This window comes from Xiphophorus maculatus, chromosome 11 (assembly GCF_002775205.1).
Source record: "Xiphophorus maculatus strain JP 163 A chromosome 11, X_maculatus-5.0-male, whole genome shotgun sequence".
NCBI lineage: Eukaryota > Metazoa > Chordata > Actinopteri > Cyprinodontiformes > Poeciliidae > Xiphophorus > Xiphophorus maculatus.
The window spans coordinates 25,302,179-25,538,005 of record NC_036453.1 but is presented as its reverse complement, the minus strand read 5'-3'; the positions used below and the strand labels follow the sequence as shown (position 1 = coordinate 25,538,005).

At 40.0% G+C, this 235,827-nt stretch overlaps 6 protein-coding genes and 1 long non-coding RNA gene across 9 annotated transcripts; 4 read left to right on the top strand and 3 right to left on the bottom strand.

Moving 5' to 3' along the window:
* Nucleotides 1-11,096: 11,096 nt before the first annotated feature.
* On the bottom strand, nucleotides 11,097-13,293 carry supt4h1 (SPT4 homolog, DSIF elongation factor subunit). The gene is made up of 5 exons (XM_005800783.3): nucleotides 13,114-13,293; nucleotides 12,846-12,952; nucleotides 12,675-12,730; nucleotides 11,604-11,657; nucleotides 11,097-11,281 (listed from the first exon to the last, which is right to left on the bottom strand). The coding sequence occupies exons 1-5, from the start codon at nucleotides 13,180-13,182 to the stop codon at nucleotides 11,214-11,216; spliced, it is 354 nt and encodes a 117-aa protein (XP_005800840.1). The 5' UTR covers nucleotides 13,183-13,293; the 3' UTR covers nucleotides 11,097-11,213.
* A 2,876-nt stretch (nucleotides 13,294-16,169) lies between these two features.
* Nucleotides 16,170-19,209, top strand: LOC106699677 (heat shock factor protein 5-like). Its single transcript, XM_023342566.1, has 5 exons — nucleotides 16,170-16,262; nucleotides 16,992-17,068; nucleotides 17,177-17,485; nucleotides 18,494-18,596; nucleotides 18,695-19,209. Exons 1-4 carry the CDS (start codon nucleotides 16,187-16,189, stop codon nucleotides 18,560-18,562), a joined length of 531 nt encoding a protein of 176 aa, XP_023198334.1. The 5' UTR covers nucleotides 16,170-16,186; the 3' UTR covers nucleotides 18,563-18,596; nucleotides 18,695-19,209.
* A 540-nt stretch (nucleotides 19,210-19,749) lies between these two features.
* Nucleotides 19,750-118,488, top strand: rnf43 (ring finger protein 43). The gene is made up of 9 exons (XM_014469427.2): nucleotides 19,750-21,183; nucleotides 82,546-82,659; nucleotides 112,927-113,001; nucleotides 113,380-113,511; nucleotides 113,608-113,709; nucleotides 113,814-113,984; nucleotides 114,991-115,093; nucleotides 115,712-117,208; nucleotides 118,266-118,488. The coding sequence occupies exons 1-9, from the start codon at nucleotides 20,974-20,976 to the stop codon at nucleotides 118,289-118,291; spliced, it is 2,430 nt and encodes an 809-aa protein (XP_014324913.1). The 5' UTR covers nucleotides 19,750-20,973; the 3' UTR covers nucleotides 118,292-118,488.
* On the bottom strand, nucleotides 33,823-36,880 carry LOC111610106. The gene is made up of 3 exons (XR_002753493.1): nucleotides 36,496-36,880; nucleotides 34,263-34,433; nucleotides 33,823-34,194 (listed from the first exon to the last, which is right to left on the bottom strand). It is a non-coding gene; the product is annotated as an uncharacterized LOC111610106 (long non-coding RNA).
* A 4,304-nt stretch (nucleotides 118,489-122,792) lies between the features above and the next one.
* On the bottom strand, nucleotides 122,793-130,586 carry LOC102221040 (4-hydroxyphenylpyruvate dioxygenase-like). The gene is made up of 14 exons (XM_005800782.2): nucleotides 130,504-130,586; nucleotides 130,351-130,377; nucleotides 130,195-130,257; nucleotides 129,930-130,034; nucleotides 129,798-129,840; nucleotides 129,616-129,698; nucleotides 127,291-127,380; nucleotides 127,087-127,193; nucleotides 126,242-126,319; nucleotides 125,599-125,761; nucleotides 124,908-124,979; nucleotides 124,707-124,829; nucleotides 124,501-124,617; nucleotides 122,793-123,112 (listed from the first exon to the last, which is right to left on the bottom strand). Exons 1-14 carry the CDS (start codon nucleotides 130,504-130,506, stop codon nucleotides 122,999-123,001), a joined length of 1,188 nt encoding a protein of 395 aa, XP_005800839.2. The 5' UTR covers nucleotides 130,507-130,586; the 3' UTR covers nucleotides 122,793-122,998.
* Nucleotides 130,587-131,717: 1,131 nt separating this feature from the next.
* mtmr4 (myotubularin related protein 4) lies at nucleotides 131,718-178,433 on the top strand. 3 transcript variants are annotated; one of them, XM_014469433.2, is made up of 19 exons: nucleotides 131,718-131,786; nucleotides 137,096-137,200; nucleotides 156,079-156,168; nucleotides 163,036-163,152; nucleotides 165,071-165,153; nucleotides 166,084-166,250; nucleotides 166,349-166,445; nucleotides 167,555-167,668; nucleotides 167,749-167,939; nucleotides 168,930-169,058; nucleotides 169,363-169,474; nucleotides 170,882-171,077; nucleotides 171,178-171,363; nucleotides 172,604-172,774; nucleotides 173,021-173,175; nucleotides 174,150-175,449; nucleotides 175,667-175,777; nucleotides 175,913-176,001; nucleotides 176,855-177,032. In XM_014469433.2, the coding sequence occupies exons 2-19, from the start codon at nucleotides 137,186-137,188 to the stop codon at nucleotides 177,030-177,032; spliced, it is 3,501 nt and encodes a 1,166-aa protein (XP_014324919.1). In that variant the 5' UTR covers nucleotides 131,718-131,786; nucleotides 137,096-137,185. The 3 variants fall into 3 exon arrangements, with proteins under 3 accessions (XP_014324919.1, XP_023198352.1, XP_005800880.1); XM_023342584.1 differs by lacking the exon at nucleotides 131,718-131,786 and adding an exon at nucleotides 135,872-136,041; XM_005800823.3 differs by lacking the exons at nucleotides 131,718-131,786; nucleotides 137,096-137,200 and adding an exon at nucleotides 143,699-144,523 and having other exon boundaries at nucleotides 176,855-178,433.
* A 13,500-nt stretch (nucleotides 178,434-191,933) lies between these two features.
* LOC102231768 (carbonic anhydrase 4-like) lies at nucleotides 191,934-201,129 on the top strand. Its single transcript, XM_005800822.3, has 8 exons — nucleotides 191,934-192,192; nucleotides 197,586-197,630; nucleotides 198,323-198,487; nucleotides 198,556-198,701; nucleotides 198,795-198,887; nucleotides 198,977-199,043; nucleotides 199,129-199,292; nucleotides 199,382-201,129. Exons 1-8 carry the CDS (start codon nucleotides 192,057-192,059, stop codon nucleotides 199,559-199,561), a joined length of 996 nt encoding a protein of 331 aa, XP_005800879.2. The 5' UTR covers nucleotides 191,934-192,056; the 3' UTR covers nucleotides 199,562-201,129.
* The last annotated feature ends 34,698 nt before the right edge of the window (nucleotides 201,130-235,827 follow it).

Sequence of the window (235,827 nt, the reverse complement as noted above, 5' to 3'; positions counted from 1 at the left end):
AACATTAAAAGTTGAAGTTTATGACTCTCTGCTCCACGTGTGCCACGTATATTTAATATTATGAGACCCGACGGGTCATAAGACCCGTCAGAACATCTAAAGAGTGAGATGCTGCAGTTAGGGCTGCCGGAGCGTTTCCTGTGAGGAGATGCTAATCTTCACTTGAAAAAGAGCATTTTGTTAGAGCAACACTGTCTTTGTTCTGAGTTGTTCAGTGTTTTCATGTTGGTAATTTGTCATATTATTTTCCAACAAAAATGTACAGATCTTTCTTTTGCTGATGAGGCAGTCTTCACACACACCTTATAAAATGTATCCCTCCCTTTCTGAAGGGACTGAAGGGCCACACGTTCCAACCGGACTCAAAAATGTGAATTTTTTAAGTGCAATTGTGTTTTTGTTTTTAACCAGGCAGATCCTAATGAGTCCTTTTGGCTTCTCAGCGGCCATTTTAACAAGGTTGACTGAAATCGTGGGCTTTCTTCAGCACTATTTGATCATCAGAGTAAGTCCTAGCTGGTGACATTTAGAAAAAAGTTCAAACCCTGCTACATTTTTCCCGCTGCGTTGCTGTGGTTTAAAAGTCCTTTTTAGTCCGATTTCACCGAACGTGTGAGAGTGACCACACTTTGGTCGTGTGTGCTGGAGAAAGGCTTTTCCCTCTCTTACAAGAAAGAGAGGATGTGCGGATGTTTGGAAGTATTCCTGCTTCCGTAAAAGTGTGTAAACTGAAGGAGCAAATCAGCTTAAAACGCAGCTTTCAAGCAGTGCCTCTGTTGAGCAGCCACCTGCAGACTCTACCTGAGCAGGTAGCCTTAGTAACTTATAAGCATATAGAAGCTTTTAACACTCATTCATTCCCATAAAGAGCAGAAAGGCCAGATTTGGGATAATATCCTGTGCAGCAAGTTCTTAAAAAGTTGTACTTTTTTTAGCAGGTTTTTATTCTATGTCATATCAAAAGTAACAATAAATGTTATATATAGTTATCACTCTAATGCTGTAATATTAAATAGACATAATTATTTTAGCACCAGTAGATCTAATGATTGTTTGGTGTAATTTTCTACAATTTTGATTTTAAATTGACTACCAAAACAGATGGATTGAATGATTAAACAGCTAATATTAGCTTAGCCAGTGTTACTCAATGAAACATGTTTACGTGAAAACTACTATTAATTTGTTGACGTTTTGTCTGACATCTCTACATTACAAATCAAAATGGCAGATTACAGCGTATATGAACTGTTGGTTTGCGGTTTTAAATGAACGAAAATAGATCAGGTTGATCTTAAAGTTTCAGATGTTCTTTGTAAACCGTGAAGCCGGGTCATTTCTGATTGAGGTCGTCTGGCTGTGAGCGTCTCCCACCAGTCCATTCCTACTGTGACTGTGCTACAGTCACATTTCACCAGAATGTTGTGTTTTTTTTTCTCAGTGAACTGCGTTAATGTTACAACAACAACCACCCACTTAAAGCTTACATGTAAAAATGTTGCTGCAATAAGATAGATCGACTATTTTTACTTATAAAATGACAAAATTAAAAAAACATGCTTCTTATATCCTCCACTAACCAGAGTTAAAACTTCTGTATGTCACAGTAATGGCAGTTTTTCCTTCTTCTTCTTCTGACAGTTTACTATCTAATCTAGGTCATCTTAATATGCAGAGTAAAGAAAACTGGCCTCTTTCTCAGCTTAACAGAAATAACCCTGAGCAGCTTTATTGGGCAACACATTACTCTAGGTCTTTCAGCTGTTTTGCAATGGTTAACAGGAAACACTCTTTAGTTGTGTGTATTTCTGCTTCACAATCTATACCATACACTTTTTTTCTTCTGTGCTGCTTTTGCAATATATATATATATATATTTTAACTTATTCTCACTTCTCCTGGCAACTCTTTCATATCTTTTTTTGCTTCTTAGTACTAGTTTTCCAAACCCAGAGTTTGGGTTTCACAATAAATAAAAAGCACGTAAGAATCCAGCCATTCATTTTTCTGTGATAAGTTATGCGTGAGGAAACGGTGTTTGATGAATAAGAACTGGAGTAGCGTTCATGACTGCCGGGTTACGGTTGATTGACCTTTTGTTTGGCACAGAACTACATATTGAGGTTTAAATAAAAAGTTGTGATGTTGCATCTATCTGAAAACACTATTGCCGCACTTTCAGAACTAGAACAGAAAGATATGTTTGTCATAAACACGCCAGGTGGAAATAATATGAAAAATAAAGTCATAAAAATACCTTTGATTGAAGTAGATAACGTCTTGGCTGGAATATTCTGAAGCGAACTGCCCAGAGATTTAATAAACTTATCTTGTAACTACTATTAATGCTTTTAAGGCTAAGTTAAGCTAGCTGTTAGCTTCAGCTAAAGGAAACTGTTTCTCTCATTCTTCAGTTCATGGAGTTAACAAAAGTAATGTATCTTTTCCTCTTTTTTTACTTTAACTGTTAAAATGTTTATCCCACAAAATAAAAATGCTGGCCAAACATTAAACATAAAGCGGAAAATAAAACGGATGTTTTCTTAATAAAAGCCAGCTAGCAGCTTCTGTAATAAAACATCTGCAGATTGCAAAATAACATAAAAAGTGTTGATTAAAAACAGGTTTTATTGCAGAAATTATAAAATGAACATCATAGTTCAGTCTTTTATAGTCACACATTTTGCTGGGTGTAATAATTCATACCAAAAATAACCAATTTTATTGTCATTTTTGTGCTTTACATTTTATAATACCAGCCAGAATCAGTAATGAATTCTGCTGGGACTTTAGAGGCTGGATCAAAACAAAGTTGCGTGGAAATTCGAAGTAGAAGCAAAATGACACATGGCTTTCAAAAATAGTTACATTTGGAAGCCAAATTTAGTTCTCTATCTTTCTATAGAGCTGCTTGCTTTCAGAAGTTCTCTAAATAGTAAATAGAGCCCACTTTTTTGTAATGTTATTTGTTTTCACCGCTTTAATCTGACATCTTGAACAAACTGCAATACAGCAAATTGTCTTCTGAATGCGTCTAACAAGTAAACAAAGTTGAGGCTTCCTGATGCAACATCACAACCTTTTATTAAAACCTCAAATGTAATCTCAGTATGAATCCAGCTCCTCTCTGGAGAGGTTTGTTACAGAACATCAAGAACAGCAAGGGATACAATACATTTTCAGAGTTTTAGTTTTGAAAACCAAAAATATTCCCTATAATTCGCAATCTCGCTCTACTTTGTATTTGCCTTCCACCTAAAAATGCCCATAAAATTCATGGAGTTTGTGATGGTAGCGACAAACATCTCTGTGGTCCTTTGTGAGGGAAGAATACTCCGGTTTCATGGGGAACATGTCTTGTCTGTGTTCAGTCATCCATAGATTTGCCATTTAGGAAGTTATCCCATCTCCTCTTGTGACCAGCGGAGCGATGATTTCCCAACCCAAGGCTGCCTCTCCAGATAGACCTTATCTAGGCCGTCAGCCATTTCCACTCCCTGCTCCCAACCCCCAGAAAGCTGCAGCTGGGTGTCGACGCCGCCGAACCACCCGGGTCCCTCCTGGATTGAGGAGATGTACACTGAACTGAAACTGATCTGCTCAGAACCAGAGAGATGTGTATTCAGTACCGGCCATTTATTGACGTGTGAATTTTATTGTAGTCGGAAAAATTAACATTCGCCAGTAGGAGAAAGGTTCCAGGTTAAAAACAAAAATCTTATCAAAGAAATAACCTGTGGCACAGTCATTGGTACTCCCTAACAATCCATTTAGACTCAACTAAGGGATCAGAGTCTCTAAGAATTCAAATTATTAATCCACGACTTTATGTTTTCCTTTGGGTATGTATGAGGTGATAGAGGCCGCCTGTCGCTTTGCAACAGTTAAAGACCCCATATTTTTACCCACACACATAGAAAGGAGGTTAGGTAGTGGAGGAAAGAAGTTCTTAAAAGCTCGCCGTTGGAGAACTACAGCAGAGTGGCACCAAGAGTGGACAAAAAACTTGAGTACATAGATACCGCGAAAGTCAGAGACTGGTAACAAACACTCCTGGTGGGTTGGGTTTCGAACAACGAATAGGAAGAGACTGCTAACTACTGTGGTGGATCTGTGATACAGGCCCGTGGAACCTTGTTAGAGTACATTACATTGAGAACTCTTTGCAATAGTGGATAATGTGGAAGAAAAAGCAACAGGATTCTGTCAGAAAACTGAAACTTTCAGCGCACAGTTCCTAGACCTAAATTGTTACAAGGTGAGCTGAAGAGAAGTGACAATTACCAGATTTACCTGCCTCTAATAATCCACGCTCCATCCAATCCTTTTTAAACTGCATTGACTTAGAGCTTGGATGGCTCTGAGTTTCTTTTCTTGTTTTTCAGCTTCAGTAAAAGCAACACATGTTATTTCATTCTGGCCTAATAGTGCCTCACACAACCGGCTTTTCAGTCGTCATTCGCCAAACGGCATGTCTGAAATTTGGGAGTCAATTTGACAAACAGGTCAGGTAAGTGTTGCAAAAGCATTTCTGGAATGTTTTCCCAACGGATTATTATTATTCTACCTGAAGACAGAATAATACATTTATCTCAACTACAGGAATAAACATAAAGCTGGTGTCAGTCAAGCGTCCATTTTGTATCTTTGTCTTGTTCACAATGGTGCTGCCCGTGTTTTAGCTAGCGCACACAGACATGTCACCCATTATGTCCTCTCAATGTTGGCTTATTAGCGACCAAATGATCCCTGATTTACTCCAACCTTATCTTCCTTCGCAGGCCCTGGGATCAGCTCACCAGCTGCTTTTTAGTTGTCCCTAAAGCTGTGCGGAAGCTCAGAGGAGAAGGAGCTGTTTTTATTGTTTTGTTGTAAATAAGATGGATTTGGGTAAGCGAGTACAATCCAGAAGGATTTTTGTAAATTGTTTTGTCCAAAGATTTCTCTCCTTGTATGCTCGAAACTTTATATTGTGTAGTGGCAGAGTGTAAGTCCTGTTCTTCAGGGAAAATGAATGGTTATTTCTAGAAATTTGTTTTTTACAGAACAAACATGCTTAAATTACCAGCTGACTGTGGGAATATGATGCAGTGGTAACAGATTAATTTATCTTCAAAGGATTTTGCACCTGTTTACCGTCCCAACCTCAACTTCATGCTGGAGAAAGTTCTTGTCCTTAGTAACGCAGTACACTTAAATAAAAACTGCAATAAACCCCCCAAAAAACAAAACAAGAAAGCAGAAAATCCAGCTTTAGCTCTGCTAAAGTCTGACCTCTGAACCTCCGTCTCCATAGTAACTCTCAAGAGACCCAGTTCATTTGTTTGGCTTTATCTCTTGTTTTTCTTTTTGTTTTGTTTTTTTTACATTTACATGATTTCTTTTAGTTTTTTTTTGGGGGGGGGGGGTTTCTAGTCATAATTACATCTTTCAGATTATGAAACAAATGTTAATAACACAGAGATATAACCTTGGTAAATAAAAAAAAAAGATGCTTTTAAACATCTTTTTTCAATTATGTAGAAAAAAAATATACCCAAAGAAATCACTTCCTTTATTAGATCACAGCTTAATTGTGATTAGCCACATTTTTTTTGTTTGTTTTTGTAAAACTGAGTTCAACTTTATTACTAACCACCTAAACCGGGTCAGTGCCTGAAACCACTTAAACATTATTGTGTCTGAAACTTTCCCACACAGCACCAGGTTGCTTTTGGTAGCTTTTCCCCCCCCTCCATATATACAATCATCATTGACAACTGTTTTTGTATTTCCCCAAATTATATTTTTCAGATTTTAAGAAGCATTTCATAATCTAAAATATGTCAAACTCGAGGCTTGTGGGCCAAATCCGGCCCACCTCAGCTTATTATGTGGCCCCTCTAAGTCTTTTGAGGAAAACATAAAAAATAATCTCCAAAAATACTCTTGTATTCTTAAATATTTTTCTTTCAATCAAAACAAAGCTGTTTTTTTTTTTTATCTGTGTATTGCCATGTTTCACAAAGTATTCACTGATTCCAGACACAGATATTTATTAATATTTTAACATTTTGCTAGTGGGCTATTCATGATCTCGATATGGCCTAAATTGGAAATGAGTTTGACCTAAAACTCTAAAAGATTGATTTTGACAACAACAAAAGAGAAGTAGAAAACAACATTTGTGCGGTCCTGCATGTTACCAGGAACAAAACAGAATTTTATTTTTTTTCCAATTCTACTGTATTCCAGAAAAACCCGACTGAACTGGGTCAGACCGGTGAGGCCTTGCTTCTTTTAAAAGGAATCGAAAGCCTTCCTTGAGCTGGTCTCGCTTCTATAGCTGCTTTCTGGTCTGCCGGAGAGAGGAAGTGTTGTCAGCGAGCTCTGACACACATCGGTTTGATCATTCGTGGGGCTTTATTGATCGTGTCCATTCTACGTTCTGACATTCCTACTTCCCCCTCTCTGTGTTGTCCATTTCAGAAAAAGCACAAATGACATTTTGATGAGACAAATCGTTCTCACTCAAACCTGTACTCCACACCTCGTTTACTGATCTGACGCTTTCCGTTTAGCTCAAAGAACTGATGTAGCCAAATAAGGGCAAAAGACAGAGACGAGAGGCCTCTCTGGTGTTTCTCGTGTGTGTGTGTGTGTGTGTGTGTGTATGTGTGTGCGTGTGTGTGTGTGAAAGTGAAGGGTGTGCTTCAACAAAGCTCTATGTGTGGGAGACTCTACAGGGTGGAGCTGAAAGCCTTCCTGGCAACGCCTGTGGTCGTCTGAGCGAAGTTCTCGGTTTTGTTTTTAACTCGCAGCTCTCGTGAAATGACTTCACCCACGTGTTGTTTTAAAGGCGACAGAGCTTCCACTCACACTGGAGGAGGAAGAAAAGAAAGAAAGAAAAAAAAAGAGGCTGAAAATCAGCCACTTTAGCACAGGAAGGCAGACATGGGGTTTAAAAAAAATTAACAATTTGATGATTGTGAGCCCATCGGCACAACCTGAGGCTTGTGGTTTTCTCTGATGACTGTCTTCAGCCAAAGGCTTAATTCTGCCGTTCTCCAGTCGGCTCACAGTGGAAAGTAACACTTAACACCCCATGGATTTGAATAACTGATTTTATTTTTCTTTGGTTTTTTCCCCCCCCTTTTGCTCCTAAAAACACTAGCATGAAGGAAATGGTGGGGAAAGGGGCTCTGGTACGGTAATGCTAATTCAGTTTCAGATTTGTTTCTACAATTTTCCCCCTTCTGCCGCCACATTTAGGTCAGAGCTCGACATCGAAACTGCACCTGCTCGGTTCATTTTTCTACGCCGAGACAGAATCTAACGTCCTGCTGAGGTTTTGCAGCGTCCTCTCTCGTTTTCTATATTCTTATTGCAGTATTTTGTTGCAAGCCTTTCTTTTCCTTTCCCCACCCATTTATTTTGAGCTGTTTCTTCACTTCCTGCTTCAGCCCTAGATGTAATTTCATTCTTTTAGCTGTTCATGTGAAAACAAGACCACCACAGAGAGATAAATTCACTTTTTTTTTCTTCTTTTTTTTGTTTTTTTACATACATGCTTCGTTAAACCCGGTTTTACCATTTTGGTATTTTGGGTTGAAATATTTTAAAACACTTAGACACAAAACATCTGTATTTCACTTGTTTTTTTTTATTTTTTTTACATCCTTATTTAGGAGTCAAAGCAGTAAACTTAAGAGTATAATGTCACCTGTTTTAGACCTAGCCATAGCATTAGCACAAATCAGTGTCTCCAGGCTAACCTTTATGCTACCTAATCCCTTCAACAATGCTAATCTCAGCTCTTTATTTTGGGATTAGTCATTTTACAGTAATTCCTTCCTTTATTGTTTCTATCCTGTTAAAAGACCTTTCATGTGAATGAGTAAGCATCTGTCAAAAGTGTCTTGTTTGTGACAGAGCAGCACAAAATAGGGCATAATTTTGACAACAATGTTTCATATAAATCTGAAAACTATTGGGTCTATATGTGTTTAGCTTCTCTGAGACAGAGAAGTACAGAACGTTATTTCTGGGGCTCGGTAGTTGAAATTGGAGGACTGCAGCTTTGATTCCAGCTTCCACGCATCAAAGTGCCCATGGGCACGGTGTGTGTTGGTGCATAAATGTTTTTGAGTGCAATTTCGTGAGTGTGGTCCTACTGTAAAGTGCTTTGACTGGTCAATATGACTGAAAAAGTCCAATATAAGTTTAAGTCTATTTACAGTGTCACTGCAGGAAACCTTTGGGATTATATTTTCTATCAACTATGGCCATCTAGAAACATTACTACATCCGTATTTGACAACACCTGTACATTTTAGTCTTCAAACCGCGCCACAGATTCTCATTTGGATATATGTTTGGACCTTGCTGAATCGTGAAGCCATTGTTACTTATAAATACACTTTCATCTAGAACTCTCCATTGTCACTCTGGCTGTATGGTTAGGGTTGTTGTTCTGCTGGAAGTGAACCTTATATTAAATTATAGACAGGCGAATTCTGTTTACCTATCTACAGGTTTCAGGGTAACAGTGTTCACAGTGCTACGCTACTTTATGTTAGTCTGTCATGTAAAATGGAAATAAAACACAGTGGTTGTAACATGAGAAATGTAAAATCTGCAGCAGCCAAAATCGCCTGAGGTTCCACAAGTTGGGGCTCTTTGGTCCTTTGTTATTCAACAGCAAATAGTTTGATGAAATCTAACAGTTAAACGAGCAGTTGAACAGTTTCCCACTTTCTGATAAACGTAAGTCGTAAAGTTTCCTAGCTGTACTGTAAAAACCCATTTTTTGAGAGATAAAGCATTTATATCATGACTTTATTTCCATCAGTGAATATTAACACCAACATCTGACTTTCTTCTGTAGCTGGCGTAAATTGTGCTCAAGTTTATTTGATCGTGTCGATGTACTCTGTGTGTGTGTGTGTGTGTGTGTGTGCGTTTCTGTTTGTGTGACATATCTATTAAGTCTTTTTTCAGCTGTTTCTTATTTTGTTTGTGCCGATTGAGTCAGCATTTCCATAACACTTAACATAAATTCAGTTTGGTAAAAACAAAGCACTTGGCATCCTGAATTGCTATTGCACAAAACAGTACTGAATTAAATGTAAAAAAAAGAAAAAAAAAAAGAATGTTATACATCTATATCCTTTTTTTCTGCTACTGCAGCTTTTTTTTCCCTTTTTTTTTTCTTTACAGCTGCACTAGCTGTAAAAACTCACTGCCTACTTCTGCAACCACGACAGAAAAGAAAAGAGAAAGGACTGGTTTCCTTATTCTCAGCTATATGGTTTGCACGTCATTCCGTCTTCCTATTTACCGTCCTTTGTGGGCCTTTGTGGTCTTTCATTAAAGTAAATAGAAGCATTTCTGGATAAAAGGAACTGGGACAACTGTCCATCATCAAATGTGAGCCTTTATGAAACAAAATATTAATTAAAAAAAAAAAAACCAGTTATTTAGCTGAGCTTAAAATTGTCAGTTGTGGATTAAGGTAGGAGTAAAATACCGGACTTTCACTAAGGACTTATAATGAAACATTACATCAGCACCGCAGCAGCTATAAGCAACATGCGCTGCTCCCTCTGCCCACTTTTGCAGATTTAGAAAGTTCTCGCTGTGCGTGACTTTGATGCATTTGATGCATCAGTAAAAAAAAAAAAAGTGAAATCAGACGAGCTGCAGGCCTTCGGGACGTAAACAGGACTTCTTCCTCTGTCACGCAACAGATGACAATGACAGCCAAGCAACCTGAGACGTTATTCTTTTATATGTGAAACTGTAACCACGGCAGTAACTAAAACTGAAAGATCCCTTCTGGTTACACCGGAGGCTTTTTTGGTTACGGACACTAGGAAGGAGACTAGAAGCAGACAGGCGGCGTGTGTCCTACGAACAAGAGAAACTCAGCAGAAGGCGCCATCTTGTGGTCCAGATTAATAAGAGCAAGGATGTTTGTGCAACTGTCCAGACCAGTCACAGTGATTAGAGTTGATTCCAGTCTACATTTCATGCAGGTAAATCTCAGTAACACCGAACATAATTGAAAACTGAATTTACTTCATTAACTCAATTTGAAAAATTAAACTCATACATTATGTTTATTTTGACTATTATGGCTTTCAGCTAATGACAAGCCAAAATCCAGTTTCTCAAAAAAAAAAAAACACCAATAAGTCCACATAAGACAATTTTTTTAAAGGATATTTAGTCTAGAAATGTTTATGTCCTACAAAATAATGGGGGAAAACTGATGTCAGTTGTACTCGGATACCCCTCTCAGGAGAGTTAAGCCTTTTACTGAGGTTTAACCAAAGTGGAAAGTTGAGTGGAAAGAAAAAGGTGTCAATTTTTAAACCATTCACAAGCTGCAGATATTAGAAACTTGTCATCTAGGTAAGGAGGAAAAGGACTGAACTACCATTGCTACCATTTGCTCAATGGTAGCAAAGTCCTGAGTCATAAAGTAAAATTGCTTTTAATTTTAATCTACCTGAAAATTTTAGAGCACTTCGTGTTAGTGACAAACTTCATAAAGACGGTGAATTCACTTTGTAAAAAGTACCCAAATCTAGTCTAAAGAGTCTTTTTGCATAAAGCTAGCCTAATCCAGACAGACAGAGCTAATTCTGTAACTCTAATAAGTTCAGAAAATGAGAGGCGAGTCCTGTTCTATTTTTCTTTCTCATCATAAGAGACATGGGAGAATTTCCAAAGTCTAAGTGACTATGCATCCATTCGATCACCATAGTTTCCACTGACCAGGGCTGCATCGCTTTCATCAATAAATGAACACAACAGCAATTATTCTTTCCAATGACTCCACTGCTTTGTGTCTTTCCTCGGCTGTGGTTTGTTACTCAGCAACAAACTGCTGTGTCATCCTGCAGTCTGTCTGACTCTGCTCCGCACACAGAAATGAGCTATTTTTAGCCTGCTTCTGGCAGGCAGCGCCTTCCCTAGTTTTCACATGGGCTCTTCACCGTCCAAAACAAAAGTCTTGAGCGCAGAGAAGAAGAGCGGTGACCACCTGTTACCTGACCTCATCAACATTTTCAGTTGTAGAACGTGCAAAGATCAGACAGTCATTACGGTTATAATAAAAAAAAAGACCTTTATTTTTGTTTATCATGACAAAAAGAACCAGGATCAAAAAGATGCATATGACTAAATGTGCTGTTGCACAAAGACAATAAAGCAGGAAACTGAACAAGTTATGTTTTCACTGCAGTGTCTCTGGATTTGTACATCACTCCCCTGCTTTTCAGCTCTCTCACCACACCTTAGAAAAGGGAGAAAATCATTAGCAACATGAAAGGCAAGACGGCTTAGTAATAAAACACTAAACAGCAAAATTATCTAACTTTTTTTTTTTTTTTGCACAGTATTTTCTGCATCTTTGGTAAGCAGTATGGTGAGTCTGGTTGCCTTGCAATGTCAAATTGGCTCTTTAAAAAAGGAGCTAAAATAAGATATTGCTTCTGCTCCATAACTGACACACTGAATTATGTCAAGTTTTTGTAGCATTATGGGGAGGCTACAATTATTACACAGAGACAAAACCATTTCTACTGAGTGCGTCTGCTTTGCAGTAGGTTTATTACCTGGAGGTAGCCTGCCTGTCACCGACACTGCGTATACACCCGGCTTGCAGTTACCTTTGAAAGAAGCAAAGAAATGTTATTTGAACTCCTTTTAAGCGTAGAAAATTAGTACTGTGTTGCAATGATTTTATTGGGTCAGGTGGAGAAAATTAACAGAAATTTCATATATAAGGAAACTGCTGTTAAGACTATTGCAGCTGTAAGAAAAGTCCAGGTAACTAATATTTATCTGTGTTTTGTTTTTTTGTTTTTTTAGCAATTTCTGTAATTCTGTTCATAAAGCCAGAGTACGAACAAATAAACGTCTTTGACATTTAGGCAATGTTTAAATTGGTCTTTGCCAAATACATCAGAGACAAACAGCAAACACATAATTTGGATAACTACTATGGTAAAATGACCAAAACCTGTAGACTGTGTTAAGCAAATAAAAACGGGTGGAGTCAGTTCTTTTGTGAGGGGAACATTTTTGATTCCAAGATACATAATGTGAAGGATTTAACTAATCCCTACAACTATCTGAAGTTTAAACAAAGAGCAACTAATATCAACATGGATTCATCTTTATTTTACACAGTTTAAGTAAATACCTTTCAGCAGTCTAAAATAAGAGAAGATGCTTGGTCAAAAGAAGCATTTATAATGTATTTTTGTATTTTTTAAAAGCCATATATGAAGTGGAATATTTTTTTATTTGTGTTTATTTTAAAATATGATACGCTACACTAACAAATGTGACTGTAGAGCACCATATTATTCAACATAACATCTTGAATAAAAAAATATTATAAATGAACTGATATTTATTCGAATCAGTAAAAAAAGATTTGGGGTGACAATTTCTCACATAATGTAAAACGAGGTACATAGATGTTACCAGAACTTTAGCTTGTAGCAATCCACAGTCAATTCAGGCTTTTTTGATGGACTAAAAAAGTTATTTTCTTTCAGACGCAACCGATTTTTAAAAATTGGCTTACAATGTTAATAGTAGTGACTGGGTTAACAGGAAATTATACATTTCAGTGGAAACGAAGGAAGTGTTTAGAGCACCTATAGCCTTAGTTTTACCTATTCTCTGCCATTTAGCCACCCAGCTGTCTTCAGGACTCATCATGGCTACAACTCTGGGAACACACAGGAAGGAATTAACATTACAATAAGTAGACAATTAATTATTTTTATTTTTCCTGTTCACCAAAGTGCTGTACAAGGTAAGTCACTTGTTGAGTGATTGTTTACCCATCAAACGAGGAACTTGTGCATTCATAAACCATTTCTCTGTTTCCCTTCATCTGCAGGTACGACTCACAATTGTCACAACCGTCATATTCAAACTGGTCGATGGTCTGAAGACGGCAAAAAACAAAACAAAACAAAACAAAAAAAAAACACAACACACACGCACACGAGACAAATTAAGCAGAGGTAAATTAAAAATAGAAAAAACAAATGCGACAGGAAAGCTAACAGTAAGCATAGACGTTAAATGGGTCTTTACTAGGTTTACCTTTACAAGAGAACACAGCAGACAGGCCCGGAGGTGGCGGAGGTCTTTTGGCACCGTTTCTAATGCCATTATTTTTAAATTTCCAAACAATGTACCGCTATAATACAAGTTATTAGACTGGCTAATGTTTGTGGCTATGTATGTTTTTTTTAAGCGACGACTAATGACGTAGTAGGTAGTTCTAGGACCCAGACTATGGCGTCCTAATTGTGCGCCTGATTAAAAACAAAATCCCTTGAAGCTATCAGTTTTGAAACATCTTAAAGATATATTAATACCAGTGCCGCTGCTGAAAGACAATGAATTTAAACCATGCCAGTAAAATTCAGCATTCAATTTACAATAATTCATATCAATGTATTTTTTTCTAAAAAATTGAAATACAACACATTTTATTTTTAGAAACCCTTTTAAGTTGCTATATCCATATATCAAAATTATGATGAGTAAAAATAGGAGTACAAACTAATTAACAATAGGAAAAGTCCAACTTATTACTGCAATGTTTGCTAGAACCAGCTTCAGCAGTAATAACCTTGAAGTAATATATATTTTTTTTATCTAGACTTAATCTGTTTCTCACAATGTATCTGTACGCAATACTTGGTCAGTTCTCCTTTTGCATGAGTTACTGTGGTGTATATGTGGTGTGGTACAGAAGCAATAAGCCTGTGAAGATGTTAAGGAAGTCCAGGTTGCTTTGATGGTGACATTCAGTTCATTTGTATTGTTTGGAAGGTTCTCATCTTTCTCTTGACAATACTCCAGCGGTGTGTCTTCTGGTCAACCCTCTTCTCTCTGTACACAAATGACTGTACCTCCATCTGAAAAAACTGAGAATTTTGCAAATGACACATTGATAGTTCTTTTTCTATGCAGACCCCACACATCCTGGACAAAGACTGCTTATAGACTTTTGCTTTTAGACTGGTAGTAAGGAGCATTGTCTGCAAAAACCAGTCATCACAGAGACGGTTTCGTCCTCCAGGCTGTCTCTGATGAATAGAATGCACACCTTAAAGCCTGAGTATCCATCTTTGTATGTTGACTTTTGAATAACTGACTCCTTCTGCTTCAGTCCATGCAATGTAACTCTTAAATTGACTTTGGTTCACAATTCCTTCAAGACTGTGGTTATTCCTGTTGCTAGGGCACACTTCTTTCTTCCACTCAAATTTGTGCAGGACATAAGACTTTACCATCAAATTTTTTTTCTAAAAATAATTTTTGTTTTGGTTGGTGTTATGTTAAATTTTTCTGCGATACAGTGTTTTAGATTTTTATTGGCCATAAGCAATAATTATGAAAATTATTACAAATGTGAATATATTTTAGATAAATATATTACATAGTGAATCTGAGTTTCACTTTTATTAAATTTTAAAATGTTCATTTTCATGATTTTCTAATTTGGTAAGATGCATAACTCAAAAGGATTTTGCTGCATCCTACGTGTAAAAATTTGTTTCAGTCAGTGTTCCATAATTGTTTCATATGGTATAATATCAAATTGAAACCATTTGAAATGGTTTAAATCAATTTTGGACAGCCCTTGAGCTTCCTCTTTGAGGCTGTCATGCAACAGTCAGAAGCTTCAGTCAGAAGCTTCTCCAGATATGCTGTAGCACAGAGCGCTACAAAAGTTACAACGATATTTAATTTTCCTTTTGGATCAATAAAATATTTCTCAATTGAATTGAATTTTGATTTAATGGAGACAGTTGGAGCCAGAACCAGGTTACCATGGAAACGTCAGACCTCCAACAGCTCCAACGATTTTGGGAATTCCCAACAGTTTGAGCCACAGTGACCCAAGGTATGTTTACAACTGAGTCTTGGTTTATTCCAGCACTAAATATTTAAAAATTTATATTTGACTTTTTAGGTAGCCTTAAATAACGTCACAAATAGGTTTATTTTAGTTTAAAGGTGTTTAGCGATGCTTTTGCTAAAGTTAGCCAACGTTTCATAACTGCTAACAGCAATATTGCTGAACATTCTTGCAATTTTCAGAAATTTCCTTAAGTTTCCACTCACGATGTTATTATCATCTGTAATAATTAGCGTTATTTCATTTTTAGATACTGAATTTGGGCTTTTATTACTTTTGGTCACCAAGAACGAGACTATTAGCAACTTGGTTACAACGGCTAAGTTAGCCCCATGATGTCCGTTGCTTTTTCAGAGGAAGCCCTGCCACTTAGCATCGCCTGTTCCAGCTATACAAATGAAAGCATGGATGATGCTAACAATTTCAACCCCGGCAACATCAACCCCAATATTTTCCCCGCCAAGCTTTGGCGTTTGGTGAACAACCCTGCAGACGGAGCCATTCGCTGGGACAGCCGCGGCCAGGTGATTGTTATCGACCAGCAGCTCTTCGAGACCCAGATCCTGTCCCCCACCTCCAGGACCTTCAACAGCACCGACACCTTTAAGACCACCAACTTCTCAAGCTTCGTCCGCCAGCTCAACCTGTATGGATTTAAAAAGGTCGATCTGCCCGCTGACCACGAAGAAGAAGCGGGCAACAGGCTGTATCATCATTTTCACAACCCGAACTTTCAGCGGAGTTGCCCTCAGCTTTTGGAGAATCTCGTCAGGCTCACTGTGGATAACAAAGCCAAGCTTAAAGCCGGACAGGACATAAGCTCCCGGCTTCCCAACCCTAACCGATTCCAGCGATTAGGTTTCAGCACAGACGGCAAAGACAATGTCCTAAAAGGAAGTAAGTGAGATCTGATGAACTCCTGTTGTTAATACTGACCAGAATTAACGAAAATAGTTGAAATTTTGTTAATGTCCAACTGTGTTTGGTCCAGGATACTTCTTGCCTCCGCGACCCTCAAACCAGTCACCAGCGCATCCGTACCATCCCCATAAATCCCAGACTATGAGACCTCAGAGTGGAACCCCAGTCCCACCACGGTACCTGCGCCGGGTTCCTGGTGCAGATCTCTCACCCACCACTCTGCCCCTGGTGAAAGACGGGCCGATGCCTTTGAGGCACCCTTACACTGGAGGGTCCTCAAACTCCAAAACCCTGCATGTTCAGCAGGGCTTCCTACCTCGTATGAGCAACCGAGAAACACATTTCAATAGTTTTAGTCCTCGGAATCCCCAGTATCAACCTGGCTACTATCCCACAGGTAAGGCGAAGGTTGTAGTAGTGTGAGTTGACAAATCAACAGAGACAAGCAGTTGTTGAAAAGTTACTAAAAGGTTACACAATTTTGAGAATAGTATGTTTTAAAATATTATTGCCACTTCAAAAAAAAAAGAACCACCTTTTTCTGCAAATACAGCTCAAGTCAGTGTCTGTGTATCATCTTTCACATCTAGCAAATTGCCCCCCCCCCCAATTTTCTTTGCAGTATTGCTCAATCTTAATGATATTTAATAGAGTACTTGTATCTTTCTCCATATTCTTACTTGGATCTAAGTCTGGACTTTAGGTCATTTTAAACCTTGTTTTTCCTATAATCTAAATGAGTCTATTGCCACCCCAGTTGCATGTTTAGGCATATTTCCCTTCTGAAAGATGAACCTACCTACCAGTCTCAAGTACTGTGCAATCTCTAGCATGTTCTCTTCCAGAGTTTTTTTTAATTATGAAATTTCTGTATGCATCTGTTTGCAAATAGATGCTGCATCGAAGTGCGTGCAAAAAAAGAAACTTGAAAGCCACATTCTGCTTAGTATTGATCTATTGCATATAGTAGCAGTACGTTACATTGACATTTGTGGTCACAATGAGAGAAAATGCTCAAATGTTTATGCGATATGAATATTTTTGAGAGGAAATGCACTTGCAGTCACATGGGAGCTCAAAGTCCTGACTTGAAACTCTACAATTTAACGTCTTTTCCTGTTTGAAGTTTGCCCTTGCTTCCACCCGAACCTTGTCTCACCGAATATAACAGGCCTCCAGTTTCCTCCCAGACGTTTTTACCAGGTCGGTGAATAAGAGTGGATGAAGTTTTTTATGTTTTCATCATTAACTCAGTTTTTAAAACATAATTGACATTGAATTTTTTTTTCGGGTTTTTTTTTACTCGTCTAGGCTGAAGGTCCCATGACCGTGTTCGACCCCAACCGCAACTTACAAACTTCCGAAAGCCAGGAAGTGAAAAAGCCTGAAGTTAACTTGGATGTAGTTTTCCAGATTGCAGATGAGGTGATGCAAACTTCACCCAGTGCCTGTCTGGTGAAAGTGGAGAGCGCAGAGAAACCCGTCTCTGTGCCACAGCCTTCCTCTGACCCCAGGGATGCACTCGCATATAAAAACAGCAGAGCTCCTGTAGTTAAAAAGGAGAATGAGGAGCTTGTGGTTTCAGTACCTGAGCAAATGGCTGAAGATGTGATATATGAGGTGAGTCTTTGTGCCAAACACATCTTTATTGGAGTTGATATTTGCTTTTGAAGGAAATGAACCGTGAATTTATTGGAAACACCTAGAAATGTTGTCTGTTATTTGCAGGCTTTGTTTAGACCAGCGAATGATTATCTTTATTATTAATGTGTGTCTTTATGCTTTGTGTATAATTAATACACTGCAAGAACACAAAGTCTTAGCAAGTATTTTTGCTGTAGTTTCAAGTGCAAATATCTCGGTACCCTTGAAATAAGAGAAAATTTACTTACAAGTAACCTTTCGGTGATATATAGAAGCTTGTTTTAAGTCAATAATTCCTAAATCTTGATGAAAAAAGTACTAGTTCCGCTTTTTCTCTTATGAGAAAAATGTCTCGTTATAAGTGAAATAATTTGCCAATTTCTTAATCAATATTAAGGAATTATTGACTTAAAACAAGCTAATAAATCTTGCTAAAGAGTTACTTACATTATACGTTAATTTTGTCTTATTTTAAGTACACTGGGATATTTACACTAGAAACTAGAGCAAAACACTTAATACGATTTTGTGGTATCAAATATCTAAAACTAAATATTTAAGATATATTTTTTTAAGCAGAACGCTACAGTTAAGTTCATTTATTCTTTGGGGAAAAAAATTTATCTTACTGAATATTGCATAGACAATAATGTTATTAAAAAAAATAAGATTACCCACTGGGAAACAGAGTAGTGCTTTTATAACAATTCTGCCTAATGTTTCGACTATAATACCTTTTGCTGCAGTTTCCAAATAGCCTTACCACGATGGACGGCCCTCCTTTAGTTTTCACAACCTTGTGTTTTTTTATAACTGGGGAAAATGTTTCACCAAGTTGGATTTCCTTTTCTTGTACAGAGCGGAATGCTTAAAACTTTTGTTTATCATCATACCTGTTTACATAGAATAAATCCAGGAATGAGTAGACTAAATTCTATTTATTGTTTGGGTTTTTTTTGTCATCTTCCTCCGTGTCTCGGCAAGGTTCAGTTTGATCAAGACAATGATGCCGAGCTCGTAAACGTCGAGGTTAGCAACTCGGTTCAGGATTAAGATGAGCAGGACAGCACAGGGACTTGCTTCTTAGGTAAGGCATGACAGGAGCACATTTAGAGGAAATGTAGTGGAAAGAAAGGTTGCATGATTATTTAGAGTCAGTGACAGGCGGTTACCTCTCCCCTTTAGATCTCAGCTCACTGATTGATTCAGCTTGCGACAAGAAGTATCCACAATGAGTTCACAGTGCGACTTCAGGCTCCACTTTGATGATTACTTCCTGTGTAAAAAAAAAAAAGAAGAAGTTGTTTTCATATAAATCTTTTCTCTTTAGTTTCTTTTGTGATTGTGCAGTTGTGCTTTTTGCTGTAACTAGAATAATTTCAACTGTAGTATGTTTGTTTTGAACCATTTAAAATTTCACATCAAAAGGTATGCATGTTTTTAAGGACTGTAATTTGATATGAAGACTTTGGAAAGGATTCTTATGAATTGTAGTGTTGTACGACTCAGCTACTTTAACTCGAAGCAGTGGTGTGTGTCATAGCGGAAAACAGAACCCTCTGTTCAATTACATTTCTTAGTGAGAAATTGCTTTTATTTTTCATTTCATTTCTTGTCTGAAGCACCTTTAAAACCTGTGAATGTCACGATTTTTAAAGTACACTGCAAAAACTTTCTTATTAAAACAGACTACACTTTCCAGCTGCCTGGTTTATTTACGAGGAATTTGTTGGTACGGCGGAAATGTCCTGTATAGAGACACTAGGGGGCGCCATTTAGCTTTTTTTGATTAGTTTTGATGGCGTGGGGCAGCTCCACCCTCAGCTTGTCTACATGCTGCCTTCACGTGTAATTTGTAAATTGAAAGTAAATGAACGGATTTATTTTTTTTTTAATTAGATTTTTTAATTTAACATTTTTACATCGTTTTGATGGGGTTCACGTAAGTATGTAAACGTATAGTGCTCGATAGTTCCTCGGCTTTTAAAATAAGTATAACGTTGCAGAAAATGTTACTGAGTTTAGAGCGTTACAATAATGACGTATGATTAATTACGCATAATCTCTTTAGACGACTCAAAATCTGCTTTCTCTTTTTTCAAGTTGTATTCATTTGTCATTAATTGCTACGTTTTGTTTCTGCCATGTTTAAGCTTTGACAGAAAAAATAAAAATAAAAAATCTGTTTACGCTTTCACGTGAAGGCAGCAAGCCTGCGAGCAGGTAGAGTGACAATGAGATCCCAGGGGAGCGACAGAGAGTCCGGGAGATAAACTTTTGAGACGGCGTCATAACTGTACACTCTGTCTCAGGACCCTAACGACGTGCAGTTGGGACTACATGGAGGCTGGACTGCTATTCTTTCACACGTTTCGGGGTGTTTTTTCCCGTTTACTTGATTGTAATTTTGATGAGCGATTCATTTTCCCCTGCGTGCTCTCAGGAGGGTCGGCTCTAATTTCTCAATGTGCTGCGGAGGCTCTCTGAAGTCGGGGGCGACGGGGAAAGCCTGCCTCTTTTTCGTTTAATTAAGGAGCGACTGCAGAACGTCAGTTAATGGCAGGTTTACAGAAGCCGCTTCGGCGTCTGAGCCAGTTTAGTTACAAAGTTATAAGCTCAGCAAGAAAACTGTCCGTTTGTTCCGGTTAATAATTAGATAGAACCGAGAACACAGCCGAGCAGCTTCTTCGTGGATTGCTTTTTCACAATTCCCCGGCTGTAAAACACATTGCACAACTTTTCGGCTCCGGGTTTTGTCCGCCAGCATGGCTCCCAACTCTCCGGCGGCAACCTGTATCCCAGCCTTTGAAGTTCAAGCCGCGACTCTCGAGCGTTTTCGGTGGATTTATCCAGAAAATGCGGCGCCCACGGGACGGGCTCGCTTCTTCTGACACTTTCACCCAGCTCGTGTTTGCTCACACAATGTGACTGAAAGACGCGGCGGAATTACGTCTTACTGCAATATAAAGCACAAGTCGGATATATGACCGGGATTTGAGCCCGTGGAGAGGGATAACTACGCCAGTTCATCTCTGAGGAAAGCAACCTGCGAGCGAGGAGATCTGAGTTTTTGGTGTGATGCAGAGCGGCGTTTTTGGAAATCAGTGCACGCTTCAGGTTCCTTCATGCTGCATTGGAGTTTCCACCTCTCACTTTAATAAACACTGGATGCAGGTTCATTTAGGCCTGCTTACATCGGCTCTAGATTCTCTACCATAACCTGCAGTGTTTCATATATATATATATATGTATTTTAACTCAGATGCTGAATGGAAGTTTAAGGAGTTCTAATGGAAGCCCTTCATCATTAACAGTTTGGATTATAGCTCATTTCTTCAGCAGATAGTTTACTGAGGTAGGAAAAAATAAATAAAGAAGAAGTGGGACCTGTTCATATAGGCTAGGTTGATATTTCTGACAAAGTCCACCATGTGCGGCCGGGCACCGCCGCTCCAGCCGAGGCCATGACCGTCCCTCTGCGGCGCCTCGCCGGGCTCTGGCCGTGGCTGCTCATGGCGGCCCTGCAGGTGGTGCTGGGCCAGCCGAGCATGGAATCGGGACTCCGAGCGGTCATCAACGTGACTCTGGTGAAGGATCCCACGGGGAAGCCCATCGTTCTGAAAGGGGAGTTCGTGGGAGGAAGTGCAGGCAATGCGCAAGGGAAGCTGAAGCAGGTAAGCAGTGATGCATTGACCACTCAGTAAGACCTTACCTTTTATCTAATCGAGCCGTCAGGATGTTTTTATTTATTTATTTATTTTTGTTTGTTTTAGAAAATGCAACTTTGCAAAATTGTGCAAAGGTGCACTTGCTCCGTTGCTTTTTATTGCAAATCCATGAATTGCAACCACCACCTTAATAATCCAGACCAGGAACGTTCAAACGTACTTTTTGAAAAATAACTAATGTCTGGGAAAAAAATGAGGGGAAGTGCATCTGAAACACGTTTTTTGGATATTGTGATTCCACCATAGCATGCCTTTCACTGCCCCACCTCATTGAGACGGGATCTATTTCCTCCTCAACTCCACCTGTTTCTATCAGTTTACACATCATCAACCGTCTGATAATGATTTTCACACCTCTGCCGGTTTTTATAGCTGCAGTTTACAGTCACGCACCAGCAAGTGTCAAATTAACTTTGGGTATTTAAATATGCATTTGAACTGTACTTATTCAACTCCAAAGGATCTTAAAAAGAGATGTTTAATTTTAATATGACCAGGTTCAAGGTTACACATTTAATCTCGAATATTATCATACAGCCCCCCTAATATAACGATAAATTTCCCAACACATGTTGAGGATGTCATCAAGATCCTAGCATAATTCTGGATTATTACCAGAAATGGCTTTGCTACCTGGCATAGTCCATACAGTTCAAATAAGCTTACAGCTAGCACGCTTTATCCATTCCAAAATTAGTTTTTAAGTGTGTGAGGGATCACCGTCTTGTTGAAACGCCATTTGACAGAAAGTATCCCCCCAGTTGAAAAGTTTTTGTGTGTGTGTTTTTTTTTTAGTTTATTCTATTTTTAAGAAATATCCAGAAGCTATCAGGAACTATGAGGTGCTGATGAGGCACCGATGTCCACAGCGACCAAAGAAAAAAGAAGCGCCTTGCTTCTATTTGCAGCTGCCTGCATGGACAAGCCAAATGCTTTTTGAAGGAAAAGAAAAATCATGATTAGAAGATAAACAGATTGAAATCTCAGGCTACAAGCACCTGTAGATGTGTTAAGTCTACGAACACAGTACCAACTAGCAAGCACGGCAGTGGTAGCATCATGCTTAGGGCCTCTTTCACTGCTGGTGCTACTTCTGCATTGCACAAACAACAGGAAGAAAGAAAACCTTTGATTCTTCTCCGTCATCATTTGAGTTTTGTTTTCCCGTTTTGGTGCTGCAATAGGAAAATGATGCCAAACGCACAAAAAAAAAAAAAACAACTGACTTTGAAATTTATTGCAATCATTAAACTTTTGGATTAGTGTCAAGTTACACATATTGAAACATTTAGTATCTAAATGTCCAAATGAATTAAATGAGCTATACCATTTATGATCAGAACAGTTATCCAATATTCTAGCAGATTTATGCCAGCAGCTCTGTGATTAAAAAAAGAAAAGAGCAGTTCAAATACACAATCAAAAGGCCACGATTCATATTAAATTAATGGATGATGAGTGTATGTAAACATCTGACTGGAACTGTGTGTGATTGGATTGCAGATTAAAGTGTCTCTGAGCTGCTTAATCACATCCCGACTTCCCACTTAGGTTAGAAGCTAACCGAAGTGGGCCAGACGATCAAAATTCCTTCACCAGAGGAGAGAGCCAATATCTTATTACGCTCGGTTTGTTTTGATAATGTAAGAAACATGCTGGCTGTGGTTGCCAACTGTTGTAAGTCGTGCATCCTTTCCAACGTGACTGCTTTGTTTTCGCATCAGCTATTTTTGGAATCTGATGTTCCATGGTCTGATGCATTTAATATCAAGGTGCGGCACAAGGCTTTCAAAAAGCAGCTAATCATGTTGAGACCAATAAACGCCCTTTGTTTGTCCCCCCCCCCCTTTTTGATAAAAAAAAATATTAACCTTGAAAATATAAAGTATGTGGCCTATTCAGTTTGCATATTTAGCATTCAAGAGCAGATTAAGCTATAAAGCTGGCCTGTGTGAATTTATTTACCGTCTCTAAAGGAACGGGGCGACAGATACAAGGTACTGTAAGATCTCGTTTCTCCTCACTCACCAGGTGTGGGGCTACTTCTGAACGTTTAGCCAGATGCTTCAGTTTGCCGTAATTGATAAGGTTTCACGCGGCTTCGTCACGGAGAAAGCCCTGCGTTAGACACGGTTAAAAACCTCCCCTGTTCATCCCTCTCCGTGTAAAGCTCATCTGACTTTGCCATGTCTGTGTGAGATGTTGAAAACTTGTTACAGATGCACATCACGGCGCTGCTCGGATCAAAGGCGTTTCCAGCTCTCTGGGATTTCCAGCTTACTTTAGCTTTTTGGGTTTTTTTTTCACTTTTTTCTTCATCCTGCAGAGTTTCAGAGATGGATGTTTTTGTTTTTTGTTAAGGATAAATACAGGTTTATGTGGTTCACATTTTGACACATAAGTAAAAGAAGTTTCCAGCTTTAAGATAACCATTCTGATCTCTGCCACACTCAGAATACCTGCGGCCTAAATCCTTTGTTTCCCTCCCTACCTAACCATGCAGGCGTCGTCAGATCATCGATTGCAGTTCTGTCTAAAACCAGAAAGGTAAACTTCATGCAGACCATCTCTTCTGAAAACTGTTCTTACAGTGCACAGAAATGATGTTATGCTGCAGGATGCTTTTTGTTAGCACACCGACCTGTTTCAACAGGTCTTTTTTTGCCACTGCTGGCAGCTTTATGTGCCCGCTTTATGTTCTTGTCATTCAGTGGATGAAGTGGATAAAGGTTTGAAAGTTTTATGTAGAAATTCTCTGCGTGTTTTGATTCTCACTTGTAATCTGTCTTCAGTATTAACCACATCAGTGTGTAATTAATCCTCATGGCTTCCATATCTGATCAAAGATATGAGTATAAATGTTCAGCAGGTGTGTTTTTCCTGGAGAGGTTCAGATCTGAGTTTTGGGTTCAATTGCTGATGTCTGGTTCTTGTAAAACTCTGATCTCTGAGCTAATTTCGAGTTCTTGTTTAGGAACTACAACGTAAGTTGATGTTAGAACAGCAAGAATTGTGTCCTGAATGTTATTAATTATTTATATTAGAAGCAAATGTAATGTTTAAAAAAGAGAGAAAGGGAGCAGTCAATGTAAAACAAAAATTTCAAAACAAAATAATGACAATAAGGACAGCTTTGATGTTAGTTAGCGATTAGCATGGTTAGCATTGGCTAGCATTACTGGGATAACAGTCTGAGTGTATTTTTTGTAGAGAATGTGAAAGTTCCAAAAGGTACAATGACAGAGAGAGATATCAACTTTAAAAACAAATAAAACGGAGCATTTTTGTGCTTTTTGAAGTCTTGCTTTCTCTTGCTCTTTCACAGCCTGAATGAACTGTAGCTATCATAGAAAAACGGTTTCTTTTGAAACAGCTGGGTCCATCTCTGTGCTTCCTCAGACTTCAGGTTTAAAACAAATAATAGCTAACCTTAGGTCATCGTCACTCAGTGACAGCACCCACACAAAGAGTGTTATTCTTACCACAGCCTGTTAACGTTTAAGTGTGGCGCTGATGTGATTTTGACTTTCCGACCGGCCGGTCACCAGCCAGGTCAATCAAACCAGCTGATTTGACAGTGCATCTCAAATTTTTAACGGGTTTCCAACATATCATAACTATAAGTAGGATGGTTAACTTATGCAGTAGTTAGTTTTCTGCTGTGGCATTTCCTTTTAAAAGGTTAAATGGCAGTATTATCAATTTTCCAAACACTTGATTATAGCACAATTTCAGTTGTTGCATAAATGCTAAATATATGTCAAATATGACATTTTAAGAGAATTAATTTCGTAATTTAACGTCTTGAAATGGACTCTAACTCTTTAAAATCTCCTGCTCTTTATGAAACCTCACCTGCAGGAAATCATCACAACATTGCTCCTCTGTTAAGCCTTAAAAACATTTTTACCAACGTTGCGCTGATGTGTAGTCCCACCAGGTGTTTGCTAGTTGACTAGTCTGAAGGAGCTGAGTGGGGAAGTCGCTCTGAGGAGGAGCACCGTCTCGAATGTGGCGCTGGGTCCACCAAGGCGTTTTGCACAGCTCAATGGCTGCGGAGATTAAACAATTTCTCAAACATGCTTGAATGAATCAAAGCAACACCCCTGATTTCGATGAGGGGAAATGCATTCTAACATGATGTACAGCTCAAAAAGAGTTGATTTTATATAACACTGCCCCTGTTATCATGCTGGCTAAGATAAGGGGGCCAAACATGTACCACCGGGGGACAGAGGGAGTTCACAGCTTTCTTCAGCACATCCAAGTCATGTGCCTTCACTTTGGTACGTAACTCCCTCTGATCTTTTAAACTGCGGTCTTCCTGGAAGTATGCCCTGTCCGCTGAATGGACACGTTCATTGGAACACTGGCTGGGTTCTTGCCAGTACTATTTGGACAAACACTAGTGCAGAGGAATTCCTCTCTCTGTCTCACTCTCTTTTTTTCTTTCTTTCTCTCTCGCCGTCTCCTTTCCAAAATGGAGCTCGGTGATGAGAGGAGAGGTCCCAAAACTTGGGAGATAACGCTCGGAGCTTTCCTTTGGGTCTCTGCGGGGAGAAGGAGATGGACTTTATCCTCCTTAACAGGCACGGAGCCCAATTACAGAGCATCATTAAAGCTCCACCTATTTCCACTTAAAACCGTCTTGACTTTCTATTTTCCCCTTCTCACTGTGGCATTTTTGGCTCTTTGTTCCTTATGCCATGTTGCCCCCATGAGAGCTCCCTCAGATTCATCAGCTATAATTAAGGCAGGCCACCACTTAACTCTCCACCACTTCACATTCCTCGCCCCCTCTTCCCCCTACATCCCTTTCCCAGTTTCCTAAACGGCACTGAATGTTTCCCCCTCACCTCCCTCTTCCTCTCTCTCTCACTGAATCCCCCTGGCTGTCCGGGGCCGCTATCTCCACGGCGCCCTCATCCCGGGCCCTCGACGCAGCCGTTTGGGAACGAGGCATGGGAGGGCGGAGCGGGCGCTAAGGGACAACATCAAAGCATGACCAGTTCCGAACGTGAGCTGGGATGATTAAAAGCTGAGTCTGTTTACACTGGGCTTCCCATTCGGGCCCTCTCTTCCCCCTCCCTTTGAACTTCCTGTCCATACTTCCTATCTCCCTGGATGAGATAGCAGCCTGTCCAGGACTCCTTAGGGCTCCTTGCCACTTAACGTTGCAGGAACTGTCATGATGCATAGTTCTACTAATATGTCAAAAATGTATGGAGCTTTAAAGTTTATTGAAGCCTGTGTGCAGTGTCTTGAAAAAGTACTCGCATCCCTTAAACATTTCCACATCTTCTCACACTACAACCGAAAACTTTGATATATTTTTTACTGGGTTTTACAAAAGGTAGTTTGTTATTGTGAACCAGAAGAAAAATGGTAAAAAAATATATAATGGGACAAGTAAACAGCTATTTAGATTTTTTTTTAAAGCATTAATTTCCTTTATTGCAAAACAGTAGACAAGATAACAGGTGCTAGAAGTGCTAATGTGCCTAATGGTGGCATGAACCTTAGAATCAGTTGAACAAATAATTAGAAAACAGGTTTTTTAACTGTGTAAACAAGGTTTGGGTGCATGCCAGATTAGCAACAGCCCTGATTACTTTCTGTGTTTCTGTCAATTTTGCATCATATTTTCTCTGTTGATCTACTAGAATCAGCTGGTTCAGCAGGTTTCTAGTAGCAGTGTGACACTCCTTTCATTATTGGTCATACATATCAGTAGAAGAAGAATTGTAATTGGATTTTGAGGGAGCAGTTTTGTTTTTCTGCATTTCATACTTTTGTAGTTTTGGTCATTTTCCACTATGTTTTTGAGAACTGAGATGTTTTCATTCCTTGCTTTAGCTTGATGGTGCAAGTATCATTCTATGAGGACACTAAATTCAGGCAAATCCTGGAAGTAATTCCTTTTTGGAGGTTTTGAGACTTGAGATTGGGGTAGTGAAGACAACAACCTGAAACATGCAACCGGAGCTACAATGGATTGGTTTAGATCACAGCATGTTACAGTGTTCAAATGGTTCAGTCAAAGTCCAGACCTGATTCTGAGAATCTGTGGCGAGACTTGAAAACTGGTCTTCACCGATGCTCTCAATTTGAGCTAACTTAAAAAATTGTTTAAAGTAGTGACTCTATTTTGTAAATTATGCATATTTTTCCTTCCGCTTCACCATTATGAACGACTTATTCTCAGTCTATATCTGTCACATAAATCCTTGGTGTACTTCATTGAAGTTTGTATTCTAATTAGACTAAATGTGGAAACGTTGAAGGGGTATGAATATTCCTGAAAGGCACTGTGGGTGCTTACATTATTTTTATTTTATGCCAAGCATTAGTCAGCATATTTATTGTTTTGCATAATATAAATTTCATGCGAGCCAACTTTTTTTCTTTTTTTATTTCTTCATCTGTTCACAACCAGGAAAGAGCCTCAGGTGAGCCTCAAGTCATTGGAGGGTTCCAGTCTGTATTTTACACATTCAGACTTCTCCTGGCTCCGCTGATATGGGAGCCATATGAGACTCGAATATAAATATGCCTTTTGGCGATTCTGGCAGTCGAGTAAAGGAACAAGCAAAATCGTCCTAAGCTCACAATTTCCTCCTTGCTTTCACCACAGCGCCTTATGATTTTTGTGTTATTAACTGCTATTTTTGTAGAAGGGGAGACCATTCAGGAACAGCCTAGTTATTACTCTATAACATACGGGATGAAAGAAGTGATTATTTACCCCTCCACCCCCTGTTTGGTCCATTTAGCAATGCTAACCCCTCCTTCCTCCAGCAAGAGCTCAGTTCTATCTTGTGTCTGGCTTCATGCCATGAGCAGACCCCTACGTGTGTCCAGGCAATCATACAGGCCGCGCACTAATGGTTTCTCCTTAGCAGGGATCTGACAAAACAGAGCCCTGCAACACAGGAAGTTGGGGCTACCGCTGTCCTGTCCGCCGTTTTCTGCAAGTGACGGCTGTGGAGACGCGTCCAAAGACGGCGGGAAGAAGAAGGGGGGATCGGCAGATGTCTCAGTCCTCCCAGTCCCCTTCTTTTTTAGCCATTAGGCTGCGTCTGGAATTTTTTAACGTTACACAACACATTTTTGTCTCTCTTTCATAGCACTCCATGTGCAAATAACCAAGAAAGTTGTCTGCTTCTTCACTTTATCACTGTCACTCATGTAGCCACTCCCTCACACATCTGCAAAACAAAGTCCCATGCTAAATTTGATATCTTTTTATAGCACAGAAACGCGCAGACAGGCACATAGTATTTGAGTGTTGTATGGTGAAGCCATTACTACCGGGCTTATCAGGGAACTGGCCCACGGGGCGGAAAAAGAAACAAACAGCGTCTCTCTCTTCCCTTGAACACGTACACCGTGGGTCCCTTTGGGGAACTGCTGGCACACTGAGGGAGCCGCGAATGCAAGCAGCTCTTTTGAGTTTTGCCTTCATCTCACCGCGCTTCTGTTACAGCAGAGGAAGGTGACTCACCACCATCTTTAAAAGCACATAGGCGCACATTCACACAAGCGTATTGTCGTTTTCCTTGAATGGTAGCTTGGGGACCGGTCAGGGAAGAAGTGCTGTTAGGGTTGGTGGCAAAGACCACGGCGGTTTTACCGCCTCTCCTACAACCGTTCGGAGTTTGTCGCTACAGCTCGAGTCGAGGGAAGCACCTGTCGCTTTCCAGCTGAAACCGATCCACTGAGAGCAGAGAGGAGAGGCTGCTGATCCATCGTGGGCGTGGAGGCCAAGCCGTCCTCTCTCTGGAGGGGATCAAGGCCACATTTATAGAGATTTACAGAGAACCGTGTTGCACGCATGACAGTTGTACCACCCCTCATGAGAATTCACGAGCCACCGACGAGAAGGGTTGACTTCATCTGTGCCTACGCAAAGCAAAAGGTCATGATGGGCAGAACGATCTGGCCAGTTATATAACTGCTATGGAGTTTTAAAACTATTTATAAATTAAGCGATAGTTCTTGCGTCCGTACACTCATGCTTATTGTACATTGTCCTGTAATACAAAAAGACAACTCACATGGTCCTTGAACTTTTTCCAGTTTTGCTACATGACAGCCACAAAGTTCATTGTCTTTTCATAGGGCGTTAGAGGACATACCAACACAAACAATTACATAATTGTGAGATTGAAGGAGATGATAAATGATTTTCAGTTTTTTGCAGAATCAATACTGACATAGCAAATAAATGCTGGAAAAGACATTAGTCGTCATTCTCATCTCTCATCTGCTTTGGTATCCCTAAGTAAAATCTTTTGCAACCAATTATATTCTGACGTCACCTACTTTGCAAGTTATTTTCAGTATAAATAGAGTTGTTTTGAAAAACAGCAGTGCTTTGAAGAGGAAACAGCAAAGGTGAAAAAAGATGCTCTGGACAGATTCAGCTCAATTTAAAAATACTTTATTTTTCCCAAAGGTAAATTAAACGTTTTCATAAGTCACTGCTAATCCACCTCATTTGCTTTTGCCACTCCTCTTTAAGGCTGTGTCTGGCCGTATGGTTGGAAACCCGGGCAGAGAGACGTTGGAGTTGGGATGTGATCGTTATCCATTATGATGGATTAGAGAGATGGTTTAAACTTCTCTGTCTGCATCTGAAGCCTCTTTTTCAACTCCTCTGACATCTGGGATTGTAGTGAGGGTGTTATTTGAGCTCTTGATATGCTAATCAGCGGCTCCCACTTGTAAAAACAATACTTTGTTGCCATGGTTTCACATCTTTGCAAAACGTCGGAAAGTAAAAGATTTTCCTAAATAGTTCAATGTCTCAACCAAAAAAAAAAAACAAGAAAAACAACAAATAACTAAAATCTACATGAGGGGCTGCACAGTGGCGCAGTTGGTAGCACTGTTGCCTTGCAGCAAGAAGGTCCTGGGTTCGATTCCCGGCCGGGGTCTTTCTGCATGGAGTTTGCATGTTCTCCCTGTGCATGCGTGGGTTCTCTCCGGGTACTCCGGCTTCCTCCCACAGTCCAAAAACATGACTGTTAGGTTAATTGGTCTATCTAAATTCTCCCTAGGGGTGTGTGTGTGTGTGTGAATGGTTGTTTGTCCTGTATGTCTTTGTGTTGCCCTGCGACAGACTGGCGACCTGTCCAGGGTGTACCCCGCCTCCCGCCTGGAACGTAGCTGGAGATAGGCACCAGCAACCCTCCCGACCCCATTAGGGACAAAGGGTGAACAGAAAATGGATGGATGGATGGATGGAAAATCTACATGCTGCCACTATGCTATGGACTGGGCAATTCTAGAACAAATCCGATATCTTTGGCCTACTTGCAAACATTTTTGTGTTTTGTGGAAAACTAACACCACACATAATGACACCCCTATCTCTCTGTAAAACATGGCAGTGGCAAAAATCATGCTACTCTCATTCAGTCGGGACCAGGAAGCTGGTCAGTTTATAAGAAGATGGATGATGCTAAATACAGGGCGATCCTAGAAGAAAACCTTTCAGGGGCTTGCAAAAGACTTGTAGCAGAGCAGAGTTTCACCCTCAAGCAGACAACAGCCCCAAACATGAAGCCAAAGCTGCAATAAAATGGTTTACATGAACATGTGTTAAAATAACCCAAAGCGCAGACCTAAATCCAGTCAAGAATCTTTAGAAGGTCTTTAAATTTGCTATTCAGTGACATTAGCTATGCTTCCATCTAACTGGTCATGTGAATTTTTTGTGAGCTTTTGAAATGTTGAAGAAAAGGCGAATTAGGCATGTTTCCATCTACCGGTTTGGAAAGAGAGGAGAACCCAACAAGATGTAAAGGTTGCAAACTAGCACGAACCACACATCTCGGAAAAATTTAGCGAGTCCTCCACCCAAGCTAGAGGTTTGGATTTAGAAAGTTTTTGGGGAATGTCCCCCGTTAAGGCCCATACCCACCAGTCGATGGGAGCGTTTGCTACGTCTGTATTTATTCGGCAAATGCGTTTCCATCTCCCCCTGAGCGTATTTTCTGAAAAGCTAAAAAAAACCACCTCAACTGAGCGTAGAAACTTTTTTGCAAATTTTAGGACGTTTCTTCAAATTTTGCAGTTTCTATCCAGCTTTTGTAACGTGATAATTCAAAATGCACATAAGAAACACTGCTAATGCTGAGTCATATCTCCACAGAGTTAACTGGAGCCAAATTTAAAGGTATTATGAGTTCAGTTATCAGCAAGCCACATCAAAATAGACAGTAATTGTGCTGATGATGACCTAGCAGCTCAATGGATACTGCAAGCATGCAGAATGTTACTCTTGACTGAATTGTAATTCTTAAGCTGGTTACAATCACAATCATTTTTGCACACCAATGCGATAGTGATGTAGTTTTATTTTACTGCAGTGAAAAATCCTTGGTTTTCTTGCATATATGTGGCGTTGATTTGATTCACTTTAGACAGGGACTCAGTATTTACCTAAGAACTAGGAATGTACTGGGGGAAAAAACTTTGACCAGGACATCACCCGGTTAATATTTTGGTCATTTCGGCCACGACGTCTGCCAGTAACAACTTATAAGAGCAGACCTCTCTGTTCCCGGCGACATCAAAGGCTCAGAAGCCTCCCTGCAATTTTTCATTTCGCTGCCTGTGTTGTTCCTCTTCATCCTAGCAGAGCAGCTTCGAATTCCCTCCCCCGCTCACCTCCTGTCCTCTCCTGTCTTCTCCTAACCAGCCCTCTCTTGTTTCTTGACAGCTCTTTAAAATGGTTGTAATTCATTGCATGTGCTTCAGTTTCAAGGACAGAAACGGCCGCACGCTCTCAAAAGGCAGGAAGCTCTTCGTTTGCCGAGAACTTGGAGGAAAAGAGTCATCACCACGCCACAGATAAATGCTATCTGACAAACACCCTCCCTCTCCCAGGCTCCCTGTGGCTCCTTTAGTCACTTGCTCAGACATTTTTTATTTTTTTCACTATAGCTTTGTGCTCGTCTCTTTGGTAAATACAGCCTGTAAGTACCTCCCAAAGCGAAGCAATCTCATTCAAAGTTGTTTGGGTTCCGTACGACAAAACTATTTGCTCAGCATGTTTATGAAGGACAGATTTACAGCTGCAAAGCTGCAGAGCAACATCGTTAAAAAGGCAGCAGCGTCTGCAAAAAGCAAAAGAGCAAGAAAGTAGCACGCTTTTTTTTTTGCTTTTTTACTTTGCCGCTTGAACGATTGGCTCAATGATCCGAAGGGTGAAGAGCTTTCACCTGTGTGATGGTCTCTTTTTTTTCTTCCCCCCTTTTTTTTTTTTTACTATTTATGTGTGTGTAGGCATGAATGAATCTCTGCAAGTGTGTCCAAAGTGTGTTTGAGTGCATAAGGGGTGGAGCTCCTGTACTGAGATCATTTACCAAACTCTATTAAGCGAGATCAAAGAGACTTAGATCTTTCAGTGCTGCATGACTACAAAAGCCATATTGTAACCCCAGATTAAGGGAGATAACACTGCTGACAAAATATGTTCTATGTCTGTGAGTCACATGGTCACTTCCAAACAGCATGTTCCAGCTCTGACCTTCTTTCTCCCTTTATTTTAAGAAATGCTTCAGTGTTTTTTGCTAATAATCTTTGTGCCACCACATTCATTTATTGCGTGAACAAAGCAAGGCACAAATGTAGGGTTTCGTCATGACAAAGACGTTCGAATTCACCGGAACAAGCTAAACAGGTTGGTTTTGATAGAACCAAATATGCTGCTTTTGAGTTTGTCCTTTCCACAGTTTAATAAACACACGATCACTTTCGCAGACAAAAGGCCACAGACCACCCTGTGTCGGTCGGGGCACGACTGTTGTCAGGTGGAAGTCCAAGCAGCTGGCATATCTGTTCACAGTGCAGCTATAAACAAAGACGATATGAGGACCATGCAGTGCCAACCCCGGTGACAGATTGTGTTTCGTGTGCCTGCTCGATCATAAAAGACACCTCGTGTTTGGCCTGTCGAGCGGTTTCGTGTAAACGTGTGGCCGATACAGGAAGAAAAACTGTGATGTTTGTGAGACCAAACATGTCCACTTTTGATAAAAAGCAGATGAACTTGGCTGTGTGGCTTTAGTTTGGAGGGTTGCAGTTTTTCCCATCAACTCTGACCTCAAATTTCAATGTGGCTGCCACAAGCACAAATATAGGGATAGATAGTGGAATAAACTGCTTATGTGCTTTTTTGCTGCTTTGTGTCTTTCAGGTTTTCTACTAAAAAACCTCTGTTAATGGACACGATCATACAGTATTTGAATGCATTCTGCTTAACTTTCTCATATGGCAAAAAGCATTTTAGTTAAGACAGGCCTGCAGAATGGCAGATGAACGTAGATAATCAGTTAGCAGTAAGAGCTAACTGTTAGTGGCTAGCAACACTGAAGTTAGCATCTTATTTTGGGGCTAAGTTATACAAAATGAAAACCTGACTAGTCAAACCTTATATGGATGCGTCAACACTGAACCCACAGAGTTAGATTCCTGAAACCCGTATTCTGCTTGTGTAAACACAAGAAAGGACAATTTTATTCATTTTATTTTATTTATTCTGGATTACTTCACAGAGAACACTGCTTCTTTATACAGTTTATGATTTGTGAAACCTGTTTGTTAAAACAAAAAATAAAAGGGGGGTCGATTGTTAGTTTCACCAAAATTATCAGGGAAGTCATGTCTGATCTCGTCCGCTGGATGTATCTTTACACCGGCGCTTTAGGGTTGGGTGTCATGTCATTCCTGATCTGAGTTCAGACTTTTGATGTAAATGGGATTGGGCATGTGTCAGTGAACTGGGATGAGTTAAATACATTTTAAATGAACACCGGTAATGAATAAGCTCATCTTTAAGATTAGCACCAATTCAGAACAGGAGAGAACAAAAATAAATAAATACTGCAGTGGATCCACGCCAATTCGCAGTTCAGCATTCAAGGATTCACCTGTTTGCGGATTTTTCTGTGGAAGATAACGCCATATTATTTGCAGAAGATTCGCTAATTAACGTGTTTTTTAGTAGAGCAAACCTAATATATTCAGGAAAAAAGGCACAACGTGTGCGTTTCTTTCTAGGCATGATGCTAATTCACATGCTGTTGGCTGCCAGTCCAGGAACGGGATCTATTTTTGTTGGCACCGATTAGCTGCAGTGCTAAAAGCGGTGATGAGGAAGACCGTGGCACCTAAAAACAGAAACACTGGAACACATAAAGAAACAAAGAATAAAATGTTACAATGGATAGAGGACAACAAATTCAACATTTAGTTGGTAAAAGATTTAAAAATTGCAAAAAGTCTAATTAAAATTTTCCCAAAAATTCGTGAGTTTCCTCTTTATTTTTGAAAATTCAAAATGTATTCATTTCAGAATGAAAAATGTTTCTTTTTTAATTCTTTAATTTGACCAAAAACAAATCCCCTTTTACACTTTCAAAGCAATCACACTCTAAATGCCTACTGCTAAGACTAGATTAGCATATTAGCACATTTTTGCCTGAATGACAAATAAAATTACACAGTCATTTTTTTAAGGGTGAGGTAATAGATTTCATCATTACTGCATAGGATGTAAGAAGGATAAGTAATTGCTGGATGTATTTTGAAGAAATAATTTGCCATGAAACAAATTTAGCTTTAGATTAATAGTGGTTTATAACACATTCTCTGGTTCAATTCAAGGCTCATGTTCATGACAAACATTTGATAGAGTTCTTCAAAGACTCAAAAACAGAAAGAGGCAAATGGAGATAAGTGAGGGTAAAAAGCAAGAAGGTTCCTCAATTTGACTTTTCTTGATAGAAATCACTGATGTCTGTTGTATGATTATAGTTCATTTTTCTACAGAATCATAATTCTGTGCACACGCTTAAAAAATGTTACATAAAATATTCAGCTTTTAAAATAAGCGGCTGTTAAAAGGGAGGTAATATCAGCCGTCTCCTCTGATGATTGCGCCTTGACAGAGAGAGATTGATGGCTGCAGATCCAGTCACATGGCTGCCAGATGATGATGGATGTCTTACTCTGGGGGGGGAAAAAACAAAGTGCCTGCCGTTGTGTTCGCCAAAGGCATTTTGTGTCTGATAGTGTCAAGCTGATGTGCTAATTTCTGAAGACAGCTTTCCTCTTGTTCATCAGGGAGCTCCAAGAAAGGCGTCGACACAAAATGAACCACCTGACTTGTCTTTGGAAAGTCGTGTAACGTTGGGGGGGCTCACTTTGTTTAGAGGAACCAGATATGATCTGTTTGTTTTTGTTTTTACTTTTTGTCTAGAAATCCATGTTCTAAATGCGTTCATCTTTTACACGGGACATTTGAATTTCCATATGCAAGACGTGAATTGTCCTTAAGTGAAGTGAAGTTTATTTCTATAGCACATTTCAGCAACACCGCAGTTCAAAGTGGTTTACATCATAAAAGCATAATACAGTAGGCAATTATTAAACAAGAAATAAACACATTAAAAATCATCAAGCAAATATACATCAACTATATTGATCAATGTTCCAGTCATTATGAATCAAGGACAGCTCTAAAGTGCCTCTAAACCCTTGATTTAAAGGCTAATTTAAATAAACTCAGTGTTTCAGCAGTTTTGCCGTTTTCTGGTAGTTTGTACCAGCACAAAAACTGAATGATGCTTTGGGGTTGTTGATTAGCAGTTACCAAGAGTCGTTAGCCATGTTAAAACACCAGTTCTCTGTGTGTTTTCTAGAGAATGTAGTCTTACTGTAACTTAGAGTTTACAAAAAAGCTCCCAGGATTCTTAAAGTCAAGATGTTTAAAGTGCAAAATATCAAACAAAGTCTTTGCTGTAATCGTTTCATCCTTTCCATCATCTTCTGAAAGTCTTGCTCTCTTTCGCAGCCCAAGCAAAACACGGGATTGTATCGACATGTCTTACAAAATACAATTTTCCTCTGTAAAAAGTTTGTTTCAGTGTCCTATTTTTCTGTTACCTTATTATTTTAACATCTCATTCATTTTGAAAATTGCCCATTTTTTCTTCTGGTTTTTTTTTTTTTTTTTTTTTACATAGTAATAGCTTCAACACTGAAGGCAAGGTATGGTGGATTCATTCATAATTGGAAAAAGATTATCTTTTGAGTTTCTGACTGGACAGTTGCTGTTCAGTCAGCTGAAAGTCATTTGAGACTCGTCTCCAGCTGATTTCTCAATAAATATTGAAATCTGAAGGTCAGTTACATTTTAAAAAAATGTTAAAAAAAAACATCTTTTTTTTTCATTTTGCTACTTACAACCACAGTACGGCCACTTCCATTGATGCCAAGCTGACACCTTGTTGCATGCTCCCAAAAACAACTTAAGTCTTAACTAGACTGCAGCCTTCTGACTGAGGACTGTGTATCTCTGAGGCCTAGTCCAACTGCCCATGACCTCCCGACTAGCTGCCCCTAATTAGAGCCAGTCCTTCACAGAGCCCCCGTCTCGTGTCCAAAGTAAATACTTTGGCATCCAATAGGAATGCTGATAGATTGTCGTTTAGGGTGCCGCAAATGCAGCTCTGCTCTCTCGTGTAACCCGCTGGAGTTACACGAGATGCATGCAAAACTCAACCGTCAACCAGTCACCACATGCAGCATGCAAGACATTGTGTTTAAAATTCGCATTTGTTATCTTGAGGTATTTCAAGCCATGTTGATCTTTCAACCATGCACTATTCTTTTGAAATGCCCTTGACCACAGAGCGGGGACCTGATAGTTGCTGGCATGGCTTCCACAAGTTGGTTATATAACCTGTGCATGCACAATACTCTCCAACACAAAGCTTCCTGCAGCCATAAAGTGAAAAGGCAGATCTTTGCCATTTCTGTGTGAGCTGCCCTCTGTGCATAGCGGTCGACTGAGATCAAGCAGGCTGATCAAAAGGCAGCTCTTATTGAAGAGAAGTAGGCCAAGATGTCTCATCAGGGTCATTCTCCTGATAACCCTCCTTTGTCGGAGCTGCTCCAAAGCAGCAAAAAAGAAAAAAAGACTTGTACCTTGACGGCTGGCAGAGCAGCCTTTTTTAGCGTCAGAATGGCTCGTTTTCTACTTTGAGATGGCTCCAGCAGTCGGGCCTCGTTCCCTTCAAAGGCTGTTATTTTAACCCCCGTTGATTGCAGAGCGGGAGCGGAACGGAGCATGGCGTCGCTCTTTGTTCTGGGCCCTAGGTTGAGGCTAGCGCCGCATTCATGCTATACAGCATCCCCCACCCCCCTTCCGAAAGCCAGATCTGAGGACCAAAGCAGAGCCGTGTGCGGTTTGGTGTTTGGTCTGCTTCGCTCTGAGATTAGCAACAGGTCGGCAGAGAATCGGCGTAATGACACGTCTGCTGCTCTGCGAGTCCTTGGACCGTCTGAGGCGTCGAGCCGAAAGCAAGGCATGCACCTTCGCACAGAAACATCGAACCTCCGCCGACTTGTCTTCTGTCGGGGGATAAAAAGCCTGACCATGACAAATCACCAGCAGACAGATAAACGCAGAGATTGCCAGAGTCAGTTTAACACTGCTAATCTACGTCAAATGAGATGTGATTTGGTAAGCCACTAATTGTCTTGGAAACACAGATGACATAAAAAGCACCAGTCATGTCTTTTTTTGCCCATTTTGAGAGATTGAATAAAAGGAGGTTCTTTTTTTGTTGTTTTTTTTTGTGGAGCTAAGCGATGTCTACATCTGCCTCTGCTGCAGTGGATACTTGAAATGTAAATTCTGCAGCACTCAAATTGAGATGTTAATGTAATCTCATTTTTCAAAGATGTTAAAAAAAAAACTATTTCCACCTCTACAAGGGGATATAAAGATAAGTTAGTGGCCATCTTTTTCTCTGTGTCCCACATGAGTCAGCAGCGTGTTTAGAAAGCTGCAGTCCAAATCTAAAAGCTAAGCGAAGGGCCAAGTCTTCAAGTGCAATGTCAGTCCTAACTGAGAGAGATAAGGTGGGAGGATCGGGCTGTGATGGAGAACATGGGGGGAAGTGAGGATTAGGGGGTGTAAGGTGTGTGTGTGTGTAGGGGGGAAGGACTGTAACAGCACATCTGTCTGCTGCAGTTCTCTGACCTACCTCCACGCCGCTGACTTCCACTGTTTGTCCACCCGGTTAACTATTACCACAAGGCTTGTGTACCTTGGCTGCAGCCCAGTGCTCTTACACATACTGTGGGCCATTATCAAAGAAGACCTGCATTACAAGCCTTGGAGTACATCCAAAAAAAAAAAAAGAGCTCCAGAAACACTGTGTGCTCCATAAGCGATCTGAAGGCTGCAGTACTCCCTCAAAACTTCCACCTGTTTTGGCTCCCCGGCTCTTACTCAGTTATTTCCCTTTTCAAAGCTAACCCCTACCTCTTCTCTCTGCATTACCATGCATGTGGTGCTGCTGCTGTCACTGTTCATGCTTCACCCACTCCGATCGTCTTTGCATAATCCCTCCTGTGTTTGCGCTTGGAACTTCTGCAGATGTAGTTTGACAAATCTTTCCCTTTTCGATTTTCTGTGATCAATAATCAGTCAACAAAGATAACACGGTTACAGAGTTTGACCCTTTAATTGGTCAGATTTCCTCTTGATCGAGCTCTTCTGTGTCAATTATTGATTTATTTATTCTTTATTAAATGCTTTTAGCGATTAACTCACCATTTTCAGTCTTAAAGTAGTTAAATAATCACATAAATACGATCAAATTAAGGACATCCTCTGTAATGCATTAATAAATAGACGTACAGTTCTCATGAAATTGGTCAAACTCAGGATTAGCAGGTGAGATCTGAAGGAAAACCTGAAATCAGTACAGACACAAAAACAGCCTTACACAGTATATAGTTATATGCTCTAAACTCTTTGCTTGATCAATTAGTTTTACTTCATTTGACAAAAAAAAAAATGCTATGTATCAGCAATGTATATGAAGAAGCCACTCTGATGCCTCTATATTGTGGTTCAGGTATTGAAGATGGAAGTGGTCGCACCTCCCCTTGCTGGGTTTTGGTTTTTACCATGAATGCTTCTATTATTGAATTTTGACCTAGAATAATAATGCTTTATATGTTGTCACAGTTTTATTTAGTTTTAACAGCCAAACACTGAGGCCTTATTTAATGCGCTGCAGGCTCTCCAGCGTTGTTGTGTCTTCTGAACAGCCCTCTTTGTTTGCGCTGAGACCTCCTGATTTACACACCAAGCAGTAAGTTGCAATTTGATTATAAACCCTGAACAATGATAAAAAAAGAAAAGGAAAACGACTCCAACTGAAGAAAATCAAGTGCTGATTACTATGGAAACATCGATACTTATATTTAACTGACCCGTTAAAGCGAGAAAAGGTCTAAATAAAATTAGCCAAATACTGATTAAATACTTGCAGTACTAAAGTGGTGCTGACTCTGTAAAAGTGGTTCTCTCTATCTCAATACTGACTCTTAGGTGGTTGAAATAAATCATCAGGAGACCAGCATGTAATTAACATTTCATGGGCGCCATCTTTCAGACACCTGAGTTAGTTGTTTGTATTGCCAGGTGGCATTTATAAATCCTGTTAAAAGCAACACGTGACTACCAGCTCTCATTTGAACTTCCAATAGAAGATCAAAATTGTGGTTGGGATTGTAAACATGTCTTGTTGTTTAAAAAAATAGCTGGAAATGAAGCTGCTGATATTAGAACTACTTGTTGCAAGGATAACAAGACAAATACAGGAATTTGTGTTGCTAAGCTGTCTCCCTGGACTCCAGTGAGCTACAGCAGTTATTTTAAAAGTCTCATATTTTTTACTCGAATGGCAAAGTAATCTAGACCCATTTGGCGATGCAGCAAGTTTGGAATCACTGTCAAATTAATATAATCATAGAGAGATGAATTGGCAACTAGAGAATGATATAATTTAGGTATTTTTGAATTCATCTTAGTTTTCCAATAATTTAAAGCCCCTCGAGGCGCCGTTTGGTATCTCTATTACACCTTCCCCATTGCCAAGTCTCACTCTAGCCGGTTAATGTCTGGTTTGGTTCTGGTTCCCCTGTGGCAAAGTTTGGTGCGTCTCCATTGGCAGTGTGTTGCTCACTACATAGTTGTGCTTGGCTGGAGTTTGGGCAACAAGAACCAAATTATCAACAAGCCATATGAAAACAAAAAGAGAGTAGGCTAATGTTAGCCTAGCATCCCAGCAGATACCTCTTAGTACAAACTTGTCAGCAGCGTGAGATCCATGTTTACCAAAGACTTTTTTTGTTTTGCTGAGTCAAACAGCCTTTGGAAAAAATGATAAAACTCTAGATATTTTAAGCAAACCGATGTACCAGCTTATTAAAACCCAGTTAATTCCATGGTTTGTCCAAAATTGAGCTGTGTAAAAGAAACAAAACATCCTAAAAATAATTATCGGTGAGTCGGAATGCAAACAAAACTACTGTAGATGTGTAATACTGAATAAATTTATTTTTTTTGCAAAAAGGATTGTTCGTATGCTTTCACAGAGATACTTTCACATGAAACATGCGTGCTTTTTTTTAAACAACTATGTTGGGATATCTGGGTTTTTGAGTATTCAAATTTAAAAGCATAAAATAAGTGTGGTTTATTTTTAGATAAACTGCTAAACATTAAATGTTAACCATATGTTAATTGTTTCAGGTAAGCAATGGGTTAAATATATAAGAAATCAATTTCTGAATCATAAACAGAATTTAGGAAATAACTACAATGTTTTTTGTTCTCTCTTGTTTCGCTTAAAGGCCAATTTATTTGTTTTCTTTGTTCTTGTGTGAAATGGCAGCATCTTTATTTTTCAATTATGTTAAGTTTAAGTTCAATATTAGTTATTATGTTTTATTGCTAAAAATCAAGAGGACGTTTTTATCCCAAACAACCAGTTGTAGACGTAACGTGACGGCTCTTTTTGCTTGCAAGTTGGAAGCAAATTTAATATAATCAGTAGTCGTTTTTGGACCTTTGGCATTTCCCAGAAATCAGATTGAGACCTTTCAACATGAAGTCCGTGAATCTCTGACCTACAGAAATTCAGCATCCAACAGAGGAAGATCAAACATTTACTGGAAGAGTTGTTTTAGGGACAAACAGACTTGGCTCAGCGTTAACTCTCTGCCTCTGGAAAACCAAACGGGGTCTTACTAAACCAGGACAAACTTCCTTTCAGTACAAAGTGACATTTTCATTCCTCTTTCTACTTACTTTTAAGAAATCAACCAAAATATTGGACTATATTAAATGGTCACATTTAATGTAGTGATCATTATTTCCCTCTATATCGTGTGGGCTTTTTAGCTTTTTCTGTATCTTTATAAATGCAGTAATAATGCATGTTTTTTGCCATCTTTTACTAAACTTAAAGATGTACTATGTAAGTTATAAAAAATGTGTTTTTTTACATATTTGTTAAACCAGTCACCATGCTGTGACAGTTTTAATCTTTGTTATTCTGTGAAAAGATTAATCTCGTCCACCTCCTCCTTCAGCTAGTATTGACATCTGAAATGCACCGCTCCCAACCAAAATCGACCAATCAGAGCCAGGAGGAGGGACTTGGCGCTGCCACTCAACATCACATACTCGCTGCTAAATGTGCTAATAGCAGAGAAACAACTCACTGTTCTAGGAAAACTGTTTAAAGCTGTCATGGGTGGCCATGCTAACTAGCCTAGCATTCACAACAGGATCTGCTGATAGGGAAAAGCTGCAGCGGTAGCAGAGAAGAAGAGGAGGAGGGAGGAAGAGCGCTGCATGAGATTGTGATTGACAAGCGCTAAGACCCACCTCTTGGCTCTGATTGGTTGTTTCTTGTTAGCAACATGGCAGGGGAGCTACATTTGTTTGTCACAGATTCACTTATACTTATATACTTATACTTAGTCACTTATACCATAGTGTGTTATAAAATATGTATATATTTTTTATAAAACATACATAGTGGAGCTTTAAGGTCTACACACATGTCAAAAAGTAAAGAAAAAATACCGTCCTCTGGCGTTACAGAACCACCAGGAGAACTTTCTATCCTAGATAAAAGTAAGAGGTTAATTGCAGTAGCAGCATCTATAATGGCTTCTTCTAGGAGAGAAACACGGTGAGGCGGATAAACTGTGAATTGTTGTAATGATGAAGCCGCTCTGAATGGTTTAGATCTTTTTTTTAGGGGTGTTTGCTGATGTGCTTCGGATCGCTGATCTCTTTCATAACCCAAGTCCTTTTGAGCTTTAGGTCACAAAGTGACCCAGCTTACACACAACCGCCACAATATTTGGCTGTGATGTGTGAATATGTTGTTGTTTTTCTAAAAGGATGTTAGTTTTATGCTAGATGTGATGTTCCACTTTTGTTTTGTTGCCTTTTTGTTCTTTTTGCTCATTGGTGACCAGATCTGGGAGTTTTTCTTTATTTTCAATTTCTGCCAGTTTCTTTGTCACATTTTTATGTGTTTTCAGGTTGATATTTTCATTTGTTTCAGAGTCTGACACATTTAAAAGTCACATGAATCTATTGTGACATTACCAGAAAGGGTAAAGCTGCTGCTTATCCACATTTTATGCCGTTTATCTAATGTATTCTAAGAACTCGTGATCTAAATGCAGACTAGTCACACCAGCTAAAACTCAACAACACAACTGCTGGTGAATTTTTTAAAATTTATTTTTTAATTATTATTTGTGAAGAAAATTACCAGTGACGTTTTTTTTTTTGCCAGCTGAGGAATATGTATCCAAACACATCCCAAAGTCGTAAATCTGTCTTATCATAAGATAACAGACTAATAGCGTGCGGAGATCCTGGCCGACCTGCTCTTGTTATGATTAAATAGCCGGGGACAGTGGAAAAACACTTCAGCCAGTCAGATTTGATATCAAACTACTAGTGACTTCAAAGTTGAAAGATAAAAAAAAAAAGAGCTCAATAGATTCTTATTTAATTAATTTCTTAATTAAATTCCAATTTAATTAAGAAAACTGGGAATTTTCCTTTCAGCGAGATAGCAAAATTTATAAATCACAAGAAAACAGTTTCATGTGATGGTAATTATGAAACCTTGGCGTAAATTCAAACTGGAAGACTCTCTAGCCCCACCTGCATCATCCAATCGGTGCGTATCGCTCATCGTCGTCGACGTATCGACGCCAGACCAAGCCACGTCACGGCCAATCACCGACCAAGCTCCCGCTGATAAGGACCTCCATCCATGGCATCTTCCGCTTCCACCCGCGCTCAACCCACCTCCGCCCTTTCTCCACCTCCACTCTCCCGGCTCTTCAGGCTCCCATCATTTGCTGACCTCCACCACCAGTGTCGGGCCCTGCGGGATGACATTCCTAACCAGCATCGGGAATGCTCATCCCAGCTTATTGCGATTCGCAGCTGGATGTCCTCAGCCGGGGCCTGAGCGCCAAAGAACCTTAATTCTTGCATGTCAATAAACCTTTATAATCGCTGTCTTTCTCCGTCTGAGTCTCTCCGGATAGAAATGTAATTGTGACATTAGTGAGGCTTGCAGGGAGCACAAAATCACAATAAGCCATTTGAAGATAAAGAGCTATGCCTCAGTATATGAAAGACCAAGTTCATAATGTCTAACAATTAGAAAATTTAAAAAATAGATGGCTTTGATGAGCTTAGCCTTTCATAGCGGGTGTGGATTTTGATGACTACAAATCAAGCTTTGTCCTCTTGCCTTTTCAAATTTCATTCAATTTGCTGCACATGCCTCAGATAAAAGTCCCCGCCGTGCTGCATAATATTTCTAATATTCCAAGTACAAGTTTAGCTCTTTGATTTTTTTTCCCCGCCCTCCATAGTGTCACAAGGAATTCATCTGCATACCAGTTCCAAGCTCTGAATCCTTCTGGGCACATGTGAGCCAGATGTCATACTCTGGTCAACCCCTTCTTTATCTATTTATTTCATTTTTTCATTTTACAGATCTGGCTTTCGTACATTTGTTACGCCCCCTGTTGGTCGGCGCTCGTAAACATCCACCACGCTGTCTTGTAAATTCAAACTTAGCAGAGGCTGTGTGTCTGCAACAGGTCCACTCGTTGGTATTATCCCTCTAATCGCATTTTTGATGTATTATGTGGACAAGAGAAGCTGACAGCAGCCGGATGAATGCCGTGATTATGCGTCTGAAGTGCATTGTGTGGCTTATTTGATCAGGTGGCAGCTGCGTCATGCCGTACCCAGGTGCTCACCCTCATTGCCCTGAAATCGTTTCACATAGCACTTTCTGTGGCATGTAAACATTGCATACTTTAATGTGCAGAAGGCTGTTTTTATTAAACCTGGACTCTGATTCCCCCATAATTGATATGTAAACAGAAGGTGCTTTGAAGTGCCTGTGTGGCGCGGACGGGATCTGATAGCGTGATGTTAGTTATGTATCCTTGGGCCACACGGTGTGCTCCTCTGCTGGTTCATTTGAGCTGGTTAATTTAAGTGTGTGGTGAGGGGTTGAGGGGGGGACGAGAACCCGCCTCCTCCAACCTCCACTCTACTCTCCTCTCTCCCGTATGCACACGCCTCTAACCAAGCTCACTTCCTCTCCCCAGCAGGAAGTCCTGGCCTTTTTCACCCTGACAAAGCGGTGCAGACAGTAGCTTCTCGTCTGAGCCTTATCTCTAAAGCTTTTAATTAACTGTGAGGCGTTTAGTCCCTGCTCTGTCATCCCTACCCTTGAAAGCCGGGGGAGGAATGATTAGGCAAACAATAGCAGCACTGTGCTGCTTTAATCTTTCACTTGAATGTGGTTCATAATGCATATTAAAGTTACATTAGCTGTGCTATGCATTGTTACTGCATACAAATCAATGCCAGTAAAGTATTGTGAACATGTCTTGAGTTTTTAATAGTTTTTTATATTTTATTCCAATAATCTTCAGTAGTTCTTTGGTTTTTCTTTGGCTTTATTATTCTAGTCCCTGAATATATTCGGAAAGGAATGTTTTTATTGTTTGTTAAATAAAAACAAACACTCTGTACCTGCCATTTTATATCTCAGTCAAGCCACTGTTTTACCTTCGGTTGTTATAAAAATGTTGTACATAAACAGCTTAAAAGAAACATGCCTTTGCATCATATCCATATCTGATGCCTTGAAATTGGAATCTATCTCTTTAAGAACCTCCTAATCTTTCCTAAACTCCGCCTTCAGCACGTCATCACAACATAGCCTCTCCGTCCCGTCCATTGAAGCTGTTTACAACCGTTCTTGTGAGTGTTGTAGTTTGTGTGATAAGCCCAGCAGACACACATTTCCAGCAGGTGTTTGCTAATTGGTGCTGCCACTAGCCCGGTTGAAGCTGTGTGGAGGAGGGCTGCTCTGTGGGGTGGGTGTGCTGGAGCAAGATTGCGTCTGAAATCTGTAGGTAGATCTTGAGGACTAGGGTTGGAGACCCCTGAGATTTTTTTTCCAGAGACAGGATGGGAGCAAAATGAGAGGATTTTATACTGTTGGCTCGACACGAGGAAATTTATGAGCCACGATACATGGAAGATTAAGCTGACTGAGCAGCTGACCCAGATTTATTGAGTTGTTTCGTTTTTGGTTATGTGAGATGAGCATTTTGTTAAATTGCTTTTCTTACGTTTAGAGTGTTCACTGTAATTTGAATTGATCTGTTTTGTTAATGTGCGCTAATGCTAACAAACTTAAATAATTAATTTTAACCCAGAGCTGAGAAAGTATTTACAGCACGCTCCTAAACTCTGTCCTTTAGGACTATAAAGCTAACAGAAACAGGCAGAGAATGATTATTGTTGGTTATTATCATTGTCATAAAATGGGGCAGCTGAAGGAAGCACTTGTAAACAAATTTACTAGCTAGCTAACTTAGCCACTAGCTAGCCAGTTTAGAGTACAGCACTGTTGTTTCCTGCTGAAGTGGCTTTTTGTCAACTTGCCCTTTGTCCTTTCCCACTTGTTTATTCCGAGGATCACAGGATGGATTATTTACATATGCAAGAATGCTAGCAGCATGTGTGTGTTTGGCTAACATGGAAGAGTCGTGAGCTAAAAAAGGAATCGACGCCGGAAGTGGAGCGGTACCACTTGAGCATCAGTAGATATGACAAATCCTGGTAGGTTTATGGATATTCACTATAGAATAAAAAAAATCCTACAAAGCCTATAAAAATATTTACCCCTTTGGATGTCTTACCCTTTTTATTGCTTTTGCACATCAATCTTGATAAACAAAAGTTGGCTTTTTTCAGATACAAAAAACGTCTAATATATCAATGTAAAGAAAATATATAGAATATTTAAGTTGATATTTTTTTGTAAAAAAACCCCAGATTTTACTGATCAGGATTTGTTTGTAAAGGTAATAACAAGGGTAAAACATCCATCCATCCATTTTCTAACACCCTTGTCCCGTAGTGGGGTCAGGAGGGGTGCTGGTGCCAATCTCCATCTAACGTTCCGGGCGAGAGGCGGGGTAAATCCTGGACAGGTCGCCAGTCTGTTGCAGGGCAACAGGGTAAAACATCCAAGAAAGTGAATACTTTTTATAGGGCTATTAGATGGACGTGTTAAATAAAAAATAGAGACTCCAAATTAGTTTTTTATTTTTTTATTTTATTACATCTACAGTAGAAATAATATCTCTGTTCAGCTATAGTTGAGTCTAAATTATCATTCTGTATCTAGTGGAATCAAATATTCATAAAAATGAGTTAGAAATCGTTAGCATGTGAGGTATCAGCACAAAAAATATCTTGCATCCTTGGTCTGAACGCATTTCAATTTAAACTACAGGAGTGATTTAGTGCTGCTAAAGTCTAATGTCTTCATGCTGATATCCAGGAGTTACATTGGGATGAACTCTGTTACATATGGCTGGGCTGTGTCATGTGACACATCAGAAACATTTAACATTTTCCACGCTTTTTCTGTTCTACGTGATAAAAATAATATACCTCAACCTGGACGCTTAATATGTTTGCCAAAATGCCACGCTCAACGTCACTGCATGTACCGCTGCTTGTTACGGTCAAAGTCATAGAAAAAATAAGAAAGGGAAAAAAGTATACAACACACTTCTAAAGTTCCCACAGCAAATTTGTTCTTCTAGAAACACAATGTTTATTTTTTATCTTTAAAGTAGGCTTGATATGTAACTTTCCAGGCTTTTAGATGTTTTTAAATTGTATTTTGTAGTATCACTATCCCCTGCTGATGAGCACTTTCTCAATGTTCCTCAGGTGATAGGCCGACTTTGTAACTGTCTTTATTTGACCCTGAAGGTTCAGATTTGAGTATGTCAGGCATGAAGCTAATTTCTCTCTGAATCTCAAATAGGTTCCATTTATGAAACTATTACCTTTTATATTTGTATAAAAACTATGTGATGCATGGCTGGATTGCTGGATCTGGTGGCCTGTTATGTAACCTGAATCAATGGATACGACTGCAGAGTCTAATATAGTCAGCAGCCTGTAGTAGCCGGGGAACTGCTGAGAAGCTCACAATGCAGCACACACAAGCCGCAATCTGAATGTATTACAACTCTTCAGTATGAATATGTGCAGTTTTCAGCATATAATCAAGACTAAAATATAATGTTTACCACTTCCTGAATGTGGATTTATCACTCTAAAGACCCTAATTTACTTGAAATGTGGTAAGTAGTTATTTCACAAGCAGACTTTACACACACACACCTCCCACAAACTAGCGGGGAGCTACAAACACTTTTTATCCCTGCAGCGAGCCAGCGGCTCCAGTCTTCATGGCGAGCAGGGAGTGGAGAGGGCAGCGCCCTGCTAGAGAGTTTCTCCTCCACACCTACGACTCCTTTGTGTTCTCGCATAATGATTTCCTTTTGGGTCACCTCTCCAGCCTTTCAGGGCAGTGAAAGTGGATCGGTCCGGGGCCTCTCCGTTACATAGTCCATCAGATAGGGAGCAGCAGATAAGTCCCCCCTGTATAATAAATGTCTCATATTTGATCTCCACAGGTGGGAGCGATCACACAACACTGTAGCCACGGTCGCTCTCCTGGGACAGCTTGCACAAACACCTGCTCTTTAGACGGCATGGGGATGGGGGGGGAGGGGTCACGTCTACGTGCCTTTTCACGTGCGCCGTCATACTAACATCATTTACAAAAGACGCTCTCAAGGGGCCGCTTCCTGTGACTCTACACTTTTGGCGTGTTGGAAGGTGAAAGGTTAACAAATGCCCCCCTCGCTTATTCAGCCCCAGCGACCTTTCAAGAAGCTTTATGGTGCGAATCGTAAATGAGTTAACCCCAACCCTGCCTCACCTTCCTGCTATCCCGCCTCGTAGGTTCAAAGTTCAGACCAAGGGCCTTCAGTCGGTGACAACACTGAATGAAAAGATGGCTGAAAATCAAAGAAGTAATCTGATCACGGTCGACTTCGGCATAAACAAGTGTACGTGAATGCAGAGGAAAGTAAATCGTGGAGACAAAATGTCTGGGTGCCTTGTTAGCAGGTGTAGTGTTGCATGACTGTGGTCTGAGCTGGAGGGATAGGAGACGCGGCAGGGCAACCCTAGCTGGGAGCTATGTTTCTCCTGATGCATGCAGGACATATTCCATCCTAAGCATCCAGCGACTTTCATAGCTGTGGTTTGTTTTTATCAGGGTGACATCTCAGCGAGGTGTTACACTGGACCGCCCTTTCAAGCTCCCCTTGTGCACTGCAAAAACACAAAATCTTACCAAGTATTCTGGGTCTAGTTTCTAGTGCAAATATCTTTGTTTTGCCTTATTTCTAATTCACTAACATGCATGTGTCTTTTCAGCAAGAAATAGGAGCTTAGTTCAAGTCAGTAATTCCTTGATATTGTTGAAAAAGTACTAGTTTTACTGGCAAACTATTTCACTTATAGTTATTTTTCATAAATACTAAGAAATTATTAACTTAAAACAAGCTCCTATACCTTGCTGAAACGTTTCTTGTGAGTTCATTTTGTCTTATTTCAAGTCTACATAGATATTTGCTAGACCAAAAATTATTTGTAAGAAGGTAGATGAAAAATAGCCTTTTCTTTTTAATGCTATTAATTAAAAAGCCAAATAAGCCAGTTCTTTCTCTGTTCTACCCATCTGTTTGGTTCATTGTTAAATATGCAAAGACACAATCTCAGCTGGGAATAAGTTCACTGATTTGTGCTTAGAAGGTGTTATAAATGTATGTATGCCCTTTATAATTAGACATAATCAGGAGTTCACAGTTTGTGAGAAGCCAAACTTCCACATACCAAACATGTCAGATGACATAAAATTTGAAATTTTTGGCCTAAATCCAAAGTATTAAATTTGGTGTAAAGATAACACAGCAAATGAGGCTGAACATAACATCCCCATAAGAACCATGGTGATGACAGAATCATACTTCTCTTTAACAGGAAAGAAAAGCTGGTCAGAGTTTATGTGAAAATTAATAGAGATGAGGACGATCAGCACCGAACATCGGGCAATTTGAAGAAAAGTCATGGCAAAGTTGTACCTTAAAAGAATCACAGCTGTAATTGTTGCCAAAGATTGTTCTATAAATAATACAAAAGTATGCCAAACTGTTTAGTTTTTCATTTGTGAAAACTATCTTTCTTCTCCCACTTCAAAATAATGCCCTACTTTGTCTTAGTCTGTCTCATAAAATCCCCATAATATACAGTGAAGTTTGTGGTTATAACATATAAAAAAAGTTTCCGGTCTATGAATAAGTTTAAATGAATTTTGAAGGGCACCCCTAGCCTACCTTGTTGTTCTTAGTGTTTGCATGGAACAGCACTGGAAACGGACATTTCCCTTTCATCTCTCGCTGTTTCTTCCACTATTCAGATTCAGTCTTTGTAACCTGCACGCTTGACTTTGTCAGCGTTTACCTGCTTCTTTAGTCCCCTGTATTTTTAGATTGCTTATCTGCTGTCATGGCGATGCAGAATAAACAAACTGTCTGGATAGCTGCGGGCTGCTGGGTTGGAACCGTACTCTGGCTCCTTTGATCAAAGAAGCCTTTCACTCTGCCAAGAACCTTGAGAAACCCGTAAAGGAGACGGATGGTCCCACAGTGAAGCATCCAGAAGAACAACAGTCTGTAAGAATGTGAGGAAAACAGTGTGAATGTCTGATTGGCTTACCTGATGACCAACTTTTCTCTGTCATACCCATGTGTTGTTCTCCTGGAGGCGAACAACTGAACATAATCTCAGACACATATTAAAAATGAAGTTGTTTTGTGAGTTTATAGGTTGCCGTATGTTTTGGTTGTGCTTACTTAGCCAAAATGAATCCCACAAACCCGGGTACAAGAATCCAACACCTCACAGTTAGTCACTAATTACAGTTCATGTCAGAATTTTTAGCCCTTTGATGAAATGAACTGAAAAATGACGAGGCCAAAATTATTATCCCTTATTCCATGTAATGGTCAATAGTGTGGTCTTTCTGTCTTACAATGGACAGCAACCTGTCCCTGCAGTTCTTCACAAGGTGGCATCTGTCTCTCCAGGTATACAAACCAACCCTTCAATGGCAAACTGCTCCAGCTCGTCTAGACTGCATGTTTTTGAGCATTGACATTGACCTTTAGCACCAGACAGATTCTCAATGAGATTGAGATCTTGGCTCCACCATTTTTAACAGTGAGGACTCTGTTTAGGGTTGAAGGCTTTTCCCATTCTTCTCCAAACCAAAGGCAACATCCCTGTGCCTTAAGCGCTCAAGTGTAGTCTCATCAGACCAAAGAACAGATTTCTAAAACAAATCCCCATTTTTCAAATGTTTATGGGCACACTTTGGTCACTTTGCCCATAAAATCTACATTGCTGTTGTTTCAGCAGTGGAATATTTCTTGGATGGTGACCTTAAAGTCCTCCATGATGAAGAGCTCTCCTTGACACATCAACGCCAAAAGAGGACAACTGAGCAACAATCACCTTGGCAGAGACCTCTGATTATGTTTCTCTCCAAAGTTTTAGAAATCTAGGGCTTACAGCCACACCTAGATTAGTTTGCAGTAGAATTTGTCTCCTGAGGCTTTGCAGTGGTGCATCGTACAGTTGCTCTAGACACAATGAATTGTTGGAAATGGCAGTGTAGCCGTTACCCTTATGCAATAAGTAAAGTCCAGAGAAATTGAGTGGTCAGATTTGTCTTGGATGTATAGAAAGCCCAGGAGGACTAATACATTTGGCCTGGTCACCTTTCAGTTTTTTTGTTACAATTCAGAACGTCAATACAATGAAACTTTGTGGAGATGTTGTCTTGGTTCTGTTAGAAGGAATAGAAGCTTTTACAGTGATGGTTTCTATGGAGTTTTTTTTGTGATTATCCGATCAGGGGGTACAATAATTCTGACCTGAGGTGTAAAGCTAGCATGAGTGGGTATAAACTGCTGTGTCCAGAGATCATTGGTGTAGTTGTTGGGGTGTAAATGCCAGAAACTTCACTGGGAATATCTGAGGGTTTAATACTAATAAATACCGCTCTATGGTGCATCAACATCGGTGTAACTTTTGCATTATTTTGACTATTAACTGTAAACTGTTTTGGAGAAAGTTGATTTCAAGTTGCCATTTTCAGCAACGTTTCTGCTTTGAAAGGATGTTATAGTACGACTACGATACAATATAATACAACCGACCTGATTCTCCGTTAGGACCTGGCCAAGTGGCTTGAGAGAGTGAAGCTTAGACTTAAACTGTTGTCCTTGTGACCTGATCCTAGATTAAGCAAAGGATAATGGATGCGGCATGATGCTGCCACCACCATGTTTCTCAGCTTAAATGAGTATTCATTGGGATGTGAAGTGTTTTAGCTACAAATATTGATGTGCAGCTAGGGCAAATAGGTGAATTTATTAGTCTTTTACCTCAGTAGTTTCTACTACATGTTTGCTTTGCCCCCTACAAAGCAAACACGGGACTTTTCATGGCTTTCTTTTAACAATGGCTGTCTTTTTAGCCATCTTCCTCAAAGACCAAACTTGTAGATGGCACAAGTAAAACTTACCACGTTGACAGACTTTCCCACATGATGTGTGGATCTCTGCAAGACTTCCAGAGTCATTGTGGGCCTCTCACTGACTTCTTTAATTAATGCTGTCTTTGCCCTGCTGTCAGTTTAGGCAGATGGCCATGGTAGGCTTATACTTTTGTTATACTTCATATTTAGATTACGGATTTGAACAGTGTGAGGCGAAGTAAAGCTCAGACTTTGTTAGTTTTCTGTGTAAAAATACCATCAACTTAAACACTTGTTCTCACTATTTTATTGGATACTTTTTGAATTTATTTAAGTATCTGTGAAAAGATCAACTTTTTTTTACTGATATTTTTAAACTAATGTACAAAATTGTACCTTTTTTGCAGTAGAGTTCATGCCAAAGATCAGTCAATTAATGAAGTTAGCACATTTCAGCAACAAGGCAGTTCAAAGTGCATGAAAACATCATAAGCACGTCATACAATCGGCAATTATGAAACCAGCAACAGACATTATATTAAATAATTGATAGATATCAAATAATTCCAGTTATTATGGGTCGGAAGCAAAGGTAAACAGGTGGGTTTTTAGCCTTGATTTAAAGGAACTTAGTGTTTCAGCTGTTTTGCAGTTTTCTGGAAGTTTGTTCCAGATTTGTGGTGCATAGGAGCTGAATGCTGCTTCTTCATGTTTGGTTCTGGTTCTGGGGATGCAGATCAGACCAGAACCAGAAGACCTGAGTGGTCTGGAAGGGTTAATACTGCAACAATCAAAGATATGATTGAACGATAGTGGTATGAGGCCTGGGTTCTGTGATTTACTGGAATCTAAGTCCAATACATCCTAACAAATAACACAAGAGGCAAAACTCCACTTTATTACTGATGCCTCGTGTTTTATAAAGATCATGCCATGATGAATTCGGCCTGCACAGAAAGAGGAGTATGGGCATCGTATTTTGCAGTGCATGCTTGTAAAGCGGCATGGTGAGGTCGCTGCTGATTGGCCCATTGGTGGGGGTAAGGTTGGAGAGCCGTGACGCTCGCTACAGATGAGGGGAGTGTGGGAACCAACTTACCAGTGCGCAGTGAAAGGGGGTCGATAGCTGGGCGTGTGGGGAGGGGTTAATAGATGAGGTAAATGTTTCCGGAGCCCGACAATCAGCACGTTTATTTCTCCACTCCTGGTGTGCTATCTTCTCTGGGCGTTGGAGAAAGGAGCGGGTCGCTGGCTCTCAGGGCGCTATAGGAACGCAGTGCCACCCTGTCGGATGACGGGACGAGCTGTGCCGCTTGATGCTAAAAATAACAACATGGAATCAGCGTATGCTGTAACAGAATATGCTCTCCATTATATAAGGACTCTGGAGTGTGAGGAAAAGAAGGCATGACTCCAGTGATAAACAGTTTGTTTGGCTTGGTTTTTGGTCTCCTTTCCTTTGGTTTGACTTTTGCTTGAAATTTTAACACCAGAATGCGTCTTGACAGACATCTATTTAATCAAATTTCAGGTTAAAACTTAGTAGATTTATGTTGGGGTTTTATTTGATACACCAATGCAAAAACTCTGAAAGGTGTGAAAATGTATTTGGCTCTGTTTAATGTAATACCCCACAATGAAATCCAGAGCAGACCCAAAATCTTCTTTGTATTTAGGTCTTTACTTTGACTGGGTCAGCAGCGTACGTCGTCATAGAACGACACACATCACTGTTGAAAAAGCCCACAATGAAAGACCAGCTGTCCCTCGCCCTCTGCTGGCTTGAGCTGGCCTCGGTTAGATGCTGGACGTTAAACCCCTGTCGCCCCCTGGCCCAAACACACACACGCATGCAGCCCTCCTTGTGTGCAAGCACAAAATGCCATCACCAGCAGGCGTCGGGTTACGTGGGCCCAGAACCGAGATGGGTCACACCCTGAAAACGAAGGCTTTGATGAGAAACTTTCTTTTTTTGCTCCGGGCTACAATCGCTCTCTCCCATCTCGGAGTCGTCACACTCGTAGACACACACCGCTCCAAACGCCAGTCATCAGACCTCGGTTCTGTGAAAGTCAACCATATGACAGAAATAGAGCCCAGCGGCCTTTAATGTTGGAGGCTCCCCGAGAAAACACAGACTGCTGGTGGAACTCCTTGGAATAAATTAGAGCTTATGTGGCCAGCTCGTATGTTACTATAAGAGAAGAGATCTGTGACTGTTTTGAAACTGTAGCTAATCAAACACAGTGGGGACGAATATCGGTGCGGCTCACATCCCCCAACGAAACGCAATGTAATTACAGCTGAAGTTCTCCCCTGTTTTTCACTTTTATTTTTCCTCCTTTATATCTATGCTAATGTCTGAAACAACTAGATGTGATGATCCCTTTGCTTAATATTTCAGGTACTCCTGCAGGGATGAGCACTGATCTCTAGCAGATCTCTTGCATCTTTTTGCATGTGACGCAACTGCTTGGATGGGAACTCATTTTCTGACAGCGGACTTACCTTTTTGATGCTTTAAAAAAAGTATATTTCAATATCTTATTTCTCTAAAAATTACCAGCCCATCACAGCTGGAGGATCGGTGACAAACTGCTGTTCCGGATATCAGCCGTCCACTTAAAAGCAGAATCAGTTTTGCTCTGTGGACAGAAAAGGTCTGAGCATATTTTACGGAGTGAGCCATTCATGTTAGTAGTGGAAAAAATATTTATTTGAAACTCATCCATGCATTTATCTTTGGTTGACTTGAACCTTCAGAGACATAAACATTACAAAGGGTTTAGAGTTGCCTTTGACTCATAGTAACCAGAACACTGATTTGACAAAAATGCAATGTTTATTGCTTGTTTCATAATTGGTGACGGTATTCTGTTTTTATGACGTAAAGCACTTTGAACTGCACGGTTGCTGAAAAGTGACATACAAATGAGCTTGACTGGCTCAGAATAGGAGCAAGTCTGTCTTTTCCCCATTTTAAATGAAATAGTACTATTTTCATTTTAATAGAAATTTCACTCTTCTATATTAAGAAATTCTAATATGAAGCTGTGCATTTGACCAATTTTCAGAACAAAACAAGTTAATATGTTTTTCAGATGTTTTTGTCATTTTTTATCAAGTGGATAAGAAACTCAACTCAACTGGGAAAATCTAATATTTGTTTACATGTATATTCAATCCGTTGAAGATTCAACAGGATGAGTCAGTGATATCAAAATTTACTCATTTTGAAATCGATCCACTCTGGTTGCTGAGCTACTGGTTAAGTACTGAAAGAGTCAGATTTTTTGGTATGTTAATGCATCACTCTATTTACCGCCAACCGACAGCATGTATGTCAGTTTTTTTTAAGACCTATACTTTGAGTGTATAAATAAGGTTAATTTTGCAATCTTTTCACTTTTTGTTGGAGTCAAAACTACGATTTTTAATTTTATGTTACAGTCGTTGAACAAAAATAGAATCAGTCAAAACCAGAATCTGAAGGGAACCAGAAATTGTTTTTTTGTCTGGAAAGCCATATTCGGTGCATTTCTAACTGAGAAGACCAGGAGTTATGGATCCATTAAGTGACAATTCATCATGTAAATGTCACTGTGAGTGTCTAGCAGTTGGTCAAACTTCAGACTGACTTTTATCAAGAAGCATACAGTAATGTGTGTGTATATAGATATATCTGGTAACACACACTCACTATAAAAGAGAAAGTATGAGGGGAGAAGGCTTCACACCAAGCTTTATTATTCCTATTACAATTAAACTGCAGTAAATATAACTATTTTTAAAAAAACTCAAATTATTGCAAGAATGGAAATATCCTTTATTGTCCCACAATGGGGAAATTTGTGTGCAACAGAAGCAAAGTGACAGGCAATAACAGCAAATAGACCCACACAAAGATAGAATACAAAGATATACACACAGAAAGAGTAAAGAATAAAAAAAACAACAACATTTGAGTGGGCATTTAGCTGCGATTATTTAACAGTGTTTAATTGATTGGATAGTTCTGAAAGGTTAGACCCCCATTAATTATACAGGTAGAAATTGTTAAAGCTGACACAACGGGACTTGTGTAAAAAAGAAATATATTGTGTTTTCAACTACAGAACAGAACCAAACCACAGTTTGCACATAATCTAAACTACCAGAGACGAGCTAAAATATATTTGCCAATTAAACTGCTCTGCAAAACAAATAGTGTCTCAGTGGATGGCAATTTGAGGAAAAAAGTTTCTTAAAAGGTGTAAAAATGCTGTAAAATTATTGCTTAACTGCTGCCTTACACAATAAAATAGCAAGAGGGCCAAATTCATCTAGTCATCCAGAAAAAAAGGTCTTTATTTCAAATGAAATAATCTATAAGTAGATTCTGTAATCTATAAGTAGAACATTACATAAAATCCTGTTGTACCAGTTTTTTATATGTTCTGTGTTTTAGAACTAGCGGTTTATGAACGTAGCTGTGATTAAAAAAAAAAGATTGCACATAATGGTGCAGTGAATTATATAAATTATAATAAATTGAAATGCAGTTTCTAACATAATTCCTCTTACGTAGTAAGAAATGTTTTGAGAGTTTCCGAGTTGGACTTGAAGCCTGCATTGTGGCAAAATATTGGATCTTTTTCTCTTATTTTTGTCAGAAAAAGACAAAAGACATGTGTAAAGATTACACACATTTGTTGCACTTTACAGCGGTGTGCAGCTGCTTGTTATTAGTGCTATTTAGATTGAGAACTGGACATTGAATAGAACCAGACAGCAATAACGCCCAATATCTGGCGCTTAAAAGATGCACGTAGCAGTCAGATTGTCATTAGCATTTTTTGATGATTATCAACAAAACCGCGGTCCTGATAAAGCTTTAAAGCTGCGTGTCCTGCTTCGTTGATCCATCAGAAAACACAGAAACAGACTGTATTAGCAGTCGAGCTGTTGTTTTCCTTCACACATTTGTTTCAATCACATCATGTGCAACAACAAAATGATATTGAAACGCCTGATATGCTCCTGCAGATAGCGGGCATGGTTTCATTATGGGATGTAAAAGGCTGGATACGTTTTGGCTCGCGCAGAGCATACCCGGCATAGCCAGAAGAAAGCAAACCCAGATTTCTTGAATGTGATATGAGCTGCTATCAATTCTTGAGTCTCATCCATGACGGGCCGCATACTTCTCCCGCTGTAACAAGACGCTTTACTCTATACAAGCGCTATCATTCATCTGCCATGGGATAATATTTGCAGGGAGAGGGTTTGTTGAGAACTCCTTCAAGGAGATTTCTGTTTCTTTAGGAATATTAATCGCCTCCCCGAAGCTTCCCCTGCTTTCCTTTTTTCTCTTTTGTCAGAGATAAAATTGGCTTTAATGACTGGACGCGATTGTTAGGGCGATCTGTCTGCATGCAGCTGTGGATACAGACTGAGTCCAAGATGGCAAGACGCCCATCTTTGGACTCAGTTTCTTGGGAGAACAGGGCCAGTTTACTGGACGTGCTTGATGTTGCGACTGACAGACAGAGGACAGCTTGCTGTATCTCTGGGAAAGCAAAATTGCTCTCCCAAAAAGACGGGGCAGCTTAGATGGGAATTCTTTGACAGAAAACACTGAAGAGCAGAGCCAACATAGACGAGGATTGACTTGCTCTACTTAAAGTGAAAGTAACTCCGCGCTGCTTCTTTGTTGCCTCCCTTGATGTTCCTGTTTCCATGAAGTACAATCTGCGTGTAAGGATTTCCAACAGGAGGATGTGACAACATCAAAACAACAACGTAAACTCCGGGTTAATCTGAGGGTTCCTCTGTCCCCACTGTCGCTATCGGAGCCCATCAGAGGGTGCTGACAGACAAAACACGCTTATCATTTTATTCCTGTGGGCTTTCCTTGTAGGTTTTAATTTTTGTAAATTATCTCAAACATTACCTGCAGTTCAAAAATCCTCGGATGGGCAGATGATGAAAGGATATTAAGTTATTACACCTCTTGATTTATTGCATTGTGTCATGTTGCAACCGCAAACGTCAATGTATTATTCTATGATTTCATGTGATTTACCAACAATTAACTTAAAGTGAAAATTCAGTTCAGTTCAAAAATACTTTATTAATCTAAAAGGGAAATTAAATGTAACTGATATTATCAAAGGTTCTTCAAAGAGTCATTGTAGACCCTGATGGCTATGGGCAGGAAGAATCTCCTATAGCAGTCCGTTTTACGGTGGTACTGAAGAAGCCTCTGACTAAAGACACTCTGTTGTTGTATAGCAGTCTCATGAAGAAGATACTGAAGGTTGTCTGTAATTTTCTTGTTTTCATGAAGAATAATTCTTTGTATTGTCATCTCCAGAGGTTTTATACACTAGTTCAAAACCAAAACAGAGCAGGACAAATTCATAATAAACAATCACCTGGATATATTTTTTGTTAAGTCAGCAGTGTTCATCAGTTTCTTTTTGTTTGATGGGAATAAAACTTCTGGTTTGTGATGTTTTCTCTTATTTTATTGCGTAAGAGTGCGGAAAGGATAAGGAACGAACGTGCCATTTCCATGCCCCCATGTTCAACAGCAGAGTCGGCGTACGTGGCCCGGTGGAAATAAAGGCTGTGGATGAAAGAGGACAGATTACATATTCAGCCGTCCCATTTAGAGGAAGCGAAGCCTGCACGGATTTCCATCGGGAACACGCTGACGAATCATAGATTACTCACAGGTGCAACTGTAGAAGACACATGGAGCCCTCCATCTTCACCCTGCGTCTGCGGCGTTCTCCATAGCTTCTTTCTTCCTGTTGCGCCGTTGCAGATGCTTGTGTTTCGCCACCTTCAGCCCTGCGTCTGTTATCGGTGGCCTTTATCGGTCCGGTCACGGCGCGTTTCGGCACGTACTGCCTTTGTTTCTTATCGCCAACCTGCACAGCTTATCAGTCCCGCTTTTATGCGCAGGATTTTTCTTTTTTTTCCCCCTTTGTCTGCTGTCGGCAATCTTTTATATCCCCACAGTTGCTCACAACAACTCCACTGCAGGAGAGTTCTCTTGCAAGGTCAGTAGTGTTTTCTTTTTCTCTGCCAAACGGAAGCAGGAGGGGCTTATAGAGCAGGTGATGTCATGAGGCACGCTTGGTGAATTCTCTGATTTTTTTTGCGTCATCATTGTAGACGATACATTATACACTTTCCACAAAGTTCTGCAACTTATACTGCAATTCATTAGCAACAAAAATGTATACGGATTTTAGAAAAGTTATCACTGTTGAATCTAATATCAAATAAACTCCAAAGGCTTTGCAAAATTTTACTGTATTTGAGCCAAAAGGCTGCAAATGGTTTCCTGATCTTTATATAGACCGCATGATAACAAAGTCACCACTGAAACGGCTTCAGTCGGGACATTATCTGGCACATGTACTGCCTCTTGAAGGCAGAGATTGTGCATTAGCTCAAGATAAGTTCTCTTGTTGACTTTATGCGGTGGAGTGCAGATATGTAAACATAATGAAGGGCATGGTCAGCGACCTCACGGTGAAGAGAAGCCAAGAAGCCTGCTTGCTGGGAACAGCGCAGACATACTTTGGGAAGTGTACCCAAGCCAGAGTTTGTTCCTCCTTCAGGGCACCTGTGGTTAGTGATTCATATTTGATCTGCCTATTTGCTCCCCATCCCACCTTCAGCCCAATTGGCCTGAAGGAACGTAGACGGCTCGTTTCTCAGCGGCTCCACACCAAAGAGCTCAGCACATCAGCTGTCGCAGGTTGGAGCCTCAGGCATAACCCGTTGCGTGCAAACCACTTCAGCATCCAAATTAGCTTCTAAGAAGGAATGACAAGCTGTACCGGATAGAGAGATACCATTTGCTATAAACATTTCAATCAATCAATCAATCAATCGATCTATCAATCAAATGTATTTGTATAGCACATTTAGGCAGCAAGGCAGTTCAAAATGCTTTACATTATGAAAACATAAAAACATCATAAACACACCAATTGTCACCAATTGTGAAACCAGTAGTGTCATCATTAAAATCATCAATACACATCAGATGTGCTGGTTAATGTTCCAGTTATAGTGGGTCAGAGGTAAAGCTAACCAGCTGGGTTTTAGCCTCGATTTAAAGGAACTCAGCATTTCAGCTGCTTTGCAGTTTTCTGGAAGTTTGTTCCAGATTTGTGGTGGATACAAGCTGAATGTTGCTTCTCCACGTTTAGTTTTGGTTCTGGGGATGCGGAGCAGACCCCAAAAACCCCAGAGAGATCTGGAGGGTTGACATAACATCAACAGGTCTTTGAGTTTGGTCCTAATCCGTTCAGTGATTTATAAACTAACAGAAACACACATTTAGCTCTTTTGTTGTTTGCCATAACGCCTGGTTAAAAAAAGATTTCCATTTGGACTGTTTTAGCTTCTCTGGATTGTTTTCCGTCTTGTTCTTGTTGCGTCGGAAAGTGGTGTGGGTTTTGGGGATGGATGACTCCTCCAGATGATCCGGTGTGTAGCTGGAGCAGCAGCGCAGCTGGAATTGTTATCTCTTTTGATATCGGGACCACATGTAATGTGGAAAACACCCGAAGCCGGCCCCACTTCCTCCTCGAGCAATTGGGGTTTCACATGCCAGTTGGCTTTTATAATCCCCCTGGAGATTTGTAGTTCATTTTGCAGAATTCCTACTTAGCTATGTAAAATATTTCCCCTTTGCCATCAGAACTGAGAGAGGAATCCTGGATTTACGTTTTGTTTGTTGGTTTGTGCATCTTGATATTAGATTAGATGCGCCTTACCCAACCGCCTTACTTTAACAAGATGCTTCTTAGAAGTGAGCAGAGGGAAGGAAGTGCTTTAGATGTTATTGCCTGTCTACCCAGAGGGGCTGCATGTTGAGACACACCCTCCCTTCTCCCCTCTTTCCCTTCCCACCTTCCCTTCACACCCCTCGCACTGATCTACCGGCCCATCCGTCTCTCCTGAGGCGAAAGTTCTGTCTCCTTTGCCAGAGCTGTCTGGCCTGTGGGACCATCGTAAAGTGACAGACACACCTTGCCTGTAAAAACAGAGTAAACATCACAGCAGTGCTCCGAAGCAAAGTACGGTTTTCTCATGCTTGTGTAACTGTGACTTTCTGTGGATAAGCTTTTAGTTTTAGAATGTGAGAAACGGCAAGAATAAGGACAATTTTAGTGATTTTTATTTTTGTCGTTGCTCTCAGAAATGTGAAACGTCGTCAACATCAAAGTACCTTAGTTGTATAACAATCAGTGCCAAAAAGCCTACATATAGATAATTTGGATATAGTTATTAGTCAGTTTGTGATATATTGATAAACTGTTAATATTGTTTCTACCATTGAGATGCCAGAGAAAGGGTCAGCGTTTTTATTTCTAGTCTATTCTCGTATTGTTTTTTTCTTGTAAAGAGGATGAATGCTGACAAATAAAACACATTAATATTATTACTATTATTATTAGAGTATCCTGAGTTTTCTCCGGTTGTTTGAAGGATAGGGAAAAGCTATGGCTGCTACACTTTTCTGTCTTACAAAAAAGGCTAATTTGCCTGTTTCAAATGATTTCTGTTGAGAAAAAACACGACCAGTCAGGGCATGGGAACTGGGAAAGAGCCACCCAATTCAACTACCAAGAGACATTTACTTTTGTGTTGGCATGATTTTTTTTCCTCCTCAGTACCTCCTTCTTGTGGCGTTCCACAGGGTTCGAGTTTAGGCCATTTTCTATTTTTATCTATTCTTCCTTTTAGCTCTACTCTGTAGAAACTTGTGACGTCCTTTCACTGTGACGCAGACGATTGTCAAGTTTATATCCCACTGTTGAGATAAAGCCTGTTTTGACCTGATGCTCGCTATGTTAAGGTCTACCAAGCTTTCTGTTTTTCAAACATACTTCACCAGCTGCCTAGATTTCAAAGTTCCCTTGAGTGTCTCGCTTTTATGGAAAAATATAAATCCCACAAAAAGCCATAAAGCATAAAGTCCAGGTTAGCACCTGCAGATGTGGATCTGAACCAAGCATTCTACACTTGATCACAAAAGAGTGAAATATTCAATAAAAAATGTCTCACACAATTAGCAAATATGTAAATCCTTATAATAAAAGTGTGCGTTTTCTCATAGTGGAAATGTCATGCCACTTGTTGCCAGATGCCCACACTAATGATATTGTACTGTTTTGATAGCTGGAATGATGTGTTTACCTGGCACCTTGGAGAAACATGTGTATAAACAGTTTCTGTGCCAACAATCACAGAAAGTCTAGGTACTTGACTTTACGGCAATACTGCTGAAACTTGAACTTCCCTATCAGGATGACTCACTTCAGACTCAGCGTTAATAATCTTGGCATAGTGACAGCATGACTAAACATAAGCTTGAATCACACGTCTGCTGCTATTAATTTTACTGATTGTCTTGAGCTCAAAGACTGGTCCGAATAGCAAAACACATTAAGCCGACACACCTATAGATTACAAAATGAATGTAGGCAGAATTATCTCATCTGCAATAGCTGAACCTGACTGAACTGAATGGATCAGATCCTATGATTGCATACAGTTAAGAAAACCAAAATGAGTGGAGGATCTTATAACATGGTGTTTAAAATAATTGAGGGACTGCTACTATAGATTGTACTACTATAGACTATAGTTTGTTGGTTAAAGCGGGCCACTTAATTTTAGGTGTTAAAGATAAAATAGGATTGCCATTTTGTCGGTTTGAACATAATGTGAACTGTGCTAAAACACAGTTCACATTATGTTCACTTTGATTTATTTTTTTTTGCTTAGAGACACATTATCATATTCTCACTTTATTATTGACGATCTTGTTTTATCTTAATGTTAAATATGTGGTTTCATTTGCAGCATGCAATGTTCATCAACCCCACAACTGACTCGCAGAAAAAAATAGGTTGCAGAACCTCCTCATACAATCGAAGCTTGGAAGGCGTTTCTCACTGCTTGCCTGCAAAATGCCCATCAAATCCGGAGTTTAAACAGCAGCAGACGTGTTTTTTTCAAAACACCTTCAAATGATATGATTGTTCAATGCATGAATAAAATTAAAATATCATTAATTATTATTAGTAGTATTATTAAAATTATTAAGTCATTAAAGTTTATTAAATTTTTAAATTGTTGACTATCTGTTCACTGTTTCAGTTGCCATTATCAGTTGACAGCACCACAACAAGACGCAAAAATTTTTTGAAATGTCATCTTTGGAATAATGTCTTTGCTTTAACATGTTAGAAAAAGTTTTACACCGATTGCTTATAACATAAAGACAAAGGGTGTGACGTTATCGCTCTTCCAAATAAGGTTAATGAAAAAACAGTAATAGCTTGAACGCTTAAAAAGGTGCTAAACGTTTTTGAGTTCTTTTATCTTCTATTAAAATTCTTAAAGAGAAATTGGATTGGCTAAAATCAGTCTTGGCAGGCCAAACTGTTTTGTGTTAAAGTTCTACACACAGAATACCGTTGGCTGTAAGATGAACTTTAGATGTTTTTGAAGTCTTTGGTTGCAGTAGTGTCTGTAAGGATTCACCAATATGAAAATTTAGACCAATACTGATATATCAATCCACCTACATTGCTTCTCTGCTTCACCTAAACATCCCATAATCCTGTGCTGCATCACTATCAATGTCACATGACGGAACAAATACCACATGACCTCTTCGGAAACACAAACGGCAACAAGATGGAAACAAACTTCAGTTGCCAAAATTGGCCCAGTTTTACTTATTGGGTCGATACCAATATTTAAAAAAAAAGAGAGACAAACATTGGTCGATACCGACAATGATGCGGATATATCATGCTTCCCTACTTTTGATTAAATGTTTTATGGCGATACATTTGACCTGGATATCTTTGTGTTTTTAGCTCACTGACCAAAGGGAAAGAACACATCTAAAAAGTGATTGCTTTGCAGAGTACTCGATGTTCTGCAAAGAACAGCCTGGCCTGTGTAACTTAAAAAGCAGTTACTTCAACATGCCCTTATTGTCACCTGTCAACACCAGGGCAGATGTTTAACGTCAGTAAAATAGCCAAAAGAGCCCATATGAGCACTCCATCTACACTCGATTAAGGTTAATACTACACCCCTGATCCTGTGCTCTTTTATTATCCATTATTATTATTATCCAGTAATGACAGACTGGGAATGGGAATGGGAGGGATGTGACAATCAGGAGGTGGTAGTGCAGTCCTAAGGTCAGCGCTTCTGCTGGTTTGGCTCTGATGTGGTCTACCAGAAGAAAGTTTGTACGGGACGCAGCCTCTGCCACACGGCACCCATTCCTGGAAGAAGCTGGTTCAGATTTACAGCCCACCCACATAGCACTGCAGTGCAGACGGACCCAACCGAGGCGTTGCTGTGCTTTCCCCTCAGCCAGGGGTTTTGATTTTATACGGTTATTTACTGACTTGCTCTGCTATTTTTCCTACTCCTTTTTCGCCGAGTGCAGGTGTGCGTTTGCTCAGCCGAGGAGATTTGTTGGCTCGACTACAAAGGCACTTCCATATAAAAAGGAATCAGGCATTTCTGGTTCCACTTTATGGAGTCCCACCCCTCACATGCCAGTAAATGCCACAAACCAAGCCCCTGCAACAGGAAAAAGGAATTTTCCTTTCATAAGGTTGTTGTCACCTCACGAGCGTTCGTTAGAACATCCTGGATTTAATTAGTGTTACACTTCAGGGGCTTGATTAGTCAGACAGGAGGTGAGGAACACCTGAGACAGGAGAGTCTTTCTTTGAGCCACAGGCGCTTCAGGAGCCAGTTTGACTCAGGTGACACTTAATTAGCCTGTGAAGGACTGTCAGTACCACAGACCCTCCAGTTGACTCCGGTTGAGACGGGATTCTTGAGTCACTTTTCATGCCATATGAGGTCACTCCCTTTTGTGTCCACACACACCATCCTAGAGACACACTCTCGTTGCTGTTGCACCCCGAGGCCCAGGGGGAAGGAGACCCAGCCGAGGAAACGCGGGGGACCACTGAGTGACTCTGGAAGCTTTCCGGATCAGGTTGCGGGGCCAACCGGGTCTGCATTGTGAAGACAAGTCAATCTGTTTGGGTGAAGGGGCCTTGCATCCATCAGGGGAGTCGTGTTGTCTCCAAGACCTCTTCACCCTGCCTGTAGGCACTGTGGAAATTTGAATTCCTTTGTATTAGAGAGGAATGGGATTCATGACTTTTTGACTTGAAATAAGACACCTAATGAGTCAATGATTTATGATGAGATTTTCTCCTGATTTTTAGGAATTCAGGGTTTCCCCCAGTCTATTATAAGCCTGATGGGCCGCCAGGCTTTACTTGGACCCCACCAGGCTTAGCATTGTTTGTTTATCTTAAATATTGTTTTTTTTAAACAGTGACAGTAAGACTTTATAGTTGACGCATTGAACTGGGTGTTACCATCCTTACACCTGCTCGTTGGCCACACAAGCTATTTCCAAATTATGATGTGCATCTCTGCATTTTTGTAAATTAACATTTTAACACATCATGGTGGACTGTCCTAGCGCCTCCACCACTGGCCTTAGCAGATTTTCTGGGGGAAACCTTGAAATTAATAAGAAATTCTAAAAATTTAGGTTTCATTGGTGTTGAAGTTGAATGGATTTTTTTTTATCCTTCTAAAACCCACAGTACCGATGCCTGGCCCTCCTTTAATAACGTTTTTAGGCTAAATGTAGATGAAGCAATGAGAAATAGAGCTCAATGATGAGTAAAAGAAGTAGTAGTAGTAGTAGACAGAGGTTGAAAGCTCATTTTAAACACTTTAAGTCTTCTTCACTTAATAATAACTAACGCAGAGTGGCTTGACGGTGCTTAATCATGGTGCCTTCACTGATTGGAAAAAGACTGAATTTTCACTTTCCAGCCAACCTGTCACTGGTTGGAAGTGAAAAAGAAGAAGTCAGTCCAGTTGCTGCTCAGTTTCTCTGGGTTTTATTGGGAGCTTGTACTCATTTACTCATTTACACATTTGTTCTGGGTGTGAATAAAAGTCGGTAATTAAAGTCAGTAATTAAGGAGCCGTGTTCTCTTGTTCACCACCCAAAAACGATCATCGCATGGAAAACTTTCTGTGATCCAACAAAGTGAACTTTGTGCTGCTTCTGAGCATTTGAGAAAAAAAAAACAGTATCTATCTTCGGGTTTGTAGAGGTTTTCCGTTAGGAGCGGAGAAGAAGGAAAATGAACAGTTGCTTGCTCGTACCTTACCCTCCTCACCACGGTCTCTTTTTACCGCGGGTCAGCAGTGGAGCAGAGCCCGCTTGTGGAATTGTCTAGCCCTTAAATCGCAGACACTATATCCCTTTCCTGCTAAAGTGATTGATCTATTTGGTACCGGAAAACACCAGCAGACCAGCCCTGCCAGGCAGCAAAAGTACCAATTTGACTCCAACCCTGTGATATAAGAGTGCTGTAGTGATGACAGACCAGGCTGTTTTCTGGGCTCCCCCACCTTTCATTCTACACAGCGTACCGAGGGACAACTGACGATGACTGAGCGACCTTTATAGTTGGAAGCGCTGTACATTTAATGTACTGCTTGCTGCAGAAAGGCAGCTCGAGTTTTGCTGCCCAAGGCTGGCTAAGTATAGTTAACTCATAGGTGCACAAAGATATTTAGAGAAATAACTATTGTTTACATGTCATTTTCGCAAAAGTAGTTTGAAAAATCTCAGACAGCACGACTGTCGTGGTTCAGACACTGCTCTGTTAAGTCTCGTCTTCACTTTGACCCCGTTATTGAACTAAATTCTTCAGAGTTCATTCATCGGGCTAGGAACCATGCAGAGATGTTCAAAGGCGCTCAGATTCTTCCTGTGGAGCTGGCACAGCTGTGTGAAAATGAAATTTTCTGACTCAGTGGTACTTGCTTATATCTGTGTGTATCGTGTATACATACTGTTGCCAAGTAGGAGAAAGCGCTTTATGTGTGTTTACACTATACAGAATTTTATTAGTTTACATACAAATGTGTTGAGTAAGTTGCCGGGTTAGAACAGGCATGGGTTATTTGACGGAAATCAGAGCAGTGCCAACAAAGCTTACCATTTGTTTTTGTGTATTACTTTAGATGTAACTTCTGTCTCTGATCGTTTCATGTAGAGGTCACACTGAAATGTTTTCCCTCCTCTATTATAAACAATTTGATTAATTTATTTATACATCACCCAATAAAGACATACAGAGTTCTAGAAATATTTGGTTGTTTTGAAAGTTTTGCGCTGTCTGCCTTTAGCACAATGAACTTTTACAAGGAATAAGGAGAAAGATGAAAGGGAAATCTGACAAAGTAAAAACCCTGAATGTAAATATATGCTGTAGCAGTAAAAGAAGACATAATTTATGTATTTGTAAGGAATCTTAAGCTGTCCAGCTGTCACACAGTTAAGCTCAAGATTGATCATATCCCTGGCAGATTTAGACTTAAAATTATTTGCTGCTATTTTGATGATTTATCTTTGGTGATGAGCTGCAAGTCTTTGAAACTGAAGGATCTCTTTGCCTTCACTCTAATCTTTAACTCCTGTCACAGATTGAAGTTTGGAGTCTTAATATCACCTCCAGTGAGAAGAAACATGTTGGTAAAAGTACAAGATTGCTTGAAACTTCATTCTGCCAAGAGAATAAATAATGCTCGGCACAAATATAGACTTTAAGCCCTCTAAAATTATAAACATTATAAAACTAAATACATAATAAAGTTTGGTGTTCCACAGGGATCTGAGCTAGGAACAGTTCGGTGTATAAAGATGAGAAACTGGAGGGTCATTGACCTGCATTCATACAGGATAAAACTGGGTCAGGAAAGTAAACTCTGCCATCTGCAGTGGGAAGTGTCCAGATGTGAATGATCTAAACTCTAGAAATGTTCAAAAGTTCCTGGAAGGAAAAAAAAAACGTTCACATGAAGTGGTGTTAAGCGCTGATGTGTTCAGATGAAGTTTTCTGTGAGGTTCTTGATCCAGCTGGATCTTGGGGTGTTTTCACACCCGATAGTCCGGTAGACTCAGTTCAATTGGGGACCAAAATTTCAACATTTGTTACATCTTCAGTTGCTGCGGTTCGTTGTCACACTGCCCTGTGTCAAATTAAACCTCTTGAGAAACCTGTTCCCCCTTTCACCTTTAGTGGCGCTGCAACAAGGTCCACTGAAGGAAACAACACAAAAACCTCTGAAGATGAAACTGAGCTCAACTTCCTTCTTCACGAAATGTAAACCAAAATGGAGCAGTGTGAAATTTTAGTGGTCGCGTGAGCCATTTCTTCCTCTTACACTAGACTCGCGTCTTGATTTTGGTTGTATTTACCCAGAATACCCTGCGTCCATTCACCTATGCATTTGAACCGCACCAGAGTTCACCTCAACTGAATCAAGACCTCAGTTTTTGGATTGACCAGAGTTTGCTATTTTGGTCTGCATCAAAGTCCAATTGTACATTCACACCTCCCCAAATGAGCCGGACTTTCTGGGCAAAGAAAATTCAATTAAAGCAGACTAAACAGGGCTGGTGCAATGCATGCTTTGCTTATGGTGGAGAAAGCGGTTTCTAGGAAACCCTTACTCGGCCTCAGGTTTATACAGCCTGCCGGTGAAGGTAGGGCAGCAGTGTTTACCTGCCCACTTGAGCGGATTCCTCAGCCAGCTGCCTCAGACGCGGAGCTACAGGCTGCGGTGCCTTCGTGTCTAACGTCTACACTGGAGACATTCTTAACCTGATATCGCTGCAGCACGCTCAACAAAGACATTGAAAGGCCATATTGAAGCAGGGCTGAGGAGGAGGAGCTGAGGGGGGTTTGATGAGTTAGACGGACCGACTGTAGTCGGAGGGGCCGGAAGCCTTGAAGTGCCATGCCATGACAGAGAGCAGGTGTGAGCCTCTTTATATCTCTCTCTCCCTGTGTGTGTGCGTGTGCAGATATGCATGGTTGACTGCGAGCTCTGAAGCGTGTGCGTGTGTTTTTGAGAAATAAATAGAGCGTGCGCTCCAAGCTAGGACGTTGAGCATGCGCCGAGATGATACACGCCAGGTTTTCAGGCCGCCCGAACGACAACATCGCGACTGGATAAAATTGCGTTTTCTTTGTTAATCAGCACAGCAGTAGGTGATGGGTGGGTGTGCGATAGGGAGATGGAGGCGACTTCAAAGCGCCGTGGCAGCATTCTCTCAGCCCGGCCTGTTTACACTGCTCAGTGAAGTCTGCATTCCACTGTCTCATTTTTCCATGGCATTCCACGAAGAGCTCAGTTCTCCTGGCTGCGTGCCCTACAAAGTTTACCCCTCCCCTCACCCCGGCCGTGTACACACTGTACAATGCATGCATGCTGCTCACTCCATTTGGCCCCTAAAACAAGACAGGACCCAGCCGGATGTGAAGAGAGCATGTTTAGTGGAGGAAATAACTCATGTGCACAGCTGCACCTTGGAATGGTGGAAGATTCAGTTCACCTCTCGTTTTGAGACGAGCTAATGCTAACCTTTGCTTGATCTGGATATCAGAGGCAGGAGATTCTGCTTGTATGGTGAAGTTTGTGTTTAAAAAAATCCTCAATTTTATGATATTAGGTAAGGAATTAAAGCCTGGGCGAGGCAGTGGTGCAGGGGTAAAACAAACAGAGGCCTTAGTCCTCAAAGCAGACGCCATGGGTTCGAGTCCCGGCAATATGTCTCACAACTTGAATTCCTGTCTGACAACTGTCACATAAAGGATACTAGAGCTGACAAAATCATTAAAAATAGATTTAAAGCCAAAGTTTATTAAATAATCAAACTCAGTTTGGAGTTTGCCAAATGTAGCTGGATAGGGATAATAATACCTTCCTGCAGTTTCCACATTATAATGTCTGTATGTTTTTCAACTGGAAATAGTAAAAAAAAACAACAACAAATGTTTTCTTTTTTAGGAAGAGAATAACATAGGAACATTCTCTCAACCAGCAGACCAGGAGCGCACAGCAACAGGTGGGGGAGGGGCAGCACTGCATTACTCTATGCCACATGTAGCTGGAGAGAACCGATGCCATTACGGCACTCTCTGAGGCATGTCATTTAAAGGACTTGAATATTTCTTTGTGAAATTGAAACTTCAGATAACGTCATTATACCGGGAAAGTCAAGTTTTTCCAGTTCTCTGTGAGGAATCACTTTCTGGTTCCAATTTTTTAATTTTTTCTAAATATTATAACACATAAAGAAACATGCTGCTGGTTCTGTGATAGAGGAAGACGTTTTGAGTCCAATAGGAAATGCGTTTATACAATAAAAAATATATGACGGGGGTGTGCTGTGGTGGCTTAGATTATAGCGCGATCCACGTTTGGAGGCCTTGAGTCCTCGACGCGGCCGTCGTGGGTTCGTCTTGCTTTTATCTAAGATCTTAGATGCAGGCCGATATAATCCGATACTCGTCTAATATCAATATTGAATGGGGACAACCCTAGCCATAACACATAATTTTTTTTAAATGTGCTGTAGGTTCTCTGGCAGAGAGAGAATTAACAAATTACAGGATTCGAAGTTAAATTGTTTTACTCTGATCTCCTGTCGCTCGGTTGTATCTTGTAGCCACCCTGTGGCTAACCCAGACCTGTCCGCTTCTCGTGAGTCTCTGCTGGCTCGTCTTGAAAAGCTCTCAGCGCCTTCCCCGGCCATAAATCAAGCGACTTTCAACGCCTCCCTCTGAGCCACAGCGAAACACAGCAGCAAAAAGGAAAATAGTTAACAGTGCCAATTACAAGGTGTGCTGCATTTTTTATTTTATTTTTTGTGGCAGTTTGCTGATGGTTTACTAAGCATGTAGGCTGTGCCAAGATGTTGGGGTAAGAATAAAAATAGTATGCGCGCACATAAAAAAAACTCTGTTCGTTTGTATTTACCTCCTTTGTGTGTTTCTGACTGCATCTCTTCGACATCCACTGGTGGTTAAAAGGACACTTGTGGTCTGGACTTTAGAAACGCTGACAAACAGTGACATTTTTCCATTTTCCCTTCCCACTGGATCATCCCTTAGATCAGGGGTGGGCAATCCTGGTCCTCGAGGGCCGGTGTCCTGCAAATCTTAGAAATCTCCCTGGTCCAACACACCTGAATCCAACAGCTGAATCACCTCCTAAGTGCAGTCAAGTTCTCCAGAGTCCTGCTAACGACCTCATTATTTGACTCAGGTGTGTTGAAGTAGAGATGCATCTAAAAGTTGCAGGACACCGGCCCTCGAGGACCAGGAGTGCCCACCCCTGCCTTAGATCCATTAGAGATCTTCCACAACAGTGTTTCTAGATAATGACATCAGCAGAGTGCTTCCATTTCATTTGGAATCTCCAAACATTTCAAGAATGTGTAGGAGACCGTACACGTTACTCGTTTTGAGTAATCTGTCTAACCCCTTCGTTTTAGGGACAGGTTTTCCCCCGTTGCGTGGAAAATCGGGGGCCAAACCCGGACGTGTAACCAGCGTCACATCTTGGCGTGAAGTGTGAAGAGCCGCGCGGCGTATACAGAGTGCATACATTGCAGGCAGATGTTGCAGCAATCGACTGTGGGAACAGAGGAAGTGTGCTGGAGAAGTCATTTCTGTTTGTCATTTGTTCTGTGCAGATGGGAGGACAGAAATGCCTCCAAGGGTAGTTCAGGAAAATTATTTACGGTGTCAACTCCAACCCCAATAATCAAGCTTAAACGTTTACCTGCAGTCACTCTTGATCAACCCGGTGCCAGAGAAGACGGATATTAATTTATTCCGTTAAATCAGAGGCTTATCCAAACCATTACGCAACCTTTTGCATGGGGATACATTTGTTATTGCGCCGCATTCCGTTTTGCAACGAACCTTTATATAAAAGTGGTTTTGTGGGCTGCAGTTAGTTTAGTTCAGCTCGAGTTGAAACTGTTTATTTAATTCAATTTTGGTTTCTTTTATTGGTGCATTCACTGCGTAAGCGCCCAGGGGAGCGTACGCACAGGGGCGTCCGCACCCCTGGGCTCTCCACAAGGAAAAAAAGAAAGTCATGTTGCAAACTCCACACAATGCACTGATCACGACTCTGGCAAAATGACATGCTCTTCTTCAAATCCCAGCTAGCATTAGAAACAACCTCAACCAATGCAAAAGTATTCTTACCTTTTCAACCTCAATCACATTACAGTTTAAATGTGTGTATATTATTAGGATTTAATATGGGAGATTGGGCTAAAATGATTAATCGGATAATTCGTGACGACTCAATTGTTGAAATGATTGTCAATTAATTAATTGATTAATTGTTAACCAGAGTGTTCACACTAAAAAAAGTCCATTTCCTGAAAGTACAGTATGCCAATACTGTGCAAAAATATCTACATTTTGCATTTCAGATGCAAAAACTTGGTCTATAATTATGTTCTACCCAAAAAACCTTAAGTGGCCTAGTGGAAGCTTCACCCGGTTCAAATTGTGCAAAATAAATCACTTATTAAGCATCTTTACTGTCCAATTATTAATCAATTAATCCAAAACGTAATCAACAGCTCAACCCGACACCGTATTGATGTTAAGTCGAGCAGAAAGGGTTGAGTTTTTCACATTCTGATGTTGGAGGAAGAATTTTCTAGCTGCAGATGCATCCTTCGCTACAGATGATCGAGCATCTAATGGCGACACGTGAAAACTGATGTTTACAGTCGCTCTCCGTACACTCAGATTGAGATTCAGCAAAGATGCATGGGCAAAAATATCATGCGCTAAATTTGCAAAGCTGGTTGAGACATTGCCTAAAATCCTTCCAGCTGTAAATGCAGCAAAACGTAGATTCTTAAAAGAAATAATCCAGGCCACACTTTCATATTTTCATATCAAAAAGCTTCAGGACCACATCTAATTTCCCTACCAGTTCACTGCTGTGCTCTACTTTGTGTCAGTTGATCTCATAAAATAAAAATTGATAGTCTTGAAGCGCAACTGGACGTTTTTATGGCAGAATTTAAAAGCAATGAGGAACTTTGAACAATAAGCCAAAACAAAACTTTATAGAATCTTGAGCCTCCGAGGAGTAAACAAGAAGCGGCACATTTCCTTTTCTGCTTAAATGTGCTTTTTCTTCTCTTTTTTTTTTTTTTTTTATCACATTCAAGCAGCCCTTGATTCAGCTGTTCGTCAAGATTCTTTATCAGCCATTTCAGGTTTTCTCTGTCTTCACTTGCTGCTTTGTGTACAGAGCAGCTCAGGGCCGCCAGTGTTCTGCCCAGGAGCTGTGTTTTGGTCGTTAGCCTTCATCAAAGCGTTTTTAAAGCTGAAGCAGCAAACGTTTTGCTCTCTTTAGAAGCGGTACATTATTATAGAAGACACTTGTTGGTTGTGAGGGACGGGGGCTGGGATTGCATTTCCTAATAAAAGAGGGATGTTTAATCTGCCCTCAGCGGCGTACTGTTTTATTTTACGTGTAAGTGTGTAAAAAAAAAATAAAAAGGGAACTCTCTCCTGTGATGTTCTGCAACATTAAACCTGTAAGTGGATGGACTGCTCTTACATTTCTTAAATGAAATGTATTTTGACCAATTAGCTTCCCTCATTTCTTTTCCCAAGCTCCATTTTCTGCCGCCACCGTCTGCAGGCCGAGGCCGACTAGCTGTGTGGATGCGGCCCTTGTGTCCACAGGGCAGAGGGATCACTGCAACACTAAATAGTCCTAACAAACTGCAGGGTTACCTAGCCACAGGCTTGTTATGACAGGGAAGTGCTGTGTTTATGTTTAGCTGTGAGCTTTGAAATGTATAGCACTATCCTGGCCTGAGACTGATGGAGAGCCTCAGGTTGTTTTCTTTTTTTTTTTTTTACATAGTCTATGCTAATGTGTTTGTATATGCTAGGTGTTTATGTTAGGAAGGCCACAGAACCTGTGCATGACGTGCAGCCAAGGCACTTGGCTTCGACTTGAGGCTGTTTCCTCAGAATCCCCACTGCGGCAGACAGTTGTGTCTGTAAAGAAATGTTTTTTTTATGAGATTAAGAGTAACCAGGTGCTTACTTTACTGATGATATTTTTGAACTAAAATTCAGAGATATCATCAATCGCTTCTGATTAGTGTTACTAAACTGTTACCCAACCTCAAGACACACGTTAGAGATTAGATTTTTATTTTAGCAGATGCTTTAGTTGTATACATCTGCAGAAATTAGTTAATATAAAATGAAGACTTTTTTTTTAGTCATTGTGACTCAAATTATTTCTATTTGTTAAGTACCAGAGAACTTGGTGAGAAAATTAGAGACTATTTCAATAACTTTTTTTATAAAAGTATACATGTCAAACTGACTTTAATCATACTGTTCCTTGCTATATTTATTTATATATTAACCTAGCCCACATTTTGTCACATTACAACCATAAACAATTAAGTATTTTTGTTGAGAAGTATAACACATAATTGAAATAAAGATTTTTCTTATTTATTTTTATATAGTTTTACAGATTAAAAAAAATGGTGGTGGGCATCTGAACTGAGCCTTCTCTGATGAAATTGTTTTGCAGAAGCGTCCTTTAACTGCAGTCACAGCTCCAAGTCACCTAAAAGCCTACCAACTGATGTTTGTACCCGTTCTTTTTTCCAAAAATAGTTCAAGCTCTGTCGGACTGGACGGAGAGAGCCTGTGAACAGTGACTGTCAGGTGTTGGTACAGATTCTAAATTGACTTAAAGTCTGGACTCTGTGTATGTTTCACATCTTTTGCAACATCTAGCAGGTTTTCTTCCATGATAGTCCATCCATCCATCCATCCATCATCTCTGACCCTTCTCTGTCCCTGCTGATGAATTGAACCCCACATCATAATGTTGCCACCACCATATGTCATGATCCTGATGTTTCTGTCAGTGTGATATGCAGTGTTAGTTTTCTAGCACATGTAGAATTTTGCATGTAGGCCAAAAAGTTCAATTCTGGTCTCATCTGACCTCACCTTCTTCAGCATGTTTGCTGTGCTCCAAACATGACTTGTGCTAAACTTTAAATATGAATTTCTATGACTTCCCTTAAAATGTCTTGAATCCATGCAACAAAAATTAAGGCCTTCAAATGTCTTAAATTCTAAAAGTAAATTGCCCTGAAATACATTATTCACAAATCTGAAATTTTGTCTTGTATCTAATCTTGTATATTCCATGTTTTGTTTTGTTTTTCTCACTGAATTTTTTTGTTAGGCAAATGTTTGAGTCGCATGCAAACATCTTCAATAAGTTCCGTGACGCAAGGCGATTGAGGCTACCGGTAACCAGCTGCTAACTTAGCTTGCTAGCTAGGTAGCTCTTTTAACATGGGTAATTGCAAATTTTTCACCAGTTGTTTGGAAGATGTGCGTAAATTTCTGTGGAGATACAAGTCAAAAATGCCACTCATAATAGTCTTAAAATTTGGTGAAATCTGCAGAAACCCTGTATACAGAAGCCAGGCCGGGTGCGAGTTAATCTGAGATTCTCTCATCTGTGATTATAATTATTTCTTCATGTCTGGCTTGATAGACTACACAGCATCATGTGCGATATTTAAAGCTTAGAATATTGTTTAAGGACCAACCTCTGCTTTCATCTTCCCCACAACTTTCTCTTTCCTTGAACTGTCACATAAAATCCCAGTTGAATTCATTGAAGTTGCTTGTAATGTGACACACTGTGAAAAACTTCAACGGGCATAAAACCTTTGGCGAGACAACGTAAACAACGCGTTCTGCAGACATCCTTACATGCCCGCATATTTTTGCAGGTGTCTCCTTCTTTGTCTGTTCAGTTATAAATATGCAAAACTGCTTTTGACATAATTGACTGAAACGTAACACCCTGAAATAACAAAGAAGTAATATTTGCGGCGACAGCCTCCATGGCACAGGTGCGGCTGTACCCAGCTCCCGCGCCTCACTGTGCAAAGTTCACCCCTCTTTTTATGCCACGTTATCTAACAGAAGCGAGGGAAACAAGCATGAAAAGGAGGGCCGAACAGTGCAAAAGTGCAAACGGCGAACACTGTGACCCGCTAACACATCCTTTATCTGGTGTTCCAAACAGTGGAACTGTTTTAATTTACCTCTCAGCCGCCCGTTTCTTCTGTTCTTTGCTCCTTTTCCATCCCTAGGTTCTTTCTTTTCGCTCTAATCCCTTTCATGAAGCAGAGACAGTCTGACGGGCCTGAACTTTGGCGGGGGAGCGGTTGGGTGTGGAGGGGGCTCCTACTTAAAGAAAGCGCCCGGGCAAATTTGGGGTTGGTGGTAATTACCTGAGCTTCATTAAGGGATCACGTTTCCCCCCAAGTTATTCCCTGTGGTAACCGTTACTGGATACGGGGCCGACACTGTCGATAAAAAAGCGGCTGGAAGATGACACTCTCTTTGTTTTGACAGGACCAAAGCAGTAAGGCCTCCTGTTCATTCGTATTTGCAAAGAGAAAAGGGGGGTGAAGGACTGTGATCCCACTTTTCCAGATGCTCCAACAGGGAGGATGTCTGCTCTGCTCCCTTGGCAATCCGCCTTCTCAACCATATCAGCGTTAGATGTGTTTAGGATACACAAAGATTTCTCACTTAAGAGTGCGTATACGACACTGACACTGACACTGACAGCTCAAAGCACACAGGGTCAAGAAAGAAAAGCAAACTTTGGGGATTGGACTCCCAACAACTAGCTATGCGTCAGTCTCCCGTTGGAGAAACACTCAGGCACTCAGGAACTTTTTTTTTCCACCAGTCGCTCACGCTCGTGCACACGTTCACATTCGCATGCAAGCACATGCTCGGGTGCCTTTAGCAAGAACACGGAGCCGTGCTCTCTCTGCAGACTCTCACACCCTGATGTTGAACGGACTTGTTTCCAAAATGGCAAGGTGGAAAGCGAGGGGTCAGTGTCTCAACCCGCCCTGTCACCTCGGGCTCATTTCTCAGTGAAAACCGTGTATTGCTGGTTGTTGTAGCGCACACTGCAACAGTAATCTGGGCAACCGGATTGTGATCGCTTTTAGCTATTACATGCGGTTGAGTTGCTCCTTTTTGTAACCGCTTTTCCTGTGATTAAAACAAACCACTGCAAAGTCAGCTTTGGTAAGTTTTGATTAGACTTTCAGAGACAAATTTTAATCCAGACTTCACGGCAAAAGTCATGAACCTCCCATCATTTCTTTATATTCTCCTTGAAAATTGCCAGAAATTCATCCAATCTTTAATAACGATAGTTTTCTAGGCTTTCCGGAAGTCTTTGGCTGTTTTTATCTTTATCTTTATCTGTTATCTTTACCAGGTTTTGGAAAAACCTGGTAATTCATTACTTCCACCTGAATGTGGAAGTAATGAATTGCAACCAGCCTTGAGGTTCAAGTTGCCAACTTTGGAAACAGTACATTATGTTAAAGCCACCTTGTGGCCGGATCAGATCATTACATTGTACATTACATAACTTGTAGGCTCCCACCTTTTTACGGTTCAGTATTTTCTAAGGAGCATGACTACAAATCATTTGTGGAAAACACATCTACTCACTGAATGTTTTGTAGAGTGTATCTAAAATTTAAAAAGTAAATTCAGCTCAGGAAGCTGAAATAATTAGGTGCAATGCTACTTAGTATTGGCTGACATTTGAAAAGCAGCCAATCCAGGAGCTCTATTTATTTACCTTGGCATTGATTGGCTGAAACCCCAAGAAGACCATGAATGTCAGCTTCTACGGTACTGTTAAGATTGTTTCCACGGTGCGTATTGGAGCTGCAGTATGTAACGTTTATAAAAGTATGGTTTTTTACATATTTGCTCAAATGATCACTATCTTGTGACGGTATAAAATGAGATAGATAATCTGCGAAAAAATTGATCTCCTCCATCTCATCCCTAAGCTACTATTGCTGTCTGAAGAAATTCACAGCTCCCGACCAAAAACAACCCATCAAAGCCAGGAGGAGAGTCACAGCGCTGCCAATCATTGTAATGTACTCACTGCTCATTGTGCTAATAGTGGAGAAACAACTTACCAGAGGAAAACTGTTTATCCGCCATCATCGGTGTCCATGCTAACTAGCCTTAGCATTCACGACAAGCTCAGGTGCCTACAGCAGAGCAGAGAGCAAGACGGGTAGAGGGCAGAGGAAATGAGCAGCACCACACGGAGGGTGATTGACAGCACCAATACCTCCTTGTTCTGATTTGTTGCTACCAGTTAGCACTGGAAGTACCAGGGGAAGGTGGAGAAGCAAAATTTTTTCACAAATTATCTGTCCCATACCAAACTGTCACAACATTTCAACTTGGATGTAAAAAAATATTTTAATTTTTTAATGTGTTAATGTGTATTTGGTGTTTGAACTATTAAATTGGACAGGGTTTTTAGAGGAGGTTTCAGGAGTACAGCTTTACCCTACACTTTGCTAATGCTGGAGATCCACTGTAGTGAACTCTTGAATTTCCACACCACGACAATCTTTGGAGGATTTGATGTTCACTACCCAACCCTGGTGTGTTGTATTATTGACCCCTTTTTTTTCTGCTTAGATTTGGTGTTTCAGGCCCTGTCTTCTCTAATATATTTTTGCAAAAAATAGTTTTGAACCTCTGTGCAGACCTCTGTGTTGGTGTTAAAAACAGTTTGTAAATCTTTGTGGTGTGATCAAATGTAGTTTATTAAAAGTTGTGTATTATGTTGAGGCACAACTCAGTTTTCATCTGTCTTTGCTTTCATTAAATATGAAATAAAGCCTCAGATAAAATTAGCTCAAAATGTTTAGGGGGAAATCATTCAAGTCTTTGACCATTTGCAGGCTTTCCTCCTTTTGTTTCATTTCAACAACTCTAATGTCGAGTCTGTCGCCTCCTGATGCAGATGTTTGTCACCCCAGAGGTGCGTCAGAAGTGTGTTCCCTGTGTGTGTTCACAGGTTTGCGTGTACCACGTTGATTGAATTGTTGCTTGACTTCCAGTAACCTGGCAGACTTTCCAGACCCTTAAGCAGAGCTTCTTCGCTCGGAGTCTTGATTCGAGGGATTTCATTTGAATAAAAGAAAAAAAAAAACCTGCTTCATTTCGAGGTAGCAGTTTGGCAACGGATTGCTAGAGGAACTGCGACTTGAACAGCTGGTGGCAGAGCCTGATGAGAGGTTCAAACTTCCCACCTTAGCTCCGACTGTTACAACCGCCTGGGCTTGGTTCCCTGCTGGCAGCAGATGAACTAAAACGCTTGCACACTGATTATCTTTTTAAAAAAAAGAAGAAGAAGGAGATCTGCAGGGCAAAGTCATGGGGAAAAAATATTATTGACTCTGTACTGCAGCTACTATTTATTTCCTCCTCTTTTTCTTTCCACATACTTGTTTTTGAGGCTGTTAGGTTTTCTTGTTTTTTTTTTTTTTTAGCCCTGGAATATTTTTGGTAGTCTTTGATTGAGCTGAAAAAGAAATGCCTTTAATCGAGGCTACAAAGGAGCCGAGGGACATGTCCCCGTCGGTTCTGCAACAGATCTAGACAGATGAGGAGGCGGAACGGAGGAGTTTGCATTGTTAACAGTCTGTGGGGAACAGTTTGCGTTGCCTGTGGTTTCTCGTCCCTGTGAAATGGAGACTCAGTGATTTGGTTTCCCAGGCTCTGTTTTTGTCAGGGCCACACACCAAAAAAACAAAAAAAACAAACAAAAACAAAGCCAAATGAAGACATTTCAGACTGTCCTTGTTGCTGTTTATAGTCCAGCAAAGCAGCGTGCCTCGGAGCGGTACGCGGCACCGACGGTGGCACACGCAGAGTGTTCGCAGGGCTCTGATTGTAAGCAGTGTCGATGCATCTAAAATAGAAGATAATGCCTGGTGTAGTTCGAGACGCAAAACATAGGTGGTTGGCCTCAGAGGAAAGCCAGAAGAAAGTAAAAGCAGCCACTCCTTCTGAGCCTGTTTGGCTCAGCATTGGGGTTATTATCTCCTTTATTTGGTGTGATTGCACAGCGTCATGTAGCGACTTGCTTAATGTCACAATGAGATCCAAACAAGCGTCAAGTTAGCCATTTTCCCCAAGCATCTTGTTGATTGTTTTTCTGTTCTAGCATGTCCCACAAATTTACCACAAAAGACGAACAGAGGTCAAGGCATCACAGGAGTAATGTCAATAAAAGTATTTTTTTCTGAACTTCTGTTTTGTCGAAAGCCAAGTTCAACTGTGGGCCTCTAATTTGAGCCTAGTAAATGCAGATTGGTGGAGACAGCTGGCAGCGCAGCGTATAGAGCAAGCCAGGGGTTCTTTCTGCTCTCTAGCTCGCTGCCGTCACGAACACCGGCCGCCATATTTGAAGTGGTGTATTCGAATTCGTCGTCTTTGTAAGCTCAGCTCGACAACAACTGCTGTCAGGGTGTAGAAAGACACTACAATCCTTTGATTTAACGTACAATAGGTGACATTTGTTTTCGTACTTTCTCCTAAGATTAGCTGATGGTATATAACACATGATGTATTAAAATGCATCTTTCCGCTTTTACTGCTTCCATAGGAATTCAGACGGTGAGTAGCGGCCAGGTGCTGCTGTTTTCTGGCCTTTCCTTTTATCTTGCTGTCCCAGTCTGGTTTTCCAAGTCTGTTTTCCGTCGTGTCTCCTCTCCTCTCCACTTCCTCCCTCCCTCCCTCCGCCTGACAGACATGCACCAGCCTTTTGCAGCCCATTACGTCAATTCCCCAACCCGGGGATGCCAGCTGTTGATGTCACCCCTGGGTCTTTTTAAGTTGGAGATTTCCGCTGGGCGAGTTGAGGGGTGGGAGGGAGGGAAGGGGTCCGCAGCCACATGAAGAGGGGCAGAACCATTCTGGACTAGGCCAGGACCGTAAAACTGGAGTGTGGGTGCGCCCCAGGAGTCCAAAACAAGAACTGATCAGGAGACGACTTTACTTGGAGAAGTATTCGGAAGGGGGTTTAGGAGCACATTGCTGCCTCTGTGACTCGTGACAGCATGTCTGCGACCTGCGAGCGCTGCGGCTATCCCCCTGAGCTGTTAAATGCAGCCTTTCAGCAGTTACGATTTTCTTCCCTTTCAGAGGGGATCAAATGTTCCTACCAAAAGCCTATCTCTCATTCTTTGGATCCTCGAGGCCTTGTGTGGGAGTGAACATCACCTTCCATGTAATTGATTTCATTGGTTTATGAGGGAAGAGCGCCAGCATCGCACACAAATGCCTCCAACTTCACTGATGGTGTGAAAACATCCACCCATAACTTGTCTCTACCTGGTAGACGTATTTACACTCCTCGAACTTTGTCACCTTTTGTTACAACCATAAACGTCAGTGGTGGTTTGGTGAGACGGACCTCTGGTTTTCCTGGTTTTTTACAAATAAAAAAGTCTGAGAAGAGCTTAGTGGGGAATTGACAAAGCCCTCCTGTGTCTGAGAGTCCGATATTACAAAGAAGACAAAGCTGATGAAGAGTCTGCATAACCAGCAATTTGAAAGTCTTGTCACAGATTCTCCTCTGAATTTAGGGCTGAACTTTGTGCCAAACTTACACTTAAGAATATGCCTCGATCTAAACCTGAGGTCTTCAAATCCAGGCCCTGAGGTCTTAGATTTGCCTCTGCTTTGACACTCCTGAGTCAAGTAAGGAGGCCCTTAGCAGGACTCTGGAGAACTGACTGCATGCAGAAGGTGATTCAGTTTTTTGATTCAGGTATGTTGGACCAGGGACATATCTAAATTCACTCTAGCTGGTTAATGTTTGGTTTGCTTCAAGCCAAGTAGAGTGTCTCTATTGGCAGTCTGGGTTAGGGGTTGTGGGCGCGCAGGACCTGAGCTCGATGCCGATGATGTCATTACGCGTGTGTACCCAAAATCTCTCAGTATATTTGCTCGTTGCGGCTTCCCCTTTCCAGTTGACATTGTATATGCTCTTGGGCTACAATTTATAAAAGGGTTTGAATCTCAAAGTTTGACCATAAAGGTATCTGTTTGGACTTTGTCAACTACTGCGGTCTCATCACAAATTGAAAATGATGGTCGACATTTTGCTGTTGACGCAAATCCATGGGCAAATCAACGAATTATCAACTTACTAATCTGCTGCCAATGAAAACTCTGGTCTGCTTAAAAACCGAGGTCTATGTTCTTCTATTTCTTCCATAAAGGCCAGAGTTGCCCTATCCTGAACTGTGGACCTCTTTGCTACTTCTCTCTTTCAGAATCTGAAGTTAGTTTCATTAACCTTTTCCAAAGTCCCATTGAAATGTTAAGTAGCTAGCATAATGGCATGAATTGTGATTGCTCAGAATTTCAAAGATGTTTGTGTTGGTTGGGGAAGAATAAGTAAAATAATTGGAGGGAAAACAATGTTTCCTTACCCTGTTTGTCGCTGTCTTCTGCAGTATCACCCTGTGTCTCTATGCAACACAAGCGAGGATGAACGACAAGACAGCGGCTTCATCACCATCGTCAAGCTGGAGCAATTAGGTCCCCACTGCTCGCCGCTGCTGGATAAGGTACCCTTCACACACAAAGCACACAAGGATGCCCCTTTCTGTGACCCCTTTTCTTTTGTCAGACTTGGCAGCAGAGAGACGAAACATCTCTCCACGCTGCCTTCTCTCCCAGCTCTCCTTCCGCTTTTGGATAAAGTACAAAAGGTTTTTGAGGGAATTATTTGGCAGAATTTTTTCTCTTTAGGACAGTGATCTTTCAGGGTGAGGTCTTGAAAGCAAAAAAAAGAAGAAAGAAACGAAGGGGCGGTGAGTTGGGAATGGCTCGGCGCTGCTATGTAGCAAGTGGCTATGAGCCCTGGCTCTGGATGTGAGGCTTTCGGGCCCCAGCTGTCACCGGGCCGATCTCAGCCAGCCAGACGCTAAGGGTTCTCCATTTCTGCTTCCCTCTAATAAGAATGCAGCCAGACCTCCGCAGATTCCAGCCACAATAATTTCAATGCATGTGTAAGTTTTGTCGGAGCTGACCTAAATCTCCCCCCGGCGTCTTTAAGTATTCTGCCATGCGTCGCTGGCTGGCATCCCTCGGCTTGAAAGCGGCGCGATTTAAACTGTTGCTATTTTTCTCTCTCGTTTTTCAAGTGGTGACAAATTAGCAGGCAGGAGTATAGTTAGGCGGCTCGCTTTTTTTAGCCTGTGTTTTCTTTTCCCCCCTAATTTAAAGCCATGTCGAGGAGCTGCCCGCCGCGGCGACGATGTAGAGACATTCCCACAGTTTCCCTTCTCTTCCCTCCTCCTGTTGCTCCCTGCGAGGGTGGGTTGGTTGATGGAGGGGACTAGGGGGAAAAGAGAGCTGTCACTCAAGGCTGACTGCAGAGAATAGTTTTGATTAAAGCCTTAATGGCAACCCTGTGTTGTCCCATAAACAAAAAGTTCCCTCGCCCTCCCCAACCCTAAAAGAGCGTGGAACAAAAGGCGTCCGCTTCCGAGTGCTCTCTCTCTCCCTCCCCGCTGACGGCCTTTGAGATCCAGAGAAGTTAAGGAGGGAGGAGTGTTTGTGAGGTGGGTGCTGAGGGAGGTGGTGGTGGAGGGAGGGGGGATCTTGTTGTTTTGGCTCCCTGGAAACTATGTGTTGCAATAAACTCCAATCCAGCCACCTGCATCCTCCCTTTTCTTGGTGGGATTCAGAGCTTTTGGTCATGGTGGATTTACTGGGGGGGAGTCATTGTGGGGTTGAGGGGGTTTCACCATGCAGCTGTTATGAAGTTCACCCCATGCCTTTTGAAGAGGATGAATCAGAGCGTACTGTACGGGGTGTGCGGTGCCGTCCCTGCCTCCGTTCTCTAGATGGCACTTGTTTATAGTTTAGTCTGGCTGCAAGGCGCCCCGGCCAGCCTATAGGAGCCTGGGACAGCCACAGAGGGCTCGTGTTGCGCCACGTACACTTAGAATAGAGTGCAAAGCAAACAAAGTGAGGTTAAGAACCTTAATGGGGAGGTTTTGTTCTTGTCCTTTGATTTTAGGTTGGTTTTCAAAGATTCCTTGAGTCACTGCAAGGAGATTTCTTCACCCATCTGCCTGGTGTTTAGTGTTCTTTACCCGAGCTTTCTCACCGTGATTTTGAACACTTCGGCTGGTAAAGAATACTGGTCAGAGATTGGTGGTCGGTTTCCAACTGGCGAATTTGTAAAACCTCTGATCTATAAGTATCAGTTCAACTAGAGGCAAAAAAAAATACAGAAACAACATCAAAAATATATTTTATACTTTCCTGATAAATTTCAAATGGAACAGATAATGATTAGGGTTAAATACAACAAAGATTTTATTAAAAGAACAAACGTTTCTTTTTAAATTAGATAAGGCATCGGAGATCCCTTTAATATTAACAAAAGTTAATATAAGCTAATCGTTGAATGGAAAAACCTTTGATTTTCTGTCAGTTGTGTTAAATTTTAAAATCAATAATTAATTTATTGTAGCGATATAGGAGCTTGTCTGTGATCAATCATAGAGTCTTCTGCTAGAGGTGATGTCGCACTGCGCCAGTGACAGGATTTCACTGTTATTTCATAACAACATGATTATGATTGTGACATTTTAAATAGCAATATCATATATTAGCAATAAGGCGTATGTGTGTATTTTATGAAATATACCACTGCCTTACCTGTGAGATTTTGAAAAGATTACCAACATTTCATCTTTTGAGGGAATAATCAAGGCAATTTTTATATGTACATTTAGCCTTTTTGTTACCCGCAGTATGTTTTTACTCTACAGACACATAGCTCTTATATAAGCTGCGTTTACAGAGTGGATACAAAGAGATAATTTTCAACCAGCCAATCACGGATCAGTCACAGACAAGACTGGTAAAATTGGTCAGTGGTTCAGGTCACTGACCAGTTTCTCTTTGCACCTCTACTCCAGATGCACAGTTTTCTTTTCTTGTGTTTTGACACATTGTGTCATCCCAAAACAAAGAGAATAATTGAAGATACTGTCCACATCTTTCACTGTATTCTTCTTCCATGTAACATTAGAATTTGGAGATTAATGAGTGTGTGTGTCCCGCTCTCTTTGTAAATGTCTGAATCAGATCCGTCGACCACTCCAGTGGTTTTGCGTCATTGCGCCATACAACATAACTGATGTTGTGTGGCGTACTGCATACTTCCTTTCTCTCTCTCTCTTTCTTTCTCTCTCTCTCTCTCTTTCGCTCGCTCTCTCTCTCCGCCAGCATGTTGTGCTGCAGTGGAAAAGATCCGTCCGCTCTCTGCTCGCCTCGTCTGTTTACACGGAGGCTCTGGAAAGGTTCTCGGGTCGAGCAGCGGAGCAACACGAGATTCAGAAGGAAAAATCTGAGAAAAACTCACACTCCACACCAGTTCGACTTTATTCCAAACACACTCTCCCATCAACTACTCCCACTTTGTGTTCTGCTTTGTGAAGCACTTTAACCCTGGGATTGTTTTGTGAAAACAGCTCCTACGGTGACTGAGTCTTGGGCCCTTGCCTGAACTTGTTAACTCTCATAGAGGTTTTCTTATTGATTCTGCCCCCTCAGATGAAAAGACCTCTTGGCCTGCTTTTTGCAGTAATCCTGTTTTCTTTAACTGAGCCTTTGAAGCTCATCTGTTTGTTCACCCAGTATGTGTGTTAGTGGATCATATCATGTCAGGCGTGCTTTACAAACGTTTCACAGCGGATCACATTGTTAATCAATCTGTTAATACACCCGTTTTAATGTGTCACATCCATTACGAACGCAAACTATTCCTGATCCCTGGATGACGACGCCCGCTCATTTCTGCATTCACTAGAGCCGCCTTGTGTCTAATCAAGACAGTTTTATTCACTCTTTGTGTGTAATACCAAATATGGCAAAGCAGCTTGTAATGTGAGGTTTGTTTCTGCTAATCGAGCACCATTATAAACCAGGCTAAGTGCCAGGCAGCATTAGCATGATAAGTAGCGCTAACTACCTGATGTAACAGCTTTATTTGGAACTTCATGCTTATTGCTCGTAAGAGGTGTCAGCACTAATTACATTACTGCTGACACCGTTGTGGAGAACAGTAGCTAAAACCAAGTTTGTATTTACTGATTACATACAAACTAGCAATAGCACTGTAGTGTAGCTTGCTTCTGCAGGAAGATAGAAAAGTAGTAGCTTAAAATTTAAATTTGTTATTGCTTCAGAATTAAAGAAAATGCATTGTTGTATACATATTTGCCTTGTGTGAACATTTGGGCAGATATCTAAACATGAGAATGTATTTTTGGTGGTAATTCTGAGGATTGTAAGGGACTACTGGCAAAAGCCCCAATAATAAGTCTTTTTTTAGTGTGGTACCACACCAGAGGAACACAGTGCTGTGCAACCTCCATTTATTAACATGTTCTTTTGGCATTTGAATGTGTTAAAGACAGTAAAATATATTTCTTTCAGCATGTACTACTACTAGCGGTTAGCATCAAAAACAAATAGCAAATCAAATAAGTTTTCCTACTGACAACTGGACCACATTCAGCTTAGACATAATGGCATTTCCTGGTCTGAGTTCGACATAATTGCCATTTTCTAGTTGGACCTTTAACACAAATCGAACACATTTTGCATTAGCACTGTCTTCTAGCTAGCTGCTGCAGGGAAGTTAGTATCAGTTAGAAAACTAGCAAACACTAACGGTCAATGAATATGAACCATTGCTTCAGATTTTGGCAGTTAGCATTATTTTACCGATGCTCTATGCAAATAGTTACTGCAAAAACTGTTATACAAAGACCAAAATGAAAAACAGTCTTTGGGAAATGAGTCTTATTTTGCCATCTTGTGAAAAAACTTAATTCAATTAATTCGTGTGAATTTGTATGTACACATGTCTGTGGTGTGACAAGAAGCTGCATGACTTAGCTTGTTGTCACTCAGTCGTCAAACATAAATAGTAAAGTTGACATTGAATTATTGATATTGTCAGAATACAGACGGTTACTATTACCATATTCACATCCTATTTACATTAATGTCAGCCTGTTGTATGTGTTTGTTTCTCTACTTGCAAGGCCAGTTGTTAATTTGCTATAATGATCAGAATATTCTGAAACTAAGCTAGTTCTTGGTGAATTTACTGGTATATTTTGGGTCATAGTCATGTTGTTGGCTCCAGTTCTGGTTCAGCTTAGTTTTTGTTTTTTTTAATATTTGATCTCATGTTTCTGATCAAAGGAAGAATTCATGGTGGACGATGGTGAGCTGTCATCTCTAAATCATCACACGTTCGCCTCCATGCGTCACAGTTAGCACAAGCTCTTCCCCCTGAAATGTATTTTTCCGGTGCCCACGTCATCCATTTTTAGATTAAATTTTCTAAAGAACATTATTCCAAAATGTCTGATCTTTCTGTGCTCATTTCAACAGTCAGAAACACGCCAGAATGAATGTTTGTGCTTTAAACACAACATAACATTGTACAGAAATGTAGGTTAGTTTCTTCAAACTTTGTTTATTATTACTATTATTATTATTATTATTATTATTTTATGTTTTGTTTAAATTGACATGAAATATTTATATACCTAACTATTAGAGCAACACAGAGACTGACAGATTTTTTTCTCACACAACTATACATACATGATAAACAGCATTAGAGTGGACAAAGCGCAGTGTCTTTGAGCACGGAGCACGTATAGGGGTTGATCTGCATTTTTTGTGTTTGTTTTCCCTTGGGAACGCCGTGAAAGAGGTGCACCTGAACAACTTGTGTCTTATCACACGGGCGACTGCTGCAACACGCCTACCTCTGGGCAACACTTAAAGATGAAAGTGATGAGGAAGGTGATTTGTGCAGGCGTTGACTTGGTAACCAGGTGTTTTGGAAGGAGGAGGAGTATTAAAATCTACATATTAATTAATCAAAAACGACAGATCTGGAGTGCATATAACCATAAGGGTTTCTGCGGTTTAGTTTTGCAACAAACTCGCGCCCTGTTGCAAAGAAACCTTTCGCTCCGGTCCCTGACAGCAGGTGAAAAACATTCCTACAATCTTTTTTTTTTTTTTCCAGGTATAACATGAAAACTTCAAAACACGTGTGGGTTGAGAGTTAATTGGGCGACATTATCGTTACCTGCTGTTTTGGATCCGATCCATTGCCTCCCTACTGATATGTTTTGAGGAAAACAAACCGATTGATTTAATAATATCTACTCCACAAGCACATTGGGCTGCTGGAAGGAAGGAAAGTTAGCACAGTATTCATGTGGAGGAAGGAATTTTATATTGCTATTCCACACTTTAAATAAAACACTCATTCGGAAGGACTGAAAACTGTGATTGGCTGGTCTGTTGAGGCTCAGATCTCATGTGACAGCTCGATTTGACTGGGTGACCTAACTTGCGGGCTCCGATCCATTTGACAAAAAGAAGAAATAAGAAGGAAGTCATAAACTGCTCTTAATGGTTAGGTTGGTCTCCTACTGTTGCCTTAGCTTCCAGACTAGTAAAAGCAGTCCCAATGACAGGAAGTGGTTGAGAACAAGAGAAAGCCCGCTGAGGGATGGATAAATCACAGTCCTCATGACATTGTTTTTCTCTCTTATTGACTGCAGGGGGGGTGACTCTGGGCTCAGGCTGTTATTTGTAGACAGGTCGCTGGAACGGCAACGGCAGCTGCCTTTGGCATCTCTGTTTTTTTTTTGTTAACCGAGGCCAACGTCTCCAGCTCAGCTGGGACACGTCAAGGAGGAGGAACATCGGGAAACATCTGGAAAAAGACGGATATTTTAGCTTTTAGACTAAATGCAGAAAGCAGCAGGTACACAATGGCCGTTTTGGCTGGTATGAAATGCGTCAGTGTTTGAAGACTTCTGAATTCGCTTCGATTTCTCTCCTGAAAAATTCATTATTCGCTCGCCTTGTGCCAGACGGTTGTAGAAAGGTTGCATTCCAGAGGACGAACTAGGACTTTCTGTCTCTTTCTTCTGTTAGTCTGAAACCGACCCCCCCTTTTTTTTCTCTTTACTTCTTTGGCTTTACTTTAAAAGATCTGCAGAAACCACGCACATTCCAATATCTGAAGCAAACACAAACACACACACCCTCCCAAAATTTAATCTGTTTCCAATATCAGATAAACTCTGAGTCTACTACATAAAACCTGTAAAAACCACATGGGGATAGTTTAAAATCTGTTCTTTTAGTCCTTCCACCAAACCAGACAAGCTGTTTCTTACTTTTTTGTTGAGAGTAATATTCCTTCTGTACTTTGACAAATAGGTTTATGGTTTGGTCAGGTCTTCTTTTGTGCGATAGCTTCAAAAGAATAAAGCTTACATTTCCATACGTGTTTATAAACACCCCTGGTTAATATTTTTGTTAAAATCTCCTGTCATTATGCTTGCTAATTTCAGCTTCCATTTAACCTTGAAAAACTTTTTTCAGGCAGCAAAGTAAAAACGAAGGAAAAGAGCATTTTGACTCTTCAGCTAGTGAAGAAATAAAAGGTTGGTTTTCACACCTTGTCTGTTTTGTTGGTGAAAACCCTGAAAGTCGCCTCAAATAAAAGCCACCAAACCCAGCAGGAATGAGACTGGAGTCTTGACTTTTGCAGACCTCCTCGATGACTCATCGTTACATCCAGCTGAGCAAACGGTTAAAACTGTGGCTGCACAGACAAACGCATCAAATACTTCTGTCCGGAAAGAAATTGTGGCCTGGAAATAATATTCACACCCGTTCAACTTTTTGCCATTCTGCAGGTTGAGTTTTATTGACATTTCACATCAAAAACACAACATAATAGAGCAAAAAGTATTAAAGTGTAAGTAAAAGGACTTTTTAAAAAAAAGCGGGACATGCCTATGTACACAGACTGTATATTGTAAATGCTTTTCATATATATATATAAATATGTATATAACCCCCAAAACAAAATATATTTCTGGAATTCCTTTCAGAAGTTAATCAACAGTAAACAAAAACCACTTGTCTATAATATGCCTGAAATAATTAATCGTGATTATTCAGTTATTGAAATAATTGTTAATTTAATATTCGATGAATCGTTAAATGGAGTACACGGACTCAAAAAAAGGCCATATACTGAAAAAACCCCAACATATTCAGGGAAGTAATTAGGCCAATCTGTACAAAAATATACATATATTTTTCATGTAAGGTTAAAACACTTTTAGGTTTTAGCCAAAACTTCTCAAGTGGCATAGTTTTAGCTTCACCCGGATTTACTAAAGGAGTGCTTTGTTATTGCATTCCAGGCAATAAAATGTTTATTTTCTTATTCAAAAAATGAATTTAGTTGTTTAATTAGGTCATTAAAATGTTTAAGTTTTACTACTTAAACATATGAAAATGATTAAGTAGTAAAATGAAAAATCTGCAGGAAGTGCCGATTTTTTAATCCTATTAATCGATTAATCGTAAGAATAGTCAATATAATTGTTATTTGCAGTCCTGGTCTCTAATGTGAACATGAATGTATTTGTTCGGTGAAGGCCTCCGAGATTTGCGGCTTCATGTATCTGGCCTTTATGGAAGACGAATGATAAGAAGAAACAGATGTTTCCCACAAGCCAACCAGCAAACAGGTGGAAGAGAGTGGATGGAAAACCAAACTAGTGCATGAGGTGGACTAGGTGCAACACGTCGGTGGCAGCCTCATGCTGCGGGAATGCTTTCCGTCAGCAGGGTCAACAGGGATTTTAAGATGGATGAAGCTAGTCATGGAATAAATATGTAGTTATGTTCTCGTTGTCCTTGTTGCTGAAGCCTGAGTAAAGATGCCCGAGCATTGACTGCTTAGCTCAGCATCACGACGAGTGTTTTTTACGTTTCCTCATTCTCTGCAGTTTGTTTTTCTGCACCCATTCGGTTTGTTTTGCGTCCTTCTTGTTCTTCCCTGAGGGTTTCCAACAAAGTCACACAATGTGCACCTTTGTCAGACCTACTCCCTTATCCACCTATAACGGGAAGAGTCCCAACCCCACCCCACTCCAACATGACGTGCCGTACATTTTACTCATTTGCTTTTGCGCTGTTGTTGATGCTAAGAAGAAAAAAACAGCACTATGCTAAAAACCATTCATTCTGGTGTTTGTTTTTGGTTAGAAAATTAAAACATGTGACATAAAACTTTACAGGAGAAAATTCTGGATTCATAAATACTTAAAATAATACATTTATAACTAAATACTGTTCTTATTTGCATTGTTTAAGATGAAATACAAAGTAAAAATTTAACCAACAGAATTTTCTAATCTGCTTTTCTAGAACAAATATCTCCACAAGTCTGGATATTCAAATTAAACTCCAGATGAGAGATAAAATGAAAAGCTTAATGAAATATTTCATCTATGTAAGATAATTGCTAGAAACATTGCATTAGCAAAAGATATAATATAATAAAAAACTAAAAGAAATTATGATTGTAAATAGCAAAATAAAAAATAATAATTCTGTCACCGCAGCTTAGCCTGCAGTCATGTTCAATAAATTAGAATATTTTTTCTGAACAGGCACATTTGTCAGATTAAAAGAACCTTTTCAAAATAACAACTTTTAAGCACGTATTAAATTTACTTTTTATTAAACCCACATTTTTCTATTATTATCTATAAATCTAAGCAGAAAATCATCATGATCAACAGAAATAAAGGCTGGAAAACACCAGCGTGTGTGGCATTAATCTATATAAATGCCTAAGGTAGTGATAAAATTTATTTAAATAAATGTACATTTTGATAATATTCTTAATTTATTGAATATAAAGTATATCATATTTGGAGGATTGTATCACAGAGCAAAGATGGAGACAATTTGAGTCACGTCTGCAGTAGCACTGGAGTGTGTGTGTATTCCCATGGGAAGAATATTTTGGACAAAGAAAAATCAGAGGCAGCAGGAATGTTTTTCAATCTACAGTCACCCAAACAAGCCTTGGGCTGCTGTTTGTTGACCTCATCTTATCTCTGAAGGGCTGGAGACACAATTTCTGGAAGATTATCCACACATCAGGGGCAGACAGCTGCATTCAGGCTGTTCAATGCCTCAACCAGCTAAGTAGGGATTCACCATGAATGAAATTTCCCACTGGTTACAATGGGAGTTCGCCAACAAGGTGGAATCTCTGGGTGTGGCAGCAACTGTAATGTACAGCCGTGTACTTTTTAACAGTGGTCCTCTGGAACCAGAGAGGGGAGGGTGGATTAGAAACACCAGAATAAGCCTTTATTGCTGGGGGAGACCATTCACTGGGAACTTTGCTTAGCGAGCGACCCAACAAAGAGAGGAGGACTGCAGGTTTTCCCACTTAATGAGAAGTGCATTCCTGTTTTTGTCATCACTTCAAAAACAAGTGGTATCCTTTGCATTTCGCAGCCACCTAGTTTTTGGGAGAGTTATTTCAGTGGCCTCAGAGAGGCAAAAAGCCCCCACACATAGTGAATGGTGTTTGTTCAGGTGAGCAGATGGGACACAAAAGCATGGAACTGTCCTCAGGATGGTGAGAGGAGATGTTCGTTAAGGCATTTTTGACCTGTGGAGCAACACAAGTCAACTCCATGGGAAGAGACTTATTATCGTGATTGATGTTCAGCCACAGCTCTGTTGAGGGGTGCGTCAAGAAAACTTTTCCCGACCAGTAAATGCACCCGGTTTTTGCGGACATCAACACTCTTTGGAGTCGAAGTTGTAACTGAATGTTGAGGACTTAAAAGTTAGCTATGTGCTCTATCAATCAAGTGTTTGGAAATTAAATCAGAAGAAATAGAGATGTAAGAAGCTACTTCAAGAAAAACTGCTATTTTTTTTCATGTGTTGAGACATCTCTGCACTTCATTTTGGCTTTAAGATGGTGAGAGAGAGCAAGACTTGGATAACAAAAAGGCTAAGCAAAATACACAAATGTCTGTTTTATACAGGAAACCTAAGACTCAAATAAAGGTCTACATTTTCAGGGTGTCTGCACCCTTACAAATTCTTACATTTATGTATCTAAAATTAATTTCTTTAAATGTCTTAAATTCATTATTAAAATGTAAGTTAGCATTAATTATGTTAATCACAGATCTTAGTCATTAACCATGTTGTCATGCCAGGACTATTTAATCTCATATATTCCATGCTTTTTAAAATCCTTTCTCAGACAAACAAAAGTTTGAGCCTCTCATAGATATCTACGTTTTGTGATTCAAAGTGGTTGATGCTACCGTTAACTAGCTGTTAAGGTGGCCTTGCTGTCTAGCTATCTTTTTCGCATCTATCAGGGGTAACTGCACATTTATTGCCAGTTGGCTAGGTGACGTTCATCTTCATCAGTGCTGATGAGCCATACGATGCTACATACTTTCTGAGGATAAAAGTTTGGTACTGCAGCGGTTAAGACTGTAGAGAGTGTGAGAAGAATAAAACTTCTGCCAAGATCTAACAGACCCTTAGAAATGTCACAGTTTTGCTCCCCTGGAGTGACTAAAGCACCCCAGAAAACAGTCGGCGCTGCCGCTGATCTAAGAGCAACATTCTCAAAGTCTGACGTTGGAGATTGTGTGGATTTTAAACACGGTGGTCAAGCACCAGTTTTGACTAGTGCAGAATTTTATTTCAACAAAGTTGTTACTATGTACGAAAATACAGCTGAGTATTTGTAAAACAAAAGGCTAGTAAAAGACATTCGGAGTGTTGTCCTCACCTTATAACCAAAATTTTCTTCACTAACAAACAGAGATAAGAACACGGACACAAACCCAGATTGATGCAAATCAAGGTATAATCTATTCATCACTGAATATCGTAATATGTTGTCAATTCAACATTAATTCTAATGACCTAAACCAGCATACAACAAGAGCAATAATCAATCAGCGCCCTTGTCTGGATACTGGGAGCATTAAAGCATTTCTGGGGTTAGTCAGTTCTGCAGGTCAGATCCTAGCACACCACCTTGATCTGCTGCATTGTTGACATTCACTTCTGTTCACCATTGTCATCACGGCTGCCAACAAGGTGTGAGTGATTTGCAGAGGGTCTCCGCTGTGCTCCCTCCTCCCATCCTGTCATGGCTTGTCGGTTTCGTGCAGGATGGCCGCGTTGCTAAGCTAAACATTGACTCGGAGCTGAAGGAACAGCAGAAGCTTTTCCCAGCGCATGCATAAGAGTTTGACGATTTGCTGTTTGCTTTTGGAGGTGATGTGTTCAGATATGCTGGCTCTCTTCCCCCGATTAACAGCTTGTTGCTCGCACTTTCTCACTCTTCTGCTTTTTCCTTCTTCCTCTCCCCTTCCTGAAACGGCACACAGGCTGTGCACAGCCTCTGCACAGGCTTCTCTGGTTCTGCAGTCCAACTGGACATTTTCATCAGGGCCACCACAAACTTTTTGTACCAAAACAGTGAGATGCCTACACTGTTGCCTAGTGGGAAGCAGCTCTTCAAAATAGAAACAGTTGGACTGTCACCTGCTTGTGTGTGGATTGTAAGATATCTCCCCCTAACATGTGATGGCAGAAACTTTACACTCATTGCTTATAGATGCTAGCAAATGTGCTTTGACATAAAACACATGTTAAATTAATCTGTTTGGCTTACACACACAATATAGCACAGCTAGCTGCCACAGGAGGTAAGAAAAGTGTTTAACACTTCAAGAAGCCACACTCAAACACTACAGCAAATATCTATTAGTTTTCTTTATGTTTTGGCTTTTAAAATTTGTTTTTGTATTTTCCTTCCATATTTTGAGAAAAAGTGGTGTTTGTCTGAAACATTGTTTAATACGTAGCAGTAGATGTATCATCATTTTAAAGCATATTTTTAAGAAAAATTGTTAAAATTTACAATTCCTTCATTTAAAAAAACCATTCTGAGCTTAATTCAACATATTCCTCTTTCCAACTTCATTTTCTGTGTTATTGTAATATTGAAACCCGCCAACAGGTTCAGTTATAGGTTATAAGGATGTAACTTGAGTTCTATTTTAAATATGTTTTTGTCTAAAGAATAATTTAAGCCTCTGTGACTTCCATGTTGAGCTTATTATGTCTAATCCAAAGAAGAAAAAATGCAACAAAAGTTTTCACTAGCACCTTGTGTTTTAGGGCTTCATAGTGCTTTCTGTGGCCAATCAAATAGCTTTGTCAGAGTGATTGTTATACAATACACACCAGTTAAAAGGAGTTTTACATTCCAGCATCTTCTACTGGCTTTCTTAACAATTTACATGATATAAATGTGTCTGTTTACATACAAAGAATGCAAATATCCTGCTTTACTGATAAATATTTTACCACTACTTAAAATAGTTGCGCTCAGAAGTAGGGACCGTAATATAATTTTTAAAAAAGTCACATTAAATGTAAATTTATGAATTTGACTAGTTATACATTAGAATTTTATTTCTCTCTCTGTTTTATTTTTACCAGAACCTAGTAATGTGTTGCTAACAATCCTTTCAAAAATTGGGTGTAATGAACAAAGTTTTTAGCCGACCAAACTAAGTTTTGAAAATGAGTTCATAGTCAAGTAATAAAAAAAAAATTGGAAAATAGTCTATAGCCCTAATTGATAAGTATGTTTAGCATGGTAAATTCATGTTCGTGCTATTACAACAAATCCCAATTCCTGCTGTCAGATTGATCTGATGAAGCATGTTTCATTTTTGCGTTTTTGTCCGAGCCATCGGTGGAAGGAGCAGCCCACCAGTAGAGGCTGTTTTAAAACGGAAACCTGCTAATAGCCTCCATGAAGGGCAGCTCCACATGTTCGCAGGGAGTTCAATGGAGTAAATCAGCAGGCTGTTCCATAGTTCCTTACATCCTGTTGTGTTTAAATAGCCCCCTTGTAAATCTCAGTGTTTTTACTTTATCTGATGATTGCGTAAACTGTCCAACCCTTACTTTAATGAGTCAGCCTCTCCGTGCTTAGTAAACCCCAGGGTAAACAGCTGGAAATGGTTTGCGGTGGGCTCTCACATGAATGGTTCTTTAAATTGGCAAATTTTCACCCAAAGATGACATTTCTCAGTAGTTGAGAGTCAGCTAATGACTTCTCTTCTCTCACACACCGAAGTGCCTTTGTGATCGTGCGTCGTGTTTACAAGTGAGCACACTTCGCTTTTTCCCCGGCGCGCGTCTGTGCACACGGGGCTGTTTATCTGCCGCCTGAGGGTTAAACACGCCACCTACCCTGCAGGGCTGCTTCTGGTATTCCAGAACGAATGCCTCTCAAGGCTTTCATATTAGCTCGGCACATCCCTCGCTTGTCACTTCAAAGGGAGTGTGCAAGGGTCAGGGTTTCATCACGCTGTCGTTTGGCACATGAGATATGAGAGAGAGAAAAAATGCTGCTCTAAAAATAGGCGGTTGTCCTCAAGAAAAAAGACGGGAGATATCATTCGCAGCCAAAATACTTTTGGTTGTGATGCGTCCGTGGCACTCAGGCACCTTCAGTGTGATGCAAGTAGGGAAAGGGTGGCTCTCTTGTGGTTTAGGTGGTGTATCAAAATATTTAGAGAGTTTGAGATGTTTTCAGATCATTATATTAGTTCATGCCTTTCCCCGTCAGCCTGCAGAGCTGAAGGTATTTTTCCACATAGGGATGGCAAATAGGATCATATGATAGATGCCTAATGGCCCTGCAGTTACAAATGTACTATATCACAGCCTCTCCCTGATGAAAGAGGCGTTCATAGGGCAGTAACTTATTATTACTGCTGTATTAGTGCTTTGATCTTCCAACAGCTTGAACCCTGGAGATTTTGAAGGGATGGCTCGTCAAAATAGCTTCGCAGATGGGCCCGGTCTTGCCTCGGCTGTGGGGCGAGGAGGCCCGGAGGTGTGTAGAAGCACCCGTGTGCTCAAAAACATGGCAACAGAGGGATGACACCGCAGTTTATTAGACCTGTGGTTCCTAATGCTTGAGCGGATGTAAGAATTGCATGATGACAAAGGCTTGTTGATATATGGTTATCTATTTTATGTATGCTTACAACGCCTTGCAAAAGTATTCCTACTTCTTGAGCTTTTTTTGCACTTCTTCTGTAAACCTCAATGTTTTTTATTGGGATTTTTATGTGATGGACCAACACAAAGTATTGGTGTCATATGATCTGATACCACTAAGTAAAATCCACTGCGACCATCGCTGCTCAGAGTTGATGGAACAATGGCGCTTAATTCAAGAACAAAACCTTGAGACGGGACCATAGGTCCAGTATCCAGCAGGTCAAAGACTGTAAATGTAAACGCCAGAGTTACAATAAAGTGGTTTACTCAGAGCATATTCATGTGTGAGAATGGCCCAGTCAAAGTCCAGATCTAAATCCAATCTTTGGCAAAATTAGTTTCATGCCTGTAACGTGACAAAATGTGAAAAAGTCCAGTAGGTATGCGAAGTTTTGCGAGGCACTGTAGATGGATGATTTGTCTGCCTGGTGCAGATGGTTTTGTGGGAAATAGAAAAGCCAGGTTTTCTTTTCAAAGACCTTAAATATAAAGGTGCTTCCCTTAAATCTCTGCTGAGGAGCCGCAGTGAACCACAGGTTGTCATTCCAGCCAGGACATTCCTCTATTAATGACAAAGGCAGTGGGAAGTCTCATGGTGAAACATGAAGAGGGAGACGGGAACAGAAGAGTTGAATGGGTTGATTCAGAGGAGTGGCAGGCAAGGCCGGTGGGTGACCCTTACCGTCCAGTCTGTCAGACCGGCTGCAGGTCAACTCTGCCACGCCAGGCACAGCCCTATTGACAGGAAAAAGCGTTGCTTTGATTCCACTCTGTCGCGTCTTTTTTGTTTTTTGTCTGAGTCTTACCTGCTGCTTGCATTCCCTCTTAAATCTCTTCCCACACTGCCGTCTTCCAGCAGTACATCTGGCACAGCACCCTTCCCATTGTACATTCAGAGCCGCTGGCCTCTCTTTAGGATCTGCATTAGAATGTTGTTTTCATATAACAGCAAGCGGAGGCATGTGGAGCCTCTTTTGAACCGCTCTGCAAACAGAAGGAGATTTTAACGCTGCCTTTATGAGATTAAGTGAGACATTCCCATAAAAAAAGACATTTCCTTATATCCTTTCACCCTTCCCAGACTCCCTGTCTCTTTACTCTTTTCTTTCTTTCCCTCTTCATCTCTGTCCCTTTAACTTCTGCCTTTCTTTTTGGCTTCCCTTAGGCTAAGACAATGCTACACTTCTGAAGAAAGTCAAATGGAAAGTAGACAGGTTGGGTTTAACAGCAACTTCTTCCACAGGGAAGAAGTAGAGCAAATCCTAGAGTTCAGGTCAAACTGGCTGGACCTGGGAGTGCATCCCTGCTGGCGGACACGGCCAGTTCTTGTTCTGACCCTGTTTTACTGACTCAGGTGGGCTTGTGCCAAGTGAACCCTCCACCCACCCATCCACTCTAACAAGAGTTTGACAAAACACATTCACAGGGCAGACAGTGAGGCTCTGCCGCGTGAAACTTACTGGAAAACAATAACGCTATTTAGACTTGGATTTGCATGGCATATATGTTTATTAGCCATTAAAAACAACATGAGAATAGCTGTAGTAGGCTATAACATTTGTAAAGTCAGATTATGCCACTCAGTGGTGGACTTGCTCCTGGGTTTCAGAAGACATAGTATACCATTGTGTTTTGCCCTTGTGTAGCAGTTGGCTACAATTGAGAAGACAAGACCATTTATTTACTGATTCTTGTGATATCACCATAAGATTCTCATTAAAGCTCCTTGTCTGCAAGTTCTCTTTGTGTAAGACATTCACAGAGCACTTCATCCCTTCAGGCTATCTTTCTGATGTATTCTTAAAGCTTAGATGTTTGATCTAGGACAGTGGCTCCTAGGTTGCTCAGATCTTGTTCTCACCATCGAGCCGACTTCTCAGAACTCGCCTTACCCATTGCAGGCATTTGACTGGTTTAGGGTCACTAAATTAATCCTTAAGCTTCTTATTGTGACGATTTGCAGGAAGTTCTGTATTAGTCTGTCTGCTGTTTTGAGGCCTTTAAGAAAGTAGACGCTCATCAAACTGCATCAGGCAAAAAAAGAACTTCAGTAAATTCTTAGTAACATTGCAGGCAGCCCAAAAATCTAAGCTTTTAACAAATGTTAAAAGGTTAACTTAAAACACAAGGTTTGTGGTATTTTATGGTATTTGTAAGAAAGAAGGGGATTTTTGAGTTTGGAGGCTTAGATTTGAGCAGGAGCAGTACAGTAACAGAGAATGGATCAAGAAATGCCTGTTTTAAATTGGAACAAATTCTCTTATAGGTAAACTTTGAAAGTGGTAATCATTTCACCTCTAATTCACATAATTCCAGGAGTTTCACAACTTTAAATCAGGAATTGATGTATTAGAAGTTTCTCCTGACTTGGTCATTGAACCTGGATTTGTATCGTTTTGACTTCACAGTTACAATAAAAAGGTCAGCAGGTTTAGACAAGTGTTTGTCGCCCGTTTGCAATCGTCCAGATTTGACAGTGTTGCACAAATCTGAAGTTGTGTAAAAACTGAACCGTTTGCTCTGCTGCCTAATTCTTGAGGTGTGTCTGCTGATCACCACTTCCACTGGCTGGCGAGCAATTACTGCCGAGGACATCAAAAGCATAGCTCAGTAGCAAATTGTGTTTGCAGTAATCTGTGTAATGACTCAGGATTTAGTTTGAGGCTCACTGACTGTCATCTGCTTTAGCAGCTTTTTCTAAATTACCTTTTAGCCTGGTCTTCATTGTTTCTAGCATGAGAAGACCCTCTAGCGTCCTTCGGCCCACTTGAGTTGTGGGAGTAACTGATGAAGAGTAACCTTTGTGGGGGTTTTTTTTAAAATCGGGTTGGATGTGGTAAAAATCTAGTTAGGGAAAACATGAGTACAAATAGATAAATAAAGGTAAAGCAGCCCTGGTCCAAATAGGTTTGGTAATATTCAGTTTAAAATGGACGTATTATGCTTTTAAATTCTTCTTATTCACATGTAAATCGTTCACTTTTTGTCTATATAAAATAGAACTGTAGTTCTTTGGTCTGACTTCCTTGGTATTGTAGCTCCACAGACTCATCGTTGATCCCTGTTCCGTGTTTTTGGTGCAGTCTTTTTAAATGTGAATGAGACATTTTGTGCCCCGACACCTTCCAGGTCGCAGAACGTACCACTCCAACCCGTTCGACCATTTTTTATTTTTTAGTTTGATACCAACAATACGGTTATCTACCGGCAGAGAAACTTTTTATTCCCAAGTTTATTAAAGATGTCACCAACTATTCAGCATCCTCACATGTTGGAACCAGAGCAGGAGCATGACGACGACGAGCCTGCAGCTTTTTCATGAAGTCAATCAATCAATCAAGTTTATTTATATAGCACATTTCACCAACACAGCTGCAATTAAAAGTGCTTTATGTCGTAAAAACATAAAAGAACATTATAAACACATCACCTAGTCAACAGTTGTAAAGATCAATAACAGACATTGCAAATGCCACCATTAAAATAATCAATGCTCATTATAAATACTGGACAAATGTAACCGCTACCTGAACTTTGCACCAGATTTATGATAATTGTAATAACCTCTGCTTTATTTGCATGTCTTACACTGGGTTTTACTTTTTTTATTATTATTTAATTTGTCTTCGTCCATCTAGATGCTCAACACTTTAGTCAGTAAGGGTCTGAAAGTTTGTTGAATATATATATATATATATATATATATATATATATATATATATATATATCTCATAAACTTAAAAAAACCCCATAAAAATAAAGTTTAGGTAGAAAAGCTATAAAAAAAATAAATAAGTTGATATATTTTATTTAAGATTCTTGATTATTTTTTCAAATCAAACTTGCCAGAGAGAAATCTACACAGCTCCATATCCTCCGCTGATTGAAGAAAACCTCTGAACACTTGTCCATGTAATGAATAGAGTAATACAATAATAAATCCAACAAATTGGTTCATTTTTTTGTGAATTTGTTTGTATCTAGGTCAACCTCATTCACAGAGGTCCTGTATTTGTGTGTGTGTGGTGGGGTTGTCAGCATGCTGCTGGTGTTTGTGTACGTGTCTCTCTCAGTTTGCTCTGCAGAGAGACACGGCTCTGTACACGGCCTGTTCCAAGAGTGAATTCCTGGAGGCTTACAAGAGCTGTTGAATGAGATGGAGGGCTCAGGACAGGAATGATTGGAGAGAGAGAGAGGGAGGAAGGGATGCTGCTCAGCACCATGGGAGGGGGGTGTCAAGCTCTCACTTACAGGCCTGATTAAATAACAGGATGCTTTATGAAAACAAGAACATTATCTGCCTCTTAAAAAGCCGGGAGAGGCCCTCTAATTGCCCCCCCCCCGAGTCTCCGTGTCGACGCCCGTTTGTCAGAGCTGGCTACGAAGAAATCAGGCAGCGCTCCGTTCGCTGCCTCCTCTGGTCTGAGCTCTCATCCGTGCTGCATTACAGGAATGTATCAACGCTACGGGGACTACAAAGAAGGGGGTGTCCTTTTCAACTCAGAGGAGGATTACTCCTGAGCGGAGCTTCTGATTGAGTTCAGCGTCGACAATGAAGAGATAGTGGCTCCTCTCTGGCTTCGGGTGGCTTCTCATGTGGCAAATTTTACAGCTGGGGTTTCAAAAATACCCCTTGCGTGAGGTGTGAGGAAAATGTCAGTGGGAGAGTTGAGAGTGTGTGTGTTTCCCTACTAGATCAGAAAACAATGAGCCTGCTCTTCCTCTTTACTCTTTCTCAGCTTCCCTTACAGTCTGAAGTTTTCGTAATTATTTTTTATTGCTTCCAAGTAGGGCTAGGGTGCTTAGTGTGGCCAAAAAAATGTTTCACGATATAAGGGTTTATAGCGGTGGATTTTAATAGTTATTGATTAGTTTTTGGGGTTTTTTAAAATATCTGAAATATTGAAAAGAGGTAGCATGGTAACCTCTCCAGTTTTGTCCAGTTTTCACTCCACGCCATTGTCTTTTATTTCTAACTAGTTATGAGTGAAACATAAAACTGCTGCTAAGCAACTTACTCACCAGGTTTTTGCTAGGTAACCAAAGAGCGAATGAGTTAGTTGATGCACCAACCCTAGCTTAGCTTGCTGTGAGAGCTTGAGCGACTAAAGCCTTTCCTCTGCCTACATCCCCCAGAATGTAGGCAGACAACTGGAACTCCGATCCAGTTGTGGATCGGAGTACCGAATATCGACACCTTTCTAACATAATGGTCTAAGTCATTATTGGCCAAAGGACGCATCACTCTGAACACACAGTGAAACATAATGGTGGCTGCATCATGCTGTGGGACAATTTTTCTCAGCATGGACAGGGAAGACGATCAGAGTTAATAGGTGGAAGAAAACCCATTAGAGGCGGCAAAAGACATGAGACTCCAGCAAGAAAACAACCATAAAAGTACAACTGAGTGGATTAGATCAAAACATTTTAATGAATGGCTCAATCAAAGTCCTGACCAAAAACCAAATGAGAATCAGTGGAAAGCTTTAGCTGTTTTTCATATTAGGATGATCATGAATGATGGCAAAGTTGTTGTGATTGCACAAAATGGTGGTTGTATTGAGGGACGGCGGAGTCCCTGCTCAAACTTCCGTGAAAGAGGTGTACGGCGCCTTGTGCCTATTAAAATGCTGTCTACATCGTTTTAAACTGTGTGATTGTGAGCGTGAGTGGGAATAAAAATAGCAATAGGTATTTTGTTCCATATAACACAGTAGGAGTGTAACAGGTAAACCTTCTATGGATGCAAACTCGACTGAAAACCCACCTGTTTAGGATTGTATTTGAAACGTAATCAATTATAAATTTATTGATGGAACCTGACTTAATTTCGTGTTTTGATTGTTGATTCTATGTTGCTTTGTGTTTCTGTGTTTGATATGATGTAAAGCACTTTGAAATGCCTTGCTGCTGAAATGTGCTATACAAATAAAATTTGATTGATTGATTGATTGATTGATTGACAAAGGAGAATCCGTCTAAAAGGCTTTTTTTTCTTTTTTGATAGAAAAATTTATAATGTTTCTAACATAAAAATGCCACACTGCGTAGTGTTTCTCTGTTACATAAAACAAAGATTTGCAATGTGAGAGAATGTCAACTTCAAGCAATATAAATCCTTTTGCATTGAATCTTAAAACTAACATATAATTCAGTCAGTTTGGTTTAATCAGTCAAAAAGTTAAAATCTTTGTAAATCAACATATTTTTAGAGCACAACATAAATTAGTTGCAGCCAGTCTCTGCCAGAGATTGATTACATTATTCTTCTCTGTGTAAAAAAAGAAATCCTGTCTTTGGTTCCCCCTACTGGAAGTGTTTTGAATGACACTTTAATTTGAACACTTCATCAGCCGCCGTCATGCTTTCGTACATGTCTCAAGTGTGTTTTCAACTGTTGAGTAGCATAGCATTGGCTTCTGTATTCTGAGCTAAAATTGAACTCTGAGGTCACGAACAAGCAATTTGCTGATTTGCTTTTTCAGTTTCTCTGAATCCAGAACCAAAATTGACTAAACCTAAGAAATGAGGTTTTGTACACTTTGATTATTGTGTAAAGCATATAAAATGTTATCAAATTAGATTTTTTTTTTTGTCCACAGCAGTAGAAAGCTAATGCTAATGTTTTGTAAAAACGGCTAAGTCAGGACTCTAGCTCATCTCGTTACTATGGTTTTCTGTTCTTTTTGACTCCTCTCCCAGCTGTTTAACCCTCGATTGTCCACACCTGGGAGTGGGCTCTCTGAAGGATGTGTAGGTCACACGATGAGTCTCTCAGCTCCATCATCGCTCCGGTTGCTGGCACACACTCCAAACTGATCCGTCCCACACACAACCCTCAGGGTACGGGTGCGCTTGCGCTGCTCAGCTCTTTGATGTTGCCGTGATGTGTTTAGCAAGCGATATCATATCAGATGTTGCTGGCTTAATTCCTTTTTTTTTCTCTTGTCACCTTGTGCTTTGCATTTCAAATGTGTACAGCTGTGCCGGCTAATGAGACGGCCCTAAATGACCTCCGCTGCCCGCTGGCATTGCAGGTGAAGAAAGATGGCCGAGTCCAGACTCTGGATTTATTTCATTTCTTCTTTTTTTCTTTTTTTTGTGTGAGATGAATATGAACTGAAAGTAGGAATGTGTGATTCAGAGCCCTCCCCATTCCAGCGGTGAAAACTTTTCCTGAGAGGTAGAATCTGCTCACCTGCCTTGACTTGCCTTCCACCCCCTTCCTCCACCCATTCCTTCCTCTTCATACACTTCATGGCCCCCTCCCCCAATTACAGTGGCCCCACATCAAAGAGCTCCTCTGAGTAATAGATACCCAGCGGGGCCACACCCTTCCCTTGCCTTCCCGTCTTCAACCAACATAGCTGCCGCTCAGCCGGTAACGAGCTAGACGGCAATCTCACAAACGTACTGAGATTATTCACACGCAATTTAGACTCAAATATTCAGCCTTCAAACATCATAAACAATACTTAGAGCAAATGCTGTGTTTATTTTTGCTGTACTTTGCTGAAGAAAGAAGAAAAAATATCAGTACAGAGATGGAGAATTTCAGTTTTTGGACCTGTGGTCCTGTTCTGTCGGTGGCTCCTCACTGAGTGGCTCTTTTTCCATTCAAAACTATTTATTCGGTCTCGTCTTCAATGCGAGGTGCTACGAAATGAGAGATTTGTGCAGAGTATTTACATGTAGTCCAAAAACTAATGGAATATGAAGCAAACACATGGAACACGATTGTTCTGAAGAGCAGTGAGATTTAGTGTCAGCAGGATTAGCCACTGCTGGCTACATGAAATGCAAAACGCCTGCAGGTTTAATGTCCACAAATACATGCATATATATTTAATACTAGATGCTATTAGGTGTTTGAAATATCTAATTTTTACCTCTATTATACTCTGCTTGCATTTGCAGCAAAGAGTATGAGATTTTGCATTGGATGGAAAGCCCAGAAACCCTGTTTATTACACCAGCTTAGAGTTTTAAAGGTAATTTTCCTTTAAAATAGTGATTAGTAGTCAGAAATATTTTTCTTGGTATCTGAAATGTATTCCCCTTTTGTAACAATTCCGAAGAAATGAATTGGAACTGAATTTTTTTTTTACAAATTTTTACAACACAGTATTAAAGCAAAAAGAAACTCATTGAACATAATGGGGCGGCAGCACTTCACACCTACACGCCAACTCAGATCCTTTCTCAACCACTTGCAGGTGTAACTCCTATGAAATAACATCCAGCAGCCGTACTGTAATGGTTTTAGCAAAATACCTGCATTCCGGCATAAAAAAACAAAAGGATCTAACGGACCTGGGAAGGAAAATGACAGCATGCGTGAGCTTTGATGAGGTATTTCCCCCGTTGCGTTGATGTTCTTTTACTACTTAGAGTGCCTTGCTAAAGTATTCACTCTCCTTAGCCAACAAATTAGATAAAAGCAATAGGTTGCAGTTCTCCTTCCTTCTGAGGAAGGAAAAGGGGCTGAAAACAAATGTATGCCACACTTGTCAGATTTTTGTTTGTAAAAAGGTTTTGAAATGTATCATTTTCCTTCCACTTCGTATTCATAAACTATTTTGCGCACATAGAATCCAAATGAGAACATTTGAAGTGTTGTAACTAAGGCTGCAAGTGACGGTTATTTTAGTAATTGATTATTCTAATGATTAATCTGGAAAACATTTGGCACATTCTGCAAGTTTTTCATTAAACTGCTTATGCCTTTTTTCTTTACAATATTAGAAATTCATTAAAATATGGAAATAAACTAATTAATTCCTTTTTAAGTAAGAAAATAAACATTTTATTGCCTAAAATGGAAAACCAAAGCATTCCTTTTGTGAATTTGAACTTTGTAAATATAAAAGACACTTGTGGAGTTTGGAGTAAAACACATTGACAGACAAAAGGTGTTTTTATCTTAAATGCAAAATGTATATACAGTATATGTATTGTAAAGTTTTGTCATAATTGTTGCTCTGAATATGTTTTTTTTTCAGCATATGGCCTTTTCATTTGAGTCTCATTTAGTAATTGTCAACTACTAAATGAGTTGACAATTTTTTCAATTATATATTAATGACATTTAATGATGATTAATATATGATTAATCCCTAGTTGTAACAAAAACGTGAAGAGGTTTTCAAATATGCTGTTTCAGTTGACTATAAACACTTTTTATCTCCTTTCAAATAGTCTTGATGAAGTAACTGATTTGTTGGGGGGCTTTTGTTTCGGCTAAAGAAGCATCGTTTTTTCTTTTCAGTGTGTTAAATAAAAACTCCGATTTGAGTCCAACTGTTGTTACTTTGAGGTTAAACCAACTAAAAGCTGAAGCAGCTCAGCCAACAGTTTACACAAGGAGCCGTATTGACTGTTCCTCGCTGGACAGGTCAACTGGCCCGTCAGAAAGTCGATACCGGTGCTTTGGTGACCTGCTGCTGTGAAAATAAGCGTTATATAAGCAGAGACGCAGAAATGCTGAGCGCTTGGAGGTTTGTCGTGAACTTGGCATTGATTTAGAGACGGCTATTAAAACTGACACAAAGGGCACCTGCTTTAACGCCTGTTTTCCAGCCATCAGCGAGACCTCTCCGTTCCTCCTCCCCACGTTGATCCACGTGGTGCACCGAGCGTCTAAGTAATGACGCCAGTGTGGCCGTGTGGAGAAATGACAGAGCAGAGCGGCGGCCTCAGACCTGCAGGTCCTGAGCTCCTTACTCTGTCATTAGACACCAGAGCGCTGCGGCACCGCAGCACTGCGTGCCTCGCTCCTCTCCCGCCCTGACTGTTCCCTTGTTCCTTTTACCTTTTTCACTCTCACTCCTTCCTCCCACACGTGTTACCCTGCAGTGTAACGTGTGATGTGGGAGTCATGATGATGGGTGTAGAACCGAAGTTTACAGAGGAACTATAAAGTTAGAGTTCTGCTCCATTTTTATGTTGTTGTTTTTCCTAGAGGCGAATGAAGTAGGGGTGGCCATGTATCGTATCATTTATCGTCTATCGTGAAAAATTTCTTGTTATAAGAGTTTTGATTTATCGTTTTCTCAGTGCATTTCAATTAATGTTGACTGTTTTACCAGAAATGTTGCTTTAACAATTTTCTCCAATGTTTGTTCAAAGAGAGCATCAAGAAATAACAGTAAATTTGAAAATTTGATTGAATGTAGTTACTGTGTGCAGATTAAATCTCACCTCTTTAATTAAGTGGCGACTTGAAGAAGCCAATTTCAAATGGGAATGTTTTTCAAGAGCAGTGTTTATGTTTGTGGCACTATGAATGCTATGCCATTCAGTCACAGCCACCAAGTTACCTAAAAAAAAGAAATAATAAAAAAAAATTATTGTAATTTTTATCATTTTCACTCTAGACAATGATAGACAAAATATTGCGATAGAATTCCAAGTTCATATCACCCACCCCTAAAATGAAGAATAATGTTTTAATTTGGTTTCCGGTGAAATATCATAAGAGCATACAGGTTAGGCTAAAAATGTCTTATTTTTTCACCATTTCGGGTTGGATATTTAATTTAAATTACGGTAAGTCACATTTTTTATAAGAAATTTAAAGGATTACACAAAATCTGCCATAAAAAAAAATCTGCTACAAGGGGCTAAAAATGTGTGTGCTTTAATTCTACATGTTAATTATGGCTGCAACTAACGATTATCTGAGTGAGTGATTGATCAATCCATCAATTATTCTGAAGACTAATCAAATAAAAAATTGGCACATTTTGGAGACTTTATTTAGACGATATTAATAATACGTATGAAACTGAACTGGGCGGAACTAAAACTTCCAAATGCAAAAAGTTTGTTGTTGTAAAGTTTTTGTTTAATTACATCTGTTATTCTATCAGTTGTTGGCTTTTTCTGAGTGTACAGTCCAGTTAACGATAAATCGATTACTCAATTGCTTGACTTGATTATTTCAATAATTGATTAATCACGATTAATACGATTAATCGTTTCAGCCCTGATGTTAACACAGACCTCCGAGACTAATTGTTTACATGCACTCTGTGGCTCTAAGAAAAAAGCGCGGATAGTGTGGCTCCTTCTTTTAGTCACGATGTAATACGGAGAGAGTTTGAGGTAAGAACTTCCAAGGCTCTGTCATCCGCTCCACATTAAGCCCGTGACAAACCCTGACAGATTTACCAAGCAAAGCATCTTGTCAGACGATGGAAAACGCTCGTCTGCAATAAAGACATCAGAGCGGCGTCGTTTGTTTCTGCTCAGTCAACAACACGCGGCGATGCCAGGCCTCGGCTCACAGTGTGCCCATTTCGCTAGGCCGCACTTTGCCGGGGGTTGTAAACAAACAGCCCCGCAAGGTCCAGAGGAAGGCCACCCACAGCTGCGGAGGGCAGATCACTGGCTCCGACTGATGTTTACGCAAGCAGCGCTGTGGTTAATACGAAGATTTAAGGGCTGGCTTGTTTGTGTGAGTCATCTCCTTCCAAAGGCCCATCTCTGTCGCAGCTCGAAGCCAATGCTGCGAGTCCAATGTTTGGCAAGAAAAAAAGCATCAATCAGGCTTTAATTTGTCCATTTAACACATCCGATTAGAGTTGTTCTAAAACAATTGAAAAAAAATGTTTTTTCAATTTTGTTTGCTTCTTAATGTAAAAATAATAACAAATACTGTAAGGTTTCCATTCTAAACTTGTAATAAATAACAGGCTGACGCGTTATAAGAGACAATTTAATTTTGATCTGACTGAGAGACAACCCTGTATTAATGAATTGCTCCATATTTAAATGTCTTTTTCCATCCAACATCACACATGCTAATATATAAAGTTTAGTAAATTCTGCTGGGACTTTAAGTGGAGAGTCTTCTTTGGTTAGACAAGTTTTCAGCTTGTGGGAAAGAACCTCATGCTCACTGTTAGTACAGTGTATGACCTGTGATGCTGTGGACCACAGATCATAGCCATCATAGACACTTTAGATTTTGTTTTATAACCTGGTCGTCATCGCTGCAGCAGGCCAATGACCTAAAATGTTTGTGCAAATCAAAAACATAGAAATGCTTCAACTGACTCAAAATCAATCTCCTACCTTGCTAGCCTGGCCCTCAGACCAGTGTCGTAGTACTCGAGACCGGTCTTGGTCTCGAGACCATATTTTGATGGTCTCTGTCTCGTCTCGGACTTGACCGCATTTGGTCTCGGTCTTGTCTCGGTCTCGGGTTAGGTGGTCTTGACTACAACACTGCCTCAGACTTAAATCTTATCCTTCTACATGCATTACATTTTTAGTTAAAGAATATGTGTATTTTATGTTTACTCAGAAAGTAAAAATACCTCACGATGTTTGCTGAAGTTAGAATTCCCAGGGGAAATTGCCCATTGACCCAAACACAACATGGCTGCCTTGCATATTAAAGGGGGGCTATTATGTAAAATGTACTTTTATGTCCTTTATATGACGTTATAATGTTATTCCCTCATCAGAAACATACCTCAAGTGTTGCTTTGATTATTTCACGCATGTTTGAGATAGCAACTATTTTAGGAGTGCCTAAAATAGTACAAAGTGCCGCTCTATTTTCACAAAACTCCTCCAGGCTAGTGGCAGCAGCAATTAGCAAACACCTGGTGAAACTGCACATTTTTAAGTCATGACTTAAATTCATATAACAGCTTTTTTTTATGTCAATTGAAGGTAACATAGTTACTCGACTGTGCTATAAAGTAGCACTTTGTGCCTGGAAAGCACAAAATGCCTCCCCTTTAAGCTTAACTGCCTTGAATAGAGAAACAAGCTTATTTTCACTTTAATGCTCTTTTTCAAGTTTCCTTCATTTTCTGCTGGATTTTAAAAACGTAAGCTCTTCTCTTTCGTTTGTTAAAGTGCTCAGAAGAAACGTTCGACAACCGGTTAAACTGGCATTGACATGAAAATACCCTCTAGTCTTGATAATACATGTTTCAGTAGGAAATGTAAAGCTGAGAAGTTGATTGTGATTTCTAGAAGCAGATTCAGTGTCTAAATCAGTACATATGATGCTGCCTCTGCTTTATAACATCAAATAATGTTTTTTTCACATGCCTAGTTATGCCTTCCTGGTGCCAAATGATTGGCTTTGAACGGGGTTTGCCACTGGGTTTCCTCAGATGTTTGCGACACCACCACCTCAGCTGAACTCATTTCTCTCTTGCCAAAGTTACAGCTGCACTCCTCTCCCGCCCTGCCCTCCCTCCACTCCCCCGCCTCAAGTTTTCCCTGTCCCTCCATCAAAAACCCACCTGCATTAAAATAGGAAACAGGTCGCTTGCTTGTTGTTTGTTAGTTTTTTTCGCTGATGACGTCTTTGCTGTGTTGCTCCGTTAATACCGCAGTCATTTCCGACGCTGCAGTCGTTCCTGCTCGCGTTGCCAAACAGTGTGTAATCACATGTGTCAGGTTGCTCCTCATGAGGATAAGTGTTTACTCAACCGCAGCCATGTCTGTTTCAGCTCCGGACCCAGTGGCGGGACCCGGACATGTCGAAACACCCGTGTTGATAGCCCTCTTAACGGTCTTGTTAGCGTTGGACGTCCATTTTCTCTGCACCATTAAAGTTTAAATATATCTCCTTTTAATCATGTAATGAGATCTCTCTGCCTGTTTCCGGATCTGCGGCTCTGGGGAACCACATGGCTTGGCAACCACAATCTGGAACCACTACTACTAATGCCGAGATATAAAAAGACCACAGCGGTCGTTTAGGAAGTGTGTGATGATATATTTCTGAGCTGTTTGTATGTGCGTGTTGGACTTTTGAACCCCAGGTAAAGCAAATTCCCACATGTCAAACAGCAGCTTTGAAAAAAAAATCCTTTCATGTGACCGCACCTCATTTAGGCCCAAGCATGCACTACGATTACTATTCTGATGAAACAGGGGAGAGGCTGTTGCAACAGAGGGCTAGCAAGCCACTTGACCTCGTTTTGACATGAAAAACTTGGTCAATACTTTGAATGCCGCCGGCGTATCCCGAGGGTCGGGTTTTTTCTCGCGCGCACGACGGTTCGACCGGGGCCATTAGGTGTTTCAACTCGCGTCTCGTCCTCATCAAGCGTTGGCAGATGTCAGACACTAAAGAGCATGTGATGAGACGTTGATGAAACGGTTGCCGTTTGCTTTCACGCTGGCGTCTGCCAAAAGCTTTCCTGGGCCACAGCATCAAAAACATCCTTCAGAAGCAGCGCGCTGATGCTGACTGACAGCAGATCTTAGAGACGTTGAGCCAGCACAGATCCAACTCATTTGTTTGTTTTTTTATTATTGTTTTTGTCAAAGAAACAACTTAAAATTTCCATTTGTTTGTTTCTGGATCCAGGTGTTTTCTTGATGTGGACATTTCTGGGAAACGTTTCTGTCATCAGGTTAAAGGTTACTCCACCTTGTAGAGGTACAGAAAGGCAATCAGTGTCTTGAGATATGTTCAGAAACATTGAACTTGACATGCCCATAGTATGAAGCAACTATCAACACGTTTCAGAGTAGGGATGGTGCTTCAGGGTGCAGAGGAATTCACATTATAAACTGGTGGACTCTTAATTTACCTATTAGTTCTGAATTTATTGCACTACATTTTATTTAATGGCAACAACAGAAAAAATAAAAAGCACACCACACTTTCTTTTGAGAAAAACTGTTGTGTTGATCAGATCACAAGGAACGATGATAAACACATTGCAGTTTGTGCAACGTGAAATCAGTTAAGCTGTATGAATACACTGCAATCGCAACCTTTATGTCCCAAAATGCCATTAGATTTCAACTCCTATCTGCTTTTATTTCAAATATTTTTTAGGGATACGGTTTGCTGTCACTTAGGATATGAAGAGCGCGTCTAAAAGCACACCATCTCTTTCCTGCTCTGATGCGACTGTTATCACTTTGAAAATCACACGCTGTGACAAATTTTAAAAAGTGAGGGGGAGGAGCAGATTTTTAGAACCTCGTTTGAATGCCAAATTGTCCTTATTTCCATGTTGGGCTGATATTGGACGCATTTTCTGTCATCCATCGTTGCCCTTCTTTTGTTTTCACGCCATAAAATGATCCGCTCTTGATTTCAGTCTGTAAAAGATCCTAAGAGGATAGTTAGGCCATTATTGTTCTTTTGAGTCTGTGTTGGGCCAGTGAAGGGACTTGGGTTGGTTTGTCCTGCCAGGTCCGAACCCCTGGCAGGACATGACTGCCACCTAGTGAGGATTTGGGACAGATATATCTGTTTGCTTTGCAGGACAACATGAAACTGACCTGTAGAAAGCATGATGTTTGTTGCTTTGGGAGCAAGTTAGTTAGGCTATTAGTGAAAGAATGTAGGCCTGCAACTGACAACTATTTTAATAATCAATAAATCAATAGATTAACTGATTACTAAAATCTATTGATTATTCTAACGATTAAGTAGTGAGTCAGATAAAAAAAAAAAGGCACATTGTACAGCTTTTTCCTTTTCTACTTAAGGCTTTTTTAATATTAGAAATTAGAAAATAAATATTTTACTGACTAAAATGCAATACCACAGCATTCCTTTGGTAAATCTGAACCAGGTGAAGCTAAAGCTACACCACTTGAGGAGTTTTGACTGAAATCTGTTCACAGACATAGGGTGATTTTTATCATAAATGCAAAATGGATGTATTATTTTGAACAGTTTTAGCTTAATTCGTGATATTAATATCTTCTTGTTTTGTTCAGTTGTCACGATTAATCTGATTAATTGTTTCAGCCTTAAAACAGTTGGTGTGTATGTATTGAAATGTGACACTGACCGTATGTCTCTCCCTCAGGCTCGCATAGCGTTGGAAAGGGGAGCCCAAGCTGTTATCTTCGACGTCAGCGACGTTGCCATCGCAGATGCCGAGGTAAATCTCCTCAAAACGTTGTACTCTCTCCGAATATAAGTAAGACGAAAAGGCACGTTTAGTAGATTTTTTTTTCTTTTTGCACAAAATTTAATCTAGGTATAGCTAAAGCCACTTGAAGAGTTTTGAGTAGAACATATTTGCATACAAAGAAAGTTTTTCATCTTAAATGCAAGACATATTTATTATTTTTTTGGTACAGATTTGGCTTAATTACCGCCTTGAGTATGTTGTTCTTTCAGCAAATGGATTAATCGATTGCAACGTTTTTTAACGATCATTTCAACAGTTGAATAATCCCATTGATTGCTTAAACATGAAGAGGATGATTGTCATCCTCTTCATTTAACTGACCATTGCACAAATTCCCGCCCACAGCTGAAGAACACAGACTCCCTCCCCCATCCAGTGGTGCTGATTAAGGGAGCGGACGCTAAGAAGCTGATGAATCTGGTCAACCACAATGAGGAGGCCACAGTTGTTATTGAGGCCAAGGTGGAGCCCAAATGGGTAAGCAGGACGTCTTCTGATGTTCAAATGAAAAGAAATCTTGAAGAAGCAAGCGTGTGGGTCAGGCTAACACATGTTTCTCCATTTGCTCTCCAGCCGCATTATGATGTGAGCATCCTGCTTACCATCGTCCTGGTTATCCTCACCATCGTGCTGATCTTTGCTTTCCGCTACAAGTGCAAGTCCAACAGAACTTGGGTGAGTGAGTGGCAGCTGCAGCTCTTTGGGGCGATGAAATCCCTCAAAAGTTGTTGTTAATGGGTTTTTTTTTTTTACTGTCTTCGTCCGCTGTGTGCGTCCAGGACTCCGTCCATCAGCAGACAGTGCGGGCCATCAGTCGGCTGGAGACCAGAATCTACCGCTCCCAGACCTGCTCCGGCTCACAGCGCCACCGTGGGGCGTGGGGCTCGGCCAGCAGCTCTAACTCGAGCCCCGTCTGCGCCATTTGCCTGGAGGAGTTTCAGGACGGCCAGGTGGGGAGAAAGAGAGCCTGCCAAACGGGTTGTCTGGTCAATACCTCACGAAAAGAGTTCAACTTTTTCACTTTTTGTCGCATCAAGACCACAAACTTCAAGATATTTTACTGACCTGGACAGAAGTTCAAACTGAATGGAGCATATATATATATATATATATATATATATAATATACATATTATACAACCAACCAAGACATTGCCGTCTATATAAATTTGGAGGAGCTGCAGAGATTCACAGCTCAGGTGGGAGAATTTGTGCCCCAACTGACTTTTACATGGAGGGTGAAGTATGTGAAAATCCCCCATGTATGTAAATAAAACAACAAAATGTCCACAAAAAACTATTTATTTATTGTCCCACTGTCTCTTGGAAGTAAACAGACATATTTTAGGTGCAAATGTCCATTTTTGTTTAGTTATTTTGTAATTATGTTATTTATTTGTATTATTTGCTGAATTAATTTTTAATTTGAAGGCTATAAGATGCTTCTTGACAAAAACTGTTTAGGTTTAAAATTGTGATTTTGAGACATAAAATTTGTATGGGTGGGGTGGCAAGGCTCCCCTTGCCCTCCCGTGTAGGTCCGCCCCTGCCAATCAGCCATTTTTGTAAAAATGGCAAGAAGAAAATCTTTGTTGAAATAAATCCTATTTAAAGTTCGCCATAGGAGAGAGCAAACGTGAAAGAATGTGCTCTGGTTAGAAGAGCCCAAAATGTTTAAAAAAAAAAACCTTAACACACCGACCACACAGGGAAACATGGTGGTGGCAGCATAATGCTGAGGGGATAGTTTTTTTTCCATCAGGGTTCAGGTTGAGAAGCCAAATACAAGAGAATCTTTAGTTTTTCTTTCAATCGTTCACTACTTTATCTTAATCATATAAAGTCTTGATAAAAAAACAATAAAGATGGTGTGAAGGGAGTGAATATATTTGCTGTTGGTTTGTTGTTCCTAGTGGCTAATTTATCAACAAATCTGTCTGTCTTTCTACTTTGCCAGAATGTGAGGATCATCTCTTGTGCTCATGAGTTCCACAGAGACTGTGTGGATCCCTGGCTGATGCAGCACCGCACCTGTCCTCTCTGCATGCACAACATCATGGGTCAGGACGCAGATTTGTTCCTATATATATATATATACAGTACCGACCAAAAGTTTGAACACACCTTTTAATTCAATGAGTTTCCTTTATTTTCATGACTATTGACATTGTAGATTCACACTGAAGGCATCAAAACTATGAATAACACATGTGGAAATATGCACTAAACAAAAAAGTGTAAAACAACTGAAAATACCCCTTATATTCTAGTTTCTTCAAAGTAGCAAGTTGCTGTGATTACTGCTTTGCACACACTCTGCATTTTCTTGATGAGCTTCAAGAGGTCGTCACCTGAAATGGTTTTCACTTCATAGGTGTGCCCTGTCAGGTTAATAAGTGGGATTTATTGCCTTATAGTCATGAAAATAAAGAAAACCCATTTTAATTAGAAGGGGTGTCCAAACCTTTGGTCTGTACTGTGTATATATATATATATATATATAGTAGAAAAAAATGTTCTTTTCTGTTACCGATTTAAAAAACCATTATTTTAAACTGTAACAGAAAAGAAAAATTTTTTTGTACAAAACTCAAACAAATTTGGAATTTTTTTATTATTTCTTTCTGTTTTGTCTGAAGTTTTTTCCTCTCTGTTCTCGCGCTGTCTGTCGTCCTCAGGAACGGAGCGTCAGCCTCAGAGAAACAGAAACCAGCAGAGTTCAGAGCAGAGCCAGAGCTTCTTGCACCCGCAGCAGTACAGCAACCCTCACAGCCACCCGTTCCCCCAGCACGCCATCCCCTTCTCCATGAGGCCCCACTACCCCCGTGGTCCCTCCGGACCCTACCCCAACCTGGGCCACTACAGCGGCTCGTCTCCTATGGACGCTCAGACCCTCCACTTCCTCAGCAGTCGGCAGCTGGGTGCCGGCTGCGGGTTCCACCTCCCAATGGACGTTCCGGGGCGACCCCACAGGCTCGGAACCGGCTGTCGGACCTCTGCCCATCACTATGCGTCCCGCCGCTCCTGCCACACTTACCGCTCCTCCTGTCAGGCCCAGCGGAACGCATCCGGCTCCAGGCTGCAGCATGGTGCCTCGGCGGCGGCGCAGAGCCGTGGCATGGCGGGCAACGGCCGGCAGGACGATGGGAGTTGCTCTGGAGGCAGCTACCACACGGAGCGCAGCGGGTACCTGGCGGACGGGCCGGCCAGTGACTCCAGCTCGGGGCCTTGGCACGGTTCCTCCAGTGACTCTGTCCTGAACTGCACGGACGTGTCCCTGCAAGGTGTTTATGGCAGCTGGTCCACCTTCCGCAGCTCTCTGAGCAGTGACTACGATCCGTTCGGGTATTTCGGGACGGGGCCGGCGGCCGGAGTGGGGAGTGGGCACGCCCCACGCAGGAACAGTCTGGAGGCCACGGCCCAGAACCGGCCTAAGTCTCTGGATTCTGTTGTGAACAAAGCAGGCTGCCTGGAGGAGCAGCCGCAGACTGTTTTCAGCCACATCCACTACCACCGCCACAGACATCACCACTATGAGGAGGGGGAGCACGGCCAGCGGCCGAGCAGGTGCTCAGATGAGGAGCAAGGGGCCGCCGCCTCTGCTCCGGGTCAGGACAAAGACTCCCCGCCGTGCCCTCCAAAACACAGCCCCTGCCACTGCCCCAAGCCAGAGCCCACCGACCGACCCAGCCCGGGGACGGAGCGGCAGGACCTCGACCAAACGGGACCGCCGGTCATTGTTCCCCCGATCCCCCTGCAGCTGCAGCCCCACTGTTGCCACCAGGGCCACGGACACCCCCCCGCTCCTGTAGTGGGGGGCTGTCTACTTGACGGACCCTCCGTTCACTTTCACCAGAGCCTGGACCTGCAGGACGACCGCAGCATCCACATCCACTACGGCCAGAGCCCGGCCTACTGCTGCACGCCGCCCGAACTGCACCCGGCCCTGCTCCCCGTGCCCCTCATCTTGGACTCGGCGGGGATAGAGGAGTGGCCGTGCTGTGGGGGGGCCCACGTTGTCTGGCAGAGACAGGTGCAGCAGGCTCACTCAGAGCCTCAGCTTATGGGGCCCGGGACCTCAATGGACAGGCCCCCCTGCAGGTTCCACCAGGGGCCCTCTGCTGAGCGCAACACGGACATTTGTTTATACTGCCAATCGATACACCATAATCAGGGTGAGGACCCTTTTTATGTACTTAAAACTACTAGTCAGACCTGCATGAAATTTACTCTTAGTCACTGTAGATATGTCACCTGGAGAACATTTCATGGTCAGTTTTGATATTTTGCTGTAATTAATTATTTCATTTATATAAAATCTGCCGTCCTAGTGGATGTGGAAGTGACATCACATATTATTTCAATACCCTTTCAGCAAAAAACAATGGAGACTGCACCACTGCTTCTCTGCTTGTAAATATCAGCCCGTTTTATTTAGCAGAATACCAATGTGCTAAAAATGACTCATATTGGCCGATACCGATGTTATTGCCGAAATATTTTGCATAAAATAGCTACGCAAAAGCTCTTTATGAAATTCAGGACATTTTGCAACAATTATGCACATGGAGATTCATTAGTCTCAAAATATTAAAGTCCACAATTTTCAAGTCCCTGTACTGCTTCACGCACTGCTTACTGTAGAAAAAGCACGATATAACTAGTTAGCACCACCTTGCGCATCTCAAACTCTATCAATTTGTTTCCTCGCTACAATTCTTTTTTTTTTTTTTTTTACCTTTAAATGTCACCAAAAGCTGATGATAGACATTTTGGTGGATGAAACAAAACCTAAAATACTCAACTGAAGGGAAATGTTTCCTCCTTCAATTGGCTCAGGCATAGAGAAAAGTAAGTTGATGGCTGATGAACAAAGATTCAAAAAGATCTGAGATGGGTGTGTCGGTACTCACAGAAGACACAAAAAAGAAAGCATTTTCCTTCCAGCTGAAGTTTATGTTCACAAACAACACACCCGGTTCCCATGGTGATCTACTTCGAACTTTTGCTTCTGGTCAGCTCAATGCAAAACCTCTTGTGAAGTCAGAGGTACAATTAGCTGTGATTTCTTCTCTTTGCACTTTTTAAAAACTTTGAGAATTCCTCTTGTGGAAATCCATGTTTAATCATTTCGCAGCTGTCTCGATGTAGTGAATGCATACGCTTTTTGCTGTTCTCAATCCTACTCTTCTCTTTTTTTATCATATTAATCATATTCAATTGTGTTCACAGGATCAGAAGAGGAGTCTGGGGTGTAAGAAACTATCTCGTCCCTTTCGCTGCCCAGGAGCCAGAACGGAAAAAGTTCTTACAAAATCCACCAGTAACGCCTTCACTCAAGCAAAAGTCCCAGCTGCCTTAGGAGGACTCTCATCCCCAAATAGTGAAATTATCTTCATTTTGTAATAAAAAAACAAAAAATACTAGAATATTTGATATAATATATACTGCTCAAAAAAATAAAGGGAACACTTTAAGTGTTAAACACCTGTTTAAGTGTTCCCTTTATTTTTTTGAGCAGTGTATATACTTTATGATTTGAATGTGTGAAGATAGGATAGGGTGTTGCAGGGGAAACAACTCTCCTGGTCAGACGCAGGAGGATTGTTCACATGGTCGCAGTTTCCCAAACTCCTCGGCAACCGCCACCCAACGAATGGTCCTGCTTTGGGCGTCGAGCCCACATGAAGTGCATCACTTGCTCTTTTTTCTTTTTTTTTTAATACAAAGCAACTTGATTGCTCGTAGAGGTACTTCCCTTTCTCTGCCTTCCTTCGCTGAGTCCGCTCTCAGCTGAGAAATGCTTTTCTCTCCAGCCTACCTCAGCTCAGATTTTCTTAACACGCCTCACACAAAGAGAGAGGGTGGGGGGGACAGAGGAGAGGTCTTTACAGGTACTGCTGTAGTGTTTTGTTTTATATTCCTATGTAGCTTCCACAAACTCAACAGGTAGTAGTTCCCTCTCTTGGCAGTCTGGATCGTTCAAATGGAGAGAGAAAGTTTTTCGATGCTCAGCCCCCCTGCAAACGACTAGCATCCTCTGAGGTCGCTCAGCCTCGTTTTTATTATTTCAGTAATGGCAGCTGTTTCTTTTTTTTTTTTTTTTTTGTCCTTCTCGTCTCTGTTTTTGATGTTGTTTGCAAGGTTTTTAGTTCTTCAGAACCAGCCGGTTTGACTGAATTATGTGATGGTCATTACAAGCTATTGTCATGTTCTTTTTTTTTTTTTTTTTTTTTGTCATTTCTCTTCGTCAGAAGGATGGCGATCACATCTTCGGTTTTATTTTTATCTTTTTTAACTCACCTTGATGTTATGCTGTTTGCTGCAAAGGTTATGCTTTCCCCTCGTCTTCCACAACCTCTGAAACAAAACGTAATTGCCTTGTAGCGCAACTGGTGTAAAATCATGTAACAGTACCTTGAAAAATGTTCACCTGGTCGAATTTGTTCACTTTTCTCATGCCGCAAACTCAAACTTCAGTGGATTTTATTGGGTGTTTTTTGTGTTAGATCAACAAAAAAAAGCAGTAAAGGGTGGGGGGGCATGTGTTTGGCCTTGTTCACTCTTAACTGCGTTTCCATTGACCATACAATGGCAAAATTTGCTTAATGGAAACACGTCAATTTCGAAAAAACATTTTGCTGCTGGGATGAGGCGGGTTTTGGCCGTATCGAAATTGGTTTATTTCGCAAAACTGCAATGGAAACACCGTTATCACATCACACGTGTCACATGATCAATAACCGGATAACAATTGTTGTGGAAAGAAACAATTTTACCAAGCACTGTCAGGTGAAATCACTCAATCAGGTTTATTCATATATTGTGCACAATACAGAGAGCTGGTAGGACAATCAATAATGAAGCAGGTCTGGATGAAACGCTCTGCCAGGCAGAGACAACACTTGAGTTTTACACCAAGGATAAGGAATTCAAAACAAGGGGCGAGACAGTCTGGTTCTGATGCAGCTGTAGAAAACAACTGCCAAACTTGTACAGGGTTTGGTGAGAGTTCACAAGCATTTAATATAACTTGATCAGCAGATGTTAACTTGTAGTAATTTTCCACCACATTTTCCCTCCTTTTGATTATGAGTTAATATGTAATATTTACTATCTTTGTTTGTAAAAGTGAAAAGAAATTCTTCCACTTCGCAATAATTCGCCACTTTGTGTTGGTCGATCACGCAGAATGCCACTGAAATACACTGAAGTTTGCTGTAATGTGGGGGGTGAATACTTTTGCACGGTACTGTACTTTTATCAGTTCATCTGATTCTGTGCTGTGGCACCACTTCCATAAGAGCTTGATAACAGTACAGAAGAAAACACTTGGCATTTGGAAAGAAAATCCACCTTGAACTTGGCAACACTTTCAATTGAAGAAATTTTAACTGTCAACACGTTGTTGTTTTTTTTTCTTTAAGTGTGAAAACGCTATAAATAATTGTGATTGAGATAGTTGTTCCCACTTATTTCGATTTATCCGTTGACAAGTGGAGGGGGGGAGAAAAAAGTGCATTGCTAAAATACTAAACCATACAGGGGAAAGTCAGTCTCGCTTCAACATTTGAATCTGGACTTCCTACTTAACTCCAGCAGAAATAAGCTGAGATCAAACCAATAATAATCACATCCTCTGAAAGGCTCAGTGAGCATGTGAAGGGATTTATTTTTACTTTTATTTATTTTATTTGTTTTGTAACTTTTGGGCAGACCAGCTGCGGCTGAATAAGGGCTTGCGGAAACTGCAGCGCAACTAGTAGCACTTACGAAACCCTCACGTGTGCCTTATTGATTCAGACTAAAATCAGGAAGCTCCCGACGACAACAACAGCTCTTACCTGCCTAACCAAAGAGGCAAAAAAAAAAATCTTGAACTCAGTGAACCCTGCTGTTATGCGTAGTGCCTTCTCGTTTTCTCGCCCTACCTTTGAATTTCTTCTTGCGCCCGACAAGAGAGCACATGTTCAGATAGACCTGGTAATAATTTTGGGCAATCATGCAGAATCTATCACCTGTAGTCCTTCTTACAAATACCTCACTTTGAATGTGCCTTTAGCTAATGGGGGGCGACTTTTGCTTCTTTTTTTTTTGTTCCCAAACAGTCCCAGGGACTGACATGGAAATGACTGAATTATAATAAGCACTTTGGCCTTAAGATTTTATACCGAAATGAGTTTGAAATTCCTAGTATTAGTGCAAGCCAGCCCACAACCATCAGCATGTGAAGAGTAGCATTTACCACAGAACATCTGGCACGATTTCATCCTTGTTCAAGATCTTTCTCTTTGTGTTGTTTATGTGTTTTTGTTTTGTTTTTTTGTAAGAGTTATGAGCTGAAACTGCCTTTTGTAATAGAGTCAAGAGAAAGAAAAAGAAAGAAAGAAAAAGTGGTCCCTCTAGAACGTTAAGGGATAATGTCAGTATATTTTGGATACTTTGTGTACAAAAGAGAACAACAAAACCCAGAGACAAGATAGTGTTGTATTTTATATATATAATAGAACATTTCAATATAGTGACATGTCACTAATATATTTATTTACTAATATATTTATCCATTTTTGTCCAGGTTTGAAAAGATTTCTGTATAGAGTGAATGTTTCTGTATAGAAACTGACCGGTGCCATCGCAAATATATCAACCTGTCTTCATTCCAATTATATGCAAATAAATTATTTTGAAATACAAAACAATTGAGTTTTGCTTTTGTTTATTGTCCTTTAGAACCATTGGTGTATTTTTTTACACCAACAGTTGTCTAAACTTTCTAAACCTTCAACCCTTTTTATTCTTTCGGTGTCAGTTTTCTACTTGTCTCCGGTTCATCCAAACACTTTCCATTTCATTCTTTTTCACTCTAAATGTCCAAATAGGGATGGGCCATATGGACTTCAACATGTACTGATTGCATTAAGGAGTGCAATATTAAGTTCCAATAATGCTAATCTAATTTATCACTACACAGCAGACAATACCTGCATTTATTCATAGCTTAAATATTGATATATTCTGCTGCTCTGATGAAACTAATAGTGGAGAAAGAAAGTACAGTTAGTTTTTGGGGTACTTAAACATCATTGTGTAGAGTTTATTGCTTTCATCATAAATCTAAATTCTTACTACAACAAAAAGTTCACAATATTGATCAATACAATAATAAATCCTTATCTCCAAGACATTTTCAACCTGCTGCAGATCACAGTGTCGTCTGCAAACATCCTAATTATCTGTTGACACATTCTCCAAGAATGTTTTCCCACCTCTGCCCTTGCACTGTACACATCTTGCATCAACTGTATCCTTCTGTAGTTCTGCACATCTGCCTCGCTCGAAAAGATGGCGTCCCCTTACCTGTCCTGTCTGCTGTGTTCATTGGTCTTCACGGTGTTATTTGCTCACCCGTGTTCGCTAAGAAAGTTAGCATAGCTAGTTGTCGACAAAGTATAAAAAAAAGACTACCTATCAAAAAGGTAGTCGTGCCTTGTTGACAGCTAGATTGAACTTACCACCATTTGAGTGTCTTATATATACGTCACATTTAGTCATTATAATTTTACTCTTTGTTTATTAGGAAGTTTTCTTTTTAATCCACCTGACCAAGATTAAGCTAAGTAGCTGCTAGCTTTGGCTACGTGTTTAGCATAAAAACAGGATGCTAGCTTCTGTCTTCTCCCTTCTCTCTTGGGGGGGAAAAAACACTCAGATACCTTCGATATTTGTTTTTTTACTTTCTTAAACAGACATACACGACAGATATAAACAAGCCGTTCTTTATTTAGCCAAACACAATTACTAACATCTTGAAGCAAAGTGCGATAATGCTTGCGGCCCGTCACATGAAGATTTTTCAACACTCTAATGTGTTGGACGTGCTGCAGCTGTGGTGAGTGTTTTTTCGCATCTCGGTCGTACAGCCCGCAGCCACATAGCGTCAGAGTGAGTCTGAGTCTGGTCGGAGATCAGCGAAAGGCTTTGGCCCTCCCTTCAGGTGTAATCACGGTCAGGTTGCCCCGGGCATCTTGGTCCATCTCGATGGCCTCAAAGAGAGACTTGAAGTTTCCCGCCCCGAAGCCCTGAAGACAGAAGAAACACCGGCGCAGATAAGTCACTCTGAGCTTCGCAAATTAATGGTGGAAATATTTTCGCAAATAATCAGAAGATCAAGTGTTGGTGGTTCGTCTGAGGGAGTCTTTGGTGTGGTTCCATATCCAGTTACGCACGTCTTTCATCCTTTCCATGCACATCTGCACACCCTGGAGAGTGACAAGACGCGCCTGTTCTGACAGGCAGGATGGGTGCCGGGTGTCATAAATGAAACGCCACAAGGTGCAAGCCAAAGGAGAGATTCCCCCTCCTCCTCCGTTTGCTGTGTAGATGTGAGCTTTTTAATCTGAATCTATCTGTGAAAGATTTACCGAGCTTTTACAAGTGGGCTGGTCTGATGCAGTTCTCACCGGGTGGGAGCTGCAAACAGGTGTTCAGGCATTTTTTTTCTGCCTTTCAGGAGGGAAAAATGACCACAGGCCTGTGAATCCAATCTGTTTAGTGTGACTAACCAAAGCACAATTTTAGCAATAGTCATTTTATTATCTATTGCTAATTGTTCCGAATGTTGTAAAAGTGCTTCATCTTGTATTTCGGTAACATAATCTCACAATAATAAATGTAGAAAAATGTTTCACTTGAATACATTTCTCACATGGACAAAACAAGACATAACCATTTTTGCTCACCTTATTTTTTCCAAAGTGTGGCTGGGAGCCATTCACAGCTCAAGAACGACACAATTTTTGCCTCCCATGAAATCAAAAATATTTGTACCACAAAGTATTTCACTTTCAGTAGCGTTTTGCTTTCAGCTTATTAAACTGTTGAAAGGATCGCAAGCATTTAGCAAGTTTTATTCAAAAGTAGACCTAGGTACGCCTGTCGCTTAAACATGGCTACCGTCTTCTGGTGACCCACATCCAGTTCTTGTTGCTCAGCCACAAACGTTTAGAAAACTGTATGTCTTTCTTTTTGAAATTTTTTTTTTCAGATCAATATGACTTAACAGACTACTTTGTTCATCGTATTAAAAATGTTGCATGTTTAGTTTATCATAGGTAGACCAAAAACATCATTAAATAACAATAAATATACTTTCTCACAGCAGTCAAACCTTTCATTTCCACAGGTAATTTATTTTGCCAGGGATCTGGAAAGCCCCTTTACCATCACCTTGAACTTTATATCCCTCCAGATTTTAAGTCAGGACTTTGATGGTCAGCTCCAGAATGTTCATATTACGTCCAATCACTTCCATGTTGGTCAAAATGTGAAATGATTTGAAACCCAAATCTGAACAATTTTTGATTTTAAACTGTAAACTCTTGAGATTTGCCCACCAACAAACTTTTGGTATTCCTGTCAGTGCTCTGGCGGTACCAGTTCTTGGTCAAATACATCACTGGTAACTTACAAAGTGATTGTTCCTCTGTATGACCTCCAGGAAAAGCGTCGGTCTGTCTTGCACAGGCTTGGTGAAGATTTGAAGAAGGTAACCCTTATCATCAAAATCAACCAAGATTTTCAACTTCTGCAGAGGAAACACACATCACTGATACATTATCAACCAAAACAATAAAGGCCTGTTAAACAACAGAGTTAAAGAAAAAACATCCTCACCTGTAGATGGTCGAGGTCCTCCTTCACCTGGATTTTGGCCGTCCTGAGTTTCTCCCGCAGTGTATCGTAGTACGTGTCAGGAGCTGAGAGGAACTCCATTCCTCGTTCCCGCAGGTTTTCAATCTGTTGAAGACAAAAATGGGAAAGAAAAGCTGCGTCGGGAATGTTCCTGCTGAGTCTTCCTGTTAATCGGTCACTCACAGATTTAATGATGTTCGACGAGTTGAGGGCAATGTGCTGAACGCCCGGTCCGCCGTTATAGTCCACATATTCCTGTGGACAGAGATGCTGGATGTCAGTGCATCGCAAAAGAATGTGCATCTGTTTAGCTTTTTCATATTTTGATGAGTTTATGTGGACCCTGATCACAAATCTGCAGTGGAGCAAACCTAGTCTGTTGATTTTTTTAAAAAAATGCTTTTACAGAAATAATTCCCATGATTTAAAAAGATAATAATTTCCAATGGCTCAACACAAATAATAGTTCTCATTTATTAACCATGGTTTCTGCATTTATCTTATTTTTGCAGTCAATAGAACCAAAACCATCCAGCAGATTTTGCTCAAGAGCAGTGTTGCTGATGCTAGATCAAAAAACAAAAACAATGAACCCAAAAAGCTGCGCATGTCTGTCGCAACTACTCTCATTTATGGATACGTTTTTCACAAAAACTTGACAATTCTTTTCATTTCAATACAGTTTTTTAAATTCGTTATTGGGCTGTACAATAAATGTATTTCAAAATTTTAGCCTTTGTGGCCCTCTAAGTGCTTTCTATTTATAATTTTGGCCCACATGAGAAAATATTTGGACACCCCTGATACAGAGTGAACAGTTTTTATTTTGACAAGCCTTATTTTATATGGAAGGCCGAGAGAAAATAAGTCCCACCTGGATCTGTGACTTCTTTTTGCCCATGGCGGGTTCATTGATGGGCATCTTAATGGTCTCCTCATAGTTTGTCATCACGATGGACCTCAGCGCACTGTACTGTGTGTGAATTTGCTTGTCGTCTATCGACCAGAACCGATGGAACATCAGACACTTCTGATACCTGGGACATGAGAAAGAGTCTTAATTCTTAGACTGATTGAACTCCCCAAGCTTCCCTTCCCTTCCCTTCCACACAACCACAAACACACACACAACCTCCATGAATCACGTTGTGGAATGTAAAATTTTAATATGTTTTGTCTCCCAACCAAATAAGCATTTGTTGTTGTTGGGGTTTTTTTTGTCCAGATTTAGGTCAAATTCTGTCAACAAGATAACTTTCTAATTAACCAATGGCTGCATTTTCTATTATTTGGATTTGCCACTGGTGAGAAACATCAAGAAAGTGATGAAAATGCACAAAGAAATCATTTCTACTGAACAAAATGTGGACTTTTGATTTTGTGAAACAGCAGTTTTTTTTGCTTTTGTGTCCAAACATGTCACTCCAACAGAGGTGCAGTGTTTACTTTGTCCCTTTTTGCCCCTGAGTGACTCCTCGACCTGCGGGGGCGTACGTGCACGCTGACAGCAGCCTTACCAGTCAGAAATTGGCACCATCTGGTCATCTGGCTGGTTTCCCACAATGTGATCGATGAAGTTCAAACCAGTTGGTGGACTACGGAGAAAAGGAGTGAACAGAAATGATTATGGATGGATTCCCAGAAAATTCCAATGATTTAGAAAGAATGATATTTCTTTCTTATCAGATCCTACCTGGGAATTTAGGAAAAAAAAATTTAATCAAAGAACATGAAAAGAGGGACATAACAGAGCATATTCAGGAAGCTAGAAGTCAACTGGACTACATCAGCAGAGATAAAGTATAAAATAGTTTAATATATAAGAGTTTTCAGCTATTCTGTCTGCCAGTATACTCTACCACATGGGCCAGACTTTAGAATGTGCTACTGGGGCAGCAAGTACAAAAATTGTACTTAAACCCATAGACCTAAATTAGGTGAATTGTATTAGTATTTTTTTTTTTTTGATGAATACAAACAATATTCAAATCTTTGAAAATTACAAAGTTATAGTTGATTTCGATTTCTTTTGAGTTATTGGCTGGGGGACATTTTACACTTGCCATGCATCAATTCATGCCTGGTGATGTAAAGGATTGCCTATTAATGTACTGTAATTTGCATTAGTAAAATTATTTTTTCTTATTGAATAAGGCACCAAAACAGGCTCCAGCCCAGGGGCCCACATACTTGTAAATCTGGCTCTGTATACCTTATCTATATTTGTTAACAGCATATTTATTATGTCCAAATATACATATATGCAAAGCAGAGTAGAAGTTTATTCTAGAGTCTGAACATAACAACTTTGCTACAGTTTTATGTTTTTTGGGGTTTTTTTCTTGCTGCAGTGAGTACTCACAGTTTGGCCAGCAGAGGGTCCCTAAACAGAGGCTGTTTGTAGCGCGGCAGGAACAGGCCTTTGTAGGGTTCCAGGTACTCAATGAGCGTGTGGGTTGTGTCGCCATACTGCGGACAAAACGTTTTGCACAACACCCTTATTCAGTCTCAGACTCCTCGGTGTGTTTTACATGAGGCTTACGTGTGTGAATCATCTTTTATGTACCGTCTGAATCACAGCGTATTTGACCTTGCCGTTGCCGTCCTGCTCCACCCACGGCTCCCTGACGACCACAGCTCCTCGCTCCCGGGCTGTCTGTCAGCGCGGGATGACGTGGGATGGGTTTGGGGAAAATAGGAGCACACAACGGTGACTGAGTGATCAACTACTTTGGGGGAAAAAAGTGGTATTCATACACCATTTCACATTTGTTTCTGTTGCAAATAGAAACTAATATGAAAAATATGAAATGTGTGGTATCAAGTAGATTCTGCTGCTTTACTCTAGTACCGTTCAAAAGTTTAACTAACAGCTTTCTGAAGGCTCCACCTGCCTGACGTTTAATCTCAGAATTAATCCAGATGTTCTATGAAGTCAACTATTAATCTTGCCCTTTGTGGCACATAAGCAAGAAGGCAGCCATTGTGGAAACAAAGCCGTAATAAGTTTCTTTTACAGTCTGGCACAAGCCATTTGGAAGGAGGTGGTGCTCTGGTCAGGTCAAAACAAATTTGAACTTTTTTTTTGCTACCATGCAAAGTGCTGTGTGTGGTGGAAAAATAATACTCTGTATATACCATACCCACTGTGAAACATGGTGGTGGCAGCATCATGATGTGGGGATGTAAAAACACATAACTGAGGCAGAGGTTACACGACCAAAGCTATACAAAGGAATGGTTTGGATATATATGTATATAGCAGCATGGTTGTAGTAGTGTTTTGGTGTATCTAAGCTCTGTAAAGCGGCTCATGGAGGCCCTCCAGTGGCTAAATAACAAACGTTTTCAATCGTCCGTCTATAGATAGAAACATGTCGCCAGACTGGTATCTACATTGAGTCAGCAGTGATTCTGTAACCTTGCGGCTACCTGACAGCCAACAGAGACAGTTTATCTAAGCCTCCCGTCTGACCTTGACTGTGAAAAAAAGTTCAGACGGACTTCGCTGCTGTGGAATGTATTACAAGGCTGTCATGTTTGCGATTGTTTCAACATGCACACAAGAGTAAAGCATCAGTTAAACATAAAACACAGTTCACTGAAGCAGGTGAACCTGCGCGTCCTGGAGGTCAAACGTGTAACACCTACGTGCTTTTTTTCTTTTTCTGTTTGCCCAACATCTATTGTTCAACAGTCTACATGTGTAAGACGTGATGGAAAATACACTGAACGTTTCCATATATTTTAAGTTCTTGTAACTTTTATGTGCAGCTATATTTTAAAAATGTCTAACCAGAAAATCCAGTGGAATTTCTTCTAGTTTTACTTACTTAAGGAATTAAAAACATGCATTAAAGTCATAGTGCCTAGCAAAAGTATTCACAACCTTTGAAAGTTTTTGTATATTTTAGTCACAAACTTTACCATAGGTTTATGTGATAGACCAACACAAGTATGGGATATCTCCATCAGAGTTGCACATCTGCAGAAGGAATTTTATGTCTGTTCTTTCTCTGCAAGCTGAGCAAATCTGTCTTAGATGCTAAAACTAATCTGCCCACTTTCAAGTTTTGCAACAGAATCTCAGTACATGTCTAAACTTTGACTGGGCTATTCTAACACATGAATGTACTGTATCATTGGATAGTAGGTTTTAAAGTTGTTCTGCTTGATGGTGTGTGTCCAACCCTGTCTCAAGTCTTCTGCAGCTCCTAAGATGTTTTCTTTTGTGATTATCGTGTATTTAGCTCAATTAATCTCCCCGCAAAAAATAGTGGCTTGCAAAAAGGTCGGTTTTGATTTCGTCTGTCCAGAGCACCTTCCTCAAGGCGTTTGTGATCTCCGCCGGATGGCTTGTTGCACATCCAACAGAAACTCTTAAGTCTCTCTGAAGGTCAGGTTTGTAGAAAACATGAATAGTTGTCAAAAGATATATCCATCTGAGCTGTGGATCTCAGCAGCTCCTCCAGATGTACCATGTTTATGTCTATAAATATTGTCTACTTGCCCAGTCTTTCGGCTGAGGTGGACGGCCATGACCTGGTAGATTTGACAGCGGTGCAATGGCATTTCCACAGATCAAATAGTTCCATCTGAGATGTTCGAAGCTTAGGGAAATGTTTCATAAACTAGCTCTGCTGTAAATGTCTCCACAATATTCTCCCTGACCTGCCTGCTGTATTCCTTGGTCTTCATGATGTTGTTTGTCCGCTGACGTTCTCTAACAAACCTCTGAAGTCTTTACAGAAAATTTCTGAGACTTAATTACATATGTGTATCTTTATACCTCTTTAATACTAATCCACTTCACCTTCATGCACTATCTTATACTGATCAAGTACAAAAAGTTTAAGGTGTTTCCAATCTGTGTTGTCCTCTGTCAGGTTACCTTGAGCAAGAAGTCACAGTCCTCCACTTGGAATGCTATGTCCTTTACTCCATCTCCATGTTTGTTCAAGTGTTCCCCCATCTCTGAAAGATGACACAGGCATGATGAAAACCAGAGACAGCTAATCACATTCAGAGCCTGACGTCTTTCAGTGTCTAATGTGTCCTAAGGAGCAAACTCGCCTTCATTTCCAGGGTTTAGTGGAGATTGGAAAACAAAGATTATCTGTAAAGAGATGGGAGGAGGTTGTGCTTAAGCAGAAGGTGGAAATACTTTAAATTCAGACGCTCAGATGCATGATTTAAACTCCATACTTTGTCCTGCTTGATGACATGAGACACAACTTCTCGGCTGCCGGTCTCCAAACCCTGGTAGGCCAGAGGCTGAAAGCCCATCTTGTCACAGTAGAATGAGGCTGCCTGAAATGTGATCAGATTCTTAGTACTCTGAACATTATTTACAGATGAACTCCAACACCTGAGGCAAGGGTTCATGCTTTGAGTGACTGTAGATAGATGATGTACTGCATGCTGAATCACAACGAGTATCTTGTATGTGACGGTCAGTTTGGGTACTAACCTGCTTGGCATTGCCAACCCAGAAGGTGATATGATGAAATCTGACAAATCGCCCCCTCAAGGGCTACAAAGTAGAAGACCAACAGACAAATTACCTTTATGAGTTTTTATGGCTGCCAAGCAACACAAAATTTGTATCAGATCATTTAAAACTTACCTTCTCCCCTTTATCTGTGTAGGTTGTCTAAAAATGAAAAAAGAAGCAAATTATTAGAGCTTAATTCTCAAGATCTCATACTTGTAATGTGCATTAAATAGTGGGCATTTTCTCAAAACGTTCTTTGCTCATGTTGTCATTATAGGGACTTACCATGGTGTGACTGCAGGATCTCAGTTCAGAGAAGAGGGAGATCAGAAATCAGTGTCTGGCCTGGCAGCCTTCAGATAAGTACTGACCTGATGACCAGCTGTGATTGGTCCTGTAGGATCTACACCCACCTGTCCGCCTCCTCGTTTCTTGATGCATCTCCTTTAAAACATTTAGCACCGCAGTCGACCAGGTTGTTTCTCCTCTGAAAATCTGTGACAAAGATGTGTCACAAAGATTAATACATAATGCTGTATACATTAACTACAGCAAAATTTTGTACTGCTATGCCGGATGGTAAATCTGACATACTGAGCATATTAGTTCAGAGGATTTACAGATTTAGAAACATATGGAAGCTTTAAAATACAACCATAGTAAGAAAGTAAATTAAAACACTTTTGTAGTGAAAACAAAGCACTGCACATTTATAAAGTTGAGGGTAACTAAGAGTTTTCCCTATACCTTTGCTGTTTAATTTGTAATTTCTACCACCAGAGGGCGATATTTCCATTGAAGAAACAAATCATAATCCTCAACTCAGAGTTGATCGATAATCATAGCCAGAACTTAATCCTTTGATATGATGAGCTTTAATTCATTATGGTGACTCACATAAATGGACCATTCCCTCTTTGGTTATTCAATTGTACTTTTTTTTCCTTTTGTTTGTTTGTTTGTTTAAAACACTGATAAGGTCAACCATATAATATGGTGTGTAACTACTGTGGGCTACTGTAAGAGAAATTGATCAGTGATCCTGCAGCGGATTACTTATTTATTTATTTATTTTTTTAAATCTATTCTGTTTGATAATTACGTGACCACTTTAATGATTTTTATAAAAACCAAACATATAAAATTTCCTGCTCTGAATCGAACAAACCACATTATTTCTATCATTTCTGATTTATTGCTGTGGTCCATGCACAGGAAGTCGTGAATTCCTTGAACGCTTCATGTCGGCTGTACTCTCGCTGCTGTACATGTGAGCGGTCGCACGTACCGCGCTATTTGTGTGTGCGTACCCAATTTGTGCCGCGCTGTGATTTTCTATTGGTGCGCTTTGAGCGTTTAGTAACATGTGATTGGCTCGGTTGTGGGCGTGTGCCGTTCACTGGTTGCACCTTTGCCAATTGTAATTGGCCGAAATAAACGTTGAAGCGCCATTGGGCTAAACTAGTTCGTTTGTTCGCTCGCTATTGGCTGGCGTCCTTGTCATCGCACAAGAATGCGGAAGTTGTGTAGTCTACTGAGTCACCGTTGTGTCAGCTGATTCTTTCTGAGTGAGTAACTCGGTTTATTTCTTTAAATTAAGTGACTTCTTAGCGGTATATTTTATGTGACACGCGCCTGGGCTTTCAGACTAAGGTGGTACTTGTGAACCTTAAACTAGTGGGTTGTTTTCAATGGACATATGAGCGAGTTTTACCCAGCTGCTTCTTATAAGGTTGCTATCCGGAAGCTAGCCTACAGCTAGAGCTTTTGGACACATAGTTCTCAGTGAGAGACACGCTTTCGGTTTGATGAGTTGTCACGCTGGAGTACAGCATCTGTCTGTGAACAAACTGGCTTCGACTTTCACTTTCACACAACGGGGGTTTAAACTTCACCCACCTTGTTTACACCTGTTGTGTTTTCATCAGTTCCTCAAACAGCATGTTTGTTTCTGGAAATTTCTTACCACAGTTCATTGAAAAGCACCATGGAATTTCAGCCTTTACCTCAAAATTATTGTTCATCCAGGAGGAATAGAAACTGGATCTACAGAAAATTATTTATCAATAGATTCTAATAATTATCATCACTCATATTTTATTTCGTTTTTTCCCCTTCTTGTTTGAAATAAACGAAGAAAAATGAGATTAAAATAAAATTTTAATAGACTGACTAGCAGAATAGTGCACGAACTGCTAAAGAGCTAAATCTTTTTTTTTTAAACAGAGCTATTGTCGTGAGTTAGTAGAAATATTGTATTTCATAATTATACATCTTTTTTTTTCTTTCTTTTTAGGTGTGATCTCCGGATTTGTTTTCTCTGACAAACAGAATAAACTTCAGTTGATTTAAAAAGTGGTACATTTGGACTAGAATTGTATTTTTAAATACAGCATGTTTCTGTCATAAAGTTGTTTTAAAAATGTATACTAAACCATAGCTATGGATGGGTTTGAACAATTTTTATTTATTTATTGTCATTTATTTGGTCAGTTTAAAATACTTAATTTCATTATTTTTCCACTGTATTATATTATTATAGATGCATAACCAGTTGGGTTGGGAAGACGACATTATTTTCTTTTTTTTCTTCAAATAAAAAAAATTATTTATCACTCCATATATTATCTGTAGAATTTATTTTACAAATACTTTAATGCCACAATAAAAGCCCCCTTCAAAAACTGACAAAGAAGGCCGTAGTGAGAAATAAACCGACACGTAAACGAATCCTTCAGTTTATATCAAACTCTTTTGAGATCAGAGCTGAAACGTCTTCAAGAGAAAAATCCAGTTAATTTTTTTCATATAATGACGGGCAAATCCAAGAATACTGAGCTAGCAAATTTTATTTTTATTTTGAGACAATTTGCAAAGCAGTTCATCACTCTAACTACTGCAACAACACAGAAAGTTTCAGTTGGAAATTACTCCTACGTCTCTTCTTTTGACATTATTGCCTCTCCCGTTGGACTGCAGTGAGAAACTGAAGTCAAATGAACAAAATTATGGACAGCAGTGATCTAAAAATAGGATAGACTATTTTGTAACGTTTAGTTCCGTTTTTAAAGGAAGGAAAAAGTAGCACAGATTCAGTAAGTTGTTTCAGTCTGTATTTGTTGCCATTCATTGAACTGTAATCCCACGGATGGCTGAGATTTGAAGAGCTAAACTGCTTCTCAAATAACTATTTGAACACTAAATAGTAACTTTTTTACTTACCAGATAAAACCTTAATCAGGCTGACTCGATGTCTTTATTTGATATCTTGATGTAACACATGATGTTCTGTTGAGAGTCACATGATGTGAAGCAAAACTTGATTTTCTTATAAGAAGCATCTCAGCGGTTTGATATTTCTGTGGAAGAAGCATCACACGACGCTTGATAAAACACTTTTTGTACGGAAATGCATTACCCGAAAACTGCCGATGTGTTTAGTGTAGGGTTGTATGTTTGAAGAGAAAATGTAAGTTTACTAACAAGATTGGTAAACTTGACTTTTTAGGACATTTTCTGTAAAATATATAACACTTTTATCTAACATGGCTCATCGAAGCACATATTCTAATTTACTGTGATGTACCAAAAACATTTTATTAGATGTTGCTTTTCTAAACACTGCCTTACATGAGGAAAAATGTTATTGAGATTACATTGCTTTGACAATATCGATTATGATTAACTTGCATTGTCCTGAGGTTTTATTTTACCACTTTAGCTCATCCAGGTCAGTGAAGTCCATCCAGCTGGCTAACAATATTATTGGCAGCAGGGTTTTCATGGATGTTACTTAAAATATAATGTGCTACCAAATATTGCATCCAAATAGTCCGGTTGTGATATAACACAGATTGATACTGCAATGACTCAGATTCAGTGTATTTAGCTCTAGTTTTATTTCAGTCATAATACTGAGTGTGTTTAAGCATGATTTGACTTGCATGAGCAGCCACAGGACACCCACAGCAGTGCAGGAGCATTTACCTGGAATTGTTTTTTTAAACTTTTGTCACCTGATTTCAGCCCTAGGGACACGCCTATTTAGCTGCTGTTGCTGTTGCAATTTCGATTTCCAGATAACTCGTTGCCAGCCACCGGCGAGTATGACCACACATAAACTGCAGCCCCAAGGGTCTGAATGATTTTATTTGGGATCTTCTGAGTATTGCGCAAGATGCGTAGCAAGATGAGGGCAGTTGCTGTTTGAAAACAGTTTGTGTAGGTTTTTAGTTTAATAAAATGCTGCAGTGAGCGGGATGAGCGCTGTCACTGTCTTCATATTCAATTAATTGAATTGAATTACATGCTTGGTTGTTCAGGCTGAGGTGTCTTAAGCTAAAAGCTAGACTTTTTTTTGCTGAAATCAATCAGTCATTTCTGATTTAATTTCTTGCCTGTGAAATAACATGATATTTTTTTTTCTGTTTTTCTGTTCTTGTAACTCATCAACATAAAATGTTTTCTCTCCCAAAATAAGCTTTCAGACACATAAATGTCTCTGGTTCCTTTATAAAAGGCAGAACTTTAGAACAGAGTCATGGATGGATCGACGCTAACTGTACTGTTAAATCGGGTTATGCTGCATTTACAAATTTTGTGATAATCATGCACAGAATCTTAGAGGGTTATGAAAGCATTCATACTCGTTTTGTGGCAGAATGTCATCATCACTGTTTTGCTTCCAATTTGTCATTTATTGCAGCTTTAGGGTCAAATTGTGACTCAGAAGCGTAAGGCTTGAACTCCTTGCATCTTGAAATGTGCCAGAATCTGTTCAGAGGTTCACTGTTTATAATGTCGACGAATGATTTGTAATCTGCTCAAGTGTTGTGATTTCAATGCACTAAGGCGTAAAAAAAGTTGTGCAATTTTTGTCTTTTTGTGTGGTTAAAATGTTATTTTGGGCTGCAGTAGAAACCTGCACATTCTTCAGGCGTTTCATTTAACCACTTGTCTTTTTATACAATATTGGATATAAGGGGTTTATTTGCACTAAAACAGGCAAATAAACAAGTCCATTTCTTTTTAAGAATAAACAATAATCTTAAAAATTATTGTCTAGAATGCAACAACACAGCATTCTTGATCGTCTGTAGCAAAGGATTGATCTGCAGCTAAAAAATGTCCTATTATTAAGTATCCTGTCTGCATACTACAGTTAACGATTAATCGATTGGTAAACAAGTTGACAATTATTTCAGTAATTCATCACGATTAATCATTTCAGTCACCCAAACATACAACAAAGTGGGATTCTTTTGGCTCCTGCTAATGTAGTTTAGAAGCTTCTTTCTGATTACAGGAAATGTTTAGGTAGATGTTGTATAAATAATGTTTTTTACAGTTTGTCCTGCATAAACGATCGGTTTAGTTGATGCAATCTGTTTTTGGTTTGTAGTTCTGCTGCCAGTTCCAAAATACAAAGTTGTAGAGTTAATCCAGTTAATAGGTTGTTTTCGTTTTTAGTGTGATCTCTTACAGCTGCACGTATATAACACATCGCCTGTATGGAATAATCAGTGTTGTACGTTCGGAATTGACAGTAATGCCCCACGATTAAACGAGTCACGAGTGCGCTGTATGTTGTAAGGCGTGTGTGGCCTGCAGTATGACTTTCTTTCACTTCAGGGAGCGAGGCAGAGTAGGAAAGGGGAGGCGGGGGGCGGAAGAGCAAGCAGTAGTGGAGGGAGGTGTGTCACACACTCGATTACAAGCAGTTTCTGTTTGGGACTCAGAGGCTACTGCAACTCTTCCCAGCTCTAATTCAGCTTTAAAAAGTAGACTGAACTTTTCACAGAAAGTTTGATCCAACACTTTGAGGTAAGATTGCAGCTAAAGTTTGGTTTTGTGAGTATGTTTCTTCTTTTTATTTAAAAAAATAAAATAAAATTCGTTCTGTTCTGCGGTGTTGTGCAAAAGGGGGTGTGTCACGGTAAAAAAAAAAAAAAAAACAGAAAAAAAAGAGCAGAGCAAGAGGATGGCAAGTAAAAACTTTGATAGAACAATGTGAAACAATAATCAGATTGTTTAGTCTAGTCCTAAACAAGGAAGTAAACACTTTGTCCATGTTTTGTCTGAAAGCCAGTGTTTTCCTTTTTTCTTTATCTCTAAACCTGCACTGAGCATGCTCCTCTTCCTCCTGACTGAACTTGCAAAGGCAAAAGAATGCACTGAATGCATTCAGCAGCAGAGGGCTTCACATTCATTCAGTGAACTCCCAGGTTAAAAATAAATATATATTTTAAATATTTGTATTGTATTATTTAGGTGTCCACTGTTGTATAACATTTTCCGATAAGGTAGGAATATAAAAATGCCATTTAGCTTCAGGTCTTCTGTGTTTCCAATACATAATCACTGCTGAGGTGATTTTTAAGAATCTGTTTTTATTAGGGCAACACACCCACCGAGCTCCTCGCTGTGTTTTAGGTGTGGAGAAAAGTTATCTGTCTGACTGCTGATAACCTGACAGGGAACGTTGACTCGGCATTTCTCATAAATCAGAGAATTTCCGGTCAGGTCAGCCGATGTGCTCCCGTGTCACTACGCTGGTGTCAGAGTACACGTCTGGCACGTTCCTGCGTGTCCACCTGCAGCGCTACATGTGTGCTGCGTCCCTGCGTTGACTTTAACTCATTCACTAAGAGCACTTGTCGTCCAAAGAAGCCGGTCAAACCATCAGTGTTTATCTCCAACCTTATTTGGGAAAATTGTTGAATTGTGGGTGTTTTCTTGGGTCTATAGATTTATAAGTCTATAGTTTATGCTGTACTTTGAAGGAAAGGGGTGTTGGAATTCTTTGAGCAAACACCCACGCACAGAAAAAGTCTGAATGTAATGTGTCTTATTTATTTATTTATTTTTATCTTGGCAGGATTCATTGCTGGCACGGCAGAGCCCAGCAGACAGGAGGAGAGGGGAGGAGTCTGAAGGGGAGCACCCACTGTCTCTGTCTGCAACGCCGATGGCTGGCAACATGGTGAGCCAATCGCACCGAGGAGGGCCGGGTGTATGTGTAAAAAAAAAAAAAAAAGTCACCTCCTACTGATTCCTGACGCGTTTTAATCCGCTTGTTTCTCTGAAGCCCGTAAACAATTCGACAAGTTGGAACCTCACTCTGTTACAGGAAACGGCAAAGTGTGGTTGCAGGTCTAAACAAGGCGCGAAGAGTCGCACACAAGTTTTACAGAATCCACCCTTCATACCTCGATCTTTCCAACGCTGTTCAGAACCTCCTGGTTGTCGCATGTTGATCGCGTCCAGCTCAAGTGTTACTGTAGGCCAAACTGGCCTTTTTGCTGTTATCACAGGGTGTGTTTTTTTAAAGATACAGAAATGGAAAAATATCAAGCAGAAAGCTGGCATCAGTCAACTATAAAAATATGTGAAAGAAATCAGAATTGTGTTTGTCATTAACTAAAACAAGTGGGAGGCACTAATCGTTTACTCATGTCTGAACCAACTCTTTGAATTCAAAGAAACATTTTAGTTTGTTTTTGGCAAACCAAGCAGGAATATAGTGACTCCTTCTGGCTCCACAAGGTACCAGCACAGTCAGCAGTGCTGCGTCTTCAGATGCTCACTGTCGTCTTAATCAGTGAAAGCAGCAGAGCAGCTCACTAATGTCTCAGCTCTGATGGAACTCTGTGACACAGATATTCACTGTATAACATCAAGCTGATGTTATATTTACATGAAACAAAAACCCTGCTTTATATGTATATAAATGTGACATTTGAAACTATAGATGACAAAACTCCAGAGATCCAGGTATTAAATATTGGGTGTTTTGTTCTGGGATGGCATGAAATGCTCCCAGTAAAGACGAATAAATAGTCTACAACTGACTGGGGATTTGTCCATTTAATACTTTATTTACTTTAATTCTCTGGTGGACGTGTTCTGGAAAAAGTCGGTATGTTTTGAACATTCTCACTAAAGCACTTTTCTATGAACTCACAACTAAATTTACCTTTCAAGAATACACCTTATTGAAACTCTTAGATGTAGTAATTTTTAATTTTAGGCCTTATAAAGTGCCAAAATCCATCAAGATTTTTTAAATTTTAGGTTTTAATGTACATTTACCTACATTTAAACATTTACATTTGCTCTTTAATTGCATTTTTTATAAACATTTCTTTTAAAATGTAATGAAGGCATAAATGTGTTTTAGTTCTAACGTAGGAATGTACTGTAGATGTTATGCTGTGACAAAACTAGAAACTACATTAGGCAAAGGGACCTGATCCCCTGACATTCACCCTTCCCTGCAAACCAGCATATGATCCTCTTATTGAATCTATCTTGTTTTATTACATTGTATGTTTAAGGCATTAGAATAAAACTAGTCTTACCTTATTCACAATCTACTCTGACATCATGAGAAAGTGTATATTTAAGAGGTTTGGCGTGAAAGCAGGCATTCAAATTGAGCACCTCAGCCGCAGCCATTATGAAGCTTATTGTATAGAGTAAGAAGACCCTAAAGTGGGGTAGCTGATATACAAGGACACTTGAGGCTCCTGCCAAAGCTGGAAAACATGCTTAACCCATTAAGTAAGCTAAATGTAAGCTATTAGGTCAGTACTTTATTTTATTAGTCCATGTAGCTCTTGCATTTAAATCATAAGTCTTGAAAAGGTCTTAAAATTTAACTTCCTACAATTTGCAGAAGCCATAAAAAGTTGACAACATGGATATTCCACTCTGGATGTTTTTGTCTCTGATACTGATTCAAGTCAAATGTGCGTTTGTTGATTCCTCATTCCATACTTTCTTAAAATATATGCCATATTTATGCAAACACTGCATTCCCTCTGCGCTATTACATTAGTATTGTGGTGTTGCAGTACTTGATTCAAAAAGCAAACTCAGGATAGACTATTTTGTAGCGTTTAGTTCAGTTTTTAGAGGAAGAAAAAGTAGCACAGATTAACTAAGTTGTTTCAGTTTTTATTTGTTGCCATTCATTGAACTGTAATACCACAGATGGCTGAGATTTGAAGAACTAAATAATTTTTAAGAAATCCACTGTAATGTTCCGACAAACACACATACACCAGCTGTGTCATTTGTTTCTTTAAATACTGGACACTGAGGATTCAGCTACTGTCTTCAGTAAGCTAAAGTCTTACTACTTCTGAAGTACCAGACTAATGTTGGCATGTCTTTTTTTTTTTTATATGACTTGTTGATTTAGTTTAGCACATTTCAGTGCTTTTCTAGTGAAGGTACACAAAAATATCCAGTGGTGTTTACACATAGCAAAACACTATTGATTATTGTTTTGCACAGCGAGTTGCTCATATGAAAAAAACATTTGTATTGAGTTTTGTTTTGAAAACGTAACCTAGACCTAGAAAGATAAGAGAAGTTATGGTCAAGATGACTCTAAAGGGAACAGAAACAGGAAGTATAACAGGAGGACATGTGTCTCATCGTCCTGATCTGCCCTGTCATTGTGGCTGGTTGCCCAGCTCCCAGCTTTTTAATGAGACCTTTGGCTCAGACGGCGGCCCGACTGGTGTTGTGCCCACTAAGACAGGTGAAATAAGAATGCTAACCAGCGAGTCCTGCAGTAAAGTTTAATTCCATGTATTACTTCCACCATCAGGTCTCCAATCTTGCCTTCCTAGGTATGTTGTAGAGTGGTTGGGTGTGGTCACAGTTGTGTTCTGCAAGAGAAACCATACTTGAACTGCAATGCTAGACTAGGTGAAACAGACACAGTTTAAACAGGGTGTCTGTGCATCCTTAAAATATATTAGTCTTAAATGACTGTATCTAAAATTAAGACCTGAAACATTTACATTGGGTTCTGTGACTCGAGACGGTTGAGGCTACCTCTAACTTACTGCTAGCACACCCTTGCTATTTAGCTAGCTTTTTTTTCATCTGTCACGGGTGATTTAAAACATTTTTGTTTTATCATGACTTGCTAAATCATGGATGAATTTCATACATTTCTGTAGCAATATAGGTATTAAATTCCAGCCACAGGTCTTAAAAAAGCATTTAAAAGTCTTAAATTTGAGTTGGTGAAACCTGCAGAAACCTTGCTAAAGTAATTCAGTCGCAGGCGGTCACCTAAGGCCATATTATTGTTTTGATTATGATTCGGATATACACATGTTGGCAGTATTTGTGCAACAAGTGGTTTGACTTGTGTTTCCTTTAACTCCATTAGGAAGTCATATTTTTTTCAGTAAGCCTCTAAATGGTTTCAGGTAGGGGTATTTCCGTCAGTTTTAAGTTCTTCTTCACGGTTTAGGACTTCAGGTGGGATTGTCTGACTCCTTTCCAGCAGTTGCTACTGTAGGAAATATGATCCTGCTAATCCTCTCTTGTGAGAGGGTGATTATAATGGCTTCCCAGCCTCAAGCATTTCCCCCTCCCACTCTTTCTCAACTAAAACAAGATGGAAGGTATTGAATTTGTGCTGTTGTCCGCTCATGCCGCTCGTTTGTTTGTGGAATAATGGGAGCATGGAAACAAGGACAATAGCGTTGATTTTACTCCTGCTTCTGTACCCGTTGTGCGTTGAAAAGCTACCTTGTGTGATTATTTGGAGTTGGTGAGAGAAGTTAACGTACCCACACACCACACACACGCACACACACATGGGCAAAGGTGTGTTTTGTCCCTGTTTCATATTATAAGTGAAGCTTGCTTCAAACCCAATTAAATCCTGTGCATAGGTGTGGGTGGTTTGAGAAGCAACCAGTAGGCTTGTAGTTGAGGCCTACGAGTTCATTTAAGGTCGATGTTAATGATTTGACAGAAGGGACCTTTGCTTCTGTCACAGTTTGACCTTGTTTGTGTAGTCTAGTTCCCTACTATTTCCTGTGCTTTCAGTCAAATATGTAACTTTGACACTAACTTCTGTGTACTATACATGGGATTTCTCTCTTTTTTGTTACTGTGTGAGATGTATTCTTTGCATAACTGTCCTAATTTTCAACACTTTTTACATAGAGATACTTTATATTTATACTGGTTTCTCTCAAATTGTTGAAATTGCTGGGAAACGATGGTTATTTTTACAGTTTGCTCTCAACTTTTACTGGTTTGCCCAGTTGGACATGCAGCCTAACATCTCTCATCTTATCCACTTCTATATCTGTGTATGAACATGTAGGCTGACACCATGCATTGGTGACTCGCTGCCCTGTTTTCCTAAAATAAACCCGGAGACAGGAGCCTAAATCTGCTGCTCACTTTTGTGACTGGCTAAAGTGGAGCTTTTGAATGTAAATAGGCAGAAATACATATTGGCTAACGTCATATGCAGGTTGTGATTTACTCATTTCAAAGGTTCTTTGTTAATTTTTAACTACCATTATGACCAAAGGAGTTTCAGATTGCAAATCAAGATTTTTACTCTGATAAAAAAAAGATAAGGTATTGGGCCTTTATTAAAAGGACAAATGTTTAGAAACTTTAGCTGAATGGTTTACATTCTATATAAATAGAAATCTATAAAGCTCTGTTTAGTTTTTTCATGTTAAAACTACATGAAAGCATCCACTTTACTCTGTCATCATAATAAAAGATGCCAGAGTACATACAGCTTTTCTTCACTTTTGAACATCGATTTTTGTGTTTCTTTAGTCTGCAAGAAATAACTTTTGTTTTTTGTTCCAAGGAGAGAAGCTGAAGAAACACGGTTCCTCTTTTTAAACAATAATAAACACTCAACCTGTTTTTAAAACACATTTAAAAAAAAACCCTAAAATTCCCAGTTTTAGTTTCACTTCAGTTTATTTAAATTTCATGTTATATTTATATTCACTGATAAAACAGACTGACAAAATTTAACCAGATAAAATGTAACCAGTTATATTGGGTTTTGGGGGGTTAATTTTAAGCAACATTTCTGAGAAGTTTTGTTCTTTACCAGTGAAAAAAACTCTGAAATGAATTAAATTAGCAAAGTCAGTTCAATTCTTACCGCCTGTTTTTTTCTTTTAAGTAGTCTAAATGTAATTATTCTGATGAATAATTACATTAAGATATAGTTTTTATGTCTAAAAATGCACCCACAGCATTTTTACATTTTACAGCATTTTATTTAGTAAAATTCTTGCTAACACTTTTTTTCTGTTTCTAATAATTCTAATTTATTCTAAAAGCAAAAATAAGAATCATGGCTTTAACAATGCGTTTTATTGGAAATTTTGGCTGCAACCCTTTTGCTTCAGTTCACACTTGTACTGAATGAGTGCCATGTAATTTCATTCTCAAAGTTTATAAGATCCAACTTTACATTCTGCCACGATACTTTAGGAAGTGGAACCCTAACCCTACCACTCCCAGCTATCACTAAAGTCTGCTGTTTGGTAATATTACCACAACTAGGTGGTTTCTGCTAAATTATTTTATTAATTGACAAAATCAAATAAGATCTCTGGTCATTCTATGCTGGCTTCTTTATGGAAACTCAAGTAGATTCATTGCTGAATTAAGTGAAAAAAGAAAAACAAACATGTTGAATCGTTACTTTAAAACCGAGATATGTTCAGATTTTATTTGATCTTTTTAGTGTTACATCCTTGATAACAATGGGTAATGGGAACATATTTAATGTAAAAATGGCTTACATTTTTCTTAAAGACCACAGCCAAAGTGATCTTCACTGCTACTGGGTTAAGAAGCTTGACTAGCTCTGTAGCTAAATTCGCTACATGTGGAAAGAAAATTAATTTCTTTTACCATAGAAATTTAACCATGACAGTTCCTAACTCTTCATTAAGTTGATATTCCTCCTATTAGCACCCATAAAAACATTTCAGCGTCATTGTTTTCTGCTGGACAGCTCACACACTGAATAACAGAGGACCGAGCCAACATCTGTTGGATTTAAAGCAAAATGTTTAAATATTTATTTCTAATACACGTCATGTAAAAATTACAATTACAGACTAATATGCTTGATTAAAATTTTAATAATTTTTATTCTGTACATAAACTTAATAAATACTACTGTTGCATAAGTGCCTGTACCTGACTGACCTTTGATACTCCAGATGTCCTTTTTTTCTATTTTTGGATATATATTATAAAAAAATCAGTAATGATGTAATTTCATTACTTTAAAGCACAACCTTATCGTGTAGGATCAAATTCTTTCATCCATAAAATCAATATCCAGCAATGCTGCATTCTCTGTTTACTTCATTACACGTTACATAATGTGGGGTCAGGCAGCTGTAGGTGAGTAGCTGTCACGACTCGGCAGGGGGAAGGGTGACGCTGGCGATGGTGGGGTGTTTTATACTCCCTGACTTCCCCAGTGAAGCTCTGCATCCACTGATGCAGTCCACAGTGCAGAGATGGTGGAGAGGAAGGATTTTCAATAACGCTGTGTCACCAAAGCTCCCCAAATAGATCCCCTCTCCTTCAGACCCCCTCCCACCCTTCCTCTCTCCTCAGCTACACAAGTGCAGCTGCGCCGCATCCAGTGCAGCAGTTTTGTGACGATAAACCTCAAGCTGAGGGGGTTTTCCCCTTCTCTTCTGCCTCGGGATCAGCTGGTGGTGGTTTTTATGTCATGTGCGTGCGTGTCCGGCGCATTCGTCAAACCGCTGTGAGCGTACCTCGCGTGCAGCTTCGAGGAGGGCACAGTACACTGCAGTTGTCAGATAGCACGTGCGCGGCAGCTTTCCCTGTCGGCCCTCCTGCTTACGCTGCTTGCTTAGCAAGAACCGTATTCCTGTAAGAAGCTAGCGGGGGGAGGAGTGCGAGATGAAAGGGATACAGGAGGAGAGATGCGAGCGTGTCAAATGGAGAGAGAGAGGTTGATGCACATGCGGAGGGGTGGAGCTTAGCATCAGGCAGTTCCCTCAGTCTTCCTTTCTCCCATTTTTTCCCCCCTCCGTTACTCCATCTGCGGTGCTTTTCAGCTCTTCCCACAGTTTTTTACCTCACCGGCTCCATCGGACTGCGGCTCCTCGTTGTACCTTTCATGGACTATCCTCCTTTTCTCAGCCGTGCAACAGGGACCGTCTTCAGACGCCGGCACGCTCCCTCTCCCCTCTCTGGAGTGGTGGGGGGAGAGGACTGGGGTTTGGGATCCTAAATGACACCAGCTTGTCATCCTCCAGCACATCTTGAGTAGAGAGAAACCCGCTAAAGGTGGCTGGGGGTACACTAGTTCGACGGGGGCCGGGGCGGCTAGGAGAAGGATGGTCACGCCGGCTCCTAGTGCTGCAGTCGCGCTGCTCGTCTTTCAGGCACAGTCTTGCTTTTCCTCGACATGAGCCTCGCAGCAAGGGTGTCCTGCTCCATGCTCAACTGCTTTGTAAGTTCACTCTCATGTTATTGTGTTCGTTGTTGCCCTAGTTCAGATTACAGTGGGTGTGTATTCCTGCTGCTCCCCCCGTCTCACCTCACCACCTGTGTGTGTGCATGCCTGCCTTCTCACCAAAGGGGGAAGGGATTTATCAACATGAGTGCTACAGTTATTAACTAACACCAACTTCAGTTAATGTACGTGTGTTGTTAACAAGGAGATGATGAATGACTACTTTTAAGTTGCTGAGGTTTGGTCCGGAGAAGGTCGGGTTCAAAATGTTTGTGCCCAGAGTGAGAACAAGATGTGCCACGCTAGCTGCAGTGGAGGGCTAGAGTTGGTCTCTCTGGAGGAAATAAGGAAGACTGATGTGGAGCAGGTGTGTTTCTGTTGTTGAATGTCAAGATGGAGCTAGAGAAAGGTCAAATCTCAGTTTCCAGGTAGGAGAATGTGACCGCACGTCTGTGGAACTGAATAAGTTGATGCTTCTTTGTTTACACTTCATTGACCATTGTAACTTTCAGCTAGTCTGTTGTTTAACTCGCCATCTAGGGCTTCTGTGTTTTCCTTCTTACCTTATCCCATATTATGCTTTTCAAAGTATAATATAATAATAGGATAAAGCAGAATGAACATCTTGTGACTCCGAAGTTTCACAAGGAAAATATGTTAGAATTTTAATCTCTAAAGCTTCTAAAATTTTGTAAAAATTTATAGGAATAAAGCAAAGTAAATATAAAGTTTAACTTATCTTGATGTTCTGTTGCTCAGTGAGTTCTGAGGCATCCTGAAGGTATGCTAATATGCCAACATGTGGTATCTGGAACATAGTGACAAGTCAAGTTTTTCAAAGGCATGTCAACAGTCATTAAAATCAAAAAATGAATCCTTAAATTTTAGTCAAATCATAACCAGGACATACAACAGTTTATTTGATTATTACAAAGTAGTTGGTGATAGACCAAGACAAAATACTTTATTTGTAAAAATGGAGAGAAAATTAGTGTTCAGAAACGTAATAACATCTGAAAAGTGTGGCTTGGATTTATATTCAGCCACACTGGTACAATACTTTGTAGAGTCAGCTTTAACCACAATTACAGCTGCAGGTGTTTGTTTCTAGACCTTTCATCGTAGCGCCGTCTTTCCACTACTTGAAGTTGAACCTTCGCTCCAGGTTCAAGTTTCCTGCAGCGTCTGACTGGCCTAGTTCAAGGATTTTCCTGTATTTGTCTGCACTCAACGTCCCACCAACGCTCATGAGATTTCCTTTCCTCAGTGAAGAAAAGTATCCCCACCAACACATGGGGGACGACTATATGTTGGTGGTTAAATTTACATTACCACACTTCACTTTTTTAAAAAAAAAGAATGTTGTCTTCCTCCCTCTTAACAAAATGCTCTACTTTGTTTTTTTGTCTTTTAACATGACAAAATATGAAAATGTTTAATAGGTGTGAATATTTTTGAAGGGTCTACGGTTCTAAAACAAAATCACTTAAACTAAATTAAAATTGAGCTTTTTGACTACAGTGGGATCTGAAAGTATGTTTTGAAAGCAAAATTAGTTAGAAAATTACAAGAGGACCTCTATAGTAAACATGAGGTTAGATTATCATTGTTTTGATTCTTGAAGCCATGATAGAAGAATCGACTTTCAATGGCTGAGCAGTTTTTTTTTTTTTCCTCTAATGAGGTAAATTTAAATTTGCAACTGAACCCTGAAGTGTTTCTCATAGAGATGGCTAGAGAGCCTCAAAACTTTCAAGGTTTTTGCACAAAACTGTTCAAATATCCCTAAAAAATAAGAATGAAAAGTAAATTTTGTTTGTCCTTTTGAAGATCAGGGAATCTTTCACTCACTTTGTACACAGACAGAAACTTTAAATCGCATTACTTTGCGTTTTGATTAGATGGTGTTGTTTGGAGATGATTTGTATTCCAACTTTTATTTCTGAGAAAACATTTTATAAAGTCAGATAGATGAAGATGCAGTGTGCCGTTTCCCTTCTGTTTTTTACTTTTAAGGAAATGCAGCCAGTCATTACACAATTTATGATCAGTCTTAAACATGTCTGTGGCGCAGCTGAGTCGGCACTTCTTCTTTTGCGTCACTGTCTGTATAATTTAGTATCTACGTCCTCTGTTACCTAAATGGATCCCAGGCTTGTCAGTCTTTTCCATCGGAAGAAGGGCTGCAGAGTTTTAATCATCCCCATTCTTGTCGTCATCCATCAGTGAAGGGGAAAAAAACAAGCTTCTGTGCCTGCTCCATGTGCAATATGTTGATCTCACTAAATGGAGCTACAACTCCTAATTGAATTGATTTAGATTTTTCCATGTCTATAATCAAATTATTCATGCCAGCTAAACGAATCAAGCAAAACCAAAAGCTTTTTGGAGATGGGCTTTAGGTGTTGTTTCTTGCACTATTTTCATACCTGTGATCCCACTTGTACACAATCAAAACTCTTCTTCACCTTGCAAAAAGAGTTTACAGGCAGGCAGGAGGGACGGCTCAGGAGCGCTCACAGTTTCTTATATTCTACCAAAATTATAATAATGTAAGTATTTGCTCATTTGCCTTCACAAACACACAAATCTACAAGTTTATATGTCTTGCCACCCCATGCAAAATTAACAACTTCAACTCTTATGGAAAGGTTTAGTTTTGTGTACGGCTGAAATGATTAATCAGATTAATCGCAAGGAATCGATTATTGAAATAATGGTTGAATCAATTAATCATTAACTGGTGTATACAGACTCAAAAAGTGCCTTTTGCTGAAAGAACAGCTTAATCGGTTAATCCAAAAAATAATCAATCAATCAGCCCTACGCTGCATTGATAAGTTGAGCATCAGGGGCTGAGCTTTTTACATGTTGGATTTTTGTAGTTGCAGATGCATCCTTTGCCAAAAATAATCAAGCATTCATTTAAGGATTACTGTTATTGCATTTTAGGCAATAAAATACTTATTTTCTTACTTAAAAAAGGAATTGAATTGTTTGCCTCTTAATGTATTTGTAATATGGAATTTCAAAAGATTTGAATAAGAAAATTAATTGATTGTCAGAATAATACACTGCTCAAAAAAAATAAAGGGAACACTCAAATAACACATCCTAGATCTGAATGAAAGAAATATTCTCATTGAATACTTTGTTCTGTACAAAGTTCCATTTGCACAACAGCAGGTGAAATTGATTGTCAATCAGTGTTGCTTCCTAAGTGGACTGTTTGATTTCACAGAAGTTTGATTTACTTGGAGTTATATTGTGTTGTTTAAGTGTTCCCTTTATTTTTTTGAGCAGTATAGATTAGTCAATAGATGAAAAGATTTAGTTGCAGTCCTAGTTTTGTTTTGACCATCCCCCCAGAAGCACATCAGTGAGGTCAGACACTGATGTTGGGCCAGAAAGCCTGCTCTGTTTAATCCTAAAGATGCTCTGTTTCGTTGTAGCCTGGTCAGTCAGGTTCTTCCGTTGTGAACCTGTTACATCTTGAAGCTAAATAATCCCCTCTGCACCAGAAGTTACACTCGATATAATACAGTTCAACTCTCAACTACCAAGCCAAGACTTACCGATTGAATAGCAATGCAGGCATGAATGGTCACTCCTGGACTTGGTGCACATTTGTCATCCTATCAGAGAACCACTGAGCTCCAAAGAGCAACCCATCTTTTCCCCTAAATGTTTGAAGGAGCAATCTGTATTTTGATGCATATGTTGCCATGGAAATGTTTGAATTGCATAATAATCAGATTTGAGCGACTGCTTTGCAGTTTAGTGAACGCAATAAATGTATTTTAGCAATATAGCTTTCTGACTGCCATTAGTGTATATTTATCAAAAGTATGTAAATATTAACTTTGCTATCCTTCAGACCAACCTATTCCTGTATAATTTTCTCAGTAGTATTTGGAGGAAGGCCAAGTTATCCCACAAAATGGGATTGATTGTTTAGAACATGATGATCTATGAAATATTCATCTGGCCACAGAGGATGGGGGGAGAAAACAGAGGAGTATGATGGGAGAGCTTCATCAGGTTCTGCCATTGTTTCATCTTGAACTTTATGTTGTCAGATCCGATGCATCTGAATCCGCTGTTTTTTTATAAAGGAGCAATTATGACTTTCCATCTCTGTTTGCACCCGTCACATCTTGAGATACAGGATATGTTGAACTGACAGTGCGAGACTGAAACGGTATGATAACCGCGAGGAAGAAGATCACAGCTTCATGCTGTCACAATATAAAGTTAAATAAAAATGTGTAAAATGTAATATAATTTAATAGCTTTTATTTAAAACCCAAAAATAAGTTATTTCTGCTATTGTTAAAAGGCAACAAATTATCACCGCTCTACAAGCTTTTTTATTTTTTTGCAATTAACAATTATTTTAGTTGCAAATAATTAAAATGATTAGTTTCCCTATCTGTTCATATAAGAAAATTATTCTGCAGATTTTTCATTTAACCATTTATGTCTCTTCATACAGTATTAGATATATATTAAAAGATGGAAATAAAAATAAGTAATGATATTTTATTGCCTAAAATGTAATAATTATACTTCTTAATGTACGGCTATTAATTATTTGTAGCAAAGGATACATCTGTAGCTAAAGAAATGCATGGGAAAAGCTCTTTTCTCCATTTTCACCTATTTTTTTATATTATCCAGTGAATATATGGACAGCAAAAGGTGCCTAATATAAATAATTTCAACCAGATGAAACTAAAACTATGTTACTGAGGACGTCTGTGTAAAACATATTTTTAGATGGAGTTTCTTTTTAATCTTGAATTGAAAATGTATGTGTTTTTTTTTATACAGTTTTGGCTTAATTACTGCTCTGAGTGTGTTCAGCAAACGCTATATTTCATAGTCTGTATACTCCATTTTAATGATTATTTGTTTACTAAATTAGTTGACGACTATTTTATCTCTAAAACAAATTGATTACAATCAAAATTGCTTTTGGAATATTCACCAACATTGTTGCTGTTCTTCTTGTATTGACATCACACAGCCCTCCTCACATCACTGCTCCAGGTACCTGGAAATCTATTTAAAGCTCTTTTAAATATTTACAACTTCATTGCCAACTCCTGTATCTCTCATTTAAAATGATCCATCAGTTCACAGTTAGCATCAGATATTTGAGGACATACTCCCACAAAAAATTCAAGAGGTCACCTTTGCTTTGTGCTCCTCTAATCTGCACAACTCTGGGACAAAGCCAGATTAAGTAAATAATCCGGCAAAGGCAGAGTATTTTTTATTTATTTTTTTTCTTTTGCAAAAGCTAAACTGAGGGACTCAGTCTCTAAAAAAGTGCTGGTTGTAGCCATGGTAACCAGACACCTATTAGTGAAATGTGTGCCAGTTCTTCCCGTCTCCTCCAACTATCCTACCTCTGCGACGTCCCGAACTCCCCGATGGTTTTGTTTTTATTTAGTTAAACGTGAGCAGAAGTTTTCCCTCCCCAGTTTCTCATACGCCGTCATCAGATCAGTTCGGATCGCAAGTCAATAAAAACACAGCCGCCTGTCAGACGCCATTAATTCGCCTCGTCACGGCATCTTGTCTGCCGCCACGCTGACTGCTACTGTTCTGCGTGTTATCATGACATGCAAAGTGGCGGTTATAACTGTAACGCATTGAGGCTCGCGCGCGACACGGCTGTCGTCTGCAGCTTTCCAAGCGCTGCTTAGACAGAGGTTAGGGAGGGCGTTTTGGCTCACAGCAGTGACGAGGCAAAAACACCGCCGGCCGCAGGACAAGCTGTGCTCCATCTTTTTGTGTGAAGTCGGAGCATCCCTCTTTCCCCTTAATCTACTGTAAGCCACTTTATCTGCAGCCCTCTTGGGAGGAATAAACTAAAACAGAGCTGTGTGCTGCATGTGTTTGTTTAGGAGTACAGAGTTTGAACAGCTGTGCTCTCTTTAAAAAGGTATGAGGATGCTCAAAATCTCCAGATTCTTGTAGTTTAGTTTCAGTGTAATAAACACCGCTACAATCATGTATCCTTTTAGTTTGCCAATCCTTTTTTTTCTGCAGTCTTTACTGCCAAATAGGAGTGGATGATGTTTATCACAATATTTTGTGGTACTATTGTGACGATAAGAGATGAGGACTATTTATTACTTCTTTTTTAATGTAACTGGATGGCATTGACTGCATGACACAGCAGTAATAGCCGCACAAACACAAAAACTACTCTTGAAAAACATTCCCATATGTAAGATGCTTATTTGGGACACCAGTCACACAAAAAAGTGTGATTTGTGCCACCAAACTGCACGCAGTAACTGCATTTATTCAAGTTTATTGACTTTTATTGATAATCTTATTGAACCTGCAGACTATTAAAATAATTTAAAAAAATAATCATGACAGCACAGACAGCTTTGTTTTTTAAAAAAATCCTTAAAGGTGCAAAGGTCACCAAAATGCACGGTCAGGGTCGCTCCATCTCATAATTCAGCAGCAGGTACTGTAGTGTGGCTCAGCAGAAAGTGTACTAGAGCCAAGGGAGCTTGTGGCTTATTAACACTGGAGAGCTGATGATGTGTTGCTCTGATTGCTGGAAGAACCACATGGATGTTCTTCTGAACTGATGAGCATTGATTTCCTTGGGGTGAGATTAAAGCAAACCTTTCTGGTAAAGCAAACATGCGTCTAGATTGCAGGAACAGGTGAGCACTGAGATCTGCCTGTAATGGCCTAAATCTCTGAGGATGCTCCTGACTGATAGACACTGTCACCAGCCACCTACTTTCAGGGGAAATTGGAAATACTGGTGAGGCGCAGGGGTCTGAGCAGTCTGCTGTAGGCCTACTTAAGTCAAAGGTCATGATCGGAGTTTAGAAAAGGTTAAATAAGAGGTTTTCACACAAATCTTGAACTGTAGTTAAAATGTTTTTTTTTTCTTTTTTAGCTGTATTCTCAAATAATTTTCTTCGAAAAAAAAAACTTTGCTAGAATTTAGTTGCTTATTTCCAGTCTGGGTTTTGTGAAACTTTGACCTACTGATGCCATATTAAATTTTTCTTAAATTCTTTTCATATTTTTAATTAAATAAGATTTACGAACAGCATTCAGAATATTTTACTAGGCTCCTTGTTGTGAATGGTCATTAACTATTTATTTTAGGAGCAGAGGGGACATCTTGCTGCACACAGGTGAGAGCAGTAGCTGTACAATAGGATTTTACTTTATCCTTTAAACTGTATCTTCTAAAAACAGTTTCATTCACAAGTCATTTCTGAGTTCATAAACCTACCGTATAACTGCAGTTGTGAGAAGCCAAACAAATTGGAAACATTCAGAACAATAGTAAGCTGAACTTCTGATTCTGAGTTGTCATGTATAGGAATTGAAATAGTCACATGGTTGTTATTAATCGTAGTAACCTGGCGGGTTACTGCGACCTGGTGGGTGGGTCGGTCAGTCAGTCCTCTCTCACAGCAGACAAAAATGAGACGGTAGCTGATTATCAGATCTTTGCAGAGGTAGATAAGATTGGTTTTACATTAAAGTATCAGCCGATCATTGATCTCCCAGAAGTGAGGAAATTGGGGCCAATTTATCAGAGCATGCTTGGTAAAAATGTTGATAAAAATCCTCTATAAACAGTGACAAGAGACACAGTTGTGAATGGGGAATAAGTATTATATTCTAATAACATAGGATCCAAACTCTTAGCTTCTCTAATGTTTCTGCTCTCCGGGATTAAAACGCTGCAGCATTTAACCAGAACAAAACTCCCAAAGTCGCCTTCACCTTGAATGCATCTTCCCTAAAAGTGGAAGCCTAGTTTTATAGAGAACATAAGGGCGGTGCTTAGAGTCAATGGAGCCATCAGTAATGTCAGAAAGCACTTAACTTTGCAGTATGTTTCAGGAAGTGTAAACGTCTGTGTGGCACAGCCTTGGCACCCACCTCCATAAGCTGCCATCGGCATGACCGTTTAGTAAAATATATTGTGTAGATGTGGCAGAAAGATTGCTTTGTTTAGTTACGTTTTTACTGCATGTAGTGACTTATGGCTTTAATCTCTCCCACACCCATAGTAGGTCATCGGTTACAACATAAAAGGAGCAGAGGATGCTCCATCAAGAGTTGACACTCCTGCTTTCTGTTAACTCCCTAAGTCTAGATTAAGTTTCCAGACAAGTCTCTCTAGGGCTTACCTGTCAGAGGACAATGTCTTTCTATAAAGTGTTTTCACTAAAAGCCAAGATTTACCCAATTGTGTGATGTTAAACAGCTGCTTTCAAATATTTAACAAAATAAGAGAAAAACGTTTAATATATGTTGTTTTTTCCCTCCTTTTATTTTCTTGGTGTTTTTAACCAGCCCAGCAATTTCACCTACAGGAAAAAGAGGTCACCTTTTCAGCAACAAAGCGTTGTGCCGTAAAAGTAACTAATTATGATACACAATGTAATAAACATTACATCTTGTCATCAAAATCATCTAAAAGCTGCTTCTCCAAGAACACTGGACATCACCCCCAATGAACACTCCCCACGAAGAAGCCAAACTGGCCAGAGTTGATTGGAATCAATCAATCAAATTTTATTTGTATAGCACATTTCAGCAGCAAGGCATTTCAAAGTGCTTTACATCATAACAAACACAAAAACACAAAGTCATACAACATAGAATCAACAATCAAACCATGACATAAAGTAAAGTTCCATCAATAAATTTGTAATTGATTACATTTCCAATACAATCCTAAACAGGTGGGTTTTTAGTCGAGATTTAAAGAAAGTCAGTGTTTCAGTTGTTTTACAGTTTTCTGGAAGTTTGTTCCAAATTTGTGGTGCATAGATGCTGAAAGCTGCTTCTCCTCGTTTGGTTCTGGTTCTGGGGATGCAGAGCAGACCAGAACTGGAAGACCTGAGAGATCTGGAGGGTTGACACAACAACAGCAGATCTTTAATGTATTGTGGTGCTAAGCCGTTCAGTGATTAATAAACTAACAACAATATTTTAAAGTCTGTTCTTTGAGCTACAGGGAGCCAATGTAGTGACTTTAAAACTGGTGTTATGTGCTCTATCTTCCTGGTTTTTATAAGATGATGGGTGCTGAGAAAACCTTTTAAAAGGTTGTGAAACACTTGAGTCTGACATGCTGGTTCACCTTCCAGTAGGATAACAAGTCTAAACATACAGCAGGGGGTAGAGTAGGACGGTTTAAATCAAAGCATAGATATGTGTTAGGGTGGCCCACTCAAAGTTTAGACCTAACTTTCACTGGGAATCTGAGCTAGGACTTGAAAATAGTTTTTTACGGACACACACTAACCAATCTGAGTTTAAGCTGTTTTCCAAAAAGAATGGGGATAGATGAATCTTTACATTATGCAAAGCTGGCAGAGATGGACTCCGAGTACATTTACACGGGCGTTAAATACTAATGTCCCACACACTTATGTTTCATTTAAAACAAAAAATAAATAAATAAAATCCTGATTAATTCTCATTCCATTTCACACTCAGGGTGTCCCCCAGTGTATTATAAGCCTGGCGGGCCACCAGGCTTTACTTGTGCACCCTATGTCTATATATTTAAATCTTTTTGAAATGTTTGCAATTTTAAGACTTTATAGTTGGTGTTCAGGTATTAATCTTCCAATCTTTCAGTAACACATGATTATCAAGTGATATTTTAAAATTTCCTGTCAACTTTAAACATTTTTTAACTCAAAAACACGACGGACAGACGTCCCCTGCTTCAGCACACCTGATTTCAATTGATTGCCGCAGAACAGGCTTTTGTTGAACTGCAATCCTCTGAATCAAGTCGTGTTAAAGCATGAAACCATCTAAATCATGCAAGGCAGTGAGCCCTGAGGACCAGGGCTGTTGAAATACTGCTCTACTTTGTGTTTGTGTCACATAAAATCTCTATTTAACAAGTTTGCTGCAACATGACAAAATGTAAAAAGAATCAAGGGTATGAATACCTCGTTTGCATACCGTAAATGTGAAGTGTTACGTCATGCAGGTTAAAAAAAATCCTCTAGCTATCCGGTTATAACTTACATTGTGCATACGTTTGGCTTATTGTGGTTTAATTAGATGCTTGGAGCTTTCGGTGATTGTCATTATCGACAAGGCTGTTGTTTTTTGCAAGGTTTGACATCATCAAGGTCTTTCCTCTTTTATTTGGTGTCATTGTGTTGTCATGGGATGTGGTATCTTTGAAAATAAAAGCACAAAGCAAGGACTCTCGTTCTGGTGGCATGAAGGAATTGCAAAGATGTGGTCCCGCCTGCTTTGGCGCAGCAGTTGAAGTGGGTAAACATGTTCACTTTATGCTCAAATGAATCCAATTATAGTGTAGAGATGAACTTCCTGTAAGTCTTATGTAACTCTTGTCAGTGAATTAAACGAAAATAAAGGCCCAATGCAGGTGCTTCAGTGCAATCACTTTTTTCTCTCCAAGGATTTAAAGTATGACCTGATAAGTGTTCATTCAGCCTGAGTAGGGCACTAGTACCCTTGGCTGCAAAGGACGGCACTGACTGGTTTCTTTTGTTCTTCCCCTTTTCTCCCGTCTGCCTCCACTTGAAGAATTGCAGGCTAATTTTAGTAACCCATCCATTACGTTGGGCATGAACCTCATAAGCCTGGATCGCTTTTTGGATTCATCAGCTGCCAGGAGTGTTTTGGTCTTGCTTTTTTAGATGATTATGTTCATAAAGTGACTATTTCTTTTTACAGTCATATACACTCTACAACTAAATGCAGTAAAAATATTTAAAAAAAAAACATCAACACTCAGCATTTTTATTTATAATTCAGAAAAAAACCATATATTTAAGCTGAGCTCTAAACAATAAAAGGAAGAAACCTTGCCTAAAAAGATTACTTTTGTGTCAGTAGGTAATTTCTCATCAGTCACATGTGGGGTACCACAAGGTTCAATCCTGGGTCCCCTCCTATTTAATAGCTACATGCTCTCATTAGCTCAGGTTATAACAATGAAGAAGATTAGTTACCATAACGATGTGGTTATTCATCACTGAACAGCTTGGCACCAAAACACATTAAAGATCTGTTGTTGTATCATTCTTTCAGACCACTCGGGTCTTCTGGTTCTGCTCTACTGTGCATCCCCAGAACCAGAACCAAACATGGAGAAGCAGCATTCAGCTGATTAAAAAATCTGGAAAACCCACCTGTTTAGATTTGCTTTGAACCATAATAAATTAAACATTGATCAACATCTTTGACCTTTGGTGACTTTGATGACCTTATGATGTTTTCTTGATGTAAAGTACTTTGCCTTTTTGTTGAAATGTGCAATACAAATGAACTTAATGAAAGTTAATTTTATATTTTAAGTCAGATTTTAATCTGCTGTGCATTAGCTTGGAGCGTTTTCCACCAGAGGCTAATGACTCTGGGAAGTGCCTCTTTCAGTGGTTAGTCTTAATATTTGAACCTGCAGTCATTGTGGTGGTGTTTTTGTTTTCACTATCATTTATTCACTGCGAATACTAGTATTTCATCCATTGTTGTGCATTTACCAGGGTGAAGAGGGGCCTCCCAGTCTGGAGTACATCAAGGCCAAGGACTTGTTCCCCCAGAAGGACCTGGTGAAGGAGGATGAAGGCCTTCAGGTGAGCTTATTACTTTCCATAAAGCACATTGGCTAGAAAAGCTGTGTTGTCTGCCAACATGGTGCTTCAGAAGAGCAAAGGGCCTCCTATTAAAAGATTACTACTCAAGACATTATGCCTATTAGTCTGTTTTATACTTAATACAAGAAAAAGTTAACGAGGCAACGTTGTTAATGAAAAATAATTGCATTTCAATCCAGCTGATTTACTCCAATCAGGCATCATGTATACATTCCATGTTTGTTCTATTAATCTGAGATGTGACTTTTATGTTTTTTGTGTAAACATTTTTACGAATGTAAGAAATACTGCTTTAAACGCAGCTTTTTAAACTAATGAACTCCTTAAAATCTTTTCCTAGTAGCATGTTTACCCTACAACTCTATAAGAGCAGCAGCATACAGTACCAATGTCAAGTGAAATGCTGCCTCCTCCTACTGTAAGCTATGATGGTGGCGTTACATCTGTTCGGCTGCTGTATCGGACAGCCGTTTTCTAAAATAATCTGATCAGTTTATTTTTGGCTGGGTGGTGAATGTCTACGCATCACACGCAGGATTATGAGAGAGCTGCCAGCTGTCACTCAGATAGGTAAAAATTGATCAGTCTTATTCTTTCTCTCTCTCTAAGAACTTCAGTTTCACAGCTTTCACTTTCTCAGGTATTAAACTTTTTTTTCTTTTTTAAACAGAGATATTTGAGCTCAGATTTGCTCTGAATAGGACTTAATACTTTTAATACAGATGCACAGCTCAGACCTTTGTGGCTGATTTCTGACCTCCATTTTTTTGTGACTCTGACCTATTTATACTGAGTTTAGCTGACCCCAGTTTCTCTAAACATATTATTTTATAATAAAGCATAGTAAGATGATTTAAAATGATTGGACTTGGACGTTTTCAGCATCAATGTGTCTTTATTACCCCAATCTGAAAACTTTTGAATACAGAGGTTATTTGGTTTCTGATCATCCAGTTGCCAATAAGGAACAGCTCTGCTGATTAGCAACTGATTCAGTTCACCAGGTAATTTCTCTGAACATTTTTAGCTTTGAGTCATCTGTTGTTTTTAGGGTTTAATAATATTCCTAACTTTTCTGACTGAATAGTGGGTCTTAAGAAATTTCTTGTACATCATTTTTGGTCACTTTTGAGTTCATTTAAAGTTCAGCTTTTAATCTTGTCCAATTCCCTGTTTCATATTGCAGAAGGCCAACATTAAACTGTCACTGGCACATTAAAAACACTTAAAACATTTTTTTTAAAATGACCTACTGTGCTTTCATTTTGTATACACAAACGCTTTTAATGATAAATATTTGTCACAGAATACTATAAATGCGAAGTGTCGCTGTTCAAGGTAAGTGAAACCATAAACAACTAAGGTTGAGTACACAGAAGTGCAAGAAGTTATGAAGATTTCAGCGAAAATTTGTGTGATTTATTTGCAATTTTGGAAGTAGAAGCTAGATGGAGTGATGGAGAAGAGTGAACTGGTTCTACTGAAGAACTGCAACCGTATTTTTTGAGCCGTATTGTTCAGGAAGCACCAACTCCGACATTTCTGGGGAAGAAGAGTTTGAAGGTGAAGGGTTGGAGCTGGATATCTGTCGCCTTCAAATTACTGAATAGTAATAACCAGATCTATAACTATAATAGTAATTCATCTTTAATTCTGGTTTAATTCAAATAATCCAGTTACTTTAAAGTAATTGGTTATTTCCAATTGATGACCAGTAACAATAAACAGCTGAAATTTGTCACCTTTGATGTCCGTTTGTGGGGTTTCCATCATCCTTCTGCTCCCCTAATACAGCATCTGCAGAGGTTTAAAAAAAACAAGAACAGATAAAAACAAACAAACAAAAAACAAGGCAGCTGCAAAACATTTGGGTCAGACGAGAGAGAAGAATCGGTTAGACTGTTGGTGAAGATGAAGCTGAAAAACCACGATGGGTAATTTACTGTCTTCTCCCTGTGGAGTAGAGTTTGTGCTTTTAGGCTGTTTGGTTAATGGAGCCAAGCATCGCGTTCATAGAGACCATGACAAAAGAGAGCTGGACCCACCCAGCCCTGGGTTACTCTCTGCTGCTTTTCTTAGTGGTTTTCAATGGAGTGACATTTCCACTTGATTTCCAGTGGATTGAGGGGGGATATCAGCTTGTTTAGAGTTTTTATTTCTAAAGTGGTCAGCATTGAAAAGCCTTCCAGTGAAAGAGAGTGAGATCGGTATCAGTCTGAGGAGGTAAAAGCTTTATAATTATTCTCATTGATCTGCGTTCACACATGCAGTCACATGTTTTATCTAACCTTTCGTGTCTCTTCTTTCCGTCACGTGTCCTTCTATTGATTATTAGCAACATATTGATGGATATGGTAGAAAACCATGCAAAGTAATCACAACAAATCCCCAGACAGCAGACACACCCGTGCAAAACTAAACTTAGGTAAAATAAGTAACATTTGCGCAAAGTAGAAGAGAAGATACAAGTAAAGATCATTTTAATTTTTGGCTAAAATCACTTTAGTCAAAACTGATTTTGGTCATTATTTTTAATAAGGTAATATAATCCACAAATATGTATTAAAATAAGAAAATAATTTATTTAAAAAAAGGGAGATGTGCTTTTGTCTCTCCTGATTTTCCTCACTCGCTTCCATCATACATCAGTTTTCTCCCTCAGACAAAATGACAGACCTCCCCTGCCCTACTTAATACTTTTTTGCTTTCCGTCCTCTGAGTCTGCACATTTCGGCATGCGCTCACTCGCATCAGCGTGTGCATGCCCTGATATGCAGGCTGCCCGAACCGGAAGTCACGACTCACAAGTCGGCGCATTATTCATGGTTGTTTCTTTCTTCTCACCCTCTTCCTCTCCGCGGCTCTCCTGTTTATTTCTCTCTTTTTTTTTCATGTTTCTGCTGCTTGAAAGGCTTCGTAGAGGAAACGTGACACAGTATCTTATGCTGCGCTCGCCAGCTGCCAGTGACTCATTCGCCCGCTTTTGGAGCGCAGCTCGTTTAATGCGGCTCCCAGTCTGTACAGCATGTTAACTATGGCAATCTGGGCAGGACGTGTTGGGTGTCTCCCAAACAATCGGATTCAGCGGCTGCAGAATCGCATTTCAGTCGCATGGGTTAATATTTAATGCCAACTGTCAGCAGTCATGTTGCTGTAACAATGCTTGTGTGCTGTGTTTTTCATTTTATCGATACTCTAGATCGATAAAATGATCTGCAGTATCATTTTACTGTAGATCCCAACACTTTGAAAATGTGAGTCTGTAGATTCTCTTTATTTTATATCAGCAGGTTTTGAGAATTAGAGGGTTTCTAAACAGTCTGGAAAAGTATAAAACTATTTTTTTTAACCCCTCCAGGGTTTTTTTTTGTGGGTTCTAGTGTCCCTTATATGACAGTAATAATAATAAAATAATAATACATTTTATTTCAAAGGCGCCTTTCTGGCACTCAAGGACACCGTACAAAGAGCGAAAAGTAACAGAAACAATAAAATGTTGCAATTAAAAATAGATAGAATAAATACACAACAATGTATCTATATGAAATCTATATATAAATCTATGTAAAAAATCTATATAAAAAAATCAAGCAAACCAATTGTGTCATATTGAAAAGGCAGATCTAAAAAGGTGTGTTTTAAGTTCGGTTTTAAATTTAGGGAATGACTTTATGTTTCTAAGGTGAGGTGGTAATGAGTTCCAGAGTTGGGGAGCAGAGCGACAGTAGGCTCACAGGAAACGGGGAAGGAGAGGAGGGAAGACATGCGGCAAATATCGTCGGGTCCTGGAGTCGAACCCGCAACGACCGCGCCAAGGACTCAAGGCCTCCAAATATGGGTCGCCCTAACCCATACGCCACCACGGCACACCCGTATAAAACTAATTTAAAATTGATTGAATTCTACAATTTATTCTGGTCTTAGAACACTTGGCATATAGCAGCATGTTGGAGAACCTCTGATTAGTTATTGTTGAAGACTTTAGTTGTGTTTTTGCTTGAGGCGGGTTTGCACAATTATTCCCTCTGGAATTTTACTCTCAACGATTTTTAAAATTTTTACTTTCAGACAGCTGTTGTGACGTGTAACCATGGCAACAAGGTATTGTTTTTTTTTACAACCAGGAGCAGATGGATTAGCATTCCAAAAGCTCAAATAGTACCTGAACCTTGACCCCAAATCCCAGAGGAATTGAAAAGGAGGCTTCATGGATGCAGAGCAGGAACAAAGAGTGCAGAGAGAAGGAGGAAGTTCAAACTATTTCTTCTGCCAATCATAACGGGCAGAAATTATGTTCTCATCTCAAATGTCTCGATAGAAAACGATAGGGACGCATCAAAAGCAAATGAGGTGGATTAGCAGAGTTTGCTAATCCACATGATGATGTCATACAGGACATGTTCCTATGAAATATCTTCTCAGCATGTTGGCATCTCATGACAGTCATGATGTCATACAGCAACAGTCTTCAGTCAGAGGCCTCTTCACGGCCGTTACGAAACTGACTGCTACTGGAGAGTCTTTCCAGCCCACTGCATCAAAATCCACAAAGACTCTTTAAAGATCCTTTGATAATATGAATTACTTAATTTCCCTTTGGGCTAAATAGAGTGTTTTTGCTGGATCCATCTAGTTTTGCAGGTTTTACATTCGAAGCTTACTCTCTCTAGAAATATCTGTCGTAAATTCACAGTGGAATTTTGTTTTTATCCATTTCAAATTTGCTACAGAAGTGTTGGGAACTTTGAAAATGTGAGTCTGGAAGAATTTGTAAAAAATATGTAGAAAACCTGGCACCGGCTCTGCTTGTGTGCAGGCCCATTTTCATCTTCAGTTGCTTCAAAGCTAGTCCCGTACAGGTATTATTTCTAAATAAAAAACAAATTTAAAAAAAGCATTTGAAATGCTAATGAATTTTTAATCTTTAATATTTCCCCATTCTGCGTTGGAGTGGGGGGGGGGAGTTGCTGCTGCCTATATTTGGCTCTGATGTTCTACTGCAGAGCACTATGTGCTCCATTTCCCAGGTTAAGCTGGACTCTGTTTCTCTGTCTGGTCTGACTGATGAGTGCAGGATCTGCTGAAGACCTGAAGCAAGTGCAGAGCAGACGTCAGGGGTTTCTTTAACACACATTAACAAACTAAATAAAACACCATCCAATATGCCTAACATTTTATTTTAGATTCTTTGGTAACTTTTTTTCTCTTTGGCTCTCGTATCCATTGCGAGCAGTTTTTTTATTTCTTTTTATGATTTTGCTTGACATACTTAAATGCACTGTTGGTAATTTTTCTTAATTCCTGTAAAGTGTCTGAGTGTTTCAGAAAAGCACTGTACAAGTAAAATCTATTATAATTAATAGTAGTAGTTATATTAATGCAGTACATTTACTCTTTCTCTCGTTTCAAGTCTGCCAGACTTCTCTCATAATCCCCCCATCTGCTTCACTGCATGCAGTCTTTTTATTGTGTTCTGGTCACTCCAGCTCTGTGTGACTCAGCAATACATGCTAATGCAGAATGAGGTAATGTTGTCTCTAAGCAACGCCATTGTCCTCGCCAGCGGAGACTAAACAAGATCTAAGTTGCCATTCATGGTTCCCTATGACGGCAAAGTTGCTAAAAGGAGACTGAACCCAAGTGATACCAGCCTTCATGAGCTTTTCAGTGATTTCTAATCTTCCAGTAACATTCAGCGCTGAACTAACAATTGTTTGAAAGGGGAGGTGAGAAGCTGACCTGTGTGAAGGTAATTGAAAGCTTCAGATTATCCCATTACTTCGAAGTTGGCAGATGTAACTGTGTGTCACATTCACCGGCTGGGCTTTTAGAGATAATTCCCTGCCTAAAAGTAAGAAGGCAAAAAAAAAAAAAAAGTTCTATTGACCTCTTCTAGAAACCAATTACCTTAATGTAGTGTCGTACTGCAGCCCAAACCAGGCCTTGGCTGAGACTGTGATAAAATGAGTAGAAGTAAGAATGTTAATGGAAGGCCTGGGATCCAGTCCGGCAGCCTCGCCTCTTGTTTGTCTGCTCATTCAGGCTCAGCAACAGGCCCTTAACGCTCACAAAGGTTCCTCTGTAAGACTATAGGCTTGTCTAATGGGACACCTTAGTCAGCTTTATTGTCTTTGGTTTGATTAGTGGAGGTTTTGCTTTACAGAAACTCTTAAGTCATGCAGAGGTATTCAGTAAAATGAGAGTAGTAGGAAGGCTACATGTTTTCCAAAATGTTATGTGTAAAAAATGTCATGCCACAGAAAGTTTAATTCTGGTTTCCAAACCAGTGAATGTTCTTCCACCTGGTTGCTGGTCTACCTCAAGTCAATATGACTCAAATAAACACATATTTCATTTCAAGCTCCTGCTACTGGTAATAATTTGATGTTAATGTGTTAAAAGATGAGGTATTTCCTTATTTATAAAACCGTTACTAAAATGTAACTTCACAAGATGCTCAACATTCTTCATTTTAGTTTCTTATGTTTTTGTGTTGAAGATCTCATAAAATTACGAGATTTAAAAAAATAAAGACAGCCTGACCCTAATATTTTATCAAAACTTCGACCCGAATTCAAAGTCCAAATAAACAGAAGCTGTAAAACATGCTTGTCAAACAAGAACAACTGGGCGCGCTGACATCACTCTGGTCTGTGGAAACCCATGAAGTGCCTTGGTGGGGGGGAAATCCAGATTTTTCAAAAGTTAAATCTTCAAAACTTTGATATGTTATAACAAAGAGTGTTTGGTGAACTCTATTTGGGATGGTGATAATTCTGCTACAACTGAAACATGTTCAGCGATAACACTTTTAACCCGCTCCAACATCCCTTTGTGTTCACTCAGGTCCCATTCCCAGTTCTTCAGGGGGAAGGAGTGGAATATCTCGGCCGTGCCGACGAAGCCATCATCGCCATTTCCAACTACAGACTCCACATCAAGTTCAAAGACTCTGTCATCAACGTGAGTGCCCGTCTCGGCGGAGGAGCTTGCGGATTTGTTTGCTTCTGTACTAACAACCCGAGCGTCTGCAATGCCACGCCACTGCGGAGGCCAATAGCAGCAGGGAGGAGGGTTCAGTGTTCAGTTTGGACGTACACAGGCTGCTCCCTTTCACCCCAATGTTTTATAAACGCACAACCGAGCTAACGAGGTAAATAAAGCGGAGGAGTTTACACAGAGGACTTGCTGTAAACCAGGGTTTCGGCATAGTTTATTGTAGCAACATTGTACCACAGGAGTTGCAGGCTCTCCTTTGATCCACCGGCGAAGAGGGTGTAACGTGACATCCAAGTGTTAAAGCCCGGCCCCTGCTGGCGTTGCTGTCCTGTTGACGTCAAGCCCTTGCTCAAACACAAATGAGCATATTGTTTGTCCTCCCTGGCAGTCAAATTTCTCCTCCTTCCCAAACCTTGGTCAAGTTTTCCACAAGGGTTCGGTTTTCTGTAAACGGTGGAGAGTAGAGTATAGAGGCCTGGCCACCTGGGCTCTTTCTCCTTCAGAAAGAGAATAAGTCACCATCTAACCATGCCCATACAACTGATTACCCAACCACTCAGACTCCTGCCTTGACCCCCAACTGTACAGATGAACTCTGTCTGAAAGCCAGCAAGCCACAACCTCTCACCCAGATGTCCTTTCACAACTTCACCCCATTCTTCCAAACCGTTTCTGCCCTTTGCTCCCCTCTTTGTTTGTCTTTCTTCCTCACCATGATCCATGTTTGATTTGGATATGTGCCGTTAGTAGCACATCCACTCGGTTAGCTTTCATCTTGCACTCTTTTGGGGGTTTTTTTCTTTCCTTTTTAACTCTTCATTTATGTTGTCTTCTAAGCTTTTTGGGGTTTAATTTTTTTATTTATTTTTTCCCATTTCCTCCTGTCTTGTGTGTCTCCTCTCCCTCCCTTTCTCTCTCTCTGTGTGTGCTCCATGGTGGCTCTGTGTTTTAGACCTACCCTGCTGTGGACAATGAGATCTCTGTGAGTACAATACGATAAAACACATCCCTCTGTCACAGATTAGACAGCTCTGTCATTCAGCCCTTCACTCTGTGTGGTTATGAAGCACTAAAGACAAAATGTCTCTTACATTCAGCTGAGCAGTGGCGATCAAGCTTTAATTTCCTGCCAGATTGTCATTCAGGAATAATCTTGAGACTTAAGTTTATTACATCTACATCTCGTTGCTTATACTTGTGACAGTGCAATGACAATAAAGTTGAATTCTATTCTAATTCTATTGTATTTTTCTTATAACTGCAGGTATTCTAGCTATAAATTATGCTCAGTTTTAAGTATTTTCCCAGCTGTGACATTTTATTCCTGTTGATTTTTTTTTTTAAAGAAATGTTGACACTTCACAGTCAGACATGGAAAAAAAAGCTGTTGGTATTTTTAAGCCTTTCAAAAATAAGCAATGAATCAATTAATTACATGATAAATTAAAACGGGCTCCATAATTTCCATTCTGGTTATTCATATTTTTTGAAGGGCAATTTTATTTATGGTTTTGAGTGTAAGTGACTTTTATTTACGTTTTATTTACTGTTTTGGGTTGTTTTTTGATAAGTAAAAAATCTTCCATTTAATGCAGATGTTGGATGTTCCTTACCCAATTAAAGTGTATTGGTCTGTTTTTATTATTATTATTATTATTATTATTATTATTATTATTATTATTATTATTATTATTATTATCATTATTATCATTATTATCATTTATCACAATAATTACTGGGACAATTTATTATCTAGTAAAATTTGTTATCGTGGCAGGTCTAGGTGTTGGAGAAATTTGTGATGATTTTCTCTAACACCTCTCTGTTCTCTGCTTTGTGGGCCAACAGGCTGATATCATGTGCTCTCTGTCGCCCCCTGCAGGTGCCGCTCAGGCTGGTAGAAGGTGTGGAAAGCAGAGATATGTTCCAGCTGCACATCATCTGCAAAGACTCCAAAGTTGTCAGGTAGGAAAGAGACAATGGTAGCTTCATATTCATGTTAGACGGCCACAGTAGGGCCTCTAAGTGTTAGCGATGGAAGTTTAAACATAGTGCAAAAGTTATTCCGTTTACTCTGTTGTTCGTCTTTTAGATTAAATGCAACAATCTCTCGTTTTAGCTCCATGTGAAGAAACCTGACTGACTTCTTCCATTAGTTTTTTTCTGTTTAATCCTTCCCTCTGCTGCTGAAAGGATGCGTGACAGAGCGCTTGAGTTTAATTCAATTCATTACGTTTCTGTTAAATCGATGCTTCCCCATCAGTTGTTATTTGACCTGAGACTAAAGATAGACGGCTAAATCTGGCTAACTGGTGAGGGTGAAAAAAGGCTGTTTGCTGAAAGAACATGATATTTTGAGCGGTAATTAAGCCAAAACTGCACAAATGTTGCATTTAAGATTAAATTTTTAAAAATTTTGTAAATGTGTTATATCCCAAACTTAAGTGGCGTACTTTTAGCTTCATCCAGTACAAATGTTATGGATAAAATAATCTATTAATCACTTTTGTTATCCAATTATTAGTTATTATTATTAAAAACAGTCAACACTGTGTTGATAAGTCGAGCAGAAAGGGCTGAGCTTTTCACAGATTGATGTTAGAAGTGTTTCGAATCCTTTGCTACAAATGATCAAGCGTAAACTAAAGTAATGCTACGTTGTTGCATTTTAGGCAGTAAAATGTTTTTCTTTAAAAATTTAATTTTTTATGTTTTTTTTAATATTGTGTAAAAAAAATAACTTAAATGAAAAATCTGAGTAATTGCTAACTAAATTAATCGTTAATCTTGCAACCGTTTCTTTACGCTTTTCTTCTAGTTCCTAAAGCTCAATGTTATACAAGGATATTGAAAAGAAAGATGTTCTCTCTCAACTAAACCGTGGATTCTCCACAGATGCCACTTTGCGACATTCAAGCAGTGCCAGGAGTGGGCGAAGCGCCTCAACCGGGTCATAGCCCACCCGTCCCGCCTGGAGGACCTGTTCGCCCTGGCCTATCACGCCTGGTGCCTCGGGGCCAGCGCAGACGACGAAGACCAGCACGTTCACCTCTGCCGCCCAGGTTTGCTCCACCAACCTAACGACATCGAGTTTAAAGAAAATGTTGCCATTTTGAGACTGTTCGGTGTTTACCTGTACCGCGTGTGTGTGTGTGTGTAGGGGACCATGTGCGTCACAGGATGGAAATGGAGGTCAGGCGGATGGGCTTTGACACGCAGAACGTCTGGAGAGTTTCTGACATCAACTGCAACTACAAGTACGTCTGTGTGGTTGTGAGCGGCCATGATGCTGCTGCAGCAATAAATGTGGTGTAGATGAAATATAGAGAGGTGGATGCAGTAAAAACAGTCCAAGAAAACCTTCCTGCTTCCTGAACAGGTCAATCAGTTTATCCACTGAACTGAATGAATTTCATCATTAATTCACAAACACATACTCTTGCAGTACGTACTATACATGAGGGAAAAGGGGGGAGAAAGTATTTAAAAAATCTTGTATGAAACTGTTCTCTCTTCAATAATTACAAATAAAGTTTATATATACATATGCATTAAATTAACAATGTAAAACGCAAACAATATATAATTTTTCTCATTACTGACTCAGAAATGTACAAGACTTAATAACAACAAATGAACAATATGCCAGGAGAGTTGATAGTTCTAAGCCATTTTTACTTCATTTAGAAGTCCATGACTTAGTTTTTGGTTTACATATTTTATATGAGATTTCCAATTAAATTTCTGATCCACGACGTCCCCTAGAAATTTAACTTAATGTACTCGTCCCGCTAAGTTATAATCCATGGATATTATGATAGAATCGTCCATTTTTCTGTTACCAAAAATCATAAATTTAGTTTTGTTCCAGTTAAATCATTCCCAGAACAAAATATTTTTTTATTTAAATGAGAAGAATGACGCCTTAATTTCTTCATATGAGGCTGATAATTATCGTGCCCTTCTAGTTCCGAGTGTAACCAAACTCAGATTTTATTTTAAGTTTCCACGTTTTCTCCAAATCTTTTCGGTGGTTTGGAAATTAAAGCTTAGAAATAATCCTGTATGAAGAAAGGTCAGTCTGCTCACAGAGCCCGTTGGAGCGCATCCTGTTGAGGGAGACAGACACACAGGACAATGAGCTAATTAAACAAGCTGCAGCCTGCTGAGTCCCGTGACTCGGCACACTATTTCACTTTCATCCCTACTAATATCCACAGAGCCTGTCTGTCCCTCAGCAGGTGGTGAGGAACTGGAGAAAGTATCACGAGAGAGGAGAGACGACCGGAGACAGATGGTGTTAGGCTGAGAGTCATTAATGCCGCGTTAGAAACTGTGAAGCCCTGACCCGCTGTTTCCCCTGCAGGTTGTGCTCCAGCTACCCGCAGAAGCTCCTGGTTCCCATCTGGATCACCGACAAAGAGCTGGAGAGCGTGGCTTCCTTCAGGTCCTGGAAGAGGATCCCCGTGGTGGTCTACAGGTAAACCGACCGGCGCAGCCTCGGACGTCTCCGGCTTGCACGTCAAAACGCGGGTTTGACCCTGCCGCTTCATGTTCAAGGCACCAGAAAAACGGGGCGGTGATTGCTCGCTGCAGCCAGCCTGAGATCAGCTGGTGGGGCTGGAGGAACACGGACGATGAGTACCTGGTGACGTCCATCGCTAAGGCCTGTCACATGGATACGGGAGCCAAGGGGACGGCAACGGTCCGGCAGAGAGGGGAGGCTCCCGACTCATGTGACAGTGATTTTGGTAAATCTGCTGTGTGTGGATCTGTAGATGTCGTCATGTTGCAGCATGGTTTGAAACTGGTGGGACTTGAATACAGTTTTGTGCCATTGTATAACTTAAAGTATTGGATTTCAATCAATACTTTTCTCCAAAGTACATTAGAGTTAAATTATTCATCGAGTAACTCAATGAAAACAGATCCTTTCATTTGTAATTCTTCTCTTTGTTTTACACAGCTCTTTAAATGTTTCTAAATTGCATGATCCTCCAAAAAAAGATGCATTTTATTCAAAAGTAAGCATGAAGTGGCAGAAAAGATAGATAAAATCTGAAAAGTGTGACATGCATATTGTATTGTGGTCCATTTAATATAATGCCTCTAAATTCAGTTCTGCTTATTACATTCATATTTAGACCTTGGATCAATACTTTGATAAGTTACCTTTTGCTGCAGTGATGGATAAAAAAAGCTTGAATGGTGTGTCCAGTCATGTGTAGTTTTAGTAGGCTCCACTTTAACCTGCCTGTGTAGCTCTCTCTCCAATTAAATATAACATGAAGCAGCATTTGTAGTTCTGTTTTTGCGTGCTTCAATTTAAAACCAGAACTTGCAGCTGTTATCAATGACTGCTGTGTTCATACATTCAGTTTCTATGAAAATTAGAAACGTTTCATCGGCTGAATCTGCAAAGGAAACAATTCTTTGAATCTTTCAGGCTTAATTTGGTGGCATCAGTGTGTCAGTCTGCAGAGTTTAAGCACCTCTGCAGCACATCACCAGCTTTACTCAGCGCTCACTTGGAGTACCACAATAATTACTTCTCTCCAGCACAAGAAGCTTTTGGAGGTATGCCTCTTGTGATTGGCATCAGGAGGAATTATTGATTTATTTATATATTTTTTTCTCTTTATGACATCCACAGCATCTCTCTGTTTCCCTGCTTCTCGTCTTCCCCTTCGTCCTGCTACCAGGCTTCTCTCAGCTCTGTCGTCCTTCCTGTTTTCCCTCAGACTCGTCGCTGACGGGCGGCTCTGGCTGCGATGACAACACGGTTCCCCAGAAGCTGCTGATTCTGGACGCCCGCTCCTACACTGCCGCTGTGGCCAACCGAGCCAAAGGTGGCGGCTGCGAATGCGAAGGTTGGTCTGATCACATATTAAGCAGGTTTTCCTTCTTGTGAAATCTGTCTGCACATCATGTTTGAAACTCTGCCTATGATAATACTTCAATGTACGGTAGAGTTCAACCTGGGACGCCTTGAACATTTTCTTAAACAATGACCATATTTGCATTCAAAGCTTAGAAAGTTAAGAAAATTAATTGTGATTAATCTGACTTAAATGTTTATTCTCATCAATTGACAGCACTACTATATATAAATGTTGTCTATATCTTGCAGTAAAGCTTAGAGATTTTGACGTATATATGTGTTGTTATTTTTAGAGTACTACCCCAACTGTGAAGTAATGTTTATGGGAATGGCCAACATCCATGCCATCCGCAACAGCTTCCAGGCTCTGCGGGCTGTCTGCAGTCAGATCCCAGATCCGGGAAAGTAAGTCGATCTGTTTGACCTTTCTCCATCTGAGCAGCTCAGCCCTCGTTTGCGCCTCCCTCTCCTCTGTTTTCATGCCAACGGTAAAGCAACACCTCTCCGACATGAGAGCGATGCCACACAGCAGTTCCTGTTCCTGTCGGGCTAACCCGCCGTCCGTCTGTACACATCGATCCGTACTTGTTTACATTTTTATTTGTTTATGTGTTTGGTTTTCTGATAACCCAGCTGCTGAGACATCATATTGTAAAGCTTGTTTTTTTTTTTTTCTTCATGAGTTTTTATCTCAGAGTCTCTCTGTGGTTAATTATGATGATCTAAAAATTCACTATAAGTGAACGCAGAGTAACTTAATCTGACGTATCCGTATAAATACTCCAGACGCCTTTACTACGTGGTTAGTGAGGTTTTTATTGTCACTGAGCAGGCTGATGTCTGGCATCACCATGGAAACCTACCATAAAACCAAAGGTTATGTAGACCCTAAAAAAATCAAAGTAAATATGCCACCTTGTTTTGTTTTTTATTATTTTGTAAAAGACCTTGTGTGTCTAAAGTGTTTCTTTCAGTGCCTCAGAATAAATATTCATACACCCTGTGAACTTTTTCAGATTTTGTTGCACTAACGCTTGTGGCTGCAGTGTATTTTTACAAAAAACGCATTTGACCAAACTGAGCTAATGCAAAGAAAAATGGCTAACATGTATCACTGGGTGTGGAAAGTTGGAGATGCGCTAGAAAACGTTCAGTTTTAATAGTGAAAGTGAAACAGAGCTCTACAAAGTATCATCTCAGGGGCGTTCCACATCAAACAAAAGAAAAAATACAAATTCTAAACCTACTTTTATTGGGGGCTATTACATAAAATATGATTTAAAAAAAAACACTTCCTGGTGGTTTTGATAGATTTGAGGAAAAGAAATCTGCTTTTTATGACATATTAGAAATTAAATGTTTATGTTCTTCCTCCGGTTCCACTCATTAAATGGTTTCCTGCTTTGACTTGCTGCTGTATTACTTGAACTTTGCTCTGAATACTTTTTTTTTTTGGCTGGTAATTTATTTTTTATCAATCTTAAGGAACTATTGACTTAAAACAAGCTGAAAATTACTTGTCTTATTTCAGGCGTACTAAGATATTTGGACTATAAACTAGACCAAAATACTTAGATTTTGTGTTTGTGTACAGCGTTAAACTAGTAGACATAACTGGTAATCACACGTCAAAGATAAGAAAAACAAGATTGACTCTCTAAGTGGAGTTGTGATGAGCTCTTCGTGATTAAACCTGCGGACCAAAAACACTTTAGGATACGCTGAAGCTGCCTCCTGTTACAAGCTCATTATCACACCACTTAGGGTGGATTTCAGCCGGTCGGTCTAATCGGTCACTTGTTGTGGTTTCAGCTGGCTGTCGGCTCTTGAGAGCACCCGATGGCTGCAGCACCTGTCGGTCATGCTGAAGGCCGCCACTCTGGTGTGTGGCGCGGTGGAACGGGAAGGCCGGCCCGTCCTGGTACACTGCTCAGACGGGTGGGACCGAACGCCCCAGATAGTAGCCCTGGCCAAAGTTCTTCTAGACCCCTACTACAGGACGTTGGAAGTGAGAGATTACTTATTTTTCTTTTTTTATGTATCAGCAAATATTTTATTGTTGTTTTTTTTATAGATTTTCACTGTTAAATATTTTTTTTTCCCCACAGGGTTTTCAGGTGCTTGTGGAGACGGACTGGCTGGACTACGGTCATAAATTCGGGGACCGGTGCGGCCACCAGGAGAACGCGGACGATGTGAGCGAGCAGTGTCCCGTCTTCCTGCAGTGGCTGGACTGCGTTCACCAGCTGCTCAAACAGTTCCCCTGCCTGTTCGAGTTCAACGAGGCCTTCCTGGTGGGTGGTCGCCCAACTCTCTCCGCCCTGCGTTTTTCACCATGAAATCGAGAAAAAAAAGAATCGAGAAATTGAGATTGTGTTGATGGAATTAATGAAAATATTATAGATGTCCAAATTAAGATATTTTGTCCTCGATACTGAGCCAAATCTTTATAAAGTGTCGCACTGATTGCCCATCAAATACTCCATTCAGGTTATTTAAGTAAATAGTCAAACTCCAGCTAGTGATGATTTTAGTTATCGATTATTCTGACAATTAATCGTATCGAAAAATTGGCGAATTATACTAAATTAAGCCTTTTCTAAACAAAATTAGAAATACAATAATGGATGTGAATAACAAATAATTCAATTTCTATTTTTTTAATAAACATTTTCTAGCATAAATCCAATAACATTTTGTTAGTGAAAACTGCAGCTTAAAAAAATGCTCATGTGACAAACTCAGCCCTTTCTGCTTGACTTATTAGTAAGGTGTAGAGCTGAGCTGCTAATTATGTTTTTGAATAAGTGATGAAAAATTGGATAGCAAAAGAAACTTTACAGGAGATTTATGTTTCCTGAATTTGAACCAGGTTAAGCTAAAACTATCCCACTTGACGAGTTCTGGGTAGAACATATTTACAGATGAATTTCAGCCCTAGTCAATGGCATTCAAGTGCTTGAAAGAGCAATAAAATAACTCTGCATATCCAGTATTACAAGAGCAACAGTAGCATTTACAGGAGTCTCTTCAGGTCAGCCTCAGCATGTCGCTACAACACGAGTTAAATCAAATGTAACTATTAAACTCCAGGAATATTTCAGTGACTTAAGTGAGTCATGGGAAGCATTAACTGTGCAGAAAAAACCTGTTTTCCTGCTTCACAAACTTAGTGCAAGTCACGCAACTCTAACAGGAAGCTGGATGATGTTCGTCTTCGCCACTGGCTCGCTTCTGTTGCCAACCGATGCGTTGCTACATCAGTTTAAAAAAAAAATAAAAAAGCTTGGCACCACAAGAACTATATAAAATATGCAATTTTCTTTTGAGCATTTTTGTCGTGATACAGGTCTTAAATTTCACGCATAACTGTCTTAAAAAGGTTTTGAGAAGTCAGATATTTGTGTTGGTGAAGCCTGCAGAAATCCTGTTTTAGGTTTGTACGTTTTTACGCTACTCAGCCGTCACTTGGCGCTAAGAGAGACAAAATGTCCTGAAAAGGCCTAATGTGACTCGTCCTCCTCCTTCGTGCAGGTCAAGTTGGTGCAGCACACCTACTCTTGTCTTTACGGCACATTTCTGTGCAACAACGCTCGCGAGCGAGAAGCAAAGAACGTCTACAAGCGCACCTGCTCTGTGTGGTCGCTGCTCCGCTCGGGAAACAAGAACTTCCAGAATTTCCTCTACGTTCCCGGTCACGATGTGGTAATATCAGACTTTATATTATATACTCACTGTACAACTAAGCTGCGCCTGAAAAACTTCTGATGATCTGAAATGTTTTTGCGGGTTTGCTTTAGTCGTGTATTTCCAAATCTAACTTCCTGTTATTTAATGAAGGATCAGAAGAGCAACCCTCACTTTTTGTCTTTGGGAAACAAATTACAAAATAATCCACAACAATGACTTGCTGTTGAGCTGCCGTGTTTGTCCCTGCCTCTTGTCTGCCAGGTGCTGCAGCCAGTCTGCCACACGCGGGCCTTACAGCTGTGGACAGCTGTTTACCTGCCCACTTCGTCCCCCTGCACAGCTGTGGACGAGTCTGTGGAGCTCTACCTCCCCCCATGTGCCACTGGAGATGAGCTCACCTCCCGCTCACTGGACAGGTACGTTCACAATTCACTATTTATTGTCTCTTGCAAAAGTATTTACGCCTCTTTTAACATTTTACGCCTCCCCGTCCCACAAGCCAGAGTTTTATCACATTATGACTACAGGTCTCAATTTATTTTATTGTGTTTTTTTTATGTGGTAATAAACCAGAACTAAGTAGTGCTTGAGTTTGCAGTGAAACATGTAAAAGGTTTGCCATGCATGTGAATTCAGCCTCCCTGAGTCTCACTGCAGCCGAACACTTAAGACTGGAAGATATTTTAAATATGCAAAATAAAACACCACAACCAAAACCAATAAATAAAATGGAAATTAAAAAAACACTTACAACCGGAACCATAAACAAAATAGTTTATGATGACTCTAAAAAAAAGAAAATTGCCCTTCAAAAAATATTTATCATCAGAATGGAAATGATTGAGCTCATTTTGATTTATCACATTAATTTATTTATTATTCTTAATGGCTCAAAGAGTTATTGATCTGTGTAATTGAAAAGAAGGTTATCTTATATTTTAAACATTATTAAAATCGGAGGATCTTTTTGTTTAGTGTTTTGTTTTCAGATCAATCAGTTGCATTGAGTGTGAGAGAATTTTCAAAACAAAATGTTATATTTTAATTTATTTGTCCTTGCAGTGTAGAATAATATCACAAGACATTATTAATAACATAAATAAGTGACATCACAATTGAAGCTTGTCGTTTTTAGTTCATCTGTGTTGATTTTTAAAACTTAACAAATTTACCTTGAAAAGTTCTTGAATTTCTGTGGGAAAATGGACAAACCCTGATCTTTGTGTTGGTTTTTTATGATAAAAATCATAAATAGAAAACTATATTGAAGTTTGGAGTTGTAAGGTGAAAAAATGAAGAAGTTTAAGGGAAATGAAAACAGACAGTTATACTGCCCTCTAGTGTCCCTAATAAGAAAATGTGGGAGAAATAATTCGCCTTTCCTGCCCAGACTTCCCAAGACTCGCTCCATGGACAACCTGCTGTCCGCTCTGGAGAACGGTCTTCCTCTGACACGGACATCCAGTGACCCGAACCTAAACAAGCACTGCCAGGAGGGCCGCCCGGCCCCGGAGCCCTCAGCTGCAGCGGATGACCCGTCTGCAGGCCCCTCTGAGGACGACCCGACTGACGGGGCGGAGGAGGCGCCGCCGGCAGCCGGTCCAAGTCTGGACCAGAACTACAAGAGCGGACTGGGGGCAGAGGAAGAACCCTGTCTGACCACACAGCCCTTGCCGTCTCCACCCCTACCCCCCGTCTGTGATTCCCCAACCCGCTCACAGACTGCCTTCGTCACTCCGGTCCTCCACCAGGCGTCGCCTCAGGCCCCCAGCCCGCCGCTGCCGTCTCCTCCGCTGGAGGCGGAGAGTCCGGTTGGGACTCCAGAACCCGCCTCCCCGTCCCACAAACCAGAGCCCTGCTTACCTCTGCCCTGCAAAAACACCCAGCCTGCGGCCAACACCTCCACCTTACTAACCAACGGACATGGCGACGGCGAGGCTGACGGGCTGCCGCCGCCCGGCGTCCTGCTGGCGGTGAGGCAGCAGACGGCCAGCATGGACGACTCCACGGAGACGCTCACAGACGAGGGCGAGCTGCCGCCAGCCTCGTTCCCTCTGCTCCATCATAGCAGATGGACGACCAGTGACGACGAGTCGCCGCAGAAAGACGAGGACAGCTCAAGGACGGAACCGGCAAAGGGAAGAGGGAGGACACTGACCGATTCAGCTGCCCACACCGACTCCGTCCTCCGACCTCTGACCTCTCAGCTGTCCGACCTGCCTCTGCTGGGCTCCCCGTGGGACAGCGTCCCCGTCCTTGGTCTGGGCCAGTCTAACTACAGGCACCCTGGGGGCTTCCAGAGCCGCCGGCTGCTGGGTAAGCTCCTGCGCTCGCAGGGCTTCGCCGCCGCCAGCGGCTCGCAGTGCTGCCGCAGGGAGGCGCTCTGCTGCTCCAGCGGCGCCCGCAACCTCAGCTACTCCCTGGCAGGCCACCAGCTGCTGCCAGCATCGTACTCCTCCCCGTCGGCCTCCAGCTCGCCGCCTCCGCCCCACGCCCCGGCGTACCTGGACGACGACGGGCTGCCGGTTCCGCTGGATGCCGTGCAGCAGCGGCTGCGGCAGATCGAGGCCGGATACAAGCAGGAGGTGGAGGTGCTGCGGCAGCAGGTGAGGCAGCTGCAGATGAGGCTGGAGAGCAAACAGTTCAGCACCCCGCCCTCCGAGCCGGACGTCGACTACGAGGACGACATCGTGAGTTTCTTCTTCTTCATTCTTCTTTCTGCAGATTTCATAAATATTTCCTCAGTTTTTCTAGTCAAGTTTCTTATTAGAGCAACGAGGCATTTCAAAGTGCTTTACGTCATAAAAACATTGTTCAGTCACCAATTATGAAACGATCGATAAACATTACAATTTTGTCAAATGTTTGTGTAACTGTGTGTCCTCTAAAATGTCTGCCGTTTTCCAGACGTGTCTGCGGGAGTCAGACAACAGCAACGAGGAGGACTCTCTGTCCACCCACAGCGAGGACCGTCTGTCTGAGGGCAGCTGGGATCGAGTCGAACCCAAGGACACAGAGGTCAGCGTCTTTCATCCACAAACACAGATCCTGACTCTCTGACTCTGTCCTGTCAAGGAGCAGCTCCTGACATCCTCCACTGCTCTGTGTGTGTGTGTGCGTGTGGGGTGGGTGGGTGTGTGTGTGTGTGCACAGGTGACGAGGTGGGTCCCCGACCACATGGCCTCTCACTGCTTCAACTGTGACTGTGAGTTCTGGATCGCCAAGAGGCGTCACCACTGCAGGTGGGGCTTTATGTCAGTAAATATGACAACACTAAATCAGTTTCCACTAATGTAGTCATTACAAGGAGAAACTTGACTTTACTTTCTTTACTCTAATACCGCTAAAGTATCCAGTGCAACTAACTACCTTTAGAAGTGACCAAGCTAGTAAACAGAGTCCACCGCCGTGTAACTAGAACTGCATTTCTATTGACAATAGAATTGAGCAAATTGAAATTGCAAAAATAAATTTGCTTACCAATTTCGATGTTTTGATAAAAGGTTTTTGCACTGGGATTAACTGTTTTTTCAACCATATTGAAATGTGAGCAATGAAAACTCTTTTTATTATTATTATTATTATTATTTTTTGCATCACACAAGTCACACCAGTTTGTGTACAGCAGCTTATTTTTAACAGGGGCTTTTTGGAATGATGCACACAAGTTGAGTTTGTCATTCATCAACGGTGTTAAATGCGCAGCTGTTCTTTAAAATCACCAACTATAATTTCTCCAAATAGCCTGATTATGTCCGCTTTCTTCTCTGTACCATTATTAGAAAATTTGATCAAACTTACTGCTTCCTTAAACAAAAACTTTAATATGTTTGATCCATAAATGCATCAAACATTTCGCACCTGAGCCACTATGTACATTTGTTGACTGAGTTGTTTGTTTTCAAGCAGGAAAGCATCTTTAAACAGCCAGAGCACCATACATTTTATTTCAAGCAGCATTAAAAGGTCTTGAATCTTTTTAGTTATCCTGACATGAAGGCTTCATTTTAGTGCAGCTCTCTTCAATCACACAAAACATCAGCTCAAACAAAAACAAATATATAACACCATCGGTTTTTGTTTGTTTTTCTGTAGGAACTGCGGTAACGTGTTCTGCAAAGACTGCTGCCACCTGAAGCTTCCCATCCCGGACCAGCAGCTGTACGACCCGGTGCTGGTGTGCAACACCTGCCACGACCACCTGCTGGAGTCTCGCACCCGCGAGATCCGCAGCCAGCAGCTCAAGAAGGCCATCGCCACGGCGTCCAGCTGAGAGGACGCACAGCGACGCGCGGCACCACCTCTGCTCCGCCCTGCTCGCTTTGGAGCGGAGCGACACCCCATTGGCGACCTCGATGCGCCGTCGTCATGGCTACGGAGGGGCTACGAGGAAGAGAAGTTTGTCTTGAAACGCAGACGCGCCCAAGACTAGAAGGTATGACGCAGGTTAGCAGGAAGCGGAGGTGACGATGATGCTGTTGGGACATTTTTTCAGCCCGGAGCGCTGCAGCGTCCTGCTGCCCCCTCCCCCCTCTCTTCACCCCGACACAGCGTCCCGTCTCTGTCCACCACCTTTGTCCACCATTCTGGCTGGACTCCGTCTCGCTCTCCAGAGGACAATCGCTCAACCTTCGCGTTTCGGCGACTCCGACGGCCTCCACCTGTACCACTGGAGGCGATTTTAAAAGAGGAAAGAAAAAAAATGCTGCTACAGTATTTAAAAGTCTAATTTTGTATTTTTATTTTGTGCACTACTAGCTGTTGTGTATTTGAGGGAGACCAAACTTGAGCAAAAAGGGAGAAATCTGCTGTTTACTTTGCTAACGCATCTTATTCCTTAGAGCCGGAATGTAACGTGTGCTGGGGAAGACTGGATCCGTTTCCGTTCTCGCTGGAGTCCTTTAAGTGTTTGTCTCTGCCGCGTGTTCTCAGACCTTCTGTGTATGCACGGTCAACGTGGTTCTGTGTTTGTCGCTGCTTCGCTCCGCTGCGGCCGTGTCGCGGCGTCGGACGTCCCGAACGGCGCCGCTTGTTTTCGGAGACGACGGCTGAGAGGAAGGAGGAAGACGGGAGTCGGGACGTGAGATTTTAAAGGTGCTGGCGGCTTTTCCGTGATGAGTTTATGCCGAAACTCTCATCTGAACATCTCAAGCTTGTGAACTGGATACAGAATACCCAGATTTCTTTTTTCTTTTTTCTCCCGTCTCTTTCCTCCCACTAAAAAATGTTTTTGTGTCTACTGGTTGTTTCTTGAATCAATAGTGCCATATTTGGTTTTTGTCTACGTTTAAAAGCCTTTTTTTGTTTTAATTTCTTCTGGACAGCAGCAGATTTCTAATTGGCCACGTCTGTGTATGATTTATTGGTGCAAATATTTAGCTGCTTAATAACACTGACTTAAATTAAGATTAACAAATTGTTGAGTTTAGATAAAGACAATTGTGGGATATAACTGAATTAGCAAGCCGTTCCAGGTTAACCATTGTGTAATGTTTGCGATGTTATTTTTGCACGATATCGAAGTCGAAATTTTCAAGGCGAGATCAAAAATGTAACAAGAAGTTTTCTGATCAGTAGTGATGGCTAAAACTCGTTACCTAATAATTGTTGTAAAGAAAATGCACTGTAAAACTGAAATCCCAAGAGTTAAAAATAAACCATCATATCAACTCGATCGGTGTCTGTCAAAAATCACTGACTCAAAAAACCTTCAGCCATTTAAACACTTCTAGGAGAAAACAGCTGCCTCATTATTGAGAGTTAATGTCACATTTATCCCAAAAGGTAAGCATTAATTTTTATACTGAGACGCTGAACACTTGGCAGTATAAAATAAAAACATCTTCCCGATTCAGTCCAGAACCTTTTGACAGTACAACCACAAACTTTGACTAATCTGTTTTAACACAATAGACCATCAAAGTAAAAAGATTCTTGATTTTCAACTTTTTCTTTTTTCCTTTTTTTACAAAGACAATTTTAAAAAGCTTATTTTATTAATCCCTCCTGAGTCAAGAGAAACACTTTACTATGGAGCAAAAATATTTTAGCGTATCTTTCCACCAGTTTGCACATCCAGAGATTCTTTACAAACTATTTTAACCTCAATCAGATTGAATGGAGAGACTCGTTTAAAGTCAGATTCTCAATCCTATGAGGGTCTGTACTTTGACTAGGTCATTCCAAAGCATGATTATGCTTTGATCTGATGGTCATATTGCCTCCTAGAAGTAAACATCAGCCCATTATGAAGTGTTATGCAGTCTCTATCAGGTTTTCTTACCACACTCCAACAGCATGATGCTGCCACCACCATGTTTCACAGGCAGATAATGTGTTTAGGGTGATTTGAAGTGTTTTTCTGCCTTAGATTGGTACGCTGGGTCACAAAAATTACATTTTGATCTAATTTGATCAGGCTTTCCCAAGTTTGCAGCGCCCCCTACATGGCTTGTTGGGAACTGTGAACAGGAATAGCTTTACTCTTGCCACTACTACTCCATAGAGACCAGATGCATAGAGTGTTAAGGTAAACTGAGAAAATTCATGCATAAACACCCTCTATGTTAAACATTAACTCGTTTTCTTCTACATGTTTAATTTTTAGGCAAACATGGAATAATCCCAACTTAACAGAAAAGTTTTACTGTCTGGGAGATTTTTTCCCTTTCATTTTAGTCTTCAGTGGCTGCTGCATTGATTCTTGATGCCACTAGATGGCGTTTATTCACCAGCAGAAGCACAAGTGCCCTAAAGCAAACCCAGCACCTTCAACCAATCAAATCAAGAGTTTTACATGACTTTACAGTGAGATATTTCTTAACTCCATTTCTTTTTCTGGTATGAGTGAATAAAGTTCCTCTTTTCTTTTAATAGTTTGGGTTTTTTTTTTCTTTGGAAGAATAATAAAGTATTAGTTAATCTACATGAGTCTCATGATGTTTAAAAAGTCATACAGTTATCTGTAATACTGACCAAATGTATGTAAACTTCTGAATTCAAAGAAAGTTGCAAAATCATCTCTAAAAAAAATTTACATAACCACATTTTCTGGCATTTAGCAAGTAGGAATAATTTTGCTAATTCTAACTAACTTAAAAAGAGAAAACTTTGGTTGGACTAAACTTCAGACAGTGAGATAAAAATGTGTCTTCATTCAGTGTGTAAATATCTGGACTTCCACAGAGTTTCATTGCAGTTATTCAGAAGCGTGACGTTTTTTCCAGAAGTGAAACACAAGCCAAGTCCTACTTTTAAGAGGAACTGCTGCTAATGTTAACGCAGCATGATCAATAATTCAAGCCGAGGCTAATCTAGGTCTCCACAAGGTGAATGAAAATAAAAGGTGACAGCTCCTAACTTTTTATGGCTGGAAAAGTTCAGGTGGAGTGCTGCGATTTTTTGCAAACCTTTGCACTTCGGCCATTTCCACGGCTGAAAATCTACCGTTTTTGACACGTTTCTCTCCGGTGTGTGTAAGCAGAGCTAATCCCTCCTGAGTCAGGTCAGAGGTCACGGAGAGCTCATCACATGGGATCGGTTTTACAAATACTCAGCTTAACTTTAAGTTGGCTTCTACAAGATTTTGATTGTCGAGTTTAAATAGATTTAAAATTCATTGAAATGTTCTACACTAAAGGATTATTAAAGGAAAAAGACTTCCTCAGTTCTCATCCTTGGTGAGCTTTAAAATTGTAGTTTGATGAGTCCAATAGGGCCGTCAAGGTCACAAGGGTCGCTGTGCCTCCCATCCGCCCTGTGGATCGTTCAGATTGTTGACACCTGTGGGAAGTTTCCCACCATGCAAGCAGTTTAAAGGTGATAATCGTATCTGTGAAATATGTTCTAAATGTCTTCATCCATTGTTTGGTCGTCGTGTTGTGATTAAACCTCAATTAATTTCTGCTTTGGTCAAATTTCAATCCGGCTTGAATTAGATTAGAATTTTTCCTAAATTACATGAATTCGTGCAAAATGACGAATCATCAGAGCGAGTAAATGAAAACATCCTGACTCAAAAGATCAAAAACATTAGAAAAATCTCTAGGTTGAAGTTAAATGATGATTAGATTATTCAAATCTGAGTGAAGGCGTTTTTTTAAATAGTTAGTCCCGCTCCCTGTTAAACCTGTCGCCCACCACACTGATGCTAATATATGTGCTAAATTCCCCGAGCATGTCGTTACCAGATTAGATATTTGTTTTCTGTTCCATATTCTATTTGAAAACATTGACAGTTCAAGTGCAGAAAGTCCTCATGAACTCCAACTACGGTACATCTGGAGCTTTTTACGTCAGTACAGCTGATAGTGATGCAACCTACTGAGGCAAAATCACAGCCGGCCCAAGGCATAAACAAACAGCGCTGCTGCTTTAGGCCCTCAGACCACCCACCCACCCACACACACACACACACACGCATAGCACACATACACTCATAAGAATGTTTGTCATTCCACACAGGATACAGGAGCTAACATCTGTATTTTTGCTCATCAGAAATGTCAACGTTTTTATACATCTTTTTATCATTTAAAGTAAAATGTCCGCTGTCATAATTTAGTAAATAATGTATCTGGTGTATGAGTGATCATTTTCTATGTGTTTGTGAATCCTCTGTGTTCAACCACTGTACACTAAAACATGTTATCTTGAGTTTACTCACTATTATTTGCATCATAGCATTATTCAGAGCTATTCAGAGTTGGGCGAAGAACAAAGCTGACTTCTACATTATTAAAACGGCAAGTTCACAAATTTCATAGCAGTTTACAAAAAGGCAATAAACAGCTATGATGTTCCTATCTTGTCTTTAAAATTAATACGTAAAAAATCTTTTCCTGTGACATTTCAAGTGCTGTTTAGAAGCCATGTGACATAAAAAAATAAAAAATTCGTGAGATGTTTGGTTCAGGCAGGTAAATTTTCCTCGAGGAATTTTAATAATCAAGGTACTCGAATCATCCGAGGAATCGTTTCAGCCCTACTAGGGTATCCCTTTTGTCATGAATGCTGTTTTAACCTAAACAATGTAATATTATCTGGAAGTCATCTGGCTAAAGGCTCAAGGCTTCATGCTGACGTCTCAGTCTCAAATAAATGCAAATAAGTCTGATTAAAATAAGAATACTAATACATGTGTGTTGATAACTATAGGGAAAAAAGATCCGTCATAGCATCCTCAGTAAAATGCTTAGCTCCCCCTCAGCACCTGCAGGAGAAAATATTCTGGAGCCGCCACTGGTTCTGACTCTGATGCTGTGTCATCACAGGTTAACTCGTCTGCTACTTGTGAAGGTTCCTCGTCCTTTGCAATATGGAACCTCAGGCCCTTTTGGTTCACGTCTATTGTTGTGTTTTTGGAGTATTCCCTCCAGATAAGTCCGGTGTGGTAACTCCCACTCACAGTCAGATGACTCAGTTCACTCGCCATGTGCCACCTGTACTGAATGATCATTGTTGTGTCTCTTAGATCTTACTGGTAACCTTGGGTGAACTTCTGGAAGATTATCCACTATTGGCATACGCACATAGACTCCTATGGGCAAGAGGTTGTCTCTGTGCAAAGTTTTGAACGTCCCTTTTCCATTCTGTGGCTTCACTTTATACACAGGCAGATTTGGCATCTCCTCCACAACAACACAGGGAATATGACTCAAGCTTATGTTCCCCTTTTAATCCAAGATTTTTCATCAAAACTTTGTCACCAGGTTCCAGATGATGAAACCCAAGTCTCCGATCATATGCTTTTTGTTACGCAGATGTAGTTTGTTGGCTGCTTCAGTTGCCATCTCATAAACTCTTTGCAGGTTATCTTTTAACTTTGCAACATAAGAGGAATGCTGATGGTCCCCATCTTTGTCCAGAGGTGTCCCAAAAGGACCAGGGATGACACATCCACTGGGAGTTTTGCTTTTCGCCTGAACATTAGAAAATATGGAGAAAATCCAGTTGCATCACATTTGGTGCTATTATAAGCGTGCACTAAGTGAACAACATGCTGGCTCCATTGTCTTTTCTTGACTCAATGTTCCCAGCATGGATAGCAAAGTGATATTAAATCTCTCTACCTTGTGGGTGATACGGGGTTGTCCGAGAAGTTTTAATGCCCAACAGCATCAACAGTTCCTTGATGAGTCGAGACTCAAAGTCCCTCCCCTGATCAGAGTGAATATGTGTTGGAAGTCCATAATGCACAAAATACTTCTTCACTAAAATCTTAGCAACCATGAGAGACTTTTGATTTTTAGCAGGAAAAGCTTGAGCATATCTGGTGAAATGGTCTGTGACGACTAACACATTACTGATGCCTTTGGAATCTGGTTTCAGGGAAAGGAAATCAATACAAACCAGATCCAATGGCCCAGTACTAACTATCTGGTTTATGGGTGCTACTTTTGAACATGGAGTTTTCCTCAACACGCACTCTCCACAGTTCTTCATGTACTGCTCAACATCAGTGGACAAGAATCTACTTCGGAGCATATCAGTAGTTCTTTCAACTCCTAGATGACCTAAATCACCGTGAAGAGATTTCAGCACTGTTGCTTGGAACTTGGCAGGCAAAACCAGTTGGTGAGTTTTGTCTGATGACTGAGTTTTACTCACACGATATAACAGTCCATTTTTCATGTTTAACTTTCCAATCTCTCTCTTCATTGCCACCATCTCTGGATTAGCTTTGATATCATCAGACCATTTTCCATTGCTCAGTGCTTGGATGGTTGGTCCAATGAGAGAGTCTTCACTTTAAGCTGTAATTAGTTCTTGTCTTGACATTTGTTCCAGTGAGTTGAGTTGCAAACATGTAGGTGTCATGAAGTGCGGTGGTGAGGCAGAGGCAAGAGACCCAGGTCGAGATGAATTGATAGGTTTTAATGAAAATAAAAGTCAAAAAGACCAGGCAGCACAAAGGAGCGCAGGGCAGATGCTCACAACTGGAGACACAGGCAGACACGACGCAACAAGCGACGAGGACCCGACAAAACACAGAGACACAGGTGAGACTAAATACACAGGAGGTAATTAGGGAACGAGAAACACCTGGGAGTAATCAAAAGGAGACAGAACAACACAGAGACTCAGAGACACAGGAAACTCAAAATAAACACACAGAAAAACACGGAACATGACAGTAGGATAAGCATATACATCAGGGATACACTCAGGAGAAATTCCAAGCTGTTCTGCATAATTAGTGTAATGAGCATAATGCTCTGACAAATTCTCCCTGACATATTGACTTTCACTCCCACTTGCGATATACTTTGCCATGCAGAATCTTTCTCTCCAGGTTCCATCCGTGACAAGTCCGCATCAGTGCTGTTTTTCCCCATCTGTAGATTATGTCAGAATCGTAGGCTGACAAGTCCGACAGCCTAAAATGCCCAGTAGCATTAAGCTTTGCTGAGGTGAGGACATAAGTTAGGGTATTGTTGCCCGTTCGTACAGTGAATCATGCTCCATAGAGATAATCGTGGAATTTCTCCACCACCACCCACTTATAATGGTATCATTCCTTTCTGAAGAGCTTAGTTTGCAGCTGGCAAATACCACTGGTCACAGTCCCTCCAGAAACTCCTGATAAAGAACAGCGCCGAGTCCGTTCGGGCTGGTGTCTACATGCAAGACGTAAGCTTTACTGGGGTCAGCGAAAGCCAGGACCAGGGCATTGGTAAGGCAGTGTTTCACTTTCTCAAATACATCAGCGCTTGATTGATCCCACCTTTCGGAATGGCTCCCGCTCATCCAAATAAACTTAACTTCACCCTTTTTGGGCTTTCTCCCACGCTGCGTGGGTCCATATTTTTTAGTTAGGTCAGTCAGTGGGCAAACTATGGAGGAAAAATTCTGGATAAACTTCCGGTAGTACCCACAAAATCCTAAGAATGACCACAGGGTCTTCAGATTAGTAGGCATTGGCCATGTGATAACAGCAACAGAGGTTTTGTTGGATCAGCTGAGACACCTTCTGCAGACACTTTGTGACCTACATATTTCACCTTTGTCTGACAGAACTGACATTTATCCAGGGAAATCTTGAGCCCTACTAGAGAGATATCAGGTACACCCTTCAATCAACATTTATGACAGGTTATGAATATGAATATGAAAATAGGGGGAGGGGATGAGGTTTATATGTTAATGTATTTCACACCTCTGACCACAGCGGGTGGTAGCTATTGATGTCATGACATAGAGCAGATGTTAATGAATTATTATAATTCTTTATTACTGCCTTGTACTGTTCTTGGTGAGTCTGAAAGACAACCCATACTGTTCTTCAGAGGTCTACCCAATCTGCGTCCTCTCCACCTTTTCTTTGTATTTGCTCTAAAACATGGTTGTTCCAGTGGTCTGAACGACTTGCAACCTTAGCTCCAATTTTTCCTAAGCCAGAAAGACACCTTTCTCCTGCTCTTCATAGGATAACTAGACTTGCTTGCACCATGGCTCCTGTGGCATCCTCTCAAACTGATAAAATCCTAGAAGGCATATAAAAGCTGTTTTTTCTTTGTCCTCTTCCATCATAGCTATCTGATAATAGCCACTCCTCAAGACCTCAAAACCACTGACTACCAGAGAGGCAGTCAAGAGCTTCATCAATACGGGGCGTGGTGTATTGATCGGGCACAGTTCCGCTGTTAAGTGTCCGATAATCAACACACATCCTCACGTCTCCATTCTTTTTCTCACAATTACAATGGGAGATGCATATGGGCTTTTAGACTCTTTAATGATGCCTGCAGCTAGCAGTGTCTGGATATGATAACGTACATCATTAATGTCTGCCAGAGCGATGTGTCTGGATCGCTCTTGAAATGGGCGGGGATGTGACAGTCTAATTGTGTGCTCCACCTCTTTAGCGAGTCCCATATCCAGCTCCTCCAGAGAAAAGACAGATGCTCGTTCAGATCGCTACTGACCAAGTCTTTGCTTCCATTGTTCTGGAACGGGTGACTTTCCAAAATTTATCAGACCTGCATTGATTCCTGAATATACCGTGTTTTGTTTGGACACTGTTGTGACAACATCAGTGACGCACAGACATCCCACAACAGTGCCAGCTGGAACTGTTATGTCTCTCCAGGATTTATTTTGGAACTATAAGGTCAAGTGGTTCACATCCACAGCATTACTTGGAATAACCATGGCTTGTAGCAGCACACCAGCAGAAAGGGGATTTATGATTGAAGACTCCAGCACCAAGATGTCGTCAAGGAGAGGCTTCTCCATATCCACTCTGCAAGATGCTTTACATTTACTCGCAGCAGGAAATGTCAGGTCTCCAGGACCCTCCCATTTTATACATCATCTTCATTCTCTTCTTTTAAATCCAAATTTCTTTCTGCACCTCCAGGCAGAAGACCGTGTATTCCTAATGTCTGAACATGCACCTCAGATGTTTCCTCACACAGCTGAGCCAAGCGTTTTGGAAGATTGGCTTTTGCATTGGTGCCAATGATGACAGGGGTTTGGTCTGGACCAGGTGGATCCGGACAAATGAGAGCTAGGACTGATAAGGTTCCGCCCTGATCGATAATTGAAGAGTGGACCCTGACTAATTACACCGCCATGTTCCTTTTACTCCCACTGGTATGGTATATTATGTTTGTATTTGTTTAAAAGGCTGTCGCACTATTCCATATAGCTGTTACTGGCTATGTTATCTCATTCCTGCTCATCGTTCCTGAGATTAGTTTGTGCACAACTACTGTGTTTATTTCATGTTGCCATTACTTTCACTTAATACTAGGGGTTTAAAAAATATTGTTAAACTTGAGGCTACTTTTCATTCTTGCAAGGAGCAAAAGGCAAATTGTTTTTTTTTTTCTGCAAGAAACTCATTCATCAAGTGAGGAGGCTAAATTCTGGAAACTTCAATGGGGTGATCAAATTTATTTTAGTCATGGTACGTCGCATTCAGCTGGGGTTGTGATTATGTTTTATAAATTCCCAGGTTCTTTGTTGGAGCATATCAGTGATACAAATGGCCGCTGGGTAACTGTAATAGTGGAGATTGATGGAAATAAGATCATTTTGGTGTGTGTATATGGATATAATAATAAAGCGATGAATTGTATATTTTTTGCTGACCTCAAAGTGATGATAAAACAATGGAAAAAAAAAATATTCCACTGGTCAGGTTATCTCAGGAGGAGATTTTAATGTAACTCCAGATGGATCGATTGATCGTCTCCCCTCTCGGGGGCAGCACCATATTTATAATGATATTTTTTTGTAAACTTAATCTCTAATTCAAATTTGACAGACTGCTGGAGAATTAGAAATCCTAATACCAGACAATACTCCTGGTTCAATCCTTCTGGAAATGGCCAATGCTCTAGGCTGGATTACTGGTTAATCCCTCATAATATGGTAAATAATATTTCAAGCTGTGAAATCTCAGCGGCTCCTCTAACAGATCATTGTTCAGTTACCTTGTTTCTCTCTCTGAGTAAATCTAAACTACCTTCAAACTTAGCTTGAAAGTTTAATAGTAATCCGCTGAATAATAAAACTTTCTGTTCAGAAGTCCTGAGGATATTTCAGTAATGGATCTGTCGCCCTTAAATAAATGGGAGTGGTTTAAATGTAATGTTAGGACAACAGCAATAAAGGCAGGCAAACTTGCTTCAAAGCTCAGGAGACAGAAAAAATCCCAACTTATTGGCAATATTAATTCTCTATGTTCAAAATCAGTTTTATCGTCTGAAAAGCTGAGTCAGCTTGATGGTTTCAAATCTCAACTAGACGATGTTTTTCTAGATAAAACAAGGGGGGCTCTCATTCGCTCCAGGGCTCGATGGATTGAGGACGGCGAAAAGAACTCTTCATATTTTTTTCAATCTTGAGAAGAGAGAGTCCAAAAAGAAGATTCAGAAACTAATTATTAATGGTAGCGTCACTGAAGACCTGGATTTAATACATGTAGCAATTAGAAATTTTTATAGTGATCTTTATAGTTCTAAGTATTTGGAATCCAATTGCCAGTCTTTTTTTTTGAAGATATTCAGAAATCTGTAGAAACAATTAATCTTGATTTCAAAGACCTTATGGAAGATGACTTAAGAATGGAAGAGCTTGACGTAGCAATACATCAAATGGCAAAGGGTAAATCTCCAGGCCTAGATGGGTTAACCACTGAATTTTATACTTTCCGTTGGAAAGATGTACGAAAACTATTATTTGAGGCCCTGCTGGAATGCATTTCAAACAATAATCTTTCTCCCACCATGAAACCACCATGAGGTCTGAATCCTCTGATCCGCAAAGCCAACAAAGATCCTTTATCACTAGACAATTGGAGACCCGTCACTCTTTTATGTACAGATTATAAAATTTTAGCTCTTGTTTATGCCAGTCGCTTAAATAGTGGATTAGGAACGATTATTAATGAATGCCAATCAGCGTTTTTAAAGGGAAGAAATATCCATCACCATTCTAGACTGATTTTTGATATGATTGATTATCATAGCTTTATTGATAGTGACAGTTTTATTTTACTCCTGGATTTCTTTAAGGCTTTTGACTCACTGGAACACTGCTTTATAATAAAAACCTTAAAATATTTTGGCTTTGGGGAAAAATGTTGTAATATAATCAGATTATTTTATATTGCTATAAGTAGCTCAGTGAATATTTTTATTCATTTGCTTTACTCTTTATGTGTGTGTCTTTAGTCTTAGCCCCATGTTTTGTTTCTCTTTTGTACTTATGTTGCAATGTTCTTTGTACCTCAACGAGTCTTTGTATACTGTTTGTTTAATAATAATTTTTTTTTAAAAAAGTTACTTCCTGTCTCTCCACTCTACTCTCCTATCCCTTCCTGACCCTCAGCCAACCACAGACCAGTAAAGTTGCTTGGCTCTACATCACTTCCTGAATCCTCTTACAAACATGAGCCCTTCAAAATAAAATATGTTGAAGATTACTTTTCTATAAAATGGTATTAAGTACATTTTTCCAAATTCTTTTAACTTATTATACCATATTACTTCAAGTACCTGTAAGTACAGCTTTTTGTTAATACTGTACTTATTTATAACAATTTTAACATATTTAAGCAAAGATGTTTAACACATTCTAAATTATTATACCTTCCATGAACTTAACTCAACACAAAATACCTTTATTTTGGACTGGTTTACACCAGCATGGTGGGAGCGGAGACCCTAATCAAACTCTTTTGCGGGCCTTGTAGGGCGCTGACGTCACATCCACAGGAGCGAAATGCGGCTTTTTTGTTTCCGCTTTGAGTTACCATGACAGCTAGAAAAGATAAAGTCGTATTTCATATGCAAATAAAGCAATACCATGAACATTGTTGTCCTCCTAATATAATGGGCTTTTAAGTTTTCATGGATTTCCAAACGATCCTGAATTAAGAAGACGTGGCTTGTAAATATTCGTCGCTCCCAGTTTGCAGCCTTCACTCTGAATCAGCTTCTTCAGCCTAAAACTACCGGGGCAAGATGGATGGTAAATAAAGGAGCTGTTCCTGTGTTATTTCCACGAAACAAATTCTGTATTCAGCCTGAAAGAGCGAGTGTATGGAAACGAGTGAGCAGACCAGAGCCAGTCAGCCGAGCAACTGATCCACCTGTACAAACTGTGCCATCCTATTTGAGCTCTTCACAACAAGCATGCAAAAGTAATAAAACGAAATAACACGGCGACTTTAAGGAACATGGCCATATGTTTCTAAAAGCAACAACCTTGAACCTGAACAGTCAGCTGAACTCAAACTCTGACACCAGTTGCTGTCCTACTTCTAAGCTATGGGCCTGTTGTGCTTCCTCATGCTTCGGAAGCAAAAAGCCCAAACTGTAATCTCCCCGTTACTTGGTCTCTGACACCAACGACAATGAACAAATATAATATACTTGAAAATAAGTACAAAATAAGGTAAAAACATTGTTCTTTAGAATGGATTAAAATGTTTAGATAGTTAAATCGCACGTTTTTGTAAGAAAAATGTCCGAGAATATTGCCTACTAGTGTCAGCCAAAGTTAATGTTAGTCAGAAAGTAAAACTCACCTTTGTATCCGTGAATGTATAACGAGGCGTACATCTTAAAACCTTTCTCCAGCTTACTTGTTGGGGCTTCGGATCGATGTACATCATTAATTGTTACCTTTGCCAAGCACCTAATGTAAAATGCCATTTTCAATAAACCGGAAACGACCGAGCCGCTTTTCCCCGAACGCGCAAGCTGACGTGCAAAGAGCCCATTATGAGCTATTAAGATGCGACACCGTAGGAAAGTGTGGCGAGGTAACACAGATCGTCAGAACATTTAATTTCCTGTTGGGTTGAGTTCAGAGTTTGAATGATGCTGTTTTACTTCAAGAAACATCTGCAGCTGTTTTTTTTAAAATAACGCCTAAATAACGAAGTTATTCAAACTATTTGGTTTGAATAACTTCAATAATCATTTAGCTTCAGCCTAAAGATTATTTTTCTAATGGTTTTGATCCCTTTGAGGGCCTACATGATTGATTCATGAATCACGACTCAATGATTCATGAGTCATGAATCATGAATCATGATGACTCATGATTCATGAGTCATGACTCATCATGACTCATCATGATGATGAGTACTGTACTGCGTACAGTCGCAGTACTTCGTACCTCTAAAAGATTTGCAGCCGTGTTGCACCCACTAATCAACCGTGACTGACAGTGTAAAACACGACTTAATCAGCTAATAAATAGCTTTTTTTTTTTCTCATTTCATATTGTTTCCGAACTGTTCGTGCTTTGCTAGAGCAGGGCTGCAATACGTCGATCTCGACAAAACGTTTGTAACTTTATTATAGAGCAACAACAACAACAACGAAAATCGACAAAACGTGTTCAAATGAATGACCCAACAAAAATAATAATCTCAGTAACTATTATTTCAACAAGGTGTCGCGCAATTCTGTGCGTTTGGGCTCCATTACCTAAAAAATAAAAAGGCGACTTTTTTTTTTTTTAACTAGCGGAGCAGAAGTTTAAAATTAGCTCATCGACCACTCCTGTGTTCATGAAAGCGCTTATTATTTATAAATGCAAAATAAATATCAAGCCTGAATGTTAACGTAATCTCTGCTCGGCATGCGGGGCGCAGGCGGTTGCCACGGCAATGGGTGTGCTAAAAAAAAAACTACAAAGAGAGAGAGTAAAAAGGTAGGAGTGGTTTTGAGTTGATCACCTTTTCAGGTTGTTTTACCTTTGTTAACCTTTGCTTTGGCGCGTTACGGCCGCTGTAGTTTCTGAAAGTTCAATTAACGACCAAATTGGACTAATTACCTCATTAGTTTGCGCGCATACGTCATTCACAACATGCATCAAACACGGTCAATATGTTTCATTAACAAACAAATGGCTTCTACCGCGAAAATTATGTGAAATGAAATTCACTGTTCAATATTTTAAAACACAGTTTGGTGCTCTCTGGCATCTTGAGAGGATTTTCCTCCATCTGCTATTTATTTAGTGGAAGTATTTATGTTGATGAGACTTTCTCCAAAATGATCAACTTTTTCAACCGTTATAGCTCCACTGTTGAAATTGAGGCTCTAATATTCACACAAATTACATTGAAACAAATTCCAGTCCAACATCTGGTTTGAGGAGATTCCTCTGCAACCTGTTGGAGGAAAAATATCCCAACTTCAGAAGATGTGGCTTTAACCTAACGGAGCTCCGTGGTTCCTCAGTATGAGAGTCAGGGTGAGGAGGCGCCATGTTAGGAAGACGAAGTGGAAGCTGCAGGATCTTCAGAACAAGCAGGTCATGATGCTATAGGCCTACTGATTATCCCTCTGTCTGGACACAGGATCAATATAACCAGTTTAAAAGCTAAAATGAATGGTTATATGCGAGACACGGAAAACTGGGATGCACTCCATGCCATGACGTCCAGAATTTAGGTCTCATGGCATCTCCAAGGTGTTAATATTGCAGCCAGTAATGTGAGGGGGAAATGGCTCCATTTTGTATTTTGTAGAGCTACCCAGCTTTATATATATATATATAGTTTTACATTCATCACCCCTGGTCATGATTAAGTCTTTCTGATTTCATCACAGATCATCAGGAAGCTGCTTGACTCAACCAGTAACTATTGCGTTCTCTTTTCTCTTTTCGGCTCCCTCTCTCACCGTTAGCCCATTGATAGGGCCCCTGTGACTCGGACTCTGATCACTGCAGAGAGGCGATAAGGAGGAGGCGCCACGCATTCTTCCTTTCCTTTGGTTGTGTGGTGATAGATCAGCATAAGGACCCCCACCGCCCGCCCTGAGGAATGCGATCGCATCGGAGGGAATCGAGTCATTGTGTCGCTTTCTCTCGGCTCAGTCAGAGACGCTCCAACATGCAGCAGCTGCTGATGATTCCCGTTCTGCTGGCATCCTTCTGCACGGTGTGCGCCGGAGCAGGAGGTAGGTCCATACACCTGATTTCACTCATTTGCGTAAAACAGGACTTGAAGGACTAAATCAAGGGCCAGTTGAGAAAGTTTTTTTTTATTAATAATGCTCATGATCATTTTCTGTACTCACTTATTTCTGATGTTAACTATAGGACAGAGAGATGTGTGCACCTGTCCTTGCTGTTGTTTTAGTGAGACCGTAGAATAAGATTGTTTTTGGTTCCACGCTTAAATATTCTCTAATTCCACAAAGACAGAAGAGAGGGAGAGAGATGATTAAAAATTTAAATACGAGGCGCATGATAGATCGCTCCTCGGATAAAATTACCAGGAACCGACCGGGACAGCCGCACCTGGACAAGGCTCTCCAAAGCGCGGCCAACATTCACACCTTACTGCGTCCTGAACTGACTGCGAGCTGCGTGGGAGAGCAGGAGAGGGGTCCCTGCACCCCACTTTACCCTCACCTTTACCCTCAGCCACAAAGTCCCCCGGTGAGGCGGAGACGCATGCTGTGATTCCGTCCATTTGCCCGTGAGGACGTCGGACACCGTCCTCTCTGGTGGCGCACCTGCTCGGTTCCGCGCGGAGTCGGTTTGTGACAGATTGGGGGAGACCGTTTGCCGCATAGATCCGCGTCGTGTCTCCAAATAAACAGCGACTGGTCGCATAAGGGGCTCGTTTACACTCTAAAACGTAGATGGATCGAAATCACTCGGAGCGACAAAATTACGCATGAAGAACAGCAGTCAGATCAGATTGCGCAGACGACTCCAAGTGTCAGACCGATTCCCATGTGAAGAGCTGAGGGTCATTAAGGAGCTAATTAGCCTCTCTGCAGCCCACAGGGTGTCCGTCACCCCACACTGAGCCGCTCTGCGACCTCCGGGGCTTTGCGCATAAAAGGCGCAGCAGCGCTCTCCAGATTTTACATGTCATTTTCCGCTATTAAAGATGCGCCAACTTGGCCAAAGTTGCAGTCATTTACATTTTTACGATGTTTGTAATGGGGCAGAATGAAAAGGGGGCGTTTAAGCCACGCAAGAATCCCAAAGCTGTGCATGAATACAGATCAGACTCACTGTTGGAGTTCCAGATATTTGCACCGAGACATTAAACACAGAGAACAGTCCAGCTAATAGCAACCATTTCAGAAGACGACAGTAAAGAATGCAGTAGCATTTATGCTAAATTATCACAAATAATTGATGTAGCAAACAACAGTCATTTCCATCTAACGTTTCAGATTTGGTCACATCGTGCCGTCAATATATTTAGTTAGGATTTCATGTGAAAGACCAGCACAAAGTTTAGACAGAAGTGGAAGGAAAATGACCAGTGGTGCTTTTCAAAAATGTGTTACCAAGAAATATCTGACAGCTGACAAGACTGTGAGGGGGGGAAATAATCAAAAGTTCATTTTTTGACAATATGTAGACATACATGTTGCCATTTTGCCTGAATGTAGGCAGCTATTCCTGCCTACATTCAGAGCCCCACAACACAAACCAATGTCTAAAATTTAAATTCATACATTATCAAATAAGCTAATAGCAGTTTAAATAGGATAGAACAATCATACCACCAAAAGGTTACTAATAGTTGTAAACATGTATTCATGCTCTGATTAAATAACAACAAACAAAATTAAAATTAAAATAGAAAATAAAACAACAAAAATAGTGAGCCCGACCCACTGTTTTTGTAGCCTGTGTCAGTCACAGAGTATTATTAACACAATCGATTGAAAATTTAATCTAGATAAATTCCTAACCATTAATATGTGTTACAGGTAGAAGAAAAGAAAAAGTATCCCCACAGTATGATGCTGCCACCAACATGTTTGTTCAAGAGGATGGTGTGTTCAGTTTGAGGTGCAGTGTTGGTTTTCCACCGCATAGTGTTTGACATGTAGACCCAAAAACACACAACTTGAGTCTTGAGTGTCCTCTATGTGTGTGTTTGCTTAAGTTCTGCTTAATCCGATGTTCTGTCGATGTCATGCAGGTGAAGGTTGTGTTTTAGCTGCGTCTCTATTGCGCAGATTTCCGCCAGAACGAAGCGATTGCATCGTTAATGTCCACCATTCATTCAGAAACGCGTGTCTGTGTGCGCGCGTGGGAGCAGCGGCTAGATCCGCGTCGCGCGCCCAACACATCGGCTTTGAAATGCTGCGTTTGTGCTCACATTTTTCAGATCTGACCAGACTCGAGCGTGTTTGTTTTCTTCTCGATGGCTTCAGATCCACTGAAACCCGCTCACAGCACTGTTCGGTCTGCTCTCGGAAAAGACCGCCCATTGGTCCAGGCTGGAGCGGACCGACGTCTGATTGGACAATGAAAGCCAGCAAATACGTTCAATGAAAAAATAGGCATTTTGCAACGGAAGAGGGTTGGAGATTACTTAATAATGATCCAACGCCTGATTAGTAATAGTGGTGTGCAATTCTCCTTCTGACAAATAGATTTCCTGTATTTGTAGATCTGGTTATTTAGAAAAATGAAGTATTTAAGAATTAAAAAGTGAAAGACATAAAAAGCGTGACTTTTAATAATAGATTAATACATTGGGCGCTTCTTTTTGTTTTACACCTGTTCTTTTCACCACTGGTGGACTGGTATTAGCCTAGTAGCGCACATCAAGCAACATATTGTGGAATATCTCTGATTACATAATACATTCATGCAGGGGTGGGAATTAGCATCCGCCACTGGCTAAATGCGTAAAAGTGGCGTGTAAATTGGACCAACGCACCCGCCGTCGTGGCAGGTTGACAATTTGAACAGGAAAAAAAAAAGGTGCATTCAGTTTCAACTTCTGTCCAGACCCAGGGCAGGAGAGGCTGACTGGACTACAGACTGATGCACATACTGTATATGGGACGGACGTAGGCTGTTATAATTTAACAAAAAATATTTCAAATATAATTTTTATCGACCGCGGCAGCCCATTGGTTGATCTCATTGACGGACATTGGACTTATCCAATGAAATCCCTCAGTCCTCCTTGGCCCGCCCCTCCCCACCGAAGTTATAAATAGCTCCATGTCAGCTAACGGTTCCGAGAAAAGTGAGCAGAAAAGTTACGACAACTAAAGCTAAAAAGCGCGTAAGCCCATTCAGAAAAATATGTCAAACTAATCGATATGTTAATTACCACACAGTTAAAGTAAAGGCTGGGAGGGAGAGAAGCTAACGCGAGTGGGTGGGAGGGGGTGTAAAATACAGTAGGTAAAATACTGTAGGTAAAATACTGTAGGTAAAATACAGTAGGTAAAATACAGTAGGTAAAATACAGTAGGTAAAATACAGTAGGTAAAATACAGTAGGTAAAATACAGTAGTTTCCCAGAAAAAACGGGAGACTTCACAGGTGTGGGGATAACACAGGAATGATGACGGCCCGTGGAATTAATAATGAACACGTTTTGAGAGGAATAATTGTGAATTTCAATAGAAAACGTAATAAGTAAGGAACAACAAATAGAACAGTTAGAAAACAGCTATTGGTACCATTTATGTTTAAAAATTACTAGACACATCTTCAGTAAACACTATCTCAGGGAGCTGTATCCAAAATGTGAAAATGTTCAACATAGAAATGATTGCAAGAATGTTTGGGCTGTGTAGCTAAAGTTTGCTGTTAGTAATTCCTTCAAGTGAACTTATTGCACTACACCTCTTTTAAGATATCCATGTTTTGTTATGTTAAATTAGTTTGTATTTTACATATGTATGGTATACTAACTGTCAGTAAATTGGTTTTCATAGAGTTAAGAATAAATCATGTATTTTATGTCCTTTGCTGGTACTGGTGGGGTTTGTAATTGGAGGAAATAAAACAATGGCCGGTAAAAAAAAATTCTCCAGCCACTGAGAACATTTTTACTTTCCACCCCTGCATTCATGTAATTCTTAAAAAATATTCATCTTAATTTTTTACAGGAGCTCCCAACCCTGCTGTCAGGCACCAACCATACAGTTTCACCAGCATTGAGATTTTGTCCTCTTTAGATGCTGTTAGCCCTTTGTCCGTTTTAAGCTAGCTTTAGTAACCAGCTAAGCTAATGGTAGTCCTCCATTTTCATTATTACAGCCAATTAATACATTCCTCAGGCAACAAAACCAGCAAAAACAAACCCTCAGCTTGACTCTGCTGGCACTAAGCTTGACAACTGATATAGCATTCTTACATTTTAAAGCTTCCTCATGACTGCTGGAAGTTTTCTTCCTGTCATTGTGGGATTTTTGTTTTGTCTCCCCTAGCTATACCAATGTGCTCAATTTGGCTTTCCAATGTGGTTTGTTTTAACTTTCAGTCAAGTTTTAATTTTGGAGCTTGACTGGACCGCATCAACTTTTTCCTCCAACCAAGAACTAAAATGTCGATAGTCGACCATCAACGACTATCAACAAATATTATCAAGTGAACAATAATCTTTTTATGGCAACTCGTAAGTTCTATAAATACCATCCCACTCTGACATTATGAGATCTATCAGCTCTGTTTGTAGTTAACATATCTTTGAAGACCTCACACAGCTGTGGGTGTTTTCACATTTACCTGCAGTCAGTGTTGGAGATTAATTACGACCCTTTAATCCGCTCAGCATCCAGCCTGTAGTGACTAAAAGTAATTAGAAATTTCTGAGTTTGCAAGATGTCCCTCCATCGCCCCCATCAGTGCCCAAATGTATACAAATCCAGACTGATTCTTTAATACATTTTTAAAAAAATTGTCACAGAAATGAGCATCTTCTAATGTTATGTGGTAGATTTTTCCTCTAAAAATATTTGACCCTGAGGTTTTGCATATTTTCAACATCTTAGCAGAAACAAAACTACTCAGGATGACAGAGGAACCAAGCATTGAAGTCCTAAACAGTTTGCTCCAAGAAGGAGACCCTCCCCATTATTCTTCAGTCTAATATTATATTTTTATAAATATTTGATTTCTCACATATTTTTCTCAGAGCAAAGGAGGAAACATGCAAACTAGTAGCAAATTACTAATAAATAGTTTGGGGTGGAGCTCTCTGATAAGGCTGAAAGATAAAGCGACAACTGTTTATTGAATAGGATCACAATTCCTGGTAACTAGGAAACTTTCTTTACAGTATAAATAACAGGAGCATACATCCACAAGGACAATACCCTGTTTGCAGAAGCAAAGCAAAAATAAACCGGTTATATGAGGCGATAGTTCTTTATGTGCATAAAATCCTCCTGGACTTCTGCCAGGCGACACGCCAACATAAAAAACTTTCTTTTCAGCTCTGACAGAAAGCTGCAGCTTATTGATGTCAGTCAGAGGTGAACGGGACTGACATGCAGATGGCTTGCATTGTTCACCGCGGAAAAGTAAACGCAAACGTTTGGTAAATAAACGATTGATTCTGTTTCAGGCTGGTGCTACCACAGCCAGTCAACCTGCGATCATCCGTGCAGCGGTGAGTTTTTTTTCAGAAGTTAAGGTAAAATTATGACTGTTTAACTGTTTAACATGTTTAGAATTTGGTTAGGACTTGTATATATCAGGCAAAAAAAGTACACAGACCCTCTTATCTATCAGACATTTCTAAATAAAGTATTGAAACATGTTTTTAAACAGTAGGTTTAAACAAATGTTAAAACTGAAGTCATTTTTATTATTCCATTGAATTCCTTCAGACTATTCTTGTCATGTTAAGATAATTTGGCAAGATTCTGACTCTAACATGGTTACAATAATATCAAAAGCTAAGGAAAACAACAAAAAAGCCTATAATTAACCTTTAATATGGATGATTAAGATAAAAAAAAGCAGTATTAAAATCATTATAGCCTAAATCTAAACCATAAAAATGATTTCCTGCTTATATCAATCTGTCCTCTATGAATGTTTATTTTTTTTTGGAACTGACTTTTGCCCTGTTATGAGCATATTAATGAAATAAGAAAAATGGATCCACATGATCATCATTACAAAAGTCAAACAAATTTATTGCTTAATGAAATGCACAGAAGAACAAAGGACTAGTTGATCATCCCGGTGGTACTCCTAATCTGATGGTCCTGGAACAAATGCAGATTGAAAATTGATCATCATCTCCTCAAACATCTCTACAGCAATAAGTCATCACTGGTATTCCTCATGTTTCAGTACCAGAGAAGTGGACCGTCGGCAACAAGGACTGTGGAGGAAAATCCCAGTCACCCGTCAACATCGTCACCAGGAAGGCAGTGAGAGATGAGCGTCTGACCCCGCTTGAGTTCAAAAACTACCAGCACACCTTCAAAATTGTTATGACCAACACCGGCCACTCGGGTGAGCGCAACATCAAGAGACCTTTGAAAGCTTTGAAGGTGTTTGTGCTCACACTGTGTCTACTCCAGTTCAGGTTAATATTCCTATAATCAGCGCCATCTCGGGCGGAGACTTGTCGACCACATACAAGGCTGTGCAGTTACACATGCACTGGGGCAAAGATGGCGGGCCCGGCTCTGAACACACCATCGACGGGGAGCAGTACCCCATGGAGGTAAAAGACCACCACATATATGTATAAAACCCTACCTTGGACATCAGCTGAACTATGAACTTTACATTGACGGCAGTAAACGTCCTTTTTCAGTTGCACATCGTTCACATGAAGAACAAGTATGCTGACCTGGCAACAGCCCTGAGAGATCCAGAAGGGGTTGCAGTTCTTGGGTTTTTCTATGAGGTACTTTTTCTTAACCCTCATTTATAGTTTGCTCACATTTTGTTTACAACAGTAAGACACTTGTCACATGTCTTTCTGTTTGTGTTAAGGTATCCAAGAGTCCAAACCGAATGTATGACACCATCATAAAGGGGGTGCAAAGTGTCGCATCAAAAAGTAGGAGTTGAAAGTTTCTGCATGTAATTCCAAACCTTGGTTGCGCAAAGCCGTGCGGCTAACATGGTGGTGTTTGTGTTTTCAGATGTGAGCTTCTCTCTGCCCTCCATTTCCCTGGCACAGCTGATCCCTCCTGAGCAGAAACTGACTTCCTACTACCGCTACCAGGGTTCCCTGACCACCCCGCCGTGTTCCGAGTCTGTGGTCTGGACTGTGTTCGAAACCCCTATCCCTCTGAGCATGGACCAGGTTAGAATAAGAAATTATATCTTAACAAACACTTTTGAGTCTTTTTCCCCAATCTGCAGCTCTACATTTGCATCAATCTTCTCTTGCAGATGAAAGCTTTCTCCATGGTCCAGTTCCACGACAACAAGTCGATGGTGAACAACTTCAGGCCAGTCCAGCCCCTCAACGGCCGGCTAGTGTACCACTCAGGAGGTGCCGCGCTGTTGGTCAGCTCTGCCCTCCTTGCGGCTGCCCTCACAACGGCACTGGGGCTGTCCCAGCCCAACTAAAAAGCAAGTCATCCCACGCTGCACTGCGACATTGATAAGACCCAACTGATCTGCGCCAGTCCTCTGCTGAGACTCTTGGTTCCAACGTAGTTCTGACACGTTTGCAAAAGACAATGGACCACGTCGTAGTGTAGGGATCACTCAAATGGTGTTTCCCCCCTTGTGACCCAAATGACAGAGGTGTGTTAGAAACGCCTCAAGGAAGGTGACGTAAGGGTTCAATCGGCATCCATGCATGTGTAGTGAAGTATTATTTCTTATTTAAGCCTCATGAATGTGCCATAAATCAAGTTACTGGGCAGTCTACATGGGTAATCAAACTCAACACCAAATCTTCTCTTTGGACTGGATTTTGATTTTCTCTTTGAAGCTCTGTACTGAGAACCAGTGCACACCTTGGTTGCGCAAAGCCAATATTGACGGGTGTACTGAGCACACACACGCACCACACACACACACGCCCACACACACACTCGCTCTCTTTTCACAACTTTAGTTTTTATGTTAACTCATCCACCTTGTCCAATGTCAGATAAATTTAGTATCTGTTAATACCAGTGTGAGTTGCCAATGGTTTATGGGTCAGCCCCATGACTTGGCACATGATGTATTGTTATTAACGGAGCATGTGAAAGGGATGGAGTTATAGATAGCAGGACTGAGTCGATAAAAAAAAACCTGCAATTCAAAGCCAGACGTCAAAGGAGAATGCAGTTCTCATAAAGTACAGCAGATCACATCTCTACAGCCGGGTCAAGGCTTCTCAGACCGGTCAGCAGCTCTGTTCTGAAAGTGCATGTGGGGGAGGTCTTGTTGTAGCTCACCAGAAACCATGAAGAACAGCTGCATGAAGTTCTGAAAGTGGCAGACTCCCTCCCTACAGAGTCACTTGGGGGCAAAGACATGGATGCAAACATCCTAGAGTCGAAGATAGTGCCAGTCCGCTATTAAAGAGGGATCGCAGCCACACAACCAAGTTTTTTTTTTATTTGTAGAGTTAGTTTTTATACACATCATTTTTGAAGAGCATGACTCTGCATGCTGTGATGTTCCAGATGTTTGAGATAAACCACCTGGCTGCTGGAAGTGGGCTTCCCAAATTCACAAAGTGTTTTTCCAGAACAGGCGCTTCAATTTCACAGGAGCTTGTTTTTCAAAACCTCAATCGTTTCCATGGCTAGTATTACCGGCATTCGGATGTATGAATAATTGTTGACAATGAGTCGCATCCTGCTCAGCTCTATTTTGTTGTTGTTGGGTTTTTTTGTTTGTTTGTTTTTTTAAGAAAACTTTGCCATGTATAGAAAGGAATATGTGCAATTTGGCAGCAAAAACTGTTGTTACAGTGAGGAAGGATAATCTGTATTTTCCATTGCTTCAGAAAAAAATCCAGTTATATTTCTATGAGGTGTCATTTTACACATGTATTTATGTACTGAGTGTGCATATTAAGAGATGAGATGCACAGTTATTGTTATTTATGCATTGCAACATTCATATAGAATGCAAAACTATATATGAAGCTTGAAACGGTTTATGATCAATAAAGTTTACTTGTACTCTTGAAATGTTTGAGACTCCAGGTTGTAATGCTTGAAAGTGTCATAGAAAAATAGAATGTCACTGTTGAATAATAAACTATATGCCTTTTTAAAGATGCTGGCTTCTGTTTGCATGACCACAAATTGAGCAGTCAGGTCTCAGCTCTGCATTACCTCAAGTGGTATTTTGTTAGATTTGCTACAATAAGGAGCAGAATTTGCCCTTAGAAGTAACATAATTAGTTAATAACAATTCACTACTCTGGGATTTAATCACACATTTGCTAACCTACATCGTCCCGCCTAGCAGGCTAGAAAAGGAAAAATGTGATAATAGAAGTTGCCAGGAAGCTCTTGTTAACGTTGGAGAAAGTGTAAATGCTCACATGTCTAGAGGGACAATCGGCTCTCTAGTAGTAATTATTAATAGTTTTACATTCAATAAATGTGGCTTACATGGAAGAGCAGCAGGACCAAAGAGATAACTGAAAGGAATTTCAATTATAAAATTGAAATATTCAATTTCAATATTGAAAAATATTCCATATGTGATAAGCCATGAAGAAGACTCATGAAGAATTTGAATTAATATGAGTTACAACAACTTTTAATTTCCCTTTGGTATCAATAAAATATTTTTTTGAACAAAAAGGAAAAAAGGATAACACCAAAATGTAACTTTTGCTGCGTATATGGCACAAGCCTAAGCTTTTCTTCAACAGAGACAGGGAGGGTGTTTTCACACATGATAGTTTGGTTGACTCCACTCGATTGGGGACCGAAATTGCAAACATCTGTTTCATTGTCAGCCAATGCAGTTTGCTTTCACACTGTACTTCGTCAAGCGAACCAAACCCTTGGAAAAACCTGTTGCGCCCGTTCCTCTCTTCACCTGTGGTGGCGCTGCAACAGGAACCACCGAAGGAAACGACAGAAAAACCTCTAAAGAAGAATTGAGCGCAGCGTTCTTCGTCACGAAATGAAAACAAAATGGAGAGCAGTCATCAGCGCCATAGAGAGACAGACACTGGCGTCACATTTTAGCGGTTGTAGGATTTCTCTTTAGTCGTTGGTAAGAGACTACAAGCTATTTCTCCTTTGTTTTGGTTGTATTTACCCTGAATGCTCGGACTGTATAGACAAATGAATGAGAGTTTGATTAAGGCGGACTAAACGTTTGGTGTGAATGCACCCAGAGAGCTAAATACAGGACAATAATCTTAGAAGAAATCCTGTTAGCGGCAGTGAAAGGCCGTCACAGTTCCCAAATATATAACCAGCGCTACGAGCCAGAGCTACAATAAAATGGTTTAGGTCAAGGCATGGTCGAGTGTTAAAATGTCAATCTCCAGTTTTAAAAGTAATTGAAAATATGTGGGAGATTCGATTTATGTTCAGCGATGCTTTGTAATGTAACGCAATGTTCATTTGAGACTGAATGGACACTGAAGGAAGTTTGGGAATCTGAAGTCCTTGTGAGAAATTGCTTGAACTTCTTGTCTTCCTTTTATTAGATGGATGACAAATGAACAACAGACTGCAGCTCAAGCACTGGAAAACGCTTTATTTAGGTGCAACTAACTTTTGTAAAATGGCTCTCAACACGCTTTCTATTTTGCATTCCCTCCTCCCATCATGCTAACTAACCCCCAGCGCCATCTTTAGGGAGTTAAAAGACTTTTATTGAGCAAACAGGAGCAGTCCTACAAGAGACCACACACAAAAAGTAAACGAAAGCCTCCTTCATTCTTTTGCAGAGATTTCAGATTCTTGTAGAGTCATGGATATCTGGCAGTGTGCTTGTGATCTTTTCGCTAACAGGAGACTAGTCACATCAGACCCTGGATGGAAAATGTCACTGAAGTTAAAATTTTTTTACACATAAAAATGTGAATATTATCAATTCTTCCTGAGTCGATATATTGTTGGCCCAGTTTTTAGGTGGATGTTTCTACCAGATTTGCACATATATTTTTGAAAAACAGGAGAGGTCACATCACCAATTTGACACTATTTCAGATACTTAAAACAAAACAACGAAATAAAACAACAAATTATCTATCTTGACTGATATGAAACTGTGATGTTGTGATGTTTTTCAGCCATATTGCCCAGCCGTATATATACTACAAATTCAAGTTATGGTCTCATCTTATCTCAACACTTTCTTCCACATGTTTGCCTTGTGGCCTTCATGGCTTCCTCAAATAGGAATTGTGTTCTTCTTGCCATATTTCCATATAGACCAGATTTGAGAAGTACACACCTAATAGTTTTCTTTTTCTCCTACATTGAGACGTGGATCTCTGCATCTTTCTCACTGATCTGTTTTCTTCGTTCATTGGTCTTCGTGATGCTGTTATTGCTTTCTTGACAAACATGAGGCCTTTCAAGAGCAGCTGGAATTACATGGAGATTAAATGACACAAAGGTGTACTCTATTTTATGTTTTGGTGACCTCTGAAGGTTTATTTTGATTTTATTAAAGGATAATAATACAAATAATACATGCTTCAGTTTTCAGACTTTTATCTAAAAAAAACCCCATGTAATCCTTTTCTTGACAACTCATTAAACCTTTGAAAAAATACTTAATGTAAATTCTTTTGCAAGGCTCTGAAAAGCTGTTGACCTTTTCATATTGCTGTCAGCTGCCAGACGCAGAAGTACCTGCCAACTGTGAGCGCCATGGTGAAACCTTAGACAGGAAAATGATTAGCTTCTGATACTTTCCAGGTATGTAGCAGCAGCTAGCCAACCACAGATCTTCCCGTTTTACATCACGCCCAACTTATAACTTATCTGTGTTTAACTGCAAGTCATAAAATTGGCGGGAATCTTTCATTGTGGGGGCAGGGATCAGACTGATAATTTTACCACTATAAGATGTGTGAACTGGTAAACGTTGTGTTATCTGGTGAATGATTTAATGGTGACATTAAAGTCAGGGCTGGTGTGGAACATCTGCCAATTTGGACTGTTCAAGTTGGCCAATTATTGGTCAAGATTGTGTGCAAAAACAATTTTGACCAGGTCCTTTGGCACATTGTATTTCTTGAGTTGCCTGGCATATTAAGACTATTCTCCACGTTTGGGTACAGAACACATCACACAAAGTCAGCCAAGCTAACACAAAGTTAGCTTGTCTCAGCTTACTTTGACACAAGTTAAAATTAGCTGACACTAACTAATAATAATATTAAAATTATTAATATTAATAATTTTAATAATGATTAAAATTCCTCGAGAAAAATGTACCTGCCTTGAAGTTTCGTTAAGTTATATTTTATTATTTAGCACATTGTGTTCCGGCCGGGTCGTTATTTGCATTGCGCAGAGCTTTCACTTCCGCCTGTGTTGCTGACGAAAGCTAAGTGTTAGCAACATAATGTCCAATTTTCTAGTTTAGCCTAGGAGGATTTTATTGATTGATAATCATGTTTGGGTCTTTGTCGTTTTTCAGGGGACCAATAAAGATCCTTAAAATGACTGGCGCGATGCCTGGAGTACGGCAGCTTTTCTCCTCCCGGAGCTGCTGCCTGGTGGCGGTTCAGAGCGAACAGTGGGGAAGAGCGCTGCAGGTGCATTTATACAGGTGAGCAGACAGACTGAACACTGTGGGCGGCTGCGCATTACATGCGTAGCTTTACGGACAAACCAGAAAATTTGTTTTATATCATCCCAGTCTCAACAAATGTATGGCGGAGCTCATTGTGGCGGCACATAGCTGGTAGACGTTTCAGTGTGTGACGAACTGAGGTGTCAAGTCCCGTCGCTAACATAAACACAAACGCTATAAATGACACGGCAAGGTGAGAGTTCATCTATTAAATTGACTGATTGTCAATTGCTATGTATTGCAAATTTTTTGCTCAGGTCCCTCTTGAAAATGAGATCTAGATCTCAATGGGGTTTACCTGATTAAATAAAGGAATATAATAACTGAAGATGAATGCATAAATGAAAAGCTGGAGTATAGACATTTTTTATAAGCGTATTTGTGAGCCTGCCTCTTTATTATTGAATTTAATATAATTTCTGATTTTTGTATAATTTTTCTTTAGGTTAACTTGGAAAGTGAGCTTTTATTGTTACAAATTAATTTTCTAAACTACAAGAAAGTTATTGTTAGGGAAGCTCAACTGTGAAAAATTGGCCTGAAATTGATATGCGATAGTAACACTGCTGTTATGTTAGATTTACCAATGTTTTATGTCATAAATTTTTTATTCGATAACTCGATTAATCATAGAAATAATTGATAGATTTTTCAATTACTAAAATATACATTTACAACAGCCCCGCTTCAAAGTTTAACATTCTGTAACTTTGCTACTTCGGGGACAAACTAAAGTTTCCATTAACCACTAACGTCTCTTTTTCAGAGAGGGTCTCATTGCAGTGCAACATTTTCACAGCTGTTAGCTACAGTGATTAGCATACATTTCCCATCAGTCACAGCAGGCGGCTGCTTATTTACACTGGTTCTCACTTTACATGCAGAGCTGTGACAAATAAGGAAATACTGTGAAGCAACTTCACACCTTTTGGTCTTACACAGCAGGAAGATGAGTGGGCTTAAATACCTCAACTTTACTGACTATTCTTGTTCATCTGAAGGGCGGGGGTCACATGTTACCATGACAACACGAGTCAATTGGTCTATCGCTAACGAGTCATGTGGTTCTTTTCTATGCGGTGCCAGGCTCAATGGGATAAGTGGGATAACTTCTCCATTTCTGTTGTGGATGACAGTCGGGATACCAGACAGATAGATGTGACTCATTCATCTATCAAATGGAGATTATAAAAAAAATTAACTGTTAATTTTCTTGGTGATGGATAAAAGCTGACCTAGATTTTTTAAAGTTGGGTCTTTTTTTTTTTTTTTTTGCAACAAAGGCACAAACGTTGAAAAAGTGAGTTTAAAATGGTTCACCTACAAAGCAAAAAGTGAAGCTTATCTAGCTACAGTCATGATGAACATAAAAAAGTACTTCCTCTGTTGTTTCAAGGGGTTTAACACAAAAATGGAAGGATTCTAAAACTAGTTAAATCTAACTGCACAAGTAAAAAAAAAAAAGCTCAGAATCTCTCATCCTATCATTACCTTACACAAAGATAAAACCAAAGTGGAAACATTGCTGAAAGCTAGATATGTTTTTGTACATATCTAATGCTCAAAAACATTAGATATGTACAAAATATGACAAACACATTGTGGATGTAGCTTCTTTTGAACTAATTGTTTCTTATTTGTCCACAAAATCCAGACTATTGTTTTGTCATTCTGTGCTGAGTCGGAGCTGAGTCCAACAAACTCATTTTTGACCCTAGTTGACCAGAAACACTCACTGACCACTTTGTTAAGGTCCATCTTACTGGTACTGAGTTGAACCCACTTTTACCTTCAGAACAGCCTTAATTTTGAGCCTTAAAAAGTGTCAGAAACATCCCTCAGAGACTTTTGTCCACATTGAGAAGGCAGCATCACACAGCTGCCGCAGATCTGTCGACTGCAAGTCAGCGATGTGCATCTCCTGGGCAGAGGGTTGAAGATGATGGGAGAGCAGAGAACTCATTGCAATTCTGAGTTATTTGCCAAGTCGGTAGTTAGAGACCCAAAGTCTGGCCAGAATCCATACCCCTCAGCATTACACCAGCAGCAGCAGCAGCAGCTTGGACAAATCACTGAAGGCACAAAGCTTTCATATTCCAACCAAAAGCTACAGTGTTATTTATTGGAGGTTTTTGTGTCTTTCTTTTTCTTTTTCCAATCAAATTCTGACCTTCTCATCTGATGCCAAAACTGAAATCAACATTTGTTCAATCACAGACATCCCAATTTAGTGAATCTTTTCTGTTCTCAGCTGACCGCTGTGGTCTTCTGCTGCTGTAGCCTATTTGCTTCAAGGATCAGCACGATGTTCTTCCAGAGATGGTGTCCTGCATACTTTTGGTGGTTATTTGCTGCTTTTCTGTCATTTTTGCCCATTCTCCTCTGACATCAACAAGGACTTTTCTCCCACACAGCCACCGCTCACAAGATATTTTCTACTTTCAAAGCGCTCTCTGTAAATCTGAGAGACGGTTGCACGTGAAGCTCCCAGCAGATCAGTGTAGTTTCTGAAATACCCAGCCCTGTCTGACACACAACCATGCAACATTCAGAGTCTCTTATTCCTCTTTCTTCCCCTTTCTGATGCTCGATTTAAACTTTAGCAATAAGTCACCTTAAGCATGGTTGGATGCATAAGTGCATTGAGTTCCTACCATAAAATTGTCTGATTTCTTATTTGTCTCAACAAGCAGTTAAACAGATCTACCTAAAAATATAATGCCAGGAAGAATAAATTTAGACAAAATCCTTAAATCAAAATCAAATATGTACTAGACATACAAGCAATCAAAATGACGTGAAACTAAAATCTTAGCTATCACGTCACAATAAATCAGAATAAAACCAAATAATAAAATATTGCCTTTAGCAAACCTTTCTTGTTTAGGTCTTTGGTAATTATATTTAGTCGAGTTATTTTAGTCTTGATTGTTTGCTGGGTAGTTTGAAGTTCAAACTCAACTGAGACAAAAACAATGACCTTCACACACACGAACAAAAACAAAAAAACATTTTAAACTATATATGTTACATTTTACTAGTAAAAACCTCTAAGTCAAATCACAAACAGTCAATCATCAACAGAATGACTTGCTCCAGGCTTGAAGGAGAGATGCAGCCACTGGAGACATCAATCAGTGAAGCGAACCCTCCGTGTCACACATGCAAATCCTGTTAGCAAGAGATTTCCTTCAGGGACACACAGAAACTTTGGCAATTATAAGTTTGAGTCACAGTAGACCAAAAATTACCCCGGACGTCCCATTCCAAGTTGATGAAACTAGGAAATTTCTTCAGTGTTTGATTCGTTATTTAAGGCAACTTTACGGAACGTTAACGTGGACGATGTTCTCAAAACACTGAAGGTGTGCAGCACTGAAAGGAAGTGAGGTTTACCGTCTTATTCTAGTCTGATTACCAAGAATGTTGCACAAAGTTCACGGAGATCTGACGTAAGAGCCGGCATTGTCTGAACGCCACAGGTCTTAGAAAGTCACAAAAGTAAATTTGTTCACAGAACAGAAGCAGGATAAATATTTTAACATCTGCCCTGGTGAGTGGAAGAAAACTTGTGACCCGAAACCAAATGGCTTCGGTCTGCAGGAAGGCAGATCAGAAACAAAAGGTACAGTCAGCTGTATTCAGTCTGAGTGGGATGTAAACACACTGGAACAGATCTACTCTGGACTGTCGCTGCATCTTGGCAGATCTTCTGAGGGCGGGATGGACTAACACTGATCCCACATTCCTGAATCAACCTGGATTAAAATACAATAAATAAATTATAACAAATTAATTAATTAATTATTGAAATTGAAAACGTGATAATGACCTCTTTCAGCGAGGTTAGTATAATAATTCAGAATTATACATCATTTACCCTTACATTGATTTTTTTTTTGCAAAAAAGTACAAATTTAAAACGTGTATTTTGTATTGTAAACATTGTTCTTTACTTCTATACCCATGAATAAAACTGCCTTCAAAAGTTGATTACTAAAGAAAGACTAGCTGTGCCAGAACAATCTATTTCTGTAATGAGAGCTGCAATTGTAAAGTCTTTGGACATCTAGAGTCTGAAGTGTGTTTACCGTTGTTCTTCTTCAAGAAAAAGTTCAAGCAAACATCAAATTATTTTCAAGTCTTATGTCTGAACTTTGCGACAGACTGGCGACCTGTCCAGGGTGAACCCCGCCTCTCACCCGGAACATTAGCTGGAAATAGGCACCAGCATCTCCCAGCCCCACTTGGGACAAGGATGTAAGAAAATGGATGGATGGATGTCTGAACTTTACAGAGTCATTCTAACACAAGAATATCCTTTTTGTTGTAACTGATTGTATTTTTAGGGTTGTTGTCCTGCCTGAACCTCAGGCCCTATTTGGGCCTCCTACATGTTTTCTTTCAGGATTGTCCTGCATTGATCTCTGAAAAAGGTCCAGCGTTGTCTGTCAGTGATACTTTTCTGCACAGCGTTTTGCATTTTAGCCAAAAAAAGTTGTTTTTTGACTAATATGAAGAGCACCTTCTTTCACATGTTTGGGGTGTTTCTTTCACGGCTCGTTGTAAACTACAATAGAAAGTTCTTTTTTACTTCCTGATCTCATGTAAAAGTCGGGTTTGTGCAATTCAAGAAGAGTATCTGTCCTGTAGAAAGGCTCTAATCGCCATACGGTATTTAGCAGTTTAGCAGAAGCTAATCCTAAAGTGCTAACTTCAATTAAAACTATATTAGCCTTTGAAAGATTGCAACCCTTCAGCACCAAGTTCATATTGACATTATAATTACATTCTCTATAATGCCCTTAGATAGTATAGTTATGTTTATTTCTGGTTCTCTATTGTTTGTGTTTTATTTTGTTCCGTACGTTTCTTGTTTGAAATATGCGATATGAGGAAATGGATCTGCTGCTCAAACGTCGCCCACTTCACAATAAGAGCGTGAATATAAACGTCTAAATACTTGAAGACGTCTTGACAGTCGATAATCAAAACATCTTTGAACTTTATTCAACTGACAGTTTACAAAACAGCCAAGGAAATTATATGAAATTAATTTAGCAAAAGCTAACTGTGATAAAGTTAGTAAAAAATGGCTTTGCTGTTAGCGCATTAGCAGAAGTGTTCCCACGTCTGGTCACTTATGAAGTCAATTTATTGAACTCAATCTTAAACAAAAACAAATGTACACACATTTCAGATCTTTAATAGCAAAAACTTAAAAACCATGTATCCTTTTACTTCCACGTTCTGCAGGTCCGGGACATAAAATTATTCATTGCAACAAAATATAAATATGGAAAGTTTAAAGGGTGTCGATATTTTTGGACTACTCCCAGTATTTGCCATGTAGTTTAAGCAAAATAAAAGCATTTATAAAAATGTGTGAAAGGTCACAGAAACGATTCTCATCTCCTGTCCAAGAACCAAGAACTTCGTTCTAGTTGCAGATCAACGTATGAGGATGTGACCGTACGGTCAGGAAAACAGCCCTTCCTACCATTTCTACCAAGTCTGTAACTGTTGTTCTAGGTAACAACACTTGATCGTCACCAGTGTGAGGAAGCTAGAAAAAGTATCATTTTCCAATATTAATTTCTGAAGTCACCATGACTAGAAACAATGAGAGGAAAAGCGTTTCTGTCTGCTGACGCATCATTTGACAACACTCCCTACTCCCAGCTCTCTGCCTCCCTTCCTACATGCCTGCCTCTCTCTGGCAAACACTCCCAACAGGTTGGGGAGGCAAAAGATAAAATGTCTCTAATAAAATTAAATGACTGTTAAATCAAAAAGCTCTGAGATACTGTTAAATACAAACTCTATCTAAGAAAATAACAGCTTTGGAACAGTTTGTTCCTTTGCTCAGTGAGGAAGAACAGAAGCAGAAACAAAACACAGAAATGATCTTAGAGTCAAAAACTCTTATTACTCCACACAGTTTGGTTGTTCAGGCAGACTTTTTGTGCTCTTGTTATGAAGCTATGCTTACCTCTTATTTCTAATTAAAAGTTATTTCAATGTTCGGATCACAGAAAGTGTCAGAGGTCCTTTTGAAGCCAGTTTAAAATACCAAAACCTTTTAAAACCTTTTTTTTTTCTTTCAAAGCTCAGGAGTTTTGGTCTAACTCCTGAGCTTTAAGACATTCCTGAATTCATCTGACTTTCACCGAACACACGACGTGACACGTTTAGTTACCCCTTCAAGGAGAACTATTAGTTTGGTATTAACCCTCCAGCGCTTCTCTCCTCTACATGGCAACTTGCACAAGGTCAGGACAACTGCATGGATGTCTTCTTTAAGTTATTAAACATCTGAGTTTTGTGTTTATTAGAAAGAGGAACTGCATTTGTGTGCTGGATTAATTATTTAGAATAAGGAACTTCTTTATCACCTCTTTGGTTGCTAGGTTTTCCTCCCTAAAACAAACTCATATAATAGCTAGCAAACACAATCAAGAAGAACTTTTGTAGACATGATAAAGCTGTGGTTTGACCATAATGACCCTGCTGCATTTTACCCAAGTCATGAAGTTACATATTACTAAAAAAAAACATTCCAAATACTTAGAAAATGTAAGTAAACTTCTAAATTTGAAGGAAGTTGTTTTTAAAAAATCCTCAGAAAAATTCCCTTCATCAATAATGAATAATTTTGCTTATTCTAGCAATAAACAGGAAATGTTTAATCCGATTTAATGCCAGACACTAAGAAAGAAAACTTGTGTCTTTTATATAGTTGTGTATGTAAAAATCTACTTTCAATTTGTCTTTCAGTAAAAACCAATTCCCTCTCCTGGCAGCACTGTTTGAATGTTTAGTGATTTAGCTGAAGTTCTACGCTAGTTTGTTTGTTTCCTCTCTGTTTTCATAGGACTGTTTGATAATTCAGCTGAGCTGGAAGTGGATAAAACTTCTTCTGCTTCATAAACTGCGTGTTTTGCTTAGAACGTTGTAAAATTTAATGAGCAGTGTTTCAGCTGCTCTCTGTAGCACAGACTGTTTAATTAAACATTAGAGGACGGATGAGAAAACGCAGCAGCAAATGTAACCTGTCTGCTGCTGTGAACTTCATTGTAAAGGTTGAGAGTGATTACTGGTAAACAAGAACCAGGTATAAAAGGACCAAAATATTGGACTCAGCAAACCATGAGAAAAAAAACAAACAATAGGAGCCCAGAAAAGTAACATTTTGCCAAAAAGATAAAATGAAAACACAAACCCCTCTAAATCAACAACAGAAAGTGGAATAAACATAATGGACTCTTATATATATATACAGTATATACAATATATATAAAACCAACAGGTACTGGCAATTATCAAATAAATAAGCTGAATGTTTGGTTTCAAATTCAAGTTTATGTCCACCTTTTCTATCTCTGTGAATATTTGACAAGAATAAGAAGTTTGTGGTTATAATTTTTGCCAATCTAGATAAAAACAATTTCAAAAAGTCCATGTTAGAATGCAGAATAAGAGGGTTTTCACTGTGTCATCACTGAGTTTGGTCAGATATATTGCTTCACTCTTCTTGTAGATGCTGCGTTGCAACATTCAGTTCTTGGTAACCTAGTTAGGTAACAGTAAGTGCTGTTAAAATTGAGAACTGAACAGAGTTGCACGTTCCACTCACAATGCCGCCTGTTGCACTGTCATTCACCTTTTCAGAAAACCTCAAAAGAGCATATTTAATAATTTATGGCACTTTGAAATTGATAATTAACTTCTGAATTATCTGTGACAGTAATAAGTGGTCCCTTGTGCCAGAAAAATGTAATATTGTGGCAGTAGGTGTAGTTTCTGCTCCAGTTCTGACCAGCATTTTTGCTCCAATGCTCATGAGTGAGCATCAGCAGAATAGCCGATGCGTTATGATGTATTGGTGATGATGGACCCAAATGCAGAACGGCAGAGGCTTTGAGTAGATGATGAGTATTTTAATGAAAAGACGAAGGACAAAACTGAACCAAATCACAGGGAATACAGGGAACCAAGACAGAGCAAAAAACAGAGATCCAGATGAAAAGAACAACAGGGAGGTAACATGGAGATGAATAAAGTAAGGAGTGAGAGCAGAAAAAGAGAAAACTTGCACATTACTTTATATATTTGTCCATAATTTCGAAATATTACACCAGATGCTTTGATCAGTTACTCTGTATTTTAACCTTTTTGCGAAATACTTTTTTACTCTTACCTGAGTAATTTCTTGAACACCCTACCCACCTCTAGTCATCATCCACATTTCAAAGTGAATTCCTGTTTGTGGGATTCACAGCTCCAGAAGCTCTTAATGAAGGGAATAATAAAGTTACTTATCTCCTTTGGGAAAAAAACAAACAAAAATAAACTGTGAGGATTTCAATCATGACTTTTTAAGGGTTTTTTTTACATTTTCTATCTCTAAATTCTGATTATATTCAGTTTTTTTGCCTTCATCAATGTTTGGGCCTCTTTGCAGAGCTTCAGAATAATCAGTCCTGATACTGTGAAGCTGAGCGGCCTGCCTGAGGTCAGTGTGATGCTAGTGTCACCTCTTGCCTCTGTGGCCAAAGCGCGGCGACCTTTCTAATAGCTGGACAAATATCTTCCGTATATTGTTACACCAGGTCATCACCTTTTCCACAGTGGAATTAGCAGGCCAGCTCCTGCCAAAAATGCACTGCAGCCAGACAGAGCGACTGAAGGAAGAAGGGAAAATCCAAGAATTTCCTCTGACATTCAAGCGGTCGAACCATTAAAACAGAAAGCTGCTTTCTGGTTAGTTTTGCATGGTTTAAGGACTCGTGCTCAGATGACCCCTGGTTGTACTTAAAAACCAGATTCACTGACGTTTACACTTGACGTTGGCTGCCATGCTGAATAGTTTCTCACTGCGTATCGGTTGCCCCGTCCTCCGGTCCGTCCAGCAGAATGTTGGCAGGTGAAATCCCGGCCGTGCGCTGAGGGACTCGGCGAGCTTCTCGGATGTCTGCTTTAAGTTCATTCAGCCTTTTTCCTGCTGTCCTGAAGGGGACAAGGGACTTCTCTTCTGCTGACTCCGTGCTGACTGGGACGCAGACGGGGAGAACGTTTCGAAAAGCAATCTGCAGGCACCCCACAAGGCAATACAAGTTCCCCCGAGTTTCATTTTATCTGCACCCGCCCTGCTGCACATTTACTACCCCCTCTCTGTCCCATACACAGCTGTTTGTTGGCCCTGTGTGATCGGCTGCAAGTGGGTGTCCTCATTCTGGCCCGCGAGATGTTGCTTAGATGACAACTATTGTCAGCATCAGATGTCTGCGTTGCTGTTGTTCAGGGAGTCGCACAAACCCGACATGACGCTGGAACTTCAGGCAGAAGCTGAGGCCGACAAAGAGGAACTCTGATGGATGAAGAAAACGGTTTCTTTACGGAAAGTTGGGACTGTACAGGAGCAATTACCCCGAAAAGAACGGATATCTAAGAAGAGTTGTTTTTATCGTCACTGTCACAAAATTACACAGGGCAAAAGTTTTTTAAAATAAAAATCCTCCCTTCAGCGTGGTTTATGATACAGGACTGTATCACTTAAAAATTAGAGTATTGCGTTAAAGTGCAGAAAAAGAAAGTCATGTATTATACAGAACCATCGCATCTGGATGAAATATTTCAAACCTTTGTTTGTTGTAATTTTGATTATTACGACTTACAGATGACGACAACCCAAACCAGAAAATGACTCGGAAAATTAGAATGTTGTGAGTAATGGAAACTCATGGTGTCAAAGCCAAATTAACTTGAAACGCCTGTGTCAAACTCAAGGCCCGGGGGCCAAATCTGGTCCGCTGTAGCTTTTAATGTGGCCCTCTAGACTCAGGTCTACATCATTAAGTTCCTCCAGTTTTTCACAAATCTGCAAAATTCACACAAAATCAACAGATTCCCACTTTTTTTCTTCTGATTTTACTGCAAACACCACAAAAAACAATCACAAAATCCTGGATGTACTGATCAGTGTGAAAAGATGCTTAATATTATTTCATTTTAAGAAACACTTATTGAATGCAGAAACAAATGGCTGTTTATTGATATTTTAACAGTTCAATGGGTTTTATCAATAGATTCTGGCACAACCGGCCCTTTAAGAACATTCAGATTTGTGATTTGGCCCAAAATAAAAATGAGTTTGATGCTTTAAATGACCTTTCACTCTGGGTCAGTACAGGCTACACAATCTGCGCTGAAAATTCACAATGTATTCAAGAACAGAGCAGTAACCATGTGCGTACATGAAGGGTTAACAAATTTTGTGCTAAACTAATACGTTGTCGTTCTCACTAAATATGCATTTTTCCTTCTTTCTGGAATAGGCTTTGTTAAAAAAAAACTAGATTTGGGTTCCCTAAAACCTCAAACGGTTAAAAACTTTCAGTAAGACATTTTGCTGTGTGAACGGGACCTTAACATTACTTTGTTAAGGCGGGTCCGTGCAGAAAGAGGTTAAAATAAAAAATAATCAAGTAGAGAAACTTTTGGTTTTACACCTTCCTGTTGCTACTGACGTTTCTTATTTCTCTGATGAGTTACTATTACTTCTGTAACATTCTGAGATCACATCATGACTTGTGAAACTTTGCATAAGTCATAATCATAACGACTCGTAATGGTTCTGAGTCATTATGGTGCATGCTATCATATGCTCCACCCGTGTCTTTAAATTTGGAGGAATCAAACAAACCTAAAAAAATGACATCTATTAATATATTTGAAAGAGTTTGCACAATTCATAAAATGACTATTTGTATATTTGTAACAGTTATCTGACTGACATCCTAAATGATCAATCTGAATGATCTGCATAAAACAGATGACGTGGTAAAGTAAATTAAAATGGCATGATATTAATACTGAAAGGGTGTCCATTTTCTTGTGTAAACAAAATTTACAGTAGATGTTCCATGTGACCATCTGAACTTTAAATAATACGCAATAAAACAAAAATTCTCTTAATTTTTGCCACACAAATTTTAAAAAGCTTACTTCATTTATACTGATTTACACTAAACTTGTTTTTTGAAGACAGAAACGTCAAAATGTTCATTAGTCAATAGACAAAGTTAATCATAGCAATGATTTATGATATGCTGTGGAAACACTCAAACAAGTCCTATTGAAGTCCTACAATGTATTCACACTTCAATAACGCTGCATTAAAAGGAATAAAGCAGGAGTTTCTGGATGACAATCCTCTGCCGTAGTGTTAGTTATTTGTTTGACCTTTTTACACATTTTAAGCTCTTATTTTTCCAGCAATTATCTCCAGTTATTAAAAAATGATCGCTAATGGCCTGCTGGTCAGATTTACCCGTGGGCGTTCACCCATACAGAATTATTATTCTTCCTGAATCTGTTGAATCCAGTTTTTTTTCCCACAGTCGCTTCGGCTTCTGCTGCCGCGTGTTTGGGTTTTTCTGCCTCTGACTGTTCCCTCAGATGAGCGGCTCTCAAAACACCGGCCCCCGGGATTATTAATATTTATCATTCGCACATCCTGCCGTGAATTATTCTCCAGAATAGGATGAGATTTTGTCAATAGCTGAAAAAAACAACAGAAAGAAAATGAGATCACGTTTATTTATAAAAGCAGGGGCGCCTCTTCGGGAGGGGGACAATATTTGGGCCTAACATGCCCGCGGTGTGACCTTCGATGATGTCAGGAATGACATAGCGAGCGATCGGCTCTGGTGTCATTTGGTGGGGTTGTAGGATGCGTAGCAGTGTGATGCAGAGCAGGTTATGTAGACACACCCCAGGCATCCTGAGCGGCTCATTTCATCCCATTTTCACCACAGAAGGAATTTTTAAGTAGATGTGTAATTGCCAGTATGTCTGTTTATCCAATAATAGCCTAGATCTGTTCCCACAGCAGGACGGCTGCCAGCCTGACTGCAGGTTCTGGTTTCCCTTCTAGACATACTTAGTAGGACAATTATAGCAGCCAGCATCTAATTGGAGTTCAGTTATACAAACATTTGCTGTTTATCGCACTGGAAGATGTGAAAGAGGTGAGAGCCTGAGTTAGATAAATGTTCCAAATGAGCCAGTTCTGTGGTTTTCAGCCATCTTATGAAACTCTGCCAAAGAGATTTGCTCAACCACTTCCTACATTTTCTACTGTAGAAGTCTGAATTTACGTTGAAGGCATTTTGAGAAGTTAGAGATGGCTCTTTTCTTTGTGTGCTATTTTGCAATGTGTTCCTGAAAACACTGGTGAGACATCATGGCTGTGTCTCGGTATTTTGTCTGAATGCCTGTGAATGTGACCTTGATGTGATTCTGGCTCCTCCAGGAGGAGCAAATATTTAGTTTTTGGGTGACATGTCATTAGTCTGATCAGTGTTTTCAAGAAGAGTTTAGATCTTGTTGAAATGTTGAAGTGAAACTATCAAACAAATCCATATTTTTTGGAGATAAATGGTATAAACAGGTTATTTAGGATCCTATCTTTATGTTTCTGTGCAAATTTTGACATTTTTGTGTAATAGTAATAGTTCTGCATTATTTTGGCTTTAACCGTCTCACTGCTGGCCTCCTGTGGTGGAACGGTGCTTGTGCAGTTGAATTTTCCTGTTGGTTGCAGTGCTACAGCTCAGTACAACTTCATCACAGCCCAGGGTTCAGGTGTAAAACCGCCTCAGACTGAGTGTGACCGTGGTGAGCATTGATCGTAGTACTCGGCTTTGCAATGGTGAGATTCATTTGCAATGAGGACACAGAGTGGAAAGGGTCTCCTCTGCTCTGACTACTGGCAACGGTCTGGCGTTGAGCGGATGATTGTCAGACTGACTGCAGTGCTGAGGAAACCGCAAAACCACAAAGAAGAAGAAGACAACAGGAAGTGGTTTGAGGATGATGGCGCATCGTGGTTTATGATGACTTATTGTGGGAATAAACTTATTTTATTTGCAGATAGTGTCCCCAAGTGGTCAGATAAGTCACTTTCAATTTCAGTTTCAAACATCCAGCATCCCGGTGTGATTGACTCTTCATTAGCGCAGACAAAGCATTTGCATAGTGATAGATGAGATTCAATAATATTATTATGGGCTCATTGTTGTGATTTTTAGGTTATCAGTTGTGTGAATGATGTATGCGTGGTTGTATATGTGCTGTTTTCCTACATGTTCATAGCTGAGGATCATCACACATAGAAAGGCAATGCTAACATAGCATTTCTACGCATGCTGTTGAATTTAAGGGTAATTGCATGAGGGTATCAGGGTTCCTTCGACTATGTAATTTAGAAGCTGAATTCAGCACAACGACTGATGTTTTCAACTGCAACCTTGCTAATTCAACATGTGAATCCTTAATCTTGTTCATGTGGCAGCAAAATTAACATTTGATTTACCTTGTTCAATGTTCTTTGCTTCATTCCCATCAATTTTTAATAGATGTTTTTTCTTGTTACATGAAAATACTATCTTTTCTGCATTTTTTATGACTGAACATGATGAATTACCTGAAAATAAATCGAAAAAGCGAAAATAAAGCGAAAAAGTGGTAATGTGGAGACACCAGAATGTATATAGTATTTAAAAAATTAATGGATTACCGGTTTCTGAGATGTTGTTCTTAAACTCTACACAATGTAGAGCTTTAAATATCATAACAGACAGTATTAACAGTGTGTTTTGCACTCTTAATTGAAAAGAATCTGACACATTCCTCCCAAGTCCTCGTTAATACTCCTGATAGGACGAATAAGAGCTGAATCATGCTGGCCGAGATAAGATCTTCCATGACAAACATTGTCCCGTTCTCATTGTGTTTGTTTGGTTGCAGGCACGCGGCAAAGCTCTGAACCGGGACCCCCAGCCCACAGAGATCAGACCCATTGTTCCAGAAGGTCACCAGGTCATGACCTGACCCGACACAGGACACCAGTGGGAGGTGAGAGTTTCTGTGGGGGAGCTCCAATAGTCCCAGTCACAATACTCATGCAGTTCTTCGCAAAATTATCATTATTTCTTTGTTAAACTTTATTATGTTAAAATTAAAGGCTTCAATGAATTCAGGATTTTATGTGATGAACTAACATAATTTGTAGGGAAAGGATGTATGTTTTTATATATACGTCTTATTTATTAACAGATGAAAAATGTGGTGTTTTTTATTTATTTATTTTTCTTTTTTTATCAATAGATTCCCACTTGGATTTACTCATTTACTGATTAAATCATTTCTGAATAAAGTTGGATGCACTGAATTATATTTAAGCATATCCGACTAACGGAAGGGTGAATACAAAAGGATGCTTTTTAGATTTTTATGTGTTCAAGATAACACTTTAAATTTCAGTTTCAAACATCCAGCATCCCAGTGTGATTGAATTTTCTATAGCTGCTCAATAAATCATTAAAAGTCTAACATCCACATGACATTCACAGGTAAACTGCATGAGGTCAACCATCATAGGTAAATATCCAAGGTATTAACTGCTGATATTTAATGTGGCCGTTCTCCTGTGGGAACCATGTTTGAAAACTTTGTCCAAACTTTTTAATGAAGCTGACCCCTTTCAAAGTGCTGATTTTGCACAGAAGCTTTTTCTGAAAACCTCGCTTTAACTTCTCCTTCAATATTCATCAAACATGTCAAAGATCTGCAGACCTGGGGGAAATGTCCCTCCGCATGCACTGCGGCTGAAAACTCGTCCAGACCTTCATTTCCCAGAGTGTGCGAGCGACGCATGGTGTCGTGGACGAGTGCGTGGCCACGTGACATGTTCCGTGTTTCTGAATCAACTTAAGGACGGAACAGGATTAGGAAAAGCTTGGGAAAGTACCAAAGTACAGCTTATGAAATACCCTTTGAGAAAAAAGGTAGAGACACCTTGTCCGCCGTGGGACAATGGATAAACAGCATTTGATCACGTCATTCTTTTAGCAACAGGATGCAGCCAGGAGGGAGAGCAGGGCTGCCTGGTCAAGCCAGACAGGTAGTCTGTTGGTGACATGTCGGTCTGCATGACTTTAACCAGTCTGTAAGGACATTCTGCCTCCTGCATGCTGAAATGGACCGGTGGTCCTGCTGAGCGCTGGCAGTATCATCTGAGGACAGCCTCTGTGTTTGTGTGATCACAAGCAAAGATTAAGTCTTTTGATTGAGGCACAAAAAAGGGTTTAGATCACAGTTTGCTGGAACAACAAATCCACGGATTGCGATAAAGGAGGACTTCCTCTGAGAAATCAGCCTGGCGTGAGTAAAAAACGCAAAAGTGCCACAGACGGTGCCAGGGAAATCTTTCCTCTACTTAATATTTTAGAAATGTGAAAAAATAATTTTGTGCTAAACTGACTTTCCCTAGCTATTTAAATCTGCACTTAACAATAAAAACAAGAAGATAAAAGGCTATAAGGATCTGCATCATTCTTCATAAACCGCCAAAATTGTTCAACTGCAACAACGTGATCAGATTTCACAGATTTCTATCTTTTCCGTAAAATAACAGGACTGTAAATTATAACCAAAAATAATGTCGTGCTGTGGTGTTAAAGACTTTTGTTAAAACAAGTTTCTTCACTTAAGGTATCATTAGCCTGCTGCCTGCTAAGTAGCTTGCGCAAGCTAACGCTAGCTATTTTCTTTGTAGTTTAAGCTGCCTGCTGGCTACCTTATGACCTAACATTCATACTATAGAGCATTTTTAAACAAAGCTAGCTACTGTGCATCAGTCTTTAGTTTTTTCTTCATATTCTACTTCACAGCAGTTGGAGTTTCTTGTCATAATTCATAGCTTAACCTGGACTGGTAACCTGTCCCGGGTGCACAAACACAGTTTGTGAAAGCTTAAAAAAAACCTGAATGTTCTTAGTTTTCCCAGAAATATTTAAAAAATTTCATGTTGTCTTGTTTTTATGACTCCAGTATCTTGGTTCTTCTTGTAGGGTGTGTCATTATAACCTTAATAGATAAGCAGTATTTGGTAGTGGTATCCAAGTGTCCAAATACCGATAACCTATCTATGGAAATGTTTTCTAGTAGTAGGTCAGGTTATGAGTTATTCTTTTCAACACACGCCAAGCTCAAAACCAACTGCATTAAATCAACTTGAACCACATTTGGATGGATTATGCGATAATAATTCAGATCACCATTGAAAAATTCTGTTACGCAGAATTAAAATGAGTTATATTTTACCACTGGGAGACGTACAGTATGTTCTATGTTAAAACTGTTTCTAATCTCTGATGCAGTAAGCATGTTTTTTTTGTGTGTTTGTTTTAGCATCTCTGATAAGAGGTTCATTGCAACAAGCGGTGAAGGTTCACCCCTGACCACAGTTCTCCAAGCTCAACTCCCACATATGTCAGCCTGGTTTTGTCCCTGAAGAGAAACATCATTAAAGATGACATTCTTCACAGAAATGTGTTGATGGATCAGCTGTCTCATCTTGTTCACCTGCTGTCATGGTGGCAACTTGAAGTCCCACTCCCTCTACCCAGACTGTCTGTTTTTCGTAAGAAATGCCCAAACCCACCAAACATCCTCTGTGCCATTCTCTTACTAGTCTCCACAGAGACAGGAAGAGGAAGTTGAGTGTTTGGTTGTGTGTAGCAGCCAAACACTGATCAGGTTTACCTCTCCTCTGACAATAAACCACATCAGAAGCGCTGAGGCTGTGCGACAAACGGCTGGTTGTCATATTAAATGTTAAAGAAGGGGGGGGAGTTGTGGTGGTCAGCTTTGATGTTCCAAGACGGGCAAAAGGAGCTTATTGATATATTTTCCCAGCTGAAGACCGCGGGGTTCTGCTTCACTCTGGGGAACAATGACCCGCTCTGGGAGCATTCACCTCTGCTCTATTTTCAAGTCAAAGCATTCTGCGTCCACAATGGAAAATAACTGAGAGCAAGACTCCACTGTGAAAGGGCCAATCAAAGTTGATCATTACAGTCATATAAAAACTGGATGACATTAATTTAACACATTTAGTGCCTTTATAAAGAACCCCTGAAACCTTTTATGAGGGTTTTTATGTAGCAAACCGATGCAGAGAAGTGGTTTTTTTATACATATGTAAATATTTTATAAAAATCTGAAATGTGTGGTGTGCACCTGTTGAGTCAATCTTTTGTGGAGACATATTTCTTTGCATTTACAGCAGCAGGTATTCTCCTATCTGTCTAGAAAATGGAGGTTTTGGATTGAGGATTGATAAATGTTAAATATTAAATTAAATTAAAAATAAGGTCTCATTTGTTTATCTCATAAAGAGAAGTACTAGCCAGTGCAACGGGTGAATTGGTTTCTACCACAGCATGTTAGGGCCACTGTAAATAAAATTTAAAAAAGCAGCAGTAAGTTTCTGCCAAAAATCTGACATTTTGAGATTAATCTCAGAAAACGTCTTGAAAACATTTGTACATTTTTGAGTTTGAAAAGTTTAAAATTTGCTAGAAAAAAAAAGTTTTGAGATTAAAATCTGAAATTTTGTAGAAAAAAACTTGTACATCTCTGAGTTTCAGAAGTTTAATGTTTTTGACAGACTCAGAAATGTTCATGATTTTTTCTAGACAATTTCTGAGATTAATCTCAAATTTTCAGATTTGTTTTGCCAGAAATCTACTCGTCCTGTTATTTTTTTTCTTTCTACAGTGGCTCTAACTCGCCATCGTCTCTGGGTCTTGACGTCAACGTGTGCAAAACGTAACATCCGTCATCATGCTGCTCATTCTGCCAAGCAGACGTTGTGTGATTGAAATATAAACCAAAAGTTTTTTCAGCTCACCTTTCAAGTCACGTAAAATATTATTTCATCTCACGTTCTGTTCTCTGGGACGGCTCCAGCTGGGAACAGGTTCGTGTTTCTAGAAATAGAGAAATCTGATCACGTCTAACAGTTTACATGAGGTTAATGTGGGTTTAAGGACATTTGAGAGTATAAACAGAGTCACACTGCCAGGACTTCACACACAGACAAGAAGCACTGATCGTAAACAGCACAACGTGCTGCTGCTGAGGAAACAAATGCTCTGACATGCAGTTAGAAAAGTTTACACAATAAATTGTACTCGGTTTAGCATTAAATCTGCAATCAGACGCTTCAAATGTTGCAAAACACAACAGCTAAAATGTTTGTCGCTTATATACTTGCCATACTTTGATTGTGCAGTGTGCTCTCATCACAAATCAGGAGAGTTGCATTTATGGTTTTGGCTGTTTCTGACCTCCATACTACAAACTTCCATCAAATGATAAGAAACAAAAAAAGAGGGTACATTGTGAAAGATCTACAGTTAATCTGATTTTAGCATTTGTAAAGTAAATTTAAAATATCTTTATTAATGTGTAGCTGCTTAACTTACAGCCCATGATTTGGTTTGATGGATCGATTAGATTTTCAAGTTGGGCAAATCAAAAGCATTCATCTGATAGCCTTCACTTGACTTACTTTGGTTATCATGTTTTTCTCAGGTCAAGATATTTTTAAATCATTTACCAGATTTGCAATTATTTTCATCCATTTCACAATATTTTGATTTTCTTATGATAATGGGAATGATTGCAGCAACTGAACCAATGCAGCCACTGAGGCTCCAGACTGGGTTTTGTTTTGCTTTCTGTTCAGTATTGAAACAAAAACCCTTCTTTTATTTATGACATAAACATAAATAAAAAACACATCTTCATCTTTTGTTAATCAAGCTCCTCCTGGATGTTTGACACTCATAACCACCACTTACATTTTGAATAAATACTAATATCTTTATGTGTTTCATGGTTTCCATGTTGCTTTTTCACACACCTTGGACCAGTGGGTGTTGCGTTGGCGGACGCGCGTAGATCCTTTTTCGCACTCGCACACGTTTGTTTCATGTGACACGGATGGAGATGCTGCTGCTGCACGCACAACATTTACAGGGAGAGACTCCTTTTAAATCCACTCTCAGCCACAGGAGTGGGCTGACGCTCGGATGCAGCAGCCGTGGCTCCTGCCCCCCACCGTCAGGAAAAGCTCTGCGTGACGCCAGGTTGATTCATTTACAGCGTTTCTACACACGCATTCTTCTTTTCCCTCCATTTTCGTTGAGTCTTGTTCACTAAGAGTGCCTTGCTGTTTTTTGTTAGGAGCCAGATCCAACAGAAGTTGTGTCCTCCTGTTACCGTAGCGTCCCCCTCCCCATCCCGCCGGAGCGTAAACCCTTTGTGTGGCAGGTGTGAAAGATCACACAGCGGGGGAAGCCCTCTTCTGACACTCACTCTGCCTCACTATGCATGCTTTAATCACACACACACATATTCATTATTCACCTCCTACTGGCTATGAATTATTTAGCAGTTGGATTTCCACTTGAGATCAGTGATGGAAGATGCAATGAATGCCTCTCCCTTTTTTTTATTTATTTCTTTTTTCTGCTCCTGCCCTTTAGCTCAGGCTTTCATGCAGCATTGTGAGTCTTGCATATATATGGGCTAAACATGAAATAAAAATTGCTCTCCTCCAAAATGTTCCAAGCTTTTTCAGAAACGGACAGAAAGATGTGATTTTAGAACATGCTGCTTTTGCGGATGTTGTCTAAAATATTTGCCAAATCCCTTATTGCTACAGCGCATGGCTAAAGTATTCATACCACTTGAGCTTGGGTGTATTTTATTGGGACTCTTATGTGATACACTAACACAAAGCAGTGGAATTAACCAATGTGTTATTTTCAAATTGTTTGTGCAAATTCAAATGGGAAAATAGTGGTTTACATTTGTTTTAAACCCTCTTTACTCTGATACCCAAAACAAGAAGTTGCCTTTGAAGTAATGAGCACAGAATCCGCTGGTGTGTAAATTTTAAGGTTAGTTTAAATATAGCAGCTCAATGAAAACTTGAAGGGAAGATGGATGTAGCTAAATTCTGGTCGATCAATGAAAGTTGGATCAAATAGCTTCTATCCAACCTATCTGAGCTTGAGCCACTTTGCAGGGAAGAATGGGCAAAGTGCTGACTCAGCAGGACTAAATATATATATATATATATATATATATATACATTCACTGGCCACTTCATTAGGTACAACTTGCTAGCACACCTTGTTACCATCCGAATGTCACAGCAGAAATCGAGACTCTTTCCAATCTTCTGTTGTCCGGTTTTGGTGAGCCTGTTACCTCTTCTTATCTGACAGGAGTGGGGCCCGGTACGGTCTTCTGCTGCTGTAGCCCATGCGCCTCGACGTGATGCTCTTCTCCACACCTCGGTTGTAACAAGTGGTTATTTGAGTTACTCTTGCCGTTCTATCGGCTCAAACCAGTCTGGCCATTCTCTGGCCTCTGGCATCAGCAAGACATTTGTGCCCACAGAACCGCCATTCACTGGATATTTTCTCTGTTTCGGACCATTCTCTGTAAACCCTGGATTTGGCTGTGCGTGAAAATCCCAGTAGATCAGCAGTTTCTGAAATACTCAAATCAGCCGGACGCAACAACCATGCCATGTTTAGAGTCACATAAATCACCTTTCTTCCCCGTTCTGATGCTCGTTTTGAACTGCAGCAGATCGTCTCGGCCATGTCTACATGCCTCAATGCATTGAGCTGCTGCCATGTGATTGGCTGATTCGACATTTGCATTAATGAGCAGTTGGACAGGTGTACCTAATAAAGTGGCCGGTGGGTGTATGCACACAGTACAACACTTGTCTTTATTTTTAAATAATAATAACATGACCCTTTTCCTTCCATTTCATAACTGTGCACTATTTTGTTTTGATCTATCGCACAAAATCCAAACAAAATACGTTGAAGTTTGTGGATGTAATGGTACAAAATGTGAACGTTGTACATACGTAGTAAGGGCTGTGTGTGTGCGTGCGTGGGGGCATGTGTGTGTTTGCAATGTGGTTGTATAAAAGATAAAAAAGTCCTCCTGTCACAGAAAATTATGAGACGTCTAAATCCAGAGTGGAGGTCGCTGATCTCTGCCTCCCTGCTGCTCGTTCCCTCCACCGTTATCTGTGACGGCCGTCAACAGGTTGCAGTCAATCCTTTGCCACTGGTGAGTCTCACATCAACACAGTTTGTGAATGAACTGAGGCTGCAGCACAACCAGTTCATCTGTCTCACCCGGCTCAGACAGGTGGACGACTGGAACCTGGATTAAAAATCGATTGAGGGCGTGTGTGTGTGTGTGTGTGTGTGTGTGTACGTGCGTGCGTGTGTGTGTGTGTGATTGAATGGGTTGCAGAACTCGCGTCTTAAAACGTGTCTATCACGATATTAGCTGCTGTCGCTATTGGCAACCTGCTATTAAGCAAAAGAGAGGCTTTTATCTATGGGGTGCCATTTGTAATGTTACACAGTTAAAAAAACTAACAGCAATGATTTTGGTTTATTTAGCTAAATAAATGGCCGTTCATTTATCAGTCATATTTTCACCATGTTTTTCATAAATGTATAAATTTCTCAGTTCCAAACTAAAATTTTTATTCACAAGCTAACCATTTACATTACAAAGTAAACACATAATCTGCTAATTAAATATTTAATTAGCAAACTAAATATTTAGTTCTTAACTAAATATTTAAGTCTGAGCTAAATATTTAATTTGTAAACTAAACATTTAGTTCCAAATTGAAAACGTATTTTCCTAAATAAATATTTAGTTCTGAATTAAATATATAATGTTCAAGATAAATATTTTCTTTGGAAAATAAATAGTTTGAAAAGTTAATACTTGGTTTGAAAGTGAAATGTCTAGTTTGGAGAATAAATATTCACTTTGGGATTAAATATTTAATTGAACTAAATTTGTAAGTCTGAGCTAAATATCTAAATTGCAAACCAAATATTTAGCTTCCCAACTAGATATTTAATTTGCAACCTTAATATTTAGCCTGCAATATAAATATTCAGTTTGTGAATTTAATATTTAGTTTGGAACTACGACGTATAAAAATGTATGACTAACATGGCAAAAATATGAATGAACTCCCATTCTGTCAAAAAAAAAACATTGCTATTAATTTTTGACTGTGTAACTTTACAAACAGCATCATTTATTCCTCATTTAGCCTTCAATTCATTCACTGAATGCAAAATGTAGGAATCACGGCGTCCAGTCCAGACTGGGGGTTTATTACTTCCTCATCGGGTTGAAAACACGTCTTACTCCCTCTGTACATTTCCGCGGTGCATCTGCAGCCGGCATGATGCCGCCTCCTCTAACTGAGCGCTGCCGCAGGAGAGCATCCGTGAGTAGAAACCCCTCGGCTCTCAGCTCTTCTGCAGGCTCCTGATCGCAGCCCGGGCTTTGGCAGCGAGAGCCGCTGGCAGCAGGAGTAAAGCGAGGACTTCCTGCTCCGTCATCCATGCGCCCACTCAACCAATCTGCTACCTCCGTGGAGCCGCGCGTGTCTTTGGGCTTACTTTATCTTCCATGTTCCAGGGAAGAGGCTGATTCGTGCTATGATGAGCATAAAACAAAAAAATCTGACAGCAGTTTCACATTGTGAGCTTCAGCAAACAGCAACAACTCTGCAGAGTGACTATATTAGACCGCTGTCTGGTTCAAACAGACGGTTAGATAAAGACTCCACTCACATATACTGTCATCCAATGTGTGCTTTTCAAAAACATGCGTCTCCGCAGAGGTTTTTCACATGTTATTACATAACGGCCACAAACTTCAAAGGTATTTTACTGAGATCTTCAGGGGAATTAACACAAATTGGAGCATATTTGTAAAGAAGGAGGATGTTTTCACCTGTAAAAATTTGTATTTGCAAGTCTGTTAATATATAGACATGCAAATCTGTGAGACGTATATTCATTATACTAATAAGTTTTGCCCAATCTTTTACAGAACTTAAACTCAGTCCGATTGGGTGGAGAACATCTGAGAACATTTCAAGTTGTGACAGATTTTACACTTGATTTATGCTCATGCTTCTCCCGTTTTAAACACACGGATTTAGAGTTGTTGTCCTGCTGGAAGGTGAATGTTCACCTCAGTCTTGAGTCTTTTGCAGCTTCTAGCAGGTTTTCTTCCTGGATTTTCCAATATTCAGCTCCACCTATGTTTCTGACCAGCTTCTCCATCCCTACTCCAGAAGAATATTCTCACAGCATGACGCTGCCACCACCACATTTCTCTGTCAATGGGATGATTTATTCTGCGTAATTTGTAGTGCTCGTCCTCCAAAATAATGTTTTGTACGCAGGCCAAGAAGTTCAGTTTTGCTGGACTCCCACATTGCCTTTGACATGCTGGAGACGGGTTTGTTTACAGTTTTATTTCAGGCATGGTTTTCTTCTTGTGACTTTCAAATAACCATCCAAGGCCTTCACAGTACAGCTGGATTTATATTTAAATAAAATTACAAACAAGATAGACTAGTTATTAATTTGGTATCACAGGGAAGAAGGTATGGGAACAAATACACACCATGCTTTTCAGATTTGTATTAATAATAATTTTGAAAACATCGTAGCATTATCTTTTCACTTCCCAGTTTTGCTTTGTGTTTGCTACATTAAACCCCAATACAATCCCCAATAAATTTGTGTGTTAAAGTGACAAGATGCGAAGACGTTACATGTTATATGTTGAAATCCGCAGACAGAGGATGAGGAAATGTCCACTTCCACCTTCCTACACATGTTCACCGGGTCCAACTGTCAGAACCACCAGCGAGCCAAAAGAGAGATTTCCTTCCATCTGCTCTGGCTGACACTGGAGAGTGAGACATACTGCGGAGGCATCCATCCAAAAACAAACACACACACACGCAAACACACGCCTCCAGACTTAAACCAGCTCGCCAGCGTCCTTCTCTCTGCGCCGTGGAGCAACGCAGGCCGTCCCTTCTGGGTGTTTATCAGAAGTGTCGCCCGGCATCAAATGTTTATCCGAGAAGAGCACGCGATATCGACAGCGAAAAGAAACAGGATGCACAGCTTAGCAGAAACAGCACAAGGGTCCACAGCTCACTGAATGTAACTAATTAGCTGTCTGCTTCTTCTAATGACCCTGGAAAAACGTCTGGGTTGGTATTTTAACCCAAATTCTGGGTTCAGAGGGAAGAACACTTTATCATTTTCCTGCCAGCATTTTGGGCTCTCTGCAGAAAAAAAACTTAGCTTTATTCACACCTATAAACAAGAACTGAATAATTTGGGCTATGAAAACACCAGAACCAGCCAACAATTAGTTGCTAACGGTGCTAAAGTCAGTATCTGCTTTGCTATGTCCAATCGATGCTAATTCACAATTCAGAGTCTGCGTCGCATTTGGTGAGCTCAAGTTCAAAGTTTAATTTGTTTAAAAATGAACTGGATATTTTGGCACTGAATAAAATATCTTCATGACATTCACTGATTTAAAAAAAAAAAGTTTAATTTCTGAAATCGCACAAAAAGTGTTTTTTAATAAATAAATAAATAAGACACCTGGACATAAAATTTCTAATCTGATTTCAGGTCATTTAAAACACTGAGTAATTTATGAAACCCTTACAATATTAGATAAAAGTGAGATTCTTAGTTTACCCTGAACATGTTACTAACATCTCAACCCGTCTGGTTCTCGTAAACCTGATATCATCTCCCTCGTGAGCTGCATATTGTAAATCATTTTCCAGACAGGTAAATATTTTATGCGTCATTACATGGAGCGTAGGAATGTTACTTTCCAAATGCGTTTGTTTCTCAACAAAAGCTCCTCTCAATTTCCTTTCCTAAATACTGCAAATAAAGGTGACCAGCACCTTAAAAACATTTTAAGAAAACCTAAAGTCTTGTTAAACATCATAAGTTTATTGTTTTTATTTCATTTAAACCAAATGGAACTTAGCCTCTTCTTTGGTACCACTTTATTTAGTTTATTTCAATCAAAAATAGTCAATTTAATCCAATCATACTCCATTCCAATTTATTCTAGTCATGAATCAATGCAGTCTAAGTTCAGTTTATAATTCAAATTGGTAGAAAAAAAACCCATATATAGTAATAATAAGTTGAGTTATTAACGTTAAAATGAGTCATTTTAATTCATTCTTTGTGTTGAAAATCCAACCCTGCTCGGTAAACCTAACTCAGTTAAATTAAATCAGCTCAAGCCTCGGCCCATATTTGACCCAGAACTGGGTCAGCAAATAATTGGTTTATTTTGAACCCACTGGTTTTTAGAGTGTACCGTTGACTTGTTCATCTAACATAAATGGGATGTTATCAGTGGATAGAGCGTCCAGATTTGAACTATGTGGAAAATACAGATTAGTAGTCGGGCTTACAGAACCATTCATCTGTCCCAGGCTGTGTATGGTACTGGCTGAGCTTGGAGCTCTCCTTCACACTCTGTGTTTCTGTTTTTTACGTCAACATGAACTTTATTGGAAGAAGCCCCGTATTACTCACCAATCAGAGGACGTCGGATGTGGGAGTCTTGCTATTCTTGAGAAATGAAAGTGTCAGCGTTTTCCTTCTCTGCATGCGCGGAGGTAAAAAAAAGGCCGCTGCAGAGCTGGGAAAAACTTATTAGCAACACATCAGCCGCTTGGGAATTATGTCTTCCTTTATTCTCTGTCTACTGCCTTTTGTGTCCCCCCAACCCGTCCCCTCGCCTGGTTATGAATAATAAATGGAAAAATACACTTTCAAGCTATTTTTACCCTCAACTGTTTGGATTTTCTAAGGGATGAATTTATTTCTAAAAACATCTACCAGAAGATCAGCTTTAAAAAGTTTTCAAATGACAGAGATAAAAATAAAAAAAGATCAAATGGAAACTCGCACACAAAGCTTCGTGTGTGAACCACACATCCAGAACCACTGGATATGTGTTCCTGTTAAAACACAACGTTGAGCTTCACATTAAATATATGTCGCACGTGGCGAAATCAGCCTCATAAAATGACTCAAAGCAATAAGCACTGATGTGATTGTGAGCTCAGTTTTTGCTCCTCCCGTCCACTATAACTTTTTTTTACCGCAGGGCAACAATGGCGGTAAACAGAACCAAACAGGCGACCTTTCATGTCTGAAGTGATTAAAAGTTCCTGTAAGTTTATATAGAGACTGATTCCTTTGCATCAGTAAGGATAAGGACGATCTGAGCGAGCCTCAGGTGACGATATCGAGCCGTGTCGTCGTCCTCAAACTTCATAAAGACGTGCAAAACCGTTCAAATAAATCTTAGCCTACCTTTACGCTAAGATATTCTGAAAAATCCAGCTTGTTATTTTAATAAATTTGTCCAGTGGTAGAAAAATAATACAAAACGGAACAAAAATTACCACATCTACCAATTTGTTATAAGTCAAGCGCAGATTAAGCAGCATTTTAAGTTGCTTAGAGTTTCTATAAACTACTACATCACATGACGAGACCAGTTTCTTCACTGTCCTCCAAACTGGAAGAGGATCTGCATTTATCTAGAACTGCAACAAAAAGTAGCGCCATGGGGTCACGGGTTGCTATGGTTGTCTCCATAGCAACCATTAGACACAGACTTCATGTCAACCAGAGTTTTGGGAATAAGAAAGATGGCTTTTTATTTTGTCATACCATCACAAATATAAATGTTTTAATTCTACTAAACCCCACAGGGACTTCTTGCACTGCCTGCTTTGGTCAGACGAGACTAAGGTCAAACCTTTCAGGAAACAAAAGCTGAACATGTGGGAAACCGTCTGTTGCTCACTCTTTGGACTGTCCACAACGGCTCTTAACAACTCTGACTAAAAATGGTAAACGACTGAAGCCCTATAACTGCATAATAAAAAACAAATCCAGATCTTAGAAATGTTTCAGTCATTTTTTCAGACCTGTTTTCTTGTTTTTAGGATGGAAACTGTACAAATAACATCCGACGTAAGAAAATGTAGCAGTCAGACTTACTGTACGTTTATACTCTTTATACTAAAACCTAAAAATAAGTATAAAAACAGTTGCCCTTTAAGAATTACACCAGATTTTCTGTAGCTGTTTTTTCCCCCCAAAAGGTCAGATAATATTTGTGGGACTAAATCTGTTTCAAATATTTCAAAGACTGTTGTCTTTTAAATCTGCAGATTTAGTAGTTTAGCTTCTTCCATTTTTATAATTTATTTAGCATCTACCAGGGCTAAGTACAAGTATTAGTAGTAGTAGGCCTGTCTATGTGATCGGGAATGTAGGCTGACTTTTGTTGGATTCTGGGCTTGTCTGATAAACCTCTGGGAAAGCCAGATTTTATTGTTCTCCAAGGTAAGGCACGCTGGATATCCAGCTCGGCACAGGAGTGCTGTCAGCCTGGAGGATTTGTTAGACTGCATGGGACCATGAAACATAAAAAAATTCTGGCGGCCACTGGGAATAAAGAGAGAATGAATCATCGCTGGGTCTTTCTACTGCATAATGATGCAACACAAATCAGGACAAAAACGGTTTTCCGGTAGTCAGCCTGTTTTCATTGCCATCTCTGTGTCCAGGCTTTAATCCTATCAGGTTAGCAGAAGAACAGAAGAGGACTCAAAGGGTTAGGGTTAATTTTACGTATTTAATTTTACGTCAATTTTACGTACAGAAATTATTCCAAGAATGGCTAAGCCTGAATTAAATCCTTTCTGACCCATGTTGGGAACCAAATCATGATAGATGGATCCAGAAGTCAAACTTTTACTTTGAAACATTCCTAATGAATCTGTGGGAAAATGGCTGACAGACATAATGCAGGAAATTAGGACTGAACTCTCCATTAACCTCACATTCATTTCAGGCAGATGGCAGCATTATGGACTGTTTGGAAGAGCTTGTCACTCTGACCGTTTCTTTATTACAAACATGGAAGAAATCTATTAGAGTTTTGTTGTTTGAAGGGGAATCTGGGAATCAGGCACTAAAAGAAATAAATAACTAATAATAAAGTTAATAGATGTGAAGTTCATTACTTTCTCAGTCTGAAGGACACTATAGAGCTGTTCTCAATCATTAATAAGATATTTGGTTGATATATGCAGCTGTATTACATTTTTACAGTCAGTCATTTTTACTGCCATCGCCATGGCAACACAGCCTCTCTGAAGCATGTGGTTTTCCTCTCCAAAACATTGGATAGCTTTTGGAGTTCACTTCATTCTAAGCAATATTTTCCATCACTCATTAGACATGCGTATTCTCATCATGCATGTTATGTTAATATTGAGGTTTAAAGCACTTTAAATCTTTTTTTTTTCCCTAGGGTGAGCTAATAATGCAAGAAAAACATTTTAAAAGCAACTGGGATTAAGAGTTTTAATTTATTGTGGGGTTTTTTCTAACCCACACAAGTCAGAATTGTAGTCATATTCAATAAATTAGAAAACGCGTCCAAATGAGTCTCATTTGTCAAATTAAATGTACCTTTCGAAAATAACCTCTAAGCAGGTACTAAACATATCAAGCCCACATGTCTGATTTCAAAATAAGTTCTTTTCATTGGTCTGATGTAATATTGTATAATATTATAACAATGTATGCAGCTCTGAACATTTATTTTGTAATTATTGAGAAAGTGTCAGGTTTATACAAGATTTGTTGTTTTTGTTAGCTGTAAGTGGGAAAATCATCATAATTGACAGAAATAAAGGTTTTCAAACATTCATCTGTGTAAATTTATAATTCTGGCTCTCTCTGCATATCAAACCATCCGTTGTTCTTAACCTCTTATTAAAAATAGAATGGAAATAAAAAGTTCATTTTCTGTGAAATTTGTGCATGCTTCTATAGGATGCATTTGCAACAGTAATGTCTTGAATGCAATTTTTTTTCATAATCATCAATGGTCTATACATTTCCAATTGACTCTTGAACCCTCAATTCATTGGTGGCAACTCATCTCTGATTACTGATCTCAATACGTCAGCGGATGTGGAGGCGCCATTTGATAAAGTAGCAAATGTGCTAGTGTTTGGCGCCATCTCGTGTAAGTTACACGCAACTGCAGCACAATACTAAAATGTGAATTTAAAGCGGGTGGTTTGTCTTATCCAATGATCAATGAACGGTTCGTTTCATATATTGGTGACAATTTTTAAAATCAGATACAAAGACTGCAATGGATGAGCATGGATGTTGAAGAAGAAGATGTGTATGTTGCTGAAGGTCCAAGTAAATGTTCTTGTGTTGGACATGGATAAAGCCAAGGGACGTGGATTTGGGAGTTGCTGTAAGTTTGATTCCTGTGGCCTGCAGCTTCAGGTGTTTGATAGTGAGAGACATCAGGTGCAATCTCTTCCTGACCACTGGTTTGTTTGTCAGTGACCTCAATTTGTGTATCCAATGTTTCAGGGATTGACTCTTCTTTTGATCCCTTTGAAACATCTTGGCATTTAAAATCGTCATCTAAAAAATGTATATCCAATTGAGGTTCTGCCTCAGGAAGAGATTCCAGAATGTTTTCTTCACACAGTTACCTGACGCTGGTAGAGAACTGTCATCATTTTCAATGTTTCCAGTGAAAAATGTTAGGTCCACTAAAGCGCCTGGCGCAGGGAACGTTTTCCACAGTATTGGTTTCTTTTTCACCTGCTTGGTCTTTGAATTTTGTTGCTTCCCTTGTTGGCTCAGCGTCTCCTGTAGATTACAGATTGATTGCTTATCGGTGACCAATGGAGGAGTAGAAACCACAGTTTCCTTGGTGTCATTTTCCAAGTAGTTCGCCTGATCACACTGTGTTTCCATCACAGAACTGCGACGTTTTTCAGTGACAGTTTCAGTGGATGGCTCAGACCTTGAACGGATTGACGGTTCGGCATCTTCAACAGAAATCTCTTCATCAGCGGGGCGGCGTGTCGCCAACCAGAAACGAAGAAGCTGAAGCGATTGCTTCTTCTTCTTACCCATCCTAGGTGGCATTATCTCTCCTAGCTCATCCAGTTCAATTTCTGTGAACAATGAAGAATCTTGGTCTCTAGTATTTTCACCATAATTCATCCGATCAACTACTGTGACATCATGTTGTTTTCCTTATAATTCAAATTCAAAAATACTGGAATGATCCCAAATGGAAATTAAATGTTATTAATTCAGGTTCTTCAAAAGTGTTCTTGTAGATTGTGATGGTTGTTGGCAGGAAAGACCTCTTGTAGCAGTTTGCATTACAGCGAGTCTGAATTGTTTACAAGCAGCATGAATAAAACGGTTGCTAGGCAACGTTCAACAGGGCAACCATTTCCTAGATTCTTTTGGGCTTAGTTCTGTTCCCTCTGCGTTTCTCAGTTTTTATGCTCAGTAGTCCCACCCAGATGATCCGCATCCCTCAGACTCATCAGGTTTTTGGAAAATCATTCCCTCTGCTTTTGGTTAGTGGGGAGCTGGGAAGATTTTTGTTAATAGTTTTTACATTTGACAAGTTGTTATGATGCGTAACTATAGCAACTAATTATTTTTTTTCTCCAAGGATTTGGACAACAGACCATTTGGCATTTGGAGATGCAAACATAAGAAGGGACAGAGCAGACTGTATACATCTTCAGGAAGCTGAAACGTTTGCAGCAAGATGCTGCAGATCTTCTATAAGTCTGTTGTTGAGAGCATCATCTCTTCATCCATCATCTGCTGGGGCAGCAGCATCAGAGCCACAGACCTAAAAAGGCTCCACAAACTGATAAAGAAGGCTGGTTCTGTTCTGGGGACGACTGTGGAACCATGGAGATGATGATGCCAAGAAGGATTCTTTAAAGAAAATTATGGACAACACTGACCAACCTCTTCTTCAGGCTGTCTTGGGAAAACAGAGCGTCTTCAGTCAGAGGCTTCTTCAGATTCACTGTAAAACAGTCATCACTATCTACAATAACTTTTTGAAGAATCTGATTTAATGAGTTACAACAACCTTTAATTTGCCTTTGGGATCAATATAGTATTTTTGAATTTGAATTCTATATTTTTAAATGTTTGATTAATATCACAAAATTTCAAATACCTTTAAACCTTGGATTCTCAGATAAGTTGAGTAGGAGGCGTTATGAATGTACAGCACAGAGAAGAAGGAAAGTTAAACCATTCCTTTCATTGTCCACAATGGGTAAAATGAGATTTTTAGCAAACAAATGGAATGAACTTCAAGTGCTAAAAAGGGTCCAGCCATAATACCATGAATACAGTATTATATGTTTCTATGAGGCA

What these genes read in the sequence shown, in the direction of transcription:
- LOC102221040 (XM_005800782.2), bottom strand. An exon ending in ACTGTGACTTCTTGCTCAAG is followed by an intron (nt 127,381 to 129,615) that starts GTAACCTGACAG and finishes CCGCGCTGACAG; the next exon opens with ACAGCCCGGGAGCGAGGAGC. An exon ending in ATGGTGCCAATTTCTGACTG is followed by an intron (nt 125,762 to 126,241) that starts GTAAGGCTGCTG and finishes CTCATGTCCCAG; the next exon opens with GTATCAGAAGTGTCTGATGT.
- rnf43 (XM_014469427.2), top strand. Translation starts at nt 20,974, where the DNA reads ATGACCGTCCCTCTGCGGCGCCTCGCCGGGCTCTGGCCGTGGCTGCTC. An exon ending in GCTCGCCGCTGCTGGATAAG is followed by an intron (nt 82,660 to 112,926) that starts GTACCCTTCACA and finishes TCTCTCCCTCAG; the next exon opens with GCTCGCATAGCGTTGGAAAG. An exon ending in GCAAGTCCAACAGAACTTGG is followed by an intron (nt 113,710 to 113,813) that starts GTGAGTGAGTGG and finishes GTGTGCGTCCAG; the next exon opens with GACTCCGTCCATCAGCAGAC.
- LOC102231768 (XM_005800822.3), top strand. Translation starts at nt 192,057, where the DNA reads ATGCGATCGCATCGGAGGGAATCGAGTCATTGTGTCGCTTTCTCTCGG. An exon ending in CTGCGATCATCCGTGCAGCG is followed by an intron (nt 197,631 to 198,322) that starts GTGAGTTTTTTT and finishes CTCATGTTTCAG; the next exon opens with TACCAGAGAAGTGGACCGTC. An exon ending in TTCTTGGGTTTTTCTATGAG is followed by an intron (nt 198,888 to 198,976) that starts GTACTTTTTCTT and finishes GTTTGTGTTAAG; the next exon opens with GTATCCAAGAGTCCAAACCG.
- mtmr4 (XM_005800823.3), top strand. Translation starts at nt 144,479, where the DNA reads ATGAGCCTCGCAGCAAGGGTGTCCTGCTCCATGCTCAACTGCTTT. An exon ending in CGTTCACCTCTGCCGCCCAG is followed by an intron (nt 166,251 to 166,348) that starts GTTTGCTCCACC and finishes GTGTGTGTGTAG; the next exon opens with GGGACCATGTGCGTCACAGG. An exon ending in TCGACTACGAGGACGACATC is followed by an intron (nt 175,450 to 175,666) that starts GTGAGTTTCTTC and finishes GCCGTTTTCCAG; the next exon opens with ACGTGTCTGCGGGAGTCAGA.
- LOC106699677 (XM_023342566.1), top strand. Translation starts at nt 16,187, where the DNA reads ATGAGCAACCGAGAAACACATTTCAATAGTTTTAGTCCTCGGAATCCC. An exon ending in ACCTGGCTACTATCCCACAG is followed by an intron (nt 16,263 to 16,991) that starts GTAAGGCGAAGG and finishes TCCTGTTTGAAG; the next exon opens with TTTGCCCTTGCTTCCACCCG. An exon ending in CTCCCAGACGTTTTTACCAG is followed by an intron (nt 17,069 to 17,176) that starts GTCGGTGAATAA and finishes TTACTCGTCTAG; the next exon opens with GCTGAAGGTCCCATGACCGT.
- supt4h1 (XM_005800783.3), bottom strand. Translation starts at nt 13,182, where the DNA reads ATGGCATTAGAAACGGTGCCAAAAGACCTCCGCCACCTCCGGGCCTGT. An exon ending in TGCTGTGTTCTCTTGTAAAG is followed by an intron (nt 12,953 to 13,113) that starts GTAAACCTAGTA and finishes TGCCGTCTTCAG; the next exon opens with ACCATCGACCAGTTTGAATA. An exon ending in GGCTAAATGGCAGAGAATAG is followed by an intron (nt 11,658 to 12,674) that starts GTAAAACTAAGG and finishes CTTCTTTCAAAG; the next exon opens with GTAACTGCAAGCCGGGTGTA.